At 40.8% G+C, this 288,358-nt stretch overlaps 4 protein-coding genes across 6 annotated transcripts; 2 read left to right on the plus strand and 2 right to left on the minus strand.

The window, feature by feature from the left end:
• Positions 1 to 4,457: 4,457 nt before the first annotated feature.
• On the minus strand, positions 4,458 to 53,194 carry edar (ectodysplasin A receptor). Its single transcript, XM_088913834.1, has 12 exons — positions 53,132 to 53,194; positions 34,687 to 34,752; positions 31,846 to 31,968; positions 25,410 to 25,591; positions 19,313 to 19,398; positions 15,110 to 15,193; positions 14,650 to 14,775; positions 14,101 to 14,175; positions 13,520 to 13,592; positions 11,460 to 11,622; positions 10,028 to 10,088; positions 4,458 to 7,906 (listed from the first exon to the last, which is right to left on the minus strand). Exons 2-12 carry the CDS (start codon positions 34,735 to 34,737, stop codon positions 7,572 to 7,574), a joined length of 1,359 nt encoding a protein of 452 aa, XP_088769960.1. The 5' UTR covers positions 34,738 to 34,752; positions 53,132 to 53,194; the 3' UTR covers positions 4,458 to 7,571.
• Positions 53,195 to 69,515: 16,321 nt separating this feature from the next.
• On the plus strand, positions 69,516 to 236,717 carry sh3rf3 (SH3 domain containing ring finger 3). Its single transcript, XM_088914287.1, has 10 exons — positions 69,516 to 70,012; positions 179,425 to 179,700; positions 188,067 to 188,162; positions 205,328 to 205,654; positions 209,716 to 209,825; positions 213,211 to 213,381; positions 216,365 to 216,618; positions 222,147 to 222,502; positions 230,725 to 231,077; positions 236,448 to 236,717. Exons 1-10 carry the CDS (start codon positions 69,650 to 69,652, stop codon positions 236,614 to 236,616), a joined length of 2,475 nt encoding a protein of 824 aa, XP_088770413.1. The 5' UTR covers positions 69,516 to 69,649; the 3' UTR covers positions 236,617 to 236,717.
• A 19,609-nt stretch (positions 236,718 to 256,326) lies between these two features.
• Positions 256,327 to 272,573, minus strand: septin10 (septin 10). 3 transcript variants are annotated; one of them, XM_088912896.1, is made up of 10 exons: positions 272,381 to 272,573; positions 269,753 to 269,867; positions 268,956 to 269,151; positions 267,826 to 268,012; positions 264,387 to 264,548; positions 264,009 to 264,105; positions 263,232 to 263,400; positions 260,088 to 260,220; positions 258,979 to 259,169; positions 256,327 to 257,756 (listed from the first exon to the last, which is right to left on the minus strand). In XM_088912896.1, the coding sequence occupies exons 1-10, from the start codon at positions 272,408 to 272,410 to the stop codon at positions 257,741 to 257,743; spliced, it is 1,296 nt and encodes a 431-aa protein (XP_088769022.1). In that variant the 5' UTR covers positions 272,411 to 272,573; the 3' UTR covers positions 256,327 to 257,740. The 3 variants fall into 3 exon arrangements, with proteins under 3 accessions (XP_088769022.1, XP_088769024.1, XP_088769023.1); XM_088912898.1 differs by lacking the exon at positions 272,381 to 272,573 and adding an exon at positions 270,499 to 270,561; XM_088912897.1 differs by lacking the exon at positions 256,327 to 257,756 and having other exon boundaries at positions 258,975 to 259,169; positions 272,381 to 272,566.
• A 511-nt stretch (positions 272,574 to 273,084) lies between these two features.
• On the plus strand, positions 273,085 to 275,293 carry sowahca (sosondowah ankyrin repeat domain family Ca). Its single transcript, XM_088912895.1, has one exon. The coding sequence runs from the start codon at positions 273,166 to 273,168 to the stop codon at positions 275,176 to 275,178; it is 2,013 nt and encodes a 670-aa protein (XP_088769021.1). The 5' UTR covers positions 273,085 to 273,165; the 3' UTR covers positions 275,179 to 275,293.
• The last annotated feature ends 13,065 nt before the right edge of the window (positions 275,294 to 288,358 follow it).

Consider the following 288,358-nt stretch of genomic DNA (forward strand, 5'->3'; position numbering starts at 1 on the left):
ATCATTACCTCACCAGTGCCCGAAACAGTGCGTTTCACAGTTTTAAAATCTGGAATCATAGCCCTTGCACCTAACAGCCAAACCAACATTGAATCCTGCAAATTCAACTAGTTTTTCTGTGGCAAACAAAAGTTAAATTAATATTTTGTTTCTTTCTCCGGTTCCCTTCTATGTTTATGATCTGTTGTTGCCAAATCTAAACAAGACCGGTTGAAGCAACCCTGATGTTGTTAGATCCGGCGCTATCCGTTAAAGTGCTCTTCCAGTCAATGTGTTAAATTGCTTCATCCCAACAACACTGTGTATCTTGGCTAAGAAACCATAAATATTTGGATATATTTGTTCAAGTGTGCTTATTGACATCCGATGCAGCTGAATTGTTGGTACATGCCCATTACATTACGTTCTTTCAGATTATGATTTGGACACCTTTTTCCACTTGTAATCTTCTGGGATAATTAGTGGTTTTAATTCCTTCTCTAAATTTGTATCCTTGTTTTACCACTTAATTGTATTTTTCTGTGTCTATGTATTGTGAAATGCTGTCCAAAGCAGTTGGATTTGCCCAAGCTTGGCTTCAGTAAAGGTTTGAAAAAAATCACATATGGACCAGAGATGTATTTGCTAGCATCCAGATTGTATCAAAATGCTGTGATCCCACTCATCGTTGACTGCATATGAGCAAACCAATGACTGATGACCACTTTCCACTGGGAAGAAGTAAGAAGCCTTCCAAGTTCATGGAAAGAATCTTGGAGTCTGTCGTGGTTTTAGTGGCAACACACCCTTCACTGATGCAGATAAACCTTACGGTAGTACGTTGGCATGGTGGGGCCCTGGGTTCAATTTCTGGGGTGGAGTATTTAGTATTTTCTCCATGTGTTCATATTGGTTTCTTCTGGGTGCTCTGGTTTCCTCCCATAGTCAAAAGACATACTGGTACGTAAACTGGCTTCTGAGAAAATTGTCTGTGTGTTTAAGTCTGTGTGTGCCCCCCACAACCCCAAATTGGAAGACGCGGTTAGAAAATGCATGGATAGCTAGTTAGTTTCCCATAACATATGGGAACTGAAGCATACTAGGCTCTGCAAGTCAATGTCCTCTGTTTCCTGACAGCTGATATTTCAAATCCTCCGTGGTATGACAACGGGCCGGGCTTGAAATTGCTGGAGTCTTCAACCCTTCTTGCAGCTAGTGGAGCCCCTGCCTGAGGATGTCTGTGGCAGATTCCTCCTCCGAGCTGCCATCTTCCTTTCAGACATGTTTAACGACAAGCCTGTCTGAACTGCCCTGAGGTGTCTGTCAGGGTGTTTCATACACTTAAAGTATTGGCTCAAAATGAGCGCTTTTTTTAGTAAAATGTGCTGTAATTTATGATTTTTCTTTTAAAAAAATACATTTTGATGTCAATCACTTGTGTTTTTGGACTGAGGAAATGATTATTTCTGTATTTTTTTAATGTATTTACTCAGGTGGGGAAGTTTAGTGTGTGTTTCAGTGCACGTCTGTCATGTTTTGTTAAAACTGATTTGTCTAATTGGAGACTGGTGTTTATGATAGTTCTGTTAACAAGGGTTAAAACTGATGCTAATGGCCTCAGACACAAGCCTGAGAAGAACCATGAACTGGGACCTATCAAATACGTCCTTAGGAAGCCTTTTCTTCCTGTGCTTATGGAAACAAAATATGGATATGAAGCACATAAAAATCAGAAATTAATCTGGGAGATTTTTCCTGGTTCTAGTCTGAATGCATTTTGGTACTGTTTGTTATAAGCTTGAGTTTTCCCATTCTGAAATTCAACAATACAACATTTTTTTAACAATTTTTAAAGGGGGGGTATTTAAATAATTTGAGCGTCTTCAAGCACAATATAATATACCAACAAGAGACTTAAATATCTTCAGATCAGGCATTATGTGAGTACCAAGAATGGTGGTCTTCATTTATTCAGCTCGCACACACTAGAAAAAATCTTCCTAAAGAACGGGAACTCAAAGAAATTTCTATCCAAGTTTTACACTTTCTTGTCTAGGCATGAGGTAGACTTCCAAAAATCTTTACAGACAACCTGGAGCCAGGAACTGAGGTGCTGTATAGATGATAACACTTGGAAAACTATTCTTTCATTGCCTTCAACTATCTCCGTCTGTAACCGGTATAAAGAAATGCAGTAAAGTTTGTTACATAGAGCATATATATCTCCACAGATCTATAGCAAATTTAGCACAGGCACATCACCTAACTGCCCTAAATGTAAAACCCAGGTTGGAACACTGTTTCACTGTCTATGGGAATGTACATATGTCCAGAGGTTCTGGTGGGAGGTATGTAAAAAAATATCTTTGATCTGTGTAATACAGTTAGATCCTCATCCTCTCACGTGCATTTTGGGAGTCTTGCCTGTTCAGCTGCTGAACCATAGAGAAGTAGTCCAGCCTGCCCTGATGCTGGCAAGAAAGGCAATCATGACCAGGTGGGTGGGTGACGAGCCTCCCTCTCTAGCTCTCTGGGAATTACTAGTCATCCTAAAAGGTGAGCTGAACCGTTTTAAAGATTTGTGGGATAAGCCTTCGAGAGCATTAGGTTTAAAAGAGGAGCTCAGTATATATTCCTAAGCCATTATATATAACTATGCTATAGCCTTTATGCCTTTAAATAGTAAACTCTGATATAGCTGCGACTGTACCTGTTTTTGTTTTTTTTCTGTTTTCTTCTTTTTTCTTTCACTCTTATTTTTTTTCCTTAACTCCATTCTTCATTTCTTTTTTTATATTCATGGTTATTCTCTTAAAAAAATGTAAAAGTTTAAAAATTGATGTCTCTGCTGTGATATTTAATAAACAGAATTGGGAAAAAAAAAACAATTTTTAAAATGGATTTTTGAGTGTAATCGGCCAACTTTCATTTGAATATGCAGCCAGCACAACATCATCATAGAGGTTACATATAATACAATATGGCCATTCATACTTACTTATGACTCCATTATTCCAAAAGTCTTGGCAGTTCAATAAGTAAGGAAGTATACCTATGTTCAAATTTCTTTCTCGGCCAAGTACAACAGGTTCACTGCTTACGTGGTTGCAATTACTGAAGTTCTATCAGTTACTGTAGTTCAGCTGGTGATTTCTCACAACGATTTGTGTGAAGCTGTTGCTCAGTGATATTTATGGTCAAAGCAGTATTTTAAAGAGAGAAAAGAATAAAAAGGTCAGTAAAACAGTTCACAAATCTGTTAATCCCAGAATCTGAAATTTTGGTATAACACAACAAACCATTTACCCATTCATCTGTTTCCAACAACTTGGAGAATGAGGCTACTGAATTCTAGAGCCTTTTTAATCCTCTATTTACTGAGTTCAAGAGCCTGTTCATCGAGGTTCTAGAGTCTGTTTAATCTCCTATTTACAGGGTTCTAAAGCCTAACCAGTTTTCCTGTTTTCCAAGTTTTAAATACTTTTCATACACTTTAAAATGGAGATTACTAAAGCTTGGTTACATAACTAAAAGCACTTTTCAAATGTGCCCATTTTTTGCTACATGGAGAATAATGATTGCTTTCACGCTGTCAAGTGTTCGAAGCAAAGTAAAATGTGATAAGATCATGACATTTCTGTCAACCGTTAAAGCCCCTTGAACGGTACACCACTTCACTTCAGCTTCACAGTCAGATCAGAGTGTTGCAACCTCATAATCGGGTTTCCAATGAACAAAGGAGACCCTGTATGTCAGACTTGGATCTAGCCTGAAGTTTCGGCATTCTGTTAATCACGGGGAAAAGTGCAGCCCAGTTATTGTAATTATCAGATTAATCAAGAGCTTAAAAGAAAGTGGAAAACACTTTAATGCATGAGTTGAGATGATTTGGCAGCTCAGAGGCCCTTCCCAAATGAAACGGCCAGATGAAGATGGATGTGCAGTGAAGAGGCTATGTGCTGCGCCTCTGTGGATCTGTGCAATGTGAAATACATACTGTACATCACAGGGCAGTGAACTCTGAGACTTGAGAGGTTTCTCTCTGGGCTGCCTGAGGGACGGAACATCAAGCAGTCTAATTAATATACAGATAAGCATGATTAGGCCTGGAAGCCTTCAGAGTAAGAAACTGCCTATCTTGGACCCTGAAGCAACACTTTTTAATACGGCACAAGTCTATATTGTTAATTCCACTTAAATTATGTGTCATAACTATGGTTTTTAGACTGACTTGAGTAAAGGACACGTGTTATGCTGAATAAGCTTGGACAGATTTGTCACTTGTGTTAAAAAGTCTGCATAATGTGATTTAAAGTAGTTTGATTTTTAACGATTACTGTAGCATATGTGAGAATGTGTATTTAAGTCGGAGGGGTTAATGTATATGATAGGCGTATGTACTGTATTCAGTGGATGTCATACTATTGTGTGAACTTTGTGGGAAATGTTCTTTAAAGAATTACAGATTTCATTTCTCATCATTAGAAATACTTTAATGATACAGTTCTTTCATAATGCATATGTACAATAATAAGTTATATATACACGCACAATTTGTTTCCATTAGCATTTCATACCTGCTTTTTAAATTTTAAACATTTTTATATAGTATGTTGATGAGGTAAGTGGAATTGCTTTGTACTGATGTTATCATCAGTATCCCTCTTTCAGTATTCACAATACAACCTTCTTCACTAGTTTAGCCTGGACAGAAAAAGCTTAGACCTTACTAATACAAGCTAAATGGTTAACATCATACATGCAGATACATTTGTCTCTCTTCTACATCAGTGGAGTCCAGCTCCTGCTGTTTGAAAGACTATGTTGTTTAAGTTTATAATTGTTTCTATTTGGTACAGCCCTACTGATCTATGAAGTTGGGGAGTATTCTTAGGAGCTTAAAGACCTTTGTAGAATTCAGTTCATCTAGTTAAACACAGTGTGTTGCTTTCCCTGAATCAAAGGGCATCAAAGAACAAATCTACAACAGAAATACCAGAAGGAACATTTTAAAATATGTTTGATGTGACCATGTTAGCTGAACAGCTTAATATTTTTACACCTTGTGTACATGGCAATGTTCTGTCTTGGATAGCTGAAAAACGGGAATATTTAGGGTTATTGTCTCAGCTTTATCTGAAACTTTCAGCATGTCCTTGATGGCACATTACAAACCCCAAAGTTGATGGCAGGATTCCACTGTTAAAGTTAAAAAAGCCTCTGGCAATCACAAAGCCACCACCGAGCAGCAGACATGTCATCTGTGAATAGCATGAGGGCCTAAGGTTTTAATTTAGTCCAGATTTCACATTGGAGAGCTTGCCACATCAGATTTATTCTGGGGCAACGCACCAAACTATTATGCATTTCACACATAATAGACTTTTAAAATACATTTCAGGCATTATTTATCATACTGATAAGACATGACATTCTCTTATTGAACATGCTGGCTACAGTCCTGCGTTTGGCTTATAGTAAAATACTTAAGCAACTGCGTATCTATTTATGTTGGCTTCTTCCACGGCTTCTCCATTTGGCTCTATTAGCTAATTGGGTGCTGGAAATAACAGCCATTTTGCACCACAACTGGAAACCACCACATCTCAGTGAATTAAAACCAGAAGTAAAAAATAAAACCACACAAGTCATGCACGTGTACTTTCTAAAGATTTATGTTAGATTTTAGAACTTTTTTTTCGCCGCATCAATGACGGACGCGCCTGGTAGGATGAGTATTTTTTCTAAATTCACCCGCAGACAGGACTGTGGGGAGGTTAATACTGAAGCTTCATACATATACGAACAACCATTTGTCAAGGAGCTGAAATTACTGTATAACCAAACCTGCAATACAGTCCAGGTCATAACTCAATTCCTGAAAATTAGCAGAATGTTGTAGCTAGGTACTTTTCCCTCCATGCTACAGCAGCTTAATTGGGCCAGAGCTTACCCTAGTTTGTATGGTGTTAAGCAGGTGAGACGGACTTTTCCCCAAATGGGACACCACACTATTGCAAGGATGACCCCTCAGCAATGCCGGTTCCCTGTCATACAGCTGGGCAGACTGGAGAACTGAGGTAAAGTACCTCACTGAAGGTACGACAACAGGGTTTGCAGTGGAGATTCCAACCCACAACCTAAAAGTCACGTACCTTTTAAAAGTTAGCCTATAGTTTAAGAGGGAACCAAAAAAATCACCCTTGCTACAAAATAAACTTCACCATAATCCCACCTGCTGGGTTAGAGCAGGGGTTTCCAACTCTTGTCCCTGTGCAGTAAACTTTACAGGTCACCCTGTATTACCCATTCCTAAAAGATTGAAAGCACTTGAAATTATTGATCCATTAAGCACGTCACCTATTCAATTAAAGGCAGCTAGGGTGCTTGAGGGCTAAAAGGAATTCATATCTTTAGTCCAGTGTTCACTTAATTACTTAGGTACTTCATAGATTGATTGATTTCCTGCCTGTTGAAAGTGGTGGTTTAATGGATGCCTATAAAACTTGCCAGATTCGAGCTCTCCAGGAGAGGGCCTGGAGACCCCAGAGTTGCAGTAAAGAGATGGGGTGAAAATAAATGGAAATCTTCCCTGGCTTGAATTAGAACATTATGTGTGACCCCAGCTTGGCTCCCATTACCCAGGATACTGAGAATAAAAGGCACTTGTAAAAGTGTCACCAGCAGTCTGTTAATGCGCCTGTTTCTGTGGCTGTTCGCTCTGTTCCGATTTCGGCCCTTTTTTTTTTTACAAAAGGTAAGGTTTTCTAAGCCAATAAAAAATTACAGGTTTATTTTAAACCTTCAAAAAAGTCTGTACCAGTGCGTCCAGCGCCCTGCTTCACTCAAAAATAGAAATTAACAAAAGTGTTCTCTTTTATTAAAAAAACAGACACTTTGGCCTGCCAATAACCATTGTGTTCTTTTGTGTTTTGTGCATCAATGAATTATTCAAGCTGCTGTCCTCAGCAAGCAGCTGCAATATTGGGATGACTGAAAAGATAAGACAGGCGGCAAAAATGACCAAGATGCTCGTCCGAGTGATGGCTGAGCTCTGTGATCAAGCTGTGACTGGGGCTCCAGAAGTGGCGGCGAATGATTGGTTGCGCGAGTATATCGAGGGATGAATTAGCAGGGCTCTCACAGCTCTCAGTCACACAGGAACCCTTGTGGCCTCCCGCGAGCTTGCAAACTCATGGTGCAATTGGTGAGGGACACCGCTCTCCTCCAATCACCACTGATCCTCCGGTATGGGGTGGTGCTGCATATGATGGACACGCCCCTCCTCCAATCAGCATTGCTCCTTCGGGAGAGGGGCGTTGCTGTAACATGTTAGAAGACGATTGGCTCGACGGAGGGCGGGGGGTGGTTTCCCACCTCTTCATTCTCCTCCCGTGTACGATTGCGCGGTTTGTAGCTGAGTGCCGTGATTTGAAAAACAAACAATTGGCGATTGGAAATAACGGAGTGGATATAGATTCTAAATTTCTGCTAAACGCAGGCACACACAAAAGAGAGAGGCTCTTGAGGTAGCACCCTGAGGCCCAGCGGGATTCTTCATTGTCCAGCGTTGTTGGGTGTACGAGGGGCGCTCAGACGCTGGCACACCGAGAGGAGATGGTAGGACTGGTGGGGAGGGACCCCTCAGCCCCCCCTAAAATGTCTGTGCAGAGGGATTCCACGGCGTCCAGCCTCTCGATCTGCACTAGCTTGGTCAGCAGGTCGGGGATGCTGTAGCCCGCCGTACTGATGCGGTCAAAGAGCTGCATGCCGTCCGTCATGCCCCCGATCTCATCCCGCTTCAGGCCGAAGCTCTCGGCCAGGTGGCGCCAGGTTTTCACCACCGCCTTCTCGGTGCTGTAGGTGGAGCTCAGCATGCGGCTGGTCTTCTCCAGGCAGTCGAAGGGCAGCTCCGTAGGGCTGAGGCCTGGGGAGAGGCAGAGGAAACTGACGGATAAATGCAAAATCACACATAAAGGCCTCACAGGACCTCACAAAACAGCCACAAAAAAGAAAAGATCTTCATGGAGGTGTAAATTAAATCATTACAGGAGAGAACTGCACAGGCAGGATGAATAAATAACAGAATTAGATGAGTAAAGCCTTGGGGTGGTTTTCACTCTGTGTTGCAGTTTGAGCTCTGTGTTCCAGGGGAGAGTCTGGACTGTGTTACAGTTTCAGCTCTGTGTTGCAGGAGAAAGTCTGGACTGTGTTGCAGTTTGTCGTTCTGTTTCTGTTGCAGTTTGGCTTTGTTTGCGTTGCAGGGGAGAGTCTGGACTGTGTTACAGTTTGAGCTCTGTGTTGCAGGAGAGAGTCTGGACTGTTGCAGTTTGCATTCAGTTTGAGTTGCAGGGGAGGGTCTGGACATGATGTCTATGGGATTGCAATGCTTGACACTACTGGTCAGGCTCTGTCCTTCTAAGTGTTAAAAAAGAATAAAAGTATATATCTTAGTTTTCACTCTTGTGTTTGAGTAATTTTGATAGTATTTTACTGTTTCAGTAAAGACAGCATTATTGATTCTACTGACATTCAGAATGAAACCTGAATGCAGATTAGAGAACATTCTAGAGTTTGCCACCAAATTATGTTATTTTGCTCTGAATTAGATGTGGTTTCTTTAAAAAAAAGTAGGAACACCGAGTTCTAATTGAAAACAGAATAATTACGTGAAAAATTAATGGGTTTCAAAGTTAATATTGAGTTAATCTGAAAAATACCTATTCATTTATGATCCTGAAAATTAGATTAAAATAGATTCTGTTTCAAATAGATGGTTTTATTTAAGAAAGATGTTCATTTGGGTGTAATCTGCACTGATTCGTGATGATTTTTTTCTGTGTTGTTGCACTAAATGCAGCTGTGCTTCACAAGAATACTATTGCTCAACTGTATGTAGTTTTGGATTTAAATAACAATGTAAATTGAATAGGCATTTGTTTTATGTGTATTCCACAATTCCTAGAAGGGTATATAAAGGACCGTTCAAGTGATGGGGAAAGGTTTGGTTGTGATCCTGTATAAAGAGAGTATAGTTTTTTCTAACTTGCACATGAGAACCTGGGTTTTGTTTGGGCATGGAGAACTAAACTGAATGTCAGTCATTCAAAGCTTCACATGCTGTTAACAATGTACATTATCTAAAGTAGACAAACACTGGTTTCAGATGTTGACAGTGAACTGCTGTGGAATCTTGCAATATTTTTTTAAAACAGAGTTTCAAGATAATAACACATTCTAAACTCACTCACTTTCACTCTCTCGCGTACAAATACCTCCTTTCTGCATCTCTCCTGCCCCCTCCCTCCACCCTATCTGCACCCTACAGCGGCTCCCTGGCTCATTCTTCACACATTTCTCTACAGTAAAAATAATTATTATTTTAATTACATTGCTGGTTGACATTTCTCACTGATGGTTGCAAAATGAGAAAGCTATCTTTTGGAGATATTTAGAAGTGTATCTGAAGGACAGAAACCCCAGAAACATTTGCAAATATTTTTCTTTCAATTTTTTGTATAAGCCCAAGCACGTATTTTTAGCGGCTGCACCAATACAGATGGTTTTAATTATCCTGTCATAACACAAAGCATGAAAACTCTACAAACATTAGCTATGGCTTAGTAAGAATCAATCCAAATGGCTCTGTTCATTCATTTGAGGCTAATGCATTCAAAAAAGATACAAGACAGATGACAGATTTATAATGTATTTATTTGACTACTTTTTAAACGCATGCACCAAAATGGATTCTTCATTTAAAGACATGTAGAAGTGATCTCATTAAGTCATTGAGATCCATTGCTTTCTGTAATTAGGGTTTTCTTATAAAACACATACATGGTGTCAAGAAGGCATACCCGAAGGCTCCACAGCAAAAAACTTTGTTTTTTCTTCTCTTTTCAGCATGGAATAAACCTTTACTTGTTCCTTTGCAGCCTACACATGCTGATGCAGCCACCTACTGTACTTGAACTACTATGTACAAAATATATGTGTTAATTGTAGTATATACAATGTGCAAAAAAGAAAATACATAGATGCTCACCTTCAGCCACACTGCATGCTTTTGTGTACAGGTCTAAAATTTTTTTCCTCCGGCTCTGAATCTGAAAGAAAGGGAAAATGGTAACTAAATCACTAAATAAATAGCTAAGTATTCTATAAGACATTTTGAAAAATGAGAGGATGAATGGTTAAATGGAAGAGGCAAAGGTAAAGAGGTTTGTTTAAAAAGAATAGCATATGTGATCATCTATGTGATCTGAAGACAAGTTTGCAATTGCAATTATTTGTTGTATGGAGAAAATTTTCTTTGGTACTCCAGACAGATGTAGTAGAAAAACGTTTTCTGCTGTTATTCTGGTTTTGTGTGCACAAGATGTTCTCTCATCACACGATATCCCATTCAGACCTCACAGATGCCATAGTCAGATGGCATATCTCACAGAGTATCATTTTCAGAAAGCAGAAATCATGTCGGGTGGAAGAACTCACAGTATTGATAGTCATGTGGCTAGGTCAACAGACCCACCTGGAGATTATCCAAGAACAAAGTATGATTTCCTCTGTAACAAATTACAACTTAGATTCAAAGTGAGAAGCTAAAGGAAATAAATAGACCCATTTTCTTGCAAAAACTACTTAAAACTTAATCTACCTCCCTGGTTACTATATTTTTCTTGGATTGACTGCCATGTGTTTTCTCTCTTGCCAATATTGGCACAGCAACATACATGGTATAGGTTGCCAGTTAAAATATAACTGTTAGTGCTTGTGCACCTTTTAACATGTTTTCAGACTACTTTACCTTTGAGGTGTTTGCTATTCCTGTTTCAGTGCCAGAATTGTTCTTAATATGCTTGTGTATTCACTTTCTGAAATTAACTATAAAGCAAACTATAAAAGGTTTGACAATGCATTTTGTGTGCTCACCCTTGCTAGTCGAGTCACGAGAATGGTATTTCACCAACCTCAATTAACACAAGTAGATCACAGAGAAACCATTTGATGCAGGGATATTTTTCTAGCCCGTAAAAATGAAAAGCTGGGTTCATTGGTATCTGGCGGTAAGAGTTGGCACTTGAGGCTGATATGCATGACATGCATGACCTATGAATACGCGACCATTCAGCTCATCTTCATCTCATCTGCCTCTGTATAAGTTCTATAAGAAGTCCTGGCCACACTGAGAACACCCCTACCAAACTTGAAAACTCCACACAGACCGACTGGCCAAGGCCAGATTCAAACCCGAGACCCTGGAGATGGCAGATCTCACAGAGTATCATTTTCAGAAGGCAGATATCAGAGGAGGGTGGAAAATCTCACAGTACTTATTGTGTTGTGGCCAGGTCAACAGAGCCACCTGGAGACCACCCAAGAACAGCCACAGCACCATGCCGCCCCACATGTCAATGAAACCATTTCACTTCCTCCTAGTGGGAGAGTGGAGCTGTGAGGTGGCATGGGACTCTTACCCCAGTGGATTTGCTGTTAGTGGAAGAGGACTTCTCTCTTGTGAGATGTACGAGAGACAGCAGGCACAGATCAGTGGCTCCTTGCTTCTCCAGTGCCGCCTCTTCGTCGCTGTCTATGCTGCGGCTCAGGAGCTGCTCATTCTCTGAAGAAGCATCATTTTCACTGAAATGACAGAAGAGACAGCTGACTTATCGCTTGGCTCTTTCATTTGTGCCTGGTACACATTGCACCTCAGTTCTTTCAGAACAGGGAACTCTGTCTATACCCTTTACTGAGGACTCTACAGTGCATTTCTGGTCTATAGTCAAGGGATGTCATTTTAGAGAGAAAACAATTACATTCTGCAGACTACTTTACAGCTTTTAAACATGCAACAGCAAAAAAAAAAGTAATTTCAGATTTTCAGGCTATTCATGCCTTGATCACAGTCAGTGTGCACAACAAGGTGTTATAACTGGAAAATTGTAAAGACTAATTTTATACCAGTATTAGGAAATATTTTATTAAACTGAGTTATCCATCTATGCTATAGTGTACCAGGGAATGATGCAAAAGTAGAGGCACTAGGCTCAAGTCTAGGCTTGATACTGTGATATAATCACTTAGCATACAGAAAAATGACAAGCTCTGATGTGCTGAAAGGCCCATCCTTCCTTCTATTCTCAATTATTTTAATAAAGAACCATTTTTCCTGGGTGGGGAGGGCTGGTGGGGCAGATGGTTCAAGCTCCTGTTTTCACCGCAGTTGTGAATAAGAAAATGAGTCCCGCTTCCCAGTGAAACGTTTTAGGAAAACTCATTGCTTTTTCCTGCCAGGTGATTCATAACTTCACTAGACTTCAAGCTGTTTTGCCCTTTTTTGTCTTTTCGCATCCTGTGATTTCACTGGGCTCGGTTATAGGTCTCTAGAAATAAGACTTTTTGATGTGAATTAACTATGAATTCTTTCTTCCACAGTTTTTTCCAACCTTAGCGCCTTGTTGACACACAGAGTAAAGGGTGCTCACAGAATGCCATTGTTTCTGTGTCATAAGATATCACCAGTGGCTTGGCAGTCTGCTGAATGAATTAGCACATAGTCTGGCATGGGAAGCCAAATAACACCATTAACTTGATCCTACTCAGTAAAAACAATTGTTCTTTTTCCCCCTTATCGTAACACCACTGTGCTACAGATTTCTCTCCGAGTCAGACTTCTGGCTTTTTTCAAAAGGTCTGAATGTGTGCATGTACGTTTCACTCTGCCTCACTCATGCAAAAGACGAGAAAGAAGCGCAAAACAAACCTCCATTGTTTGTGCAGTTTTGTTCAAGGAGACAAAATGTTGCACTGTGCCAACAAGCTTCCACAGCCAGGCAAGAAAAGGTTTAGGGCAAAAAGCTGTCATCCTTTAAAGTTGTGATGTTTTCACCTGGTGGTTTGGCCTGGGCTTGAAGTAGTTATCAATTGCTCTATTATGTTTGTGTAAATGAACATCTTCCCTTAAACTAAGTGACTCCAGGGTGCATTTGTATACAGCTACCTCATCCCTTACCACACAATGTTTCAACTAAAGCCACACAATGTTTCAACTACAGCTCCTGAGATGAGCTTGGGCTTTCCTCCCACTGCCCATGTGCAGCTCGGCTACAAAGCCCTCCTCAGTCTGTCTCCTCACTCAAAGGCTACAAACCTGAAGCCCAACTGCTGCAACTTGTTCTGTGGTGACTTTAATTATCTGCAGATCTAAAGCTGAATATCAGGAGATAAAATCACTACTTGGAGGCCTCCATTCAAGTTCCAACATACTTATCTTGTAGCACTTACAATATTTATAACTTGTTTGTGCCCTAAAGTTAAAAAAGAGATCGAGAGTTGCATGTCTGAAGGGGTTTAATCTTGGAGATTTTGTGTTATGGCCTGTTTGTAGAACAAAAAATTATTGTGCCTGAATGTGTTTAGAACATGTTTATTCCTGGTATCCATGCACAATCTTAAAATCTACCTGTTGTAATGACTGATAGTAGCATAGTATCTCCTATCCAACTGACACAAAAGGATGCAAAGTCCATTCATTTACCTTTTGACTGCTTTCGGTGGGGTTGGTTTGAGCTTGTCAAATTCATCTTTTTCAGAGAATATCACCACATCTTCTGCAAGAGAAACGAGTGTACTTAAAAAAACAAACACATCTGAACTACCTCAAATAATATCACAGCAACTACACTGTGCAAAACAGGCACAAAGTCAATATCTGTTCACCATTTCGAACAACAGAATGAACCTACAGCATGTCCACAGACAACAAAGATTGTGTCCCAATAAAGAAAGCCAAAATTTAAGTAAAGAGAATACGCCCATAATACAAAACTGCTCCATACTTCTTACATCCTCTTATAAAAAGAAAAAAAACTTGCTAACTACTACCAGCTTTCCAAACCTTTTTAATGTACAATTTTGACACCTTTTTCAAGAGCCTGTGTTGAAAACACAGAACTGTTTCTAGTTCTGACCACACACATAAAAGAATACAATAAGTAAGCCATTTTGTACAGAGGTGGTTATTTATTTAAAGCAAAGACCAAATAATTCAGAACTTGTTTTTAAGCTGTATTCTCTTGTGCCCTGAATGCTGCCTCACTACAGACTGTGGTTTCTTACCTTGGACTTCTTTTTTATCTTCTTGGTTGTTGGTCTGTGCCTCTACCGTCTTCACGGACTGACCAGAGCAACAGGCTGGCAATGAAGCACACAGTGAGTGTTTATTATATCGTCTATAGGCGTTGTGAAAACACAACAGTCTGAATTTTTTAGGATGCCAAAGGCATCCTTCTTCAAAAAAATCAACCTTCGCCCAAGAAAAAGAATAATTGTCCAGCATTGCATGGGTAAACGACAACCCAACCACACTTGCTTCAGTCACCAAAGTTTTTTTCCAGAACAGAGGACAGAGGGAAACATTTAAAGAACAGGAGCTTTTCATAAACAAGGCAAAGAAAGATGTGTTGATCAAAATGTGAGATGGCTCTCATTGTATGAATAAACAAGTTTTTGTTTAATCAGAAGCTGCTGGTGTTCCACTGCCGGTGTGCGGTCTCATTCACTGAACTCTGAACCATCTCGACTGCAGGGAGCACTGCTACCTCTAGCCACAGTACCAGAGGACCGAGGGGTAGTAAAGTCGGGGTGTTTTCACTGCGGTGTTCTTACCTTGGCCACTGGGCTTTGCCTTCAGGATGTAGAACATGATGATCAGCACAATGGCAATAGCCATGATGAAAATGGTGGACATGGCAATGATCAGAGCAGTAGCCAGATGTCCTTGCCCCATCAGATCTTGGTAACAGACGGAGAGACAGACAGATCCACAGTTAAAATCCCTTTTAACGCCACATCCCTTCTCAAACACACGGCAGAAGTCCACAGGTGATGAAACAGAGAAGAGCTGTCTCGCAGCTACTTTATATTGAATGCTTTCTCAGTGTGATAAAACGAACCATTTCCAAGTGACCTCAGCGACAGACAGGAAAGGTGCTGAGGCCCTGTTTACGACTGGACGCAACCAAAGAGAAAGGTAGGGCTGCAATCCCAATGCCCGCCGCCCATTTGTGAACCCAGACTGACGCGATCTGGACTGAACCCCCAGAGGAGGGGTCAGCTGGCTTCTCACCTTTGTGGGGATGAGGGAAGATGGTGGTGCTGGTGGAGGACACTGCGGGAGAGCTGTCGGATGAGCCCCTACTGGTCCGCATACCTGCAACATACAACAGGCCCAACTGCATCAGTCAGTACCCCCTCTAAACAAGCCTCTGAAAGCCGGTGGGTTGAAACACCCCTTTATTTTTGAAAGGTCACACAAATACACCTGTCCTGAGAGGTCATGAAAGAAAAGCCATTTCAGAACCAGCTTGACACTGACCAGCGCGAGATCCTGTAGACTGCAAGATTCATAAGAGCAGATTTTTTTTTTGCATTAAATGGCTTAGTGCATTCCACTTGTGTTTTCTTAACACAAAATAATAAACTTCCCTTCGCATGTAGTAAACTTCTTGGACATAAATGCTCTGAGCAACGAACACCTGTTTGAACATTCAACAAATGAGCAAATGGCAGGACCCTACCCTGAGTGTGGAGGATTAAAACTATAGGTTTCAGCTGAAAAACCTCTGCTGTGTAATGAGGTAACTTATAAGATCCTGATGTCATTTTCGTCTCCCAGGTGTTTAAGCCCCATTCTCACCACTGAAAACAGTGGAAACAATTGCAGTCTTGGAGAGGGTACATTTAAAATTCAGCTTAAAGGGTGCATGGTAACACAAGATCGCTCTCAAATGGCTCAGGAAATAAGTGGAGACTGCACCTCAATTTGACCGCTTCAGCGTGTATTTTCAAAATCCACAGATTGCTGAAAAGGGGAGATTGGTTTCCAGTCCATCGACGTAATTTCAGATTCTACTTGAAGTGATTGAGGAGAAGGTGCTTGTGCCATTTCCTCCTAGCTGATGACAAATGGGTAGAGTTCCCTTCAAGGAAACACGAGTTAAGGGCTCTCTGTTTCTAGTTTAATCAAGGGTGAAAAAATATGCGCAGCTGAAAGCAAGATGGATGATTAATTGCATCATTTGCATAATGAGCACAGTTCTTTTTGGCTTGCTCTTTTCCTTGAGATACTTTGTTGTAAGTACCTATCATTTTGCATTACGATGATATGTTGCTGCCTTTTCTATCAGTTCGACCCAGACATGATCAAATACAGCGTTTGGAAGAAAGACATATAACAAGTACAGTAAATACCCACTACATGAATACGACCATACTTACTCTGATTACGATCCATCCATCTATCTATTTTCTAACCACTTTATCCAATACAGGGGTGCAGGGGAGCCAGACCTGGTAAGCAATGGTGCAAGGCTGGATACACCCTGAATTTGATGCCAGTCCATCACAGTGCAGACACAGACACAAACACACCTACTCACACCAGGACCAAATTTCCCCAAAGCCAATGAGCCAGTGTTTTTCGACCGTGGGAGGAAACCTGGAGCATCCGGGGGACTCCCACACAAACACAGGGAAAACATACAAACTCCACACAGACAGCACCCTGGGGTCTGAACCTAGGGCTAACCCCGTGCCCCTGTGTCACCCCTCTAACTATGATATTCAACAAAAAAATAACCCTAATCTTTTTTCCCCTTTTTTGAAAAAAACGTAAATCTACCCTGCCAGTCTGCATTTGTAACATTCACAAACTCTTCCGAAATTTCAAATGGGAATTAATCACTTGGAAGCCTTTTCTTCTAGTTTGTTTGTTTTTTCCAATTCCTGTTTTTTTTAATTTTCTTTCAAAACATATTGGGCAAATAGAATTTTAATAACATTTGACAGGGCCGAAATCAATGGGCCCCCGCATGCCTTATAAAAGTGGTAAGTGAGAATGCCAGCAATTGAACACGGCACTGTGTTTTACTGTATAGTCTGATTAAAATCACCTGTTCACTTGGAACTGGCTGAAAGCTCTGCAACCCTTTTCACATCCCCATCGAAATGGATGGGCAGCAGGGGAACGGAAGTTACTCTTCTGTAGAACAATTATTGCAAGCAGCAACAAGTGAATAATCTTCAGGGTTTTTCTTTTTTGCCCTCCATGCTTTTAATTAATAGATACAAACTATGCAATGTGTTTGTGTAATTTGCAGATTAGTTGGCAAGCTCTAGCTCGCCCTCTCTCAAACAAGTAACTCCATGCTAAACGCTTCTTTTTTTTGTTGTTTGTGGTGTTTGGTATTTTAAAAAGCACAGTGGCAACATTAGATTAAAAACATCACTTTCACTCCCGTTCCTACCGTCTTTGCTCTGTAACCAGTTGAATGTGTGTTGAATCGCATCTCAACACTTTTTCTAAGTTGGTAGGACACAGTCAACCCTCGGTTTAACGGACTTCTGAGTTAGCGGACAAAATCTGCTAAAACTGTATCCAGGGCTTTACTGTAACAGTATAATTCTTATTAAGGCCCAGAGAGTGAAAACTTCAGTATTTCAGTTTTCACATTTAGGACAGAAATAACACTCACTGACAAGAGACAGATTTTCATTGTCTGTGACTGATGTAGGCAAAGGCTCTAGTTTTGGTTTGTAGATAAATTTTGTCCTAATTTTGTCTCTTAAAAGCTAAATATGTGGCATTTCAGACTCCTTTCCTGGAAAGGAACTGTGATGACACACATTCCCTGTAGCCATGCGAGCTGTGTGGCTTCAAGTTTGCGCCTGATAATAATAGTGGAAGGTCTGCCAGTGCGCTTATTCCATATGACATCTTTTATTAATCCAGTTTATAAAATGAAACCCACAAAAGATGCAAAGGGACCCTGCCAACTCCTTGCTCAACTAAAAATTGCTAGCAAATGAGGCCGACAAGAGACGCCAGTTCCATCTCCGTTTGATTTCCACAATCTCCACTCCTCTCTGCACTAGTTCACACACAGGTCCCTGTCACTTTCTGCACATGGTTTGTTCAACATTTCAACCTTCAGCCATGCAGAAAGCACTGGTCCCTCAACCACGTTTTGATCTACCATCTAGCAGTATAAATGACCCAGGACAGCTAACTCTGCTTCTTCTGGTTTTGGTTTTGTAAACCTGGTTGGTTAAGGTTAAATGTTAGTATATTAAAAATATCCCTTCTGTATCTGCTGTAAAATAAGAATAAAGCCTGTGCTTACTTTGAGAGAGACCATAGACCCTTTGGATATAAACGTTGAATTGGAATTAATCCTGATTATAATTATGAGGTCTTCTCATTTAGCAACAATGCGCGGTTCATAGATCTGTGGACGCAAACGTCCATGCTCAGGGAAAGGTGGTGAAAGTATGTCTTTTAAGGCAGTTCTCCCAAAAATTAAAAAGCAAACACTAAAACCAGCTAATGTCTAATGTCAAATTCTTTTTTTTGGAAGACGTATGTGGAATTCTCTGACCTCATTTAGCCCCTTCTTTCATTTCACCTTCTCATGCGTGTTGGCAAAGCAGATAGTTCAGAAAATACATCTGTTAAAAAATTGCAGCAGCTAATGTAGAGTGTCACCAAATTGAGAGTGACTGCCGCACAGAGAAACAGCTCTGCTCAGCATCAGTGCTTTAACTCCCCACCAGAGTTATTTGTCCAGATATTCAGCATAATTAATGAGCTATTCAGCAAAGTTATGGATGAGCTGCCAATCACACTGACAGAGCCAAAAAGAAAAAAAAATCTGAATATTTAATAAGCTGCAGAAGATAAATACCAGAAACACTGGTTTCTCTCAGTACTTTATTAATGAGCTGCTATTATTGCCACATTTTTCAGATATCGAAAGAGCTTCTTTGAGCTGATCCCAATAGAAGTAGACCTCAGGTTTAGTGCTTACCACAACATTTGAGTATCTCAATGGCCAGCAGATTCGCTAAAGTCCACTCACATGTGGGACATACCACAGCACTGACAATAGACACAGCTTGTGGCGGAGCTATCAAGCTTTTAAATTTGTTCTGTTTGACTTTGTTAGATTTACGCCAATACATTACTTAACAAAATAAAAGGGGGTCACAATTTTGCCTACTGTGTGTGGGCCACCTGCAGTACAGGCTGTTCTCTGTCAGGGGAAAAATAAGGGTTTGATCACACACAGGCCACCTCTGTGAAACACATTGTTTTACTATTAGTGGGGTTTTCTTGAATGGATAAAAATAACAATGAAGCAGCAAAGCATTTGCATGTAATTGCACGAGTGCCCTATGAGGCTCACAAGCGGAACACACGAGTTGGGTGACGGGACTCTGATCTCACAACAGAGGTGTGTGCGAGAGCACCAGACCACACGGGGACACTTACACTCCTTGGTGTTCCGAGGAGCGTTCTGGCAGGAGTGGCAAACCATTCCATAGATGTTCCGAGGTCGGTTCTCCAGGATGTAGTATCTACGAACAGACAGAGGGATCTACCGTCAGCTTGCATGTATCTCTTTTCACAGACACAGTGTGAAATCAGCAGAATCCCTCATGTACATAGTAATGTATTATTGTCCTCATATGCATTTTTTCCTTCCAAAATGTAATGCCCATATAAACATTTGTGGATCAGAATAACCCCACTGAGTAGAAAGAGTGATTTCAAACTCTGGAGGCCCATAAAAGCATAGATGCAGGTTTCAGAATTACTGTATAGGTTCAAGAAATGACAGGAGCTATAACTCCATCCTAAAGGAATTGTCCATATACTGGCTCCCCCAGCTCCTCTTTTTGATAATAAGAAAAATGGAGACATACAGCAGTCCTTCGAGCTATAGAATCTGCAAAGACAGAGTACAAAATCGCAAATCGAACTGTTTAGTTAAAGATGACAAATTTGATCACATTGAGGACTGAATCAAAGCCAAGTTCAAGAGGTTAATGCATTCAATCATAACATTCTCTTAATACATTTTTTACTGTCTTCCAGGCATAACCCTTTATCTGTAGCAATTAATCAAACACTAGGAACTTGTTAATACTTAGACGCCTGAAAAAACTATGTTGCATGTCCTGTTAAGATTTCCTACGGTGCAGCACGCTCCTTTTCCAAATACCGCAGTGATCTTGCCGATTACAAAAAAAATAAAAAGGAGAAAAAATATGCATAAGTCAAAGAAAAAGGAAAGCCCAGAGCCATAAGATTTTGCAATAAAGATTTATTGTAAAACGGAAGCCAAATTGAAAAACATTCCCAAATGATAATGATTTGAGGGCAATTTTTACTTTTTAACATTCCACAAAAGCCCTTTCTCTCTGGGGAAGAGAAGCGGTTGCTTTTAGTTGTTTGGACTGGCATTGTCCAGCAAAAGGCCCCCCTTTTAATGTAAGACTTGGGGATGTAGGACCATCAGTGCCAAACCAGCACTGGTTGACTATTCTGAAAAAATAACAGCTCTCCCAAACCAGAAGTCTAAAACTCATATCTCAATTCATGGCTATTTACTTTGGCAGCCTGGAGTTGTTTACCAAAAAGAAGTAGTACTCTTTCCTTGTCCCTGGTCGATGAGCTACCACCCGGGAAGTTCATGTTCGTGGGCATGCAGAATAGGTCTTGGGTTTCCAGTTGAAGAAAGCTACTATTTACTTGATTATAAATAGTGTGAGAAGCTTCTTGTGAAAAAAATAATAAAAACAAAAACACTGGAAGTATAAAATTGTCTTTTGCAACATCCGTATCATTAAAATAGTTTGCATATCACACATATGAAAACAAAATTAAACTGAAAACAAGCCTCTTTTGAAACCTCACCTTACTGCCCAATAACAACAAGTTATTGTATAATACAGTCTAATAAAATGCTATGAGTACTGTGCAGACACATTTAGAGGTATTATTATTGCAATTATTGCTACATAACAGTATGTTAAGTAATTACCGGATCTAATTAAAATTTTAATGTGGTGTTAAGGTGATAACATACTAGCATACTACAAGTAATTGAATTCTGCCTAAACTGTTGAAAAACAGATACTGTACTTTGATTTCAAGACAGTAATCAGTCAGGAAGAATCCCAAAATCCTGAGTGAGAAAGAGCAATGGTGAAACAATACTTCTTTTTATTACCAAAACATATGAGCCATTGGAAAACTCATTTTTCAAAACATTATCTTTGTTAATGTGCAGAATTGTTATTTTACAACTTTTATTACATTGTTACAAATACAAATATATACAAGCAACTGTTAACTGTTGTTTCCAATCACTCCGTTACAGTAAGTGTGCATTTCTGTTTGTATCTGCCTGACTAACGTTGCAAATCAAATATGAATTAAGTGAGCAGGGAATTGTTCAATTGCAAATTGGTCATTTTTTTCATTGTGCACAGTGTCACAGCTTCCTTAAATGTAAAATATTAAAAGCGGTCTCTTTTAAACAAATGCATGATATAAGCCTTTTGTATTGAATGTATTACTCGGTAATGTGAATGCTGCTATTACCCATTTTGGAATGAGGACTTCTATTAACTGTGATTATGTCTATTAACTGTGATATTAAAACAACCACACAAATTCAACAGATAAGTTACAGATTGGACTGGGCACTGTGGGAAGCCATGTTTTTTTCTTTTTTACCCAAGATCAGGTCTAAAAGAACTACTACGACCAGACCTATTTGATTAGTGATGTTACGAGGCCAGCTGTGAGTTTATGTGCATGGTAACTTATTTACTGTACATATTCATATGCTGTGTATGCAATACACTGCATGCTAATTCGATATAAAACACTTCTGGCATTTCACCCTCAGTGCGGATCTGATCACAACACAGTTCCCCTCCGTATTCCAGCTGGGGTTCTTGAGGTGAAGATTCGAGAGTCCTGCTCTGCTGACATGGGCAGCTGCTAGAAAATGCTAGTGTGGGTCACTGAAGCAGCTATAAAACACGGATTCCAGAGGGGAGAGCTGATGTAGCGGTCAGTGCTCTGGACTTGTGACTTGAATCCCAGGAGACACGCTACCATCGTACTCTTACTCGAGTTACAGCTGAATTTATCTAGTAAAACAACAGGCTGTGTGCATACTGTAGGTGTAAATGTGAGTTACGCTGGATTATTTAAAAAAATGATAAAAATAACAAGAGTTCTAAATGTGTTAAAGAGTTGAGTATCTCCTCTATGCAGTGTACACCAAGAGTGTGCTTACTTTTGTAATGTGGCAGGCCAGCTCTGCATACTTCAGCTCCGGGATGCCAAGCAGATTACACTTAAGGGAGTACGAGGGGTGGGGGGGTGTCAGTTACTGCCAAACCACAAGTGCAAGTGGAAAGCCAAAGATGCATGGAGTTCTATAATGACACACAGCGGGGACTGTTTAAACTCCCCCGCCGCAATACGCTATGAGCAGTGAAACTGTAAGCAGAGGCCAATAATTTCCCTCTTTTTTTAAATGACCTTATCCAAACGCGTGTTGGATTTTATTCAAAATAAAGTTAAATACGTCTCTGAAATTCACTACTAAAAAATAAGAACGGAGAACTTTTGACGTAGTACCTCATATTGCTCCGAAATTAATAATAATACACGCACAAGCTGTATAATGTAAATGCAAAATAAATGTGTGATATCAAGATATGGATGCAACAATGCTTTCTTTAGTAAAGCTTTCAGAAGGCCGAGGAGCAAATAAGCATAACCTAACATAAAAGTGTTGATAGTAAACTAAGTTAGATACATTAGTGTTACTTTTGCCCCTAACACAATCCAACTGAAGCCTATGTTAAAAACATCACAATGCTATCTCTTTTGTCCTTTTGTGCAACATACTGTACCCCTTGCTATATCTGAAGCTGAAAAAGTAATACACCCCTTTATAATAATAATAATTATAATTGCTTACACTTATATAGTGCTTTTTCTGGACACTCCACTCAAAGCGCTTTACAGGTAATGGGGACTCCCCTCCACCACCACCAAAGTGCAGCATCCACCTGGATTACTGGAACCCCGTATTTACTGGGACATTTACTATATGGCTTGTGTGATTAAAAATAAATTTTAAGTTAAAGTATTCAGAGTGTGCTATATCCATATAATAAAAACGATAAATAATTAAAATGATAAATATGAGATATTCATGAGATATATACAATTAGAAAGAGATAAATACAATTCTCCCTGCTTCCTGTGGGTAATCGTGGTGTGCAGCTCAAGATTTCTTCTAATGTCAAAAAAACTTTTTGTACTTGTTTTCTGAATCCTCTTTCTTAAAGACATTGTGTCGTGGGTGAACAGGGGAGTGGGGAGGGCCTGAGACCAACAGTCACTCGGTTCAGGGAGGGAGCTAATATTTCATCCCCAGACCAGTGCAGGCAGAGGCTGGGCCAGGCTGTGTGTGCCGGCCTGAGGCCTGGGGCATTCTCCTGAAGGCCTGTTGCCCAGGGCAACAGTGAGGCAGCAGTGTGGTCCCCTCGTCAGGATTCTTCCACCATTACGAGGAGCTTGGTGCGCCATTACTTGATGCGCAGCCAAGACACTGACAGACAGCACACCCTGCTGGAGGGCATTCTGTTAATTTGCCTGTTTTTTTCCCTTTCTCTTTCCTTTTCCCTACTCTTACATTTATTGCTCATTTCTTACACCCTTTAAAATATGTTTTTACATGCTCACATTTTAACCACTCAGCTGTCTTCTAGAGCAGGAATTCCTAATCCTGGTCCTGGCGGCCAACACACCCACTGGTTTTTCTTCCAGACCAGCTCTTAGTTACACAAATGAACCCTTAATTAACTTATCAATTTTTAACTTCATTTAATTAATAATTTCGGGGTATTTTGAACTCCTGGACTGTTACCAGCTCTTAAATGTGACCTTTTAACTGCTGCATTTCATAACTTTTCAGAAGGAAAAAAAGGCAGACAAGCAATTAGTTGATTAATTAGGATTTCAGATAGGTAATTAAACTCAGGTGGATTGAAATCCAGCAGGTGTTTGGTCCTCCAGGAGCAGAATTCATAAACCCTGTGCTAGTACATAATCCATGGGTGTTCTGATGGCCTGATGAAGAGTACTTCAAGGGAGTAAGTAAAAATCATGTCTTTGACCTTGAATGATGTTTCACAAAGGCACTACTATACTACAGAACTGAAACAATTCAAAGCAGTTTTTTTTTTTATTTGTAAAGAAGAGACATTCCAGGAAAGCAAGGTTATTTTGTAAACACTTCAGGATTGGTATCCACCAGGTTCTGTGGTAACTCAGTAAAAAAAAGTATTATGAAACAAAAAAAAAAGCTTTCAAGAATTCAGAGTTGCCACTCCACAACGAGACTAAAGAAAAACTTTCAGGAAAAATCTAATTTCCCTTGGCTCACTGGTGTCAAAAAGCAATGTGCACACAATACTGATTGCTTTTATTTATGTTGGCAGCCTTTTTACATTCATGACAATGGTGTTTCCTTAATCTGCATCATTTAAATCTTATTGGTAGGAACTGGTGTCCAGGTTGTTTGAGCAATCTGTATGTACTCTAACTTGTTTGATACAATAATTAATCATGGGTGTGCCTAATCTGAACCGAGGAGAGGAAAACCGCTCAGTTTGAACCAGCACAAAAGGCCCAGGCAAAGGGTCACTAAATAAATGCCAGATATAAAAAGGTATGTCATGCACAGGTGTAAAAAATGAATCCCTTTGCTCTTGAGTGGACAAAATCTAAATATACAAATACTGTACCTGAAAGGTACAGACAAAAGTGAATCTGCCAGACTTCAGAATCAGCCATGAAACAAGCTGGAATTGAACTTTACACAAAGGGTAGTGGGCCTATGAAAGAAACTGCTCAGACATGCTGTTGCAATTGATTTCCTTGAACCCTTCAAGAAATGACCAGAAGGGATCCTACTTAATCTCTTAACTATGGTAATAGTTATGGTAGTTTATGGTAATAAAATGAGCTAGAGGGGCCAAAATCAGCCGATCTCTTAATTGCAGCTTTTTCTAATAACTTTTTATTTAAAACAATGCGGCAGAGACAGTTTATACTTTGTTTCGGAGCGGTCATTAGAGATTAAAGACCCAGAACGGGAGATTATGCTATCCTCATGTAAAGATTGAATTCTCTGGACAGTAGGTATGGATGCATTTTCCTTGGCAGTTCTGTGGCCTGACTGGAAGCTGTGGGATTTCTGAGCGAGCTCTCTTACCGAGTGGTGGCACTGTGGCTAAGGCTCTGCGCCTGTTGCTGGAAGGTTGCTGGTTCAAATCCCCCAGCCGACAGAGGAATCGTACTCTGTTGGGCCCCTTAACCCCCAACTGCTCCAGGGGTGCCATATAAATGGCTGACCCTGCGCTCTGACCCCACGCTTCTCTCTCCCCATCTGTGTGCCTGTGTGTCTCATGGAGAGCAAGCTGGGGTATGCGAAAAGACAAATTCCTAATGCAAGAAATTGTATATGGCCAATAAAGTGATCTTATCTTACCCTGGCAGACATGGCCCACACTCTGCGTCGCTCTCCGGGGTTCCGGGTGTGAGCACGGTGGCGCGATACAGCGAGTCACAGTCTTTGTGCCGCCTGCAGATCTCGTATTTACCCTTGGAGAACTTCCCTGCCGGACAGGGCACGCAGCCATAGTCTTCGTCTTTGATGCCGTAGCCACAGGTCTGGAAGAGAGCAGCGGGAATCAGCAGCCATGTTTCTCCAGCAGTGTGGCTTGTTATGTAAACCTACACAGCCTGGGACATGATAAACATGGGCTCCAGCACGCATTTGGACACCAGATGTTCGGTTACTTGTCAGAACTCTTGTAGGTTGAATACACTGTATAACCCTCCTACAGACATCCCAGTTTCTGGTTTTATTCTGTTTTTACTTAGATATGCCCTTCTAAGTGGGTAATAACCTTGGTCCTGGGGGACCACTGTGTCTTCCTTTTTTTTAAAAAAAATTATTTTCGGTTTTCTATTTGAGTCTTCTTTGTAGGTTTGCTTTGGGCTCTTGAAAGGCTGACTGGGGTTTGTAATGCATGCTAACGTAAATGGGGGGGGGGGGGACCATTCATTATAGGAGTAAATGACACAGCTTCCTTCTCTCCATTGTCATAAATGGATCTCCTGTTAAATGTTGTTTAGTCAGAAATAAGTGTAAGGAAGTGGAGATGCTGTTCTATATGCAAATCATTGTGCTGACGTTTTCAGAAAAAGTACCCAATACATGGAGGTATTTTTGCAACTCAGGATGGAGTACAGAAACAAGTTAAGCCAAAAGTTTGAACAAGCAAGCAGATCAATTAAAGGAATCAATTTGCATTGCCAGTGCAAGAGCCAGTGTTCCTAGGAACATTTATGCCCTCCAACATTTCCTCTGTAAACCTAATGCAGGTACATGAACTGAAACCAAGATACATAAATGGTTCGTATAGCAGGCTACCTGCTTAATTCTTAATTCAGGATTGCTCACTATACAGAGTGATTCACAGTTCCTATGACCTTGGTGATACAGCTATCTGTATTTTGGGTTGATCTGTCCCCAGACTGTATAGCTTGCACCTATTATAGACTTATCACCACTAGTATTAATGTAGTTAGCCGACTCTTTTATCCAAAGCAGCTTACAATTGCACCCATTCATACAGCATTCCTGGGTATCTCACTAGCAGTGTCCCACCTAGGATATGAACCCACAGTGTTCCAGTTACAAGTCCACAAAGTCCTAAACACAGCTCCTCACAGCCGCCAATCAGGTAGCTAGAATGGACAATTTGGCGCTAAGCTGTGAACTGACTTTCATTAAAGTTCTTCATATACAATATAACTCTGTACTGGATATTCAGAGCAGTTCCCAGGCACTGCATGGCCTCTGGTCTTCACCGAAATATTGCAATCCAGTTTGATTCTGGGTTCCTAAGACATTAGTTTAGTGAACTACTGCAACTCCTGAAACAAGCAATAGAGATAAACATCATAGAAATGGTTTTAAAACTAATTTTGAATCAATGACTATGTTAAAGTAGAAAAAATGCACCTAAATATTGAACTAAATTGCAATTATTATTCATTAAAATGTAATTACTGCCTTTCCATACATTTATCAATTGGATTCAACCACCCTATAGTTCTAATTCCTGAAAAAAATCAGAAGCACTTGCAAGGTTTATAAAAGTACACAGGAAAAAGGAAAATAGCAGGAAATAGCAGAAAGTTTTTTTTTTAATCTTATTTTCAAGATCTTCAAAAAGATACAGGATAAATCAGTCTGGATAACTGGATTTGTGCCCAAAAGGGCTTTATTGTTATTGATACCAACTCCATGAACTAGGTTGTATATTTTCCCCACATATCGTATTGGAAAGTTCAGTGAAAAGTTAAAAAAAACTAAATTAGTTTCATAGAGAACCTTATTCCATACTCAGAGTAATAGAGTTACCAGCACTGCAACATACTGAGCCAGAAGGATCCTCTTGTATTTAATTCAATAACAAGAGGATGACCACTTTCTGTGAGATGATAGTGTTTCCTTGCTTGAGCTAGATTTAATATATATTTTATTTTAAAGGTTAGAATCATGCTAGAATCACACCTTTAATGTATATTGCATTAACAATAGGCTTCTATCTTCTAAAAATAAATTAAACCTTACATTCTTGGATATCTACAGTATAAATTTTTCATAGTTTTTTATATTAATAAACAAAAATCACTTTGACACCTGTTCATCATGAAGAAGAGATTTTATCTGATGAAATGATATCTCATATTTTATCAAATGTTTTTAGTTTTAAAACCTATTCAATGTTTGGGGTGAAATGCATTCACTTATGAGTGACTGGTCTGACCTCATAAAAATTCACTTCCCAGGAACTGTAACCATTCATTGTAAAATTAAACAACTTCCTTATAAAACCAGAAACCTTATGAAAGAATGTAGATGGGGGGGGAAAAAAGTTATTAGCGCTGCAATTTACCCAGACCAGAGGGTCATATATACTGTACTACCTGAGAGGAGAAAAGATGAAAACCTCCTGGTTTCTGATTTTTAATTATCACCTTTCATCACTGAGACATAAGGAAAACATTTGATGTTAAGGTTCAATAACCATTTTAGATTCACCTAACTGCACTCTTCTTTTCATTTATAGACATGAAAGCAAGCCCTGTCTGATATTATGACACATAATGAAAAGTGTTGCTTGATAACCGGCATTTAAATATCATAAAAGCATATTCCTTAAGCTGAAGGAAATGAAATGCATAGTATTTGTTGTGGTATATTTATGCTATGGGCTTCTCACAGGAAAAGATTGGGATTCTGTTTTAATTACAGCTTTCCGGCCACATAAGAGACATTAAGGCAGCATCAAAACCAATAAACTGCCTTGTTGCAATAAAGGTTCACACTTTCCCCAGATTTTTTTTTCCACAGAAATTAAGTCTTTAACTCAAAAGTGACAAAACTGGTATTTGTTTTTGGACTGAAATACAGGTGAAGATGTTTAACTTCCTTCCCTGACCAAGATACGCAAGAAAGCCGGAAACAGCAGTGCGTGGGGATTTATTTCGGTCAAACCAGGCGAAACCCTAATGCAAGACTGTTGTGGGGAACTAAATGTGAATTTAAAGTGTAGAATTGTGCTGCTCTCAGATCAATACAACTAATGGCAAACAAATAGCGACTTTGAGATTCTCCAAACCAATTTAATCTTACATTTTATGCAGGTAACAGCTTGTATAAATAAATACATTTCCTGTTCCATATTGGGTTGAAGGGTGCAAAAGTTCTTAGCTGCTAAAACACAATGACCATTCTTCCATTATCAGTTAGTCACTTATTCCTTGTAATGGTCACAGCAACTGGAAGGTTATTCTGGAAGCATACAGTAAAGACATGGGACTACAGTGCATAAGACAGACAAGTAAGATAGCAGACCTAACTGCAATACAACCATGCTCACAAAGAAATACATCCATACATTTTCTAACCTCTTTATCCAGTACGGGGTCATTGGGGAGCCTATGCTAGCAAGCAAGGCAGGATACACCCTGGATGGGATGCTAGTCATTCGCAGGGCAAACACAGATATACTGTACACACACTTGCATCAGGACCAATTTCCCCAGAAACCAATTAACCTAGTCTTTAGACTGCTGGAGGAAACCAGACCACCCAGAGGAACCCGACATGAACATACAAACTCCATACAGATAGTATCAAAAACCGCACGCAGGCACACAGACACCATCGCATTCCCACGAGCACCTGATCACTCACTAATTAGCTTCACTCACCTTGTCTATTTAAACTGCCACTCTGCAACTTGTCCTCCCTCACTATTGAGGTTTCCTCAGCCTGAGCTATGTATCCAGCTAGTGACTTCTTGCTTGTTCTTGTGACCCCCCTGGATTTCTGACCCACCGCTTCTGATCTCCGACCTCGCTCTGGCCTCACGATTTGGATTACGTTCGCCTTCAGAATCCAGTTTTCTTTCTCTGACTCCGCACACGGTTTTTTCCCTACCTTTTCCCCCGGCGTACGTGACAGACAGCACCCCAGGTCCGGAATTGAACCCAGGGCCACAGCACTGCGAGGCAACAATGCCAACGTGCCACCCATAACAATCACAATGTACTCAAAAACCATTTTTACGATTTTAGTTATATTTAATTGGCCTCTAACACTTTGCAAACTTCCACTTAATGTTTGTATTCCCCAGTTTAATTGTGCTACAGAAGGATAATTTTTCCATCACCTTTCTACATCATAGGGACATAAGAGAGGTTACAAACAGGAAAAGGTAAGAGGTCATTTGGCCCCTTTTAGCCCATTTGGTTGTGAGGAGTAAGTTGATCCAAAGACGTCATTTTGCTGTTTTTTTAAAAGCCGCCAGGGTATCGGCTTCAAACACATGGCATACGTAATTATGTTACATGGCTGCTCATGAAGATGTTGTGGCTTGGTAATAATTAAAATATTCCCTGTCGTTTGAAACAAGAAGCAACATAATTGATAAGTTTCAGTTGTTGGGGTCGGATCGCAGAGATTCAGATCCTGAATGCGATAGAGGGCAGAAACAGCTGGAGCAGGGGTTGGCAACCTGCAATCCACGTGCCGTTATGGGTAAGCAAAGAGATTTTCAACAGCACGTGCAATGAACGTAGCACGCGTAATAAGTCCAATAAGGCACACTGAAATCAAGTTAAAAAAATGATAAAACTATGCTGTAATTCTGTACAACAGCTCGCAATTCCTAACACTGCTAACATTTTTTGCACTTAAGCGTAAAGCTAAACACTTTTAGACAAAATGGTGGTTGCTAAGAAAGCAAAGTTACTTAATAATAATAATAATTGCTTATACTTATATAGCGCTTTTCTGGACACTCCACTCAAAGTGCTTTACAGGTAATGGGGATTCGCCTCCACCACCACCAATGTGCAGCCCCACCTGGATGATGCGACGGCAGCCATAGTGCGCCAGAACGCTCACCACACATCAGCTATTAGTGGGGAGGAGAGCAGAGTAATGAAGCCAATTCATGGATGGGGATTATTAGGAGGCCATGATGGATACTTATGCTAATTTCAGCCCTTTTGGAGTGAGGAATATGGATTAGTTCAACATAAAGACAGCGATGTTTGTGCGCTTTGTAGTACTCTAAAACTGCACTATGAAAAATGCGCGGCAATACGAATGTTTCTAGCTGACATGAATGAACCCAACCTGTTATGGGTCTTTTTTTAAATGTGGGAGGCATTTCTTGCAAAACTTACCATTTTCCTTAGGGACAGTGACGTAACTGGACAGCTTTGATACTAGCGACATGGATCTTTCAGCAAAGATCAGACTAAATTGTAAGATTGTGTATATTATTTATTAATTTTAAATAGTACTATATGTTAATGTTATTTTAATTCATCAAAGTGTAAGTAGGGATATTATTGACATTAACAAAGTATCAAAACCATGCAAAAAAAAACAGGTGCATGAGCTAACTTTTGGCATGCCCTTCGGAAAGCTTGCCCACCTCTGATGTAGTGGTATGGGGGACTTCCTGGGTGCAAGACTTACTGTATATACTGTATGCAGGCGAGAGGAAGTGTAGATTAGGATCTATCCTTCCTCACGATCTTATTGATATACTGGGAGATGAAAGTGAGAGGGATTAAGAACTGTTGATAATTCAGCCCAGCTTGCTTTCAGGTTCATGACAGCCCTGGGCCTACTGAGTAAGTAACGAGTGAGAGATGCACACTGGAAGGTGAAGTGGAATGGTTATATTGCTGCTATCGCAAAAACATACAAACAAACGCACACGCACACACTCATGCATGCACTGTGCCTTCAAAGCTAAGGACACTTAGCTTTGCTCATTCCAAACAGCACTACCCACTAATAAGACAACATAAATGTGGCACTGTTCTGATTTAACGCTGTTCAATTCATAGACATCATATTTATGAAGTAGCTATTAAACTGCTTAACAGTGAATTCATCTGGTGCCATGAACCTTCAGCTGTAAATTCAGTACATCTGGTGAAAAGATCCATAACTGTAATCATTTCAATTTCTACCTTAAACTTAAATATAATTTCTGCTTATGTTTTGTGTTGGAGGGACAGACAGACATGCACATGAATGCTGGCAAGACAGACAACTGGAGGAACAAACTGACAAACACAAAACCAAAATAATTTGTAGCATTCACTTTAGGTCCAACAAACACAACCTCCAGAAATGCTGGGTTACAGTGCAACCATTTGTGAGCACACGGACAAAGGACAGAATCCAAATCGATTTGCCGCACTGAGCAATTCTGGGGAAAAAAAAATTTGTGAGCAGCCGAACGAAAGGATAGGTCCAAAGGACCTGAAGTCTCAAAATCAATGAGCTGAAAGGACGCAGGAGAAATTAGGGCCCTTACCATATACGGCTCTTCTCCTGGCTGGCACTGTGGACAGGCCTGACATGTCCCGCTGGTCTGGTTGTAGAATTCATTCTCCCCACAGCTGGAGTATTCTGCCCTCAGCAGAGGGATAGTGGACACCTGAGAGACAGGTTCACAGGTCAGCATCTGAACAGGGCTGTCCATTCATTACAGTGAAACCTGGGATTGGAGTCTAAACCAGGCAGCCACGCTGCTTTGTGATGTCCAAGTCCAGAATAGAAAAACACAGCTCTGGTTCAGTTCCTCTTTTGGAAACTATATATTGATTTACAGCGTTTAATCTACACTGGTTCAAATAGTTTTAGTATTTTCTTTAAATAAATAACCGTGATACCATTTCAAGAACCCATAAACAAAGGAAATCCAAATTCATCAAAAAGAAATAGTAAGCAGAAAATAAGGAACTTTTAGAGATGGTTTTTTTTAAATAAAATATAGCATTATTTTAGACTGTTACATACCTACCTAAAGGCTAGGGTTGACACTTGGGAGAATTATAACCTTCCTACTGAGTATTCCTGTGGCAAAACAAATTCTTCCTTTTGAAAAGGTAATTATACACTGTTAATTTATGTCAGTCTTTCCTTAAATCTTATTGCTTATCCTAGCACTAAATCTCACCCTATCTCCAGGCTTGACTCCAAACCCAACACCAGTTTTAACTCCAGTCTTGCCCCCTGCCCAGACCCTGACCCCAATTTAAACGTCAGCCCTTTTCCTAGCTCACTGGTGCCCTGCTCCTGGTTTGCCACAGTCCTGCAGGTTTTCTAACCAGCCTTAAATTGTCCATTTAATCATGAATCAGAGGATACTGTGGCTATCTATGACCAGAGTTCAAGACACCAGCCCTAACTCTAACATAACCCTACCCACACCTGAACCTAAATGTAGCTCCAACCCTCATTATAACTTTATTTTGCAGCTTAAACCATTCCCTTACTTGGCTCCAAATCTCACATTAGCTCTTACACTACCTCCATCCCTAACCCTAATGCTTGCCCTAACCCTAAAACTAACTCTAGCTCCAGTGTTGATCCTATCTGTATCCAAACCATGAACCAGAGTTTTTTTTTTTGTTTGCTTCAGTTTCAGTCGACTCCGTTGTTAACCGAAACATTCACCTCCTAACATTTTACCTCGTTTCCAGAAAAGAGTGGAACTATCTCCCAGATCTACTTCAGATACAGTATGTTTGGCCTGAGAGCCTGACAATTTTGATCTAAAAGTAGCAATTTTAGTTGCTAAAACTAAAATTCCTACTTCAGAAAGTTTAACTCATAGTTCAGTCTCGGTGAAATGGCCGTAAAACTTGTATCAAAATTTTGTTCAGAAAGCTAAACTAACTTATTCCCCAGCTGGCCCAGTGCAAATAAAGTCAACATTATTATGACCTTATTTAAAAAATAAATGAGAAGCAATCACAAAAATCCCCTGGAGGAGTTTACATTTTAACGGGGAGCAGACAAACGATATAAATAAATGTCTAATTGATTTATTTAGCCCTCTTTTTGTTCTCGATATAGATGCGCCAGTTAGACTTTTTCCTGACAGACAACAGCTGCGTTTAGCTGCTGAGCAGAGCTGCCAGTCCTGAGAGTGAGTGAGCGCCGGCTGTGATCAGTGATCTGGAGTCCAAAGCCTTGAAAAACAACTAGATTGCAAACAAGGAGCAGAGCAGAAGAATCGCAAGAAACACAACACATCAAGGAAAAGTCAGAAACGCAGTGCAGCGGTCCCTCTGACGATCCTCCAAATTTTTCCTGTTTTAGTTTATCCTCAAATAAACTCATCAGGCTCTCGAAATTACATATTTTAGCAGTAGAATTTGATAATGCTGTATTTCACTGTCAGGAGGGGTTTAAGAAAAACATATGAATGGGAAAAAAGTGCCTCTCATATACTGCCAAATGGTATTACTTCAGTAGGATTGCGATAAGAGTCAAAGCAATCAAACCTCAACATTTATTTTCTTGTTAATTTGCTCAATGCTTTACAGTTCAGTTTCAGTAAAAAACACCATTCTCCCTAAACTTCATGAGCCACTGACCACATATACAGTACACTACGTAGCAAAAAGCACCACCTGAAAAATCAGAAACGAAAACTAGTTGTATTTAATGATTCAATAAAAAAGTAATAACACCACATCTTCTTTGAGATCTGTAATTATTTTAGGCAAATGGACAAAACTGAATAGGTCTGAATAAAATAAATCATTACCCTCACCTGAAAAAGCAGACCGAAACTGCAGACAAATTCAAGACAAAATTTTTTAAAAAATCACAGTAAAAACATTGCAACATATTAACAAATCGCAATTATTGAGTATGTATGTGACAGCGACGCTCATGTGGGCATTAATTAGCTTCCTGAACGCTTTCTTACTTTCTCCTTTAGCGAACTGCTGGGGTTCCCAATAAAAGCAAGTTAATATGGGACTAATCCAATCTAATCTAGGGTCTGTAACAGAAAGAATTGAAGGGGTATAATTAAAAGAGCGCAATGAGATTAACTCCTGGGAGCAGTGCCAGATGTTTATTCAAGTCAACATCTAAAAAAAGAGCAAGGAACTGAGGGTAGATCAAAACTATATGCTTTGTGTGGTACTAAGGGAGTCGTTTTTAGTTGGCACAGAGCACCAAATGTCTGGAACTCACTTTTCATGAGCTTTGTTTTGGAGCCACCTATTTTTCCGCTGAAAGCAAAATAAGCCCTTTACCCATCTTTTGCTCTGTGTGCTATTTGTGCGCTTTTATTTTGGGGAAAAATAAAAAAAAAAACTGTTAAAAAAGAAAATACTCTCCGGCAGTCACTCACCAGTAAGAAGGAAAGGAAATGGGACTTTCTGGATTCTCCCTGCTGGATCATTTTCCTTCCTTACCCCTGGGAAAGGAGGAGGGAAGAAACGGGGGGAGAAAAAATGAGCATGTGAATTAATGCGATTACTGTTGCTTGTCCCGTGTTACAGGTGCGCAAGTAGAAACTCGCTCTGCAGAGAAGCAGCACATGCACACAGCAGTAGGGGAATGTTCTGACCCTCAGCCAGGATTGTGACAGGCAGAGTGCACACTTCCCTGTACCGTGCTGGCTGCCTTGTGCTCTCTCTCTCTCTCCGCTGGTCCAGCGGAAAGGAATGATGGAGTGTGTGTATAAAAAAAAAATAAGAAATGTTTTAGAGATGAGATCTAATACAGAACATCACGTCCTCCATCAATCCATTTTCTAACAGCTTAATCCAATACAGGGTTGTGGGGGAGTTGGAGCCTATCCCAGCAAGCAATGGGTATAAGGCACCCTGAACTGGACACCAGTCCATTGAAGGGTACACAGAAACATGCATACTCCCATTGGGGGCAATATTCCCAGAAGCCAATTAACCTACTAGTATGGCTCTGGACTGCGGGAGGAACACACGAACAAGGGAAGAACATAAAAACTCCACCAGGTAGTACCCCAGGTTTGGAACTGAACCCAGTTCTGCTCTGCAAGGCAGCGCTGTTAACCAATGTCTCACCATGCTGCTCAAGGCCTCCACTTGATCTCAATTAAGACACCGCAAGCAGTATACTTTGTGTAAGTAGCATTGCACTGCAAGAACTCAACAATCCTAGAATAAACCAGAAGCCAGCATCTTTTTGTGGTTTCAAACAGGCTGCTTCTTTCTACTGTAGGGTTCAATTCAATTTATATTTATATAGCGCCTTTCACAGCAAGGTTGCCCCAAGGCACCTCACAAAGCTGTGAGACAATACATGACATTACATTACAGAAAGAGAAAAAGCCAGAAGAAGGGTTAAAACGTTTAGAAGTAGTTTTGCAGATCTGATCAGCAATTGCTGATCCGGTTGCTAACCGGAAAATGCAATTAACAGTCAGGGATTGTTCATGAGCCTGTGAAACATTTTGCGATATTGGATTCGACATGTACACACTTGTGTCTGTATATCTATTTAACCGATTAACCTTAAGTCTGTAATATTTTTTCATCTGCTTCAGACTTTGTGTCAAACTGCTGGGACAACCAAATCTCCCTTCTCTTTGAACTGTGGGCTCCTTGAACAAATGTTCAAACATTGAGAATGATCTATATCGAGATATTATTTTCAAAATCCCAGGTCTCTGGATCCCCACAATACAATTTGAAATTCTGTTTCATGCATTAGTAACTTAATGGTTTCCTTACGTCAAACCTGCATCTTTTAACTCTTTTCCTTTATAGACACTTCTATTCCATTGCAGTAAAGTCAGCAGAAATATACACAGCTATTTGGAGCCCTCGGTGCAAAAATATTACTGTAAGCCTTAATAATTGTATTTCTTAATATTCTGCTTAACAACACAATGGTGGTATTGTTACACAAGCCGTTTAAAGTATATTAAACACGTTTTTATTTATATAATCTAGGAGACGCTTACAACAAGAAAAGATTAAAACTCCACTCACACTGTGTCAGGGCTGTATCAACAATCCAGACATTTTGCTCGCATTTTTTTTTCCCCCGACTGCTCCGACAAAAACTAGTTGTGACAAGTGTCTGAGCAGCACGCCGCACCAAGCAGACTGCCAAGCTCGACTGTAGCCCGGATACAGAAACGAAAAGAAATGAGAGAGCCTAAATCCACGAAAAGGCTTCGCTCATACTTAAGAGATAATAGAGTTAATGATGCTTCTAAAAACAAGCACCTTGACAGTAGCAAAAGGCAATATGGTATGATTCCAAGACTTGGCTCCACCTCTCTTTACCTACAGGAGACTAACTATTTGGAATCCGCCCAGAAGCGTAATAACAATGTGTTCACATTTCTGTCATTGAAGAATAAATAATGGCGTCACCTTAATTGGAAAGAGACCATTTTGTGAAACGGTGCGCCGACTTCCTCTCTTTCCCCTGGTAAGAAACCACTTCAGAAATGCACAGTAGCCCTCCGCAAATGTCACTATATGCGTATTTCAGTGACAGGCTAATGTACTGTATTTCTCCGTGCAATTGCTAAAATCAATCAAATCCTTGATAAACACCTTCCAGTAACGAACAATTACTAAAAAAGATCAGTTCAACACATTTCTAATCTGTACACACTCTACATACTGTATGTCAGCATACAGTATGAATCAAACAGGGTGTACTAGAATCAGAGGCACAATAGCTATGATACTAAAACTTTGGAAATCCGCTCTTTTTCGGTGGAAATGGAGCAAAATAATAAATCCAAAACCCCCACGCAGATTTTTCATTCTTCAAAAGATAAAAACAGCTGGGGAACAAATCAAGATATGGTACAGTATGGGGTGTGCATGAGTGCTGCACTGATCGCTGGCCTGGATCCAAACCCTCTTAATGTTTGCCAGTCCTCATAAATGCTGAAAACAGAACTGGCACAGCACAATGGGCTGGAACTGTAAATAGCCAGAAATTACTCATGTTCAATCTTCTTGCACAGGCATAATGAAGGCTCAGAAGCTACTTGATTTTGCTAAACAGTCTACATTGCTGAGCAAAAACGACAGTCGGGTGGAATAGCAGATCCGCAGGCTGTCTTCTAAACTGTCCTACTAGCACCTTTAAAAAGATGGCATACAGTAGAACATTACGACTCTGACGGTGCAACTCAAAACAGAAAAACATACACTATATTTTCTCACTATATTTCCTAAATTACTCAAGACTCAAAGGAAGGACACTTTTCAGTAGGCTCAGGGTCAGTAGGTCATAACTTAGGGGCATTCACTGTCATGCAGAAAACATGGAACAATACATTTCATTAGAGACAACATATATTTTTGTAATACACTTTATTGAGGGAAGATTGTAGGGGATGTCCTCCAAATGCATAAACCAACTGACGGAAATATTTGATGAGGTTCTTTTTTCACCCTGTTTTGTTTCAATGGAATTTGGAGCAGTAAATAAAAACAGAACAATATTCATTGAAGTGTCCCAACAAATACAGGAATGCAGTTGTATGTCTCTGGGAGGTTGACTCCACTAAACAGCAAAAAGCACCATGCCGTTTTTCAAAAGCAGAAAACATAAGGTGAAAACTACCACACTACAGCCCTGACCATGCCCAGTTAGACAAAAACACATTCTTTAATGACCTATCTGATGATTATGGTAGCACATTGCTATCATCAAGGAAAAAAAAAATATTGTGTCTATCTCATAATTATGAGAAAATGCACTTCTGTAGATGATAGAATGTAAAGGGAAATAAGTTTTTCCAAGTGAATGACAAAGAATTTTTCATTTTAAAATGTCAACAGCAAGGATGATCAGTCCTGGTGCTGGAGGGCCTACAGATTTCCATTCCCACGCTACTCTTAACAGTCTCAATCAGCTCATTCTCAGCTTAAAGGGACCAGTTTGGTAGAAAATCCGCAGATGCAACGGGCCCTCCAGGAGTAAGAAAGGGGACACCTACTGTACTCCCCAGGATATGTCAGCTTGTTTGAAAAGTCCTACTCATGTTGACGAGTTCAGGCTGTGTCTCATAGGGAGCACTGCACTGTATAGGCTAGGCATTTCAGCCCTACAGGGAACCAGGGGAGTGTTTGATGTGCATCTGAAAAGCCAAGGGAAAAAAACTGCAGTAACTGAGCAGCCTGCAGCACTGTGGGTGGCAGCTGCAGCAATGTGATCTGTTATTGAAAGGGCGCTGCCTACTTCAAACGGACAGGTGTCAGTCAGAAGGCCTGTCCTCATGACCAGAGAAAAACCACACTCAGCGAAAGACTGCCACTGGCACTTCCATTTTCTTCTTAATCTGTTCAACCCGAGCTCTCTCACACAATGTTGATACAAGCAGTATATTAGTGGTGTCAAATATAATAAAGAAGTTTAAGAAATAAAAGCTACAGATAAATGAATTGCAAACGACTCCCAAATCGAGTCTACCATCAAACAAAGATGAACCAATAAACAAAAATGCTACTCTATTATCAAGAAACAGTAGACTTTGAAGGTCACCCTTGATTTTTATATAAAAATAATAATTATGTGTGCTGCCTTCAGGGCTTTATTTTCAGAGGAGGATTAAATGTATATTTATCTAGTTTTAAATGTCCTGAAACTTTGACTGCTCCTGTACAATTACCACAGGGAATAGAAGCTGAACAGAATGGTTCTGTTTCTATTTAATTAAAAATAGGTATTGGATGCTGATTAATCAGTCAAAGAAAGGTGACTAAGAAGGATTTTTGTTTTACAACGAGGAAGTCATAAAGCAAGGAAGATAATGATTTTTTGATATTATGCTGTTAAAAGTGATACCCTAGTATACAATAACAATAAACTGAGAAGTACAAAGATGGGCTCCTATAAATTATTTTCTTTTGACAAAGGAAGCGTGTGACATTCATCTCTTTATCTAGATATACGGCAACAAAATAAATACGTTAGATATTTCTTCAGGGCAAACTGCAGAGGTGCACTAGGATCATAGCAAGGTTATGAAAGAGATTATCCCTCAGGTCTGTTACTGTAGAGATAGAAAAAAAAAGAAAGCAACAAGAAAGTATTTATATTAGTCTTTGAATTCTGTTGCCTCAATTTCTGATTCAACTGGTTTGTATTTGAGAGGAAGTAATGGCCAGAAATCTGATCTGAGCTGTTTTTACGTTCAGACTTACGGCCCAAGAGAAGGGAGTCTTTGACCTTCTGTCACTTGTATATTGTATATATTTGTATTGTATATTTCCTGAATTTACATGATTTCCCCATCTTACTTCCATTTTACTTTGTTTGTCCTAATGGGGAACTCAAGGGCAGGATTTTTGGTATGGGAGATTAGACATCCTCTTTCTCCTCATCAAAGTTCCAGCTCCTCCTAGGGGAATCCCATGCATTCCCAGGCCAGCTGGGAGATCTCACCAGAGCCGGCCTTGAGATCTCCATGTGCCACATGGAGCTCCGACTGAACCATCCCAACAGCAATCCTTCCCTGGAACGATCCCCCTTAGCTGACCCCTATTGGTCCACCAAAGAAGAAAATGATACAGTTCATCACTTACAGTGGCGCCGTTTCTCATCTCGGCCACTTGTTGAGTTCTGAGTGAGCATCGTTGCAAGAGGGGCAATGTCACTTTTCCACTTTCACTGAACTTGAAATCCTGTCCGCAAAAATCGCACACGTGAATGAAAAAACGATGCACCAATGGCTGAAAGTCTGCCTTCTCGGGGTCTCCAAAGTGGATCAGTGCAGGTTGAGCCTGGGTTGTGTCACTAGTCAACTGTGACAAAGGCAGAAGCAGCCAGGACCCCCTGTGGCCTCTTGGGCGCTTACAGACCTGTGGTGCTGACGGTGAGAGGACGCTCCTCCACAAACTCATCATGCCCCTGCTGGAGCACTGCTGAGCAAGCAAGTGTTACCACAGCAGCCAGCCACGCCTCTACTCGCCTGTCCATCAGCCGGTTGCCATGGTTACATAAGAGCCAGGAAGCTTATTTCACCTGTGGGCAGTTTACGACCACTCATGTCTCAGGTGGGTCAGGCTACTTCAGGTCACTTTTATAGAGTTTGCTCTGTACCTTAGTTCAGTTTTCTGGATTTGCATTCCTTGCTTCCCGATTCTCTTTGGACTGTCAACTCTGCTTCATTTTGATCCCATCTCCTGGATCTGTACTGTGATCCTACCGGCTTGGAACCCTTGTGGATTTCCCTTGTGCTCTACTCCTGGCTACAGACTCAAATTGCTCACTTGATGTGGCCTTTGAATTCCTTTGTTACTTTATGACTGTGTCTATGAAATTTGTCTGTCCTGACTATGGATCTGCAACACAAAACTAGGTGTGCCTTCACAGCAACCTAAACGCACTAATTCTTGACCTTATATCTGTCTGTTATACCAACAGTATGCATCCATTTGGAAATTCCCTTTCCTTTGTTTCAATTGTTAGTGTTAATTTGGGAAACACTATTCAAATAATGTATTCTACAGTTTTGACTTACAGGCGTTGCACAGCCTGTCCATTTCAAAATCAATAAATGTGGAATACACACTTATGAAAAAGGCCTTTTATATCATACACTCATGTGTACACACAGTTCTGGAATTAATTCCTCTTTCTCTCTTAGTTCTGAATTCTCATTGCTGATTGCTGTCTGCCCAGCTGTTCATTGATATACAGCCAGTTTAGACCTGGGCTCTCTAGTGGTGAGCTGGAGCTTGTGTCACTGGTAGAGTATGACGAGCTCCTGTGTGACATGGTAGCTTTCCAACAGTGAATTTTGTAAGAGACGTATAGCTCCTTCAATTGCAACTAGCTCTCCTGTCAGGGACCAGCGAGCTCACAGTGTGCCAATGAGGAATGGCACTTGTGGTGGGCATATCTGAGGAGACGGAAGAGACATTTATTATGTGAGTCAATTTAATATGTGAGTCACTGCCTGAGAGCCAAGTTTCAAAACAATTGGACAGTCCAAATCAGGAGAGTGATCAAAACAATAATGATCCAACTCTCCATTTTCTGTAATAGAATAAAATCACACAAAGGAAAATGAAAATGTTGTGTAAGTCTTCTTGCTTTGTTGTTCTGTTCAAAGTTTATATAAAAATGTTATTTTATCATTGGATGGTTTTTGTTTTATGGCCATGTTTGGAGGCACATTGTTATATTACAGTATAACAAACTAATTAAAACAAAACCACATTATATCCAACAACATAGCCTGTAAACATGATTTACAAATTAAATTTCCCAAGGCAACTGCACAGTAAGGGAGCAGTAAATATTGTTTATTACAGTTTTAGAACAATATTATTGAGTACTGACACGAATTTCATTCCATATGAACTTCCCTTGCTGAATTAATGAGGTGGGCTACAATGACATTATTATAAATGTCTCACCTCGGGGGAAGGAGTTATAAGGGTGTTGTAGCATCTCACACACTTTGGACTGTGTCTGCCTGCAGTACATCTTTCTCGTTTGCGTCTCTCTGCATGTGTCTAGTATTCATTCACACACAAGCACAGTCACTACTGTATTGTGCTGTATGATGCTGAGACATTCTTCAATTATTATTTTCTACCTATTTTCTCAGACAGATAATTGCAGAAAATGCAAGAGGCAACAAGCTGAAGGGAGTGCTTGCCTTGGTGTGCTGTCACTCTCACTGCACCTTGAATCACACCTGTAACAGTACCACCGTGGAAGTGAGGATTATAAAGCAGTCATCAGTCTTGGATGAAGACAGGCTTTTGGACTCAGCTGGGCTGCTTTGCATTAAAGAAACTAGCACAGCAGAGGTCAAGAGGTCAGTGTGAGTACATTTACAACAATAAAAAGGGTAGCATGAACTACCCTTCCAAAAGGAATCTCAAGATGCATGATTTCATTTTGGAAAGAGGTCCAGACTGACAGTGTAATGGACAACTTTATGAAAGAATTTGCACATCGGTTTTCAGCAGAGGTGTCCCCCTTCCCCACTTCACTTAATCAATTTATGTGCTTCCAAAAATTAGTTAATTATTTTTGCCCATTTCAGAATCTAATATTAATAACTTACTGGACACTCCACTCAAAGTGCTTTACAGGTAATGGGGGCTTTCCTCCACCACCACCAATGTGCAGCCCCCACCTGGATGATTCGCCAGTCTGCTCACGATACACTACTTATCAGTGGGGAGGAGAGCAGAGTAATGAAGCCAATTCAGAGAGGGGGATTATTAGGAGGCCATGAGTGGTAAAGGCCAATGGAAAACTTGGACAGGACACCTGGGTAACACCCCTAGTCTTATCTAGAAATGCCCTGAGATTTTAAATGACCACAGATAGTCAGGACCTCAGTTTAACATCTCATGTGAAGGACCTTATTACAGTATAGTGTCCCCTCACTGCAGGGTGAGCGCTCCCTACTGGCCCCACCAACACCTCTTCCAGCAGCAACCTTAGATTTTCCCAGTAGGTCTCCCATTCTGGGACTGGCCAGGCTCACATCTGCTTAGCTTCAGGGGGTTGCCAGTTGTGAGTTGCAGGGTGATATGGCTACTGAGAAAAATACACCTTTAATTTACAGAGATAATTGTATCAGAAATGTTCAACTGTTAGTCTGAATCCCAAAAGAATAAAACCCTACAGGCATTGATCATGTAGCCAGTATTTGGTTTTTCTGTGGCCAGTGGTCATCTGCATGGGGAGATCCTGTCACTTTTGACATTTATTTTGTTACATTGATAGCACTATTAACTGAATTCACATTGTTACACTGCAGGGAGACTAAAGTGGATGTTTAAAGTGAAAAATAAAACATTTTTTTCTGAGCAAATGCTTCTTTAAAGTATTACATTTTCTGCAGTTTGAAAACTGTGATTTTTTTTTTAAATTTAGTTTGCATGATGCAAAAAGAAAAAAATCTAAATATTAACATTGCAGAGTACTATAACAAGAGAGCTAATCTTGTGAAAGGAAAAACCAAGCGATCAATTCAGGTTCTTGCCAATTATAGACCCAGCAACACCACAAAGAAACCTGCCGCCGTAATGTAAATAACGTTAATTGTACAAATCCTTCTAGAGACGAACCGCAACCAGTCCAACAGAAAAGAGTTTGTTTGCAAGAACCCCTCGGCGCTTATTTTAAAATAAAAAAATTAAACCTTCTTGCAGGAAGTAAAGAGACTTCCAAATTACTGTGCCCGTGAGCCTCACCCTCATTATCAGGCTAAACGAACACACACGCCCATACACTTTCATCATATTCCAGCCAGTCTCTTTACACAGAATCCTGGCTCTGAAGTCTGGAATGCGCTACGGTATGTTTGAAGAGGAGATTTATTTCTGACACCTCTGCAGATGCGCACTGTTCAGACACGTCTTATTTGAAAGTCAACCGCAGACTCGCTGCCTCGGGTTATTAATCTTATAACGACCACATAATCTAAGATAAACACACAGAGTATCATTATCGTTATCATTAACAAGAATGAAATATCTATTCCTTGGGGACGGATTAAGGAAAAGATCTGATTACTTTTAGCTCTAATCAGGATTTGTGTGCTGCATATCCAGTGAATGTTCCCAAATGCAATTACAGAACGTTTTCGTGTTTAATTCTGTTCTTCTTATTTTTAATCCTACATTATCAAGTTTCAATTAAATCAATAATAATAAAATATACTTATCACTTGGTAAGGAAATTGTAAGGAAATGGGTGTTTAACTGCTTTAGGGTTTAGAAAATGTCACATTTAGTTGAAAGGGTTCTGTAAATTATCATACTTCCTAGACAAAATAAAGACCATATTTTAATTACCTAACGAATTAACTAGATAGAAAAAGAGAATATATTTTTATGGTATATTAATTATTTTCGTGTATTAATACACATAAAATCATATTGTTTTGAGAAAACTGATTACTTTGTTTCTATAACAATTAGTTTACCGGTTTAAATTTCTAACATTAAAAACAGCAAAAATTACTCCAGTTCTAGAAATGAGTCATTGTATTTGGTCAAACCAATAAGCACTTGCATTATTTCCTTGCTCCAGTCACTTGCACTTTCATTATTTTGCACTCTCATTTTCCAGTTTTAGTTTTATAAATTACAGTTTCCAAATCACATCCTGATACCCAGTACTGTAACTCCAGAGAATTAAAAGCAACCCCTTCCTACAGTCCCTATCTGAAAATAGGAGAATGTACACATTCCCATTTTTATTTTTGGACACTATATATATATCTGTCTGTGCTAAATCCTGAAGCAGGTTAACTTGTAAGACTTGATTGAAATCCAGGCCTTTACTACAGGCAGTAAAGCTTATCAATATACTAAGTATCTGCTCTCGTGAATTAAACACAGAGGCAAAAGGAAATTGGCCTGAGGTACCACACTAGCTCGGTGTCACATTCCAAGAGGATGCATGATGTTCAAAAAATTATTATTTTTTCCAAAGATTAAAAAAAAAACACTTAACATCGTCAAATCAAAACTGGACGAAGGCATTTTCAAACGGCAAAAAAGGTAGTAAAAATCTAACATGGATTCCTTCGCAACCAATGTGGGACTATGTAGGATTAAAAACAAATTGCACAGAACTAAATGTCACTGAATTAAAAACAAACTTAGAAAACCTGATCTTAACAAAAGTGCAATTTATTATTCAGCTTCATTCTTGGAACTCTGCTTAGCAAACACTTCCATGACACTAGAACAATATGGGGGAAAAAATGAAACCTCTCTACTGCTGTTGTTCGTGAAGTGACAAGTAATACTATACGTGAAAAACTCATGAATTAGGCATTAAGTAAACAATGCAAACGAGTTACAAATCAAGTCGAATGCATTAGACGTCCTGCCGGCAGTTTAGCTCTGATGAATGAAAATGGTGCGTTAGACATCACTCACTCTTCTAAAAAATTAAGCATTTGCTGAGTCTGAATCAATTGCAAGGTGACAGCCAATGATGTGTGGCATGGCTTTATGGTCTAGATTAGCTATTATTAATTCACACACTGTACTGCATCATAACCTGGCAGCTGTCTGCACTGTTATATCATCGTCTCCGCAGAGCCAAGATCATGAAACATTTGCTCAGCTCCTTATTTCAGTGCTTTCTATTCTCTGACTTGTTGCACAAGCACCAAGGGCTCCTCTGTTTTGCTGCAGCAGCGAAATAAAAGAACAACTCCTGAAATGATAACAATAGACTCTGCAGGGGATTTTGGAAAGCCCCCTCCTCCCCCCCCCCCCCCACCCCTTCATAGCAAAAGCTCTGAACAAATATTTTTTGTCAGCTTCAGAAATCTAAATGGGCAGCATGATGACGCAGTGGTTAGCATTTCTGTCTTAGAGAGAACTGGGGCCCAGCATTCACTTCCTGAGGTGCTAATTGTGTGTTGTTGGTCTGTGTGTACCTTGCAATGGACTGGCGTCACGTCCGAGGTGACATTGCCTTGTGCGCATTGCTTGCTGGGATAGACTCCCCTGTGATCCTTTCTTGGATAAAGTGGTTAGAAAATGGATGGATGGGATGAAGAACAAATGAAAAATTTCTACACAATGTAAAAAAAGGAGTACGTTCTGCCAAACACTTACACGTTTGCACTTTGTGTGTGTGTGTTTGTGTGTCAGCCCTGCTTGAAAATGGGAAATGTTTCTTCAGCATTTTGTAGGTCAACTACATAATTCAGGTGCTGACAAGGAATGGCACTAGAAGACTCCTGGATGTTAATTCACCCCGACTGTAGGATAACAAGGCAACATGTGTAGAACCCTTCCTCTCTGGGGAAACTGTACTCTCTTTGAAGTTTTGTTGCTTTCAGCCCAAGCTACAGGAAGACTGGAGTCTTTCCATTTTAATGCCCTGCTTTGTTATTGGAAAATAAAAGAGGTATCTGTCTAGACATTAAGCATTTGAAATACATTTTTATTGTCTCTAATGATAATTACTTTCTGCTAGGTTGGGAAATTGCTTCACAAATTAACTAATAACCAAAGAAATGTACCATAAAAGCCCTTCAAGGGATTTTTCGCTGTTTTATTTCTAATGACAGTTAAATTGAATATCGTAATGGAGTTTGCACACCGTTGACAGCCAAATTGCTCCCTTCCAGATCTGAAAGCCTGTTTGAAATTCACTGTTTCTTGTTCGGTCCAGGTCAGAAACAGGCCTGGACAAACAGTCGCAGGACTCGTCAACACAAAAGGTGCCATCGTGACCCCTTTCCATCCAAACACCGCATCACAGTCTGTTAAAATGAAAGGCTCCACTGCACTGGATACTTACCAAAGGGTAACATAACAGAGCTACCTTCTTCGCTTATCTTTCTTTAGATGCTAATCATGTAGGAATAATAGACACACTTCTTCGCCCACCAAATGTCATGTAAAACACTCAGCTTTTATCTTTTTATTTTTGGGGAAGGCATTATATTGGCATTCCAATGTAGAAGTGTACCAGTGTACTTCGTAGGAAGGGTAAATCATATTTTCTTTATACTGTCTTGTATATTATGCCCACGCCTGACTGTGAGGAAATGTGTAGGAACTGTAGGAGGAATTCTAAAGTAAGAAGTGCTTCTCCAGATTCTCTCTCAGATCAGGGATAACAATGGCACCCATGTTCTGATTTCTAGCATTCTTGAAAATGTGGGGCTTATGACTGTTGTCCCTAGTGGAAAATATTAGCTGTCAACCACCACTGGGCACAGAATACACCACGATTTGTTTCTGAAATTAATAAGGCAGATAAAATCTTGCATGTCAAGTCCTCATTCCATAAAATCTATCAAAATCATCCTGAACTGATCTCAGTCAGCAAAAGAAACCAAATATCAGTACCGCCCTTTATCCAAGCCACCTCAAAGGGACACCGTGCTCAACCAAAAAACAAAAAGAGCTGCAGTCAAGATTTTTAGGATAACAAGGAGAAGTCAATGAGATTCAAAAATTTATAGTCAGACCAATGACATCTAAATTGCAAGTATTTTGTGGCCAAAAATCACCCACTTTCCAACTCAGAAATACTAAAGACATTCTTCCTCTGTCATTGGATAGCTCTAACTTGTACACAACCACAAACACAAAACCTAGAACTACACTAACAATCACACTGGTGAAACTGAAGAAACGGATGTGCTAATAGTTTGTTCCTCTACAGCTTAATGAGAGCAGAGGTTATGTTCAAACAGGATCAAACAGGATTCACAGGAACTTTAAAAAAGAGAGCACTGAAAAATAAGAGAAATAATTGCTTCTTTATCTTTGTGTGATTTGATTTGAAGAGACTATACCTAGTACATGCTGCTCTGTGGACACTGCACATTTGGACTCTGTTGTCGAATTAATGCTTTGCCAATATTTATAGAGGGCTTCTTCACTTCAGTGCTGCATTATCACCCAGGAGGTGGTTTTGCGGCAGAATAAGGAATCTGTGCTGTGTACTTCTGGAAAAACACCAAACTGTGCCTCAAAAAATATCAAATTAGCATGAGCATGATATCAAGGGACAGGGACTTTTTTTAGAATAAATGTTTGCAACCAAAGCAATTGCAAAATGTTTTCTGGGGCCTGAAAAGGGAGGTTTTGTCTACAGAGCAGAGCACTGCATTAAAAATTACTTTAGAGATCCGAAAAGATCTGTCCAACACTTACAGCACAATAAAATCAGTAAGCAGTACTTCAGCTGAACAGGAATGGGTTATGAAGTGTAAAATCTGCTTTTCCCATTCAAAGCACTTAAAAGCTGCCTCTCTCTTTATCTCTTGATTACTTTAATTATGCAGTCCCAGCCGGCTTCATTTTCTAAGCATGTGAAAAAAACCACAGAAAAAAAAGAAGCACAAAACTTGTCCCACCTTGAAAATGTGATTTATCTTTGACTGTTAATAATCTGTCTACCTTTCAGACTGTTTCGGCAAGGTTGGGTCTTTCATCAGCTCCTTAGGATCATATCCCCATGCCTCAGAGAGTCTGTGGTTTGTCATATTCTACAGCGCTCGTGCAGCTCAGTGAGTTTCTTCCAGAAACAGAGAAAATCTTTTTTTTTTTATGGGGCAAAATACAGGAGAATCTCTGCTCAATAAATGGTATTTTAATCATAACCGCATGTCCTCAAGTGATGCTGTGCTGAAGACAGCTGTATAGCTTCCTCCAGTGTTTTGAGCCTTTGCCATAATCCATCACGACTTGTTCAGCATCCACATGTAATAGTAATGCTGTCTAAAGCACGTATCCACAGCTCTTCTGGCATGGCAGTATTGCACATGAGCTGAAATTTAAAAGACTTGGGTTCACGTTCTACATAGCACGCTGTCTAGGAAGACTCTTTACATGTTTTTTTTTCCAACAACACCTGCATGTAGGCCACACTCTTTTCTGAAAATAGTAGGCATTTGTCCACATCTCTGTGTAAAGTCTTTACAGACTATGCAACGTGCACAGAGCTGCTTACAAATTCTAGCTCTTTTATTCATCAGTTACCAGACACAACCTTTTCGATATTACCCTGCCACGTTAATTCAGATTGCAGCAAGTGCGTTTTTCTTTTTGATATTTTATCTAAATCCGAAGGTAGATCACTCAGAGTTTTTTCACTGGCTCCAGAACGTAGCAAGCTTACCAACCTTAAGTATTTGTGCTACCCATTTCTCTCAACGCTTCACTACTCAACAAATGCAAGAAAAGAAGACAGTTTTTCCTTGAAGGGTTAGAAACCAGTGTTTGTGCACTTTAGGTATTTCTGCATTACAGAGTCTAACTTCCAGGCTACCTGTAGGCTGACTGTGCAGTTAAACAGCCCATACTCTTGGTCGCAGAGCCTTGAAGTCTAATCCTCTGTAATTATCGATCATTTTTAAACCTGACAAGCTAAGCTCCAAAAGCTGAAGACCAAGGAAGGCTATATCCCCTGCAGTCTCCAAATTAGCTCTTTGTACTGCAATTATAGTTTAATTCAGCTAAAAAGTAAAGGCAACTTCAAGAATTTTCTCAGTCTGGTGTCAGGCTTGTTTCATTTTGTTTCCTTTCAGTCCTCTTTTCAGCCAGAAGTGAAGCATCTGAAACTTATTAAAAATCCTTCAAAATGTTATTGTTTTTTTAATATAAGGGGAAAAATCTCCATGATGATGTATTAACTATACTAACACACAATGAAAATGTTTTGCCTCAGTAGCTCAATAGGCATGTGCATAAATTATCTACATTTTAAAATGTATTGAATTTTTAAATAAGATTGTTCCTGGGGATAAGAAAATACTGAGCACATGATTTCATTAAAAATAGATGCTTTTTTAGATGTGTTTGGTATTTGATGTGTATTAAAATTGCCCAAAATGAATTAAAATCTATGTGATAAACCACTCATAAAGACATGGTTTTTATCAATGCAAGAAAAACAAATGATATAACCATGCCTCTATTCAATAATGAAGGTTTTCTGTTTGCTATCTGTTTTCTTTTTCTGTTTGAGTGATTGAAGGTAGCCTGTACATGAGAGATGCTGCCTGGAGAATGAGATTCGGCTTCGACAATCAGAAAACCAAGGAAACTGGCACAGTGAGAGACAGGCCATATCCTGGAAGAAAAAAGGTCACCACACTGGTCCATTATTCTACTCCATCTGTGTAAATCAGTTTGCAGCGGATTTGACGAAAAACCTCACTCAGCAGCAAGAATGACTGTGGCTCACCTCGCACTTGAAAATGACTTGCATGCTCTGAGGCCATTCAGAGGTAAAACCGACATCAGAGAGACGCAATCACCAACTTCTATAGGCCAGGGAACATCTGAAGTGGCAGATGAGTATTAGATGAGTGTCTAACTCAGCGTTGAATACGGCTTTGCCCTTGGAAAACCTGATAGAAGACAACGTCCTGGTGGAGACGTTGCAGTGCGAGTTATGCTCTCTGTTGCCGACTTCAAGCGGTGTAATGTGAAAAGGAATCTCATTTGACACAAGAAAGCCTGTGATCCATATTGAGACCGATTTTACTGCTCAGTGAAACACTGATGAAGTTCTTCAGCCAACAGATTTGCAGTTCCTGCAAGCCAAGCCGCAGGTGTTAGCTTTGGAGTAGGTACAAGACCACAGAATGGCACAATGGCACAACTTTACGACCGCAGCTGAGGTCTTGCCATGGTTGGCTTTTTCTCCTGACCTGAATCACACAACTTGCCCATGCCATGAAAGGGGACACCTGTGATTGGCCATCCTTCTCTCCTTCATTGCACGCACGTGCACAGGACTTGCAACATACCCCCACAGCACTCTATCCAGGGCTGATCAGGTCTAAGCATCGTTCACTTCTAGGATTGTATCAAATGCATGGGGACATCATATCCGATACTGTGAAATGTATTTGTGCAGACGGTGTCACATTTTGTACTGAAAGTTATTCAAGAGACTTTTGGAGTTTATTTGCATTAACTTTTTCCATGATTTTGTTTGATATCTCGTTTAAAGCATTTGAGTAAATTAATTAGTCCTATGTTCTGTTTCCTCATTAATACCCAAATCAAAGCTATCCAGGATCTATTTTCCACATCAGCAATACTCACAGGGTCCAACGTCAATTAAATCCCCCTAGCTAACAAAAAGTTATTGTTAACACAGGGAAAAAAAAGATTCTTTCCAACATTTATAATATTCATGTTCACTTATAATATAAGAAGCACGCTCCACTCACAGTGCTCTTAAAGAAAATACATGGAAGCCCATCCTCTTTTTAGGAGAACTTTAAAACACTTTTCTTATAGCAAAGGAAATTGCTTTGTCACTCATTCATTGTTTCCTTTAGAATGATGCTTCAATCTAAATACAAAAGCAAAGATAGAAACCACATGAGGTTATTCTCTGGCTATTTTATTACCATTTGTGAAATTTGCACAAGTGCTAACATACTGTTGCAATTTCTGTCCTTATCATCCTTGTCTAATATTGTCTTCTATTTTTAAAAAAATCTGCCGGCAGATAACCCACTACAATCCAAAGTGAAATTTTGACAATGTGGTCTGACATACTACTTTCTAACAGGAACCCCAAGTTTTCCAGTGGAAAAAAAATGAACACCTTACATTCATAGTCCCCGAAATAATATAAAAATATAATATGATTTTATGAATCCCGTCAAAGAATTAGCAGCAGTCAAAAAAAGAAAAGTAAAGTAAATGGGATGAGCGTTTCAGATTTTTTCAGGGCACCTCTGCGGGGCTCTGAGACAGCGTGCGCACAATGTGATCTTTCACAGTGGATGAGACAATTACACGTTCACATTTGGCACACAACAGACAACAACTGAAGTGTTATGAGGGGAGGGTGGCTACTGTCTTAAACAAATATCTCAGATCTGTTCCCTGCTTCACGAGCTACACCTGCTAAACCCAGCCTATTGAGTTGAACATTAACTTGACTTAACTGAGTAAAAATTCCCACCTTTTATACAAGTTTCACCAAGAATACTTAGACATATCTCTTAGTGGCATCTATTTGTAAGTAATTTATACAATAGCAGGGGAGCAGTTCTTAGCGTGCTTGACCCTTAACCCTTAAATCACGAGTGGACACTGCTGTGGTAACAATGCCCATCTATATAAATGCAAGGCGCTTCACTGTATGTCGAGTAAATTTCTATATCATTTAACATATTATGAGAGCAAAGGAGAAGAAACCTAACGGGTTTCTACGCATATCTTATTCGGAGAAAACGATATACAGTAGGTGGACGTGAATCCGCTTTGAATTTAAATCCTGTATCTTGGAAAGCAGTCTTTTCAAACCGTTTGTAAAATGGGTGGGCATTTTACACATTTTTGGCAGGAGTTCTCTTATTTTAGATATCAGTACAACAGTCAACTTTTTGATGGTGCGCTTTGTTTTTTTTTTTATCTCCAGCGTCGCTCTTTCTGCCTGAGACATAAAAGAGATCAAATACAGGAGCTACCGGCTCATCGAGGTGGAAAAGCGGATTGATATCCAACCCTTAGCAGTAGTTCAAAAGGCAGCAAGACTTCAGAAGAGCGCTGCAAGAACGTGCTTGTTCTCCCTGCCAGTGTCTCTTTAACAGGACTTCCCCGAAGTTTGTGCTCAGTGGAGAAAGAGCGCAGCGAAAACGGCTCCGCATCTTAGTGGCAGAGACAGAGCAATGCAAGGCCGAAACCACACAGGCACCCAGAAGAACGTAAGTCTGTCTGCAGCACCCGTTGGGGCACTGGATTTGACCATTTGGGCGCTGATACAGCTGCCCCCCTTTACCCAGCATTTTAATTAAGAAGAATCGGAGCGCCGGACTTTCCTCGTGTGCAAACGCCTGAAACTCAAGAGGAAAACAACACGCGATTCCTTAAACATTTCATTTTTGTAGCATGTTTTTTTCTTATTTTCTATGTGTTTGGGAGAGTTTTTTTTTTGGGGGGGGGGGGGTCCATTTAGTTGCGTTAAATATACAACGCTAGTATGATTTGCAATACAAAACTGCAGTAGACATTTAAATATAACATTTAGATATATCACTGTCAGTATGAAACATTTTATTTATTAAGAGGAACAGAACCTTAGATGCCACTAATTGTTGGCGTGTTAGTTGGTTTTGCTTTAATTGCGTAAAAATAACTGGAAAAATGAGGAACATACAGACTGGATATCAGATATAATAAGGGACACCTTATGATTTAAATAACTAAACATATTTAGGAAAAATTAAGATATACACTTAATCTTTTGACGAACTGACAAAAGCTCTGCTTTACACACTGAATGCAAAAGGCAAGCTTTTTTTGCAACACTCTCACCGCATTCCTATCTTTTTTCTGAAGTCGCCTTACCTGCAGTCAGGAGCGGAGAATATGATACTGATCTATATATCCAGACGTTTAAAGGCAATGCAAAGGTTTCGGATATAAGTGTTCCTTAGGCTTTGGAAAGACGCAGCTGACTGAACTAAAAACTCATCGTCAGGAGTGTTTCTTCAGCGAGATCATAACCTGCTTTCCACAAACAGATCCACTCGGGAATCTTCAGAGTCTGATGTCTTTCTTGGGGCATGACTTCTCTCTTTTGGGAGTTTTAGCTCCTCCTAGAAAAAAAATAATCTTCTCCGCCCCACAATTTTGCCAAAATCAACCTGATTCAGGTAGATTCAAGGGAGCATAATAAATTACACTGCGGGGTTTTGACTCGAGAGCGCCATCTGGTGGTAACGAGATATCAGCGCGGCCGTAGCGCAGGAGAGTCTACAGCACACAGTACAGCATTATAATTCCAAGCAAGCATTGGCAAAAAGACCTTTTGGATTTCTGTTGCATTTTCTATGTTTAGTACGCGAAATTGAGCAATTTATATTTTTTTCTGTGTGGCTATTCTTTACCGTCTCCTTCTCTAACTTGGTGGTGCACAATCGGGTGCCTACAGTAAAAATGCAGGACTCGGGAGACCCCCACAGCAAAACCAAAAATGTAATAATAATCTTATTTTCTAAAACATATCATCAGTTTTTCAAGCACATTCATCAGTCGAGCATAGTCTTATTTATATCCGTTAAGAGCTGTTTATGAATTCTATGGTTAATTGTGACTTTTGAAGATGTCTTAGCAGCTTTCAAGGTTGACTGAGGCACTTGTCGTATTTAAACCTGCCCAGTGTTTTGCTATAAATGTCTTGCAGAGCTTTTGGAAGTTTGTGCCTGTTGTAGGCAAACATAAAAAAACAGGTCTCCTGAACAGCGAGAAAACAATGTGATGGTAGATCTGATATAAATCTTCAAAATCCTCAAAGGCACTGACAAACTTAACTCAAATGATCTCAAATCTAAAACACAAGACAGGGGACACTAGTGGAAACTAAGCAGAGAGCGGATTTAAAACCGAGAACAGGAGGCATGTCTTTACCCAAATGGTGGTGGGAGTGTGGAACAAATGTCCTAGCTACTGTATATTGTGAAGCCAATGTTAATACCCTGGTTTAATTTAAGAAAAAGCTGGATAAGATCCCTGGCTCAATCTGCTACTACCAAGTGAGACAGATGGGCCAAATGGCCTCCTTTCATTTGTAACATCTTATGTTCTAAAATGTTGTATCTGGATGGTGGCACAGATGTTGGCTTGATTGAGTTTTACACCTCCTGTAAATTCTACACTAGGTAGTCTCCAGAATGTACAATATTTATTCTGTTTAGATTTGAAAAGCTGAAGAAAAAGGTTTTCCTTTTATGATTTCCTGGGATATATTATTTGCTCTGAAGATATAATATCTGCAGAAGTTCGAGTAGGGAGCTGCATCAGCGTGCATTTGAGCAGGTAGAGGTTTATTGCATTCTGAAAGGTAAAGAAAAGATACTCAATGTGTTCGGCTGTGGAGCCTTCTTCAAGAGGTCAAACGCTTCTTCAAACACCTGAAGAAGGCTCCACAGCTGAAACGTTGGGTCCCTTTCAGCATGGCATAAACCTTTACCTGTTACTCTGTAGAACGTATCTAAGATGTGGTGTATAAGGTTCTAGTGGCATGTGTGAATGTAAATCTTTATAGCCATAATATACTATATACATGTAGTCAAGTTAAAAGATCAAATTAGTATATCCCTTACCTACACAAACTATTCAATCCTCAACTTTTAAATGCTCAAAGAATTTCAAACAGCAACAATACCAATGTGCATGGTTTTTTTTTAAATGACTTTGTTTTTCCTACAAAAGCATCATAATAGCGTATCTAATGTGGAAAAGCATTGTATTTAGAATGACATACATCTTGTGTCTGAGAAGATAGCTTAGCTTGTGAAATGGATTTAATGCTTCTTCACTCAAGTACTTGCACGCTAGATCACAGGCTTACAAGTCTTTTGAAATCTAACATGAGATTATAAATGGTTTCCTGTTGGGAGATTCCTTGGGCTAGTTTGGCAAAGTTACCGTTTTAACCTTTTTCTGCTTTTCCATCTTTAAAATATGCCTGCACTACAGTATTAAATATTACTGTGGTTGCCTTTGCAGAAATGTAAAGATCCCGAGTTGCTTTACAAATCACTGCTGCCGCATTAAGCAAAAGACTTTTAACCAATAATTGCAATACTGATTATTTGATTTTCTTTACTTTTGAGCAGAGAAAGTAAATTATAACTGCTGCAGTCATTATCTGTTAGGCTGCCTTGTTCTTCAGCATTGGAACACTTCTGTTTTGAATATCGTCCTTTGTTTACTTCTTGTTTTGTTGCATTTGTTGTTTGTCAAGATGAGGCTTGTTGAGGTACTGTCAATCCCAGAAAACAAAGATCTTGACCCAGCAGTAGACAGTGTTCTCTGAAACCTCCTCTACTGACTCATCTTCTTTCACTGGGTCTTAATCACTGATCACGCTGGTCTGTTGAACACAGGAAGATACACAGAATTTTGGTTGGCAAAATCTGCTTGGGCTTATTGCAGGCCATCTCAGGAGCTGTTTGATGCCATACTTTATTTTTGGTGAAGCCAGTCAGATTATTGTAGGTTTTGCTGTCAAACCTGTGCTTGGTAAAGTAAACTATATGCTATGAATCAGCAGTGAAAACCGAACAACAAAATGTGTCAATAAAACTGAATTTGGTCTAAAGTGTCCTCTGGTCCTGACCTCTATGGTAATCCGAAAGACAGAGAAAGGGGAATTCAGACAGGATGTTATTTTATTGCTCGTATTTCTTTTTCCTCTACTCGGAACAAGACTGACAGAAACCAGGTGTTCATTTAAAGATCTGTTTTTTGGTCGGACATAACTCTGGGCTTTCCGCTGGGGTCAGAAGTGGCCAGTTGTGGTGAGGGAGGGAAGTCTTGATCATATCGCTTCCCCTTCCCTCTTGGCAGCGCTTTAGATCCATCCGCAGGAAGGACCAGATAAAAGAAGGGCTTTGAAATATTCTAAACCTACAATTACGCTCTCTGGCAGGCCTACAAAGCAGTGATGGCCTCTTAGCCGATAGGCAGCTGATCAAAATAATAAACAAGGGACTTCCTACTGAGGCAAGATGAGAAGGCAATTGGTTTGACAAAAACACATCTCAAGAAAGGACAACGAAAGGCACATCAAGGCCGTCAACATTCCTTCGTTTGTTTACTTACGTAAACAGCAATGTTGAATAACCAACAATTATTTTCATAGGACATTTAGACGGATGAGCACCGAGGTGACACAGTGGATAACACTGCTGCCTCGCAGCACTGGAGACCTGAGTTGCCCTCTGTGTGGAGTATACTGTATATGTTCTCCTTGTGTTTTTGTGGGTTTCCTACAGACACTTTCTTCCGACAGTTCAAAGACATGCTGGTAGGTTCATGGGCTTCTGGGAAAAGTGGCCCTGGTGTGAGTATGTGTGTTTGTGTCTGTATATGCCCTACGGTGTACTTGCATCCTGTCCAGAGTATATCCCAACTTGTGCCCATTTCTTGCCAGGATAGGCTCTGGCTCTCTCATGTGACACTGAATTGGATAAAGCAGTTGAAAAATGGATGGATGGATTTTTAAGAACATAATAAGGATTGCTAAACGAGCGGGGCTCTTTCACTCATCTTGCTTGTATAGTAGTTTAGTAGCCAAACGAAACTAAATTGTTGTTCATCTGTGTGGAATTCAACCCCCTGGCTGGAAAGCCGATTCCATATATCCTATTCCAGATTATGTTATATCCCTGTATAGAAATTTCATATTATAGCCTCAAATCAGTAACTTATTTATCATGATGGACATTTTTGTAAAATGATGCATACTGAAATTAGTAAATAGTTCATTAACTACAAAATTAATAAGCAATAGATCATTTACATTTAAATTTCTGTTATTTTGAATGTATTTTTTTCAAGTGTAGCAAATGGTACATAAATTAAAAACATCTTCCATTATCTAAAATAACAGTGTAGACCTAGAACTGTTGTTGTAGTAAAACAGTTATGCTATTCTTTGCAGTTCTGGATATATTATGCACACAAACCAGAACATAATGTATGTCATTGGTGCTGTTCTATGAAAAATAGGTACTTTGTCTTATCTAACACATTACACTGCAGTAATATTGCTGGTCAGTCTCCTCACTTCATGTCTTAAGAGCTTATTAATGAGGTGATTGAAAGTTTAAGTTGCACAAAAAATGTGCTGGCTACAATACACTTTATACACAACACACTGACTGAAGGAGGTTTGTGACCTTCGTTTGAGGCCTAGTAACCAGTTTGTTCTTTGGAACCTCTGAGCCAGTTACCATGGAAACCACAGCGTTTGGTAACCCACTTCAGGAAGGACGTGAGACAGTTGGAAGGAATCTGGGAATATTCTGCACAGGGTTTCAGCTTGTGCAGGTGAGAGAGACGAACCTTTGTTTATTTTTATTTTTGCATTCTCCTCAGAATACTCTGGGGCTGTGCAAATTTGTGGAGTATGTGTCAATGCAGACAACACAAAGGTCAATGTTATTTCCCATTGGTAGAGTCCACCTGTCTGACAAATAAATACATCTAAGCTGTATTGTTCATTTTACAATCATTCCATTTTCTAACTGGTGTATCCAAATTCAAGATCATGGGGGAGATAGAGCCCAACCCAGCAAGCAGTGGGCATAAGGCCGAATACACCCTGGATTGCACAGAAACCTGCACACAGTCAGACCAAGGCCAATTTCCCCAAAACTCATTTACCAGTATGTCTTTGGACTGTGGGAGGAAACTGGAGCACCTGGAGAAAGCCCACATGAACAGGGGAAGAACATATAAACTCCACTCATATAGCTACCTAGGGAATTGAACCCAGGGCCCCAGTGGTGTAAGTCAACAATGCTAACCCCTGTACCACTGTTGTACCCTCATTTTTAAACCCTGAAATATAAAGCATGCACTCCAGTGGTCTAGTCAAAGTTATTCTATAAAGAGTCTTGTACATCAGTTTTCACACCCAGGCTAACAATTGTTAATAGTCTATTGTTTACAGAATATTGATTATAACATGTATTATACCATTGTATTATACACGATATGTACTAATGTATTGTGTAAATTCCTCTCTGTATATTTCGAAAGAGTATAAGTGTTGTTTTATTTATTCCTGTTACTAACCGTGATGTCAATTCACCTATCATGTAATAATCAACATGATCATACGAGAGAAAAACCTACCTAGAGAAACCAAGAGAAATCTGAAAAGGAGGTTTAAGAATTGTCAGGCAAAACAGGCTTCCTGCAAGTCAGAGTTTTCAGTGAATCTTTGCACACAGAGAGGCTTTGGCAGTGATTAGAGAAATGTTGCTACAATTGCTTGTCTTCACCTCCTTCGGTTTGTCACATTATTCTGTATTTGGCCTGATATGGTCTTGGTAAGACAACACGGAATTAAAGTTTGTTGCTAATTTTAGGAAGAGAAAGGGATTAAACACTGTTGGGAACAAAGGGAAGTCAAAAATGGAATAAAAAAATCTCTTAATCCTAACTATAAACCACAAAAGCAACATCTTTCCAGCATTCATGTTCCTTCACAGTATATTTGAAAAGCTCTCAGTTATATGGTATTAAGACCAACTTAATGCATTCACATACTTAATGCTACAATATTAATATAACATCACTTTGACCAACCAGCTGTATATCAGTACTACAATACCTTACACTAGACAGTTCTGACTGCTGCACAATAAAGGTCAGAGGGCTTTAGGAGCCATGAATTGAAGCTGTTTTGTAAAAGGCATGAATCCTTTTATCACTAACCACTACCAGGACTCAGTATAGAATGACTACCATATACTCTGTTTGACAACATTAGCTGAAGCTCCCTGGTTTAGAAATAATAGACACCAAAGACAGTGACACTTTTATCCAATATTACTGTGACTTTGGTATGTAAATAGAATGGTTTCTACAGAGCTCATGGCAGTCACCTGGCACAGTGAAATGGGATTCACAACACGAAAACAGGAAGAATGTGAAATCCCCCTGTGGTTCATTTTCATTTGGAACAGATGCCAACTTTTAGCAACCCTATAGATCTGTCCTAATGAGCAAGAGCTCAGCTCCACCGCATTTAATAACTGTAAGTCAATAAGGACTACAACATGAGCCTGAGCTCATCAAGCTCCTTCTTCCTCAAGGCTACCCTTTTTCAAGACATAAAAATATATATTTTTTCATTCTCAGTGGTTTGACTGGCATTACTAACAGAAGTATTCCCCATTACCCAGTGCAGGGTCCCTAGGTGATAATTTTCACAACGGGTAATTATTAGACCTGCAATATTTTTCTTGAATCTTGATAATAGTATTTTCCACTTCATACCATGGAGATTTATTATCCTGTCAAAGAATTCAAATAAACCTTTTCATTTTTGTTTGGTTTTTTCCTAGAAACAATTACAATTATAAAGACTTACCTTCATCATTTTTTATTTTTGCAAAAGCCTTAAGTGACAGATTTGAATCTGTAGATTAAAAAATTAAAACAACCAGCCAATTGCCACTTATAGCAATGAGATTATTTGATTATTTATTTGTTTAGAAATGTATGCAATACACAAACGCAGAAAGCGTGTTTGGCATGTTTTGCAAGAGTTCTGTATGTACTGTACATTATACAAGTGAAAAACCCAGAAGTCAGTCATCCTGATATAAATTTAAAATGAAAGATTTAGATTGACCTATTCTGTGGTGTGCTTATTAACTGGAGACGAGACAAATATCACACAGCTGGTATAATATACACTGCTAAAAGTTCACTTATTTGATTTTTTTTAGTTCTGGTGGAAAATGTGACAGACTAAAGATCAGTGACAGCATAAAGGGTTTGAATATAAACTTTAATGTTTGTAATTTCCCCTGCTATCAGATTAACTGGCCTTTACAACCAAACAAATCTCAATCTACTAACAAAAAGTTTCACTTGAGCAAAGTAAGAATTTGTCTCATCTAATCTGTTGTTAATATTGGCAGAAGTGTTACTGGTTCCATCTCTAGGGCATAGGGAAGCATTGGTCTAATTATACATTGTAATCAAGAGATACTATTCATTAATGCTGTTAATGTAACCTTTCAGCAGTCTCTGAAGACAAGGGTAGTATCCACAAACTGGAAAGTTGCTGAATTAGCATCCACTCATAAAAAGGGTGACAAAATTAAACCGTATGTTTTAGACCAATAGCTACTATTAATTAATGCAATTACATGTAAGATTATGGAAACAATATTTAGAAGTAAACTAGAGGAAAATCTTTATGGCAATATGATGCGTGAAAAATGGATTTAGAAAATCCATTTGCTTAAACTAAACTACCAATGAATACAAAGAGATATGGTACATTTTTATTTTCAGAAAACTTCTTATAAAGTTCCTTGTGACAGATTGTTATTGTTATAAGCCTGGAAAACCTGTTAAAGACTGATTAAGCCAGCTGTCACCTAGGTACCATTTTTGCCTGTTTGCATTCAATGGGTGTACTTCTTTGGTGACTCAGCATTTCTCAATGAAACTGCGAAAAGCTTTTTTGGACGTGTATATTAGGAAACAGAACAAAGGTACCCTGCACACCTGATGAAAAGAAATTCTTTAAATACTGCTGCAGTGTGAAAGAAAGGACGTCTTTCATGGACCAAGCATGCCAAAACCCAGATTGGGATTATGAAAAGAGAGTTGAGAGGGAGGCTCTGTCCTGGAACTGAGAACCTAATTCACACCTAACAGTTTTCCTGACCGTGTGCAGCAATGTCAACACACACAGTTCCACATTTCTGCTCATGTGCAGAATTGCCATGTCTCTGTTTTACTCTGAGTTTCTCTGCAGCTTTCTGCTCCCCTGACTTAATACATTTTGACAGAATAAAAATCATTGTAGCTTGTCTAACTGTCAGCCATTTCACAAGAAAATGTGGACTTCACAGCAACAACAGAGGTTTAGTTTAAATGTGCCAGCCTTTCAGGGGAATGTAACTTCAGGTTCTTATTACAGAATTACAAAGCAATGATGCAGTTTCAGAAGCTCTCAGCTCCCTTCTTTTATTAAAAAAAGAATAAATAAGGTGTTGCTATTTGCTGGAATTTGTTCTGAAATACCAAATGTTTCTTTAGATGAAAGTCTTCAATTTGTGCAAATTGCTTCCAAACTGTCATGCAGAGTTACTTAGGTGTAAATATGCTATTTCCTTTTGAGGTTTCTTTCCTACTTACTTTTAAACATAATTAACCAATTCCAGTTGATTATACATATAAAATCTATTTCTGCAGGACCAAGCTTAACAACCTCCTCATTGCTGGAACATTCTTTCCAGTAGATCAGATAAATTCTAATAATGACAAAACGAGCAAACAAATATAAAGGAATAGCGTACTTAATACTTTGCTGTCAATTAGCCTGTCTGAGGAAATGACAGTGCGGGTTGAAGATTAGTGGTCTCACATCCACTTTCACTTATAAAGAATGAACCAGGGAGGCAGTTGCATAGGTGAAGTTGGGGTGGATGGAGGAGAACTAGAAAAGATGTGCAGAATTGTGGGCCGCCAAGCCAAGGAATATTTATATGTAGGGAAGCGGAAGTGCAAGATTAGAATGAAGATCCTCCCGAATGTCTGTTAAATAACATCATTTCTCGTGGCCTTTGTTTTGAGTGAATATTGAACTTGAACTGTTTCTGAAGAAGTCTTGAAACACCAGTAGCTCTAAACTGCTGCCACAGCTGCAGATATGGGACAAATTGGTCAATGAATATTGACCATTTAACTGAGTTCAGAGAAAAAAGAAATGATTTCCGTGACATCCAAAAGATTTATCCTGTCATAAGAGAACAAATTGACTTGTTTATGTATTATATGTCTTTATGCATCATTATGTTTATATTTCAACAATTTTGTTGTTTTAAACTTTCCATGATGCTCACAATGATAATTTGCCAACATTAAAAAAATTCAGTGTAAACAGTGAAAAATTAATTACTATGTCTAATATGTAAAGTACAATATAGGAACACCCCCCAAAACACTTTCTTCCCCTAAACACAAACACAAGGATAGTGCACTGTAAGTATTTTATACATATTATTCACCAAAAGCCACAAAATAAAAATTATATATGACGATGTTTCAGAAATGCTACTGATGATCTATCGTAAATCTTTTTCTTGAATTTTATGAGCCACAAATTACTGAAGTTGCAAGACAAACTGTGTAATAATGAACAAATTGCAGATACACAGGTTTGCATTTCCCTCCGCAGAACATTAGATTTTAACTGGATTCTTATTCAATACCAGATATTTTCATTGAACAGCCCACAAACTGAGATCCAGGTATCTTTAGAGAAAAGCAGATTTCTGCAGCCTACATATTCTTGTTTTTTTGCTGATGAAAAATGGTTGGTAGTCATTGCACACCATTGTTAATTACCTGTGGAGAAGAATCTTTTAAGAAGTAAAATCCCAGGAGAATTTGAGACGAGTTATTGTAATGCCTAGCTCTTCTGATTTACACAGTCAGAATCATAAAAACACTCCTTCCAAACGAAGCCATTCGGACTTACTTTGTCCAAAAAACATCCCTCGGAGTGATTAATTGCTGCTCTCATGCCTTCCAAAAATATTAACCTCCAGCATAAAGCCACCGAGTCAATCTGCTTCTCGTCTGTGGAGTGGCATTTAATCAAAGAAAAGCTGGAAGACACTCTCTCTTTGATTCCAGGGGAATCTTTACATTTTGACCACAAAGCCAATTCATAAGAGTGTTCTTGCCAATCAAAAATTAATTACTCACAGCATCTCAGATAGTAGTGTTGGGGGATTAAGGGCCAGAAAGATACTCTGGACCCAACACCCAACTAAACTGCACTGAAACTGAGCCATCAGCGACTATCTCACTAGGATTATCTCACTAGGTAATCCCATTAACAGACAAGTTTATTTACAGGGTTGCCTTGTATTCATAGCATATCAAAACTGCACATTAATTGTTGTTAATAAAGGACAATTCCTTCTATACTGGTTTATCACAATTATAATAGACTTAAAGGCTTAAATCCATTTATACATAGAATCATGTCTGTTACAATCTACTGCAAATAAATTCCAATGAAATTTGCACCACAAGTATTTTATATGTAACTCAGATGAGTTAGTAACCCTTACACTGGGAATATTTCTAAATAATAATCTTTATTGATTGTTGTCTAGTCCAAACCACCTGAAAATATTTTGGAATCCCAAAATCTGTTTCATGCTTTTCATTTTACTCTACCCAGCGGAATGTGCACCACAGTCAGGCAGCAGAGCTCACAACTTTGAGATGTGTTATAGCTTCTTCCATAGTTTCATCACAGTAACACAGACATCCAACCCACGTGGGTGGTACAACACAAATGTATTCTGTAGCCAAAGCAGGATGTAAGGTCTTTATGGCATAGACACCCCTTTATGTTTTGTAGCAGTCTTAATTACTTAATTAGTGGTTACACTATTGTTGAATACTGGGGATCTATAATTTTGGTGGAGATGCAGTTTATTGCATGAAATGAACATGCTCCTACAAGCTAATCCCTTTCAACAAATTCAGGTGAGTAATATTACTCCAGTCCCAACAGTGCTAGAATTTTAAAAAATTATCCTGGACTTAGCTGATCTAAATATCCCTTTGAGACCACCCTGAAGCAGATATGACCACCTGAAGGAAGTACACACTGCGTATTTGTATGTGTGCATTACTATGTTTATATATAGATGAAGTAAATCTATAGCTGCTAAATGCTTTGAGTACTTATTTATGAGGATGGCAGAAAAGACAATGGTATCACCTTTGACATTTCAATTTTATTTTATTTAACTTAATGCTTCAACATTATGCCAATATTGGCATTTGAGCTTCTGAATAATTTAATACAACACCTGGGGCTGTTTAAGAGTGTGTTCTGCTGTTAAAGCGAAACAGACTTTAAATAGATTTTTGCTTTTTGCCAGCTGCAATCTTTCGAGAATTTTTTAGTCCTTGGAAATGTCTGAAGCTGGTGAAATAAAGGGCAACATATGACAGCAGCACACATGGCCAGGCTGCACTAGATTATCTCGTGAGGCCAAAAAACGATCATTATAATTTCAATTTTTAACACCACACTATAGCAATTATGGTGGCACAGTGGGGCAGTGGTTAACATTGTTGCTTTGCAGAACTGGGACCCTGGGTTCCACTATCTGTGTGAGATTTGCATGTTGTTCTTGTGATCATGTGGGTTTCCACGGGTGCTTCAGTTTCCTCCCACAGTCCAGAAACGTACTAGTAGGTGAACTGGCTTCTAGGAAAATTGGCAGAAGTGAGAGTGTGTTTGTGTCTCTGTCTATGCGTGTCCTGCCAAGGCCTGGTGTCCTGTCAAGGGTGTGAACCCTGCCTTTTGCTTGCTGGGATTGGCACTGGCTCGTCCGTGTCCCTGTGTTGGATAAAGCAGTTAGAAAATGAATGGTGGAGACAGGAATTACTGTTTGCTTTTCCCATACATACACTATGCCGCTAAGCAAAAATCTTAGGCATTTTGCTTAGTCCTACACAGAAACACATTTAACAGTTCTTCTAGTGGAATTTAGCCAGTTAATCCTAATAGATCTTCAATCTGTGTTGTACAAAAAGTAGCATTTTAGCTTTATGGACATGTAGAGAGACAGAAATAACCTTAAAGATGACAAACATGAGACACTTAATCAATTAGGCTGAATCATTGTTAAATGTAATGGAGTACCTACCTGCTGAAATGCTTCATATATGAAATGCTTCATATTGGCTGCTCATATATATATAGTTTATATTATGGTCAGTTTGAACTGTAGATTGTTAATTGACGATCTTTATAGTTACAGTTATTACAACAACAGGAAACACTAGTAAAATCTTTATGTTGATGCTCATAAGATACATATATGTACAGTATTATACATACATATAACATGGGTTGAGTCTTTTGCATTGCAGTGCTTTTTAATGTATTTCTGTGTATTTTTCCCATAGCTGTTACAATTTTAAAAACTTCCAATGTAAGGGGACAAGGACCCTTTAACTGGCTTTTCTCAGCAGGCCTTGATAAATGTCTGCTGGAAAGATACACCTTTTCCTCTTTCATGTAGTTTCCATCGTGACGCATTTGCTGAAACCAAGGAGGTGTCAAATATCAACAAAGACACGCGTTTGAAAGGTGCTTTATGCCTGTGGTTTCAAGAAACACACAGCCACAGGCTTGCAGACACTCTGTCTGTGTGACAGAGACAGGCTATGTGTGCACATGTAGGCCTTGCAAGCCTTGTTTGCATTAACCACTGGGTTGCACATTCAAGAGCAAAACAGTACTTCTGTGATCCACCGGTTGGCAGTGTTGTCTCTAGCAACACATACTGTGCTACTACTCCCAGAAACAAACTGCAATAATAATAAATCCTTACACTTATATAGGACTTTTCAGGTAATGGGGACTACCCTCCACCACCACTAATGTGCAGCATCCACCTGGATGATGTGACAGCAGCCATAGTGCACCAGGACACTCACCACACATCAGCTATCAGTAGGGAGGGGAACAGAGTGATGAAGTCAGTTCATAGATGGGGATTATTAGGAGGCCATGACTGGTAAAGGGCAATAGGAAATTTGGACAGGAGACCCAGGTAACACCCCTACTTTTTTCAAGAAATACCCTGGCATTTTTAAAGACCACAGAGAGTCAGGACCTCGGTTTTACATCTCATGCGAAGGATGGCGCCTGTTTACAGTATAGTGCCAGCAGCCATATCACTCTGCAACTCACAACTGGCAACCCACTGAAGCTAAGCAGGTGTGAGCCTGGTCAGTACCTGGATGAGAGACCTCCTGGGAAAAACTAAGGTTGCTGCTGGAAGAGGTGTTAGTGGGGCCAGCAGGGGGCGCTCACCCTGCGGTCCATGTGGGTCCTAATGCCCCACTATAGCGCCGACCTTCGGATGAGACGTAAAACTGAGGTCCTGACTCTCTGTGGTCATTAAAAATCTCAGGGCATTTCTCGAAAAGAGTACGGGTGTAACCCCGGCTTCCTGGCCGAATTTCCCATTGGCCCTTACCAGTCATGGCCTCTTAATAATCCCCATCTATCAATTGGCTTCATTACTCTGCTCTCCTCCCCACTGATAGCTGATGTGATAGCGTTCTGGCATTCCAGGTGGATGCTGCACATTGGTGGTGGTGGAGGGGAGTCCCCATTACCTATAAAGCGCTTTGAGTGGAGTGTCCAGAAAGCAATTATTAATTATTATAATTAGTGTTCCCATCACTATACCGGGGCATTAGAACCCATACAGGCTGCACGGTGAGCGCCCCCTGCTGGCCTCTCTAATACCTCTTCCAGCAGCAACCTTAGCTTTCCCAGGAAGTCTCCAGTCCAGGTACTGACCAGGCTCACACCTGCTGAGCTTCAGTGAGTTGCGTGTTGTGAGTTGCAGGGTGATATGGCTTCTGGTAATAAATAGCAGAGGTATGCAGTGCTAGATGGTCCAGCAGCTTTTCTACTTTTCTTTAAATCATTGACAGCTGAAGACCTTTGAAAAATGTTACATTGTGCCAGTTAATCTAATGATTGGCTTATTTGTGTCTCTTTTGATAAGGTATCCTTAGCTTTTGCATATGAAATCTGTTGGAATTGCAATAATTTGCAATGGAAAATTAAAATCTGTTTATCGGAACAGATATTGTACTAGTATGTTAAAAAGCCAGAAATATTCAGCTTGATCTTTCCGAGAATTCTTACAATGATTGTCAGTTCATGAGTTCTGCCAGTAGAACCAGCCTTTCTGTATGTAGTGCATTCAACTGTATCCTAAAAATAGTTCTAACACAAATTTGAGATTTTTTTAGGTTATCAGTGAAAACTCGACTTGAAGACCCGTGTATTACAGTCATACTGACTGAAAGGGATTTTTGCTGTACTGGGACTTGAGACAAAATGTTTGTCTATAAATGTGATGGGGACAGAACAAGCAATACTGATTGAAAACTCTGCTGAGACTCTGACGGAACTATTAAATCTCTGATGATCAATGAAAAAGCATGTAGGTTTGGAATTACGTTGGATCACGAATTTCTATAGAGTCATCAGTATCATTCTGCTTTGATGCTTTAAAACACTAGGCTAAGGGTTGTTGCCTCATTAACATGCCTAAGACACATTTCCAATGCTAGTAACCTGGTTCAGTGAAGGAGAATACATAAACCACATGGTCGATTCACAGTATAATGGACAAGGTCATTTTTTACCACGGTAAATGGGAAGGCTACAATATTCTGGGCTTTCTGAAGGGTGGTAGGGAGGAGGCAGTAACATGAGGATCCCACTGGATAAGCAGTGTTGATAGAGCTGTGGCCCAGTCAGGGTCTGATCATGACTGCTCAGTAGATAAGTGATCTAGATATCTACTAAGTTCTCAGCTCTGACAGTACTCCATACTCTACTGTTCCATACTCTTTATTTCTCCTGTTCTCAGTTTTAAATGCATTTCCACCTAATTTTCCACTTGTGCCCTCTGGTTCATTTTAAACTGTTGATTCTGAAGAAGCCCATTTAGTTCACTTTGTTAGTGCCTTTGAGGAATTTCAGTTTTCGAATCAGTACCCCTTAATCACTGTACAAAACTAACAACATTTAGTTCACTTATCAGAGTAGGACATTAATCTGAGACTGGTAATGTATCTTGTTTGTTGACTGATTTCAGAGAAGAAATATATATTTTTTGTAGAGTGATACATACAAGATTCGGGTTTAAAGTCTTCATACAGTGAGTATTATTCTTGTGTAAAAATGCACCGTGGTTATGGATCTTTAAGCTAACGTTTCCAAACAAAAAGTGATTATGGAAATACACTACAAAACAATGATTTACGTTCAGAACTAAATGGATTGGCGTCTTCAGTAAGTAATCACTATAATAGCAAACTGCAATTCAAAGATCGCGAAGCTAAAACCGAACTATCACTGAGTTATGCGTTTATATGCGGGCTGCAACCTCTGTTCGCTTTAAGAAATTCGCCTGCCAGGAAAAAAAACGACCAATGCACCGCTAGGGGGCACTGCGTTGCAACAAATGTTTATCGTTGCGACCACGTCTTATGATGTTATCTCCGATGCACACAATCTCTGCAGGTTTTCTGTTACGCATTTCCGTTGTTGTGACGCTAGTTCAGAGCTTGGGTAAGGAAACCCTTTTCGACAAATAGACGTGGTGCTTTGGAGAATACGGAGGAGGTGGCTTGTGGGGGGTTTGTTTGTGTTTTGTACAAGGTTTCGGCTAGGTCGAGCATTTGTTGTATCAAATATTTCAAAATCCCTGTAGTTCGCGAAGAAAAAAGTTTTCATCTTAGTTTACCGAGGTGGAATAGCGAAACATGGGAAACGCATCTCTGAAATGGTTGTTTAAACGAAGCACGCTTTGTTCATTAATGCAAATCTTGTGCTTCTGATAACTTTCAGTATACTGTTGTCATACTACTTTAGCTTTATAACACAACATGAATTAGAACTCTGGCAGTCACAATAACCACGCCAATGGTAGAAAACAGGTTTTACAGCGCCGTACTTTTGAAAGATTGCAATTTCCCTTCAACAACTGTATTGCAATGCGTATTAAAATGTATACACCAAGCGTAGTCACTAATTTGGATAGTTCATTCTTGGCAATTCGCAATGTCAGTGATCTATTGCAATGTTGAATTGTGCACTTTCTCAGACTCGCAGAGTGTATCTCAGCGGGGTACAATCTTGTGTAAGACTTCGAAAAAATGAACGTCTTGAGCAGTTGAGCTGAGGATATAACATTAACAGCCTTTCAGTTCACACAGAAATGCAGGAGTTGAAAATCGTTTTACGATCCGAATCGGTAAAGGTATTAACGTCCCTCTTGGTTTAAGGGTAGAGGAATTTAGATTTTTTTTATCTGTTCTCCACAATCGTTGAGACATCTTGTGGCTGGATGTGCTGATACGCGGCGGCGGGGAATGTGTGTTGTCTCCTTATCTTCGTCATTAAGGTGTTGCACCACACACCTGAGGTGCAGGGCACGTATGGGGTTTGGTTTTTCCCACTTTCGAGCAGCGATGCGTAATTAAAAGCTCAACAGCGCTGTGTTGTCTTGCAGTACACCGTCTCTGCTCCTCTAATCAACGCGTAGCTATGTAGATCTCGGTGCGCCTGCTGCTAGGATTTGACCTCACTTTTTTTTTGGTACGGCTCTGTGTAGCAGCTCTTTGCCGGAGCTCCGGCGGAGGAGGAGGAGTAGTTGTCGTCCTCTGTGCTCGCCAGTATGTTTCACCCTGCCCGCAGTGAATCGTTTGCGGGGCTAGAAACACGTTTTGCGGTTCGCATTTCGGGCTAAGATGGACGAGTCGTCCCTCTTGGATTTACTCGAGTGCTCGGTATGTCTGGAGCGGCTGGACACCACCGCCAAAGTCCTGCCTTGCCAGCACACTTTCTGCCGCCGCTGCCTGGAAAATATCGTCAGCTCCCGCAACGAGCTGCGCTGCCCGGAGTGCCGGATACTGGTGGACTGCGGCGTGGACGATTTACCAGCTAACATCCTTCTGGTGCGGCTGCTGGACGGGATTAAACAGCGACCCAGAAACGGAGGCAGACCGTCTCTTACCGGGGCTTCCCTTGGATGCGCGTCCGGCATCTCAGCCTCTCCCCCAGGGACAGCCATCCGAGACTTGTCGACTGCCACTCGGAGCTCCCCGGTCAAGGTTTGCAGACTTAAACGTTTTTAACATCCACTGTTTTTCTGTTTCCTCATTATTTTTGTAAACTGTTATGTTTTTTAACGCTTTATTTGATAACACATCTCGCCGGGTGTGATAGTTACCATGTTTATTCGTATTTAGAAACATGCTTGTGCTTATAAATACAAAACAACTTGAAACTGTACGTTGTTCCGTGGGACACGTTATACAGACGTGTTGGAATAATAATAATTAATAATCATCATTATCATCGATGCAGTTAAAGCTGTTGAGTTTTCTGGTGAAACTTTTAAAACGCCCAGGTATGAAGGAGTTAAAAAATTTGTCTACATGTCTCACAAGGGCAGGATCACCAACAGCGATTTTATTGTACAGATTCACGCTATCAGCAGGACAACTGAGACGCGCTTAGCGCATCATATTTGGAAGATGGAAGACATACCGGGAAATAATTACTTCTTTAACCCCCTTGGATCTTGTGTTAAATTGGATTTCTGGAAGTTAAACAGTGTACTTGCTCGTTTTATCAGATTTATACCTCGGAATTGTCAGATGGATTTATAGCTTTCATAAAAAAGTTAAGAGCTAATTAAAAGATGCAATATTTACTCATTAAAGACGAAAGTGTTGCAGAAAGCGTCCTGCACCCTCAAACGGGTTATCAAGTACAGTGTTTGCAGATGATTGCATTTTTCAAGTGTATGATTTAAACGTAGATGCAAGCTAACCTGTATTCTGCACGAATATAACTTAGCCCTGCCGCTCGGAACTCCCAGAACCTAACGTTGAGTGAGAAGCTCTTAAAAGTATTTTTCTTGACTGAGTTTACACATTATGGGCTTACAAGGGAAAGTTGCAAAAACTTGATTTGCGGGCCTTAAGAGCTCAACTCCTTTAATTGATAATGCTGTTACCTGAAAAAACTATACTGCTTGGATTGACACAGATTTTTTTTTTTACAAGAGAGACCTTTTCTAAAAGAAATTTAAGGTTAACATGCATGATGTCGCAGCTCGGGCATTTTATTCTAAGTAGGATGCAGAAGAATAAGACGTTCATTGATTCTACTGCCGATGGCGACACTTCAAGCCTTCATATAAAAAATAATGTGAACACCAAATTGGTGGAAAAAATATTTTGAATATAAAATGCTAGCCTCTGTACATTTAAGTATGCTTCATAAATTCCCCTCCAAAAGTCATAGGACATAGACCGTATAGTGCTTTTCATCACAAAGAATCCCAAAGACGTATATGTCTGAATAGGGCCCTAGGGGCAGTCTCACCTGGGTGACACATGACAGCAGGAGTGAGAGCAGAGGAAACGTGCCTCACTGGTTAAATGGAGGTGAGCTTTAGGGTGGCTATATCATATGAGCCCAGGGTAGAATGTAGCCCATTCATTGTAGTTGACTATCCTGCTCTTAAGCACTTATCCTGGGATCTTCAATGACCTGGTCTGTCAGGACCTCAGTTTCCCCAGTCATCGTATGTAGCCAATGGTTTGGAAATTCAGGTCTGGAGGAGGAGGGCCACACTGAACAGAGGCCTCCCGGCCCATTACAGACCAGGCCCAGCCTCACCTACTGCTGAGGTTTGATTTACTCAATATCTGCACCTCACAGGCTTTTATCACAAATGGACAAAAGCCCTTTTTTTTCTGGCACACTCAAGTCATGTTTACATAGACTCCTGCTTGTGAAAATGCAAATTAATCTGAAAGAGAAAGGTACAGCAGCTCTCCGTTAGGCCCCGACACCTTAGATAGCTGCCAGCCTTTACATCAGTACCAACTATTGCTGTGCTGTTACAGTCATTAGTAACACTGATAGTAAGGACAGCAGTAGATAATGGGTTCCTTAATATTTTGATAAAGTACACAAAACTGTTACAGCGGTGGCCTCATATATGTGTTTTCTTACATCATCTTAATACTGTATCAAGAGTTCATGAGGGTGAAGAAGGTAGAGTCCGGGTTTCCCAGAGGCCACCTTGGTTGATATTGGTTGACAATGCCCATGTGTGGCAGGCTCTGCCTTGTCCACAAACTGGTGTGAGGCTCTGTGCTTTACCATTGTTTGCCTTGCCTGTTGTGTGACCCCCCCCACCCCCAATCCCTGAACTCCAGAAGTGGTGTAACAGCCCTCGCCCACACACACACACTCACTCCTCCCTGTTCTCATGGCCACCAGTGAAAGTGGGAACTCTTCTGCTTGTGCAAACCGACAGGGGGTGGGAAATAATCACAGAGGGGTGCGAGGAGGTCTTGAGATTGCTGCTCCTCATTCATATTATCAATCCATCTAAACGTGCTATAAAATTAACGTTTGGTGCTTTGCTTGTGAGGGGGACGGCAGGGTTTGCAACAAGAGTTAACACTACTGTGGAATAAATGCTGCAGACTGGCTGAGGAGGTGCGGGGACTGAAGCTGTTGGCGTTAGCATTGACGCTTGATGCTCTATTAGCATGAAAAAAGCAGCTAGATTCTGCCGAGTCAGTGCATACATTTGAGTAATCACCCTCACGCAACTTTAAGCTGAGGATCTCTTTTTCTCGGCTTTTTTTTGTTTTTCACCATATCCAAAATATAATCGCCAAAACAAAGTACCATTCTCTCTGTATTGATCACATCTATGCAGATGTATCGTTTTGTTTTTTGAAAATAATGCTACTTGAATGTCTTAAAAAAACCAACAGAAATACACCCATTTGCTCTGGGAGGGTTCCTGTCTTATGTCAGGCAAGATCAGATTACATGTATATGAATGGTTGACTAGCAATCGATTGAAATGGTCTGAAGAGTTGAAATTTTCCTCTCCTCCTCATTTCAGAGTTTAATAACAATACAACTTGTATGGAAGGGATCATACTGCAACATGAACAATAATCTACCCGTGCAGGTTAGGAAAGTATTCTGCAATTTGTAGATTATAACACTGTTTTATAATGAAGCTCAAGTGCCTTTTTTTTTATAAAACACCACCTCAACATACAGCTTTAAACTACTCTGATTTGAGCTTCTCGGTTTAGATATTTTGTTTTTACCTTTTGCCTTCGTGGTTCCCAAACTTGAGAAGAGGGTTTTAAAACCAGTTCTGTGCAGGATTGTTGTTTGTATTCTTGGTCTTGTTTCTTTCTCTCATTTTTTTTCCCATTCAATTATTCTCTGTGCCTTTTAGAAATGGGATTTGGAGACGTTGTGGCCTTGGGTTCCGAAAGTGACTCACTCACTCACATGGTAGATATGGTGGCAATCACATGAGTTTAGGGTTGTCGTCTTCTTCTCTGGCTCAGTCCAAGTGTTGGGGTCCAAAGGAGATTTTTAAATTTTAGGCAAGTCTTCCTCTCACCGTCATGATTGTAATATCTAGTTCAGTGAAGAATTTAGATTTGAGCCCAGGACATCTTAATTGTTTTAAACAAAGTCAGATTTTTCAGTGATGGAAAGCTCTTCCAATAACAGAGTGCAGTCAAAGTACTCTTCAATCACTGCTTTGAACTTGAAAAAGACTGGTACAGCAATCTGTGCATTTTTTTTTGTTCTTTTAATGGGCATGCATTTATCTGTAAGTTTTCAAGCTCTGACGTTTGATCTGGACAGAAGAAATTGATCAGGTTTGAAAGGGGTTGGGTTCCTGTTGCACGCAGATCAGATAGATGTGTGTTCCAGCTCCGAGAAACAGCCCACTAAAGGGACAGCACCCCTACTATGGGTGCCTCATGAACGTAATCATTTTTAACCTCTCACCGTCGCGCGGCAGGGCGGTTGGATTACAGCCTGCACTTGGCTGATTTTTTTTGACATGCTTGGTGCAGATCAGTGGAAAACATCTGGGTAGTTTTTTATATCTGTTTTTAATTCCTGAATTAATGCCACATGTCAGGCGTCCCTGGACAGGGGGTGCTTTTCCTGGGCAGAACGTCTCAGTTGAGTGCTTGACTTGAAGTGCAGGTGGCAGTCTCATCCATGTCTTGACAATGGCTCCCCCTTGAACTGGTTTCCTCTCCTGCTGCTTTTTAAACATGGTTCAGTGCCCAGAACGGGCATAGAAAGCTCAAACTTACATGTCAGAATCCTTGAAAATACACGCCCATGTTCAGTCTTGACACATTCAACACAGCAACACGGGTGCAGATGGGCACAGTGTGCAGACCATGTCTGTATACAATGACATCATTACTTACCACAGAGGCAGGAGCAAGCACTGTGCTCAAGGGCCGGGCCTGTGCTTTATAGAAGTATCCCATTAGGCTCTCTGTGTAGGCTTTTGGGCTAAGTCAATGTTCCAGAAACACTGCTGCACATCAGAGCTGTGATCAAATTATTTTGTTGGCTTTAGCTTCCTGCAGGATCTTTGAAGGAGGCATTAGAAGTGAAAATCACAATTTAATAGTGCATGTCCACGGTGCCCTTTCAGGAAAACCTACTAATTTGTTTGATTCTGTGCCAAGTTATTAAATCTTCTCGTTTTCAGTTGGAGACTCGTGGTTGTGTTAGTTATGTGCTTAGCTAGAAAGTGATGAAATGATGACCTACAAAAAAAAGACTGTAGCTTTATTCAGGCTATTTGATTTTTGCCTTTTAGTATGCTGGAGGATTTTCCTTCATATCCAAACTCGCCTGAAGCTCTTCATTAAAATCACTGAGGAGTCCCACGCATTTCAATTCTAAAGCCATTGAAGCGCCTATATAATAGAAACAAGAGGAATCCTTATCAAATATTTGTAAACAACTCATAGCTGCTGTACGATTGGGAGTCAAGTTTTAGATGTGGTTGACAAGATTTATTTTTCTTTAATGTGTCATTTGTTAGTCAGGTGAAGTAATCTCTGTAATTCATTCTCTTGTATCTCGGTTGCATCGTCAGATGGACTCGGGGAATGAGGCTGCTGATGGATATGCAGGGAAAACTGCAGGTGACACTGCTGTGGGCTCAGATGATCATGACATCATGAGTGCCACCAGCACGCAGTAAATAAGTGATGGTGTTAGTTTAAAATTGGGAAGATGGTGACGTTTTTTAAACCTATCTCGTGGACTCAGAAATGAAGAAAGAGAGCGGATAACAGCACTGCTGGGAGTTGGGTTTTGAAACCCTGACGGCCAAGAGAAGGCATTAATAATGGCGCCGATCTAGAGAAATGCTGTGCTCCCTCCTGCCCCACAAGAAGAATCAACCTGTCCTTGCTCTGATCAGTGGGCTGTTTAGATTTCACTGAAAGGCTGCTTGCTGGGCGCTGCAGTTGTGAATCTCTCATCTGACTATTTGAATAAGCTCAACACGTTCCCAGCTCATACATTTCATCCAGAGTGCACGTACTCCCCGATGTAGAGCTAAATGAGAATAAAAGATTGCAACAGATTTGGTTATGTTTAGCCTTAAAAACACAGCAGCTTGTACAACAGCATCCAGAGAACAGATGAATTTTGTGTAGGGAAGGATGTGGAGTGTAACAGTAGAAGGTTCTGTGGTCTTGTACCTAAAGCAGCCCCTGTCAGCGGACAGGCTGTGTGGAGGACAATCTGCTATTAAACATTCATGGGTGCTTTTACGATGGAGAAAACTGCCGGAGGAGGAAGGCTACATGACACTGACACCCCAACTCAGATTAGTGTGGCTGACATTAGGGAAACTGATAACGTGGCACCATTGCATGTCCGCCTCTCTGGTTGTCCCTAAGGGAGTGAGAGGAACTACTGGGTCTTGTCACAGGGCACCGCAGACTACAGCCATGCACACACTCTGAGGAGACTTTGATACCTGCTGGAGGAGAGGGAGAGGAAGTCGGAGAGACAGTGTGGTATTCTGCATTCCCCCTCTGTTTCACTGTTTTTTTCTTTTAGCACAGCTTTTAAACAGTTCTCTATTCATCATGGATATCCGCCATGACAAACCAGTCCTAATTTCCCATAATTTAGAGAAACTGCCTCTTGAAATGGGTTATGGAAAAACAGTACGTTCTTTCTGGTCATTCAAAACACATTGAATAGGTGTCATTAAGTAGATTGTGCCACAGCCGGTAATTGATGTAGCCTATACCTGTCTAAGCAGAAGCACAAGCTAGCAATCAAGACCAAGAGAATGTAGCTGGGTAAACTGGAAAAAAAAATTGTCACAGACAATATAATGATGCATACTTTTCTGTATTCAACTTCATTATCTTAGGTCAGGGGTTGTGAACCTTTCAGAATGGACGTACCATGAGTTAGCTCATGTACTTGTTTTTTACGGCTTTGCCTCCCATTGATATTTTAATGTCAATGATAGCCCTGCTTACATTTTGATTATTAAAACTAAATAGTAAAATATACTGAATTAATATACACATCTTTCCAATTATTCTTGCTTTAAACTTTTTATACTTCAAGCAGCATGCAAGCCTCTGAGTGTTCAGTTGTTAACCAGCTAAAGTGGAAGTTTCGAAAACATTCACAAATCGCCCTCAACAAAATACAAGTTTGTCATCTCTAGGTGGTTTCGTTACAATGCTGTTGAAGTTCCAAATAATGGAAACCGAGTGAATATTGAACTTTGAGCTAACTTTACTTCTGTGCATTACAAAATCCTCAATACCCACCTACTGAAACCTTGAAAACTCCATGTTGCTATTATCACATCTGTCTAGTTTAATTAGAAAATAAATCACTATGTCAAAACATTGGAAATCCTGAAATCAAATGGAAAATTCTGATGCCAGTCCTTACATGTATAGTGCAAACTCAGCAACACGAATTGTGTGGCATTTTGAAAGTTATTTAAGATGTTGGATATAGTGGAAAGTTGAGATCAGTGTCCCGAGAAAATATGGCGTTTTGCAAAAGAAAAGCCTTCCATGTTTCGATAACAGTTTGATCTGCAGCCTGCAGACAGAGGTTGAGTTCATTTATATGCGTAGAGATGTCGGCTAGAAATATAAGTTTTCCAGTCCATTTTTCATTGTGCAGTTTGGGTTGTTCTGCGCTTTTTCAGACAAAAAAAGATTTTGATTGCATCAAGACAGTTCACAAAGCTTGCCAAAACCTTCCCAGGGCTGTACAATGTTTGATTTTACACTTAAGTGTGAAAAATGTTATCAGCGGTACGGATTGTGAGCTTTCCTGTGAAAACAATAGTCTAGCCACACTAAAATAATGCAAATAAATAAACCAAGTGAATCATTTTTCATTATGTAGCATGCTGTTAAGAATTACAGAACAGTGAAGCATAGTTTTTATAGTTTTGTAACTTCTTTGTGGCTTATTAGACTTTTATTGCATGTGCCATTTAAAAATCCTTTTGCTTGCCAATAATGGCCTGTGTGTACTTTGCTGCCCACCCTGGTTCTAGGTAGTGGCGAAAACATTTTTTTTCCACCCCAATCCACCCGGTTTTGTCTTGCGTCAAGCTACTGAGTCCGAGAATGCGCATGTGTGGCCTGCAGTTGTTGTACACCTTCCGAGAGCGATATGAGGTAGGTCTTGAGGTAACAGGAGATAATGCCATGTTCAAAAATTAATTTGTTGCAGCATGGAGATACCCGGGAGACATGTCTGTTCCATTTAATGCTGGCAGTATTGTTCACATCAGGTTCCATTGCCTTTTCCAGGTGCTGGAGAGAGAAAAACCTCCTTAACATTTAGCAGGATCTCCAGAGTACTGGGCGAATTTATGAAATACGTAAAGGGAAAACAAATAGGCTATGCCCATACGAGGATAATGCTGTAGGGGGATGTAAAGAGAAGATATGCCCTTTTTTTTCTTTTAGCCTTGGAAACTAGTGACTCTGGAATAACACAAGTAGTGGATATATAATGCTGAGTTTTACGGTGGTCGTAACTGTTCCATAATGATGGAGAAACTAAATGTGACCTCCATGCAACAGCTGCTCATCTGTTTTTAAAAATGGAAATGCTGCAACAATAATTACTACACTTGCAGGGGGAGCTCTAATGATGGATGATGAGGAGAACTAATGGTAAAAAGCTTTGAGGGGTGAAAAAACCCATTATTAGCCTTAATTATACAAGACTGGTCTTTTTATGAGTTAAGTGCTGAGTTTCGTTTTACCAGACGGGCTAAATCTGCTGAATGGTTTTTGCTGAATTGTGTCACTTTTTTATGTCCCCATGAGTTTATGTTAACTCTGCAGGAATTCTGTGGACATTTTAGATGTAGTTCAGGTACCAAGTAAGGTCTGTCCTGCAGAAAGGTTACAGACAGAACTGAGTTTCCAGACTCCAATTCCAATCTTTGCAAATCTGGAGAATTCTAGGCTGTGTATTCTCTTGTAGATAACCAAAATGAGCCTGAAGGAATGCCAGCTTTCAATTTCTCTTTTAAAATTCCACCTTTTCTCCTTCTGAGTAAAGGTTATAGAGGTTTAATTGGGGTTGAGGGTAGCTGTCTCGGTATGTTTTGCCATGCACTTACAAATGCTTCATACATTCCATTTTGAAAAGAGAAGAAACGAACCGCAATGTTTCGGCTGTGGAGCCTTCTTTGGGTGTGACCCTCCTTCTCACCTGAAGAAGGCTAAACATTTTCTTTTCTTCTCTTTTAAGCATGGAATAAACCTTTATTTGTTCCTTTGCGGCCTACGCATGTTGCCGCAGCTACCTCCTTGATCTGCTTTAAGACTCATAACTTTTTTTATGCAAAAATGCAGCAGATGAAAGCATGGCTGAAACAAGGAATTTTATTTAATTTTATATTCGAATTTCCCCCTTGACAATTTTCGATCAGGGCACTGTCGTTGATCCAGCAGAAGCTGGGGTGAGATGTCTGCGGATGAAGCTGGCCACGTGTTCGTGACATGTTAACGACCATTTTTGTTTTCTTTCCTGCCCCCTGGGCTCTCGCTGCCCAGACAGTTCATTACAGACGGGTACGGACATGAGTCACTTCGTGAGATTGCAGGCCACTGGTTGTGTGAACACACAGGATTTTCTGCTGCCCCTTTGAGACCAACTTTTAAACGGAAGTGTGTTACAGAGATGAGTGTTTCTCGTGGTGCCAGTTACAGGATACACCTTTCAGCATTCAGTGTGGGGATTCAGGTGCTCTGCTCTTTTGAACAACACTGCGTCCATTAAACACACAAGCCAGGAAGCTGTGTGTAGTGGGAGGTTGGTCAAGCAGACCAATAATAACCGGTGAAGGAAGCTCCCTGCTTTGACCCCTGGACTGGTGGTGAATAAAAGTTGGAGATGGAGGATTAACAAAGGATCTGATACAGACTGAGGCTGTTGTTTCCAGGGGAGGAGCAGTAGGGACTTTGTGGCAGTGAAGGGTACAGGAGGGCCTGGTTTGTGTTCCCAGGGGTGAGGGGTGACAAACCTCTATTGTCCTTATCTAAGGAAAAGGTGAAAAGTCATTCACAGCTCCTTCAAATTGAGCACTAGGGCTTAACTGGGAAAACGTGTGGAATTTCAATAGAGGGCTGTGCCAGTAAATGGGAGATGGGGCAGATAATATTTGGTGCCCTGGAAAGCAAGAAAACAGCAATAAAAATAACAAAAACAACAGCAAGGGCTGCAAAACATGAAGCAGCCTGTACATGAAGACATTTTTACTTCACAGGTTCAAAGGGGCATGTTTAGTTTAGATGGATGAAAAGTGAAGATAGGCATCTCTGAGACTGCGGGACTTACAGAAATGTATCAAGAATGTCAATGAAAGCATTTAGTACCTCCCTGTTTGTGGAAAGTACTGTACATCAAAAAGTGTTAAACGGTCTAGGCAAGATAAATACCACTTTTTACAAAGGTAAAACTACATGTAGCTGTTCTTCAGGACATGGGACATACATCAGGGAAATGCTGATGAGCACTCATGAAGAGAGTACAGTAAACCCCGGCTTTCATAGACTTCGGATTGAACCAACAGAATCTAAAGGGTAACTTTGTCTGTAAAATCAGAAATACTGGACCTTTCCCCACAATAATGGGGGAAATGCACAGGTAATAAAATAGTGTCAAAATAAATTTTACTAAGTTTAAACTTCAGGAATGGAGCAAAGATGCTCACAGGGGTAGGTCAATTTCTTACAATGTTTGTTGTTTATGATACCTATGCGTTAGTGAACTTTAGTGTATTTCCAATACATGAAATAAGTGGGTTGTATATTTATGATAAAGGCACAGAAACAATTTTTTTCGATGGCGTTGACTGCAATTGTTAAAAAAATAAGTCAAAAGATGCAGAAAGCATACATCTAGTGCATATTTGTTCTCGTATGGTAGTGTGTTCTTGTGCTGCATAATGTCATTCATGCTCTAACATGCGTTTGGCACCGTCATTCACCCCTTCCCCATCTGTTAAACCAAAGGTTTATTTTGGTAAAATCTGTGTACATGGAAATGTGAAAGCTGCATCTTACCTTGACTGCTGTTCTCTGGGAATGAACAAAGAACGTAGTTTAAGCAATCAGGATGTTCTTTTTTTCCTCTTGGGTTTGAGTTTTTTTAAAAGGAGGTAATAAAGATTGGAAGCCCCTCACTAATGGTGAGTGCTGACCGAGAATGTCTTCATGATCACATGTACAAAAGGAGTTCTAATGCCATATGCCCCCAGTACTGTCGATTTATTAAGAATGCCCCTTGAATTGCCTTTCAAGTAAACGCATAAGGTCTTCTGCTGTGAACAGCAGCTGATGAATGATTTCTCCAGCCAAATTTCCTAGTGGCCTCCAAAGGCTTAAACATTGGACGGGCTCCTATTTTCCTCTAGGAAATGCTTGGTGTCTTATGGAAAAGTTGATTAGCAGCAGGGTGGATAGGAGGCTAACAGGTTCTCTGTCTCAGTCTGTGGCCTTACCAGCACCAGCCGCACGTTAGTCGGCCTGCTTCAGTGGCCCGGTCGCAGTCAGGCGTGACGACGATGGGCGCGGGTTTAAAAGGGAGGCACACCGCGAACTCTTCGTGCGCACGGAGCGCTGCCCTGTCTGCAGCGATCTGCGCTGAGAAACTGCAGGCGGAAATAGCTGTCCTTAGAGCCCCGCTTCCTTTCTCCAGCTGTGGTTACATCTGGCAGCCTTTCAGTGGGAACAACCTGATAAGAATTAAGTTTCTCCGAAAACAGCGCCTTCCGTTCCGAGGGGGGAACTGCGGAGAAGTTTTTACCAACCTCTGTGCCCAAAATAATAATTGAAAAAACTTGGTTAATTTTCAGCGTTTGCCTAGGTGAAGTTTTCCAGTGTAGCCTGCATTCTCTCCATGCAATTATCTTCTAGAAATAAGTGGGTATGCCTTGCATCTGCATTTCCATTGTTATGTGTTACTTTTTTGTGATTATTTTATCGCTACTTTGATTTAAAATTAAGGTAAACAACCTCCATGTCTAAAGTTGGGCTTCAGACACATACGTCTGTGAGGTGTGAGACACTACGCACTACCCACCTAATGTTCGGCTTGCTTTTCTGATTATCAGGATCAGTTGCTGTGCATTAACATGTTCAACGGCTAATTACTTCTCCCTGTTTGTTTTCTTTATTTTGGGACTGATGGGGTTTGTTTTTTTCCCCCTTATTTTGTTTAAGCTGAACTGAACTGGACCCAGATTTTGTAAAACAAGTGGACAATTAGCACTGTGTAAAACAAGTGGAAAAGACAAGAGATGGTTTACCTTTTGCTGCCAGATTATTTATTTCTGTTCATATAATAAAGCTATTTTAATTAAACCTTATCAAAGTCAGTGCTCTACTTTTCTCCACTCTTACACACCAGTAATGGACTATGCATCATGTCAATATGCTGAATATTCTCATATCTTAAAGTATGTGTATGCTCACATGCTGATGACAAGCCTTAGTTGCTATTAAGGAGGAAAACTGTCTAGATGGACGCCTAATTTCGCTAAAGGAGCAGGGTTCAAGTGCTTTGCTTGTGTGGAGTTCTGTAAATATGAGTGCACATAACTGCGAGACACTGCCAAACTGAATGGGTTAGCTGAAACGCTCCTTGAAAAACAGTCTGTTCAGAGCTGTCTGTAGTCTTTATTCTAAAACACAGGCACAAAAAGTAAACATAATTTACTGTCCTGTTAGATTTTTCTGGCACGGAGTAACCTCTGGATTCTAGCATGTAATATTTTCAGTATGTCAATAGTTCAACCTTTCTTTGTAGCTAACTACATATAGTCCATAAAAAAAAAGCCTTTTCTCTCTGCTAACACAGAAAGTAAAGCCGGAGTAGCCTGCATGTTTTGGATTATGATTTCATGTTAGCAGTGGAGACGTGAAAGGAAGTTTAAAAACTGAAGAAAGCAATTAGGTTTGCAAGGAAAACATTTTGGCTGCAATTAGTCATATGGGCCTCTCCTGGGTCTGGGTCTTTCAGTAAAATACAGTACAATATCTGGGTAGAATTTTCTTCCTGTTGGCAATTATCTGTGCGAAAAGTGCGCGTGAATCATTTCCTTTGGCTGGGTAGAGTCTCTGGACTGTTTAGTCTGTGCCGTAGAGAGGTGAGTGTGGTGTACGTGCTCTCTCTCAGATCACTGGAGGTGCAGTGTGCACTCTCTCGTGCTGGTGAGTTTTCACTGAGGCCTGGTCTCGCTGAAGAATGTCACTTAGTTTCTTACCACATAACTTCCATTGCCATGCTACAGGAATTACATAAATCCTCTAAACATTGTACTATGAAATAATACTTCAAGAGTGTGGATTGGTAACACATTTTACAATATTTTTATTGTGACTGTTTTCTATATGTACACAAAGGCTATTTTCTGAGCATTTTTTTGTTTTGCTGACACATTTATCCAAACCCCTGCTTTGGATGTATAGCAGGGCATTGTACTGAAGGAATTTGAGTGCAGAATCTAGAACCCACAACCTTTCTGCTATGAATCCAGAGACCTAAGAGCTGCACCTCACTGCTCAGTAATTTTAAAATAAAGATTTTGGAACATTCAGTTATGTTATTAATGATTTTTCACTTTTATAATGAATTGGGCTACTTATATTATTTAATTATATCGGACTGCTTATAATGAATCCACTTATGCTGTATAAAATATTCTATATGTATCTTCCTAACATGAAATCTCAGCCTACTTTAAAATGTTAAAAGCATTGGTCTGACAGTGGGCACAACTTTAGAATTGGTTGCTTGGTATTTGTTCTTGGTGTCAGTATGTCTACTTTTTATCCCTTTTTGATCTAATCATCTTGCCTGAAAGCCACAAATTATTACAGCACAAAATGGGATAGATGTCAGACAAACGGTATCTCCTGCTGTTCTGTCTGAACAGCAGTCTGACCTGCTGTATAAACATTTAACAGTACATACCTTTAGCTTAGAAGCAGAATAGATGCAGAGCTTCAGTTGGGATTCAGTAAAACATGGAAACCTAGGAATGCAGTATTTTTCTTTCTAGCTGTGAATTATTTTACTTCCCTATTGCTTGCTGTTGACACTAAACCTTGTTAATCTCTTGTAACAGCAGATTACCTGTAGCACTTGAAGAATGTCTTAATGTGTTTTTTTTTGTCCAAAAATGAGAATGGAGCAAATGAGATTTAAAACTTTTTGCTTTCAGTAATTTGTTTTTTTTTTGCACCACTTTTATTGGACTACAGTAGCCAGGGAGCAGAGTTTGAGTTCATAAAACACATTCTTATATACAATACTGTATAAAGAACTACTTGGCATCCCCATGTTCAAAACTAAGGGAAATATTCATTATTATCACTTTATTTGTTGGTTAGTGTCCTGTTGTTTCAGCCTTTTAAAAAATCTTTTCAGAAGATAAATTGAACAAACTAAAATTGTGCGTTCCAGATGAAAATGTCATCTTTAGAGTTTGATATGAAAAATATGTGATGCATGCCTTCCGATTTAGCAACAACGTCAATATTACAACTGACCCCCAAAAGTTGTTTTTTTTCCTCTCGTGCGGGGAGGATTTTTCATTTTGTCAGCAAACGGGCTGGGGAGTGTTGTGGGCTGGAGAGTGCGGGCTTTGCAAACACCGGTGGTTAATGACGCTGCTGCCTGTTTGAATTGGAGGGAAAAGTCCCCGAGCTGTAAAAACGATCCCCCTGCCATCTGTGTGAACAGTGCCTGAATTAGCTGTAGGTACCTGATGTGCAGAGCCTCAAATGTGTTTCCTAATGAGTGCTAATGCGCTGCCCTGAGAGACGCCCCCAGGCTCTTACACTTAGGGAGTTTTTCCTCTTTTATTATGGCCCCTCTTGCCTCTGTTCCCTGTGGGCTGTGCCTGCAGTCACAACCCCCCCATGTAAACAGGGCCAGGGGCCGTGTCACTCACAAAGTGCTTGGCCATCAATTATGCATTAAGCTTGCATGGGAAACACAAGCAATTGTTTATCATCAAACTAAATGCTACATACCTGCTAATTTTCAGCGTTCCTGTTCCCCGTGTTCTTAGACAAGAATTATGATATGACACCATGGACCCCGCAATTGTCTATATCTAAACTTTGTTCCAGACCAAAAAAGCTAGCATTTCATCTACCAGTTTCTGCCATCAGCGATGCAGGGGTGGAGGCAGGTTGTTGAGAACTGGTATATGAAGGCAACCTTCAGTTATTCAGTGATGAGCCAGTAAATGAGTGCGTACAGGAAATCTCTGTTAAATTCAAGGCTTTGTTTTAAAGTCCTTCTTGTAACCTTCCTCTTTAGCTGTACCCCAGTATGTTTCCCCTCTTGCATCTCCAAAAATGATGGCTTGCGGTTCACATAGCAGGATTTCCTAAGCTAACTTTCGAATACAAGGTGGAGAGGCCTTGGGATTTTGTTTAGCCCCTGGAGTAGTGGACAACAATATTCAGGACTTTGAAGAAAGTATATTGGAGCAGCTTTCTTTTCTATATGTATTCTTTAGGAGTGTTTAAGGCTACTATAGAATACTTCATAAACAGGCATTAAGACTTTTGTATGGTCGCTGATGGCGAGTGTCAGCCTGGTTATTCATTTTTCTTCTTTTCCAATGACAGTTTATGAAGGTTAGGGTTATTGCTGATGTTTTCTTGCTGTTATTTATGTTATTATCCTGTGAGGCAGCTTGACATTTAAAAGGATATGTTTTAAGTTGAATAATGCAGGCCTGTGTCACTACTCTTGGCTTTCCAGCACATGGTGATGCCCAATGACGTGACGAGTTGCCTGCAGGCTCTCGGTAAAATCAATAAGAGACACTACTTCTCCAGGTAGCATCAGCCCTCCTGTCGATCTGTGTGCTGCTAGATGCCTATCAAAGACAGACTGGCCCTGTAGGAGAGCGGGTCCGTCTCTGTTAGAGGATGGGCAATGAACAGACAGCGAGAGAGGTCTTTTAACAGAAGAGTCCGATTTAAAAAATTGTTCGCAATGAGAGCGATTCTTTCACTCGTTGTCTTGAGCACTCTTCGAGCCAGTCTTCTGCAGTTATCTTTAGCACCTGGGATCTTCTGCTTGTTGTTTTACTCTCTGGAGCTCTTCCTCAGAGCTCCCAGGTGTGCTTAATCGCCCTCTCGCTGGTTACCTCACACGCCTGCTGTGAGGGGACATGGGTAAAAATCGGGAGGCGCCCGGCTGTCAAGTATCGTGATTGTAAGGCCAGACAGTGGGTCCCTCTCAGGCGGGGGATGTGAGCTGACCAGCACTCGCAGTGTCATTCTGTCTCTCTGTGGTCCAGGAAGCTGCTGCCGGAGAGCTGAGTCGTCAAGCCAATGGCTTGGGGAAAAAACCTTGTATCTGGACACCAACATGCTTTTCTTCTGCTGTCTTGAGGAACACTGGTACAGCTCTTGCCTGGGATGCAAAGCAGTGGTGTAGGGCGTGTTGCTCGTGCTTTCCAGTCCAGGGTAAGGGGTAGCGTGGTGGTGGAGAGGCAGAGATTGGGACTGGGGGGCAGGTCAAAACCCATGGGATTTTATTCTCTTATCACTGGAACTAGAATGAATCTTTGTCCCTCTCAGAGCAGAAATCTCAGTAAAAGGGAGATCCACAGTGGTGGTGTGAGCCTAGAAGGAAGTTAATGTACAGTCCATTAAGAATCCCATTGCCATGACATTCTGATCCATTTCACAGCAGAGAGAACACCAGCCCAAACTGTAGAGTGTAAAGCAGAAAAGTAGATTTAGCCATAGTTGTGGTGGCATTTTAACTTAACACGATGGCCATGCAAATTTATTTAAAATAAGGAAATTATTCTAACACTGACATATTCCAATATACTGTATATGTTGTAAAGACATGCTTCAAGTATAGCCTGAAACAATTAAGGGTTATTCACATCAAGTGTGGCCAGATTTTATAGATCACATTCAAAGCAGTTTTTGCATACTAGATGTGACACGCACACAACATGGAACACGTGCCCGATCTTTGAGGAATTTTAATTCTCTGCAGTGACAGAACAGCTCAGTAGGTAGTAAGTTGTAGCTAAATGTTATGCATGTATGTCTTGCATCAGGAATTCCAGTAATGCAAGCCTAATTCCCTTTTCCCTCCTAAAAAGTGAAGTTTCACAGTTTGTGTACTATGGTGGGTAATAAAAGGATTCACAAAAGGGGGAGGCTCCTGTGGAAACTCCTCTATGTCCTGTGCTCCTGGTGTCCAGACGCCTCCCTTCTCATGATAATAGTTACCATGAGAATCGAGCGTTTCGTTAGCAGACGTTTTCTGGACAGTGATGTGCATATTGAAAAACAAATTGTAGATCATACAGTGCAGTAGAGCAAGGAAACGAGAAGCAGAACAAATAGGCTATTCATGCAGTTAAGGCATTTTTAAATTGGATTTAGATATGATTTAGACATTTTAGTTAGGCTTATTTTTTGCTATTTGCTTAAAAGGAAAAATGTAATACAACAGACCATTTAGGTGTACATCACGGTAATTGTGGCACACCATGTTTCTGTAAAATTAAATTTCTTTTATTTTTTGGAAAGACGAACAAACGTCCCTAAACTTACACATTTTATTACTGGTGTACGGGAAGCATGGCACTGTATCTGCGTTCATGCTTAAAGATTTGTTCCATGTGTTTAATGCCTCTTGGTATGCGTCTGCACGTTGGCGGATATAGTTGTGCAACGCCCCTGTTCACTGTGAACCCTGGTGTCCCAGTTAGAATCAGGAGAAGGATGGATTCTACATATCGGTATATTCTTTCCAAATTCCCCTTGCTAGGAAACTCGAGCCTTTTCGACGATGAATGTCCCAGCTGGGTAATGACCCGAAGGACACCTACAAATACAAGAGCAAATGGGATCCTAAAATCAACTCCAGCTCTGGAGTGGCCTTTACAATCACCAGATCTCAGTCTGATACAACACTTGTGGTGTGAATTAATAGAATTCTTCTATTATGAAGTAGCTGATTGCTGCAGTAAAGGCCCTGCTCTACAAACAGAGCTGTAGGTTCTCATTGTAAAGGAGGTTTTGTTCTTAACTGACTTACCTAGGAAAAAAAATCCTTATAGTTTTTTATTCATTGTATTTATGTAATAAGTACTGAATGTGCGTCTGGGTTTTCTATTATCCTTGACTCTGTTAATCAAGGTCAAGGATAATTTGGAGCCGACGTAGGAGGAAATGAGAGATTGGCTCCAAAATTTACTTGACTTGAGATTGGCTCCCAATTTATGTCATTGTCATGGCAAATAATTCTCAAAGGTAGCATAGCTGTCAATCTAGCATTTCCTGTATGTTTCGGAAGGTGCTCATTGAGCATACAGCATGTGATGAATTGCATTTTCTCCTTGCCTGGTGTCTTGTGTGGTGAAGAGTTTTAGGGTTCTTTGGCAGCAGGACACGTATACAGTACTGCAGTGTGTTTTTTCCCAGTAATGGCAAGTGAAGGAGAGAGAAGATCTTGAGGTGTCATTTTGGGGTTTTTTGCCTAACCTTTTCTGTTCCTATACACCTCTTGCATGAAAAGGTTAACAGACAAGGCTAATTGCCAGTAATGTGCTGTTAACCTATGTTCAAATGCTGTCTGAGCAAAGCTTTGATTTTTATGTACATTTTTTTTTTGCTGATGTAGGCCAGTACAGTGGTGCTGCTAGTTATTGTGCCATCTGCATTTTCACCGCTTCTGCTAAAATGATTTATTTATTTTTTTCCGTAGCTGTTGTTATTATCGAGCCATCTGGTTTGCCTTTGATCAACTCTGTGTTTTGTTCAAAGCTTTAATACATGTGTTGTTTTTCTCTCATGGTACAAAATCTTTTTCAATTTATTTTCCATAAATTGCTATTAATAGCCCAGGTAATAGTCTCGGCTCCATCAGTTCTGTCCTGAAAGCCCAGACTGAAGTTAAATATCTGAGAAGCTGAGGTTTTAAGGCTTTGGGAAACTATTGTGACAATTTTTCTATTTCTGTCTGTATATTAAAATTGTTTTGATTATTATTGTTCAGAGGGTTTATCTTCTTAATCATGTTATTTTAAGCAGTCTGTGAGGGAGAGTCCTGCTCAGAGCATTAAACTTTTTTGGTTCCACTGAGCTGCACTGTAACCCAGGGAGGGACTGCTTGGGTCTGCAGATTACTATGAACGACTCTTAGCTGTGATTAAGGTATGGTATAGAGGACAAAGTACCAGGCATCCATTGTGGATACAACTTCAGGGACACTGTGCTTATGACCTGAGAGTGTGTAAACAGGGCTTTAGATTTTTCCTAAGCCGCCAATTCTGCATGACCTTGGAGCTGTGACTGCACGTGACTGCATTGTGATCTTATGATGCACTAAAAGAATTTACCCAACTTCTGTTTTTTTTTTCAGTTTTGAAAATCGTCTTTAATTTTTTAATATTTTTTGGTTTTGCTTCTAATTTGTTGGCGTTTTCGATTTGCAGTTGGCCTTGTGAGTTAATATGTTGTCCCTTGTAGTAATTTTCTTATCCTCAGACAAAAGCCATGCTTATCAGCTCTTCCCCTATCTTCTGGTAGCAGAAGTGAATACTCAGTTGGGGAATCGGGTCAAGTAAGGGTGAAGTATTTTTAATTCACACAACTCTCAAATTACAGATAAGGGTAAAATTAATTCCACAAATAATGCAGTTTTCTAAGACCAGCTTTACCTTGGTGAATAGGCGGAAATTATATTGCATTGTCATTTGTTTTGGTTTTTTTTTGTTTATGCTCCAGTTTCTTTCGGCTTATAACTTAAGAAAACATGTTCGGTATTCAAGGAATCCTGAAATAATGGATCAACATGGCTGCTCTGTTAGCTGTCACCTGGTTAGGCACAGAAACATGGAAGTGTTTTAAACAGAGAACGGGTTGGGGGGAACAGACTGGAAAAGTAAGAAGAGTTTCCGTGCAATGTGTTTTTTTTAAGCGTATATGGCCCTAAAAATAAATTCCACATATTTAATGTCTTTTATTTTTGTCATAACAGACTCTTGGCCTTTAGAGTTTTAAACCCCGATTTAAACAGTCATTTTTTGAAGTGGCCAGCCTTTCAGTCAGGCACATTAATGGATCATCATGCCAAGCAGTAATTCAGTCCTTACCTACTTCAGTGCTTACCTCCACATCAGGAAACCACGGAGTGTAGTAATCAGTTTATTGCCAGAATGTATCTCGTCTGTGTGATCTTTGTCTTTTGTGCAGTGACATGCCTCTCTCTTGGTGTGAAATAAGGCACATGGCAGAGTAACTCTGTGCTATGAAGTATTAATAGAGTTAGGTCAGGAGTATTCAGCTTTAACATATGCTGGTTTCCACCCATTAAGCAACAACAAGATGCAGACACACTTTTTTTTAGGCTGACAATTTAAAAGGCCACTGAAGTGGAAGACGTGCTGTGAGAGAAAGAAAAAAAAAACATCACGTCCCATCTGTATTTTAAATCTGAGATTCGTCGTGCCAGCTTGATCCATCTGCGCTACAGATCTGCTGTGTCTAGTGTAAGATATTCCTCGCACTGGTTTGAGTATAGAGACGGCAGGTTCTATTTCTAGAACAAACTCTTAAGACCGCAGACGGCTTCTTTATGTGCGCTCCTCTCCATCATCAGAAGTTTAAATCTCACTTTTTAATATTTATTAAGGTCTTTAATATCGAGCATGAGCCGTTCCTTCTGGGTGATTGGCAGTGAAGTGATGTTTTGCTCCACATGTGAGGACCTATCTAACAGATGAAAAATTCCTCGGTCTTAAAAACAGCGACAACAACGAAACGTGTTTGGATCTGTGAAGTGGCTCAGATGTGTGAAACATTCTGAAGCGCCTTCTAGGCTATTTTTGGCTCCTGGAAGTCTGTCACTCTTTAAGTTTTTTTTGTTAGTTAAGATTGAAGACTGTTTTGCTCATTTGCTTGTCCAGAGGTAGGTTTTGCTGAAACAAGGTCTTTTAAGAAACCAATTTTGTTTGCCCTTCACAAGGACAGCTGGGGGAGATGCTGTTTGGACTAAGGCATTCGAAAGTGTCTGTGAAGGGGATTGTTTACATGAAAGCTAATGGATTTCTTTTGTGGTAGAATTGCACTTTCAGTTTAGTACAAGGTTTATGAAGAAGGAGATCCTGAAACATTTTAATTTCTATGTAAGTTTTTTTGGTGGTGGTTTCTAGGTTAAATGACAATTTCTTGGCTAATTTCCACTCTAATCTGCAGAATTTGGCCTTCCTAAAATTCCCCCTTTATTCAACTGGTGAGGCAGTTCCTGCCAAGTGTCTCCCCAGTGTGAGCTTCATGCTGGATGAAGCGAGGTCCTCTTATGTATGTAAAGCTCTCTGGAGCTGTTTGGAATGAAAGGTCTTGTATAAAAATGTATACACAAATGTAAACTTTAAGGAAGTAATTGATCTGACCCCAATTCTGAGATGTGTTTTGATAGAGTTTGAGGAGCTGCTCACTACTCCACAATGAACCACATGTAAAATGAACACGTGGCTTCAGGGGGGTTGAAGGTGTCCATTGATCTCACCCCAATACCTGTCCCAACAAAAACGCTAGAGTTGCAATAGAAGATGTCTCTCTTCTTACAGCCTACAAAGCTATGCCTGTTATGCCAATTTATTCAAAGATATTTTAATTGTCACTTAAAGTTTTTATTTTTGGGTTTGCCCCGCCCTTTGTTTTAATTTCCATTAGTTCAATTTTATTCTTTTACTCTCTAAAAAGTAATACGTCTGTATCTACAGTATATCCACACTCGTCGTGCAATGTGCTCTCTGTAGAGGCTGTTCTATTGATTACAATCAGGGCTGTCAATGCTTTCTGGTTTGTGTTACCTTGTAGACTTCTGTCCGTAGGATACATCTTGGACAAAGGGCAGGGGGCTTCATCTCGAGTTCATTTTGCTGCTACCTAAGTTATAAGACAAAACAGTGAGAGCTTTACTGAGTAAGAGAGTAGCTGGGTTTTATAATGTACATTTGGGCCATGTGTAATGTGAGTTCATGATTGTGAAGTTTTTAAAAGCCTAGACAGGATTTTTAAAGAGGTGACATCCCTTATCAGTGCCTAAATGGAGGAGTACTGAAGGATTGTGTTTTGTTGCTTGGTGCCTGTACAAGTAAATTACAGATGAATCGTGATGTATAAAATTGAGTACTTGGAAATATCTCTGTTCATGCTTTTCATCTGGTAAACCATTATCATTCATTAACAGGACAGGTCTGTTTGTGGGGCACTTTGTATTTATAATATCTTTTGAAATACTTTAAACTGCTTTTATTAGTTTTTGCTTTGATGGAATGCCAAGATCAGCCTCTCGTGAAGAGTGCGGACAAATACAGAGGCAGAATAAAGTAGCCACAGTCCAGACCCATTAAAAAAAATGTATTTTTAACACAAGACTACCTTGTTTTTAACTTGGTGAAGATGTGAAATTCCATCTTGCCCTAGGTGGAAAAAGAGGGGTAATTAATACCTTAACAGGTCACCCTAATTCGGTGGTTTCTGAAGATTGAGAGTACGTTAAAGATATTGATCAGCTATGCTTGTAATAACTGTATTTGTAATTAAGGGGAACTGTGGTCCTCAAGGTCCTCAAGATTGTGTTTTTTCTGAAGAGAGCTCAAATACTTAAGTCTAACTGATGCGCAAATCAGCTTTCTAAAGGCCTGGAACAGTGTGATTAATTGTTATCTTTAAAACCTGCTTGAATGGGGCTGTTGAGAAGGGGATGGAGATCCTTCCTGTGACTTGCAGATCGTGTGGTTTGACAGCTGTTTTCCACACCCATGGGGGCCACACCAGTGTGTATGGGTGGTCACACAGGTGCACAGGCCCATTTGCTCAGTTATATCCTCTTCCTGGGCTGGGTCCAGTCACGAGACATGTAGGGCCCCTGGACACACTGTCTCTTGGCAGGTCTGTGTACAAATCCCAACTGCAAGAGGTCTGCAAACAGGTGGGGTCTTTTTTGCTACAGCAGCCTCTGCAACAATGGCAGTGCATTCCAAACGTACTGGGACTGCACAGTTAAAGCTTACTGTTGTTTTACTGTCAAGCAATTTGTATTTTTGATCATGAGATTAATATGAATGGTAAGTGCGATATAATATACACCATATTTGTGAATAATTTTGTGTGTGCTTTTAAGCATACTAGAATAAAAACATCCTTCCTTGTTCAACCCTGTGATTGCATTGTATTTGTTCGGGCACATTCTCTTTAATCTGTATTCCAGAGTGTGGGACTCCATGTCAGGTTGCATATGCCTTCGAGACAATAGCTGGGCAAAGACCTTGATGAGCTCAAGGGGTCAGAGATGTCATGAAATCATTTGAGACGCTTTGACATGTTTCAAAAAAAAGTTTTGACTGTCCTGCCTCAGTGTTTCAGGAGGGCACTGTAGTTCTCTGGCATGTGCAGTACACCAGCTCAGAACTGAATATCCAAGATGTGGATTTTCTATTGCTCTGCACTAGTTAGCTCTGCAAGCGTTCTAATTAGCACAAGAGCTACGGGAGCATAGACTGCTCCACACTTCCTTCCCCAGTCCTGCTTGAAGCACATCATTTGCTTGAAAACATGGTCTTGAAGGGCATTTGTTCTCAATGAAAACTAGTAAGCTTCACCTGTGAAACTGTCGTTTTGTTTTGCTGTTACTGAAAACTGGTGGTGCTTTTATAAGCAATACATGTTGAGACTAGAAAGAGATGAAAAGGAAAGAAGAATACAATAACATGCTGGGGAGATTAAAATAGCTGCTTGTACTCTTTTGAACACCTGTACTTCTTTATTTCCTGTGTTTATGGTGCTATAGAAAGCATTCTGTAATTTGTTACTAAATTCTGGTGTGGGCTCTGTGGTTTTTGTTTTCCATGAAGACCTTTAAGGGTCATTTTAACACCTCTCTTGCACAAACACACATCTTGTGCTAAAAATGGCTGTTTAGTCTGTGGCAGTTTATTAAGAGGGTTGGTTTGGCCCTCCCTTCTTTGAAGATTACAGATGTACGCACAGATGAAAGGTTGTGGCTGTGCATTCCTTCTGCTCTTCAGACACAAAAACATTATTTTGTTGCCAATTGCAATTTTTTTTTGGCCTCTAACAAGAGTAATCTGAGCCAGTCCTGTAATTCAGATGGTGAATTGTGGGCTTTACCATGGTATTTGCATCACATTATTTTCTAAGGCGGCAAGTTCTTAATAGCTAGTTTTATTTGTCTTTTTGTAGACGATGCTTGAACTTTGGATGTTTTGGATTAGCCTGCTGCGTTTGGGGGGGGGGGGGAAGCATCTAGTTATTAATGGACACTTGAGTATCACAATGTGCTGATTTTTGAATTTTTCAATTATGACATCCACGAAGCCTGTCCTAGCAGATAAATCTTGGATGGGACTCCAGTCCGTCACAGAGCACATACAGACACAAACACACAGTTCACCTACCAGTTCTTTGAACTGTGAGAGGAAACCAGAACACCTGGAGGAAACTCGTTATTTATGTAATTGAATGTTTGCATTTGTCTTTTTGTAGCTTTCAAACATCTGAAGGTTAAATTATTTTTTTTTCCCCACTAGAACTGATAAACACTTGAATTCAGGAAACACTCCACACTAGACTGGTCTTCCTGCTGGTTGAAATTCCAAGTACTCTCCTCTTTGATAATAGGGATGTCATGATTCGGGCCTCAGGAATTCGTCTGTGTGGGATTAGCTGGTTCTCATGTTCTCTGCACGCTCATATGGGTTTTTGTCAGGTGCTCCAGCGTCCTCCTCTCTCCCAAAGACATGCCGGCTGCTCCGAATTGTGCTTGGCCCAGCAGTGGATTTGTGTCCTGTCAGGAGTGAGTGCAGTTGTGCTTTCAGCCTGGCTTGCTGTGATTCTCTTTGGAAAGTGTAGCCTCCTGATGCTGGATGAATAGAGATGTCACAGTACAGACAATGCCTACCAAAGACAAACTTTTAGTGTGTCCAGGCACCCTTGACTAAGGTGAGGGGCAGGTTCTTTGAATTTAACAGAGCTTGTTTACCAGTAAAAGAACACTGGCATCGTTCAGTCTTTCATGGTGTTATCACTAATAACTGTGTAAAGTGTGCTAACCAAACCGACAGTCATATGGATATTAAAGTTGGGTATGTTTATCTCCTATAGCAGAAGTGTCATTCTTAATTGGCACGTGCGGTTTCTTTTCTTTCTGTTCAAAATTACCTCAATAAAACAAAAAGTTCTTGGAAGTGTGTTGTCCCAGAGTATAAGACCCGAGAAACAAATACTTTTCAGTCAGCTTTTAAATATGTTTCTTGCATACAAATGCATGTCTGTGCTCTTATATATGGGAATGGGCAGGATCCAGTCCTGTCACACGGGAGATCTGTGCTTTGTATGTACCTTCTTTAGCTAGCTTTTGCCAGGTTAATACCTCTTTCTCTGGGTAAAGCCATTTTTCAGCCCGCCTGACAGGAGAGAGCACAGGTTTCTCAGCAGTTTCAGCCAATGAAGCTGTGAATCCCATCTGACAAATAGCCACAGGGTGACCACAGCCATGTGCTGGAGGGTGGGTCTTCGTGGTCACAGAGCTCTGAGGGATGTCTGCATGCAGCAAATTTGTAAATACTAAGCCTACAGAAGGTTATTAAAATGATAAGGTTTTGCAAGAAAAGTTACCTCAATAAAAGAAGTGTTTGCTGCTTTTGACAACTAATAGCTAATAAGTACAGAAAATCAGGTTATAAAAATATTTCAGTTGTTGTAATGGGATCTTCAAACTAGTTGTTCTGTAAAATGCCTGAAGTCAGTAACTAAAGTGCCTTTCGCAAATGCTGTTTTCTTTAAGCTGAATTGTGACCTGAACTGATGAGTAGCGTCCTCTCGAAGTCTTTTGGTATATCTGAACATGCGAAGAAACTTTGAACTGGTCTCTGGAATGCGTGGTGAATTTCCCAGGACACTGGGGAAGGGAGAGCAGGTGTTCGGCTTTGTGTTGTGGTTTGGGCTGACTTCTCAGCAGCTGAAAGTTCTAGAATCCCACATGGGTGATGTCACCGGGCAGCTGCAGCAGCCTGGACTTGCCAGGAGAGCCTCAGCTGTGACATCATGCACAGCTGAGAGACCGCCTGGTATGTGATCTGCCGTGCCCCAGTGTTGACACGCATGTGGGCTGCGCCTTCTCCTTGGTGACAGGTTTTGAAGGGGAAAGGAAAACCTAGCTGCAGGGTAAAGGCTTTCCACATGTCAACAGTTGAAACGTACTGTTAATTAACAGAACATTCCACGCAGTCTGCAAACACTCTTAGTGTTTCTCCTTTTCCTTTTTGCGATCATGCATTTGTCATTAGACTGCAGTTGGTTTATTTGACAGTTTTAAGACGTATGTTAACAATGAACATTCCCCACTGTAGGATCTTCTGGGTGAGCACACCTACCCTGTCCTCCCTGGTAAAGTGCAGGACATGCAGACATGTCAAGTGCAGGACATGTCTTGTAAAAAACACACTTTCTACAGGCTGAAAAATATTTTTTGCTATATGCTCTAGAAGTGTCTGAGCTAGGGTTAGGATTTGAACAACAGTTGGACTTCTGGTGGTGCACTTGCTGTTCTTTAGGGTGGATTTGAAATGCAGGACAAGTGGTGTTCTGTTGTTTCCTCGCAAAATATTTTTTTTTACCTAATCTGCGCGCCTACAAAAATGGTCCAAAATTAAAATTTTGAAAACACACTTTCTACATGCTGAAATCTCTAGTTTGTTTTGCATTTAGGTTGGGGAAAAAAGTTTAGCCAAACTTTACCTAATTTACTTTAGGTAATTGTAATTACTTTAGGTAATTGTAATCCTAACCTCCAAAGGGAACAAAATATGCTTAATTTAAATGCCATTTCAGCAGTGGGTTACAGAAAAAATAAATACTGAAAATTGAATATGTTCTAGAATAGAGGTTTTTAGTCTCTCCAGGTTATAGGTGCTTCTTTATGCAGCTTTTCATGGTTGAATAGTAAAGACGGCTTGTGAACCCTGCAGCCTCCAGGACAGGCGTTTCACACTTCTCGAATTGTGCTCATCCATACAGACAGGCGCCTCGTCCTTCCTGGAGAAACTGAAAGGGCAGGAGCAGCGGGAGGCAGTCCAGACAACCTTTCAGTTGCAGCTTAGTGCCACTCAAGCCCCCAGCCGCGGAGCACAGCACGGCGCGCTCAAGCCCAGAGGGACTGCACATTAGTTCACTTAATGAGACTGCAGCGTGCTTCGCCCAGGAGAAGATGCTTTCTGACAGCAGGGTTTGAACTTGGAAAACCTCCTCAACCAAAACTCCTGTTTTGTTTTTTTTTCCCTGTGTTCAGTTGGAGCAAAGTGAAGAGATCTCTCGTGGCACGTCTGTCGCAGAGCGGGCAAAGAATGAGAACGTAGGGTGTAGAAACCAGGCAGAGGCACATCAGCTCACGTCTGCGAGCTGGGAACCTCCGATTTAGTCCATGTGCTCTAGCAGTGTACTAGGTATCGCAGGGAGGGAAAGAAAAAAAATTAAGGATTTTGCAGGGAAATGGTATCATTTGTTGGAATGAAGAAAGGAACTAAATGTTACAAATAGTACTGTTTGCTGCTCACAATTGGAAAATCCATGTTTTGGATGCAATACAACACTCCAGACTAGCAGTATTCCCAAAGCAAACACTGTGCATCTGTGTGGCTTACAGATTGTACTTTTGAATAGAAATGAACTTATTGTCGATTTAATTAAGTGTTCGATTTGACCAGCAGTTTTCATATGATTATTGCATTTTGTGACTGATGTCCCTTTTTGTCACTGCTGGAGATACTAAACCAAAGTGAGCTGGAGGGCAACCCTCATTGCTTATCTCATCTTCTTACTTTGCAGCCTGGGCCTGCGTTTGTCATATGAACATTAGGTCGTAAGCAAGAGGAGGCCATTTAACCCATTGAACTTGTACTCATCTGAGGATCTCCCCTTTGTTTTCATGTATCCTCTGGTTTGCATTTCATGCTTGGTTATGAACACATCCAGTGGGTTGACTTTGAAGATGCGCTTCTCTGAACTGAGTCCAGAGCAGCAATATCTTTTTTTTTTGTAATGTGGGGACTGAAATAATCTTGCTAGTTAATTTTTGGATTGAATTTATAGTTCTTATTAGGGACTTTTACAATTTTAACATATTCTCCCTCGATTTAAAGTCTGTACTTTTAACTGTACATCCTAACATTTTGTTTACCATTATACTTCCCCGTAGTGAAAATGTCATCATAGACACCTGAGTTGCAGCTTCTAAAACATTTGCTTATCCCCTGGATAAGTATCCTCTGTGAATGCAGCTAGTTTTCTATCTAACTATATCTATAGGTATAGTTAGTAATGACTCCAGTTCTGCCTTTTGTCTGTCTTTGTCAGCATGTGGCTTATCATTATCATCTGTTGAGGCTGAGAGGCAAGGTGACCATGGTGATGAGTTGATTTTACTGGAGCCAGGCTGGTAAAACAACCCATATTCCTTCAGAGCTGCAAAGTCTTTAAAATGTTTAGAAAAATGGCTTCCTCACTTTGGAACACTGTTGACAGCATTGACCAGTATGTGTGCAGAGAATACATAACACAGAAGCATTTGCACTGGCTTCCTGTCAAATTCCATGTGGACTTTAAAATCCTCATGCTCACCTATAAGGCTCTGCGTGGCTTGGCACCTCAGTACCTGTCTGAACTATTATCGCCCTACTCCCCACCTGACAACCTTCGCTCTTCTAATCCTGGTCTCCTAACTGTCCCCCAAGGCCTACATTCTATGGGTGACAGAGCCTTCTCCTGTTATGCCCCCAAGCTCTGGAACTCTCTCCCCAAGAATATTAAAGTTCCCCCTACACTAAACACCTTCAAATCCAGACTCAAAACCTTCTTCTTTAGAAGAGCCTTTACTTAACTGGTTCCATTCTTTACCCCTCTGCACCTACGTTACCTAGTACCACCATCCACAGTCTCCTCTGTGTATTGTAATAGTGTTTTATCTTGTGTTTTTCTTTAGTTGATGTCATTCTGTGAAGCGCTTTGAGAAGCCACCTTTAAAGGTGCTATATATAAAAAAAAGTTTATTATTATTTGTATAGATTTAAATGCATTTACTTATCACTGAATAAATGTGTGCAAAAGGATCTGTTTTTGTTGTCTAGCTTGGAGTGGTGTCACAATTAGTGCACAAGGATTCTGCAGCACTGGCTTCATACTCTCAAGTCACAGTCTGTGACAAAGCTAGGGATGGCAGGGACACCATAGCTGTGTCAATTTGTGTGTCAGTCCTGTCTGACAGCTGAATTCGTATTGCTCACACAGTGGAGTTCACAGGCTGACTGCACAGTCAGTTGATGCCAGGAGTCTTAGCCTTGAGAACGTTTTATTATTCTGAAAGCTTTCTTAAATGTTATTTGGGAAGGCTCCATTTATATGGATGCTAAGCAGTAAAGGCAAGACTCACCTCCATGCTATAAAATCCTTAAACTGCAGGTTAATGGAAGTGTAATTGTAAGTTTCAGGACTCTCATGCAGCTATGCTTTAAAATTCAATTTCTAGGTAGTCTCATGCTTTGTTGGTGGCAGAATGCTTTTTTTCCTCTCCTTTTCAGGAAAAAAAAGGGGGTGCTAATGACACTTTGGAGTAAATGGCTTTTGATTGTACCTCTTGGTGTGAAAGAGAGTGCACATAGCCAAAAGATGACTGTACAACTTCAGCAAATTACATTCCCAGTGGTGCGCTTGCAGCTTCCTCTGCTGTAATAAACTGCATGCTTGAGCCGTGCAATGAAAAATCTAATTTGTGTGGCTGAAGGTCTATACTCTTGCAATCATTTTAGGTGTTTGGAAACTAGCTTATGCTTTATACAATAAATCACTCCCTGACCAGTTTTATTTTAAGTAATGAGGGACAGGCGAAAGAAAGCTGTAATTTTTTTTGGACTTCCAAGTAAACTGGAGGTTTCCTGAACTAAGCATTCACTTGCAGCCTGGCCTGTAGCAGCAGTGAAGTTTTTTTTTCAGTCAGTGTAACACCAATAGACACAATAAAAATCAAGAAGGCACATAAAACTATATTGTGTATAATAAGCATCGTAAATATTATTGCTCTTAATATCATCAGTAAAATGGCAATAAGATGAAGCCTTTTAATGTAGTAATGGATTCAAAGTTGCCAAAAAAGCACTTTCACACACTTTATTGGTCTTTATCAGGAAAAAGTAAAGGTTTATTCAATTGCTGAAAATAGAAGAAAAGCAAAACACCTGTGACACCTGAAGAAGGCTTCACAGCCAAAATATTGTGTTTCTTTTCTTCTCTTTTCAGCATGGAATAAACCTTTACTTGTTACTTTGCAGCCTACACAGGCTGACGCAGCTACCTACTTGAACTACATTGGTCTTTATCATACACTCATAAGCCATGCGTTGACAGCAAACTCAGGATTCTGTGTTGAACAATGCCCTGTGCAGATGATGAGCTGTAAATCTGATTCAACGTAGTGCCACTTTAGTGAGTTGTGAGAAAGGAGCATTTAATGTGCAGAAATGTCATATTAAAAAGGTGTCATGTTGCTTGTGCCAGAAATCCATGTTCCTCTGCTGAATGGTTCTTTCTGAACATTCTAGCTCTCTTCCAAAACCGAAAATCCCACAAGTACTAAAGCAAAATCAGCCAGTACTTGCTTGAATTAGGACTCAGCACCACATCATAAGAAAATGCCTTTAGGAAAATCTGATTTAGTGTCACTGCGGAGCTTGAAACAGAAGTTTAGTTTTGAGGTTGAATAGTCGCTTTTTGAACAGAAAATGAACCTTCTGATAGAGGTTTTTTAGGATGTGCTGCAGAGTCCTTCCTATAATTTTTCAACCTGGAAAAGAAAACATGGTGGACACTGTCCCCTTTTCTGGATGCAAATTAAATTCTTGAATTCTTATAACACCCCTTTGGGGATGTATAAAACACTCTGGGACTCCGCTTATATAATCTCAAGAGTTCATTTTTTCTGGATTTTTGGATGCAGTAACCTGTAATTTTCAGCCATTTACATAAAATGCATATGTTGATTAGTGTATTCTTCTTCAGAGGATTTTATATGAATTCTCAGTAAATTAGGTATTTCTGGTAATCATAAACTACAATGAATCGAGTTGACACTGTAAATATGGAGGATTTACACACAAAAATATTTCATGTTAACGTTAAACAATGTACTTTCCAAGGGTTATTTTGTGGAGTTGTAGATAGTCAATATAATTATTTATAAATTAACGTATATTTTTTTTCTTGAGTTGTCAATAATTTGCCCCACTTTTCATAATTCTTCCCCCCCAAACAGTATTTACAATGGGCGTGCAAACATTGTCCTTTAGTTCAGTAACTGCTTTGTGATTGTAAGAGTTAAGTAGGGACCTTAAAAGATGAAAAGGTGCAGAAATAAGCAGAAAATTACTTTTAAAATTTCTTTGGATTTTCCAGTCTTCTCTCTTCATTAATTTTTTTTACTCCCCTGACAGAATTTTGTAATGTAGTTCAAGAGATGGAGAACACTGTAAATGGTATGTTTCAAGGTGGACTAATTCTATTAAAAACCACATGTAAAATTTAATAAAACTGTAACTGGCTGTCAAGAGCAGCTGGAGCTGGTGAATGCAGGTGAAATGAGTGTGTACCGCATGTGCAGAAGCCTTTTTTGGCACACGAAGGAAACGAGAACAAAAAGATTGATCTGTAAATAGACACGGACCATGAGACGCAAATCAAGTGATATTGCAGAACTAATTCAATACGTATTACAGCTGCATGCTTTGATAGTGAGCATAAAGAAAGAGTTTGTACTCGATGCTAGAGGGATTGTTGCCAGAAAAAAAAGGTAGATAATGTAGCTATCTGGATGGATATGTTTTGAGGATCTTTTGCAAGCTGTTAACGTTGGAGAGGGTTCTGATCTGTTGCGTTCATCGTAATGGGCATTTGCAGATGAAAGAAAAAGTTCATTTGTTCTCTGGTGCATCCCTTCAGGCAGAACGTACGCTTAGTAGTCTGTTGAAAATAGATTGCCCCATCAAATTTAGATAAATGTGATGTTTTAAATAGCCTAAAATGGATAATGGATTAAATCATAGAGCTTTAAATTCCCTTTACTCATACTGCCTCAGTATCTTTAGCTCAGTAACCTTCAGCTGATTGATTCTTGATGAAAGTAATTAGATCAATGATCAAAGTAATTATGTAACCAGTGGATGAGGACGATTAAGGAACTGGAAGGCATTTGTAACAGAAAAAATCTTCTCAAGAACCTATTGGAAAAGATCCTGTAGAATGCCTACAGGAACGGAAGACCTAATGGCCTCTGTTTTTAATGGTACATGTCATTTTACTATAACTTTTATCATTTGCTTTTTTTGCATAGAGCCAAGGCCTAGAAATCTGAACTACTGTGTATAAGTGGAAACTGAAGGCAATTTCGGAGAACGGTACATGCAGACAGAAATGGGACAACTTTCAGAGCTCTTTTCTCCAGTTTTTGTGCAACTCTGTTTTTCTGAAGGATCCCAAGGGAACAAAAACAACGAAATTTAAATTCACAATCTCGTATTTTTGCTAAACTTTAGAGAAACTTTTTGCACGTGCTTCAGACAGTGGGGGGCAGGGATTGCTTGCAGCCAACCTTACAAAAACTGCTTATGGAGTCATATAGGGTGTCTCCTGTGTATCTGCAGAGCAGCATTGTGAAGCCAGTTTAGTTCCTTTTTGAAATCCTGTGGGATTCCTATAAGTTAAGGTTCTGCAATGTTTGTCCTGGCTCTCCAGCTCTACTCAGCTCTGATTGACTTTATTGGATTAATTAGTGGGCGGCACAGTGGCGCAGGGGTTAGCTGTTAGCATTGCTACCTTGCAGCACTGGGTTCGGTTCCAGACGTGGGGTGCTATCTGTGTGGATAGCACCCTGGGTTCAATTGCAGACGTGGGGTGCTATCTGCGTGTAGTTTGTATGTTCTCCCAGTGTTGGTGTGGGTTTCTTCCAAGTGCTCCTTTTCTGGTACCGTCCAAAAACATACTGGTAGGTGAATTGGCTTCTGGGAAAATTGGCCAAAGTCTGTCTGTCTGCCCTGCGTTGGACTGGTATCCCTGCCGGAGGGTACCCTGCCTTGCTCCTGTTTGCCGAGAGCTTCAGCTCACCTGTGACTCTGAATTGAAGGAAATGGCTAGAAAACGGATGGATGGATGGATGGATTGATTAATTAGTTAGGAGGCGTTTGTGCTTTCCTGATCTCTACTCATTGATGATTTAGCAGTGTTCATGAAACCTCGTGGATTACGTCTCTCCAGAATCGGTGCTACAACCCTTGCCACAAGCATATACCATGAGGGGGTGGAGACATCCAGCTTCACTGAGCTGGAAGCCTAGCAGGCTGGGTGAAGACTACCAATTTAACAGGCTAAGGCAAAGGAGAGTGCTTATTAATGTTTCCACTTTCCTCTGCCGCGAACATTTTATTGCTTGAAATGGCCAGTTTGGGTTGTCTTGCATTATTATCTTTTCTGTCGTTTAAAACCTGTTTTCTTAAGGGGTTCACAGTAAAATGTAAACCATCATGTATTCCTTTTTAGTATTTTTTTTTCCATTAAAACTGCCTCATTTTATCCTCGCCCTGAAGATCTGGAGCTTGCTTGTGTTTACTTGCTTTAGTTCGGCTCTTCCCTGAAGCCTTGGGATTAGGAGTTTTGATAATCTCTCGCTCTGTGCATAAGGATTAAGCATCGTCACTGGTGTGTGGAGATGAAAACGGAACAGTTTTACAAATGTGATTCAGCTCCTCTTCCCTGGACACCTCACCTCTGCAAAAATGATAAAAACACAGGCAGTCAGGGCTCAGTTCAGACAGTTGAATATATTAATTGATGGTCTTGTACATGCTGAATAAATACTAAATAAATCCCTGTCACTTGCCCTTGTACTCAGCTCCTAGCTGTTAGCAATACATGCTTGGTGAAAAAAGTCTAGTAAAAAGAAGTATTTCTCTTTTATGGAAAATTCTGTTATTTTGACAAACTCTTTTAATCAACTGTTAAAAAATAATTCCTGGAGTATGTGTGTTTTTTCAGGTCATGGACAGTTACCGTCTGGCCACAAAGTGATGGGACCTCATTCACTTAAAGTTCTTAACAATAAGGGGCATTTGAAAGCAATCGTTGTGTAAACGCAAAACCGTCGATAGAAACGAGAAGAATCCATTCAGCCCGTCTGGGCTCTATGGTAGTTAGTAGCTAGTTGATCTGAGGATCCCATCCAGCTGTTTCCGAGCAATAAGAAGAAGCCAGAGGTTCAGCTTTAACAGCAAGGCTGGGTAGTTTAATTAGGATAAGGCACATCTTAAAGAAGGTTGAGGTGTGTGCTGAACGCCATATTCATCAACCTTGACAAGGTACATCTTAAAGCATAAGACACATGCACCTTCAAAATAACTCGATGGGTTCAGTAGCTCAATAAGTAGAATGCAGGCAGACGTATGCACGTGGTGTGGACAGATGGCAGCAGTGAGGGACATGATCTAGCAACTGGTATTTACTAAATTTTGCTAACTGTAAGGCCTCAAATCACGAACTGCGTTACTCTGATGGAAGACGGGTATAATTGGCCATTCCTCTTAAAAGTTGTCTATCAGTACAATTTTGCTCCGAACATTGTGGAGCCATTCCTGGCTCCCAGAGATAAGTGCCATTATCGAAAGAGAAGAGGTTTAGATCTGGGAGGGCTGCGATACACAGACTTTCCAAGACAGGATAAACGTTGCTAGGTTTGTAAAAGGGAAGAAATCCTCACTAGATCGAGCACAAATGTAGCTGAAGCTTTCATCTTCAGGCTTCTCTGCTTGGTTTTAGCCTGTGAAGTCTCACCAGATTCTGACATTTCAGCACACTGTAAAATGGGAGTTTTTGTGGCCAACGTAATATAACGATTGGCTTTCAAGGTACTTTTTTGTGGCAACCAAACATGTACATGTTTTCTTTCTTAATGTAAAACACGCTTTATTGTAAAAAAGTTTAATGTGGATCCTAAAAGAGGCACATTTTGTGTGCAGATAATTTGCATGTGTCTTAATAAAGACCATTCACCTTAGTGAAAAGTTCTAAGATGCATGTTATGGGATAGTATCAACATGTATTTATCCTTTTAAGTATCTTTAGAGTATGTGGCTTTAGGGAGTCTTTCTGTTCTTTGCAAACCACTTCATTTAAGCGGCTCTCATTGTATTACAAAGTGGCCAAATTATTAAGATCTCTTCGAAGAACAGAGGGGTCTTCGGGAAGGGGAGCTGAGCCGTGTCACAGATCAGACCTGATAAACTCTGTTGCGAATTAAACGGTAGAACTGGCAGAAACGAAAATTAATTCCAGCTTAAAAGTGGAGAGAAAGTGGTTTCATGAGCATTCAGAGTATTTACAATGTTGCTGGCAGTTACAGTAGGGGCACCGCTAATTAACTACACCACATTCCTGAAAGCACAGTAAAACAAATTTTAATTCTGAGCGGACCAGAGTGATACAGTGCAAGTCTCCCTGTTGAACCTACAATTTTAAATAATTGTAGCTGTTCCAAATTGTTTTGAGTTGCTTAGAATAGTAAAAGTACAGATTAGTCAACTCATTCTTGTGGGAAAAAATCTCACTCCCACTCTACGACTATAAATGTGTACATAAAGGCATATATATATATATGTGTTTAACGTATCTGTAATTGCCTTCACTTTTTTCAAACAGTAAAAGGTCACACAATGGTAGAACAATCCAAAGAATGCAATGTATTCTCTCATTTTGTGTTTATGGTCTTTTATATATAGTCTCATATTAAAAAAAGGCAGTAAATAAAGCTCTGACATTTGTACTTTTTTTTACTAAGTCATCTTTATGATTAAAGAATGGCCATGCACTCTAGCATTATGGACTGCGCCTGTAAAACACTGCTGTTGTCATAGTCACAGTTGGTCTTTTAAAGAAAATTATGCCCATTGTTTTCTGTGGTCAAAACCCCTGCAGTCTTTCTTACCAAGTGCACAAACTCTTGCCCTATTTAAATCTGAAAGGATTTTCGTGATAGTTACTGAGACCACAAGAGATTAAAAACAGTTGCTTTTGATCTTTTCAAGTCTCTTTACCTCAATGAATTTGCAGCCCTTGGAACAGCAGTGAAGTGCTCGGCTCTGTTCTCTTCTGCTGTAGCAGGGGTTCTTGAAAGCTCAGCCACTGTCTGTGCTGTGCTTTTCCTTTAAATGGAATGAGAGACTGGAAGTATGAGATGTGAAAGTCCGGGGAGCTTGTTCTTAATATTTATGTTATTGATGCTCTTTATTAACTCGGACAGTGATTAATTGCTGAGGTCTGCACTCTGATTTGCTCCATGGCTTTTGCCTTTGTGTGAGAGTTTTGCCGTTAGTCTGTTGGACAGCCAAAAAAAAAGTGCTCTACAGATTACGTACTCCTTTCCTGACTTAATTAAATCGTGGCCTGAACTCATCTTTCATGATTCATGCTCCCTGACAGTCTGTTATAACAATCGCATTTGCTGCAGAAGAAAGCCTGCCAGATATTTCAAAGGTTGGGATGTGCAAGTTCTTTTGAACAACAGAACAGTCTAGAAGTAAAGGCTGCTTGTCCAATCAAATCTATTCCCTCTACCAGGGCCTTGCTTCTGAACAAACAGTCTAGATGAGTCCTTCTGAAACGCTCAGTATATTAACGTCTCTGTTGTGTCACCCTGTCTCACCCTGTGTAACCTTTTCCTTTAATGTGAACAACAAAAAGGCAAACAGAATATATCATTAAAAAGTTTAGAATTTCAATTAAGGAGCTGCACAATGCACTAGTAAGACCTCATTTAGAATATTATTTACAATTTTAAGTAACCTCGCAGGCTGGCGTTTGTGATATAGAAGCAACAAGCCTTTTGCCTGGAATAACAACAAATCATGGAATGTTTAGTGCCATGCCAGAAGCTATTTTTGGTTGTTTACCTAACTTTGTTTAATTATCTTTGCATCTCATTGGTAGCTCTCACCAAGAACTGCAGAATTGGCCTGTTTAAGTCCTGTCTGAACCAATGTGTCGCATTTCATCGAGACATTTTTGGCAACTGTGCCCTAAAGCAGGGACACCCACACAGCCTGAAAAGAACTGAATTAGATTATGAATGCTGTAATTTAACGCTGAATTTGCTGTGTAACTTCTGAAAGATGGGCAGAGGCCAAATGTTAAATCATGCGGTCTGAAAATTTGCTTCTGAATGACAGTGTGAACAACCCCACACTACTAACGTGCGTCACGTCTTGGCAAGGCATTCGTGAAAGAGGAATGTTAATGTAAGTCTGAGAGCAATCAAGAACAGAACATCTGTGGCTTGGTCACTAGCTGGCAATGCCAAGGTGCGTTGGTAAGGATTTCTAAAGCTCCTGCTTCAAATGTGCAAGTTCCAGACCCTTTTCCACACAGGCCAGCCAAGGAGGAATGTGTTGTGTAACTCGGTCTTCAAGGGTTCTGCTGGGCTTGGCGCGACTTCATTTTTGTGACGTTGTGTCAGGCTCAGTTTATGACAGAAAAAAAACTTATCGCAAGAAATCTGAGTTACTGAATCGAAAATGTGTATTTCTTTTTAGCAAGTGGGAATGTCCTTCAGCGATACAACTTCTGCCCCAGACAAATAAATATTACATGGAGAGTAAACTTTCAAAGAACCTTAAGACCTTTTTTTCTGCATGAACTTTTAAGCCATAAATGGACTTTTCCCGGCTGTTTTCAGAGGTTTGCTGGGTTAATTAGTTAGTGAGTTTAGCCATTGGCTTTAGCTTCTCAAGAAAGCAACATAGTAATGTCAACCCACGCTAACAGCAAAACCAGGAGCACACCCATTATATAAAGTGTTCATTTAAATTTGTCTTTAGCATTTCACCTTTTGAAGTTGATTATTGTCCAGTGAAATCTGTTTTCAGAAGGTTCCTCAGAGGCATTACTGTTGTGCAGTGAGCATGGGCACATTCAGGGAGTCCTTGGCTGCCTCCTGCCCCACTCCTCCAGAGCACTTCGCTCGTTCGTTCTTTTGCTCTTCCTCTGCTGTTTGGGTTTGTCTGATTTAGGAGTGCCCATTCTGCTGCAGCCCCTACCCGAGCAGAGAACTGAAGATTTGCACCTGTTCTGCTGGTGAGACGCCGTCTTGTTACTTTTTGTGCTGTTCCACAGCGTCCCATCCAGGGGTGGAGTCGCGTGCTTGGCTGCTTCATGCCATGGAAATGAGCATGACCTCTGGCTGGGCAAGACTGTTGCTTGTCTATGCTTTACACTTTACCGTTCCGGATTCCCCCCTGGGGTGCCAAGTTGTTATTCCAACCAATGGAGGTCAGGGGACGAACGGGGGAAGCCCTGGGCTGTCGTGAAGCAGTGTGGTGTGGCTCTGCAAGGGAACGGGCCTCAAACTCTGTGAGAGAGGGAATTCAGGGTTTGATCCGTGGGTTGGCGGTGCCATTGAGTTGGGCTCTCGTGGGGGGTGCCTGTGCATCAGAACGGGCTCTGGCACGAAGCCTGGAACTGTTTGCGAAGGTGGGGGCTTGATCTGTGGGGTTGGTGGCAACCTTGAGTTGTGCTCTTGCTTGCTCTGTGTGCTAGGGCCCCTGCAGCTGTGTGAGCAATTACAGAGTACCTGTCCAGAGCCTTGTGTGCCAGGCTGGTGGGGGATGGTGTCAGAGTCTGTCTTTTGTTTTCTGAGACGCAGAGTTCTGGGGAGCCGGCCAGGCCAGTGTGGTACCTGACAGGCCCGATTTCTGTTCTTCCTCTCGCTGACGTGTACCTCTGTTATCGTCTCATCTTTGGAAGCCGCACGAATAAAACCCTGCCTGAGATTCTTCTGATCAGAAACCCAGCGAAGATGAAACGGAAAGAAAGAGGGTCGTTCTTTTGCCTTTTGTGGGAAGCCGCTCTGTACCCTGGCTGCCGAATTTAACTCCTCTGTGGCGGGGAACCAGCTTGAGATTGCTGAGCGTGATTTCCCGTTATTTCAGCTGAGGGATTTTTTTGAAGATCCTGAACCCATATTGATAACAGTGCCTCATTCAATTTTCCTTTGACATTTATAAGGAATAGAAAATAAAGAATGGAGTTACGATCTTTTGTCCCTAAAAAATATTTTTGTCCCTTTTTGTACAATCATTTTGTCCTGATACCGCACTGTTAAAGCAAGGACCGCTAGACTCAAGAATAGCTTCTGTCCCACTGCAGTACGCATCCTCAATAGCTAACTACAGTGCCGTGATACACATCTGCACTACGCACTTATTACATAGTCTACCGTTTTTTATTCCACAAAAAATAAATTGCCTGTTGTCTGTTGTACCGTGTATGTCCCGAGAGATCAGCATGATTAAGAATTCCTATGTACGTGTACAGTACATATGGCAATAAACTGCTCTACTCTAAAATTAATTGTTGGATTGATATAAATGACATTATTTGCCTTTCTGTAAAAAGCTTCCCCAAAAAGCAGTCCTGCATGATATGGTACAATAATAGTAAATAAATTGACATAACAAAATCTGTTTCAGACATATTTATTTAGAAAATAGTGCAGCGGGACAAACTGGATCTCAGTGTATTTGTAAATATTTTTGGACATTGTACTGTAGTGCTTTTCAATTGTAATTCAGCAATGGTATTTGCCTGTATCCAGATATCTTCAAGTTCTTCTGGCAGAGACATGCTTTACTTACACAAGCCTTTTCAGCAGGATACCACAACTGCCGGTTTATGTTGGCATTATTTGCGGAGTCTCAGGAACTTGTGAATGAAATGTTTTTCAGTAAATGTGGGGAATCGGCCTGAAATATCTCGGAACCTTTAAAGCGATGGATAAAACAAGTATGTGTGTTTAAACAGTTTGTTCGATGAAAGGCTTGCTTGAAAAAGTAACATTGCAGTGCGAAGAAGAGTCTGAAGACACGGTATACCCAGGGGACTCTGTTCGGGAAGGATACCAGTGCAGGGAATGTTTCTAAAAATAAATGAAAAAGAGCACTGTCACACGGAAGACCACATGATGAAGAAGGCTCTACAAAAATAATAATAATTCCGTACACTTCTATAACTCTTTTCTGGACACTCCACTCAAAGTGCTTTACAGGTAATGAGGACTCCCCTCCACTACCAGCAATGCGTAGCCCCACCTTGATGTTGCAGTGGCAGCCATAGTGCACCAGTACACTCACCACACATCACTTATCAGAGGGGTCGAGAACAGAGTGATGAAGCCAATTCATAGATGGGGATTGTAAGGAGCCCATGATTGGTAAAGGCCAGTGGGAAATTTGGCCAGGATGCCGGGTTAACGCCCTTACTCTTTTTGAGATACGCCCTGGGATTTTTAATGACCACAAAGAGACAGGACCTCAGTTTTATGTCTCAACCGAAGGATGACGCCTCTTTACAGTACAATGTCCCTGTCACTATACTGGGGCATTAGACCACAGGGGGAGCACCCTCTACTGACCCCACTAACACCACTTCCAGCAGCAACCCTTGTTTTTCCCAGGAAGTACTAACCAGGCTCATACCTTCAGTGGGTTGTGAGTTGCGAGGTGATATGGCTGCTGGCATGGTACAGATTGTTCAGAAGGGTGGGTGAGAATGGAAGGTACTACTTTACCATTTATTTAAGCCTGGAGATAGGTGGTATTACTTTTTTAAGGTTCATTATAAAGCTTGATTTCAGGGGAAAATCTTTAGTCCCCTCCCTTTTCATTTGTACAACAATTTTTACAAACTTTCATTTTTCTTCCGATACATTTTAAGTAAATGAATGCTATTTCATATTCAAACCTGTACGTAAATGTTCATTCCCTGCCTGAAGGGTGTTCCTGTTCTGCACAGTGAAGAGCTGCTAAAAATCAGCCCCAGATGACGCAAAGAAGTAAATCCAAAATCAACAATACGAGCAAATTCCCAGCGCCTCATCTAGCGCTGGCATGATATTTAATCTGAGAAAACACTGAAGCGTTTCTCATATGTTCATTGCGATAAGTTTGTTGTCAAAGAAAGGCATTAAGATACTCAATGTTTCTCAAGCTCTTAAGAGACTGAATTCTAACAGTTTCATTTGATTTCAGTTTATACATGGCACTACAGAGATCCATTAAACTCTATAAATCATTCAGAGCTGTGATTTTTGTTTATGCAACATGAATCTCATTCCGAGGGAATAAGAACTGCTTGATTTCATTCGCCCAACTCTTGCTTCTTCACAATAGAACATGTATCTTCCTTCCTTCTAAAAATATTTAGTAAACAGACATGATGCATACATGTACAGTTTCCATTATGTTGAAAAATGGGTCTGATGTGTATTAAAGGAGGTTCATTTTTCAACATGGGTGTTGAACAATGACATGTTAATCTCCTTAAACAGAATTATAACTTTCCAGAGGCAAAATCCTTGCTCAAGAACGCTGACAGATGTCCTGGACTTTTAATGTAAAAATATGTAGTTATCCAGTTTCTAACCTCCCGTTAGGTTTTGTGACAAGTTAATCTTTTATGAGGAAAAAGTCTGTCGACGAGAAGTCTAAATGCAGAGGCAAAGAAGGAAAGTGGTACAATGAAATCCTTGTAGCAGCGAACAGTTGTCTTTTTGTTATCCTTTCAGAAAGGTGACTTGTTCCTGCTTGTAAGTAGGACCACAAATAGTAGAAATGGAGATATGTTTTTATAATTAGGTGTGTAGATTCACCATAATAAAGACTATTATGTTATCTTTTGAAATGTACAACTAAAGGAACGTTGAGCTAAATAACCCTAAAAACCACAAGAGAAAAAAACCCGATCTCGTCGCTTCGCATGAATTATGCATCGCCTGCATGAATGTGCCGCCGGACGGCAGCGAGCGAAGTATTTCAAACAGCCGGGAAAACGTACGCGATAGCGGGCAGAGATCAGCCAAACAGAACTGTATTCATTTTATAAGTTAAATGCATTCGTCACGCATCGTGCATGCTTATTGTGTCCTTTAGAAGCTTAACCCCCTCTGGCTGGTGGCCAGAGCCCTGTCACCAGGCTAGTGGCAGAGGCTGCAACTGTTGCTAGTCCAGCTGTGCTTCTCGGTCCCTGGTCAGGCTAGTCTTCAGCAGGTTTTAATTGTGTTTCTCATTTACGATTTTAGTGTACATACATACAGTCTTGGAGTTATGTAACAAATTAAAAAAGAGGATATGTTGTTCTAATTGGACTCTCCTGTGTAAAACTTAAATCTTGCCCCATGCTGGATTGCTTTACAATGTTTTTATTTGCAAATGTGCTTAAAATAATTTGCAATAACATACCCATTTTATAATTGTAAAAAAAATCCAGATCTGAGAGAGGACCATTTCACGTAGACAGTGTTACATAAAGTAAAAAAAGCATAAACTTCAAGTGTAAAATCTGGGCTTGGAGAAGTTACTTATCCAAAATACTTAGGTTTTGACACAACTTGATCATCTTCTAGTCGGGGAAGCAAAAAAAAAAAACAACAAATAATGTTAGGCGATATGGTCTCAGAGATGTAGAATTTAAATTGATGGATGTTTGTGAAAGGAAGTTATGATAAAATTGGAAAATTCCCTAGTGTGAGACTTCTTCTAGAATAATGTATACAGATTTGTTGGCTACAATACAAATAATACTGCTGCTGAGAAATTTGCTCAGTGGAAAAGAACCGGCTACATTTCCGCGCTCACAGGAATGTCCTACGCTGACTAAAGGAGCTAAATTTCTTCAGTCCCCATCAGAGGAGACTGTGAGGGAACCTATTTAAGTATTGAAAATCCTCAAAGACATTTGTAAAGTCAGCCCTACAGATATCTTCAACAGTTATGTAAGAAGCAGAGGACACAAATGGAAACTAAGGGAGAGCACACTTTTTCCACAAAAGGTTGCTGGTTTCTGTAACAAGGTACCCAGCCGCGCCATAGAAGTCGATACATTACTTCTTCCAAGAAGTGGCTGGGTGAGTTTCTTAAAGCAATTGGTTATACCAGTGGACCTCGACTGGCTGATTAGTCTCCTCTGGTTGCAGACTTTGGATTGCTTTTTTCATAATACACTACAGTAAATAGCATAGTATATTAATATGGAGTATTATATCACAGTATGTGAACACCGCTCACTTACATTAGTAGTGCTAATGTGCCTGTACCTGCAAAAGTGATTATAACCGTGCTTTTCGCCTGACTTCTTTATTAACACTGAGACACAAACCCGTCCTGAGTTGCACTATAAAAAAGACATTTGAAGTGATTTCACATTATTTTTTTAAGAAAGGACCCATGTTAGGTGAAATCAGGCAGTTTAATAAGAGAGGGTTCTGCAGTAGAACATCCTTATCTCTAAGGATATCTGCCTTTGCCTGTGCAGAGCTTTGTCAAATTAAAGTGTGGAGCAGCCAGAGTTTGCCATAGTACTTCTGTGTCCATGTTCAGCTTTTCAGTCCTCTGCTTATACGTCTGGATCAAACCCACTGCCAAGGTACGGTTGTCTAATGAAGTCAGATGTGGTCATTTGACACGTGCTCGATTTCACTCTGGCGTTTTGCAGTAATAGTACAATCTCTGTGTTAGTGGTTTATTTTTTCTTTAGCTGAGCTCCACAATTTGATTGTTGAAGTATCTAGTGAATTACCAGTTTAAGACATTTCTTCAGCTCCATGGCCACCCGCTCTCTAGCCTGTGACTGCATGCGTTTGTATAAGATATGTGCATAGCCAGGCCCGTTTTTCATTTTTAAGTGAAAATGGTGGCTGTCATCAAAGCAGTTGCCTCACTAATCAGAAGACAAGACTGCTGTGTGTTATCAAGGTGTTTCCACATAACCATGAAGGGAACATCCTAAAGAACTTCACACTGAGAAAAGTCTTTGTTATTGCTTTTTTTCTAAATCTGCTTTAGCTTGCTTCTGATCTTTATAGTAAAAAGTAAGCATACAGAAGAATATAATTTGCCAAACAGTGAAGCAAGTTGTGGCAGCTTTGAAGCTAGAGGATTTACTATGTGCAAACTGATAACGTTTGACTAAATGCTGTGCAAATAAGCAGGGCTCAGGACTTTGAAGAAATCTCTTTTATTAAAATACAGACATGGATTTGTGGTTTTCCAAAACGATAAAGATTCATAGATTAACGTGCATTTCAAGTTGCTATTCCAGGCTGTTTGTAATGAATAAAAGATTATGAACTAACGTCAAATATTATATGGAAATATTGTATTAAGTTATTTGAATCCAGTATGTTGTTTTCTCTTAATCTGTGAAATCCAATACTGAAGTAGCAAAATATGAAAGCAACAAAATACAGTGCAAAAGTGTAAATCAATTTTTTGAATATACTGTACAGTGCCAAAGAAAATTCACATGAAGGAGCTCAAAGAATGTTTCTCTGCTCTAGACTGAGGGTGGCAATCTCTGTCCTCTGATGTCATCTCATTAATTTTTGTATGTTTAAGGACAGGATACGCAGAAAATGATTGCACAGCATAGTTTGATCTGGGAGAATCTTTCTGTGGATATTGTCATAGGCTCCTAGCTCTGGCCCATAAGTGTTTAAGCACCAGGATCTAGTAAGAGATCAATAGAGGGATGTAACTGGTGGTAGTACACTGTTGCTTCCTGTATAGTTCTGCTACATTCTCTAGAAGCTTGGAACACCATTGTTATTGCAGAGGTGTCCAGAATTGTAGTAGCTTCTGGGATTACATTGTCTCCTTTTTCTCAAACTCGCAAAGCTCAACAAAACATAGGTGCATGATCTTGTTGGCAAGACTGTGTTCGAATCTCTTTATGATTTCTGATTCCTACTCAGTTTTAAAACAAATCCAACCAAAATGGCCTATACCAGAGAGTTGTACAGAGCACTAGCTTATTTTAAAATTTAAAATTGCTGAAGGTGGGGTCATCAGTTGTGTCCTATTGACACCTTCCTGGAATGTGGTTGTCTTGTCAATTTTAACAGCCATGACATTAAGAAATATAACTTTTTTATCTATTAACACTGTATTTAGGATTAAATCCTCCACTTGTAGTGACTGTAGGCATGGTGGCCTACAGATTTGCGGTCATGTGCATAGTCAGCTGTTGCTGGTGTGTGAAATATTGGCTACTTGATCTCTGCAGAGAAAACTGGAGAGTTGAATCCCCAAAAAGAAATGGGCTGCAACCTCAGACTCAGAACTTGTTTTTCATTTTTACATAGATCAATGTCTATGGGCCATAGAATTACTATCCTTTTATATGTCATTTTTTTTTCATCTGGGTTTTAAATATGACATGGTTCCCTGTGACACTTGTGTTTCATCATTTCTGTAAGGAGACATTAAGTGGGAAAGAAAATCTTTAAATTTTGAAAATTATGCAGACCATATGCACTTTGAGTGTATTATTTGATCCAATTGCTACAAAAATGTTGCCAGATATATCACTAATTAGGGAAATTCCTTATTCCTTTTTTTTTTTACTTTTAAATGTTTGGTACTTTATTGTGCTCTTTACATTTTTGGTTAACAGAATCTGGAAATTAACAGTGCGTTATATGTTCAGCTCTTGTCTGTGAGCTACATGAATTTGCATTCCTGAGTGAGTCAAAGCAGGGTTTTAATGCTGTGTCCTGAAGCACTTGTTATTCCAGTTACTGATTCTATATTAAAGTCCATTTGGGAGCTCACACTGTGTATTTTCAGTTCATTTCAAAGAAACCACTGACTTAACTCTAGCTATGTAGCCTTTTTTCACAGGGTTGGTGCTGGTTTATCAAGGAGGAGATTAATGAAACATTCATAGAGAATATAAAGATTTCAAAGTGAATGAATTAAATTTACAGCTGGCATCCTTTCATATTGAAGGAAACATGGGAGGATGCATTTCAATGGAACTCGTCAAAAACCCATGTCAAGAGGCATTGTTCTTTAACACATGCTGTGTCAAATTCATTGACTATGCTGTCTGTGCTAAGGAGTTCTCTTGCTCAGTAGCAATTTAGCTAGGAATGTACAATTTATGTGAATAACTGGCTGCAAAATATAATTAACTTGTTTCCATTCCACCACTGACGGGTTCTTTCACAGAAAAATGCGCAAATGGCGGCCGCCAAAAAGATATGTGCTGAGGTAACCGTTAACCTTTTAAAGGCAATCAAGAACAAAGCCTAAATGCTTGTTTCTGAGTGCGCCTGCAGCCATTGACAGCTCGCGACTTGCTTTCAGCTCTTTCCTAAATGATTCTCTCTTCAGGCTGACCAGCTGTGTCCAGATGTGAATGACACTGGGCTCCAGCTGCAGTCCTCAAGTGAATGGGGTGTTGGCAACCATCGTGGCCTGCGGTTATTTCTCTCTGCCACATTTGCAGTATGCTCGGTTTTTCTCCTTTCCATTTTCATATCGTTCCTCGTGGAGCATTCTTGTGTTGTGACTCCTGCTGTTGGAAGAGGTACCCAATGAATAGGTTATGTGCCAGAATGAGCACCCAAGAATGCTGTGTCTTCCAGCGCAGGGTAGGATTATCAGGCGTGAGAGTGTTGTTTTGAGAGCCTCTGGCTGGGATCCTCCTGCGCGTCACTATTGTAACCGCACCGAATGATTAGCTAATTTCTATGAAGTGCCTTTCTGAGAGAGTAGACTGTCAAACAGCTTGTGTGCAGCTGCAGCCTGGAAGAGGTGTTCCCAGTTAAAGAGACAGGCTGTGAAAGCTCTTTGGCCCTGAAGTGTGTGTGACCTAAGCGATGAGGCAGAAGTAGCCTGCAGCCAGGAGTTGATGCAGCCAAGCTCCCACTGAGCTTAGACTACCATGAACTTGCGCGCTCCTTTATAAAATAAGTGTCCCCCTGAGGTGTCTGAAAACCACTGGGTTTCGGAGTCAGCCAGTTGGTAGAAAACAGTACATTTCTAAAGGGAGGAGGGTAAATGACCATCTTTGTTTTTTGCTCAGTACTGATCGCCCTCATACACATGGCTGTGGGTTCTTGTGGTCAGAAATAATAAATAATAGCAGTTAAAAGAAGGTTAAGATTCATTACGTTAAAGTTGTCATGCCTGAAAAATATACCAGAGCTGATTGGTAACAGTAGATGTGGTTCTTTTTCATACCCTTTATAAAAGCTCTTAATACCTATTTTGTATTTCATATTTTATGTATACATAGTAAACATGCTATGAATGTCACTTAAATCCCCCCAAAATACTGTTGGAGAAACCTTTATAATAATGAGACTGTGGACTTGATAAATACTGCAAGAGATAAACTGAAACCCCCCTCAGTGTGTCTTTGAGCTTTGAGGTTAATTGAATTGGGCCCTTGTTGCATTCTGCTAAGGACGTGTTTTTACTGCGAATGGCCTCGCATACAGTCTTTTCCCTCGCTGTTCACTATTCCCGGGGAAGAGTCTTTCTTTTGTGCTTTTCAGCTGTAGGTTGTTTGAGCACCTTGACTCGTGTAACTCTAAACCTCACACTGCAGTCCTGTAAAGTCCTCTAAAGGAGTAAAGGGCTGTTGTAATTTTTTTTCTTTCCTCTGTTGCCGTCATAAGATTCAGAAACAGAGTAGCTCTGTCTCCTTTGTTCCTTAAAGAAGGCTGGTTTAAATGAGAAACATCAGCAGTATATCCCCTTTTATATGGATTCTTTAGTCAAACTGACTATTCTCGCTGCATGCTGCTTTGAGAGCCCTCAACAAGTAGGCAATTAATGTCCTAATGATTGTGGCACCCCAAGCTACGTTAGATGTGCTCTCTGCAACTCGATTCCTGCCCTGTATTCATTTAATTAGTCTGCCTTGTACGCAGAGTTGCACAGTTTTTAATTTCATAAGCTTTCATCCTGGATTAGTACAGGGTACTTGCATTTATCCATGAATGTTATGCATTATTCACAGCCCATTCTATTCCACTTCCTGTTGTAACAGGAAGGTGATGGGTAGTCTCTATGGAAACGATGGCCCGCTAGTGATTCTCTCTGCAGAACCGGGCCATTCCCCAGTTTTTCCCCTACACTCTCCAACTGTCACCAGCCAACCCACAGTAAAGAGCCTGTGGGCCTCCTTTTTCGACCTTATGAAAACTGATCTGAAAATTGATTTTGGAGGGCTGCCCTGGAGCTTCAGGGTCTCTGTGCTTAAGGCTTCTCTGTTTAACGGCTGGATTGTATTGCTTAAGTGGTCATCTTGATCAGTAGCTGTTTTTCAGGCTGGAACTTCCAGATGGATTTTTTTTTGTGTGTTTGTATGTTTTGTTTTTTTATCTTCGTAAACGGAGGTGGATTAGTTTGGGAAAAGACTGGTTGCTAAGCAATACAACCGAGTCACCAAGCACTACCTACATACTGTATATTTAACAGAGACACAATGAGTTGGGAGATGGCTAATCAAGCACTGTAGGGTGCTAGTGTTCTTATCACTGAGAAGTTGCATTAACTACATTTAATACAGTAACATGTCATTTAAGACTTGGCGATTCTGTGCTTCATTCAAATATTATGAACATTATTTCTGAATGAATACAGTCTTTGATAGTCACGTAAGTAAAAAAAAAAAGAATTGCGTCATTATGCAAGTGTCTGTTTCACGGCGGGATTTTATTGCACTTTAATTTCTGTAAAATGACCAGGACAAAAATCCTGTTCTTTAAGCTAGACTTCAAATAAACAAGGGCAAAGCACTTCGGTCATGGCTACTCTTTGTTGGAGGCAGGCATGCTTGCACCCTAAATCGGTCTCTGGATGTTTATTGACCTCTATACCAGCTCACTTCATGGATTCCTTTCTTCACAGTTCTTGTTACATCCAGGCTTGTTACAGCATCATTTGTACGGTTGCGTAAGTGCAATTAATGAATCAGGCCTGCCACTGTCCTAAAGGAGGATCTTTAAAGGATTGAGCTTCCCGCAAAAGATACGGCTTTGATTATTTATAGCATTTATTTTTTTATGAAGTATTAGAAAATTGGCAGAGGGGTTTATTTACATTCCCAAGTAATAGACTCACATGTACAAACACCAGCGTCTTGTAATGCAAGTCGAGAAAGCAATAAAACATTCTGTCATGCATTGTCTTAGTCTTGCGAGTGAAATTGCACTGGCTTTTATATTTCTCCTGTCAAAACACCCTGCGACCAAACCCTTTCCCAAAACTGATTTTCCGCAAATAATGCTCGACTGACCCTATGTACGTTTTGCTGGTGATGAATGTGGCAACGATGATTCTAACCGTATAATTTGTTACTTTAAAATCAAGGACTTGTGCCAGTTGATCTCTTATCTCAGCTTGTGAGGTTCCAGGATCTATCTGTAAAGCTGTGAAGCTCCTGCAGTGTGTTGTAATAGCATAGCAGTATGGGCTGTTCTACTGAACACACTGCTTCACATGTTAGCGTGTCATCAACCCTGGTGTTTGCCAGCACTGTGGAGCATCGCATCACGACATGCAGTTTTTCAGAAGTGCTTGTTTTTCACAGTCTGCTTAATAGAGATAAAATGAAAAACAGGGCTGGGTAATTGCAAATGGAAGCGCACTGTCCATGCTGTGTCCCATTATTCCAGATTGTTCCATCAGGAGTACATCACTCCAGGCCTTCGCGGAGTGTTGACAAGAGCTGTGCCTCTGGTTGTTGCCGTTTTCAATTACAGCTCTCCACCGCCAAGTGAAAGGATGTTCTTTTTGTCCCATGATGCAGTTTCACACCGTGGAAAACGCTGCTAGATGTCTGCTAGATGTAAAGAAAGGTTCTTCTGTTCATGAGCCAGGAAGGAATGAGGAAATTAAGAACTGATATGGTTTTCTGAGGAAGTGGAGATTTTTTTTTTCCTCCTTGTGGAATAATGGGGACATGGACTCTTGAGCCCCTAAGGCCTTTTTTCATGTGGTTATCTCAGGGCCCTGCTCTGCCCTCTCTGCCTCAGCCACAAATTGCCTGTTTTCATTGAGACTGTTATTGTCTGTCTCTTCTATAGTACTCAGTCAAGACTTTGTACAAAAGACTCTTCCTGTTTTCATACAACTGGAATGGATTCAATAAGCAAAATGAGCAGTGGAGCATAATATCATGATGAAAAGAATACATCCTGTTAAGTGTGTGTTTTACAGTGTTAGCTAACAGTCTGAGGAGCTGCCTTGTTGAGGGCATCTTTGAGAGGAAGTAGGTGGTAGGTCAGACAAATCTGCTAAAGAATTCACTCAACAGAATAAACATTATGGCTCGTAACTTAAACTCCTTTTAATCTTGTTTTAATTTTACCTTGATCTATATAAACATTTGTAATTATACACTACTTTAATGCCATCAGATTTGCACCTTATTTTCTGGAAAATCCTTCCTAAATCCCTTGAGCTACTCTGTTCCAGCATGGCTTAAAAACCCTCTCTTCACTAAAAACCTACTTGGTAGAATTTTACAGAGTGTTTTACGTGTTGCAGACATCCCGCCCCTTCTCTGTGCTGGTGTGACTCTGATGACGATGGCACAGCACCCGATGCCTACAGAAAAGAATGGAGGGTTCCTGAGACGCAGACTAAGGAAAAACAAAGTAGTTTCCTGGCATCTCCTGTTCCAGCACTCTCATCTTTGCGCCAAAGAGCTAGGTCACTTTGAAAACACCAAACACCTCCTTATTCTGGTCTTTCCTGCAATGGCAAATTTGCCCTGGGTATGATTTCTTTCATTTACAGAGGATCTTTTGTACGTCTCTAGTAGACATGTAATGATATGTGAGGAGGCCTTTGGTTTGGGTAACAAGACACTTGAAGCTGTCTTGTGTTCCTACAGTAGCGGAGCACTGGAGAGCCAGTGTGATACCTGCCAAAGTACTGGCAGCCTCAGATTATCAGTGCTGATAAGAGCTCAGTAATAAAGATATGATGAACTAATGCAACTGGAGTAGCTTCATTTCCATTCATCTTCAAGAACTCATTTCACATTTTGAACAGGTGATTGGTGATTAAAATCAAGTAGCTTGCCTTTGCTAGGATGAGTCCACTAAGAGCTTTACTGCTAATAAGTTTTCAGTTATAGAGTGGAATCAGCCTGTATTTATTGTTCCCATTAATGGTGTCCTTGGGGATTGTTAATCTTGACATGTCCATAGAGCAGGACCTTACAAAGGAAAAGCAGGGGAACTGCAGTTTCATTTCTAGATACTTTTGCTGTTGTAAAAAGAGAAAAAGCAGGGGATCAGATCCAACAGCAACATGTTCCAGTTTCAAGAAAGTTTCTTGGTTTTGGATTTGTTCTACCAGGGAAGGGAAGTGAACTTGCAATCTGATGCTAATTCCCTCCCTCTTCAGTGCTGTGTATACCCAGAAGGGAATCCACTGAGGAGAACAGCTGTTTTAAGGTTGCGTAACTGTAACAAACCAACACAATTCAAGCTTGGGACATGGTTAGCAGCATGAGTTTATAGCTTTTGCTTTTCTTCCCCCCACCCCCCATAGCCTTGGCACTGCAGATGTGATTCCAGAACACACTGTATTAGCTTTTTCCTACCATTCATTTGTGTTTGTGTGATTTTTACTACAAGCCATAATTCCCTGTATTGTTTTTTAGGACAATAGTCATTCAATATGACAATAGTCAAAGTTTCATCTCTATAAGGGATTATATTATTTGGACATTTATTTTTCCCTTTTTGCTTGTTTCAGATTTGATTTGAAGGCCTCTGGGGGTATCATGTCCGCATCCTTCTCCAGCAGGGAAATTACATTTTTTTTTGCTTTCTGAGCCATGGTTTGGATTGGGCTTGGCTCTGACTGTTTTTCCCTCTAGCCCTACGGCTCACCTGTTGCTGGGCATGTGTAATCCTGCAATACTGAAAATATCTGAGCGGGGAGCTGCATCACTGTGCATTGGCAGCATAGGAATCAGGAATAAATAAAGGTTCATTTCACACTGGAAACCGAAAGCAGAGACACTGCTAATGATCCTGTATTAGTTATGTATTATGTGGTAGTTTTAATGGGAGGCAGCAGTGTGTGGCTTGGGCTTTGTTGAAGCATGTTTTGTCTTTGGAATGATTCCTTAATACACAAAAATGGTACCCACCCGACAGGCGTGTAAATGAGTGGTCCGATTGATGAGATGGCAATCGCCATCGTCGATCGGGCCTTCGGTTTCGTAGCATGATTGAGTTCTGGGGCCCATGGAGTGAGCAACTGAATGAAAACCCCTTTTACAGGGGAAAAGACACCCTCTCCGAACTGTGTCTTGAACGGGATCCAAATTGAAAGAGACACAAAGCAAAAAAGGCGAGTGCTATCCTGTCATTGTATTTGACATGGATTTACTTTAATGGAGTGTCTCTAGAAACATTAATTGGAAACACACACACACCACAGTACTGCGGGCCACCCCTTCGCTTGTCTTATGCTTTGTTCATGTTCGTTGCCAATGCAATGTTAAATGGGTTGTCAGACATTTCGGATGCAGGATTAACTGTTATTTATTTAAAAAGTTATTTGAGATCATGTAGCTTTTTCTTGTTCCCATAATTAAATAACAAAACAAAAGAGTCTGTAACAACTTAACACTTTGTCTAGACTATGTTTCTCCCACTGACAGAACAACAGCAAAACCCTAAGGAATGATATTGTGGTGTTAAATTTAGCAGCTTTGAGGAAAGATACAATCTGTGTTAAAAAAAACAATTGTAGTTTTTCGCCTTTCACAACAGAAAAAGTTATTAATTTTATTACATATATCTTAAAAAGATCAAATCTGTGTTTTATGAAGTTGTTGGAAATAGCAAATAAATCCATTGCTGAATGGTATAGATCACTATGGAAATGGCAGTCGGTGTGATTGTCATATTTTCTCTTACAGAGTTCCATATGTTAGAAACAAAAGTCACTGTAGTTGTGTTGGAAGCAATCCCTTTCAGTTTGTATCTGAGACAGTGTCAGAGGATAGCAAACCCACTAATCCTGGATGAAAGGTATCAGGCTTATAAGCATAAATTGTTTTTTCTATGTGGTACAGAAGCAAGCAGAGCAATGACTTATGACTTTGCCAATCAGCACATTTTTTTAGGTCAGAGCAGCAGAGCAGAGTGAGCAGAAGACCTCTGTACGGCTGTAGACACCACATGGAGGTGTGTGTGTACTGGTGACCTGCTTGATGTGGACACCAGTGAGACATTCCTGTTGGGCAGCCTGTATGGGGAGGGGGATATCCCGGAGCCTCTGTCCTGCTGAGGTTACATGTACAGTAAATGGAGACATACCCCGTCCAATGCATTGTGCAAACAGTTCCTGAAGATAAAAATAAAAGCTGCCCTCAGTGTTTTGAGTCTGACTACTAAGGTTGAAGCTGATCAATGGATCAAAGTGCAGAGGTTGTTGTTAATACATTATATGCCATTTATTAATGAGGTCATCAGTTAGCACTGGAGCGGTAGAGCTCAGTTCAAAATTAAAACCAGCAGACATGATTTTCCTTTCAGGCCTAGGGCTGAGATTTGTAAAGGATCTCTGCTTTTGACTGAACCAAGTTCATGAGCTAATTTTATGGGTCAATAACTCCTATTTAATTATCAAAATTAAAGTTTTGTTTTATACCGAAGTGACAAAAACCCATGTTTTTTGCTTTTGCTGATGAACCCATGGTATAATTCTGTAGAAGAAATTGACCAATAATAAATGTTGTGATGCAGAGAGTAAATGAAGTGCTTTTTTTCTCCACATTTAAATCTTCTGAACTGCTGGGTTTACAGTGATCGATACCTTTAAAGAGGTCTCTACTACTGATTGTGCCATTTTAACTGTTATGCACCAGATCACTTCTTTGTAGGAGGTTTTCTTTAAATGCAAAATACCCTCTCTTGCAGTTTGACAAGGATCTTTACGAGTTAGGAGTGTGTATTGAGGTACCTTTTAGGTTCTAGTTTTGAATTCAAACTGTATGTGCTTAAACAATGGAGTTTTGTGCTCCCGATACTCACTAGGAGAAACTGCCTTGTTCAACACTTACATTGCACTCACTTTCTCACACCTAGTCTCATTTTATGCCATGAAAAGTGGTGAAATAAAAATAGACACGCAAATAAAGATGAGGATCAGACTAAAATATGCAGTGCTTAAGGCTGCTGGCAACACTTTACATAATACTTTGAAACTGTGAACTATTACAGTATTGCAAGCAGAATCTTAAAAATATCTCATCTCGTGGGCCTTTGCAGATCAGACTTTGCTAATGCCTGAACACCTGACCCTCAAAGGGCTCTGGAGTAGAGGAGCAGAGGATGGGAAGATCGGATGTTGCAGTAATTAAAGACTTGTGCTCCCACCCGCTCCTATGACAGCTATAATGCCGAAGAGAGAGTGATTACAGAGGAGACCACTGCTCATCTTAAACAGCCCTGCATACTACTATGGAGTATAGAAACCAGTAAAGTCAGGGGTGATGAGGCATGAAAAGAACAATTACATTTTTATTGATTTTTTTGTTTTCTGTTGATCTGAGGTTTTTTTTACAGTAAAGATGCCGTCCTTCTTTCTGTTTTTTCACTTAAGCTTCCAATGTGCAATAAGGATTTTTACACTCTTCAATCATTTCGAGTGACGTTCTTTGTAATAACATGAGAAAGACACAACCTCTTGTGGTGTAAGACGTCTCAATTGGCGTGTTGTTTTTGACCTTTGTAATACTAATAGACTAGATAAGTACCATCATGTACTCACTTATTTCTGTAATTATTTGTTTTTTTTCCTTCCGTATTTAACCTTACAGTTGATTAAGGCCTGTATTGAAAAGGCAAGCGTAAACCATCATTTTAATAGTAAGGAAGGTAGAAGCCTTTATTATCTAGTAATTAATTTGATCCAATAAAATAGGTGTATTTCTCTTTTGCAGAGTTCTGTTGAGCACATTTGTGAATCATGTGACTGCCTTGTTTGTTTGAAACAATACAGTCTTTGGCAAAAGTCCCAGGCCCATAAAGTACGTTGTGGGTCTCAGTGGAGTATTTCATGTGAAAAACTGAAAACAAAACACAGCAGTGAATTCTATTCAGTGGATCACAAGTTGATTAAAAGCAGCCCCCTGGTTGGTCAGAGTTTTGTGCTCCACTCAGCTGTCAGATTGTTGCTGTACATACTGTACGTCATCTGTTGCTATATGTCCATCCATTTTCTAACTGCTTTATCTAGTATAGGGTCACTGGAGAGCTGGAGTCTATCCCAGCAAGCAACGGGTGCAAGGCAGGGTACACCCTGGACGAGACGCCAGTCCATCGCAGTATTGTTAACCACTATGCAAATCTGTAAAACACCCTGCGGCTGACTTTGTAATTAGGAAGGGCACTCCAGCAAATAGAAGATTGATTGTTGTCTCAAGACATTTAACGAGCAGTTTGAGCAGATATTTGCATTGCGCAGTAACAAGAGCGTGGTCTGCCAGGGAACGTGACGAGATGATAAAACCGATGGGAAACGCTGGATTACTGAACTGAGTCTGTCGCTCAATAATCACATCGGATAACATCACGCACGCTTTTTAAACATTGGGGCTTTCGAGGAACAGGATTGTTCTGTGTTGCAAAAAAAAACCAAGATTGACTTCCACACATCTTGCAGCTAAATAAATTAATTCTATACTTAGCTAAGCATGTAGTTCCTAAGTCTATAGTGAAAGCGAGAGAAGGGTGTCAAGAGAATTCACTTTGATTCCTTTTACAAAGGAGGAAGATCCAGAGTTGTCAGAGCCTTGAGAAAAGGTATAACATTCTTTATAAAAATGTGGATCCTTGGTTCCAAGACGAGGAGTCAAGAGAGGCATGGATCACAGTGCGTAACCCCTCTCAAAGAACTGCTTTAGAATCGGGGAATTAGGAGAAAAAAATTAACTCCCCCCAGAAGCTGGAAATATAATTTCCTTCCTGTACCCATGTTGCCACTAGGTGGATTGGGTGCAGTCTGTGGGAAAGAGAAAAGATGAACATTCTCCACCCCTGCCAGAGCATCTCCTGGAAATTACAGGTAAAGCGGATTCGCTCTCTGCTCCCAGCTATGAGCACTGAGTACCGGAGATCGCCTGACACGCAGCTGCTGTAATAATAATACCTTCTGAGGGTCCCAGCTATTGGAGACGGCCAGCTTTGAAAGCCGAGTTCAGAGACGGTGCAGGGCCTGCCATACACAGCCTTCCTCCTCTCCTTGTGCTGTCTTCTGCCTTCTGGGATGCTGTTTCAGGGAGTTGCCAAGTGTCTCCGAGTCAATGAGCAAAACGGAACACCTGTATTCTAGGGTTCCAGTTTGGTGCTGGAACACTCTGGCCATTGTTCAGAGGTATTTTGTTTTGGTAGTGAGCATGTTAACGCACCAGTATGGGGGCTGAAATGATAACAGAGACACAATAAAAGTTAAGTTAAAAGTCATGACATTAGTAAGATATACTGAGAGGCATTATAAGCGCACCAAATGAGTGTTAAGACAAAATGGTATGTGCTGAGTTTTTAATGCCTCTCAGAGTGCCTGTGCCATTTTCCCTGGGTCCATATCCTTTATTTCAAGTGTTTTCAGTCCAGAAGGTATTAAAAGTCCGTGCTTTGCAAATAGTCATGAGACTACTTTTGGGATTTTTAGTGCTAATAACAGCTGATTTCTGAAACATCTGCACAGCAAATTCTGAAATTAAATCTCTTATTTCTACATGGATGTTTTACGTTACAGAATAGATTTACAAGGTCCCAGCTGTTCAGTTTTCGTAAGCGTGTTGTAATTTCTGTAATGTTTGTCGGTCAGGGGACAACAATTTCTAAACCCTGGGAACACGTGGGTTTAAATCAATTTAGTGCGATAATTGGTTCAGTTAAGTCGGGAATGGACAGCTGTGGTCTTTGAGAGTTACAGGGTCTTGGTAATTTCGTTTGAAGTGATCTCTCAACTACTTGAGCAGCGCTTCTGCTTAAATGATCAGCGTGAAATCATTTCAAGTCTTAGAAAATAGTTGAGTTATTGTAACCTTTGAAACCAGCTGGGAGGTTTGCAGTACAGTATCAGGGCTGGTTGTCCCCGCTGTTGGGCAAAGGATCATTTGGGCAATCAAATCAAATCTCTTACCTCATCTCTTTACATATTAAGTCCCTTTGCATAAGTCATTTAGACATCCCGAGTGGTAACGCAATTGGTGTTCTTTAGAGGTTCATGGATTATCTTAAAGCCACATGATTCTTGGGTCCTTTGTTCAGTTCCAGACTGGAATACATTCTGTGTGGAGTTTGCATGTTCTCCAAGCATTTGCTCCTGCTTTTCAAAGACATGCTGACTAGGTCAATTGGGGTTTTTAGAAAGTTTGTGTTTTTGCCTCCTGAGATAAATGTTCCTGAGCTGTTGCTCATTTCACTCTTATTCCATTAGCAATTTGAATTCGCATGTGAGAAATTGCATTTTAATTAAAGGAAAGTGAAACTAGATGTCCTTATTTGCTTATTTTAGACTGGGTTTTATTTTATTCTGCTTTTATTATTTAAATATTAGAGCACTATACACTCCCAGCCTCATTAATTCTTCTTGGTGAGACAGATCTTGGCTGATTCTGGTGCTGTTTTTCCATTTTTGGCCAATGACTTCAGTATTCATGCCTGTAAGGCCTTTTTTGTGTTTTGCAGCTGGTGAGTTATACATGGAAGAATCAGATATATTTTGACACGTGTTGTTATGTCCAACACAGATTATTGACACCTCAGCTGGTTGGAGTCATTATCAAAGTGAGTGCGATGAGGAGATTAGTGGAGAGACAGTTTTATTATGTGCAATGTTGTCATAGGGTGTGTGTCTTTCTAATGGTCTGGCAACAGAACGCTTTGGAAATGATTACTTTGATTTTTCATGAGGAGAGGGAAATATTAAAACTGACAGTGAGCTGAGGGGAAAAAAAGATGCTTCAGCTTCATATGGGGCTTTTTCCTTTTGAACCATTATTGTTTTAAAATACTTTGTGTTTTTGGAGGTTCAGTGCTGATTTTTCAGTTCATGTGGATTTCCTTGCCTTCTGAGAGTGTCTGGGGGGAAAAGCAGAACTGATTTCTCCAGAAAAGGAGTGGAAGGGAGACAAGGACGTGCATATTTGAAGTGCAGTTTGCTGAGTCTGGAGGTGTACTTTCAAGGTTTGACTGAGACCAGAATTATCCCCCAGCTCTCTCTTCCTTACAGCATACTTTGAGAAGTGCTCTTAGAAGTTAGCTTTGGAGTGTTTTTGACACTAGCGTGGCTCATTAGAATTGAATTGTGCAGTTCTGTATCAATAGAAAAAAGGGCGAAGGAAATTTAAAAAGGCACCAATGAAGTGGAAATCCTCCCAGCCCAAAAGAGGGAGTGGGGGAAGCTGTTAGAGCTGCGGGGCTCAGTGAGCACAATTCCCACGGTCTGGACTGGGGAGACACCAGAGCCCTGGACTGGAGCTCCAGTTGGCTTTGAGAAGGTAAGCATAGTTTTCAGATGAGACGGGGACACTGCAGACAAGCTTGGCGTGAAAGTGGTGTACTCTCAAAAGAGGACCAGCATTTCCCTGAAATCAGGCCTTTCCTGAAATATATTACTCCTATGCTCTCAGTTGAATTACCATCATGAATTATCTATGAAGTCATCCTCTGTGACACTACAGGAAACCGCACATGGAGTGTGTGAAAAGTGCTGCTTTTATTAAAAGCCAGACATATTGCCTTAATGGACTGGCGTTGGTTTCGTGTGGAATTCTTAGGGGATTGTTGTCTTATCATGGAGATGCAGGGTGTTAAAACTCATTTTCAATCACAACACCTTCAGCACAAGACTCACACACCCAGCCCTTTTCACCAGCTGAGGTGCAAAACAGATCCCAGACTTCCTTCGTCAGATACACATGGAGCTGAGATTTCCTTACATTAAATACTTCTGATATTTAAAGTGCCCTTGGTTCCTGTATTTGTGGTATTGAGGGTTGCACCGTTTAGCATTGCTGCATTGCAGTGCTAGCGTCCTGGATTTAATTCCTGGGGTGCCATCAGTGCGGAGTTAATATTTTCTCCCTGTGTTTGCGTGGGTTTCCTGTGGGTGTTCCAGTTTCCTCCCACAGTCCAAAGGCATGCTGGTAGGTTAATTAGCTTCTGGGAAAATTGACCCTGCTGTGAGTGTGTGCATGTCTGTGTTTGTGTACCCTGCAATGGATTGGAGTCCCGTTCAGGGTGTATCCTTGAGCCAGTTTCTTGCTGTGGTAGGCTCCCGTTACCCTGAAACCCTGTACTAGATAAAGCAGTTAAAAAAATTTATGGTATTGGATTCTAGTGTCATAGATTAATAATGGTAGGTAAATGTCTTTTAGTTATACATTTCTCTGCATTTTTTTCATTTCAGACTTGTGCACTAAAGGACATCCATTTACGGTTTTTTTTACTGTACTTTCAATGGCATTAACCTGGACTTCATTATTGATGAAATTAGCTTGCTGTATGTAGTTTAGGTTCAATTGGACATCCATCGTCCTCAACAAATCGATGCAAGCTTTGGCTGGTTTCACGTTTTCTTGTGCAGGCACAAGGAGTGTCGGAAGGTTTGTCCCTGTCAGAAGAATGTCCTTGAAATGATCTAGTGTTCGATTCATGGTTTCCATTAGTGCTTTCCCCACAGTAACACAAACATCTGACACAGCTCTCGAAACAGCACTCAATTCAGGAATTAAAAAAAGACTAATCCCTATTTTTGTAACAGTGACTATTAAAATGGTCAACAGGTTTTTACCAAGTGAACTTGTGGTCTGCCTGCATTAGACTGCACATTTGTAAACACCTTAGTCAGTGTCCAGGATAGCTATATAACTATACTGGCACACAGTGGAAATACAACATCAACTGGTCGTTTGATGCATGTGTTAGTTGCATTTTCAGTAATTTGTTCATAGTTTTGAGTAGAGTGGTTGCTGATGGCATGTCCTGTCTGTGAGAGCAGTTGCCAGGACAATTAAACGTTTTGCTTTGACGACCAGCAGACTAGCCTAGAGAAACCAGGTAACCAGCTCTGTGAGGGACAGCTGGAAAGAACCAGAACCAGCAGGAGGGTGGAGGGTCACCACACCAGCTTGGTACCCAGTGTCCCTCTGATTTATCTGCACAGTTATATAGAGACTGCAGAGGCTGCAAATTCCAGGAGGAAATACCCCCTCCCCCAGCACACAGACGCGTGCCACAGTGCGTGAAAATGATCTGCCAGCTCAGAAGACACTCAGGAGTAATTGCTGTCTTTTGTAGACCACACAACACCTAAGGTGGGAAGTATATTCAACAGTGAACACTGTGCTGCTCTTGACAGACCTGCCAGAACACACTGTGTGCGGGGATGTAGAGGTGACTTTACACATCCTGGTGTTGGTCAGGCTGCCCGAGGGGAGGTCGAGGTGTGGTGCTGGGAGGAGTGTGTGCTGGCTAGTCAAAATGACCCAGGTAATTAAAGAAAAAGCCTTCAAATGACCTTTGAAGCCATTTGCAGAGTTCTCTTTAATTGTGTCTTAAGGGGGAACCTGTGCCATTAAAAACCTTAGCTTTTGGCTTCTGCCTTAATCTTCTGCATTTACTTTGTATTTTAATGGTCAGATAATAGCCTCTTGAGGTAACCCAGCAGTGCAAACATAATTGAAAGCTGGTTTAAAAGAAAAACAGAGGGCTTTGCTTGGTGGTGCAGTAACGTTTGATGACTGTTGCCCCGAGTGGGGAACTTAACCTGCCACCAGCATGGCCAGAGAACATCCGAGGTAGTGGGAGGAGACAATGGCGGACGTTTTATTCATCGGTGAGTGATGAAGCTGCACACTGTAATAAATCACAAAGCAGTGGGGTCCTCCCGGGAAACCTCTGAGAGTTCACAAGACAAAAGCTGTCCGAGAAGCCCAGAGCAGTTCTCCTGTCCTGAAAGAAGGGGTCTGGCCTGTACGCAGTTGTCCTTCACGTCTCTGGGCGCCAGACACTTTGCTGAATGGCAGTGTGTTCCGATGTAGGCATTCAGCGCCTCTAGCTGAAAAAGTGTCTGTTGTCATTCTTCTATCAGATTTTAATCTAAGTCCTATGAAAACATTGTCCCTCTAGTCCTTCTCCTAGTTTCATGCAGATGCAGTGAGTATGTACCGAGTTTTCAGCAATTCTGTATAGAGCAAGGCTGTACAGTCCTTCACAAGCCATTACAGAAGTTACCTCTAGCTACTGGATCAAAATTCTGGATTTTTTTTCCCTGAAGTGTGTATACAACTTTCCTTTCTTGGTTTTTACCTGGCTGTAGCTTACAATTGCACTTCCCCACAATAGTCTTATTTCTGCAAAAAAAACGAAACTATCCTATTCTCCTTCAACAGTATGGCTTATCTATCTGCTGGCATTGTGACATCACTTGTTCTATAAATGTTTCATGAGGGCAGTTGCCATGGTTTCCTTTTTGTAGTCAAAAGTAGTGATCGTCTTCATTTTCTTCATGTATGTATGTACATAGTAACAGCAGTAGTAGCATAGTAACGGCAGTAATTGAAGGCCTTTACATCTTCTAAGAGATAATGGCTTTCTTTTGAAGATGAACGGGTAATGAAATTTCTTCCTTCATCCCTCTTGGCGTTATTTCTTGAAAGAGTTATTGTCGGAAGCACTGCGGAAGCACAGCAGCCTACGGTGTGCTAGACAGCAGTTACAGGAAGGGATTTGTGTCACCTGTTGCCCTATTGTTTCCTCAGCTCAAAATGTGCAGTCAGTTTGACCATAGTTGAATTTGAAGAAGAACCAAGGAAAGATAGTCACCCACCTTAAAAAGTCATTGATGTTCAAGTGATAACGTTGCATTATATTGTACAACTGATTTTTCTTATTGGGGTTTAAATAAATAGCTCTTGTACTGAAAAAAAAACATTTTCAGAGTGCAAAGTATAAATATCATGACAGAAGTAATGCTAGCAATACAGAGTGATATAAAATTCACCTGATTTTCAGCCCTCGTTGTTGAACTGCAGAACTGTTGAAAGGTGTAATGTGCCGAAAGATCAGCAGAGTCTAGCAGTTGATACGTTTGTCAGCCATTAACAATGTCAATGTGCGGGGCACGGAAACAGTGATTTGTTGGTTTGTGTGCAGTAGATATTGACAACTGCACAGTTTTAATCACTTCCTTCAATTTCCAGGGCACTGGCATACACTGATACATATTGGCAAAGTAACATCAACGGCTCATAGACGCACAACATAAAATTAAAAAGACGCACAACATAAAAAGGAACACCATTTTGATTAATTTGAAAAATAAGACTAGGCCCCTCTTGAGCAAGGAAGATCATCCAGCCTGGCAGCCTGGCGTAGAAGGGTTCTCTAGACAGGCAAGAAGGCTTCTGGAAGGCAAAGGGTAGCAACCCCAGCCCAGGACTGTCACATCTGTCTGATCCATTTTGCGTACTCATTTTCAGATGGCAGTGGCTACAGCAGGAGATATTCCAGGAAGAAATAAGCCATGCTTATTTCTCTGCATGAAAATGATTTGCATTCTCTGAGACCAGTCAGGTGTAACATTGACAGCTGAGAGACGAAATTGCTGTGTTCCGTGGGCCAGAAAATATCAGAGGTGGTGAAGTGTTTGCTCATCGCTGTGCTGCCTTTGACAGTTTTAAAGGAGCACACTGTGCATGGGCATGAATGTAATGTCGACTGTGTTGCTTGGGTAGAAATGCAGTGATGTGGGGAGGAATCTCCTCAGACACAAGAATGCGCCAACTGATGCAGATTGAGGGCATCGCCCCTGCTCAGTGAAACAACGACGGTGTCCTCAAGCCAATCCAGAATGTGGAAAATTTCCAGTAGGATAGTGCAAGACCACTCGGATACAGTGGCACAACTTCAGAAAAACAATGTAGAAGTCCAGACATTTCTCCTGAATTGAGTACAGTAGAACATTTGTAAAACCAATCACCATCCATAGGAGACAACAATCCAAGCTGCAAAGGAGGAGTGAAGCAACATCCCACAGCAGTCTGTCCAGAGGCTGATCAGGTCTATACCTCAGTGCTGCTAGGATTGTGTTATTGCTCAGTATATGCAATATGGTCATACCCGATACTGCCTATTTGTAGTTTTAATTTTGACAATGCATCATGTTTCATACTGAATACGTACAGTGATTGTTTGATCTATATTTTTGCTCAAGAAATTTTGTTTGATTATGTGCATATGTAATATTTGATTTAACCTGTTAGCATTATGGAACAATTTGTAAATCCAGGTGATTAAATTCAGAAAGTATTCAACTCTAGCTGAAAGGACATTTGTCTTTTATTGTCAAAGAGTGTTCATTCTAGGAAATTTACAAATAAAACCTAACTTCGTACTTCCTTTATAAATTGTGAAAATGTCTATGTACTGATAAGTAGTGAATAATGGTTTCATTTCAGGTACTCTAGGGAACTGCATTAGGCAACAATGTGAAAAAAAGAGTAAGTTATTTTGGAAATTTTCCACCAGATACACTCACAGGTGGGATGGTAGGTCTTACTATTTATTCTGTTCAGGTCTGTCACATGTTCACAAAGTTATGGATGCCACCAGTGCATGTATGCAAATAAAATTGATAATGCCCCACATAGACCTTGTTGTTCTCTGAAGTCCGGTGGTACTTCAGACTGTAATAGGTGTGCAGGTGTGCCAGTGGCTTCAATATGTTTGCTAATGATACACTGCACTTTGGTCCTCCCGGTGTCATGCTCCAGAAGGATTTTCATCCCCAGTAAGGTACCTTGTTTCTGAGGTTGCCAGCCATTCAGGAAAGGAGACTCCCCAAGATACGGTAGTCAGTAACGATAGCCAAGACCATGCAACCATACAGGGATACCAGCATCCTTTTGCTGTGAGGACGTCTATGACCTTGAATGAATGCATCTGCAAAGCGTATTAGAAAAATTCACAAATTCACTTATCAAATCGTCTCCCTCACCTATATCATTTAGAAACATGCAGTGTGTTAACTTTAATATACCACTGTTTCCAGAGAATCTCACTTTATGGCGGTTCGGCTTCATGAAGTAGATCCTAATCCACACAGGGCAGACACGGTACTGTAGGTGAATGTGCGCTTTTGAGGTGTGTGTGGGCTTTTGTTGGCTTGGAAGAGAGAACGTTGTAAAACAAATCAGAAGTACAGTAATTAACACATTGTTTAATAGCATTCAGTGAAATATGGAGTTTGAGAGGGAATTTAAAAAATGGTCTAAAAAAATAGAATAGTAAGAGATTTCTTGGTAACCTGGTCAGTGAATGCAGCTGCAAAGTTAAACGCCGGCCCTGTGGTTTTGGGATTGAAAAGGTGCTTTTTTACACAGCAAGTGAGACATGCAGGGAAAGAATTGCCAAGACTTCATGAAGTTTTGGTTTCTTGACCCTGCCTTCAAGTCGTCCTTGGGTAACACAAATGTGGGCTGGGTGGCCTGTTTCTGTTTATATGTCTTGGAAATGTTCTGTGTTCTCTGTTCTCCCTGTGAGTCATAGGAAACAGGACAATCAAGTGGTAAGGAGCCCTTTAATTGTGAACGCCTTACAGAACAGTCAGCAGTAAGTTATCTTTGGCCCAGTCTTGTGTTCTGAAGTTATTGTGCAGTCCGTGTTTTCTTTGCACGACAAATAAAAATTCTCTTTTTTACGTCACATTTGTTTTCACATTTTCTTTATTTTTAAATTGCTTGCAGTTTAAAGCGTCACAGGTGGGGCTAAAAAGGCGTAAATTGATGGCTGAGGACTGATTGTATTTAAGCCGTTGTAGAGAAATAATATTCCAAGCAGTGCACATACTTCAAAAAATGGTCATCAAGCCTGTGATCTGTAATGAGTGCAGCATCCTGGAGGAAATCCTGCAGTCAGATTCCACCTTTGGTATCTGCCACAAAATCCAGTTTCTGCACGAAAAAGTTAAGGCGCTGGAGGCACAGCTCAGGGAGCTCAGAGGTCTCCAAAACATTGAGGAACTGACAAATCATGCCTTCAGGGAGGTATGAATTCAGAGATATGACATGGAGAAACTGGGAGAAGTTGGCAAAACTCAGCAACCCACCCTGTTCATGCCACTCAAACTCGCATCACCAAAGACATTTCCTCCACTCCTGGACCTGGAATCACACAACCGGAATGTGGAAAGTCAAGGTGCCATGGCCAGTGCATCACCACTGTGGTCTTGGCCATAATTCCTGCCAGTGCCCCAAAAATATGAAAAGAGGAACAGTGGTTGTTGAAGAATCCCTTCTCTGGAATCCTGCACCTGAGATGTGCATCAAAGAACAAGATGACAATGTTCTCCTGCTATCTGGAATGGAGGTGGCTAATACCTGCAATTAATTAGCTACTAACAACCAAACAAACTCGATTAACTCTACAGCCTCCTGTCATTTGTAACCTTTCTTAAGTACTTATATAGTAGTGGTTCAGTGGAACTTCTGGTTGTGCTGAGAAGAAACTTCTTTCCGAGAAGACGTAACCAAGGCCACACACACGTTTCTTTTTTTTTTGTGGTTCTGTGCAGATTTTATAGACAAACAGCACAGAATGAGCACACTTGGAAGACAAGTAAATGAGAATGCTACCCTCCCAAACAGACCACTTTCTGGTTTGCATCCCAGACATCCGACCCCAGAGGGCGCGATCTTGGATAGGTCATAAACCAAAACCAACAAAATCTAGATGTTGTATTTCTCCCACTTTATGCATGACTCAGCAGATCCATACACAGTAGTTACGGACTCAGCAGGTACCTATGGCTACAATTAAAACATTCACTTCTGTCTTATAATGAAATGTTTGTAAAAATGCTGTGCCTTTTATTTGATAAAATAACTAGCCAAATTGCTTTTGACTTAATAAATGGTATGGTCAATCCGGTTACATGGTTTTCTTCGGCAGAGGTTCAAGCTTCACCAAGTGGTTTATTTGTGAAAAGGCATTTGCTCCGTGTACAGTTGTTTACTGCTCCTAAGGGGCTCCTGTTTGTTGTTTTTCTAACCATGCCCATTCACTGCTGCGCAGCTCAGCTGCAGGTTTGTGAGCTTTTCAGTGAAAGCTGCATCGCTCCTTGCCCTGCCAGAGGTCCTTGTTCTCTGTCGCAGGGAAAACAGAAGTGGTTGGATTTATAGAGTGTGGTCTGGAGGGACGGTGGCACGTGATTCTGTTTTCATCTGACCTGGGCTGTCGCAGTCATCCCAAAGCTGTCTGTAGGGATATAACTGTTGCATGTCAGCTACTTTGAAATTTAGTGCGTACTCAGACCTAGGAGATGGTCAGACTGGAGCTATTTCACATTAACCTTCAATTTGTCCATTCGGTTGAAAAATGCATTCAGCTTCACAATGCACATTTATCCACTTACATATTTGCAGGAGAACAAAAGTACAATTTAAACTTTGTTGCTTTTTACTTTATGCGGCAGTTGAAAAGCAAGTGTACTAAACTGGAAAGTCACCCATCCAAGTTACTTGTATGTGATGGAGGGTTGGCCATGAGCCAGGATGGCTACAGAGTACCTTTGATTTTAGAGAATGATTTTACTCCAATCCCAGCAAAAAGATGAAAGTATGATAACAGACTTAAAATACTTGCTTTGTCAAATGATCAGATAGTAATCTACTCTGTTTTTTAATGTCGGGGTTTTGGTGCTTAAATGAAACAGAAGCCCATTTAAAGGTTTCTGTTTAGATATTCTTTGTTTATGCAAACTGCACATTTTCTAAGAAAATGGCACTTCTCTTCGTGTGGCAGAGGCTGTTTCAGCCAGGAGCTGCTTACAATTCAGAACTGTGTTGAAACAGCAGAAGCACGGTTAGCTGATGGGGGAGGTAGTTGAATTCTGCAGCCAGGAACACTGACATGAAAAATGAAGCCATTTGCAGCCTGAATTGTCCTGTGTATTCTGCTCTTCAATCCTGTTTCAACACACCATATTCCAAGCATTTGATAAAATGTTCCCTATTCAGCAGTTAATACTTGTTTATATTGACTTGTGTACTTGCAGTGAAATTTAGAACCCCCCCCCCCACATTCCCAATCTTTTCCTCCTGTCAGGTATAGACCTCTGAAACTGCCTAGGCGATTCTCCATTTTTTTTTCCGCATGCATCAACTTTTACTTGATAACTGCTTGCTCTGTGGTGTTATGCTTATGATAGCTGTCATAGTTCATAACATTACAGTATGTTGGTTATCTGTAATGCACACTTACTTTTAAGATAAGACCACTTTATTGGCCATATGCAATTTCTTGTATTTGGAATTTGCCTTTATTGCATACCCCAATCTGCTCTCCATGAGACACACAGACAGGGAGAGAACCTTGGGGTCAGAGCACAGGGTCAGCCATTTATATGGTGCCCCTGGAGCAGTTGGGGTTAAGGGCCTTTCACAGGGGCCAAACGGAATAGGATTCCTCTGCCAGCTGCGGGATACGAACCGGCAACCTTCCAGCCACAGGCGCAGATCCTTACCCACAGAGCCATTGCACCGTGGACCATAATAAATCTTGATAGCTGTCTCATTTTGAGTGCAGGGCAATAAAACAACTCATGCCATAAACTACTCTCAATGCTTACTATTAATTGTGTTACCTAGATGTAAAGGAATTTACATGTAATTAAATATAGTGTGCAACTGGGTGCAATAGGACTTTGGCTGCACTTAAACACTCAAGACTATCTGCAACTCCACGGCATTGTGCGATAGTTTTTTTTTTCTGTTGATGCGTGGATCAGAGGATTTACTTTAACAGTGTGCAGCAGAGTCACAGCAATTATCATCGTTCAGAAAGATATTTGGTTTATGTTGACACTTGACTACAGTCATGTAGAGAAGTAGAAGCCTGTTTGCAAAAACCGGGGAAAACAAATTAGCAACATCCATCACTTCCAACCTTGCATGACATGAGCATTCAATCTGTAATTGCCTTGTAGTCTGTAATGCCTTGGGAATAAAGTCAATTGAAGTCGTTTTTTGGTTTTTGGATTTTGTCTTCTCCCCTTTTGGTCAGGCTCCATCGTTTCCAGACCAGTATTTGCTTTAGGCTCTACTTCAATATATCTTTAGTGCCCACAATTTCCTTCACTGCAGTTAACAGCACCTCATGTTACTGGGTTGCATTTTACAGAGGTTCCTAACCCAGGCCTTGAGGACTGCCACTTTTCTGGTGACCCCCCCCCCCCACACACACGCACACACAGACATTAACACATTGCAGCTGAACTCTGACCTTAAATGAAAGACCAGTTGGTTGGAAGCTTTACGATTCATTTTCTACTCAAAGGTTGGAGATTTGAGTTACTTAAGATAGGCATTAATTTAAAGGCAAACTTCTATAAGAGAAATGAACAAATTGTCCAAAATGTGTCTGTTAATAGGTCTGCTGAGGGTTGAACTGTATACTCTACAGTGCTTAGGCTTGACAGAAACCAGCGGGAATGTGTGCTTCCAATCCCCAGGAGGAAGACTGGGAACGTCTGGTTTAATGGGAGTAATTGCAGATGTACCTTTCATACTGGATACTTGGATAAAAAAGTAAAGTGGAACAGATGAGGGAAACGGAATGAATTGGAGCAAAATAATTTGCAGATGAATACAGATTAATATTATGAATTAAAAACTTTGCTTTTTAAAGAGTTCCCTGTGTTCTGGTTGTCTTAAGGGCTTTCAGTCACAGTCATGTTGGTGTTACAATGTAGACCAAAAAGGAACATTCAGCATTGTGTCACTGAGAATGGACCTCAGGAAAAGTTTAATAACCTTTCAAATTCTTATTTTATTTTTATGAGTGTATGGGATTTTACACTCTTGATTTAATAAAGCTCTCTGCGCTACATGGCAACACACTGTATCATACAAGCACAAAACCCCAGTCGCTCTCCAAAAATAAAAAAAGAGATTAACTTTAGTTGAAGATTCTCCAAATGCATGCTGATGTTTTCCAGTTCTCTTTCACTGGCCTTCCCTTTCCAGAGACTGGGAGGCGGGTCTCAGGCCAGGCTGTCTGAGTGATGGGCTGCCAGGAGCCCCACACATTGGGAGCATTAGCTGAGGGCTGTCAGGAAATAACTCATTCATCTCCGCGGTGGCAGCGACTTTCTGGACCTGCACTCCAGAGACATTTCTCCTTGATCAAGGCCAAAATGGGCTATGCTTTGTGGGCTAGGGCACCGCGTATGAGTGCTTTGAAAACCGAGAGCAGGAGCCACTTCTTTAACCAAAGGGTTGCGGGAGCATGGAACAGGCTACCCAACTGCATTGTTAAAGCCAATACCCTGGCTTCTTTCAAGAAACAGCTGGATGAGATGGGTTGTTTGTTTGCGTTTTATTTTAAAGGGGGCAGTGGTTTGATTTTTTTAATGGCCTTGCTAACAGGTGCTAGTGGTTAGGGCTGTGGACTTCTGGCCAGAGGGTTGTGGGTTCAGATCCCAGGAAGCAGTGCAGTTGCCCCTGTCTTGATCTGTGCCTCACCAGGATTGACTGCAACAGATTTCAGATGTCTAGAAAATGAAATGAGGAAAAAACAATAATAAAAAAAAATAATACTGGCAATCAATAATAATGATTCACCTTCACCTTCTTGTCCTGTTGTCTGGCAGGGCCTTCCTCACTCCAGGGCATAGACTTTGTCGAAAATGGCAGATTTGTATGCCTTTGTAGAGTTTAATGTCCATGATGGCCTTACAGTTTTGAATTAATCTTAATTTTTCTGTTTCACTTTCAATTTTAATTTAAAAAATGCAGAAGTCTGTTATTGTCCGCTACTGCAGCCTCAAAGACTTTGCGGCAGTTTAAATAGAGGTTCTTTAATTAGCTGTCTGTAGTAGAATTGAATCGCCAATCCTGCCAACAAGATAAACTGCCACCGCCTGGCAGCAGTAGAAAACTAACACGTCTGTGAATGGCTGCCTGGTTTTGTTTTTGATCTTCCCTGCATACAAATAAAATTAAAATTTGACATTACAGCCTGCATGTTTTAGGTTTTACAAAAACAATTGTGTAATAAGGCTGGGATGTGAGGGTGGAAGGCAGTGCAGTCAAAGATGTGCAATCCCAAAGGAGCTACACTGTATCATTAGTACAAACCTCTGTGTGTTTTGGCTGTGCTGTTTAATGACCTCAGCCATCAGAAATGATTGGCAAAGTCGGTTCTTAATGTAAAACACCAGATGACGAAGAGTGCAGCATTAAAATAGTGAGAAATGCTTTCCTAAGGAGTGCCTACATAGTAATTGGTCATTAAAAAAGCCTTATAAGATCAAATGCAAGAATTCCTTATTGTCTCTCTTGATTTTCAATGCTAGTATTATCTCCATCTTTAAATGAGTTATAGCTTTGTCTTGCCTTTTATGAAAGATCATTTAAATAATTGCTTTGAAGAGAGTGAGTTTTAGGTTTCAAACTAACATTGCTTTCTTTTTGCAATGCTTTGTTCTTTTAATATTTCAAAGTTTTTTTTTCTCAGTTTATGTTAATAATGTTAACAAGTAAATGTGTAGCTCTAGTGTGGAAAAGATAGATTATTTTGGAAAATTGTCCAGGATGTATATGTTAGAAACAAGGTTTGTACAACATGGTCTCAAACATACTGAAAATGTACTACTAAAGGAATTTGCATGTTTAGCATTAAGATGTGACTTAGGGCTTCTAGGGCTTTTAATTTGCAATAAATTTAAAAACAGAGGTTTTCAGTTACATTTCTATTTAAGAAATGTATTTTCTGGAATACAAACAACAGGCAGAGTGATTGTAATTTTACGGGTATCAGCTCCAGTCCACATCACAGCGAGTAAAAACTGAAGCAGTAGTTGCTCATTTACCCAGGGGTGTAGAAATGCTAAACAGTGGATATAACCGTTTAGCATTTCTGCACCATGGGTTGTTTAAAAAAATAGAGATTTTGTGCCATCACTGTTCCGCAATGTGTGATCATGCATATGCTACAATATCTACAACACACAGTGCCATTCCTGAAAATTGATATGCTGTACTTTCAGGCTTGGTAGGAGCACAACACCAGTCAAGAGGTAACAGCACTCAACAACAACACTTTTACTTTGCCTCGGTCAAAAATGCTGAACAGGACATGTGCTGGGAATGCGCTTTTTGGATATTACAGCTTTATTAACTTTCTTGATGCCTTTTCTGAAACCCCTATTGTCAAGAGAAATTATTAAATCCTCAAGACACCTCCTCCACTGACTCTTCCCCTTTAAATTCACAGTTACTCAGAGGCAACAAAGCATACCTAAATATCACCTTTATTTATTAGAAGAATTGTTCTGAAAGCTGAAATTGCTTGGTAGATGTATCTTCATGCAAGGGAGATATGATGATTTTCCACCCTCAAGGAATGTTTTTGTGAACTGAAAAATGCACATTTAACGTCTTGACCTGAAACCCCAGTTCTAGCATTATTACTGTAATTTTTAAAACACTAATCTTCATATTTTTCGCAGGTGTTCTTCATAGTCACAAGAGGGACGTCTCCTAACCTGTCTGAAATTTGTTTTGACAGTGTAGAATGACTTTGTTGTTGACTCAGGCCCTAACAGTGAGCCTTAGCAATGAATAATCTCCAAAATGGACAATCCTTAGCAGCTTCATTCCAGTAGTCTTTGAAAACAGCGTTCGTTTATACAAATCAGGCCTGCCTGGGATCCCACGGTAAGGCCTTTATGTGGGGTTAAACTGGCAGACTCGACCTTTGCCCTGTGCTTTGTTTATGGCACCAGAAGATTTCAAGGCTTATTCAGTGCCTCAGTAAATGCCAGGTCATATCCAGACAACTGCATGCAAGAGAGAGAGACTGTCTCTTCTTGAACGTGAGTAAGTTCCAAAAGTTTTCTGCGCTTGACATAAATTACAAGCAGCAGCACAGTTTGCATGCTTGAAGCTGTTGGAAACATCTGTGGTCGCTAAGCAGTGGCTGGGTATATTTCTAGTTTACATGTGCCCTCGTTTCCTTTGTTAATTATGTCTTTTAAGGGCTGCTTCATTTTCTCAAGTAGTAATTCCTTTAGGTAAATGCAGTGCTGGACTGAGAAAAAGATTTGAGACATATTTTGGCTGTGTGACCATTGCATTCTGTTTTATGCAAATTATGGATAGCAACACCATTAATTGCAGACCTCCTGTTTGCTTAAATTTACATTACGCAAAACATTGCATTACATAAAGAAAAGGTTTTCTCGTGCTTAATAACTTTGCTTGTAGTAAATGCTCAGCCTTTTTAGTGGGTATCTGAACTGTAGAATGCCAATACCTTTAACATCTTTTAGCACACACTCAGTTGTTGCTGAAAATATTTTGCCCTATAGAAAGTAAAATTGAACAGAAAGAAACACTTCTCCCCCTAATAGTTACATGGCTGCTTTTTTCTTGAAATGTTAATGTATTTTAGAAGCTAGCTTTCAATCCATGCTGGACTTTGCTGACAGTTTGTGTGGTTTGTAATTAACGTTTTCTTGATTTGTTATGGTGAGACCCTGTAATCAGTCCTAGGCATTAATCAGATGGAGTTGATCATCACTTGAGGCCTGATGAACGGGCCCAGGGTACTTCACATCGGCAATTGACAATTTATCTCTGTTAATACTGCATAAAAATGCTTGTTTATCTGTAGGTTTGTATGAAACACTTAAAGAAAGTATATCATACACAAAGTGTAAATTTTATGAAGCCCAGGACTACTGTAAGTCAATGTCAGTCATTTCTAATAGAAAAGAAGCACTGGCTCTAGCTCTGTTTTTCAAAGGGCAGTCTTAGGTCTGCAGGACTCCTTTCCTCGGCTGTCAAGCTTTAGCTTTGAGCTACATTTCAGGAACTGCTTTTGTTTCCTTTGCTTTGACTTTTGATTCTTTTAAAGAAGAGAAAGCTGTGTATATATTTTTTTCGCCTTTCTTTCTACTAGAATTACAGTCCTGTCAAGACCCAGTCATGATGTTCCATTAGAGCTCTTTTCTAGCTTTGCTACAATCTCGATTCCAGTCTGACAGCGGTGTAAAATAATGTAGCATTCCTTTCTAAACAAATTCATTAGGAGAATTTGTTTCAGAATTCCTGTGACAACCTTGATGAAAGTGAGTAAGAAGATGCACTTTGCCTTTGCTTAGAGCACTTCAGTGCTGTAATAAGACATCCCAAATGCTCTGTGATATCTGTGAAAGATTGACTGCACTTAATTGGCGTGTGTTTTTCTGAAATTGTAATGACAACGACTGACTCGGAGCCTCAAGTGCAACTTTTCTATTCTCAGAAATAGTATTCTCATACGGTTTGATCAGGCATACAGTGTGCTGTGGCTTTTTGAGTCAGTCTGCCTGACGCATTCTTTTGAAGACACTGTGTTTTTGCCTTGAAAGTGTTTCTCTTCTACTTTGAGCAGACAATTTGCACCAAGACTTTAACATCCTTTGAGCACTTTTTTGACTGTGCCAGACTGCAGCTCAAAGGCACAAGTGAGGAGGGAGCAGATAATATGTAATTGTCCTGCAGTGATTGATGATTGATGATCTCCCGTCTAAGATTGACAGTGGGTTAAGATGCCTCATTCTCCAACTTTTTGCTTATGGTCCCCTCTATCTCTCTGGCTCGGGTGATGTTCAGTGGCCTCTCTGTCTCTTACCTTTTAAATACAGTAGCTCAGTAAAAAAGTTGCAAACTTGAGATGTATTGTCATTCATTGCTGAATTCTTTTGGTGTTGGTGAACAATCCAAAGAACCAGCAAGAAAGTGTATTTAAAACCAAAATTAGGGGTGATGTCTTTACGCAAAGGGTTGTGGGTTTATGGAACAATCCTCACAGCCATGTTGTTGAAGCTGATACCCTGTTTTGTTCCAAGAAATGGGAGGAAGAGATCCTTGTATTAATCAACTACTTGGTACCAAACAAGCTAGATGAGCAGAGAGGCCTCTTGTTTGTAGCCTGTGTTATGTTCCTTTGGCAAGTTATGAAAGGTCTTGTGAAGAGTTAAGTATTAGTGTAATTTATAATATTTTTTCCATTGTTCACACTGAGCTCATTAGTGTGCCAGTGATTAAGAAAGGTTAATGTAAATAATTAATAGTACTGTACAGTGAAACAGTGGAGACTTGACTGCATGATTCCTTGAGTCCTGAAGGCATTAAAAACAAAATAGGGTATCATAGTTTAAAAATGAATTTTCTGTAATTTTTCTGTAATTTGGTTGTAATGTTGTAATGTGCAAAATTAACTTATTTAAAATTTAAATGGATTTGAGTAGGTATATGCCTTAGGAAAAAATATTGGGCTTTGTTTCTGCCTTTCCTAATGTGAAATATCCATCAGTAATTGTTTAATTATGTAAATGTTTATTTTGACATATTTAAAGGTTGCATATATCATCTAGACTTCTGGTTTTGTATTTTCAGTATTACAAATGAGTTGTTTTAGTCATTATGTGTCCAATCGCTGGTTTAGTTTAATAGTCAGACCTGGTAAAAAGTTTGAAGGGGAGTGAATGAGAGTGGCTTGAGAATCTAATTTAAAATGAAAGACACTAATGTGGACCCTTTGTTTTTGTGACACAGGAAACATTGTTGTCCAACACGTCCTGAGGTGTCCTGCTTCATGGGGCTTGAAAAGAGTCGGTTACCCACAAGGCCGTGCAAACTATCCCCCAGACATTTCTGTGAAAGTCCAAAGAACTCCCACCCTCCCTCCCCCACCGCCTGCACCACCTCGTGCCCTGATAGACACAGAAAGAGATACACGAGGACTGTAATTTATTCCCATGCCTGTGAAAGAGTGGAAGTGGAGTTTGGCCGTTGTGCAAATTAAGCCAGGGGAATCAATAGCCACAGTCGCGGGCCTGGAAAGCTGTCGGTCTCGTTTGCCGAGTGACGTGCGGAGTGGAAAGCAAAAATGAGTGATGGGCTTCTCCCCGTCTCGCCTCATCGATGTCCCTGCCCAGCAGCGTCGGCAAATTAGTTGCTGAAGTCCAAGCTGTCAGCAAAGCTTATGTTTGTTTTTAATCTTAGCTGCTGAAACTATGCTGTTAGCTCCTTCTGTTTAAAGATTTTAATCCAAGGTGAAGCCTTCAAGGGTATCTTATTAGCAGACACCCCACGGCCTACTCGGTTACTGGCTTTTTGCTTGTTTTTTTTTTCTTTAGCATGCGCTCCTGCTAGTTGTGGATTCACCTCAACGCTCAGACCTGGGTTGTCAATGGAGTACATGTCAGATTGAAATTGATGAGGTATTACAAATAGAGATCTGCAGTTAGTTCTTCTGTCTCGAGAAGCTGCAGTAATTGGATGCATATGAAGTGACAGATTGGTATCAATTAAGTTGCAGAGGTTTGTAAAACACCAGAGCGGTGGAAGGACATGAGGTAGTTTTAGCTATACTGTACACTTAGTGAAGCTCAGGAGGCCTGTTTTCATGTTTCAAAAACCAAGTCTTTGTTGGCTCTTATGAAAGGAGAACACATGTGTGTGTTAGTGCAGCCAGTTTTTGTCCAGGCATGAAGGAACTGGCATGATGCAAAAAATGTGAGGTGAACTGACTGACCGGTGTGACAGGGGTGAGATTAGGGGCAGTTTGCTGAAAAATTTCAAAGACGTAAAACTTTCTTCTAAATAAAATGAATATGACTGTAGTGCAATATATTCTTGCTGACGTCTGTGTGAACTAGATAATGAGATAATGTTGATATTCCTCAACTCGCACGGTTCCACCAATGCAAATTCAGTTCTATAACGCAGTTATAGAAATAGAACTAGCCCCTGACTAAGGTGCTCAACGTTGCAGGATGTTAGCTCTGTCATGGTGCTCTCGAACCATCAAGGTAATAGAATCTGTCGTAATGTGAGAGTCAGAGGGCTAGAAGAGTGATAAGCGAAGAGAATTCCTGAAAGAATTAAGCACTATGGGAGCCATGAGCGAGCTCTTGATATTGTCTGTGCTACCGACTCACATGACCACACCTCTTTAACTTCTGTCTTTTCTCTGCGAATGACATTCAAGCATTACCTCAATTGTATATCAAAAGGGCAACAACTGAAAGCATTTACCAAAAAGGTAGTAATAATTAAGCAGGAAAATTTCTAAAAGTGTTTGAGACTGAAAATCTTCCCTCCAACTTACGTTATTTCTTAAGGAAACACCCTACACGAGAGACCGTTTTTTCTGGAGTGTACCTATCATGATGCATGGGGAATACCTGTACTGGGTTCAAATATATTTAATTCACAAGAGTCACAAAAGTTAGGGGTATTAAATATGGCGTGGAATCTGGCTGGTGTCTTTGCTGGATTCAACTATGGGCTTGATCAATCTAACCCTACCTGTAGCTCCCCTTCATACAAGTAGTGAAGTAATTTCTCCTTCTTGAATCGGTTGTGTCATGTTGTGGGGCCGCTGGCGCAGAATGGCTGCCACTCCTCACTTGGTTGGGTGCTGTAACAGTGGTGGATGAGGTTGGGCTGGTTGCTGTATATCTATTTGTCCTCGAATCCCCAGTTTCTGACCCAAATGTAATGACTTATCTGTCCTGGTTCGCTTGCTTAGTGTCAAGTTGTTACGACAGTCCTGTCGTTCAACACAAGCAGGAAAAAAATAACCCTTCCGATTGCTATTTGTTTCTCCCTTTGGTAGCCTAATTAGCGTACAACACAGAGCAATGCAATAGTGGAAGACTGCCGTTACCGTGCAAATTTAACACGGTGAAAATTAATGAGGGTGTTTTGTCATCCTTCATATGTCAAGACACACACCCCCTGTTAAGGTCCTCATCTCAGTATGATCATCATTTAAAATGCAACAGCTGAGACAAACAATAGAAATCCCATGAAATGCTCTCAACCAGTGGTAATTAAATTGCCCTGTGCAGTTTTTATATGGGTGCAGTGGGGCCGCTTAAAGTGATTGTATAATAAGTGGCACAGCAGTCTGATTAATGTGTTCTCAACATCTGCCCGTGGCTGAGATTGAGCTCTGCCTATAGTGACACATCAACATTGTAGCTTGCCGTAGAGTGTGTAGTTTGAGATGCTGTATACAATAGCTTTAGGATTAATTTATGTAAGGTCAGGCAGACAGCAGCACTTTCTGTTGTCTTTTCTGATACCATGTGCATATAAGTTGGTTTTCTTTGCGTGTGTCGGCATGTAAGGAACTGGAAAAGCCCTTTGAGTATGAACAGGTCTGAAGTCTTTCTTGATCAGGCAGGGCTTGTGTGTTATAATGTCCTGCTATGCTTCACAGACAACCCGCATGTTTTGAGGGGTTTTGGGGGAAATCTGATGTTATATCCTTGACAGAGGTGGCCTGGTTTGGGGGGGGGGGGCTGTGAATTTGACACCTATCCTGTGGTCAGTTGCACCACAAAAGAGCTGATATTTTGACACAAGCCAAGCCACTCAGCTTAGCTTTCATGGCTTGCAAAGGTCGTCATCGCCTGCCTACCTTTTATGAAGTCTGTAAAGCCCTGGGATGCATTCAGCGAAGAACTGTATTGTTTGAGCAAAACGGCCAGCTCTGAGGAAAAAGCTTTGAGCTCAGCACTGATCAACGGACTGATCTGAGATTTGAGTATCTTGTCCTCAGTCTGCCGGTCTAGCTGGATTTAAGATAAGAGATCACTTTATTAGCCATATACGATTTCTTGCATTAGGAATTTGTCTTTTCGCATACCCCAGCTTGCTCTCCATGAGACACACAAGCACACTTTATACAAAACCATTAAACCTTCAATTTCTAAAGCCCTGGAACAGTTTAACCACGACTGGGTAAGCAAGTGCCGCAGTAAATTAACTAATTTTCCATGTCATTTGGAACAAAAATCAGAATACCATTCAACCCTCAAAAGCAGAGTTCTTTGTTAATCCAGATTTTAAATAATTGTTCCTGACCTAATGGCGATTTAGGATGAGTAATAGGCTACCTGATTTTGGGCTCTCCAGGACCAAAGGTACAGACTCCTGTAGATGCTGGGCTGTAGGAGAAATTTCCAGTTTTTCTTACTATTTAATTACAAAACTAAAACACCATGAAATCAACATCCCTGTATCCCTTTGCAAAGTGAATATATTGAAATAAGTTGAAACAGAAAGCTAAATACTAAGCAAATGTCAAACTTTTATGTCTCACTGGAGCTGGCGAATGCACTAATGTGTGTTAAATCGACAGAACATTCAATAATTAGGAAACTATCTGCTCTTATTAACTATATGATTTTTTAAGTCTGAGAGCATTATCTCAGGCAGTTCAGAAAATTGTATTATAGTACAATACTGCAGTGTGATCTTAATTGGAAAATGCTAAGGCTTCAAAGTGGCTTCTCTTAAGAAAAAATGTTTTTTTTAACTAAAGCTGGCTTTTTTGTGCAGTGATCACTGAGACCAAGCACTAAGACTGTTTTAAAATTTTCGCAAGTCTTGAAATTTACTAATGAATGTAGAATCTCTCGCCACTAAGCGTAGGTAGAAATTTTGCTAGAATACACTGCCTGTATGTGCATTGTTTTTGTCATTGTATAAGAATTTACCTAATCTGATACTGGTTTGATGTCTGGTAACAATAATAGATGTGGTCATTTTATATTTACTGACCCACAATTAGTATCCTCATTATGGCACAGTAATTTATAACAAATTTCAAAACAAGGAAATTTGAATGGCCTGCATTTCACTCAAGATGTTTTTTTCACAGCTTTAACTCTGACGTTGTCAGTCATTACTGCTATTTGGTCACATGTATTAGATTGTAGTGGAGCATTGGTAATATAGCTGCTGCTTTGTTTTTTTCCAGACCGTGCCAAAGACACTTCTGCTGTCTGTCTGTACCTTTTTGATACCACAGCAAGTTTTCTGTTTTTCAATGTTTGATATTCTTTTTGGACTGGAATTGCTTTACAGGAAGGATTAACTAAAATATAAAAAGGACTAAGTATTAAATGAAATGACAAAGAATAGCAAAATTAGCAATAGAATTGGATCAAGAGGAAGCAACCAATTCAAAATCTCTTTTAGGATTATGGAAAGGGTGAGTATCAGCAGAGGGAGGTAGTTGGGAAGAGAGACCAAGATGAATCTTAATACTCAAAATGCTTATTTGAATCCTCTGTGCACCGAGGAGATGAAATCACCAGGCGTAGCTGATTGCAATGTAAGAAGCTGTTGATAATCTATGATAGGCACTTGAGGGAGTTTTCCGTTTTCTGACTGACAGACCGTGAAGCGACTTGAACCCGTTTCAGAGGCCTGGTGTTGCCGTGCCCCGGCTGGCCTGGAGTTGCCATGCCCCGGCTGGCCTGGAGTTGCCGTGTCTTCAATTTAAAATGATGCCTGCAAATTTCCTTAATGAATTCTGTGTGAAGAACACAAAATAATGCCTAAAATTCTCTGGGGCTTTCTATGGTTTCTGGCCACATTGTGGTAACAAATGATGTTAATCAGACAATAATCACTAACAGCCCCAAATTCAAAGTGAGTATTTACTGAATTTCCCATTATGTTAACGAGTTGGTTTAAAGTGAAAGTGGACATGCTTAGCAGACTTTTGGGAAATGACAAGATGTTTCAACTCAACGTTCGTGATTTTGCATTCAGGGTTATTTGCAGGAACAATCACGGGGAGATTTTTTTCCTTTTTTTGGTCTTTTTTTAAGAGAGAAAGTGAAGTCTTCATTATTTTTCAAGTACAGGGTAACACTGCATGTGTGTCAATAAAGCTCTAAACATGCAAACAAAATATAAAGAGCCCCCCCCCCCCCCCTTACTTTCACTGTGACCTATGACCTTCCCAGTGTCTCTTCCTGTGAAGTGTGTTGGTGCAGTTGAGTGAATAATTCATGGAAACTGAATCGGTAATAAAAACAGGAGAATGATGAGAACAGCTACTTGGCTGACTGTCAGCCATAGTGTCAAGAGTTTAACCTCAGTAGTTGCATTAAATTAGGTTTGGGGTGCATTGCTGAAACACATTGTTACATTTAAGATTACTTGGCCCTGCGGCATTGTAATTAATGTAATGTCAACACTAAGCAACATTCACCAGATACTTTGAAACCAAATTCAATCTGTCTTTTGGGACTTTCTTCTGAACACCAGCTGTTTCAGTTCTCAAAAAAATGTCTTGACCTAAACTGTGGTGTTATATACATTCTGTATGTACCTGCATGAGTGGAACTACAATATTTGCTTCTCTATCTGTCAGATTATCGTTATCAGCCTCTGTAAGAGATCACAACTAGCTACAGTGTATACGTATACTCTTTGGAGACAATAAGCTGGAATCCCTCACCTTCTGGAGTATATTTAATAACTTGTTTTTGCAAATTATGCAGTGTGGCCAAAACAACATTCACAGCTGAACTTTCTAAGTACTCTGTGTTTTAACTATGCTGATGGGAACAGGCTGTAATATACGGGAACTGATCTTTGCAACATCTGAAATTTTGCCTAAGGAGCCTTGACCTCTGAAAATGTATTTTGCATTGGGTTGGATTTTCAGTCCAGAGGTTAATGCAGTCCTTGGAGAGGAAAAGGAGGCTGGTGTCTACTAAAAAGAAAAATAATCTGTACGAGTTGTAATTCTGCTCTTAAAATTAAAGTGAGGCTTTATCCTATTGAGGATAAAGCCGGATTATCACCTTTCAAGGATTTTTACCGTTTTCAAGGGAACCCGTACCATTACCTACTGCTATTAGAGATGTTTAAGTGATTTGCCATTTTCCAGTTGTGTTATCTGTAGTTTGCTTCAACTTATTCTTTCTACTAAGGGGTTTTAACTACCTAAGGAGAGGTCAGTCACCTTGCAGTCTGACAAGCAGTGAACAAATGCTCAGTTTGCCACAGTGGTGTTGAGCACTTCCTATATCGCTTCCCGGAGACTGAAGTCGGTAAACCTTTCTACACAAAAGTACTGGAGCTGCAGCTGCAACGTGAAGTCTCAGTTGTATCCACTTGTATGGATATTTCAAGAGCTGGAAGGTCGAGGTCTTCGGATTGTATACCCTTTCCGTGAAGAATCATAACTTGCATGTTTCAGCTTTGGGCTTGTTTCCAAGGCCATAAACAAGATCGCTGTTTTTTGACACACAATGCTTTAAGTTTGGAAAAACTCCCTGTTCTTATCAATCTAAAAGTATGGCTGTTATGGCTGGTGCTGAGGTTCAGATAATGTCTTTCAGCAGCTCCCGGGCGTAGGAGGCATTTTCCAAATTATTGAATTCCAATGTGTGGTGTGAGGCTTTGCTTACCTCCCCAGAGAGCTATTTCTTCTCTAAACATTGCCAGGGCTGACTGACAGTGGATACGGTTTTGACAAGTTGTCAATCAAATATCAAAGTACCAGTGCTACTGTTCGCATTGATATATGATTACTGTTTAAAAGTATTTACGTATATGGAGATGTTGTGGTTTAATATTCATTGAATCATTATTCACAGCAGCTTGACAACATGCAAAAGGCTGGAAAGACGTGTCCTGACATTTCAGCTGTACAAATACAGGTGTCATTAATCCTTACTGAGTAACGATATAAAAACTGCAGCTCGACTGCGATAGTCGGAAGGCCTAAGAAGAGTTTTCATTTTGATGCTGGGCAGGTGGGTGGAGGTTCCTACTGGCCTCTTCAGACATGACTGGGCAGCAATGCGGATCACCAGAGGCAGGTTAGCTTCTTAAACGCTTGTGAAGTGCAAGAGTTCAAGACGAGAGCGCTGGGAAGCAAGTCACGCAGCAGGGCTGCACTTTCGGTGACATGCCTTTCTCTGGGTGATTAAGAGACCTGGGGCTCCGTGGGGACTTCAGAGGCGCTGGCTGGCTCAGCCTGTGCACAGCCAGTCGAGCGTTAACCAGTGGGCTGCAGTGAGACGTGCCAGCGTGTCAGCTCGCATCACGTCGAGCCCGGACTGTCCGAGGGAGTGCTCTTCCCAGCAGGGATTAATTGCACTGGGTAACTTAAAGAAAGAAAGCTTTTATGTAGTTTGACAGAGGTTTGGAGTTTACTTCATCTTCATCTCATTGACCTAACATGCAGCTATATGTGGAGATCATTTAATGAACATCAGTCAGAGCCAGCGTACAGTTAACAAATAAGCTGCTCTAAATAGAATGGTGAGTGATTCAAAATGAAAAGTAGGTTATTCAGCTATTCAATATGGAAGTAGGAATGAAATGTGTAACAAAATACTAAGCAAAAAATACATTTGCCTTTTTTATTAAACCTGCTTTATTGCTTTAACTAAGCACGCAGAGTTATTGAGTTCCTTTGTTGTTGATATGAAATGGTTTAACCTGCAAACAAGACTGTCGGTCTCCTTATGGTAAATGTCACTATTCTCTCTGCTTACTGTACAAACTTAATAAATGTATTGGTGGGTGGTTTAAATAATAGAAAAGGTGAAATTAATATCTTCTTCGGTAACCAAGATAATTTCACTAGTTTGGCTTAAGTCTTCATTATAACAAGACCTGAAATTAAACCAGGGCAATGCACAGCATTCTTTAGTCCTGTTTTTTACAGTGGCATCTGTGCAAGGATCCCCACAATACTATATGAACCTGTTAACTATGCCTGATGTGCAGACAGTGCTGTGAGAGAGATAACAGAACACAAAGAAGAGCTTCAGAGCTGAAGAAATCACCTTACAGGATCGACAATCCCCTGTTCTTTAAAGTAACAAACCACAGACTGAAGTAGGTTTACACTCTAAGAAAGAAATGAACCCTAGATTTAAATTGTGTAGCGCTCACACCATTGAAATAGGCAAAAACACAACAAAGTTAAGAACAGGCACAGAGAATAAACAGTGAAGAAAGATTTACCATGTACTGACTTCTTTGTTGCTGGTGGTGAATGGCAACTGAGTGAAAGAAAAGTCAGTCCCTTCGGAGATGGATTGAAAACTGGCAAACTTGTGGGAGGAATGTGATCTGTTCTGACATCCCAGCTGTGAACGAGGAGCGGGGGAGGGAAGATACGGTTTTATGTCGAGTTTTTCGTCTTCTACGTTCCTACAGACATTCCCGTAAAAAGTGCCCTAAACATTCTCGTTTCCCAGCACTGTAACAAGTGCTGGGATATGTGCAAAACGACACACGGGGAATGTGGAAGGAGAGGGGGGGTGCCGGAGCTGCGTGTTTGGGTGGCTCCTGGGCAATTTTAGAATGTGCTGACCTGACACGAGCCAGCACCAGACCTACAGCCCTCATTCTTCATCGTCCCCGGCCTTGCAGCACCAAGCAGTGTTGCAGGACTGCCTGGCGAAATAATAGTTTTCTGTTGTCTTAGATTTATACTACACCATAAACAACTAGATAAGCATCCTTTGTATTCATTCTCAAACCCCTTGCTGATAGATCGCTAATAAAACCCATGTCAGTTTGAGGACAGCATTATTTAAGTGACGCACTACCCTTGTGGAGTTTGCATGTTCTCCCCATGCTCATGTGGGTTTCCTCTAGATGACCAGGTTTTCTACTATAGTCCAACAACTTACTACCAGTTAATTAGCTTCTGGGAAAGCTGGCCCTGATGTGAGTGTGTCTGTCCTGTAATGGATGCCAGGATAGGTTCTGGCTGCCTCACGACCCTGTACTGGATGGTGATTAGGAAATGGATGAATAGATTGTCAAAATCTTAGAGCCTTATTTACTTATTTATTATACGGTAATTCCCGCCACAAGCCTCTGTCTTCAAGATTGAGTTTTACCACTCAAAAACCAATTCATCTTATCCTGGCATTGAATTTCTTTCAGAAGACAGAAATCATGCAGTATTAGTCCCATCTCTCACATCATTTGCCTCCGGGCCATCTTTTTTTTTTCAACCCACATCTAAGAGAATTTTAATGTCGTCATTTTAAAGTCGTGTCGGCAAGTAACTGTGTCATTTTCGGGACCATTCCAATGATTGAATGTTGCATTATTTGTAAAAACAACATTTTTGTATTTCTAAAACTCTAAAATGCTTTAAAAGATCGCTGAGATGCAAATTGTCCTACAGTTAAAAAAAATTGTGGAAGAGTCAGATGGGATTGCATGGTAAAATGATTAGCTATAGGGAGTGCGCTACAGTATGTCTGTAAGTTGTCTGTAAGAAGCTTTAGCTGTGCGTACCCTGTAAGTCTTTAATCGATTTACTGATGACAAAATTATTTTATCTGATTTAAATTACCGTCATCATGAATTCAGTAATTTCAACAAAGTATGTAAGTATGTACATGGATAGAGGGATTTTGTCGTTTTGCTGAATAACTGGGTGGTTAAAAAAATGGAGGTCAGTAGTCTGAGGCGCCTGCTGGCACTCTTCAGTCACGCAGCATGTGTGACCAAAGGCAGTTCTGCGTAAACGAGCATCATAGTATCAGGGAGTAAGGGAGACCACAGACAAAAGGAAGCTACTGGTCCCGTCTCTCTCGTCTGCATGGCTCATCCCCCCCCATTAGAGCTGTTTGTGTAAGCACCCGTGTGAAAACCCTGCCCTTGCATTGTGCCGTTTAGAAACGAAGCCCCTTCGGGCCTGTCCTGTCTCTGACTGCTCTTATACTTTTGTCTGTGAGCTATAAGATTTTCTGGGCTGACTTTGAATGTACCACGTGATTTATTACCATGATCTTTTTTTATTATATGTGGTCATTTCTTGCACAGGCCTTCTTACTGTACATTGTTCTCTGGGCTACGTATTATTGTTTACACCATAAGTACTTGGAAGGTTTATAATGAAACATTGTTCATGTCTGCTTACTCGAATTGTCATGTGCAAAGGTAGTTGACAGTTTACTTGTGGGAATTAATTTGTATTTTTGGACGTCTTTACTAAACATCCTAAAAAACTGTAAAAAAGAGTACTGAGCTGACAACCGACACTAATAAAACTTGGAGTTCTATGTCCATTATAACATTGAAGAGCCCAGAGTAACACATTGGTAGTTTTTGTGTTTCTCACACGATTGTTTGACATTCCAGAAAAAGAAAAAAGTTTAGTAGGCCTCAGAAAAACTCATGTCACAGGGAACCATTTGTTGGACTAATAGTTTTATTCTTTTTTGCAACCAGCTGCACAAGATTAAAAGCAGTCCTTCTCTGGGAGTGGAGAGGATGGCCAGAAGTCTCCTGGGTTTCTGTCTGCGGTCTCTTGCCCAGTCTCTCTTCATTCCAGCTTTAGAAATGTCACAAACAAGCACAGGAACTCACACTTGTGAGGGTAAACCTCCGTGAGAACATTTATTTTGCAGAAAAAAAAGACACAAAAGATGAACAAATACAGGCTTCTACTCTGCTGGGGAAGTATATCAAAAATAGCTGCGCTTTATTGTATGTGGTTATCTGACCTTGTGCTACTCCTGGGGTTAGTATTCATTAAACAGACATTGTGGAAGTCATTTGTCATAGGCTTCTGCTGTGACACTAAGGGGAAATATCCTGATAGCCTTTGACAAATACCGCTCAATAGTAAACCACAATTCATTGTATTTTAGAGATATTTCATTTTGATACGCTCTTAGCATGTCTAGTTGAACTTAAATTAGCTTCATTGTGCCCTTCTCTGTCACTGACAGGTGACTTATGAACAGTACATTTCTCTCAAGGAGCAAGCACAGCTCAGATCTCCTTCTTTCTGTGACACACTCAGATGATACAGAGTCTTTTGGCGCAGTGAGGCACCTCCGCGCTGGTCCTGTTTTTTTCAAAGACAATAGGAAGAACGGCTTTTCGTTCACTTCACGCTACATCCACATTCTCAATAGACAGATGCTGGTATGGATGAAACATGATTCTCAGCCGGCTGGTCTCCTGGTAAGAGTTCTGCGCAGAACATGTAATAAACACAATGTCCCCAAGACGGCCTCTGAAGCTCTAACTAGATGAAGTAAATAAGAAATTGATTCTGCTGAACATTGAATGGCTTGTTTTATTCATAGTAAGCAGTAGGTCTCCAGTGAGCTAACACTTCAATATAATGGCAGCACAATCTAATGAATTTGAAATCGGTACTTTGGGAGTAGCATTAGAATACTGTATCACTATTACTTCTTTATATATTTATTATACAGTTTTCTAATACTGTGTAATAAATATATAAAGAATTGAGTGCAAATTGTGAGCCAGCTTGCTTATGGCATAAGAAAATATTTTTAAAAAATTGTAATAAATAAATTCAGAGTAGACCAGATATAATTCTTTAATTATTACGTAGGGTTTAATATGTGCTTGCCGCAGTTGTATATTTTTTTAATCCTGTTACCCAGTTGTCAGACCTCTCTTCAGGCATGGCTTTGTGAGCATGGGTTTTATTTTTAATCTCCGATGCTTTCTGCTCAAGTATAAAGATGTGATGGCTTAGGGTTTTTCAAATACTTTCCTTAGCCGGTTTAATGTGCCTGTAATTATTTTGAGGTGCTGGGTTCCATTTCTAATGCAATCTGTTCTCCAGAAATAGTTCTGCATGTGCAAATTGCAGTTCAGCAGCCATTTGGTGAGACTGATTATTAGACTCCCTCAGGCAGTGCAGCCCGGTCTGTAGTTAGGACTTCCTTCAGACTGAGGCTTGGGAACAGTGGCCATGTACAAAACCCTTTGATTTACTGTCAATTTTCTATTCGCTCCATCCATCTTGGCAAGCCTTGGCATCTTGGGGTTGCCCTCCCATCTATACAGGACATTTATGACAGACGGTGCTTGAGGAAAGCTCTAAGCATCATCAAAGACCCCACACACCCCAGCTACAGACTGTATGACCCTCTACCATCTGGAAAACGGTACCGGAGCATTCGGGCCCGGACTACCAGACTCAGAGACAGTTTTTACCCCCGCACTATCAAACTATTAAACTCCCAGCCTCTCTCACCTCACCTCTCACCTATGATCTGAACCTCACAGTGCCTTCTTTCTTACCAAAAACTCAAACACACATTGGAATCTACCTCTACCTTACATGTCAAAAAGGTCACTCTCCATAATTTCTATCCTTTTATTTCATTCTGTTGATACATGTTTTTCCACATCTGATGTTGTTTTGCACATTACCTGTTACCCTATGTTGTTTTGCACATTGCCTGGTGTTGTTTTTGCACACTGCCCGTTGTCTCTGTCTTTCTTTTATTATACAATTATATTGTTGTTTTTTTGTACTACTTATCGTCTGAGAGCTAGCTAAATAGCATTTCTTTATACCATATACCTGTATATGAGTATAATGACTAAACTTGAACTTGAAGCAGCAGGCTCAAGGCAGGATACACCCTGGACAGGACACCAGTCCAGTCGCAGGGGATACACAGCCAAACACGCTCACACCAGGCCCAAATTTCCCCAAAGCCAATTAGCATGTCTTGGACCGTGGGAGGAAACTGGAGCACCCGAAGGAACCTTACATGAACCTGGGGAGAACATACAAACTCCACGCAGACAGCACCCTAGGTCCAGAATTGAACCCAGGTCCCCAGAGCTGCGAGACCACAGTGCCATCCACTGCGTCAAATTCAACCCCATCTTTGTTACAGGATATTAAAAAAGATTGCTGTGTGGCTGTGATAGAAGGAGTTCATACTCAATAATATTTTAAAAGATTTAACTTTTATATCTTTACAATTGAATCATTTGAGAGAGAAAAAATGACCTCCAAGTGTTATTTGGTGGTGAGATCCCACTTAGTGTACAGTGAACCATGTGATCCCAGGAGTTAGTCAACCAGAGGATAAAGAGAGCCAGTTAGCTGACATACCTTTGAGTCTGAAGGCCTCCTCAGGACAGAAGTTCTGTGCAGATGCTGGTCTTTGAAATAAGGACCAGGTGCTTCTTATGTGTAATTTCATTCACCCTTGTTTCCAGCCCCAGATTAAACAGCTGGATTCTACATACATTCTGTGTTTGCAAGGAGGTTGAGCAGCTTTCCTCATGACTGTGTTTATACCACATCATTAATGGGAGATCATTCTGGATTCATTGATTGATGTGCTTTTCTTAATTCAACACTCACTGCCAAAGGGGACACACAAAGGCAATGCAGGGCTTCCCCAGAATGTAACAGGAGAGGGTTACTGATTTTAAACCACCTGAAAGCTCCTTTATAGGCTAATTGGGGCAAAAAGGATTCTGTCTCGTCAAATAAACATTGAAAGGTGAATAACGTTGCAGCAAAGGAGTCTAAACGCATGTTGTGGTTCCTGTTTTTTTTCCTGCTTTGCTTGTACTGTATCTTCACATTTTAATGTTACAGGTGTGCATGTGTTTGGCTTGAAACCCTACGCTATGCAGCACAATGCTCAGCTCTACTTGATTGTGTTATTCTGATAGGCTTGTAAGAAACTGAAGGCCTTTCATCATAACTATTGCACAGGCCTCACGCAACTCTGGAAATCGGCAAGGCCTGTTATTATTACTGGCAAACACCCCTTCTTTATGCAGACCTCAAAAGAGAGAGCCGACTTCAAAGAGCCAAGGTTCTGTGTTTCTTTTTTTCTCTCTGTTGTTTGGAAGACTTTGCTTCGAAGATCCCCCCAACTTAACTGTAGTTTTAAATACGAGCTGGCAGAACTGTACACATGAAAAAATAAACATTCTTGTCGTTTGTGTGTGGGTGCCTGGTTTATTTTAGTGCTACCACGCGTTTGCTATAAAGGTGCTAATTCTGGAACCTACTCTCTGTCTCCTTGACGATTTGCGAATGATAAAACAGTGCTCCTGGCTTGTTTTGATTATTCTAGGGGAAATAGGTTGTACTCTAAAGCTGGGTAATTACAATTAGTGTTGGTCACCAAGATCAAAATAGTTTTCTTCAGCGAACCTTGTAATGAATTCCTCAGCCTCCAGCACCACAGATGGGTTTTGTGCCTCCTGTGTGAAAATCAGCTCCTGGGAGAGTGTTGAACCTGATTCACTGCTTGAAATTCACTGTGATACCAAGGGCTGCAGAAGTGTTGGTGGGATTCGAGTGTTAGCTATCAAGCTCCACATGCGTATTGCAACAAAGCTTAACTTCAAACAATACTGACTTTAAGGACAGCATCTTTAATAGTGTAAGATAAAGGTGGGAAATCTGTATTTAAAACTGAGAACAGGAGGCACTTCTTTACCTAAAGGCTTGTGGGAGTGTGGAGACGATACCCTTGTTTCTTTTATTAAACTGCTGGATGAGATCAATTAACTAATAACTACCACACAGTCTTGAAGGGCCAGATGGCCTCCTTTCTTTTTTAATCTATCTTATGTTTTAATGTAAGCTCAGCATTGCTCTTATTTGTACAAGCAGTTCTATGAATGTCCTGGTTGAATAAGGGACTTGAGCCATCAGATTTCTGTCGCTGCGAAGGGGGTCAATGAAATGGGTCTCGGAGTGCTTCTTATCCCAGTGAAGAATTCCTGCTTGTGGGGAGTGTTAGGGAAGGACATGAATACATCAGTATTTTGAATTCAAAAGCCGTTTCTTTATTAACGGTGATTTAATGCAGTGTGTGAATCACACAGCGAAACTCAGAAAAGCTGCATGCAACTAAACTTTTTTTCGACCCTGTAAGACTGTGCACAGAATTATTAAACCTTATGCCTGCCTGTCCTGTTCCCAAGGACACGTCAGCCATTCTTATCTGTTTGTGGCTGGTTTCCCAGGAGAAGCTACTGTGACTAGCATTCCCTTGTTTTTCACTTATCTCTTAATGTTCCATTCCGTCTTAGTAAGAAACAGCTCTTTCTTCCGTACATGTAAACAACTTGCTGAAGTACCAAACTCTTAGTTTCATCTAAATTCCATGATGATACTTAATTTAAAAACACTCGTGGCTGTTTTGTGTTCTGTCAAAGACTGCCTGTGAAGCTTTTTACATGTACTAAAAAGTCCTGTCATTCTTATGTGCTTTATGTCTTATAATCTTAAGTCTCCAAAGCCTTACTACAATATAAAAGGTCTGTAAAATAACTGTAGAAAATGTCCTAGATACCCAAAAACACTGTAATGAAGCTTCGTGATATACAAAATGCTGATGCCGATCTTATTTTTTGAAAATGCGTTTGTAACTTTGGGTTTGCAGTGCATTTGGGGCCTGTGGGGGCATTAGGCTGTCATGGTGATCACCCGCTAGAGGAGGTGGTGTTGAGGGGATCGCATTTTTGCTAAACTACAGTAGCTACAGTTAACTGCAGCATAATCAGGGGAAAAAAAAGAAATCCAGTGCTCAAAGAGTGTAAATTAAGATCTGCTGCATATGAGGAAGAAAGTAAATACATTATTGACAGAGTTAAGACAGGTAAAACAATATCATTCAGGTAGATTTTAAGCCACTCACAATAAGATGTGACAAGACATCATTTTAAAAGCAGTTGAATGTCAGATGCCATTTAGCCTGTTGATCTACTGTATTACATATCTTCTTCAGAAATAAAACCTCTCAGATGGGTTTCTTTGCTCCTTTGATGACTGACATGCTCAAATTCAATTCAGTATGATCTGGGAAAAAGGCGACTGGTTGCCCAATCCCAGAAAGAGTACTGGTTCACACATCTATCTCTGCCCATGACCTGTGTTGTGTGCGGCCTCTGTAAAGTGGAGTTCTGGTGTGGTACAGCTTGTATTTTTTGGTCATTGTAGCTCGTCTTGTTTCATGGCTTTGGAAAGAAAACAAACTCTTTTCCTCACAGCACTGTGGAAAATAGACCACAGGAGGCTGGCAGTGACAGAGGTCTTCCTAAACACGTTGCTGTTTGGGGTGTACTCTCACGGATGAGCGCTGCCTCACAGTACTCCATTGATCTGAGCTGGCTTCAGTCTGCTGTGTTGCCACGCTTTGAAGAAAGCGTTGCCTGCAGCAGCAGTCCGGAGTTGTAGTGGTTGGAGCTGACCCGTATGGTGGTGACTCAGAAGAACCACATGAGTCGCCCCAGGCCGTGGCCCGAAGCCATGCAAGCAGCGTGGTTCAGAGCATTGCAGAGCAGGGAGGACTTTGTTCTCATCTGCGGTTCAGGGGAGGTACCGGCACCAGTGACGCAAATAATTTCTGTCAGTGCTCCTGCTGTTCCGAAGCTCTTATCTCTGTCCCCATCCCTTCCAGCGTGGTGAAGCGTGGACCTCGTTTTGGAGAAAGAAACGTATGTCATTGCAAAAAAACCTCATCCACAAATTGATGAAGTGTTAATGGAGTGTTTATGGACTTGAACAGTAACCCATCTCGTAAGTGGTTTCTGCCACTGATAATATAGTGCTTTCCCCACATCTTTTTTTTGTTTCCTGTTGCTAAAAAGCAAATTGTGGTGCGCTAAATCAGAGGTGAATCAAAGCAAATTTGTCCTGGTTTTGTAGCATTCTTTTCCAAAGTCTCCAGTAAATGGGGAAAAAATAAATCAATTCTGGTGAACGAGTGTTTTCGGAAAGATGTCTGAGATGCTGCAACTTGTGACTGCTGTTTAACGTGCAAGAGCATTCAGCCAAAACTAATACCCCACTGCATATGCATGAGGTGATCTGCAGATTATTGTGTCCAATTATAGATGGGTATTCTAAAACGTAAAGAACCTTTCGCACTAAACAGGCCAAGGCGCAAGAGCTGCAGGCATGTCTGTAATAGTTGAACTCTTGATTTCCAATTGAGGCAGCTGGCTGTCAGAAGCTGAAACGTTTTTTTTTGTTTGTTTCACAGCCTAACAAACCAGTTGGTGATCAGGTGAAAGATGATAAAAGGTGATCATATTTTTCTTGGAGGTTTTTTTGGTTCCTTGGAACATGTAGATTTTTGTTTTAATACCAAGTGCTAGGTCTACTGTGATACACATATATAGTACATCCATCCAACCATTTTCAAACGTCTTTAACCAGTACAGGGTCTTGGGTGAGCCAGAGCCTATCCCAGCTCGCAGTGGGATCATGGGGCACACACAGACACAGACACAACCACACACTCATACACATCGGGCATCGGGCATTGTCCCAGAAGTCAGTTCACCTACCAGGAAGTCTTTAGAGCACCCGGAGAAAACCTAGACTATCGTGGGGAGAACATACAAACTCCACACAGACAGCACCACAGGATTTGAACTCAGGGCCCCAGCCCTGCAAGATGGCAATGCTAACCACTTCAAAACTGTGCCAACCCCCCTCATATATTTTATTAGCGGAAAAAATAAAAACATTAAGTGACGTAGCTTTTAACATGCAAGTACAGTTACTATTTTGTTTTAAATAGGGGACTTCTATGTTTGTGAATGGACATTGTAAAACTTGCATTCAAATTAAAACGAAAACCACAGCAATGTTTTGTGCTTTTGTTGTACCAGTTTAAATATATGAACTGGTGCGACTCAAACTTCAGCGAGCAGTCTTTTTTTATTTTTAACAAAATAATTCTGAATTATGACGTAAATAGTTTTTAAGACCCACTAACACAAGAGATGGAGAAATGTGATTATTATATTTTTTTTCAGTACTCTGGATTATCAACTAATTGAGACATGTTTTTATCAAGGTAACATTTATGTGAGATGTGAATTGGAGAAAAGTTTAAAACTCCAGTTACAGTATCTGAAAAACATGAAACGCACATTTGTATCTTGCATTTTTCTTGTGTTGTCAAAAGTAGCAAAATATATTTCTAAACCTGGCATTTTGCTCTACAATAAATTTAATTTTTATACTTGCATATTTAACGTAGTGTTCTGATATGATAGCAGCATTATTAATTTCCTGAATTGAAACTCCCAGAGCAAAGGTTTGTATATGTGCACAGGGTTTTATTGTATTGATGTAACCTTTACATACAGGTAAAACCATTGTCATTATTTTAGTAAAGTATCCCAGTTTAATTCATATTTAAAACTTATTCAGTATATTCTTCTCAGTGTGCAGTTTCATTCTGGTTTTGATGTTTCAGACTTAAGCCTGAACTTGAGTGAATGTCCCGTTTATTTGCTGCTTTCTGATCCTTTTGAAGCCTCGGTTTCCTGTCTGTTCTTTTGCTTCACAAAGCAGTGTGCGCTCCCAACTTCTCCTGTAGCAAAGTTTAAAATAGTCAAATGAATTTAAAAAATCACTTCTTACATACAATGGGTAAAAAAAAATACAGATGAAAAGGAAAGGTTGGTAGAAAAGAGCTCTGAGATTCGCAGATTCCCACTCTTCACCTGGCAGGAATGATTAAGTAGGGCTTTTGATGCCTGGACACGGCGCTCTCATACTCCCACCCTGAATATCCATGTAACCCAGTGACCACGCAGAGGTCCAGTGGAGTTTCCTGTATAGCGCACACTGCTTAGCGACGCCGCGGCTGTTATTTTCGGTGTGATCCGATGCATGCAACTGGACTCGCTCGCTCTCAGCGAGTGGGGTAAGACGGACCCGAAGGACCCTAGTGACGTGCGGCTAGGAGGATGTGAGAATAACGAGCAGGAAACACTTAAATTGTGAGCTGCGGGCTCATATCTTGTCCCTTGTGTCTCGGGACTCTGTCGCCCCGAGGGAAGAAATCTGGACCTAACAGGTCCGAGTAAAACTGCAGTTAGTGTAGTGTTGTGACCAATTGCGCTTCTTAATTTGTTGCTTAATAAACCTCTGCACCCACTCTTTGGAAATTGTCGATTTTAAGCAGCCGCTAAGCTCTTGTCTTGTATCAAAAGCTGCATATTGATGTTCTGTCAGATATTTATATATTTTGGGCATTTATTTAAAAGTATTAAAAGAGTGCATTCCAGCATGCTAACTTAATATTGGACCTGTGAATTCTGCCTTTGGTTTTTCGGTTATGTTTCTCCTTAAGTTCTGAAGTTGCACCAACATATAGCAGTAACCACACCTGCAGTTAATTAGTGTGGCTAATACTATATAAATATTTTGAATAATTTCAGCATTCCAGATTCCACCATAATCTGCATACCTTTTATGAGAAAAGGCCTATGGAAAAAAAACAGCAAAAACCTTTAAGAATCACAAGGGTAAGAGAGAAAAGTTCTTTCTTTTTATCATTTGATCAACTTCTCTCTCTACTGTCAGTTCCAAGAGTCATAAAAACATAAGAAATGTTACAAACGACCCATTCAGCCCCTCTAGTCTTTTTGGTAGTTAAAAGCTAATTTTTCTAAGGATTTCTTGAAAGAAACCAGGGTATTGGCATCGATAACATTTGATCGATAACATTGCTAAGTTTATTTGAGACTTCCACAACCCTTTGTGTAAAGAAGTGCCTCATGTTCCCCATTTTAAATGCAGTTCCAGATGGTTTCTGCTTGTGAAAAAGTATGTTGGGTGCAGGAGCTTTGTTCCTTCAGCCGGTCGGTCAGTGTAGGACTTTCCCCTTTAGACCTGAACTGTACCTGGTTGCCCTTCTCTCGACTGATTCCACAGCAGCAATGTCTTTTCCAGAATATGTTGATCAAGTTGTACACAATATTCTGGCCTGACAAGAGCCTTATACAGTTTTAAAGTAAACCTCCCTTGATTAAAATTCCACGCTTTCGGTTGTATATCCTGACATTTTGCTTGCCTTTGTAATTGCTTCCCCACAGAGTTTGTCTAGAAGATGTAACAGTTTTGTCATCATGAGCTCCCAAGCCTTGAGTGTCAGATATGTCTGCGCTGTTGTTAGCAGTTTCTCCCACCTGTCCGTCTGGTGTCCTGGCTCTCAGTGGCTCCACCAGGCTCCTCCTGTTTTCCTTGGCTGTAATCCCGAGCTCAGCTCCAGGCCGCTCTCATTGCAGGGGCTACCGTGTTGCTGTTCATTCTGTAAAGGAAGCACTACTGTTTCTGCCATATATATATTTTCATATCTGAATTACTTAAAGAGGGCTGTTGGTATCTTTTTTTTCTTTTTCTTGAGGTGGCAGTGTGGTAGTTTTTTTTTAGAAATTTGAATTGCAGAGGTAAGAAGTTGTGGACTAAAGAGATGGGTTGGGTTTTTTTTTGCAATCACTGTACTTGGAAAAGAATTCACTGTCCACTGTGGTGAACCAAACTTTAGGAATGCAGGAAACAGCTCAGGGACACAGATTGCATGTCTTTGAGTTGTTCAGATGTTGAGTGTTATGCACTGTGTTTCTCAAGCTGTAATGTTTTCATGTCAAGGATGCACTTTTTTTATGTATATATACATGTACACCATGAGGCTAAAGTGGTCCTCTTAATAAAATTCTGCAGATAAATCTTTGGCACACATTGAATGCATAAGTGCATGGATTCTGTCAGCTAATCAATATATACCACAGAATGTGGAGTTTTCACTTCACAACCTGCTCAATGCCAATGGTATTGACAGTGCAGGCAGTGATTCTTGTTGCATATTAATTTCTTGAAATCACATCTGTTCTTACTGTAGGTTAACACCATGCTTATTCTTTTATTGCTGAGCATTTTGCCTTGCCTTATTTTGCATTCTGAACTGCAGCAGCTTTCTATGTCAAACAGAACACATAACTGCTTTTTACACCCCTTTGACGATAATCTAATATTCATGCTGTTTATGGTTCCAAATTGTTTCCTGCGGTTTAGTGGGATGTTTGTGCATTTATACAGTACTCTCAGGGTGAAAATCACTGGGGGATAAGTGCCCAACCTAGAAATCAATCAAATTCAAGAGGATTGAAGGTTATTAGGTGACCATTTTTGGAGACCTGTTGTTTAACAGTGAAATATACATACAGTATATACATTGTCTTCCAAATGTATTCATACCACTGATAAAATAGGATTCTTATGTCACATCTTATATCGTATATAGGAGGCATCTTGTCAGTGTAATCTCTGCCAGAGAAGGATTTACAAAATACTGAATATAGAGATGTAAATATAAATGTCACCCTGGTGTTTTCTAAATAATTTAAATAATTACTTGTGTCAAATGTGACATTTTAAATGTAGCAGACACATTATTATTCAATTTGTCAGTCTTTCTGCTATATGGTGTTTTTGTTTCTATTTCATTGGGGGTATGAGTAAATTGGGAGGGCACTGTATATCCCTATTACCAATAAAAAATAAATTAGGTTTTGGAGCTCTTAAATAATGATCATTATTCATTTTTTTATAATAATTTTAGACCTTTAGCAGTAAATTACAGTGGTTGTTATGCAGGCTATTGCTGCATTTTTCAGAGACACATTGGTTATGGTCTGTGTATACTGTATAATCCACCCTCACACCTAAAGAAGGCTCCACGGCCGAAACGTTTTCTTTCTTCTCTTTTCAGCATGGAATAAACCTATTACTTGTTCCTGTATTTATAATTATATAAGAGTGATATCAGACCACCGCCCCAAGAATGACCTGAAAGTACTGCAATTATTCAGAATTTTATTGCTCAGTTCATAAAGTGGAACACGATGATGTAGCGCCGCGCGGGGCGCTTTAGTTATGCGCACGCAAGGTGGGCTGAGAACAGCGCCTGGGGGCGGGACTACAGGACTGTATATAGGGGGACGGTGGCTGGGAGACAGCCTCTTCCCTTCGTGTCTGTGTTAGTGTACAGTAGGTGCAGAGCTGTAACCCCTGTCCCTGTGTGTGTACCTTTCCCCGTTTCTGGTTATTAAATGTGTAGTTCAACCCCATTCCCTGAGTCCTACGCCTGCTCCATTCTTTACCGAAGCCCGAGGTCGTTACAATAGGATGTTCTTAAAATGCTAAACTTTGGTGCTGTTCATTTTCTTCCTTTTTGGAAAATCCATTTTCACTAGTTTTATGTAATTAAAAGGGATGTGAGGTTTCTTTTTGCTTCGCTTTGTAAATTCATTGAATTGACTTTTTCTTTATCCTTTGCATTTGTGTCAGAAAATGTGATTTCTGCTATTGATTGAGAGAGAATTTGGCCTTTTTCTTATTCCCTTGACAGCCACACGTAAAATAAGTTCACCAAACATGAAATTAATTTAGTTGGCCGAGTGTTTTGTCTGTCAAAGTGTATTGGGAAAGCGCTTTGGAATTATACTTTGTAGAACTAGTTTTGCTTTTTTTCTGCGCGGGTCTTGCTCATCTAAAAAGCCTTTTTTTATTAGCGGTGAAGAAACTGTAGAATCAAATTCATGACAAAGGGGCTGGAGAATTTCCCTTAATTAATATGTCAGGATAAATGGTGACTTGTGGCAAGTCGAAGGCAGTCCGCCAACCTGTCTGAGCAACCACAGGAGGAGAGAGCTAAGCTGTGAAATCCAGTGGCAACAAAATCATGCCCGTCTTATTTTGTCTAGCGGAATCTGGTCTTGGAAACAAAACTGGCTTGAGTGCCGTTTGCTCCAAAAACAAGTTCTGCAGTAATTAAGCAGCACAAAGAATGAAACAGCCCCTGCGTGTTGCACGCATGAGATAAGAGCGCGGCGGTGAAGCAGCAGTCTCGGCGGGAGGCGCCTCTGTGAGTGGGTGTGCTGTAAGAAAGGAGAGCAAAACAAATTGGCAGGTAGCGCACAGATTTCTCACATCGTCTTTGATAACTCAGTGTTATGGAGAACATCTGCATTGAAGCGGCGTGTAATAGACACCGTGGACTTCTGAAATCGGCGCTTGTTGTAATCTTGTGCACGCACGCACGTCCACACACCGTGCTCCAGAAATCTGTACCCTTGCCTGTGCCTGGAGACGGCCAGCTAGCCCCTGGTTCAGTGTGGGCGTGAGGCTTTGAAAACCGAGGAATCTCTTCGGCTTTTCTTACAAAAATTCTGTTGTGAATTATCTCACTTAGAAAGTGAATGCACTGTAAAACGACAACAAGATTAAACTAAATGCCTCATTCCTTTGGGCGCTTTTTATCATAGGCTTCATGTTTGTAACATAATTTGAGATATATTGCTATGTGGACTGAAAAACCCTTTTATTTAAAATCTCGCTGGATTAACAGAGATGGTTAAGTGCATTATGCCAAATGAGTGGGTCGTCTATGCATTGGTGATCACCATGAGAAGGAGCTCTAAATATTTAAAAAAAATGAGCTGATTGATTCACAACCGTCACACAAAAAAAGTTTACCTGGGTAGCACCTTGAAAAGCATATTCAACACGTTCTTACTGCACAGTCTTGTGATCTTCACACACGCGCAAAAAAACACAAGGCTATATCCTGCTAGTGAGTCTCTATACTGTTCAGTCTGTTCACTCTGTGCCTGAGGTATAAGATATAGCCCACAGACACCCAGTTTTGTACATGTTCTCTCCCTTTTCATGTGTGTGTTAGGCAGTAGTGTGGAGCAGCGGTCAGGGTTCTGAACTGGTAGCTTAAAGGCTGTGGGTTGAGATACTCCCATTGTATCCCTGAGCAAGGTACTTCTCCCATACTGTGTCAGTAAACCAACCAGCTGTGTTCATGGGTGCAAATGTAAGTTGCCTTGGATAAAAGTATCATCCAAATAAGTAGAGTAAATATGTGTGTTAGTCCCTTGGAGAATTACAAAAGATTTGTGTGGAATTCAGAACAGGCCTAAATCACGGTGTTGGCTGAAATATTTAGCCAGATGTCTGTCATCTCGGTTAAGATTTAAAGATGTTCAAGAACAAAGATAATGTGATTTTCAGCGTGCAGCTTTAAACAGTGGCATGCTTTCCTGAGGAATTCCCTTTATACTCCCAAGGCGACTGCCCCAAGGCAGACACAGAAGAGTGTACTTTGTAACTTCTCAAGTTTTTCTGCTAAAGCAGCAAAAAAAAAATAAATTCAGCAACCAAAGTGCAGTAGCACAGATAAGATTCAGCCAACTAGGAAGAGGGAAAAAAAATCTCTGGGAAGGATAGTTGCCACGTATGTGCACAAAAGGCCCTGTGGTACATTTAAAAAATCATTTTGCAGTTTGCCTCATGATTGTGCTCTGTACAGAAAAATCAATCTTGCGCATCAGGCTTTTCAGTGCAGTCTAGTCTCTGGTGCAGTTGTCTTTCGAAGACTACAGTGCAGGACTAGGGGAGATGCTGGTGTGAAGGAAATCGACTCTTTTGGGACAAGTCATTCATTTCCCTCTCGGCTTCGCTCTAGACTGGTGTTCGCTTGTTTTAGCAGTGGCTTCTCCACCTGCCAGGCTGTGAAATGAGCCTCCGGGTCTCTAATTAGCCCCCAGTCGACAATTGTCCACATAATCATAACGCCAGACAACTGCAGTAAAAAAAAAAACTTTCATTGCTGCAGCAAGACCTAGCATGGAAACGCAGAGAGTGAGATAAAAAGATAAAATACACCCTGCTCTCTCTCACCTGTCAGGAGCTCCGAATTCCATACTACTAAAGAAATGAAAAACAACAGGCAAAAACTGTGATCTAATGAATATGAAGGAACTGTCAGTTCACCAGTAATGTGTTGCTTGACTGATTTATCCTATTTCGACTGAGGAAAACCACGTCTGGGATACCTCATGTTTTATGACATTTAAAGAGTTACAGGTAAAGGGTGTTTAAGTAACACTGATTTGAACTTTTTAATGGACTGTGACAAGCAGATGCGTGTACATAGAAGTAGAAAATGGTCTTTAGTTTTTGTTGAAATGAGATGCATTACTATTACAGTGCTGCAGCACAAGTAATGCAGGTTACAAAAAAGAAAAACATAGTTCCCTTTATTCATTTTAAACATGCTATAACAATGTAATTAGGATAGTGGGTTACTACTGTAAATACAGAAGATAAATATGACTGTAAAGGCTCTAAAGTTAATTGCCAATATTTTAAATAACTTAATTTCTATACCTGTAGTTTTTAAAGCAAAATACTTGAAATTGTATTAATTATTTCAAATGTTCCTATCGATTCATCTATTTTTGGATTTTGGGGAGTGATTGTAGGATAGGTGCAGAATCATCTATGGCCACAGCACTGCCATATCCTGGCTGTGTTCTGGTTTTCCAGCTGGCTGCCAGAAACGTGGAGCATGTCAAGACTGCGCCTGCTATCAAATTAGCACCGTGTCATCATTCAACAATGCAGATTTAGATTGACTTGCATTAAAGGAAGAACAAAGACTAGGAATGGGCAGGCATAATGAAGAATAAGAAGTGCAAACATGAAAATTAGATTTCAGGATTCTGCCTTGTACATGGGCAGCTGCAAACCCTTCAAATTTACACCTCCTCTCACATCATGCAAATTGGAAATTAGAAGTAATCATGAGCTGTGTGAAAGCACATTCATCTCAGAAATGCATTTGTTATTTCTGGAAAACTAGATGGTGTTTTATTTGGTTTTAGTATTGCATTAAAATATTTGGGAGATCTTGCTTGTATTGTGGAAAGACAAAGTTTTATATTCAGTCTTGTATTATATATTTATTTTGTAGTGCCTTGTTAATTACCATTAGCATAGAAGAGGCAGAAATGTTAAATGTACCAGAAGCACTTAAGTTAAACAAATCTCCAGGACCTGATGGATTTGTACCAGTGGTACTTATGGAAATAAGTGATGCTATCCATTAACAAAACCCCTTCAGAAGTCATTCAGAAAAGAATACCCACTGACTGGAAAATTACTGAAGCATTGCCCCTCTATAAATGGGGAACAAAACCATTCCAAGTAATTATAGACCAATAAGTTTTACTTCCATTGCATATAAGATTATGGAAGAAATCAGAACTAAACTAGAGGATCGGCTGTAGGATTCTAGTGTAGTGTTTTCCAGCCCTGGTCCTGGAGGAACACAGTGTCTGCTTGTTTTCCTTCCAAAAGAGCTCTTCATCTCCAGGGCCAACTAATGAATCAATTGATCTGCTTTGTTTAGACGTTTAATACGTTTGTTTCTTCTGTCAGTCCTGGGTCTCAAAAGTACTCGTTTTTAGGGATACTATTTCCGACAGCTTGTATACAGCCTCTCCTAAACTTGCTGGCCGTTATTTCTGACTCAACAGCTCTTCTTCGTTGGTGATTGGATGATGAGTAGTGGGAATGGCACTGTGTCAGAAACTGCCACACAGAACATCTAAGAAGGTCCAGTGGGTTACCTTTCAGGCAGCACACATGAATGAGGGAACGATAGCCCATGATTAAGGTTAAACCAAAAGATACCGAGTTCCTCCGGGACCGGGGTTAGGAGCAGCTGGACTATTACTGCTCCTTGCATGAGATTAACAACATGGAGAAGCATAAAAATCAACAAATGTTAATAGTTCCTGTTCCAGTACTTTTTTTGCATATAATAATTCCTCTCAGTATAGAAAATATAGATCTTACTTAACTATCTTATTTGAATTTTGGAGCAAGTAATAATAATTATTATTGTTATATAAGCAATTACATATACAGTGCCCTCCAGAATTATTGGCACCCTTGGTAAAGATGGCCAAAAAAGGCTATGAAAAAATGTCTTTGTTGTTCATCAGCTTGATCTTGCACTGAAAAAATGAGAGAAATCTAACCTTTCAGTGAAGTAAAATTATTCAAAGAAAAAACAAATCCTTATAAAAAAATATACATTTTTCTCAAAAACACATGCATCACAATTATTGGCGCCCCTAGAAATTCCTATGAACAAAATCTAACTGACGTATATTCCCATTCATATTTTACCTTTTTTAAACACCTGAGTCTTTAGGAATTCTTAAGTGGTCATCCATAACTTCCTGTTTCACTGGGGTATAAATATGAGGTGACATGCAGGCCAAACACCTTTAGTCATCCATCAACATGGGGAAGATCAGAGAATATGAAAATTAAATGAGACAAAAGGATGTTGACCTCTGTAAATCAGGCAATGGCTATAACAAATTAGCTTCACACCTGAAAATACCCATTTCCACTGTTAGGGCAATAATTAAGAAGTTAACAAACTGGAGCTGTGGTGAAACTGCACGGAAGAGGACGGAAGTGTATATTGCCCCCACTAACAGTGGTTGAAGGGGAAAAACTTTCTTCAACGATCACAGTTGCACAATTGCAGGAGTTGTTTGCATCCTGGGGTCACTAAGTCTCCAAAACTACAATTAGACGCCACCTCCATGCCAACGAACTATTTGGAAGGTTTGCCAGAAGAAAGCCTCTGCTGTCGTCAAACCACAAATATAAGCACCTGGAGTTTGCTAAACATCACTGAAACTTTGATTGGAACCGGGTTCTATGGTCAGATGAGACAAAAATAAAGCTTTTTGGCAACAAACACCAGAGATGTGTGTGGCGTACAAAGAGTCAAGGTCATCCAGAAAAGAATCTCATTCCCTCTGTGAAGTATGGTGGGGGATCTGTGATGTTGTTAGGCTGTTTGTCTTCCAAAGGCCCTGGGAATCTTGTTTGGATACATGGCATCATGGACTCCATCAAATACCAGGAGATTTTAGATCTAAATATGGTTGCCTCTGCCAGGAGGCTAAGACTGTGTCGTGGTTTGATCTTCCAGCAGGACCATGATCCAGAGCATACCTCCAAATCCACACAGAAATGGTTCACTGACCACAGAATCAAGCTTTTGCAGTGGCCATCCCAGTCCCCTGACCTAAACCCCATTGAAAACCTGTGGGGTGAGCTGAAGAAGAGAGTCCACAAGCGAGGACCAAGGACTCTGAAGGATCTGGAGAGATTTTGTAAGGAGGAATGGTCTCAGATCCCTTTATATGTGTTCTCCCACCTCATCCAGCATTATAAGAGAAGACTCAGTGCTATTATTTTGGCAAAGGGAGGGCGCACAAAGAACTAAATGCAGTGGTGCCAATAATTGTGACACGTGTTTTTGAGATTTTTTTTAATTTTTTTATAAGGATTTTTTTTTCATTGAATTTTGCCTCACTGAAAGGTTAGATTTCTCTCGTATTTTCAGTGCAAGATCAAGCTGATAAACAACGAAGACATTTTTCCAATTTTGCCTTTTTTGCTCATCTTTACCAAGGGTGCCAATAATTCTGGAGGACACTGTAAATGTGCTCATTACTTTTACAGAGCACATGGCATTTGTAGATGTTAAGAATTTTTTAAAAGTTCCTTAGAAAAGCTTCATTTTGAAATTTTCGGCAGTAGGAATTCAGTGAATCCAGTGTACATCTGTGGACTGAGACAGGATTGAGTGGATATGTGGAACGAGGTGCTCAGCCGTGTTATTGAAACCGATAACATCAGTTCATTCAATAACTGGCTGGATGAGATTACTGTAATTAACTGCTGAAAATGAAACAAGCTTAATGAGCTGAATGTCTTTCTTTTAATGCAATTTTGAGTATATTTCCTATGGGAATTCATTAATGAATAGAAAGTAGAGAGTACAGATGTTAAAACTGGTGTGCCATAATTAGCAGAGTACCACAAGGACCTATATTAGGTCCACTACACTTTCTAATTTATTTCAATGAATTAGAATTTGCTTGACTAGTAAACTACTAAGGGTCACACATTATGCCTAAATAGAAGGCAAAACACTGTAGAAGCAGTAAAACATTTGGAAACATTTTGACAAATCAAGACTGGGGAAACACCTGTCAGATGATAATGCATCTGAGCAGAATGCTGCATGCAGGTAGCAAAAACAGAAATGATAAATATCTGTTTGAGGATTGGAGACATTGAGCATAAAGCTATTCATGAAAAATACTTAAGTTTTAACGTTGACATTATTTTCATCTTCTAACTGTGCATAAGAAATTATTAATGTAAGCACAGTGTCGAATATAAAGTTTTGTATTTGTAAAATTTAAATCAATAAATCAAGGGATGTTACATTAAAAAAGTGTACAATGCACCTAATAAGAGCACAGTTTTGGTTTTCAGTTTACAAAAAATATATTGCTGTTCTGTAGTCATTTGAGAGAAGAGCAGCCAGATACAGGGAAGAGGATCTTTTTAATCTTAAACGTAGAGGCCTACGAGGTCCGATTCAAGAATTTAACATCAACCCAGTAGTTACTCATAACCTAAAGTGACATAGAAACCAGGGGATGCGAAGGAAACATAAGAGGAAGTGCATTTAAAACCCAGAACAGGAGATACCTTTTTACGCAAAGGGTTGTGGCAGTCTGGTACAAGCTACCCAGCCATGCTGAAGATCAAAAGAAAATGAACTGGGATCTTTTCCTGAATTAGCTACTAGCACTCATATCAAATAAATGGGCCAAATGAATCCTCCTCTCTTTTGTAACCTTTATATTTTCTAAATGTTCTTGCACAGAGCTGTTGAATTGGTCTACAGACAGTCGCAAATAATATTTTCAATTCTGTTCCTGGGACATTGCTATTAAAGTACAACACTGCATGTTGAGTTCACTGACCTTTTGTGAGTGTGATATATCTGTGTTGGGACCTGTTTACCAAGCCTGAGAATACAGGCTAGTTCTACTGCCCACAGGACACTAAAGAGCTGAGGGGCTGGGAGTTGTTACCAGTGTCACCCTCTGAGTTGAGCTCTGTATACTGGGCTTGACAAAAGGCTTGTCTAGCACATATTCCAGATTGAGTGTCAAAGCCAGTGTGATTACTGACTTTTTAGACAGCAGAAATATGCCTTAAGGAGAATGTTAGTGTTTATTACTTAGATGGCATGAAAGAAAAAGTTAGTTTGTTTCTCATTTATGTTTAGAAAAATTTAAAACTATATTCAATTTTTGTTATTTATGTAATTGTTTGTCTTCAGAGGTGGAGTATTTTTCCACTGTAAAGGTATAGAACGTCACGAGTAGTATGATAAGGGCGGAAATTCAGATACGAGAGAGAAATATGTATTTTCTTAAATAAAATACAGCAACAGACAGGGCTTTAGGATTTTTAGTCTTTTTAGTTATCATCTGCACTGAGTGATGTTAGAGTCTTGGCAGGTGAAAGAGGATATTTAGAATAATTCCTTGTATGAATGTTCCACATATCATCCTGAAGGAACTCAAAGGTCATCACAGAGGAGAGGACACACTTCAGCTGCTTCTGAATTGCAGACCCTCCTGGTTAAGCAGTGGCAGAGAGCAGTCCCATGACTTACGGTACCAGATCAGATAGAGAAGTAAGAAGCTGCTTTGTTAATTGAATTCAGGGGGAACGTTTTTGGGAGCCAGGTTGTGCAAGCACAGAGTGGCGTTTAACCAAAACACTGGTATTAACGTCCCTACTCTTACAAATAGTGCCCCGGTAATTTTCCTAACCAAGAAGCCAGGACTGTTTTTAGGAATATCATATTCTGATGCTGAATAGTTCTTATCTAGGGCACAAGAATTCCTTCTGTTGGTAATTTTGCCTTTAATGTTGTGAATGTTTTTGTATGCACTGTTTAAACCTTTGAGAAAAATCCTATAGATATATATGATTTATGAAATAATTAGGTTATTTAATTGACTACTCAGGTTGAAACAAAAACCTGAAAATGCAGTGCCCCCCCCCAGAAAAGTTTGGGGCCCCAGTTTTAAAGCATGGCCAACAGAAATATGCTTTAAATGGCTGAAAAAGTGATGTGCAGCATTAATCTGAGCAAGCACGTTTGCTCTGCTTCGTAAAGGATAGGTCTGCGGTGGAAACGTGAATTGGAAGTGCATTTAGTACTGAGAACCGGAGGTACTTCTTTACTCAAAGGGTTGTAGGAGTATGGAACAAGCTATCCAGCTATGTTTTTAGGCCAATCTCTTGATTTCTTTCAAGAAACGGAAGCGTGAGGTCCTGTAATTGACAAGAAGCTACAAAACAGGCCAAGTGGGCCAAATGGCCTCCAGTTGTTTTTAACCGTTCCTAGGTTCTTATGTGGAGTCCAGTTTTACTGTCCGACTGTGTCGAGGGAGCAGAAGTCAGGCTCAGCTTGTGGTGCGCTGCCCTTCAAACTGGCAATTGAGTTCACCAGAGCTGGTAATGGAGCTGCTATCCTGTGGAGTGAGTCTCCCATTCTCCGCCATTCATCTCCCAGTTTCAGGGGTGTTATGTCACGGTGGATGTGTCCAGCTGGCCCTGGGCTCAGTATGGTATAACAGCTTCACCAGGAGGGCTGAGCAGCTTTCCTTGAGCGAAACTCTTCGCAGGTTTCACAGTCTGCCCTGGTAACTGATGGTTCCTCCACGTACTGTAATCTGTAGCAAATGTGTTACATATTAGAGTATCATGATGCGTGTGTAATGAGGCATTGGATGGGTATGCAGAACTCTCTTTAGCTGCTAATCTGTCATCCTAGCTTTTGTTTCCTCCTCTCTTCATGTGATCATAAATAAGTAAAGAAGGGCCGTATTCTCTGTTACTTTCTTTTCATTTTACAAAAAAGGCCGCCATACATTTTTAATGCGGTACAAACAGACTGTGGCTCTGATGCATTTTCTTAAGGACAGAGGTGAATTGGTTTCTTTTTTACAACAAAATACATGGTCTCACTTATGACTAAAGCACATAGATCTTGTACTAGAATCCAGAACATAATGTCACAACCGGATGATTTTGTACAATGTAATTCTTCCAGATAGGTACATTTGATAGCCATGAATATTACAGCAGATTCTTGTCACAAAAAACGCACAACATTTTAGTACATTGATGACTGATTTCAGTGCTTCAAGTGCTACTTCACACTGTTAGAAAAATCATTTATAGTTGTTACTTTTCATGTTCATTTGAGATTTTCCCAGGTTTTTGCTTTACTAAGTTTGTAAGTGTTATGAGCTTTCTCGGTAATTGCTTCTTATGAATCTATGACTTTTTTATAAGAGTACTTCATTGTGCTTTCTATACTAACTTTAAAGTGGCTAATCTGAGTTTGTTTAGGATGTGTCTTTATTGTATTAAAAGTTTAAGTGAGCTGTTTAGTTCAGACTCTCGGGAAACAGCTCTTTTCTTTGTTGGCCTTTGAGAGTGTGTTTCTTCACAAAAGTCTTCCAAGCAACTAGACTGGTACCTGAGGCCAAATATAATTTCTTGTATAATTTCCTCAAATATATAATTTCCTGTAATTCTAACTCTACAGTACACTATGTGGGGTGTTAATTGTGATGCTTCAAAAGTTTTCTGGTAAACGTAGACATTTCTAATTTTCATACAAGCCAAGTCATGATTGTGATTCATGTAATAAAGCGGTTTACATATTTTTCACCGTATGATGTAAGGAATAACTCCAGGGTTTGTTCATACTGTATAGCCCACATAATATCTCAAAACTGTCGAGAAACAGTGGAGACGCTGATGTAAAAGTGTAATGTAGACAGATTTACAGCACACATTGCCCTGCAACAATTCATCTCAGTCCGGTGTTACAGAAACGAAAGATGAGCTAAATGTGGCGAAACTAGTCCAAAAACCCTGCCGTGAAGAAGATTTCATTAGTAGCTCCAAGGGCAAAAACAAAACAAAGGTGATAAATATTATGTCAGACCAGCATTATGAGAGCTGTAAGTTAATCTTCGCTCTAGGTCTTATGTAAGATTTCAGATCAGCCTGAGGTGATACTAATAGTAATAATCTTTGTTTTATACGGCACCTTCCATGACACTTCATCTCATGGCGCTGAGCAATAAAGAGAGTAAAAGTCAATAATAAGAGAGACTCTTGCAGCCTTTTCTAAGACAAAGGGGCTGTGGGAGGTTGAACGCGTGAATGGATTCACAGCACCACGTCAGCAAGTCCCTGACGGGTTGCTGGAATTGAGCACACAGCTTGGGAGGCTGCTGCGATAGGGTGCTTGTTGAGCCCATCGAGCCCATGAGTGGTGGCTCTGAAGTAACACGGCAGAAGAAGCTACGTGTTCAAGAAGCCTCATTTTTGCCTTTGTGTTTGTTGCGTGCCCAGCACTGGAGATGAAAGTGCCCGTCGTGTGTTTTGTTTTTTGGTTTAGCAGCTCTACATATTCTCCTTTTTTCACAAAAGCAGGTTCTTGCATGACCAACAGGCATTTTAGGTACAAGCAACTTTTGCTATTGTCGTACTAGAGCTCACAATTACTGACACAGCAGGCACACCGAATTCAGCTTTGAAGGTTCTTTGTGTCAGACGTTGTTAGCTTTTAATCCCTTGATAAATACAGTTTAGTACTGTAGGTTTGATTACTTGTTATTAGATGGTTATGTTATGGCTGACCACGGTGGCACAGTGGGTAGCATTGCTGCCTCGCATAAGTGGGGCTTTGGGTTCATTTCCTGTGCAGCTATCTATGTTGAGTTTATATGTTCTCCCCGTGTTTGTTTGGGTTTCCTCTGGGTGCTCCAGTTTCCTCCCACTATCCGAAAACACAGTGAGAGGCTAATGGGCTTTTGGGAAGTGTGTGTGTATCTCTGTGCCTGTGTGTGCCCTGTGATGGACTGCTGGCCTGTCCTGGGTGTATCCCACCTTGTGGCTGGTGCTTGCCAAGGCTTCAGCTCCCCCCTGATGTGGATAAAGTGGTTAGAAAACGGATAGATGAATTATGTTAATTTTGTTTGTTTCACAAAAAATAATATGATTCACCCACTTTAACTATTTTATCATTCAGATGAAGAGCAGTGGATTGCATTCTTTAGCAACTTTTGTGTAGGAGAGTGTTGGCCTCAGAGCAGGAAGGCAGATTCCCTGGCCTTTATAAAGACAGTCTTCCGAGCGAAGCAGACAGGTTCCGTGGGTTAAACTGCATACAGGTCCTCCTCAGCTATGCTGCCTCTTCCTTCTTCACATGGTCAAACACTGTGTGCTTGTGCTTCTGGGAATGGCCTGACCTTTAACAGGCATCGGTTTTAGCTGTGAGGCTGTTGACATAAGAAACAGAAGGAGCAAATCAATAATGCAAAATCAATTACTGGCTGTATAGTAAGGAGAGGGATACTGCTTTATCTCTGCGATACAGTCGGCCGAGCTTAAGGCCTGACAGTGTTCAGCAGGCGGTTAGGAATCTTGCAGCACTGGGGAGAGGGAGGCAGCAAATTATCTGTCACAGGGTGATGGAGACCTTCTTGTCCACTTCGCTGCTTCTCACTCGGTGTTCTGCTTTTCTTGTATTGACCTGTGTGCTTTTCATTCATGGCCAGGAGGCGACAGTGGTAGCAACACTATTTCATTGGGAAACATCTAAAGTTATTGTTTGTGGAGGGAAGGTGGAGCACTTAAGTGTACAGGTGAAAAAAAAACACGCAATTTAAAATGTTTCCTTATCCCTGTTCTGTGCTGCAAGCCACCTGCTGTTTTTGCTCTTGCTGCATTAGAGCAAGCTATAAGAACACAAAGGACAAAGGGACAAAAGGGCTGGGGAGCTTGTTCCCTGCTCCCACAACTCTTTGCATAAAGAAGTTCTTCCCCAATTTTTAGTGCACTTTGCTATAGTTACCACTTGCATCAGGTAGTTTTATGTTTCACTGTTGGTTCTGAAGAATTAAAGTTACTTACTGGCGAAGCTCCTATCCTCCCGGAAAAGCAATAACGGGAGTGTGTATAGAGTCAGGAGAAGCTGTTGAACACTTCTGCTCTATGATTGTTTTTAATATTCCCAACACTGTTTTTAAAAAGGACCTAAATGTAATTCATCTGTGTCAAAATCACGGGTGCAGTACTGCAGTTAAACTAACTCTATCAGACCTTTTTTTCCCCTCCTAATTGACTTTGCATCTAATCACACAAAATGTTTAAGTAACATTTTCAAAAAATCATTTTTCATTAATTATTCCTTTTGTAATTACTTTCGGCTCTGTTTTGATCAAGATATATGGTTCATTAGGAGGTGTAATTCAAGATTTGGAGCAAGCTGTGTCATCAGGGAGTCGATCATTCTTCCTCTGGAGGAGTCAGCTGCTCTCACCTGTTTCTGAAAACACTTAGTTGCTCGTGTGGGATTTTATAGGAGGAGATCATTTACTGCTGCAGTAAGGAGCGATCTCTATTGCATTATTCATCTTCAGTGGGTCAAAGACAATGATGAAACACCCAAGCAGGCAACAAGTCGTGAAATAGATTGATAAGTCTTTTGTTAGCCTGGAGAGGCGGAGAGGTATTTTGCAAACAGAATCTGATGCCTTGTAGATTCTAGAGATAGTCTGCAAAGAGACAGTGTTTTATTTTAAATAACGACACAGAGGAACATAAGGGATGCAAAAGATGAGTTAAAATGATGGATAAAAGAAGAAACAGTCCAAATTTCTTACTATAAAAGTGTCTGCCTTTGCTCAGTGCATACTGAAGGGACTATGGCAGTATTCACAGAAGGCCCTAGCTCTGTACACTGGTGTGAGTGCTTCACAGGGCTGTATTTCTAGTGTGAGGCTAATGTATATCTTCATTGCCCTGTCACTGTCTCTCTCTGATCCGGAATGTTCATTGCCTGTCACTCTCTCTGTTCCAGAATGTTCCTCAGCTGCCCTGTGGAAAAGCCCTCTACAACTATGAAGGCAAAGAGCCTGGAGACCTCAAGTTTAACAAGGGTGACGTCATCATCTTGCACAGGAAGGTGGATGAGAACTGGTACCACGGCGAGCTGAACGGTAGCCATGGCTTCCTCCCGGCCAGCTACATACAGTGCATCAAGCCACTCTCCCAGCCCCCGCCCCAGGGCAAGGCGCTGTACGACTTCGAGGTCAAGGACAAGGACCAAGACAAGGACTGTCTGACCTTCACAAAGGTAATGGGGTGGAAAAGTCAAGAAATTGTTTAAATCCCAGATTGCAGATTTCCTTTATAAGATCCAAAATGTCATCTCAGCTTAATACGATCCTAAGGAGAAGGCACTTGAATAGCAGGGCAGAAGGAACAAAGAAAAATATATGAAAACGAAGCTGCATTTTAAGGTTTTTTGTTCTGTTACAGACAAAGTGGTTTTGCCTTAGCCTGATTCATTGACATGGTAATTTAAAATTGTGATAGAGTGTGACGCATGCAGCATGACGATGCGGTGTTTAGTCCTGCGGCCTCACACCTCTTGAGTCCCAGGTTCGATTCTCTCCTGGGTTGCCTTCTGTGTGGGGTTTGCATGTCCTTCCCATGTCCACCTTGGTGTTTCAGTACCCAGTTTCCTCCCACTGGCCGGGTCAGTGGGAATCTTTAAATTATCTGCCTGTGTGCATGTGTGCCCTGCAATGGACTGCTAGCCCATCCAGGGTGTAGTCCAGTGCTTGCCAAGAATAAGGATCTTTACAATACAAGATGTATGGATGAAGTTTGATGAGCCTGAAATTATTTCATACAGCATGTATCTTGGAAGCACTAGAATCTGGCGGGTGATTTTCTGGGGGTTGCACTAATCAAGCTCTATTTATACAGACACTCAAGGAGTTTGAAAAGACTAAGGTTTTTATCAGTTTTTATTGAGGTCTTCTGTAAATTAAATTTTTTCTTCACTGGGTTTGAAGAGCCAGAATATATTTAACCGATTTGTGAAACTTTTTTAATTTATTTCATGAACTTGAGCATTAAAGTGTGTAAATCAGAAAAGGGTTTCTTACTTGGGGGCAAAGATACTGAAACCTGTTTGCCGTACTTTTAATATAGCCTAGTAGTTTACTTAAGATTTACAAAAATCTTAAAGCATTCAAAAAAGTTGCATTTGAACAAAAAAAAACCCACCATTGTTGTTGTCCCCATTGTATTACTTGCCTGTAGGTTATACAAAACACTGAATTGAAACATATTTCAAATCGCTGAGCAGTCTTACGTCTCTCTTCTGCCTTTCTTTTCCTGTCCAGTCCCCCGTCCTCTGTAGCAGCAGGCTTTCCTGAGTTGTGAGTATGTAATGCTCTACACAGCCCTGAAGACAGATCAAAGAGTCTCAAAGCCAAAGATCATCTAGACAGACAGGACTGAATACGGCAAGGGGATTCCCTATAAGAACTGGCCGGTCTCTGGCACTGTTGGCTTCTCTGCCTTTATAGCTGGGGCAGGGGGGGCGTCCGCGAGACGGAAGTTGAATTCTGGCTGGGCAGGTCTCGCACGCCAATCCAGGAAACAGCTGTACTCTTTACCACGGAGGTGCTCATTAGTGATTCCTGCTGGCAGCCGCTGTTGCTTGAGTTACTGTCCGTGCAGTTTCCAGCAGCTTCGCTTGTATTGTAGGTCATGGCCTGGAGACTGGGAGCTAACAGTTTTTAGGATAGTGGGATCTAGGCTGTGCTTGAAAATGACTGATCAGGGAAGCACCAATATACCAGTGAAACCAATTAAATGGCACATCTAGGAAACTGAGGGTGAAAAATTTAATGGAGAACAGCATTTTAATTGCTTAGATTGCCAGCTGAATCAGTTCTGTGTTGCCCGAAAACTGAAAGTGCTTTTCACCTCAAAATGGTTTGCAAAGGTGCCCATGACAGGACGAGAGAGTGGAAGTTTTGACTTTGCTCCTTGTGCCCTGTCTTGTTCTGCAGGCTGGTTTCTGTCGTTTACCTGTTAGACTGTCAGAAAACAAGATGAGGAAGAAGTAAGTTCAAGCCTTTAGCTGGTGCAACATTTCTCAAAATGACCATCTGGCAAAATATAGAAGGCAGTTGCAGACTTAATTTTCCAATTCCTGTGTTTTACCTTGGATTTTGTGGTCATATATATATATAGGTACTTTTTGTGTGCCCAGTTTTGTAATATGGTAGGGTGTTACTAAAATTGAAACACATCAATTTTCAATGTGAATTCCTTTTGCCCCGTAGGCAATGAGCTGGGTCAGTTTTGTCCTGGTTATATTTTTTTCCACACAAGTTCTTAATCACTGATTTCAAGTTCTTAATCACAACTGATTTCATTTTCCAGTTTTGTGCATATTTTGAATTGTATTTTGACTCTTGAAAGGTCAAAAGGGTTTTGTAAGAGGTATTAATCCTGGTTTAGATTTTCAGAATTGCCCTCATTCATGTGTGTTGACTACAATGTGTCAGTGGGATGTGGACGTGTCTGATACAGTGTCGTCCCCACTGTAAGAGCTGTTTAGTTGGACATAATGGCTGACAAGTTGAGGAGAAGCTCCATATAGTTCTGTGCTGAAGCTGTTAAAAACAGTACCCTTGGAGTCAGGTATTTTGTGACACTTGTTACTGACTGAAGAAACCAGTTGGTTAAAAGTCTAAACCAGGAAGCAGAACAGTGAGGCCATAGGTTGGAGGTGTAGGTTGCTTCTCAGATCTCAGAGCTGCATTTCAGAGATGCATTTTCACCTGGAAATGAAAAACCCGCACGCTCAGTGTTCCTCCAAGGACCAGCGCTGGGAACCACTGGACTACCTTGTGAAAAGTTAGGTGGTCACGCTGAGCTCCAGCCACATCCCAGCTCTGTGCACTCTGATTCCTCCTCTGCTTGAGTCGTTTCCAGAGGAAGAATTACCGTTTCCACCTTGAGACCTGATCTCATTACAACTCAATTAGGAGATCAGCATGTTTAATTAAACACAGTCCCTTGCATGACACTGCTTACCAGACTGATAAAGTGATATACCAAGGAATTTAAAAGACGTTTTCATTTTAGTGCACAGTTCAGTGTAATATTTAAGATGGTCCTGAATGTCATAAATTCACTTTGAAAAATCTTACAGTGTAGCATTGCATACACAAGAAGAAATCTGAAGAAATGTTTTTAATAATAGAACATAATGTGTGGCTACAGATACACCCTTATATTAAAACTATTGACACACATTGAAATATGGTAAGTATTCCGTCTCCAAATACTGATAAAACATGAAGATTCTGAATACTAAAGTATGTGTTCTTCTCCATCTGTTATGCATTTTTAGAACTAAAAATGCTAACCAGATTGATCCCTCTGTGATTCCTCAGTGCAAGGGAGGTAGTAATCTTTTGCTGGTTCTGTGCCTAAATGATAAGCTCAAGCTACAAGATTTCATTCTTCTCATACCAAATGAACACTATACTCATATACAGTCTGTCTAGTGATTTACAGGTACATAAAAAAATCAACATTTCTGTTTTACAATACTGGTTGGATTATTCAAACTGATTTGCATGAATAATTTTTAAAAGGCAGAAGAAATGAACAAGTTCTTCATTCTGCAGTGGGTGTAGATTAAAGAATGTATCTGCAATCCCAGTGGGCGGGCTAGCCCCATTGGAGTAGGATTAGGTCATGCAGCACAGCAGTTAGCACTGCTGCCTCGCAGCGCTGGGGCCCTGGGTTCAATTCCATTTTGGGACCTGGGTTGCTGTCTGTGTGGAGTTAGTATGTTCTTCCCATGTTCATGTGGGTTTCCTCTGGGAGCTCGGGTTTGCTCCCACAGTCCAAAGACATACTGGGAGGTTAACTGGCTACTGGGAAAACTGGCCCTGGTGTGAGTGTGTGTGTTTTGTGTCCTGTGTGTGCGTGCCCTGAGGTAGACATCCTGTCCAAAGTGTATCCTGCCTTGTCCCCATTGCTTGCTGGGATAGGCTCCCCCATGACCCTGAATAGGATAAAGTTAAGAAAATGGATAGATTGGCTGGAGTTTCTGATCACATCCTGGAGCCAAAGCAGTGGCCTCATTACAGTGTTAAGCAAACAGTCTAATACCAGAACTGGTTTCTGTAACAAGTGTTCAAAAACATTTTGCTTTACATTTGGATTAACAAAATAGAATTTCATAATGTATCTTGGGACTGTCCAGGGAGTTTTGTAGGAAACCTTTCAATTTTCAATTTGAAAAGGCCTGGAGCAGTTTAACTCTGATCTGTTATGCAAGTGGTTTCTTTAATTAAGTAATTTTCAGATCATTTGAAGATAAACTGGAATGCTTAGGGTATTTAAGACCGAGGATTTAAAAGTTAGAGCTATTTAATAGTGTTTCTTGCGTGCATTTCTGGCAAAGTATTGTATACAGAAAATAAAATTTTAAAATGATAAAAATTGAACAAAATCATTTGTGTTTAAATTTCACAAAAACTGTGGGTAAAAGACTGAGCCTTTTAAACCTTTAAGTCAAATGGAGATGTCCTATGAAGTAATCCGTCTACAGCGAACAAGTGGTGTCTTGAGGTGGAAGGTGAATTGGTTAATACATACAAGCAGTAAAGAAGTCTTATATGAAATATATGATATGAAAATATTCTACTGTATAAGGCAGCAGTAGATACCATCCCAGATAGAAGATTAGTTTTTCTCCTTTAAAAGTACTTAATTTTCAAATAAAGATGGGGTATTTTACAATCACGCATCTTTCATTTTCTGTAAGCTGATTTTTGTTCATTTTAACCTAGTGTTTTTTGAAATTCTGGATACAGGATTTAAACATTTTCTAAAATCCAAGTGTGAAGTTTTACATAGAATGATGTTTCACAAACTAATCTTGTTTCATGATAATGATAACAATAAACATTTCATCCACGTTGTGAGAAATGGGTTTTTCAATGTAAGTCTAGTTAATACCAGACAATATATCTATGCTTTCTTTTTCAGATTTTTGAAAACCTAAGAGATTAGATTCGAATATGTATAGCTGAGTAATTCTAATTATGCATTGCAGTGTCATAAGCAAAGCATGAATTGCATTTCTTTTTATCCTGTTCCATATCTCTTTGAGGATGACAGTGATGTTGAGAGTGAATTAAGCAGTCAGTGAACCAATTCCCAGATACCCAGAGCTTTGGCATAATGTGTATAATTATATCTGAATTGAGCAATCACAAAGGAGTGATTGCTTTCATCATTTTACAACAGTTGAGACTCTACCTTACTTTTCTTTCCACAAATACATTTCCAATAGAAAAAAGAGGCACATATTTGATCGCTCAATTGAGAATCTGGCACTTCAACACCTTATTTGTATTCCCAACTGTTCCATCTCGGCCTCAAAGCAAATAATTTGCTTTCCCCAGTTTATCTTGGCTTGTCTAGGCAGATAAAAAGACTATATGCTCTTGTGAGTCATTGGAATGCTCTTGTGCCACATTGGAAAGGAAACTTGCAAGACCACAGTCTCTGTTTTCTCTCATTATCACCCCCACACACACACAAAAATAGTATGGGTCATAGAAGTGCATTTTCTTCACCGAGCAGAATGAGGACACAGTGGGGAAAAAGCTGTTCTTCATTTTTAGGAGAATATTTCAGGGCTGTGAAGTGTTACATGTGAGATGCTGAACAGGAGTGAGTCCCAGGAGTACCTATAGCAGCAAAACATATTCCCCAAGCCTCCCTTTCTCCTGAAATCCCTTAACTGCAACAAATTCAAGTAATTATGAGGCACTGCTTGATTGTTTATGTGTATCGCCCACTGCTGTATAGCTAAAACAAAAAGAAAAAATTGATGTGCCAGTCTTTTCTGTATGACAGCTGAAGACAACTTATTAATAAAGAACTGTCCTTCTTCAGTCCTTTAAAGATCTACAGGAAGTTTATATCTTAACCAGAAGAAGAAGAATGATGTGCCTGATTTGAAGTAGTAAAACGCAAAAGTATCTGCTGCTAAAGTATGTGCAAATAATATCCATTATTTGTTCCAATTCCTCCTAACTTGGGAAAGGTCTGCAGGTTTTATATTGTAAGCTCTAAAATAACAGAGAATTTGGGATGTGTTACTTCAGCTCCAGTATATTCAAGCAACATGGCATGAAATGGAAGTCTGAGAGGAAAGATGAACTCTAGAACTACTTCACTTTCAGAGTAACACAAAAGGCAGTTCAGGAACTGCGTATTATACCATTTAAATGAATAGTTTGAGCTTAGAATATGAAAAATAATGGAGAATGACAGCAGCTGCGGGTGTTCACAACAGAGGTATTAACGTTTATTTGTACTTGACTCTTCTGTTACAAACACACAGATCTTATTCCAGTGGAAAGTACATTGTAATCAACAAGAGGCCACTGACTAATGTTAGGGATTTTCAGGCAATATAATAGTCCTCAGATATTGTGCTGAAACCTTATCCAGTGCAGCCGTGCCAGGGGATTCTAACACTTTGAGATGGCTTTTGTTCAGAGGTAGGAGAGAATCAATACATTCCGAGTTCTCTTTCACGAAACACCCAGGAGTGCAGCATGAGAGCCATTTGCGTTGTTTGACGTTAATGATCTTTGGGGAGATGCCAGGAATGATCATCATTATCAACATTTAGACGGTGCACAAAAAAAGAGGTGATTTATAAGAAATGGATTTTGGGTGCAATTACACTGCAGTTAACCGTTTCACGACAGTTGTGTCCGCAGACATGATATGGTCAAGTTGTTTGTTTTTATCTTAAGAGGGAAATGCGTATCAACTAAGATTCGTATGTTACCTGTTAGGTTTTTATCAGGTTGTTTTTGTATGTTTGCAAACTCCTGCCTTTAACATTGTTCTCACTCTGTCTTGGCAGGAGCAAAGATCTGTGCAGTCTTCTGTTTTAGAAGAGATGCCGATTCACGATGCCACTGTCGCACACACCGTTCTTATTAACGTCAGCCTTTGCATCACAGCTGTCATATTGATCTGGGTTTCAGGCGCAGAGCTGTGTTGAAATTGAGGAAGTTTCTTGTATTCCTGTAGTATTCTTACCACAGACAATTGAGAAACCCTGACATCTCTCCATATGAGTGAGTCACAACCATGTCCTTCAAGTTGTATTCAAATAGACTTCCCCACAGGAGCACAGTTGAACCCCGGTGATATACCTAGGTCTCAACGCTTAATGAGAAAAAACCTAGACAAAGGGCAGACAGTCTCTTTCCTGGATTTACTGTGTCATTTTCCTGCAGAATACCAGCATGCAACTTACAGTCATTATTTAGTCTAGTCATCACTAGTCTTAGATTTTAACTTCCTGAGGGTCTCTGAGATCTACTGGGCACACCCAGATCTGAGAAGCTTTTGATACATAAAGAATGAGACAGTCAATTGTACCTTATTCCTCTCTTGGGTACATGAGACTGCCACTAACAAAGAATTACAGCAGGAATTTCCAACCCTTGCCATGGAGGTTTGCAAGGTCACCATTAACTTAATTTCTAAAGACATTAACCAATTCCATTTTGATCAATAAAAGAGGTGATTTGTTAAATTAAGTAATTTAGAGATAATTTAGGACTAAAACGGAAGCACTCTTCAGCCCTCATGGACCAGAGTTGTCTTGATCGAGCAGAAGACTTGCTGTGACTCATCAATAGCCATTAATAGGTAACCTACAAGACTAATTGGATTGGGCTCCCTAGCACAAGGTTTGGAGATCTCTGATTCAGGGTGACCTACAAGACTAACTAGACTGATGCTCTCCAGGAGAAGGGATGGTGACCTCTGATTTACAATATTGTTAATTGAATTTTGCCCAGTAGATGTACCTATGATGTAGCACTAAGTAAATAATCTTGTAGTCTGTTATCACAGTGCATCAAAAGTCACCAGCAGTCAACCACTGATCAAATGCATAATTCTGTTTTGCATTATTATTCTCATTTGATTTGTGCAAATGAAAACAGCAACATATAATTACTGTGGATATTATGTGCAATTAATGGGCATTATATTAATTATGTTATTGTGGTCATAATATTCAGTGAAGGAATTAAGTTATTACCCTAAACAAATTATTGCACAAAGTGAATTACATTAAGAAAATGCTTTAATAAATGCAGACCTTGACACAAGTAATGAATAGGCTTTAATTCATTTCTGTTGTATGATTAACTGTCTCAGGAGAACATTTTCTGATTTGGTATTTGAAATGTTTCTTTGTGAACAGCATTTTTGTGTCCTTTATTCTGTGGGTCTTTAGAAGTGTTATTTGATACGCAATACAAAAAGAGTGTGATACAAAAATACAATAATTTATCACTCTTAACAACAGTAGCAACTCTGCGCTCAGGCTCAGCCTATAACTAAAGTCTTTAGTCTTTTGTGAGTTACAAGAACATAGTTGCTATGAGAGTATAATGACAGTCAGTACTTTGTTAATGCTGTTCAAACCTTGGCACATTACTGTTCAATTTTAGGTTATTAAAAACGTTGTCGTACATGAGAGGAAAACTTTAAATATAGTAATCAAAAGCATAAGAAACCGTAGAAAATGTAAGCATTCACACTCCTTTCTGTCTTTTTTCCCCACTTTAGGATGAAATTCTGACTGTGATAAGGAGAGTGGACGACAACTGGGCAGAGGGAATGTTGGGAGATAAAATTGGGATCTTCCCTATTTTGTATGTAGAGGTAAGTGTCTGAGACCTCTTGTTCATTTGCTGATTCATGTCTTAACTTAAATGAAATAGCATCTGTTCTAAGAATATGCTGCTTTATTCTTAAACTCATCCTGTGTGTTTCTTCATTACAGCTGACTACAGTGTCTTGGCATCTCATAAACATCAAAAGGTCTATTAACTTGCATCTTGACCTCATAACATTTGTAAAGCACATCCAATAAACGTCTAATAAATGCAAAGAAAGTCCTGTTGTAAAAAAAAAAGATGCTGTCTGACCACTCAGGATTTTGACACCAGACTACTTAAAGCGTTACCCATAAAATATGTTTTCCTCTTCAGCGGAACTAAGTTAAAACTTGTGTATATATACTGATGGAAAAAAACTGTCAGAAGAGCAGTTTTGTCATAAAGAACTGCATTAAGCATATTTTATATTGATTTACCCCAGCAGCTGTGATTAAGCCTGTAGAGTTGCCTTTGCGAGGTCAGTCCCTAAAGGGTGAGGTAATAGGAAGGACATGCTTCAGCAGATCAGTGAGATCAAAGCCGAGGTCCTGTGGCAGCTCTCAATTATGATTTCTGAATTTAAGGCACTCCAGACAAATGAGCTGTCAGATCGCTGCTAACCAAAATAAAAAGGAAGAGAGTTGCAAAAAAAGTCCTTTTTTTCCAGATCGCCCTTGTTCATATACCATTTCTGTTTTTTAAAGGCTGTTAACCTTTCGGAATCCTGCAGGAAAGAAAGCAAGGGGTATGTTAGGGAGAGCTCTTGTGAGGATATTGCAGTACACATGTTGATAATAAGATAATTAATTGCATTTATAAAGCTCTTTTCATCCTGAAGGATCCCACTTAGGATATATAAGAAGGGATAACAATCACATAGGAGATTCATGACAATCATTACGCTCCAGGAGCCTCACTGCTCAGCAGAGCAGGTGGAGGAATGAGAAACTGCTTCACCAACTGAATTAACGGGGAGCTTTAGGGAGGCCAGGTTGTTGAGCCGCAGAGTGGAATTTAACTAGGATACTGAGCTTAACCTCTGTTCTCTTTTAGCTGTGGCATGGGGGGTTCATAAACATGGGCAGGACCTCGGATTAACATCTTATCTGAGGGGTGGTACCAACTACAGCAGTGTCTTCAGTCCCCAGAATGGAACTTTGGTTTGGAAATTGTGGTGCAGAGGGAAGAGCACCACCTGCTGGTCCACTTACACCAGCAACCTAGTTTTCCTTAAAGGACTCGCATCCCAGTACTGACCAGGTCCAGTCTTGCGGAGTTGCTGTTATGTAATGAGATCAGGCAACAAGGTGGTGATGCTGCTGTCATTCATTCAACATTTTTTAAAAAAGAAGTACATACAGTATCAGATATTTTGAAAATGAGGACAACAACAGGTTTTCTTTTGCTCCCTAAGCTGTGGCATCATGATATCTGGGTGGCCTCTGTTGAGAAAAGGAACCCCTGTCCTCTGGTTCTCTAGGGCTTGAAATTGTGCAGTTTCTCTATCTGCTGAGTAGTGGACGTGACGAGCTGTGGATTGGTGGTAAGACCTCCAGGAAAGCTGTGTAGGAAGTGAAGGATCAATGAAGGTTGATCTGCTGAAGCCTCCCACCATGTGTTATTACTTAGATATAGAAGAGGTCTGAAACCCGGCCGACTGGGTTTTCAGGAAGCTTTTGGAAAAATCCCAGAAGTCACTGGTTAAATTTTTCCAGTAGATGACCAAGAGCTTTGATATAGCCAAGAAATGAAAACAGCAAGGGAATTTGCCCTTGTCACTTCTATGGAACACGTGCCTAAATGTGACCCTTAAATCTAAAATAAAATAGTTAAATTTGACACTTTCACATTTCACTTTGTCTCTGCTTATTCCCTGTGAGTTGCTTGTTCAATTGAGCAGAAAAACCTTGTCGTTTTTTCCTGCTTAGAATAAATCTCACAAAATCATCTTGTGTATTTTGGGTCAGTGTTTTAATACTTCTGTAAAACCGTAAATAAATATCCTCACCTTTTGAAGACTTCCATTGTCTCCTTTTGAGAAGTTTTAATTCTTCACTGACCTTCATCGACATAACTTTAAATAATAGCTTTGAAAAGAGCTTAGTGTTTCAATTTGCTGTCAGGCACATTTCAAAGTGCCATTTGTATGCTTTTAGAAAAAAAAAGGGTTGAGCAAGTGACATACATAATTAATATAGATTATGGAGACAAATTACAATTGATCATGCCACGTACAAAACACTGAGGTCAGGCCTGGTAACGTAAGGATTTAATTACATATTGGACTTGATCATGTTAAGAATACCTCTAATCCTACAAAAAAGGAGCATCTGCTTTTGACAGTTTTGGCCTTTGGGTTCACATGTTAACAGGAGAAGAAGAGAGAGAACAGGGGGGGATTAAGGACCGTACGAAAGGAGGCATTAATAATTAACCCTCTCCCATTATTCTGTAGTACTTTCTGACACAGCCATGAGGCAATTTGTAATGGTTTGCAAAACATATGAATCAGCATCCAATTAGATCGTCTGAAAGTGGAATAATGCCAATCTGAGGAGGGGGGAGTGGGCGTGGGTTTTTGTAGTTCCAGAGAGACGTGACCGTCTCTCTTAATGGGCTGATCTGGGTGGTAGTGTAACAGAGCTCAAGCTGGTGTGCAGTGGTGGAGAGTGGCCACTCCATTAGTGCAGGTCTGTCCCAGCTGTGGCCTGCATAAGGAGCGTCTTTCTAGCTGCTCTCATCTCTTTCTTTGATATCCTTTTTAGGAGTCACAGCGGATTAAAGGCAAAAGGACAGGGCATTGTTTCTTATTCAGTTTAGAGTCCCGGACAGGTATTTTATCAGTGATTGAGCGTCGTAGGGCATTGGGGACTTTCTGTTCTTGTGCATTGCTGACTGTGTTACTGTAATATTTTACAGTAAAATATTAAACTTTTTTTGGTTTCAAACTTGTTGATCCCACATCAGGTTTGTGGAGCTGTATTATCAGTTGCTGGTTAATCCAGCTTGCTAGGCCTTGCTAAGTGGGTGTTTGTAATCTGTCAGACCACTTAATAAAACTCTCGTTTCCTAGTAACTGTACCCTGTCTGGGTGACAAAAGCTGTAACAGTGTGCTTGTAAAGGGTCATTTGCATTGTTTCCATGTTGTAATTCAATTTAAACGTGGCTGGTTTATCGTTGGCAAATTACATATTATGGTACGTCTCAATAATACAGATATCAAAGCCAAACAGAATTGGAAGCCTCCAGCAGAGTTTTCCCTTTTTTTCTTCTCGGTAGTTCTATTAAAACGCCATTTAGAGCAATTAGCCAGGTGGTTGCACAGAGTGATTATATAGTGGCGACCCAGTGAATCTTTGAATCCGAGTTCTCGCTGTACCTTATTCAAGCCCATTAAAATTCCACATGTGCAACTTCGAGCTGTGTCGTTAACTTTTCAGCTGCATTTAATCAGTTCATACACCCCTGAAGCATTATTCAGCAATCCAGAAGAAGGTTTCAAGCAGGTGAGCCCATTCTTTTATAGCATCTAATCTTTCAAAGTACCTTCAAGAAGAACTCGTACAGATGGGCACAATTCAAATTCGCCAACAGCTAAGAAGATGCAGCACTGTGTGCCTTGAACCCTGCTCACCCTGCATGAATTAACACATGAAAATGATTTCAAAACTTGGCTGGTGTGAATGCCAATCTTTCACTTTAAATGCAGCAGTGCTCCCTCCCGGAGCTCCTTAGCATTTTATAGGTAAGTTGAAAATACTCAGGAGATAAAGCCATGAAAGCAGGGGTAATTTTGACCACCAGTGTATTCAACTAAGCCATTAGGAGGTCAAGTTGAATGAAAATGTCCTTTCGTTCTGCAGAGCCAAGAAAGCATTGAATATGTGGAACTCAAGCTCAGTTATATGCATACCATGGATTTTAGAGAACCTTTTGGCCGAAAGTAGTATTGACTTTCCTGAAAAACAGCAGACATATGTTGAAAAAACAAGTAAAAATAATTGGGAGAAGCTGATACAGTACATCACACCACATACTTGCTGCAAAATCAATTACCAGACATCAAACCTTTGAAAATCTTTTTACTGTCCAGGATGATAGTTCTGATGGTTTCAGGACTGGCACATCTGTGTAGCTCAAGCTTTTGTTAGAGCTTGCCTTTAAATTTTTCACATGTAAAGGTTTTAAAGACCCATAGCACTTATTAATAGATATCTGTTTAAAAGAAATCTGAAACATAAGGTGCCAATATGCTAGAGTACACATTTCTGTGAGCCCAGTAAAATTCTTCTGTGAAGTTACTTGACTGATACTGTGTATCAGCCCAAAACAACATCTTCTGACCACTCAGTCAGATCCCAGTGGTGATTGCTTGGATTAAATTTCCTTGTGCTATACAAATCTCGTTGAAATATTATTTTCCTTGTCCCCAGTTCCTGTCAGCTAAATTTTATCTTCACGGTTTTTAACAACCCAGAAGAATAATACTTTCTCCCAGTGTATTATAAGATAGACTGTACTAAATCCCACTGTACAATAGCACAGAGCACTGCCGGATTTAAATGAGACTGTTAAAGAGTTTCCCAGTTTTTCTACATTCATGCAACTGATGTTTAAGTATTTTGTACAATCACTTATATAATACTGCAAGTCAAAGCCAGCTGATACTTCTGTGTTCGTCAGATTGTTACTCTCTCACTTGATAAAGACCAGGAAGCACAGCTATAAAGTCTTAGGTCATATATGCTTACTAGTCAAAATATTAGAAACCGGCATGATCTGCACATCTTTACAGGAGTGATCTATCCTGTCCAAAGTCAAGCATGTGGTATGTCCTTTAATTCTTTCCGGCTTTGGTCCTGACCAGACTTTTTTTTCCCCATTGTGCAGTCATCTGAGAAAGCTGATGTACAGTGCCTTGCGAAAGTATTCGGCCCCCTTGAACTTTTCAACCTTTTGCCACATTTCAGGCTTCAAACATAAAGATATAAATTTTTTATTTTATGTGAAGAATCACCAACAAGTGGGACACAATTGTGAAGTGGAACGAAATCTATTGGATTTTTGAAACTTTTTTAACTAATAAAAAAATGAAAAGTGGGGCGTGCAAAATTATTCGGCCCCCTTGCGTTAATACTTTGTAGAGCCACCTTTTGCTGCGATTACAGCTGCAAGTCACTTGGGGTATGTCTCTATCAGTTTTGCACATCGAGAGACTGAAATTCTTGCCCATTCTTCCTTGCAAAACAGCTCGAGCTCAGTGAGGTTGGATGGAGAGCGTTTGTGAACAGCAGTTTTCAGCTCTTTCCACAGATTCTCGATTGGATTCAGGTCTGGACTTTGACTTGGCCATTCAAACACCTGGATACGTTTATTTGTGAACCATTCCTTTGTAGATTTTGCTGTATGTTTGGGATCATTGTCTTGTTGGAAGATAAATCTCCGTCCCAGTTTCAGGTCTTTTGCAGACTCCAACAGGTTTTCATCCAGAATGGTCCTATATTTGGCTGCATCCATCTTCCCCTCAATTTTAACCATCTTCCCTGTCCCTGCTGAAGAAAAGCAGGCCCAAACCATGATGCTGCCACCACCATGTTTGACAGTGGGGATGGTGTGTTGAGGGTGATGAGCTGTGTTGCTTTTACGCCAAACATATCGTTTTGCATTGTGGCCAAAAAGTTCGATTTTGGTTTCATCTGACCAGAGCACCTTCTTCCACATGTTTGGGGTGTCTCCCAGGTGGCTTGTGGCAAACTTTAGACGAGACTTTTTATGGATATCTTTGAGAAATGGCTTTCTTCTTGCCACTCTTCCATAAAGGCCAGATTTGTGCAGTGTAAGACTGATTGTTGTCCTATGGACAGACTCTCCCACCTCAGCTGTAGTTCTCTGCAGTTCATCTAGAGTGATCATGGGCCTCTTGGCTGCATCTCTGATCAATCTTCTCCTTGTCGGAGCTGAAAGTTTAGAGGGACGGCCAGGTCTTGGTAGATTTGCAGTGGTCTGATACTCCTTCCATTTCAAGATGATTGCTTGCACAGTGCTCCTTGGGATGTTTGAAGCTTGGGAAATCTTTTTGTATCCAAATCCGGCTTTAAACTTCTCCACAACAGTATTACGGACCTGCCTGGTGTGTTCCTTGGTCTTCATGATGCTCTCTGCGCTTTCAACAGAACCTTGAGACTATCACAGAGCAGGTGCATTTATACAGAGACTTGATTACACACAGGTGGATTCTATTTATCACCATCAGTCATTTAGGACAACATTGGATCATTCAGAGATCCTCGCTGAACTTCTGGAGTGAGTTTGCTGCACTGAAAGTAAAGGGGCCGAATAATTTTGCACGCCCCACTTTTCATTTTTTTATTAGTTAAAAAAGTTTCAAAAATCCAATAGATTTCGTTCCACTTCACAATTGTGTCCCACTTGTTGGTGATTCTTCACATAAAATAAAAAATTTATATCTTTATGTTTGAAGCCTGAAATGTGGCAAAAGGTTGAAAAGTTCAAGGGGGCCGAATACTTTCGCAAGGCACTGTAAGTACCCCACAGAGGCTTGTGCAATCTCCCAGGAGGGGCAGTCATGAGTCCTGGGCCTGGCCTTCCTTTGTGAATGCCTGTCTGAGCATTCTTCATTAATTTGAATGCTTGCTTGACTACAAAAGCCCGTCTGTCTGGGAGTGGTAGATGGAGGTCCATTAAATGTCAGTAGGTAGCGTTCAGTGTGGAATTTAGCAAGGGCGCTGAGCTTTAACGCCTCTACTTTTTTGAGTTGTGCCACAGGTTCATTGATAAAAAGTAGTAAGGACGCTAACATCCCTAACATTATAAACAGTTCCCTAGGATCTTTAATGTCTATTCATCCAAATGACAGCACACCTCCCCCAGAGTCACCCTACTGCTGCACTAGTTTGGAAATTTGCAGAAGAAAGAGCGACACCTACTGGTTTAGCGGCACCACTTACAGCAGCATCCTGGTTTTCCTTGGTAGTCTTCCATCCCAGTATTGACCAAGCCCAGCCCAGTTTATCAAGATCAGGCTAAAAGGTGTTAAAGCTGCTGTCTACTCTCTATATACAGTATATATGTGCCTTCCCGTACGTGACGATTTCTTAATTCCTGGGAGGATTTGTTGATCAATACTTAAAGACATTAAGGTACACATTCAGCTCCTCTGAGCGACTCGGTACAGAGCGAGTGAGTGAAATGTCATAAAGAAATAAGGAATTGCAATGGAATGGCACTCAGCTAAAAGCGCTACACAGATAAGTGTTTGTTTCTAAAGACTGACTTTCCTGTATACATGGAAAATATAGTGTTCTGTCTTGTGAAGTGGAGGTGCCTTGGTAAAAAAACAAAGAATTGTATACATATTAACACAATTAGATGGTCAGGGATTACATATTTTGTCTTCCAGGGTTTCTTTTTTGTAAGGTGATGTCCCTTTAAAACCTGCCTTTAACCTATTCGGTTTCCCAGTAGAAAACACTTGGAATCTGGTCATTTCTAAATGAGGCCAGCTGCTTGTCACTTTACATCATGTCTACTGAGAGTTTTGCCTCGTCAAGCTCTCCAGCACAGGTGACACTGATTACTAATTCCAGAGCCCATTTAACTCGCATTTCAGTCCTGCTGTTCACCACCTGACATTTTCACCAGTTGCCGAATGAAACATCCTTATCCAAATGTTTTTCAACAGAAAAGCAATATATGTATTGTATGAAGTGTCCAATAATCACAGATATATTTATTTGAATTAGTGTAATAAAACTCCCTGTACCCAAAAGGTAATGAATATGTTTTGATAAATTATCTAATGAAGAGATGGTGACTGTAAACTGCCGATAAGTCACTGAATACATGGAACGCTACAGATATTACACCTTTTAATACAGTGTTCACTTTTGATATTTTGTGCTTCCCACTTAAACTTTAAACAATGACACAGGACATTAAAAAAAATTATATACCTACATATAAACATATATTTTCATGATCTGAAGATACGTATTGCCCATTAAAGCTTTGCGTCATTTCCACATGTGCAAAATTAAGACAGTACTGTTAAGAATATAAACATATTTTCAAGGCTTGGGGATTAGATAAACTTTGCTTTCCGTTGCCAATGGAAAAAATATCTCCTTGACCTATGTTAATTCCATTACATATTCAGTTTAAAAGTTCACTATTGCTTTAATTAGACCCCATGTGAACTCTCTTCATTGGAACAGTCAGAAGACCCACAGGGGATAAGCCCAGATCAGGGAGAGGGAGCATGCGAGAGTTCTGCAGGGCGTTTCAAGAACGGGAAACTTCTTGACATTTTTATTATAAATGCCCAAAAGTTTTGGAAAGCAAATGTAAACTCCTGAATGAGGTAAACGTTGGGTAATGAGATTTACTTCAGCAGAATATATCAGCATCAGAGTGGGTTATTCTTCCCTTAATGGAAGGAAAAAGCTTCAGTTTTGTATGTTTTTTTTTCCTAATGAGCACCTATAATGTAACTCAGGTCACCTGCAACACCTCAAACTGTTGAACTCAAATTTGAAAGAATCTTAAACCAGCAAACATGGCAAGGATGGGCCTTTCTATAAGAAGGTATACTGAAATTAGAATGTCAGTATAAGATCACTTTATTGGCCATATACAATTTCTTGCATTAGGAATTTGTCCTTTTACATACCCCAACTTGCTCTCCATGAGACACACAGACAGGGCGAGAAGCTTGGGGTCAGAGCGCAGGGTCAGCCATTTATACAGCGCCCCTGGAGCAGTTGGGGTTAAGGGCCTTGCTCAGGGGCCCAACGGAGTAGGATTCCTCTGCCTGTCTCAGGATACAAACCGGCAACCTTCCAGCCACAGGCACAGATCCTCAGCCCCAGAGACACCGCACCGCCCGTATAGTGCCTCCCAGTAGTTTTCTCCACGGCTTTATCTGCTGTTGTCAGCACAAGCTCACAGATCTCACCTTCTCCATGAATAAATCTTCAAAGGGAAATAAAATGATTCCAGCACCAGTTTAGGTCAAACTAACTTACAGGGCTGTAACAGCACAATTTGTGCCAACTGAAGCCTACATTCTAGCGCCTTTCTTGTGTATTTGGAGTCGTTTCTGTTTTCTTTCATTCATTTTTTTTTAATTTCCCATATCTCGGCGCAGCTGCCTCTGTGGAGGAGGCTTGCGGTTATCATAGTTAAGCTGTCAAATGAGATGGATGGTTCCACAATTGAGCACTGATAATTGCAAGGCACCCGAAGGAACAGAGGGCTGCTTCATTCACAATAATCCTGTTAATACTGAGAGATGCAACAAATTCAGTGGCTGGTCTGATAAGGGGGTACTTCCTTGCTCATAATCACACCCTGTTGAGGGGAGACTAACGAAGAGGGCAGTTTATGAGCGGATCCAGTTATCAGCAGGATTTCTAAATGATTGGATAGTCATGCAAGCGAGGAACTTGATCACTTACCTGAGTAAAACTGCAAAGGCAAGAAAAGTTCCATCCCAGGTTAACTTCCTCTGAATGCCACTGAATGTATTTCTGACACTTAATATTCCCTGTCAACAGTCAAATAGCATTCAGGACTGACATCAGTGGTTTATATTATGTGATTATACATGGCTTATCTCATGCAATTTGCATATCATTTGAATCACAAAAGACACTAAATGTTTCCAAGGCATCATCTGTGTTGTGTCTTCTTGTCAGGTAATAGGTTGCCATCTCTTGTCGAAGTGAAAGCATGTGAAAGCGACTAGTGTTAAAGCTAACCCATATAGGGTGAATTAATCGACTCTGATTTGCATATCGTTTGCATCTCATTAAAACTGTAATCAACATGGTAATTCTTTGTGACAAACATTACATCTGGAGCTTTGAAAGTCTTCTGATTTGCTGCCAACTTTCGCTTATTCATGCAGCCTCTGTGGATGTTGCAATTGAAGTTATTGACAAGACTTTGAAAGCGAACTCTTTGAGTTTGTTTAATATTTAGATATAGTGGTGAATCTCCTTGTGGAACTGGGGGAAGGGACTGCAGGGACAAAGCACCTGATACAAGAGGCCTCTGACAGGAAAGTGGAAAGACTCCAATGTGTGCAAACAGTTCAGTGATTGCTGATTGCAGGCAATTCCTATTTTCATGGAACGAGTTTTCACATAGTGCTGCGTTTGTACTGTATATAAGGGTCTAGTGGCCAGCGGTCTCAAGAAGGGGCTGCAGTTACAGCCAGCCTACCACTAGTGACTGCTATACAGCATCTAATTATTTGTAAATAGCCACACTAGGGGCAATTGAGTTAATGGCTAATTGATCAAGCGTTTAGAATTTCACATTCTCACAGGGGAGCAGTATATCAAGGGCAAGCATGGTTCCTGTGGTAGTTAGGGATTTGGGAATGCTGGTTTTCCTGGTGAAAACTTGAAAGACTTGAAAAGACACACACTTATGCCTCCCAGCTATTGTCAGTTGTTGTGTGTGCAGGTCCTGGGGACTGCCCTGGTTGAGGCTACAGCCATGAGACTGTTTGTGCATCACTTTTTGTCACTAGTCAGACGAGCTTGGTTAGAGGTCAGAAGACCAGTGATTTAGGGAGTCTCTTTCTGGGAGTTGCTAGAGTTGCTGTAAAGTTGATATTTTACTACAGGTTTTGGTTCTAGGTAGAAAGGAGCTAGCTGTCCTACAGTGTTAGACAGTGATGTCTAAATGCTGTTGTACCCATGAGCAAGGTGCTTCAGCTAAATTGCTCCACATAAAATGCTAGCTGTATTTAAGCTGTATAAATGGGTGCAAATGTAAGCTGTTTTGGATAAAAGCATTGGTCAAATTAGTAACAGCCAGAACTCAAAAGAGTTTTCTTCTGGGTTTTTTGGGCTGTGTTAAAAATCCTAATTTCTTACAGCTTTCAGTATTCTTCCTGGACCCTTGTCTTCAGGTTGGTCTGGGATGATTGCTGTGAGTGTATTCCTAAAGGCATGCTACCAGAGACGGGGATATTCCACACTCTGAAAGAAGAGAAAAACACCAATCCCAGAAATAAGAATGCATGAGAGAAATTGTCTGCTCCCTCAGCACAAGGGCATATGGGAAGGGTGGACTAAAAAATAAAATAGTGCTGCACATTCAGATGATAAAAGGCGCAAAGTGACAGAGATCTTGGCAGGTGGATACAGACTCTCCATTAAGGAAATCAACCGTTTCGGCAACAGAAGCAGATGAGCATCATATGATATGTCTTATTCTTCAGGCAGGGGAATTTAGTCATGGCTGTAATGTAAGTGCCTGTAATTGAGAGTCTACAGACCAGACTATCAAGACTGCATATCCTGTGTGGATACCTTTTGGTTTGTTCTTTCATTGTTCACTGCTGGTCCATCTCTTTTGGGTTCATACCAGATTTAATTCACCAGAAAAGGTCCTAAGATTCACAGTAATTTTTCCCAAAGCTTGGCTTCAGGGCTAGCTTCCTTCAGGAACCCAGGACTGATGCACCCAGACAGGGCTGCCCTGGCACCCTGCAATTGAGGCTTACTGGAGATCAAGCTCTCTACTCATAAGGCCCCTTGCACCATGCTTTGAGTTTACTGCAGTGATTTTTTAAAAAGAGGGGAAAAATCCTTCCAATTGCAAATTAGAAACCATTTTTAAAGGGACTCTTCAATTTAGTGTCAAGAAAGATTGTGAACATGTTGCAACCTTGTAGTGTTGTTTTCGTATTGAGAAGCAAGTAGAGGAAGATATCTCGCATGGCAGGTAGTGCTTTATGGATATGGCCAGGAGCGTAATTAATAATTCTGCCTTCAACATGCAGTGATTATCTGCACGGCAAGGTTGACAAGTGGTTACAGCCACGCATTTGTACACACCAGTGAAGAAGGCTTGGCAATGAGAATGGAAAGCCATGAACCTCAGAACAAATGTGCAGATAAAGAACTAGAATCCGAAGATCTACATGTTACATGTTAACAGTAGCTTCATTATAAGCATGGCCACTTCTCCCCCATTTAGTGCTTTCATCCTTGTTTATAAATATTTCTTATAGCCACTTTATGAACATATACAGTAGCAGATCATCCCAGAACATGCAGATGCTAGTGTAAGCAGGCTGGTAGGAATCTAGGCCTGGCACATGCATCTTTAACAAGGCTCAGTACTTTCCAACTCTGCCTACACTTGTCTCATTTTACAGCACAGGGTCCCACAGCAAAGTGACAGATGAATAAGCTGCCTTGTCTTGGCAGACGTACGTCTGTTTTGGCTGCTCTACCAACGAGGCCCTCAGAGAATGGCCCGTTAGGGAACACCTGGCACTTTCTCAGAACAAGAAAGCCTATGGGCTCATTTTATCCGTAGCAAGCCACTGCAAGGAGGAAGACAGGAAAGTTCAGTCCAGACTGCCAAGTGAGTATGTGGGTAATGGTAAAAAAAAACACTATTTTCCTGTTGAAGTTTCTCGATTCTCTGAAGCTGCAGGAGGGTTAGGTTTTCCAGAGTTGTGGTGAACAAGGTAGCCCCCTCTTCCGTAATTCAGAAAATGTGGTCATTAAGGGCCCTCTGTCAGAGTTGGTGTTTTTGGTACTAAGAGCTAGTTAAAGCCAGCAGAATACAACTGCAGATTGAAATGCTTAGCTTGCTTTACATTTTATCTTTCACAACATAGGGTGTCAGGCACATTTCACACGAATCCATGTTCTAAACATGCAAAAGTTTATTCCTTGCTGAAGAGAGAAGAAAAGAAATGCAACGTCTCGGCAGTGGAGCCCTCTTTGGGTATGTTCTAAACATTAAGTGAGATTTGTCGCTTGTCTACATATTGTATGAAGATTCAAAGAAATTGCTGTTGTTTTCCTGAGTAGTACTTGAATTGTTTGGAAAGAGAAAAGTTGTATCAAAATCCCTATGATGTGGGGCATGCCCACAGCAAAACAGCCTTCCGGGCAGATGTGTGAGCGGATTTAAAAAAGTGAATTAGCTGATTGTTAATGATCATGTCTTGAGGCGTTCTGCATCTTCCGTTATTTCCAGCTCTAGTGGAGCGCTCCGTGTTTTGTTTCTTTGCTGAGATGTTATTTTGGTATGATTTGTCTTTAAATGTGCGCGTATTGTTTATCCGGTAACACTTTAGACTGGCAAAAGCCGTTTTTAAACATTTTAGAAATTAAATATGTTTCTTAAGTGTTAATAGAGATGTAAATGTCATAAACAACCTCTGCTGTAGATTAATTGCAAATTGGCAACAAAGCCCTAATCCTGACCATAGCTGGAATCATCCTCCTACCCCTAAATTTAGACGTCTGTGCAGAAGATAGCTTGTTCCATCCATGATACTTTATAAATGTATGAACAGCTGCTTATTTAATTATAAACTGCAATTAGGCATCCCCAACTCCACAGTTCCAAATCGAAAGCTGTATGTGAGAGTGATTAGGATGATACCTAAATGCAAATTTGCTGTAGTTGTTGGAATGCATTAGTAACTCATATCTGCATACTGTAAGTGCAATTTGTTCTCTACTCTGGGAATGTGTACATGGCCTAGGTAAAGGTCATTATTACCATCCCATGGAACATATACTGTATGTGTCAATTACCAGGTTAATGGACTCCTATTTCTGTTCTCAGGAGGCCCCATGTCTGTAAGGATCCTTTTCTCACTAGGCAACATATTCCCAACCAAAGAGAAACATGTCCTGGGAAGTATTTAGTTCTTTTAATACTATAGTAGAAGGTAAAATTCATTAGCATTGGCGGCAATTTTGAAAGTTTAAAGTTCAAGTACACATTTCTAGGGACAGTTTTTAAGGACACCCTTAAATGCCCATTGAACATTCATTTTTTATCCTGCATCTTTCAGGCAGGTTACAATGTGCATGAATGACATCTAATAATAAGAAAGGGTGTCACTTTTAAATTTTTTATTGTCTGCACTGTAAGATCTGTGATTGATCTAAAAAAATCCAGGAAGAATAGGTTGTAATTGAAATAAGAGCATTGCAGATCTTCTTGGACTAAACCAGTAATTTAAGTTGATTTATAGTCTCTGATATCAGTTTTTGCAAATGATGTGCAGTACTTTTGATATGAGAATTTAAAGTAGTATGTTAATTTGCAAAGTAGTTGTTCTGTCCAAGCGTGGGAGGTAACAAGCTGTGGACAGTGTGACATGGCTGCCACACCACATCATTACTATGGATAGAATAGGGAAGGATGCCTGTGTGTGTGATGAATGCATGAATAAGCAAGGACTTAACTCTGACAACTGATAGAGAGGTAAGCCAGCAAATAATCTGCCAGACAATATTTCTTCTTGTTGTTTTAAGGACATTGAAATTGTGAGTATGACAGCTTTAGGAAGAGGCATTCATTACACAGCATGTTGGCTCCAATACCTTTTTCCTCACTCTTGTTTTCCTGCTGTTGTGTTTTGTTGCATGCAGTAAGCAAACATGTTCCACCTCCTTCCCCTGCATTGTTGTTGGAAGGTTGCAAGTGAGCCGGGGCCTAAGCCAGCAGACGCAGACACAGCAGAACAAGGCAGGAATGCACCCACTATGGAATGCCAGTCCATTGCAAGGCGTGCAGATGGCAAATTAGAGATGCCAGATGACATAAAAAATGTGTCTTTGGACTATGGAGGACATCGGAGTACTAGAGAAAACCCAAACCTGCAGTCTCCCCAAAGACAGAGTTTGAGCACAGGATCTTGAAGTTGTGAAGTGACAGTGCGACTCATTGAACCACTGTACTACCTGAGCTCATTGGCTGTTTTTTTTAAATAATCAGTTTCCGTGTTGAAAGATAGATAATGATTCCAACCAGAGAGATCACCTGATTCTTTGAAAAGAAGGTTTGTTTTTCACTAGCATGACTACACTAATTTCTTCTTGAAAGCAGCATGCATTTACTTCATGATTTGTTAAATGGCTGGGTGTGAGCTGTTCCTTAGTTGTTGTATAAGCAAACTGCTGCAGATTGGTAGCTTTATAGATTGGAGTCTTGCAGTAAACTGGGGCTGTATGTCACCCAAGATATAAAGCCCAAGTGCAAGTGTATCTCTTATGCAGTCTATAACGTTTTTGTGTTTGCTTTTGGTTTCTCACCTTGAATCAAAGTCAAATGTACATTTCAAAGCAATAAAGTGTGTTGATTTTGTGATAAGCCTTTTTGATTTAATTTTCTCTCCCAGCAACTAATACAAAATTTAAACAGATTATCATTAGAGATATTGTGCCCAAGTTGATATGAAAGTAACTGTGTCAATGTATGTCTTGATATTTGGCAAGCTGTTCTTAAAAGGTTATTTTTATTATTCTGTATTTTTTTTGTAATTTAAAACAAAGTGCCTTCAGTCTCCTACAGTTGTTGATTTAGTATTTATTTTCCAGACCACTATAATAAAACCCCTGTCTTAAGGGTCTTTAAGGGTTTTGGCTGGATTTAGAAGTATATAGTTAGTCCCTGGTTTACTAATACAGGGAGTGATTCTGTGTTATATTGGATTCCATCTGTACGTCAAGCACATTAGTAGAATCCCAGGTGAATGTTACTTCTGCCCTCACTGTCTACAGCACAACAGCACATCCTACTAACTGATACATTCAAAGAGTAATATAACTGTCCTAACAATTTTGTGTGCAACCATATCAAATAAGAAAATACGCCTTTTAAATAGACATAAAGAAGATAGCGTGGGAGCACTTTGTTTGACAAAAAATGTTGTTCCATTCTTTTGTAGGAAGCTGTTCAGTATTGTAATGTCTTAAGCCGAGTGTAAATGCAACTGAGTGAGAATTAAACATGAATCCTCTGGGCTCCCTGTGTTCCTGATAAAACTGAGATGCACAATAGCTAAGAGACAAGCTGATGTGCTTCTCAACTACCAGGTTATTCATTTCAATATGACAGAGCATATTGTTGGTTTTACACTGATAATTAGGTTATGCAGAGGATTTCAAGTCCTATTTATAGTACAAACAGATCTTTGAAAGGAGCTGTGTATATTTTTGCTAATGCAGTGTAATCCAGAACACTTGGGATTTTTTTTGAGTGGTGAAGGTGTGCTTGTTATGCAGAAAATCATTTTGCATGGGCGTTCATAATCTTCCTTCTCTGATGTGGAACCAGTACTGCTTTTATATGATTTGTTTTTTTATGTAAAAAATGTATCTGGGTGCTAATGTGCACTTAGAATATAAAAGGATTTCATACCATAGTCTTAACACTGCTTTTTTTTCCTTAGGCTCAGGTCCAGAATTTCCATCATCCTATGATAATCCCACTCTTTTTGAAATATTATCCATCTCCTTTCACAATATCTGTTTCGGGTTAAATTGCAGAATTAACCCAACCAACTGTAACTAACATCTGTATTGTGAATGTCTTTGGCTGCTACAGCTAAAAAGCCAGGACATGTGTGAACAAAATTTGCCAGAAAACATGCCTTGATATTGGGAGTGAGCCTTGAATCACATAGTTGTGGGAGAGCTGGTCATGCAGTTGGTGAACAGTGAAGTGTCTTTGTTAGCGATTGTCCTGAGACCTGCAGAGGTCCAGGGCTTTTGCACTGCTCTTGTGACATCTTGACTCCAGCCCACTCACACCTCAGCCAGCAGCCATATCACCCTGCAGCTCACAACTGGCAACCCTCTGAAGCTCAGCAGGTGTGAGCCTGGTCAGTACCTGGATGGGAGACCTTCTGGGAAAGCTAAGGATGTTGGTGGAAGTGTGGTTAGTGGGACCAGTAGGGTGCACTCACCAAGTGGGTCCTAATGCCGTCCTTGGGATGAGACGTAAAAACCGAGGTCCTGACTGTCTGTGGTGATTAAAAAATCCCAGGGCCTTTCTCGAAAAGAGTAGGAGTGTTACACTGGAGTCCTGTCCAAATTTCCCATTGGCCTTTACCAATCATGGCCTCCTAATAGTCCCCATCTATGAATTGGCTTCATCTCTCTGTTCTCCTCCCCACTGATAGCTGATGTGTGGTGAGTGTACTGGCGCACTATGGCTGCCGTCGCATCATCCTGATGGGGCTTCACATTGGTGTTGGTGGAGGGGACTCCCCATTACCTGTAAAGCTTTGAGTGGAGTGATCAGAAAAGCACTATATAAGTATGAGGAATTACAAATTTGTAATATTATTATTACCTCTCTCCTCCACTCAGCTCAACGAGACAGCCAAGCAGCTGATCGAGATGGACAAGCCCTGCCCCACCCCAGCGCCCCCTGCTGGCCCCTGCCCCTCGGGAGCCAGCACCACCCTCAACGGCACGGGCGCGGTCAGCGCCATCCACCGCCGCGCCGACGGGAAGAAGAACGCCAAGAAGCGGCACTCCTTCACCGCGCTTAGCATGACCCAGCGTGCCGGCCAGGCCCTCAACAACCGCCACTCCATGGAGATCAGCGCACCCATGCTCATCAGCTCCAGCGACCCCCGGGCCGCCGCCCGCATCGGAGACTGCCCGCACCTGTCCTCGAGCGCCCCCGCCCAGGTTAGCACGGCTTGCCGCAAACCTCGTCCTGCTCCAGATCTGCTTCACTTATGGTGTCCTTGTTCCCTGGGCATCCTCACAAGACACATGGCTAGATGCTTTTTAGGATTTAGTAGCATGCTAATTGTTCTTAGATGTGCTAACCATTAATGTTACAGACTTTAACAGTGGGCTATAAGCATGTGCCAAATCTGGATCTTTTAGTCCTCCTGCTTTGTCTTCTGTTAGTGTTACTGTCTTTCTTTGACAGCGAGATCCATCCATCCATTTTCTAATCACGTCAACCAATTCAGAGTCACAGGGGATCCTATCCCACCAAGCAACAGGAGCAAGGTGGGATACACCCTGGACAGGACGCCAGTCCATCACAGGCTACTCAGAGACACAGACACACAACTTACATCAGGGCCAATTTTCCCAGAAGTCTGTTACACACTCTAGATCTGTGCTTCTTTTTCCCCGCACCTAGACTGATGCTCAACAAGAAATGTGGTTAAATACTTCTTTAAACATGTGGTAGAATTTTAATTGTTTTGCCAGGTGAATTGTTCTTAACAGCACAAGATACAGTACATAACCAGATGCTTTTTAAAATTTAGTAGAATGCTAATTGTTCTTAGTAGATGTGCTAGGATTTCCTTTGGCATTTAAAACTGTTAATATTAGAGGGTATTACAGTGAGCTGTAAGCATTTGCCAAATCTTGATCTTTTGGTCTTGCTTCTGCTTTGTCTTCTGTTACTGTTTTTAGTCAACATTGGAATATTCAGCTTAACTGTTGTTAATTGAAAGAAGAGCTTTGAAGTCATGTCTTACTAAATTAAAAATAGCATTCAAAACAATATTGCCAACTGCTATGGCTACTAATCTTTGGGTACATAGATAGCATCTCTCTGTTTTTTGCATCAGTCTTTTGCACATTTTCATTAGGCAATAATTCCAGTGAAGTTTTACCTACAGTAGGTCTGATGAGTTCCGTGCTCCTTAGCTTAGAATCCTTGGTTTTTAATAAGTATTTTTATTGCGAGGGCGCAGGAAACCGCTGCATGAGTATGCAGACGACTCTAGGTGGTTTTCTGTCGTTGCACACATGGATTCTTATTCTAACCAGAAATAAACAATTCTGCGTCATTTCAACACTGCTTTGTGCTGCCCTGCGGGAAGTTTCAAGTGTTCAGGAACACACAAATACCGAGTAAGACACGAAGCATCTGTGAAAAGCACGCATGCATACTGACTGGTTCTCAAGGCTTTTCCATTCTAACGCTTGGCTTTACTACAGAGTACATTAAATATTGAACATCCTCCCCCTCCCCCCTTTGGGAGCTTAGAGCGTTTGTACTTTTGTAGTGCAGAAGCACGTCTTACTCATCAGCTTGGATTTCTTAGAAAATTAGTAACAGCAGCAAAGGTATTATTGGACAGTAGTACATAGGAATGGAAAGAAGATTGTGTGGCCCTTTTTTTAGAGTAAAACAACAAAGCTTGGAAAAAAAAGCTTTCCCTTTTTAGCCTGCCTTTGTTGGCCTTGTTTATGAACACATGGGGTGTGAATTTGTGATTCAAGAATTATTTTTTGCGGTATTTCTATTTTAAGTTGTCACTGTGGGTCACCACACAGTGCTGCATGTTTGCTGACATGATCAGATTTCTACATTCTCTGTGGAGTCAATAACGCACTGATTTTGTGAGCCAGGACCGTGAACAGAATGTTTACTATGGCCGTCTGGGGGGTTAGAATGCACGGACAAACATCTGGAAAAGAAACCCATGTGGTTTCACAGTCCATTTAAAAGATTGAACCAAACCAGATAGGCTAACGAATATTTCTCGTGTGTTCTCATTGTTGGAAATCATTGTTTTTTTTACTATTTTAATGGTTCCTTTCTTTTTTTTCGACTCAATTTGTAATGCACAATTTGAGTGTCGTCTCACCGCAGATGAACAGAATGTCAGAGCGTGTCCCTGAGACTCTTAGCTTCTCTGAGGGCACTAAAACCAGATCGATGGATTTTGATGTGCTGTTGAACCCGAGATCAGTTCAACCACAGCCCATCTGGTCTCAGACTGTTCCTACTCAGTGCGGATCACTGGGGAACAGAGAAATGAGTCATGCCTATCCCATTACCCTCCTCCTCTTTTTGGATTGGCAATATCAGTTTTGTCCCCACTCTCCTCCTCCTCTGAGTCCCCAGGCTCAGATGGGCATCTCCTGGGACTTTAGCCTGCACTGTTCAGAAAGCATAGCTTATCCGACGCTTCACGATTTGGCCAGTTTCGCGTGATGATAAAAGCTCTTTAACATTTACTCTGAAAATTGGAATTTGATTTGTTAATTCTTATCACGGTAGCAGTCTCCTCAGCCCCCTCTAGGACAGGGCCGAGCCTCAGCTGTTTCTCCTTTGTTCATTTGAGTCCTGAATGAATTATCCAATTTCAACGTGACAGGTCAGCTTTGTCTTGAATTCCCTAGGTCAGGGAGAAAGCACATGTGATGTTTAACAGATGAGGAAACCCGACTTGGGTGACACAGGGACTAATTGGGATGGATTAGGCATCTTCGGGAAGGTGTTCGCCTCATGTCTAAAAGGCTGTATGTTCACACCTCCCAGCTCCACATGGGACACCCTTATTTGTTCGGGAGGCTTGACCCACAATTGCAATATCAACGACATATACTCCTTTGCCACAGCAAGTCTCTGAAGCTGTGAAGCTCAAAGCTGGTCTTTATTATGAGAAGACTGTCCTGGAGGAGGCACTCTCTAATTTGCAAGTAGTGAGAGATGGCTGGAGGAATAGTGTGGGAAAGAGTTCATAGCTGAGTTTGCTGTCATAAATAAACATCCATCTACATCCAGACTGGCTTTCTCTACCTCTTCCTTCCAGAGTTCGGGGAAAAAAATCCTGCTTAATTTCTGTGCTTAGGATGCTGGTTTCCAGGAAGACTCCTCAGTTTTCACATTTTAATCGATTCAGCAGACAGAATTTTCATAGCAAATGACACATCATGATGTTTCCAGACATGATGATGCTGGTAAAAGACATTTTCCAGAAAAATCGCTTAGATATTTTGTGAAGGAACAGCGATAGCTGCATTTTCTGTACCTTTTGAAAATAAATGATACTATGGTGCTACTGCCGTTGCGTAGACTTTCATATGTTTTATAACAGTGGCTCTTTTGTACAAAGGAAGGTGGTTCTGGATGGAGTAATCTGGGCTCGTAACCTTCAGTTTGAAGATCCCCTGTATCGGTCAATCTGACATCCGTGTTGACTGCTTCACCACATCATATTTATTCCCTTTTTGAAAATTCAAAACGAAAAATTGAACTTGTGGACCGCTGTACACCAAATATTTTTCTGATGTGTGTTATTGTTGGACTTGGCTCTAATTTGGTTTTTCCTTAAGTGACAATGTGAGGCTGAAGATCGTAAAAGGAAAGTGTGTGAGGAAGGCTCCAGAGACACGGACGTTGAATTAATGAGACGTGTTGCACTGCAGCTGTTTAGAAAATGAGTTGGCATTTTCCTGGCTCTGGCTGCTCGTCTTAGAAAATCTGCTAATGCCACCTCCTTGGAAACCCGGGATAATTAGGTCCTCCAAGCTGCGTTGCATCAAGTTATCAACTAAAATCCTTTGTTGACAATAATTGGTATTTTAAATGCATTTGCCGAAACCCTGGAAGTGTCAGATCTAATGAGTTTTAATGAGAGTAAATCTCACTCTTAATTGGTAAGAAATGAAATGCTAAGCAGCTGAGCTCATTGCATCCATATTGCCTTCATTTCTGCCTCCCTTGGAGGAGCGATGGAAATTGGGTCAATCTGGACATCATTAAACACAACCTCTGTAGCATGCTCAGCCCATGGCAGAGCTCACTTGCTCAGCTTCAGTTACGCACTTTGGGTAAAGGGAATAAGGCTTCAAACCTTTCTTCAGTGGAAGAGGTCCCATTCCTGGTGCACAGTGCACCTGATTTTCAAGCTCCGTGTTATTTGCTCAATAACAGCTCGCTGTGTCTTTTCACGAGTAGGTGACATTTCACCTTTCTTCTCCCACAGGATTCCTCCTCTTTCGCTGGGACGTCAGCGGTCACCAGTGTTCCTCCGAGAGTGACCGGAGTGTCTGGAGATCAAGGGACCGCTTCCAAAGTACAGCTGCCTCTCAACATGTATGTCGCCTACTGAGCTTGTCACAGCATTGATGTCATAAGACCAAGTTGAGTTATCCCCATTGTGATCGTGAAAATATACCTACTGGTAATAAAAACACTGACCAGGACAAGAATTATTTGAACTGAAGCCATCCTTCTGCATGATTGTTTCATTGTGCAGTTTTTTTTTTGAGGAAGGCTGCATTATTACAGATAAGATATACACTATCAGGATTGGTCAAGCAAGCTCATTGTGCTTCTTCAGCATCTGCTTCTGCTGCTGGCCTGCGTGCGCACAGCTTTATCCGTTAACTCTTTACCAGTCCCGTATGACAAAAGTCAAAGAATGAGAGCCTCAAGGAACCCAAAATGCAGTGTCATCACGCATCCAATTCCAGAGTGTCTGTATAACACGAGGCAGAAAAACACAGGTGTTGTGGTTTTAACCCTTTATGTTGCTGAAACACAATGTCTAAGGCTCACAGAATGACATCTGCCTTGAACTCCAACAGGACTGACTAGCAAGCGCAGGGTTTTTAAAAAAGGAAGGCAGCAAAAACAAATAGTGCTTTCTTAGTCAAACACTGAAAACTGAAATTGGTAAATGTTTATTTAAAAGCCTGGGTTATTGCTGCCTCGAAGATCTTTTCTGTAGAAGTATAATTTTATTTTAACGTGCAACAGGAGCAAGTCCTTTTCCAGAAAGGCAATCAGTGAGGGTGGATGTGAATGGGTCAAATAAGCAGTGGGCCATTGTCCTGAGTTTGGTTAAAATTGTGGTTTCTCATTCTCGGATGCCTGTGTGGGCATTCTTAAAACGGGCAGCAGAAACAGACTTTCCTTAAAGCTTTTTTTTATACGTCTAATTTTACGCCAAACTGGTGCAGAATAGCAAGTTTTCTCAGCTCGCAGAAGCGACATCTGTTCTTCACAGAGAGATTGAGGGCGGGCAGAGTTTCTTCTTGAATCTGTTTCCCATGTAATAATAATTAATAATAATTGCTTACACTTATCTAGTGCTTTTCTGGACACTCCACTCAAAGCGCTTTACAGGTAATGGGGACTCCTCTCCACCACCAATGTGCAGCATCCACCTGGATGATGCGATGGCAACCATAGTGCACCAGAACGCTCACCACACATCACCACACATCAGCTATCAGTGGGGAGGAGAGCAGAGTAATGAAGCCAATTCATAGATGGGGATTGTTAGGAGGCCATGATTGGTAAGGGCCAATGGGAAATTTGGACAGGACGCCGGGGTTACACCCCTACTCTTTGCAAGAAACGCCCTGGGATTTTTCATGACCGCAGAGAGTCAGGACCTCGGTTTTACATAGTATCCCCGTCACTATACTGGGGCATAAGGACCCACATGGACTGCAGGGTGAGCGCCCCTTGCTGGCCCCACTAACACCTCTTACAGCAGCAACCTTAGTTTTTCCCAGGAGGTCACCCATCCAGGTGCTGATCAGGCTCACACCTGCTTAGCTTCAGTGGGTTGCTAGTTGTGAGTTGCAGAGAGATATGGCTGCTGGCCAAAGTGATATGACTGATGTAGGCTCTTGATGTTTGGCAAGCTGCTCAGTGTCCTACAGAAGGGGTGATGCCACTTGGAGGAGTGGTGTGTACCTACCTGAGGTCGCTGCACACCTGCAGGCGCCCAGGAAGACATGAGACTGACCTACTGCTTTGCCAAGAGCAGTCTAAGAGCCGAGAGAGCTGTAGATGATTACCCCATTTGTGCGCCCCCGCCTGGCATGCAGGTGACATAGCCCAACCTCAGGCTCAAGCCCAGCTCACAGCATCTGGGCCTTTGAGCGCAGTCTGCCCTCGGAGAGAGCTCTGCAGCTCTTCTGCTGGATTGAACTCCCCCTCCCTCTATAGACTCCCATCCCCATTCTCGTCTTCATTTTATTTTAAGTACAGTAAGACAGACATCAAAGTGGGTATTTAAAAAAAAAAAGAGGCAGGAGAATGTAATTGAAACTCATCCAGTCTGCAACTCCAGAAACTGTGGAGCCACGATCCAGCAGTGCTGTCTTTTTTTTTATCAGATATTTCCCTTTTTCCGCACTCCTTGTCTGCCAAATACTGTGCTCATCAGTGCTGCATCCCGGAGCCTCCGTTTATTACAGACGTCACATTAAAGACAGGCTGACAGTGTACTCCGTTTCTATGAATCTGTCAACAGTCCTGGACAGATTACCTACACACTGACGGCTGACAAACTGCTGCCACAATTATGTTTTAACTGTGCTGTTGCCATAGCTACCAAAAGGCTTTTTGTATCAAACCTCACGTTTCCACTTTGTGGTTTGAGAAGTAAACCGTCTGCGGTGGGTGCCTAGCTTTGTTGTTTTGTTGGGTCTTTTTTTGCGTTTGAATGCAGATTAACTCGTAGGTGAAAATCCTCAGTGTTCATCACATCCTGTTTGTGTCTGTCAGTTTAATAAATTATGGACTCACTTCTTTATTGGTCCATGTTTTTGATTTAAAGATTAATTCCACAAACCTGGGTACTATCAAAAGTAAACTTATAAACTGAATACAGAATGCTTTCTTTTTTAAAGATAACATGCAGTACAGACTTTAATATCAGTGTGACTACAGTACTTTTAAATTTGCACGTGATAAGATCGTAAAAGTTAATTGTCAGGTGCGGTGTTTTATGAAGTGCATTTAAAACAAACACAGGAGGCACTTCTCTGCCCACAGGGTTGCAGAATTGTGAAACAAGCTACCCAGCCATATTGTTTCTTTCTGGAGAAGGCTGGATGAGATCCTAGGATTAATTAACTGCTAACTACTATTTTGAACATTTCATATGTTCCTGTGTGGCTTTTATCTCTTAAGATGCTGCAGTATAAAGACTCCCTTAAAAATCACCCAAAGAGTGAATTTTGTCCTTAATGGAAACGAGAAACGGATTTCCTTTCAGTGCACTCCTAACCTACAGTATTTATTGCCAAGATCGGGGTCAGTCATTGGCACCCCAGTGGCAGTGTACTCTTGGCCCTCTTCAGTGCCAGCTCAGTCCACTGGGCCCAACTCAGGTGGCCAAGCCTTGACGTCACTGGGGTTCTGCTGGCAGATACATAGCACGTCTTTACGCAAAGGATTGTGGGCGGTCTAGAACAAGCTACCCAGCCTTGTTGTTGAAGCCGATACTTTGGCTTCGTTCAGAAAGCGGCTGGATGAGGTCCTTGGATAATTTAACTACTTCCAAATAATCTAGATGGCCGAATGGCTCCCGCTCATTTGTGACCTTTCTTACGCTCCTATGCGGCTGTCATCTCTTACGGAGCAGTAATTACAAAAGACACAAACGTCGAGGATGTAAGTTGGATGTAAGTTGGAATGAAACTCCAAGCCTTGACTTGTTCCGCGGTTGTCCCGGCAGATATGTGGCCATGTACGCCTACAAGCCGCAGAAGACGGACGAGCTGGAGCTACGGAAGGGCGAGCTGTACCGCGTGACGGAGAAGTGCCAGGACGGCTGGTTCAAGGGCTTGTCCTTGCGCAACGCCACCTCCGGAGTCTTCCCTGGCAACTACGTCACCCCTGTGTTCAGGTGAGCGCGGGGGGAAGGGGGTTTCTCGGGAGACGGAAAGCAAGACCTCCCTGGTTTTGGCATGAAGTGCTAGTAATACAGTCAGTCCTGAAGTGTCTGATGACTTGAATTTGAATTGCTAGAGCAAACTGCATCCGGTGTTTATATTTTTACAGAAATCACACAAGGTGCATTCTTTGTTTTTTTAGCGCTTCTTCCATTTGTATGACTGCACTGCACTGTCTTTCAAATATACGACACTATCACGATCTGGTGTAAGGAATGCAAAGATGGAGCAGGGAGTAAAATGAAAGTATCGTAATAAATCAACAGAGCCTTCTCATACCCATCTAAGCTGGCTTCTCATGATGAGAACTGAGTAGTTGAAATTGTTCTGTCACGAAATGATGAAAATATATGGCATAGCAGTAATAGACTTCCACTACCTGATTAACATAATGCAGAGGTGATGCTTTCACGAAGTTCACCACACTGCAGTAAAAAATTAATTAGTTCTGCTAAAGAGGGCTGTGGAAATGAGACAGGAAGGAAATTCCTGGTAGGATTTGAACAGACATTCAAAGATATCTACTAGCTTAGCCTTATTCTAAGGGGCACGATCATCTTGCATTAAACCTTTCCCATGGCTGGTTTAATGGAACCTGTTCAGAATAGAAAAATGTCTCATTTATGACATTTGTAATACTATGACCATCTTTCAGAAGTAAAATGTAACACTTTTTAAAAAAAGGACCATCAACGTAGGGAACAGAAACCATTTTTTCTAAATGAGTACAGGTGATCTTTACAGTGCCAACACAAAAGTTCGACTTCGTCTGTTATTTAGCACATGAATTTAACTTGTTCTTCTTTCCCAATTGTTCAATTCTGTATTTCTTCATCAGAAGAGAATTCCACACTGCTACTCCAATATGGCCAAAAAAATTTTAGAAAATATTTTTTGGAAGGAAATGGTTGGTTAATTTTCTTGAGAAAATGCCAAAATCCCGGGTTTTCCTTCCTGGATCACACCATTTCTTACCAAATTATAAAAGATTATATAAATTCCAAATGCTGTATACAGCCTGACTCAGAGATTTATATGCAGTTAAGTCAGAAGCACACATTTCTACTGTTTTATGTAGGCTAGAAAATATTTTGATTGTTTAATATATTGATTTTTAAGTTATTGTTCTTATTAAAATTTAAAAAATAGACAGTTTATTAACCCTTTTGCTACAGGGCTTTGTCCAGGAAGCCGTGAACTAAGCTTCAAATAAACAGTGTTTTTTTCAAACCACAAGAAGGCTTTTAATCTTGCATACTACTGTGCAGTGTATTAGCAAACAGTGGTTCCCAGCTGGGTCTGGGAACACTGCTTGCTGGTTTTCATTCCAGCTGAGATCTGCATTTCCAGTGCTAACTGATGACTTAATTGATTTTCTTGTTTGCTTAGACTTTTATTTAACCTGCTTCTTTGGTCAGTGTCAGAAATATTGTATAAAAATAGTTTCCAGCAACTTCAGTACACGTTTATGCAGGCATTCCTAAACTTGCTAGCCAAGTGCCTGGAACTCATTTCTGATTATACATCTCTTCCTACTGTAGTTGAGCCGTGGATAATAATTAGACATCGGTAGGAATGACCGTGCATCAGACAACGAGTGTTTTTTCCTTCTTCAGAGGTCTGATTGGTTACGTTACACTCATCACTCCTGAGTTAGAGCAGTTCTGAAAGCCTGAAACGTAGGTGTTAACAATTACAAACCCCATTTGACCTTTTAAGAGCTGAAAGCAAATTTACAAATGTGCCCCAGACGGAAAACTAATATCAATTAGCCCGTGATTACAAGCTTGTCTGGACTGAAAACCAGAAGACACAGCGTTCCTCCAGGACCAGGCTTGCAGTAAAGAACAGTATGCAAGAAAGGGGTAATTGGTTACAGAACAACAGCAGCCTCATTTGATGCTTCTTCTAATGCAGACTTCCCTACAATTGATTGATTTGAATTTTTGGGGTGGGAAAGGATATACGACCTGTCAGTTTTTAGTCTGCAGACCTGTCATGGTCCAGACCCATGCTTAATGGAATATAGCAGGTCAAGGGATCACAATGCAGTGACAGTTAATCTTTGAAATCAGATCATTTCATTTTTTTTCCACAGATTGCTTTGGAAGTAAACCTTACAGTCAAATTAGGAATAGTATAGGATTACTGAAATGTAAAATTCAAATAACTTTGAACATTTTCCTCCAGTTAAAGCAGGATTTTTATTTAGACGCTATTGGATTCCTGTTTCCGGAGTAGATAAAATGCTTTTAAAACTATTCAGTTTGTTGCCCTTGGCCAATCTTGACCTGCCGTCAGGTCTGCGACATTTAACATGCTAATCCATATTCTTCCACTTATCACAATTTGTCAATATGTTGCCAAAGGGAACAGGAAGTAGGTGGGGATCAAGACAGTAACATTATCCTTTTTCCTTTGACATCTTTCTCTAGGTTTCACCATCAACATAAAAAATTAAAAGATGAGTATAGAATTAAACGACTCAATTTAACATATGCCAAATATCTAATAAAGCATTTGCTGATCCTTCATTTTATTTCAGAAACCAAGGTTTTGAGATCTGTTTCTGAATTCTGAAACCAAAGCCTTGTTTTGAGCATACAGGTTCAATTCAATTTCTGTAGGTTAAAAGTTTGTGGTCTTCGCCCTGTTAAGCAGGATTTCCTTGCATTAGGTAGAGACGTAGGGAGGTGCATCTTTTCTTGCCAGCTTTTTGGATCCAAATTCCCATAATCATGGGTTTCGTTTCTTGTTTTCATGCCGTTGAGGTTGGTGGGAGTGTGGAAGAAGCTACCCAGCCGAAACCCTGGTTTCTTTCAAGAGTCTCCTGGCAGAGATCCTGGGACCAGTTAGACTACTAACTACCAAACGGGCTAGGTGGAGTAAATAACCTCCTCTCTTCTGTAACCTTTCCCCTGTTCTCCCATGCCGCAGGGCTCCGTTCGCGGGTGGACAGCCTCGCACTGCCCTCCCCGGCTCGGCTCAGGCGATCAAGGTGGTGCCCAGCTCCCCCCAGTCCGCCGGCCCGTCCAGCCCCGTCCTCCTGGGCTCGGCTGCACGCCCTGGCCCGGCACCGGCGGCCCCGCCCACCTCCCCACAACTGCAGCCAGCCTCCCTGCACCTCAAGAACTGCCTCCGCATCTCCGGCCAGCAGACCGTCAGCCAGGCACGCAGCGCCCTGCAGCTCGGTGAGCCCCCTCACTGCCGCCTGCCCTCGCTCATCTTCCTCTTCATGCTGCGGCACTGTTTCCCTTAACCCCACCCCCATTCCATGAGCCCCTCTGCCATTTTGTCGCAGGCAGCCATGCAAGATTGCCTCCCCTGGCTGGTAATCCTTCTTGCGTTCCTCTGTTCCAGGCAGTGGAAAACATTGTGTTGTTTTAGGGATTTATATGCTGTGTTTCATTGATTCCCGTTCTTCAGCTGCAGTAGGCGTTAATGATATTTTCTCTAGGTTTATCTGCTTAGGAAAAACACCATCTGCTGATGTCGCTCTCCTGCAATTAAATATCTTTTTAAATCCAGTTACATGGCTTTCCCTTTCATCTGTGGAGAGATTTATGCTGTACTCATACAGGGCTAAATTTTCTTCATTTCCTTCCCTTGCAGACACCACTGTTGACTTATTAAAAAGAATGGATTAGGTTTGTTCTTACCCTTTTACCCCTGAGATTCCTGTGCATTCAACCTTAACAAGATCTTTTAAATAAGCAGGTCTCAGGGAAGGCAGAGGCTCCAGTTTCCAGGTTTTAAGTGTCACTTATCCAGTTGTCTTCCTTCATCTGGTCAGGTCATGGAGGATGGCAGGTCAATCCCCACTGCCTTCTGGGGAATGTGGTATTCAGACACAAGCTGCCATCGTGCACACATAAGGCCTTGGCACCATAAGGGAGTATTATGCTTTACTGTCAGAGCAAAGACTGATAATTTAAAAAGCACTTATGTGGCATTCTGATTATATTCAGTCCATTTGCTCCTAATGTCCTATTGCAAGCACTGAAAAAAACATGTTCTTATGTTCATTTTTTTTATCACAGTTTTATTTGGTGGTTCTATCTTTTACTGTCTCTGTAAAAACAGTGACATGGCACAAAATGTGTTCAAGAGTCTCGACTTGCCCTTTTTGCAGTTCTGCTTCTTTAAGATTATACTTCGTGTTAATGACCTTTGTTTCTCTAGCTGTTCTTGGCAAAGCTCTTCAAAAAATGAAAATCACGGTTCTTGCAACTTGGCAGACCTGTTCCTGGCAAAGGAAGCAAACTACCTGCGCACAGCTGGGTGCCCAGACAGACTGCCAAATAGCAGCTTTCCCCGATTAAACCTTGTCATAATATCTGAGCATGCTAGGGGGTTCAGAGTTATGCCAAAAAACATTCCTTGTTGCAGTGACAGTGAAGTAACTTAGGATTCAAATGCAAATGCAGAAATATGCCCCATATAGAAACTTAGAAATCAATTAGCCTGTGACCCAGACCTCAGAGCTGGAGCAAAAACCAGAAAAGACTGTGTTCCTCCAGGACCAGGGTTGGTGACCACTGTTCTATGGGGGAGTGAAATACTGGAGCCAATAGAAAGCCTTGCAGAGCCTTCATCAAGAGCCTTCAGATCTGCGCAGTCACGTCTGCCAGCTGGCGAAGGCTGCTGCAGATACCCATCATTCGCCTGTCCCTTGTCCTTCGATGAAGACAGGAATAATTGGTTTATGGCTTTAAGGGAAAGGGTATTCTGTGTGTTCCTGAACTTGGGCGTCATGGTTTGGCCTTCAGAAGCATGCAAGGATCAATAAGAACAAGCATTAAACTGGCACGAATGAGTCGATGCTGGGCTGATGGATTACCACTGTTGTGTAGCTGTATCCATCACATCTGAAGCACTGTGGTGAAAGAAGTACTGTATGTGGACAGATGACGGCTGAACTGCTGTGAAACTGCAAGATTAAGATGTCAGTTTGTAGATCTCCGCGATTGCCATCACTTTCCTAAGCAATTTTAATTTTAGTTTTGCTGCTTTTGCTTGATATTAAAAAGATGCTTGAAATCAGTCCCATCTGTTTTTAATCCAATTGTCCTTTTTATCAGTCAGTTTTAGTTTTGGGGACAATATAGCAAACAACAAAAGAGCAATTCCCTTTTCCTCCCCCAATCCATGATCCTTACCCAGGTGACAGCTGCCACCCTCCCAAACAATAGACCCCAATAATTGCCGTTAGGTAGGAGTATTTAAAGGTGGGATCAACAGGGCTTTGATGGCATCTACCACCTTCTCTCCAGCCTTTGTGAGGTGCTGGCAGGGTCCTGCTTGGTCTTGTACACCTGTGAACCAGGTGGCCAGCTAAATCTACCTGTAAATGTTGTTTAACATGAAATACACTAGAAGAATAAAGGATATTGTCCCCCAGAAACCTAGATAGTATTGACAAAACTTCATCCTGCCTAAATACACAGCCATACTATAACACTCTCAGGTCATCAGAATAAAGGAGCAGTTCTCTGAAGACCCCTTATGAATGGTCTCCCATTAGTCAAGTAAGTGCCGTACATACAGTACATCAACTGATGGTGAGGGTTTATATAGGCCACTAGAGACCACCTTCGAATTATTCTAAACAATAACACTGTCCTCATCTACAAAAGGGAAGTTTCTGTTCCAGATTGGACAGAGTCCATTGATTTAGAGTGGTTTATATGGGAATCGAATCTTAATAACTGGTTATTGAGCAAAGAGACCAGTGTCCTTGCGCTGCCTCTTATGTTCAGTATTTAATGTAAAAGGCAAAAGGGGAATCTGTGTCCCCCAGAGATTCCCACAAACAGGCTTTACTGAACAAAGATGTTATAGCCAAAGACAGAAGGTTGTACCTGGTAGTTTATAACATTATTCTAGAGCCTAGACTGTACAAAGGTACTAAGGGTTCCAACTGATCATAAAAAGCCAGTAAAAATGTGCGTGCGTTTCTTCATGGTCTACTGTGTCTCTCTTAAGTCACTTAACTTATTAAGTGAAATCAGTGCATTTGAAACAATTGATTCCCTCTCTGAGAGAGCAGCTGAAGATTTTTGGGAAGCACTTTACATTTGTCACTAGCACGTGACAAAGTCCAGCATTGGTCACAGAAAGTCCAGCTCAAGTGCTGACAACAACCCTGGATTTGCTGCCAGACGGATTAATCCCACAGAGCTACTTAATTTCAAACAAAGAAAGTAGAATTCAAACTTGTTTAAAGTCAGAGAGGAAACAGTATTACCATTCAAGGTCTTCATGCAGGAAATACTCTGTTAAAAGTGTTGTGTGTGCAAAGTGCGTTGTGTTGCACTCTGAAAGTCGCAAGATGACTCGGTCTGCTGCCACGTAAACAGTGATTTTGATTGTATACGATACTTTGTGTATGTAATTCTGCCCACCATCTGAGCTTAATTTGAATATTGCTTGCAAGGAACTCCAATTAAAGTGTAGTAGCTGTAGAGAAAGATCTTTTTAGTGTGCCAGTGGTCCAGACTAGATTGTTAGGTTCATAGACAGTCATGTCTCAACTTTCCATGATTTAAATGTATTTATTAACCCAGGATTCAACCCACCCCAATCCCATAAACACACTCTTGTGTTTCCTTGCTTGAAGGATTTTGTATAAATCATAAGTTAGCTTAAGTGGTGAAGAAGTACACTGAACAAAAATTGATACAAATACAAAACAAAATCAGAACATTGTTGAATCACAGATGTAGAAAAGTGTATTATCTGATTTTTTCCAAAAAGCTTTAGCTGTAAATATTCTGTATTAATCTGGGTATTGTTGAAAAAGCTTAATGTGCATGTATTTTGAGAAGTCACAGTGGCTTTATTTTTCTAACGTTTGATATGCGTTTTACAAGTTTACATTTTTTTATTTAATAGTCAGTTAGGTCATCAAAGTTAAAATATGAAAAAAAATCAATTTAAATACTTTTAGACACAAAAAGGAAAAGTTGCACTTAAATATGGAAAATCCTAATGAGGCAAACTACAAAAATTTGGAAATGTACCAAAAACTGGCTTCATGCTTTAGTAAACCTTTTACTAACTTTTGAAAATCAAAGACTAAGGCAAGTGGAATTGTTAAAAATGTGTATAGCTCTGACAAGAGTCCTCTGAATTAAAGACTTGACAGATTACAGATTCAGTAATTACTACTTTTGGTTTAGGTACAATAAAGCAACATTGTGGAATTTTGTTAAAAACGTCAAAGGGCTTTTGAAATCTCTAAGAACCGTGTGATTAAAGAGACAGGTAAGAGGCAAAAGTGAACTGTAATGAAAGATGCTTTTCACAGTAAGGTGTTTTTCAGTACACTGTCTAATGGTTACAAAAGTACAGTATTTAGCACAGTCCATAGCAACACAAAATGCAAAATAAAATCCAAGCAGTGTAACTAGGTTAGTCCATTTTTTTGCCTTTTTGGCGCATTTTGAACCTGGTTTTTTATGCAAAGGCACTGGACATTTAAAAATCCTGCAGAAGACAGTAGACCTACATGCCATGTATGGATTAGGCCTTTGGGGATGATTCCTTTTTATTATTCTGACAAAAGGAATGTTAGAACTGTGGACTGATTGTAAGTCTTATTCCTGCTGCTGAGTCATAGGGATGCTGAAGAACCCTTCACAATGATGTGTCAGGGATCTGAGTGACCTCCTTTCCTTTCAACATGTCTTCTTTTTACTGTTGTTTGCTTTACTTGGTAGTGCACTGTTTGTTTTCTTATGGTAATAGTTGAATTCTAATTTAATACAAAATGGACAAACCCATGTTTGCTACATACTTCTGTGTGTGCATCTGCTGTGTTTTGTGTTGTCTTGGTGTTGTGTTAGATACATAAGGCCCTTGGTCTTTATCAATCTTGGCTTCCTAATAATCCCCTTCTATTTCACAAGAAACTGAAGAAAATTTGGTGCATAGTGTTGCGGACTGGTCCTTTAATAAAATAAATAAAATAAACTCAAGAGCTTTTAAACCAGACAAAACGACAGCTTGGCTGAAAGCACATTTCTACCCAAATACTTTGAAGTGACAGCCCATTGCCACAAGTATGGTTCTTCAGAGAAAAAAATACATTTTTTCCAGATTGACTACTTATACAAACCTTGTTCGTCCCCAGAGTCCCGTTTTTCTTGTTGGCATGATGCTTTTGTTGCCATAGCGATGTGGACTTTAGTAAACAAGTTTAACTGTCATTAAAAAGACAAGATTGTGTTTATATTATTCAGAAGAAAAATATCAGTGATATTGATGCTTGTTAAATATTCCCAGTACTGTGCCTATGAAGCCAAAAAAACTAGTTTGGAAATTTTTTGTTGTTCACCACAGCATTTGGATGTTTTTTTTTTATCTCAGACATCTTCCGTGACATTAACAGGTTACTGGTATCAGAAAGTGCAGAATATCTATGGTTTTTACCCTGCACATGAGAATTAGGAGTTAAGAGGGAGCTCTTCAGAAGACTTGGGCTCTCGAGTTATTGTTAATGAGTTTTGAGTTAATGAGAATTGACTAAGCTATTATTAATGAGTTGTCTGTGTCAACAGGTCTGCTCAGCGTTGCATGAGGTGCTGCTGCTTCATAGCCGCTCTATCTGCTTTAATGTCTGTGCTTCCTGCTGCCCTTGTTTCTGTGTATCTCTGCTGCTTCAGAGTGTGATGGTGTCTGACGTGGGTTTCGCTGGGTCTTGGTTCTCTTCATGCAGTGCACAGCCCTCCAGCTCCTGGTCCCGAGAGACCCACCGCCACCGTCCCCCCTTTGCGCAACCAGAGTTCCTCCTCCTCCTCCTGTCGCTCCCAGGCCGCAGTGACGCGCCCACTGTCCGTCGCGTCCCCCCAGCACGCTCCTCCGCCCGCCACCCCTCTGGCCGGGCCGGGCTCTCCCGGCGCCCGCTCCACCATCCCCCTGACCTCGGCCGCGGCCGCCATCACCCCACCCAACGTCAGCGCCACCATCCTCAACGGAGAGGCGGCCGTGGGCCCGCTGCGGTCGCCCTCGCCGGCGCAGCCCCCCGGAGCCTCTGCCAGCCTGCCCAAGCCAGAGGAGAAGAAAGTGGAAAAGGTAGGAAAAGAAGGCTCAGTCGCATTCATCTTCGGAACTGAAGCACTCGCCCGCTGAATGAGCTCAGAATAAAAGTTTTATCATTCTCATTCATTTTTCTATTTCTCCTTGAAGGAAAAATAAAATTGGTGCTTCGTGCTATATTGTGTTTCCATAAGACTGGAATTTTCTGTCAAGTTCTTGCTCTTGCTTTTGTTCTGTTTACAATCTAGTGAAAAGGGTTTTGAGTGCCATACAGAGCTATCTGTGACCTTCTGTTCTTTCTTGTAAAAATAAAAAGTTGCATTCATGGGAAAAACAGACGTGTTAAAGGGAAGACCTTGTGAGCACGAGTGGCATGCCTGGCCTTTTCAGAACAAGCTGTAGAAACAAGAGCTCTCCCTCTTGTTTTTGAAAACCGGTGAACTGGAGAGCACCTCAGATTCATTGCATAAATCGTTGTTTCCCCCATCAGATAACTTTAAATCCTTCAAATGCATGATTGTTTTTCTCTTAATCACTGTGATTGTCAAGTGTGGGAGGAGGAACTCGAAACATTTTAGAACAGGATCTGAACCGGATCCTACAAAGTACTTTATCAACATTATTGCGCCACAAAAGATTCCCCCAATTTATAAATGCACCTATTTCAAACTGAAAGACGGTGTTCAGCAAGGATTGTTGTGTCTACAAATGTCTGCCGTTACAATGACTGCTGCTCAACAATACTCGCTGTCAAAACAACGCATGTGTCTTAGTTCTTCATGCCGCCCCTATCGCTTCTCTGCAGGTGTTCTTTAGACGCGATTTGTCGTCAAATCACCTGTTAAAAACTGTTGACCCCTCAGTTCATTTGAGTCCATGCAAGGACTCTCTTTGACTGGGTGGGAACCAGAGTTGAAAAGCTGCCTCTCTGACTATTCTCAGGCTTCACAAAATTTCACCAACACCATGACACTTGGAGAAGATTAATGGGTCCCAAGTGTGGGTGCTGTGGGTTTTAGTGCACATTTTTGCAGGACGGTCTAAGTAAACGAAATGAGAATAAGGCAAAGTGCATTAGTGTGGTAGCAGTGAATAGACTGCTATTCGACACCACTGACATTTGTATTTTATCTCCCCACAGGCTGAAGAGAAAACAGCCTAGGGCCACTTTCTAATTAGGGTTGCCTGTCCTCAGCGTTTAATTCTGTTCTCTCTACCTACCTTTCAAGCTGTAGTTAGCATTGTGAATCAGTGCTTCTCTAGCTCTAGCTATGTGTTACATAAGGAAAACCGATCACTTTACCTGTTACCATGTCATTTACTTCATTAAAAGCAGATATCCTATAGTCTTTGATCACATTTCTATTCTCCACTTCAAAGCCAAGATTTTTCTTTATTGGTTTTTTAATAGGTTTTGTAATTATTAAGTCAGTCATTTCTAAAGACCTGGAACAAGTTAATGCTAATCAATTAAGCAGGACCAGAAGAAAGGTCCAGGGCTAGAGTTCCTCTGATTTAGGGTGACCTATCAGATTAACTGGATTAGGTCTCTCCAGTACTAGGTTTGGAGACCCCTCATTGAGGGTACGCTTTAAGATGAAATGGATTGTTGCTATTCAGGACCAGAACTGGGGATTCCCTGATTAAGGAGTGACCAATAAGAATAACTGGACTGGGGCTCTGTAGGACCAGGGCTGGTGTTTCTTTTAGGGTTTAGGGATTTAGGGTGACCTATAACACTAAATGGATTACATCTCTCTGCTATCCTGTTATTGCCTAAAATAGCTATACAGTAAGACAGCTGAGCTTCCCTGGTTTTCTGTGTGACTGCTTCCCTTTCCTTTTCTGGTGTACTGCTAGGTCTTCTGGTATTTATTACAATTTATTTCCATTAGTTTGATCATTGGATTGTATTTTCAAAACCATTTCACTTTTTGAATCAGGTGAGAAATTAGCAAGAAATCTGTCAGATGTGGGGTTCCAGTTCTCTTCTCACTCAGGTTTATTGTTTGAGTGACTTGGTTGAATGTACCCAGTAGGCCCTTTCAGTACGAAGAACACACAAAGGAGTCTTCGGCAGTGTCATTCCTCCTGTGTCTGAAATGGCATTAATTGATACTCAACACCAGTCCTCGTGCTCTTTAACAGCTGAGAGGAGCATGAATTAGTCGTAGCTGAAACGGAGTTCTGCTCCCCATACCTTTGACCGTTACACACATATAGGAGATTATTTGTGGAACCAAGTCCCGTGCGGGGAAAACAAAAAGTTAAAAATCAGTTCTATTTGGTTCAGTTAAGGGTTCAGTGGAGACACTGTGGTACTCTATGGCTAACATTCATTTGTCACAAACACTACAACACTGCTTGTGTCGGATGAGCCAGCACTGCTCAAAGTCATTATATTTAGTTCCAGCTGGTCCCTCAAAGACAGAAGTGAAAATATTAATTAGCATAAATAGAAGACCCCTCTTTAATCAGCCTTAAATAAGATAATTTGAGCAGGATCGTAAAGGCACACACAACTAAGTGGGAACTCATTAGGATTAAAAAAAACATTTTAACAGGATTCAGGGTTATGTTTTATATGTCTGCTTCATAGTTACATTTCCCTGTTACTCCTTTGTCCTCTGATGTTTTGATACTGTAGATGTTAAGGTATCTCTATATCCAAAAAGGGCAATAGCTATTCAGTGCACTACAGTTGTTGCTTCTGCTACAATTTAAACATACATCTGCATCTTTCTGTTGTCATGGGACGTTCAGCATTGTCATCTTGTTTTAATTATGCTCCGTGGACTTTAGGCTTTTGCTTCAGTTTTGTCATATTCTGGTGTTACAGTGGAGGTGTAATGTTGTTGTAATGTCACCATTCAATAACATAAATGGCTATTTTACAGCACTGAAGTATAGTATTTTGGCAGTGTTGTAGTGTGAAAATATTGAGCCCCAATTGTAAACTCTAATCTTTGTGATTGCATTAACAAAACCTCATATTTTGCTTTTCTTTTTTTTGTAATTACGATCACAGAATATTGCCAATACGTATGCTGTAATTTTAAATAGCTAATGTTGGGATATTTCAGATTATTTACAAACTCTAACATGCTGAAGAGTAGAAGGCGTCCCCAGGTGATATCTTGAAAAACATATGCACATCCTGAATCACTTGATGTTCTGCATCATTGCTAGAATGTTATTTCTGACATAAATATACGATACTATAAATAGTGTTTTGAAAACCTTACAACGTTTTCTTGCATTTTTCTTCCATACTGCAACCTTCCATCGGGTAACGTTTTTTCCTACGATCTGCCTTAAACAAGAAACTTGGTTCTTCCAGAATGGGGTGTGCGCATCACTCCTCAGACATTTTAAAGATGCGAAAAAGTCTTTTAAAAAAAAAACTGGTTGATTCTTCGCCAACACAAAAAATAGAAGTCGCAATCACAGCTAATCGCATTCGCTCGTTAAAGATGAGCCAAGTGGAAGTCTTCGAGTGGCCGTGGCCTCTGCCGTCTAAGGTATTGTACTGTACATTGTGCAGCTTGGCTTTGATTATTCCCTGATGATGGGCTCTGACTCATCCATTAGACTGGAGCTTCACATTTGCTTGATTGACTGGAATCGTCGTGTTCTGCAGCCCAGCCATTCTGACCTCGCCCCTCTGGTGGGGAGGAGGGGGGGCTCTGCTCTTGGCTCCTCTGAGGCACGCTGGGTGCTCAGTGTGAAGCTGCCCCCTCCCCACCCTCCCTCTCTGAAGTAATTGAGCTATTACATTTTCACAACCGAGTGCACAGTAATTGGAGCCTGATACTCTCTGCTGTGGGGGTCACGGGTTCAGAACCGTGCATTGTTCGGTGGGTACAGGAGAGGAAGTTGAGACCAAGACAAAATAGCGTAGCGGTTCCAGACCTGCAGTTTTCCCGTTTCTGCTTCGTGGTAATTGTAGTAATGCATTGCTATGTGACAGATGGGACAGCAGGAGGAAGCTATTCTCACTGTCACAGAACGCAAGGATGCGTTTACCAGGAAAGCTTTCATTTTGAGCCTCTTTAGTGTCATGCAGGGTCTGGACTGTGGCCCTCTCAACCTTCCGACTATGAACCTTTGAATTGAGCTTTCGTTTTATGTGGTGTTTTTTGGGAAAAAAACCAACATCATTTTTGTGATCGTGGTAAACAGGCCAAAGTAATTATGAGCACAGAAAAAACAGAAGCCAATAGGTAGAGAAAAACTACATTTATGCTGCTGTACAGTTTGAATACATGCTTTGTGCGTCTCATTTACAGGATAAAACACCAATTCCTTTTCTGCTTGAATATGTTTCACTTCTCATACCTGTTTCTCTTTACAGGGTAACTGTCAGCCAGAAACTGATAAAAATCCTACCTGTAAAGAGACGGGTATTCTGTGGGTATACACTTTTTTCCTAGTGGAGTTACAATACTAAGAGGCCTTGTTTAATGACGTATATTAACCTAAACTGTAGTGTTTTCTGTTGAACTTGTTGATTCACATTGGCCACACACTTTCACAAAGTCAGCTAAGTGAATTTGCATTGCCGCAAGCAAACGGTCAGAATTGCTTTCCTCTCCATTTTGTTTACAAGCAGATTTATGGAAGATGAATGGCTTCTGTTTAGCTTTTGGACTACATGGGTAAACTATATATATCCAGGCTGACGTGCCACACAGTGTCTTGTGGCCTGGCCCTTGATGGAGTGACATTCCTGGCTGTGGTGGCTTTGCCTCATGAAATGTTTATTGGATTTTGCAGCCCCTTGTAGACCCTCCTGCCATCCACAGTCACATGGCCCTTAATACACCCCAGATCACCTCTGTCCATTAATCTTCTCTCTACAGGGCAGCCTCCCTCATCACTGAGAGGAGCACTTTTTTTCTTTATGTACCGTGCCCTCCATAGGTATTGGGTCACTGAAGTCAGTGGTCATTTTTGCTGTATATTCAAGCAGTTCGGATTTGAGTTGAAAAGATGAATGAAGTAAAAGTACAGAATGTCACCTCATATTTTTGGGTACATCTGTGCTTATATGTTATTGTTTCGTGTATTTCTTGAAAAAGAAAGAAACCACCTCTATATGTAAACAAACGGCGACCAGGTTAGCCGAGGAAAACAACTGTAGTTGATGACAGAAAAATTATCTGAGCTGAGAATAAGAACTCTAAAATAACTGTTGCTGAGATCACCAACAACCTCCACAGTGCCGGGGTGAAGGCATCACAATCTACTGTTTGCAGAGTTGTAATTCGACGGCAGAACTTTAAACGCTAAGCCTCTCCATCAGCACCAAAAATAGAAAAGCCAGATTACAAATAACTGAAAACTACTGAGATGAGACAGTAGAAGTCTGGGACAAAGTGTTATGGACAGGTGAGTCAAGGCTAATCCTTTAAGGTGAAATAATGGAGAAAGCAATAGACTGCAGACAAAACAAAGCATTCCACTTCATCTGTGTAACATGGTGAAGTTATGATATACCACGATCATAACTCCTGATCACCTCTGGAACAGGCTCACTTCTCTTTATTGATGTTGTAACTAATGATTGTACTTCAGAACTGTACAGGAACATCTTTTCTGCTGTGTGTACAAGAAAATGCCTCCAGACTCATTGGCCGGTGCTTGATCATGCAGCAAGACAATGACCCAAAACACACTGCTAAAGCAAACAAGGAGCTCAGTGGAACAAAGTGTAAAGTCTTTGACTGTCCAAGTCAATCTCCTGATTTAATTCCAATCAAGCATGTATTTTCCTCGGTGAAAAGGATACTGAAGTCAGAAACCCTCCAAAACAAACAGCAACTGATAATGGCTGCAGCAAAGGCTTGGTAAAGCATCTCCAAAGAATAAACCTAGAGTCTGGTTTGCTGTCAATGGGTCTTAGAGCTTGGTGCAGTAATTGCATAGAAAGGATTTGTAACCAAGTCCAAGTTTTATTACTTTAATTTACTAATTACAAAAAAAAGTTTAAATTTTACATTAATCAGTCCCAGTACTTATACTCACCTAAATCAGGGGGATGGAATACAAAAAGTGGTATTATTCTAAAACGTTAAAGCATACAGTATATGTTTAGAAATACCTGCAAATAAAAGGTGACATTCTGTACTTTTGCCTCAGCATCCATCTTTTTGCGTCAAATGTGAATTGTTTGAGTATTCAGCAAAAAGAGCAATTTTGACTACCTGTACTTATGGAGAGCACTGTAGATTAAACGGTTAACAATTCCTCTGATTTAGTGTTATTTAGTGTAAACGGTCCACTCTACTAGGCAAAATAAAATTACTTTAAAATTGAAGTAATTAAAACTACTTGGAAAATCTTGCTGCTATTGGACATTCCAGGCAACGTAATTGCATAAGAAAGTCCAAAGAAAGTCGTCTTGTTGCTGTAAAGTGAGCATTTGGAAAGCATGCTGTGGCTGTGAGTGTTTTAGTACATGGATGTTTGTTTTAAAGACCACTGCTTCCTCATCATTCTTTGCACTTCAAAATCTGTATTTAATTTATTACCCCTTGAGAGTATTCTCTTGTCACTTATGTGCCAGTTTCTTCTCTTGTTTTTCCGTTTTTCAACCTAACGTTTCAGGCCCTTAAAAGTAGAAGTTTTAGGAAGGGCAGCATGGTGGAGCAGTGATTAGCATTGCTGTTTCACAGTGCTTGGGCCCTGGGCTCCATTCCGGTCCTGGGGTGCTATCTGTGTGGAGTTTGTATGTTCTCCCCATGTTCTCCTAGATTTCTTCCAGATGCTCTGGTTTCCAAACACATAGTAGTGGGTTAACCAGCTTCTGGGAAAACTGGTCCTGGTGTGAATGTATGTGTGTCTGTGTATGCAACAGTATTCTGTCCAGGATGTATCCTGTCTTGCATCTGTGGCTCAGGCACCCCTGCGATCCTGTACTGGATAAAATGATTAGAAACTGGATGGACGGACCCCTAGCAATGAACTACAGTAAATAAAATTGTCTTGTTGTCTGTCTTGCTAGACAGAAGCTTCTCTTTTAACCCCTTTTCTGATTTGTTGCTGAGTAGTGTTATATGCCCCCTAATAGTGATTTAATGCACATTGTCCTTTATTGTTCCCTGTACATTTTAGGTTGGGGGAAATTTAAGCTTTATTCTTTTTCTGTTTCAAAACGGTTAAGGCAAGTGAAATGCAGAGATGAAAGAGGCAGTGACAGTTTGGAGACCATGATATGTGTGTGGAAAGGTAAATTCTGCACTGTAGCTACTGAAATGAGTGTCGTGCACAACTATGAAAACAAATGTTCAAGCAGTGATTCATTCCACACTGAAAAGTAGAAAGAAAAGACGAAAAATCACAGTGTTTCAGCTGACAAGCCTTCTTCAGGAACACACTGAGCCGGAGAGGCAACACAGAGGGAAAACATTGTCTTTTGCTTCTTTCTCCTTTTAGGCGGGGAATTAATCTCTGCATGTTCCTTTGCAGTTCGCACACTGGCTCATCTCTTCACTTGGGAAAACAAATGTTACTTAATTCTGGCCAGTGGGTGTGAACTGTAGTGAAAGAGACAGGCCTCTTTTCATCAGATAGGGAATCAATTCATGCAAATCAAAATGCGTGAGAGAGAATGCTTATGTATGAAGTGCTTCGGTGAAGATTCCTACCAATATGTGCCTAAACTGTGTGCGTTATCATGGTTTCTTCAGTGACGGATCTTCTGGGACTTCTTGTTAATGACGGTTGTTTTCCAAAGAAGGGATTAACATGTTATTCAAAATAATGAGCTATTTAGATGGAAAACCTGATCCTGGAGTGCCAGATCCTGTAGGTTTTATAATTCAGTTTAATCCATCACTGCCTACAGTCCTGGAAAGCATTGCGATTGAAGAATTATATGAATAATCAGCCTACTTTAAGTAGGTTACTCAAGAACTGGGGGTGGAACACAAACCTCAAGCATTGCGGTTCTTGGGGAGCAGACTGTGGGCGCCCTCGATATTGATTCCAACAGCATAAATATTCCTTGGAGGTTCACATTCTCTTGCTGTTATTGTCTCTGGGCTTTAGCGTTCATACATGAGAGACCCTTGAGATGATAGCTATTGGAGTCACCTATTGCCAAACCCAGATGAAACCATGCGTGCAGTGTGAGATGCCATTGTGTGAAAGTGTGCGATAGCCAGCCTGGGGCTCCCATCTTTGAATGCTGACCACCGCAGGATGTGCGGGGGATTGGGGGTCCTAACTCGAGCGTCTCCATGTCCTGTTTGCAGAAGGAGAAGAAGGCAGGCGGGCTGCTGAAGCTCCTGTCGGGGGCGTCAGCGAAAAAGAAGTCCCGTTCCCCACCTTCTGTCTCGCCCACGCACGAGCCGCAGACGCCAGCCGCCGCCGCCGCCGAGGGGCCCGTGCAGGGAGCCACGGCGGCCAACCTGCCTTCGGGGCTGAGCCACGGCAGGGCAGGGTCCTGCCCCATCGAGAGCGAGATGCAGGGGGCCATGGGCATGGAGCCCCTGCACAGGAAGTCTGGCTCCTTGGATCTGAACTTCTCCGTCTCGCCGCCTGCCAGGCAGCCCTGCTCTTCGCTCGTCGCCATCCGGCCGGAGCCGAAGCCCCTGTCCCGGGAGAGGTAAGAGTCGGCACAAGAGGAGGCCAGCCGGCCATTCTAGTTTATTAACTTGGTAGTTAGTAATTAATTGATCCAGGGATCTCATCCGACAGCACTCTGAATGAGACCAGATTATCAGCAACATGGCAGGGTAGCTTGTTCCACACTCCCGCCACCCTTTATGTAAAGTAGTGGCTCCCGTTCTCAGTTTTCAACACACTTCCGCATAGATTCCACACTGTGCTTCACTGTTCATTCTGAAGAGGACTTGATATCTTTGAGGATTTTGAATACTGGCATCATGTCCCCTTATAGTCTTCTCCCTTGGGGACTAAAAGTGCTCAGTTCCTTCAGGTAGGACATCCCACCTCCAGGCTATCGTATTTCCTTGCTTAGTAAAGCTCTGGGCGTAAGTTTACCACCACAGCAAAATGCAATCGATTGGTGCCTTGATCACAGAGAACTCCTTGAAAAACTCATTTGCTTATGTTAATGTGCCACTTTAATAATGTTCAGTATTAAACCTTACTAAATAATGTTTAAATATCTTCATTATATAAAAAAAGCTATATACATGCACTAAAAATTATTTTAAAAATGTTTTGTGAAACATGTAAGGGATTATGCATTAAGGACCAGTTAATACCTTGCAGCTGTGCACATTGGTACAGTTGATCTTAAATTAAAAGGAAAAATTAAAATAAAAAATAAACCAGGTGGACTCCCTGGAAGAGAGACAAAGGCACTACATCCATCGTTGGTAATATTCGGATATACAGTATCTGGAGTTGTTCATTTTAAAAGCTTGTGAAAAACAAATTCCAAATGTTTCCAATCTAATATAGCTAACAAATTGCAAATCCCAGTAGTTGGAGTGGATGGGTTAGACATTTAAATTGACTGTTTCCCCTGTGGCACTCTGCAGTCAGAAATGTGAAATAAATCAAAAGTGAGAGCCCAGACTCTTTTTGGGTCGTGGTTAAACGGGGAGCGTTTTCATTATGAAAATACACTATTTAATTTAAAAGCGCCCATAGCTAGTCAGGCCCTAGACATTTTAATTTCGTCTTACTCCATCCTGTTGTAAATCGGGTGTAGCTCACTGCACGACGCAGGAGAACATTGCAACACTGTCCGACTTCCAGCTGTAACGAGTTATGCAGTCATTCAGTGCTACTTCACGGTAATTACTTTTTGATTATGATTAATTAAATTCCTCTGGTATGCAGAAAGGGGAATGGAAGAGTGTAGCTTTCCTGCACTTTGGCCATGTTCTTGCTTTTGTCTTCTGTCTTTTTTTTTTGTCCAGATTAATTCAGAGTTTTGTTTGTTCTCCTATGACCACCTGTCCTCACAGGCTTGCTTGAGGAAGGTGACCTGTTTCAGCTCTTGAAAGGTTAAATGCTGGGATAAAGTACAGTCACTTTACATTCCATGTTTGCAGTCAAATTATTTCATGTTTATTCAGTGTGAAAGGTATGTAGTCAGTGGCAAATGAATTTGGCTTACAGCCATTCTGCTTGAGGCACAGAATAAATCCATTCCTATAGAAAGTGAATCCAAAGCTAGAAACAGTGATGATTATGGTAATATATAAATGAAGAGAAATATATGGAAAAAGATTACACTGTCAAAATACCACAAAGGAATCCTGTTAAAGGAAAAGTAATATAATGATCTTCAGGTAAAAAGGTATTCGAATGTTTGAGTGACGAATAGGACTATCGCAGTTGAGCTTCAAATTAAACTTTTTGTAGGCATTGCCTACACCGAAGAAAAACAGTGAAATGTCACAGGGATATTAATGTAAGCTTCTAGAGTTTAGAGACAGTAAAAAGAAGATAGCAGATTTTTTAAAGAAATAAATATTGAGTGTTTTACTAAAGAAGACATAAGCAGCAAGTCTCAGCCTTGGGAAAGACATTTTTCGGTATTGATGAATGTTAGCATAGAATAGAAGTTTTACAGGTCATGGAAGCACTTAAGATAAAGACATCCACAGTGTCTGTTTTATAACAGCTGTCCCTTAACAATCAAGGCTGTTGACAAAATGTTTCCAGCGCTCCCAAAACAGGGGTAATACGCATTTACTTAAAGTTGATGGTAGTGCCCTTGCATAAGCTGAGTGACAGAACCCAAAAAAGTAATTATAGAAGAATAGGTCTTACTTTTATTACAAGTAAGATAATTATAGAAATGATCATTCAAAATAAATCTGAGGATTGTCCACATGGAAATTCAAGTCAAATGTCACTATGGATTTTAAAAAAGGTCTTCCTTCCTAACTTGTTGAACAACCAACAGCAGTAGTGGATATACAGTACACAAAGCATTCAATGTGGTATATTAAGATATTCAGAAAACGTTTGATAAAACTCTTCATAAAAGGTTAATTCTCAAATTGCAAGGAAGTCATTGAAACATGCATTTGGATACAGAACGGGTTAATAGATGGAAAACTGTACAGTTAAAGGGTGAACAGGGGTGATGTAATTAGTGTACTACAAAGATCTGTATTAGGACCACTGCTCTTCATAATTTATATTCTGATCTCTACATTCCAGTTGACAAGTAAACTAGTCGCGCTAACAGGTGATGCCAACATAGGATGGTTAGTGAACCCTCTAGAAGCTCCAAATAAAAATACAAAAAGACCTAAGAGAAAGTTCAAAGCAGATGACATTTTTTATTGTTGATAAGGAGGGTATTATATGCAGATAGAAAAATACAAGGTGGGAAAGAGGTTTCTACTTGTGCAAAAAGCCGTGACACTTTCACAGTACATCCAGATAATGTAAGTAAGAAATAAAAATGGAATAAAAAGGACAGAATATAAAGTTACAGCATTAAAAGCATCATGGGAAGCAGCTACTGTGTGAGTGCATTATAAGTGGGCGTAGTTTTTAACAATGCTTGTGAAGTCACCGACAATGTGTGTGAATACCAATTCCAATTAGCGCTTACACACCAGTTCCAGGTTGTTTGGGAAGGATTTTAATTTCTAATGCTCTGAAGCAATCTCACCGCCTAGTAATCAAATCTTGATCTTCTCTACATTTATTAATTCCTTTTCGGGAAGGAATTCACACAGGTGTCAGCCATTCATTTGTATGTGTGCACAGGTATCCAGTGTTTGTCACCGTTGAAAGAATTAATTCGCTCGGAGAAGTAGAATCTGTATAGCGCCTACTGTCAGCCAAGAGTCCTAGTGTCCTCAGTAAAACATGCTCAGTGAATCACCTTGGCAACCATTAAAGCTCGCGAGCACACCTACGTCATGACAGCAGACCTTAGGGCAGCAGAATCGAGACAGGGAGCCCAGGGAGAGTAGGGGTACGAGCTGAGGCGATGTTTTGAGATGGAGACATTTCAAGGCATGTCAGGTCTGATGCCAGATGTCCAAGGGTCTGAAGAGCAAGGACAGGAGATGTGTCTGTGCGCTCAGGGATTTAGCTTCATCTCGAGCCCCCCAGAGAAATAACAGAGCCCTGCACACACTGCAGGGAGGCTGCTTCTTGCGTCTCGATCGCCCATTTCGCTTTGGACAACATCCAGGCCTCTGTGTGACTGCCACCAACCCCCCCCTCTCCTTCCCCAGCTTACACATATGAAATACGAGTGCAGTTCTGAGACAGGTGATACTGAAAGGCTTGCAATCTTTCATATTTGAATTAAATGGGAATCTGTACTTTATAATATTTTTGGGCGCTGCAGTGGTTTGGAATTTTGAAATATTTGCCTGAGAAATTTCTCTAGATATGTGTTTCTGCTGTAAATATATATGCTTATGAATACTGTTAAGTCCTAGTATGTGCATTCTCAGTGTTTTTATTGGGTCAGGAGAGGCACGCTTTGTATGATTTTTTTTCATAAACCTTCTGTTTTTGTTTATTTGATGAATCAGGTTGTTAACAACGTTTTTCCACATGGGCACAAAGCTACAGGGCTCTCGAATGGCAACATATTACATTGTCCCTCCCTGACAGAGTTATAGATCTCCTTTCAGATCTGTCATTCAGAGCTCAAGAAAGGCTGATTTATCACCAGACTGAAAAACGATCAATTGATTTTTCTGAAAGCAGCACACTGAATGTAGTCGGCGCAGAAAGAATATTGCTGCAATTGTGGAAAAGCCACGAGAGGCCTTCATTTTTCTGTAATTACAGGGACAAATGCATGTCGTTGTGAGCAAAATCGATGTCTGAAATGTATTTGGCTGTGAACTGTTTTTTTTTTTTTGCAAGCAGCCCTAACCCCTCTGTATCAATTCATAAAATAGGGCACAGATCTGCTGAATGCACTCAAACTGAAAAAAAAAAAACAATTACCGTCCAGAAGAATCTTTAATAATAAAGCTTTAAATGATTTTTGTATGGATTGCCGAAACGTAAGCAGCAACAATAAAGGATTGTGAAGATTAGAATCATGCTTCAGTTTTACAGTTAATTCCTAGGCTTTTAAAATTCCGATTTAACTTAATGTCTTTATATATGCAAGAGGTGTTGGAGAAAAACAGCAGCATCCTAAAAGGCATCGATATTTTTTCCTTTTTTCTTGCAGCTCCTAGACATCATTTAGTGCTTTGAAATGAATATGAGATGAGTGCACTGAGGTGGCTTTTCCAGACACTATATTAAATGAAGTTCATTACCATCATGCATTCCCTTTAACCTTTCTGCTGAAATGGCTAGAGCTGTAATGTTCCAAGTGTGCTAGGGCAATGGCAAGAAAAAGAGTCAGTCATACACATGCAAGTCCTGTATGTGCCGTTCCTAAAACGTTTATGTATTTTTGAATGAACAATTCACTCAAGCGACAATCACAGCAAACTGATATTGATAGTCAGGCAACCTTCCTCTTTATTGCATCGGCTCACACTTTGGTTGTTGTGCTTTTCTTTAGTATGCAATGGATATTGCCACGTTAGACTCGTGGGAGTCACACCAGCAAACTATTCATGAAAATGAAATTTTTGTCTGTGTCCCCGATGCCATTTGAAATTCCTTTTGGTAAGAAGGAGAAAAGGCACTAATTATATGTTCCATTAAGATACTTGCTATCATACATTTAAAAGTCTTTTTTAATATCAAAGAATGAAAAATTTCATATTTGTTTGTTTTGGTGGGTTTAACTGCCAATTATCAGCAAGAACAGTTCTGAACATCCCCACATTTGTCACTTACTTTTTTTTGTTGTAAATGAAACATTTAGGTGAACCTATCAGTTCATGCGGTACATTCCCTGACTTATTTCCTGCTTTAATACCTTCAGGGCTTCATTTGACTTTGATAATTCAGTTCTGCTCCGTACATTTTGAGAGCGGCAATTTCTGACAGTCTCTCTGGGGCTACGGCGGCGAATCTTCTACAGGCTCTCTGCTTTTCTTCACAGGTACCGCGTGGTGGTGCCATACCCGCCTCAGAGCGAGGCCGAGATCGAGCTGAAGGAGGGCGACATCGTCTTTGTGCACAAGAAGAGGGACGACGGGTGGTTCAAGGGGACCCTGCAGCGCACGGGCCGCACGGGCCTCTTCCCTGGCAGCTTTGTGGAAAGCTTCTGAGTCGGGCCTTTCTCCACCAGATCGGCGCGGACAAGACCGGGCTTTCTGGCATTATCAGTTTTTTTTTTATTTAAGTCTGTCTCTTAAAGACCCCCCACCACGCAGTCGAGACCTTCGCCTTCAAAGGTTTGGCGTCTCCGAGCACAAGGAGCGTTAAGGTGAACCATTGACATTCACTGCCATTGTTACTTCCAAAGAAGCGACGAGGACCTTTGAAGAAAGCACAGAAAATTCCCTCTCGGTGCACAACCCCTCTCTTCCCCCGTACCCCTTTTCCACCACCTCAGAGTGCACGGACAGAGGTGGAGAACTGTATACATCCCAGAAGCCTCGGAGAGGCTGTGCTGCTCTTTCGTCAACGCGGACGCACAGTGGTTTTCTGAAGTAGTGCCTTCACCCATGGAGCCACCTGCAGTGAACAGACCGGAAGGATGAACACTGGACTGAAGCAGATCCACCTGAAATATGGATTTTGCTATAGCGAGGCACACACCTCTGCCCATTTAAATGTAAATTCTAAGTGAAATATTTGGAAGATTTTGTTGTTTTTTTCTTTTACGAATACCATAAATTGTTCTCGTACAGCCGTAGCGATCTTCTGAACTTCCCTGCGAAGGTCAGACGCTTAAGGTATTTCCTAGGAGGGAGCCGTAGGAGGGACCATCTCCAGTTCCATGCGAGGTCTTTCCACTTGGGGTCAGGATAGAGGATTAAGCTGGTTTCAGTAGAACACAAAAAATAATTTCTCAGCACACAATAAAAACCCCTGCTAGGCCCTCAGCACCAGGAGTCAGGAAGGAATAATGTGGGAAGATCATCACATACTCTCGCTATTAAGATGTTGTGACTGTGGGGCTGAGATGATGAACAGTGATTGACAAGGTCCTGCTCCTAAAAGCTATAGCTCCTCTGTACGTGGAAGGTACCAGTTTCCTTGATTGTCCAGCCTTTGCTTTGAAAATGCTCAATTAAATACAGAGAAAATAAAGAAAAGAAGAAGCTTGTAAGAACCAGCCAGTGAAATTAGAATCAGATAAAGCACACTGACTGATATTACATTTTCCTGTGGTTTATAAATGTATCTTCAGTTCATAAATGAGGTTTAGGGGAGATGATGGCAAATCTCAGAATTCAGCCTTGGGAGCACAATGCATCAGTGTGAAAATCTTTATTAGATCACACTGAAAAACATATTTTTCTACTACACCTAGAAACGCCACTTTATTGAAGAATTTATTCAAAATAGGGCCTCAAGAAAAGGATTGTTTTTTTTATTGTGCGTGTGTCTTCAGTTGTAAATAGAAAGCTTTATTTATTCATTTCAGGAATGATTTTATTTAGAAGTTGAGGCCGATTTTAGTGCTTGTGACAGAGTCTGGAGCCGTATTTCATTTCTGCCTTCAAGCTGTGCAGAATTTTTAAAAGTACATCAAATCATCTTAAGTAGATCATTTGTTTTTTTTTCCTTGAGCAAAGAAAATGATATATTTCTTATGAATCTAAGGCACATTACTACATCAGGCTAGTTCTAGCATGAAGATCTTCAAGTATGAAAAAATGTGAAAAAAGACATTTTTAAGGCTGTCCTACCTTGCTGTGGGAGAGCACAGGCAGATAGGTAAATTCATGAAAGCACACTTGTAGCTGTCAGTTACAAAATATCCGGAGATGTCTTTTCTATGCCTTTTTCATTATGATTTCAGAATGTGTTTCTGCCAGTGAAAGTCCTAATTGCACTATTGGATGAGGTTCAGTTGGTAAAGAACAGCTAAGTGCCAATATGGTTACTGTGGTTCCTGCTGATAGTGAAGCACCTAATTAGTGTTCCAGACAAATCACCACATTCCCCACAGTGACAGCTAAGAGAGATGTTACATAGCATTTAAGTAAAAAAAGTCAAATTGCTGTATGGGTTGCCAACAAAACACCAGCACAGTGGACCTGACCTTTATATCAGATAGATTTTACATAGTCACATTAAGTAAAACACTAAATTAAGGAATTTAAGGAAGTTGTGCATAGTCGAGGCATATACAGGCACACCTGGACAGCAGAAAAGACAGTCCAATTGAAATGATAAAGTCCTGTCCTTCAGATGGGATGTTAAACCAAGATCCTGACTGCTTGGTCTTTTGAGTTACCATGGTACTGTTTGTAAAAGTAGAGGTGTTAAACCCAGTGTCCTTGACTGAATTCCACACTGGGCTGCAAAATCTGGCCTTCCTGAAGTTCCCCTTTCATACAGGCGGTGAAGCCATTTTGAACTCCTCCAGAGACGTGCACTTCAATAACAGGCCAAGTGGGTCAGCTGAACCCACTTTGACTGAACCCCTTTAGGATGAAAAGCACTACATAAATGCAAGCGAGTGCATTCTTGACGTGGCTGGACCTTATCCATTTTCATCTTTAACTTTTTGCCTGATTTGGCATTGAATCAGTTACAACGTAATCTGAGAAGCGATGTGTTTCTCTGTGGTTTTTTTCAAATGCTCTGTGGTATCATTACTGACATATGATTGCTACAGAACACTACCATTTTCTGAATCTATTGCAGGCATAAGAACACAGCACATTTACAAACGAGAGGAGGCCAGTCAGCCCATTTGGTAGGTTAGTAGCTAATTGATCCAAGGATCTCCTTGACAGACGTCAGGGTATCAACTTCAGCAGCATGGCTGGGCAGCTTGTTCCCTACTCCCACAACCCTTTGCGTAAAGAATTGCCTCCTATTCTCAATAACTCAGTTCTCAATTAACTTCCTCATAGTTTTCACCTGTGGCCCCTGGCTTGTGTTTTAGTGTTTATTCTGAAGAAGCCTGCTGGGGTTGACTTTTTCAGTGTCTTTGTGGATTTTGAATACTTCTTACATGTACAGAAAAAAAAGTGATGCATATCATCCAGTCTAAATCTTTATTTAACACAGAGATACAGTAGCACCACTGGCGTGTACTATCTGGCCAGCTCCAGTGGTGAGTGATTTCTGGCTGACATCACTGTCATTACTTGCGTAACACCCTTATGTGTGTTAGGTAGATATCCCATTTGAACATTTTATATATTTGAGTATTACACAAATTTTGGGAAGTTGTGACGTTTATTTTACCTATTGTTCTAACAGTGGGCTCCCTGTAATTCCAGGTTCATCTGTTGACTCACAGCCTACAGTTTAACCCCTGGGAGGGTGCTGACTAAGGGTCAGATGCCTGTTTTTTTGTCTCTTATTTATTGGTAGAAAGAGACATTATCCAGCTGCAAAATGATTGAAAATCACTTGTTCCCAGGAGGCTACTATCAAGGTTTCCTCCTTAAAGATGCATCAGAAAACTGAAACACTACCCAGCTCCCATTAATAATTCTTCATTACTGTTATCAGCAGAGGCCAAAATCACCCACTCCCTTTATGACTTTCAGCAGTGTTTGAGCAGGAAATGTGCTCAGGTGCTGAAATGTGAAGAGAGATTTATAGACTTTAATAAAAGCTCTAGATTCTTTACTGGAGGGCTTAGGAAGTTTTTATCAGAGAAAGGCACAACTTCTTCTTTTTTTCTTCTTCCAATGGATGCGTCTTCACGAGTTTTATAACTTTGTATTTTTCTATTCATTTTTACTGGCTGGAGGAGCAACAGTAGAAGGGTTTACAGGCTCAGTTTGGACCAAACACGTTGCCTAATCCAGTAGAGTCATACTGCAGCAGACTGCTCTCCAATTAGAAAAAAAAAACTACTTTGTTGGAAAAATAAACTGTTAAAAAAATGAAAATTAACTGATTTTCCTTCATCTAATGTAAACAAATGACATCCTCTTATATGTGGAAATTAATTCAAATATTTATGCTGAAAAATATGTAGTAGTATATTCTGACAATATTCATATAGTTCAGATCCTAGATAACAATGTTTTGGTTAACCATGAAGCACAAGGCCGATGTTCCCCAGAACAACATACCAGGTTGTGTTGAGAGAAGCTAAGGTCTTTATTTGTGCTCTCTCAACCTTGACATAAAGCAGACACAGATATAAAAAACTTTATTGAAAGCTTTTTCGTAGATCCTGACACTTGCCAGATATTGTACTGTTTTTTTTTTTTACTGCGCTGTGCTCAAATATGAAGGGGGACTCGTCCAGACAGGAGTGCGGTATGGTATTTGGAAGAACAGTAAAGCACAAACTCCCCTTTGGAAGTGAATGTACATGATGATAATCCTTCACATTGGCCAGACCCTTCGGAGAGGGTGAGAACACTGCTGCTGGGAGAAATCATGATATTACTGTTCTTTCTCCGACAAGACTATTGAATCCATGATGTTGCATACTCGTTATAATACAGCTGGAGAGATTGTGTGTAGACCACTAAAAAAGACACGAAGATGTTCTTTAAAAAGAGAACACATGCATTTTAATAGGACATTATTTTCCATTACTGCAAGAGGCTAGAGAACAAATATAGCCATATTTTTGCAACAGGAAAAGGACGATCAAGTCCTGACTTTCAAGAATTTACTTTAAATGTTGGTCTAAATATGGCATTTGTCTTCTGTTCATTTACAAACTGTATTGTATTATTATCAAGTGTTTTGCTTTTTTCAGTCAAGTGCATTTTAGCAATAAATGCCTTTTGTTCTAAAACATGATTAATCTTTTGCTCATTAATATTGTATGTCTCTCTTGTTTTTCTCTGGTGGCATAATTAGTAGGAATCACACAAACCTGGACAAGATGTACACACAGCAAACTGGAAGTAGTGTGGATCATTATAACACAAATTAGCAGGTCTGACCTGAATGCATTGGAGGCTAAATCCATTTTAAACCTGAAAATGAAATAATTCCAGGGTGCTGTCCTCATTTATGAAACCAGTGCCTAGTTTTGCCTTCTCAGTTAGCAGGGTTGAATTAAAGTAACCCTATTGCAAAACATGTTTTATGAACTGCTGGCTCTTGTATCCCATCACAAGGTGTTACAGGGATACATAGGAAGTGCATGTCCAGCATGTCTGTTTCTGACCCTTGTTAGTTTGCACAAGGGTTGGTGGCTTGTATAACCTGCACTGGAACAGACTGCTGAGCAGTGGAAATCCCCTACATTCCACCCCTGGTATGGAGGCTGATCCAAGTACTCCAAGGAACAGGTCAGGGGAATGAGGCCTCTGAAAAAGGTAGGGGGTAAAACTGGCAGTAGACGCACAGGAGCTGTAGTGAGCAAATGAACAGTCACAATCCCTGGGGGTAACTTCACCTTAAAAATTTGGTTTTGTCATTTTTTTTTCTTACCCTGTCATTTCTAAAAGGTTAATTATTTATGGTGTTTTTAAAATGCGACAGGCCATACATGAGACCTACCTTTAGCAGCTTTAGAGTTAAACAGAACTTGACTGTTTCCCTCAGGGAGTAGGTTGTTTTTGTCAGTGTTGACCATAATTGTATTAAATATTACCAAATACAGCTCTATTCTGTTGAGAAAAATACTGTCAGGATGTTTCTTTCAATAACTGGGAAGTAGCAGTCCATAAATTAAGAGGACCGAACAGACTTGGATCTATGAGTTAAACTGACTCTGGGACTGGTGATCATCAGAACACAAGAAAGCTTACAACCGATAGCAAACCATTCATCCTGTCCAACTCCTTTGGTTGCAAGTAGTTTATTCATCGACTGAATTTGGCTTCCACAACCCTTTGTGTAAAGAAGTGCATCTTGTTCTCCATTTTGAATTTCACCCTTTCTACTTTCAAAAAAATGCAATAAAATGTTCAAAAATAGAACTCATGCCTAATTTTATTAGGACATTACATTATATTTATACATTATTATTTTACATTACTTAACAGACCACAGAAATCAGTATCCTTTTTGAACAAGAAAGAGTACGTCTAAAAATAGCATGTCTTTTGTTCATCGAGTGTTTTGCATTTTTCATACAAGTGCTGATGCACTAATTTCGCTAATGATGTACTGTGCTAGTGCTGTTCGCAATGGCGCACTTATTCCACACATTACGGTAGCTGGGGAGTTTTCTTGGCTTCCCCTGCGCTTTCATCCTGTTCTAGGAGCGGCCGTGCTCTGCGTCATGTGACCTCGAGGTGGACGTGGCCTTTTTCATACAGGAAGTGGTTGACGGCGGGTTGTTTTGAATGAGTCTGTGCTTTAAATGGCGTGAACAGTTTTCATCTGCATCTTTACATAGTCAGAAGGAGTCTTTCCGTCTAGATGTCGTGCATGTCTCCATCCGCACAACGACTAAAAGTAATCCGGACTGCAGTTGCAATGCTTAGTCTTCGACATCAAACCAACGAACCTTTCGGATCAGACTTGGGGTAAAAACAGGCAGGCGGATTTTCTTCCTATTGCTGTGCTCACTTGCTGTTCGTTTTTTTTAAACATTGACAGATCATTAGGCTTATATATGGTGCACCAGGTTTGTTTATTGGTCGTCTGGAATGTGATTTTTTTTTCTGCTTTCATCTATTTCTATGATGGACGACCTTGATTTTCAATTGGACTGTGAGATCACAGCCTTGTTTTCTAACCCTTCTCACAATTCTTCTGTGTCTTTTTGCAAGGCACCGTCCTATGTGGGAAATGTGCAGGTTTCCATAATCAACCTCTTATCATCTGTATTCTTACTCTTTAATGCTACTGCTAGTTTGATCTATATCCTTGGTTCTTTGCAATTGGCAGGTTTATTATTATTGTTGTTGTTTTGATCATCCTTTCACTTGATAAGAATCTATAATAATAATAATAATAATTAATAATTGCTTACACTTATATAGCGCTTTTCTGGACACTCCACTCAAAGCGCTTTACAGGTAATGGGGACTCCCCTCCACCACCACCAATGTGCAGCATCCACCTGGATTACTTTGTTCGACAGTGACAATATTCTCATTCTTAATTGCAAATAAGTAAGACCAAGAAGAGTAGCTGAGATCCAGTTAGGGTTAAAAATAATAAAATACAAACTGATGAATCCCAGATACATGGGGGACAGTGTCTCTCGTCGGTTCTCAAGAAGAAACGACTTTCCCGCATTAGAGAATTATCGATCTGTTTGTTTTTTGTTTGTTCCTCGCATCAAAGAGCAGCCTCGCTCGCGATGCGGAATCAATTCCTATCTGTTTCACCTCTCCAGATCATCATTGAGAATTTGTTGACAGTTGGCTTAACGGATAAAGGAATAGAATTTTGTTAGCTATTGTTTGCTCAAGGTTGTAGTGAAAGACAATGTTTGTTCAATGAAATTTTATTGGACCCTTCTATGTACTGCGTACAGCTTCCTCTCGATTTCAAGTATTAGTGGACAAGGAAAGCACTGTGTAAACTCAGGGTGGTGAGGAGTTCTGAAGAAATCTGCTGTATGTTCCATACATTCCTAGCTGTTTAACAGTGACCGTTCGATTTCCTGTCTAATTCACAGTCACATTCTTAATTACGAAGATTACTATGTCAGTGATGTGTTGTGCACAAGCATGTAGAAATGAAGGAAGAGAAATGTTAATGATTCTTTCCGATATGTACCTTAAACGATTAGCAAAGCCGTGTCCCTTTCTCCCAGCACGGATACCTGCCAAAGAAAATCTTTGTTCTGCTTCTGATATTTGGTGGCGAAATATGCACACAACGGGCAATGTGTTCGCTTGCAGTGCCACCTTGTCCTTATGCATAGTATCATGCAAAATTTTTCACCATAGGCCACATGCCTGGAAATACTGTAGTTGTTGGGACATACCGCAGGGATTATTCGCATCAAGCAAGCATTCAAGAATGCGTTTGGAGATTGAGTTGTGGAGACCACGCATATTAGAAAATAATGACTAAACCACATAATTCTAGCATGAAGTATCATATTTAATCTATGAATAAGAATTTAGTCTGTTTCTCCTCTCCTCCTACTTCATGCAATGTTAGGTCCACAGCATTTACAGTGAACAGCTTCCACAGTAATGTCATTAAATGATATATGCTGTGCAGGATATGAATTGGAATTGATTTGACCTTGATTTATATGTATAAACTAATTTATTTGTAAGAATATAACAAAAATCACAGAATATTCTCTACTGTTCCCCAGTTTAAAGCTTAACACCTTCTCTTGTACACTTCATGTTTGATCTTATGCTTCCGAAATGGGTTGTGTGGGGAAGGTTGCAATTTAAATTCATACAGTATAATTATCAGCTCTGAGGAACATGAAAGGATTCAAATGCAACCCCCTGCTTTGTTTTAAAGTGCAAAGACAGGATCTGTCTTGGGACCACTGGGGGCTCTGCTCACACAGAGACAGAAGTAGGTGTTTTGTAATGCCTGGATACAGCTCAAATCAGGTGGATCCAATGCAATGTTATCTTGTGTTTTTGCTATATAAGATAAGATCACTTTATTGGCCATATACAATTTCTTGTATTAGGAATTTGTCTTTTCGCATACCCCAGCTTGCTCTCCATGAGACACACAGATGGGGAGAGAGAAGCTTGGGGTCAGAGCGCAGGGTCAGCCATTTATACGGCGCCCCTGGAGCAGTTGGGGTTAAGGGCCTTTCTCAGGGACCCAACGGAGTAGGATTCCTCTGCTGGCCGTGGGATACGAACCGTCAACCTTCCAGCTACAGGTGCAGATCCTTAGCCACAGAGACACCGCACTGCCCTATTACAAAGCCAAGAGGTCTTTATGAATGACCTGCAGCATATACAGTAGGACTAGTAGCAGCAGGTAAAATGGCATTGTGCATGAATGATGTATATCAGTTGTGTTTTTACCCCTCAGAGAAAGGGGTGATCTGTAGTTCATGAAGTCATTTTGCATTGCAAGGCTTACTAAAGCGTGGTCCTTCTCTGGAGGGAAGCAGGATGCTAGACTCATTGATGTGTTTGTGACCTAGATTTCAACAATAGGCACAAAAATAAGGCATTGAAAGGTTAGTTATTTTCACTGCTTTTGCTTTGTTATGAATTCTGGGTTATTTCTGACAAGTGAGCATTGTGTTTTGCCGGATCCCTAGGTCTCAGTGAAAGGGGGCTTGAAAGGGTGGATTATTGCAGGTTGGGATATGTGCTACTGTGTGCTATTGTTTGTCTTGCACCCAGGTAGAATCTGTCAGTGAGCCTGATCTCTCATGGCCTTGCAAGCACATACATTCTGTGCGACATGGCTTAAAGATTTTTAGGATGTCCAGCAGTTTGCCACTCTACATCTATCAAAAGCTGCACTGCTAGCAGTCAGGGTACTGCTGGATTTTCTCAATGGTCTGATCCTAGTAAGAATTCCCTTGTTTGCTTAAGAAGCTATCGAAACATCTTCTCTTCCTGGGGCAGGTGAACAAGAACAACTTCACATGCTTTGACAACAGATGGAGTATTGCAGCATCAGTACAGTAGCCTATACGACTGCAGGACCTTCGTGCGGACAGGTCTGTTGCAGTGCAGGTACCACTCTTTTGTCTTTTAATAGTCCACTTCTGTTTGGCTTTTACTTGGTGTTGTCTTTTGCAGTGAATCACCAGAACGCTTTCACATTGTCAGTAAAAGCACATGAAAATCAATAGAACAATCCCTGGGTGGTGCAGAGGAGAGGACAAACTAATATACATCTCTGGATATCCAGGACCTGAAGTTTTGTCTCCCCTCTAGTCAAGAGATTCAAGATGGCTGGTTAGGAGTGAGGTCACTAAACAGGGCAGTCCAGTTCAGTACACTGTTCTAGAGAATCCACATGCAGGTGCTCCAGCTGTAAAGATCATAGGCTGTTTCTAGTCAGTCAGCAGGATTTAACTGTGCATGGGGTCCATCAGCTGTCCTGAGTCCAGGCTCTGTCTTCAGTTACGGGGGTTGTGCCAAGCCAATATAGGGATGGAGAAGGGGGTTTAGATAATGTAGGAAGAACCTACAGCAGCTGTATTGCTCCAGGGATGGGCATCTCCAGTCTTCGAAAGCTGTAGTCCTGTAGGTTCTAAACATACTTCATGATTAGTAACTAATTAACGCCTACAAAAAGGGTGTTTTGAGTTCCTATCCAGATAACTTCACTTAAGCTATTAAGATCAGAGATGTATTTAAATCCACATTTACAAATCTAGAGGACTGTGGAGATTGGAAGCAACTCTGGTCTTTAGAGCCTTCCTTCCACGAGCACTTGATTAAGACCTGCAACATGTCTGATATGACTTCATACTCTTTAACTGGCTCATGTAAGTCCTTAAGTTTAGAGATGGAGCCAGACATTGCAGGACCAGAGCTGCCTAACCTTGTAATATTGGAGGTGGGGTTGATAAACTATCCACAAGGTATCAGTACGGAAAACACTGCCTGTTCTGTTTCTGTCCCATTCGGGTGAAGCCAGAAGCTGGAGAATTTAACCTGCTCTCTTGCTGAGTGTATGATGAATGTGTAACACAAAGGCTGTCAGAAGAACTGCAATATTCGAACTGTTATACTGACAAAATCACTATTCACTTCCAAATATGAATAAAAAGTTTCCATCAGAAGCTTTTAATAGGACCATTAAATTGTGTGTTTTGCAAATACCAGCATATCACAGCTATTATTCTATCGATCCATTTTCTTTATCCAGTACAGGGTTGTGGGGGAGCTGGAGTCTATCCTGGCAAGCAGTGGGCACAAGGTGGGATACACCTTGGATCCATCGCAGGGCAGACACACAAACATGGTCACACTCACACCAGGGCCATTGTAACTAGAAGCCAATTAACCATTAACTACCAGTATGTCCTTGGACTGTGGGAGGAAACTGGAGCACCCAAAGGAAATCCATGCACATACGCGAGGAGAACTCCTTGCAGGGAGCACTGCAGCTAAGGTACAATACCAACCACTGCTCCGTGAGGCTGCCTCGATTATTTTGTTTTATTTGGATAGAATTTTGAAATATTTTACATCATTGTTGCGGAATTAAATGAAACAGGGATGTCTAAAGGCAAATACGAAGTGTCTTCTATCTTTAGGAGAAAACACTACTTTAAAACAAATATTTTTTTTGGTGGGTCTGATTTGCAAGTTCTGCGAACCAATTGCAAAACTTGCAGATAAGCAGTGAAAGTATTATTTAAGTATTTCTGAACATTGTGTTTTCAGGTTCTCACTGGAGAACAAAAAGAACTTGAATAGACCAATACATGGGCTGGCATGCTGCCTTTAGTCAATAGACAGTATTACTGCAAACCTCCAAAGACCATTCCAGATTAATCCACAAAACCTTTGCCTTAATCTTGTGCAACATGTGGGAGGGTAGAAGTAGTTTCTACAGTATATAACCTTTAATAATTCCATGTATGCATATTTTTTAGAGCTTCTGTTTTAACTAATTTACCATTGGGACCTCATAAGACTTTCAAAATAGACAATGTTTAAATAACCCTGTGTATAGAACAGAAGGGTTATTGTAATAAGCAGTTACCGTTTAGATATTGTTAACATTTTATTAGTATGTCCTTTATCATGTGAGTTTTGCTTGCTAATTGCTGACAGAATAAATTATCCTTTCTTACCCTAAAACGATGCATTCTCCAAGACCTGCCACAGCTTGCATATAGTAGCAAAAGACTTCATCTTACTGCAGTCTTTTTAAAATTACAGCATTAATTCAATAAATACCAAAGCAGCTGTTTTCCTGTTTGTGTGGGAACTTAAACTATTTTATATTCTCTCCAGAAGTTGTCAATGCCCCTACGTTATATAAATTTGCTACTCTATGCTGTAGAAGAGGATTTAAACCTGATCCTCTTTTCTTTGCGTCTGTTAAAGAGTTTATTACAAAGGCCTCCGGTTTCCCTTGCTGTTTGTCTCAGCGGATTGGACAGCAGGCAGCACAGGCCTAAAGAGAAAGGTTGAAGTAGACATGCACTCGTAGTGCGAGCCAGTCCAAACATCCCTCTCATCGCTTGGGGAAACTCTCAGCTAGTGGAGCCCCTCTCAGACAGAGCTCCTCCTGTGGCACAGAGTTCCACAAGCCTGGCTTTCATCAACTTTTTGCAGCACAAGCTGTGATTACTCTAGCATGGGCTGCTCACATCTGTCTCAGCCGTTACAAAAACACCTTGCTGTAAATTCTGTCGCTGGCTTTTGAAGGCGACATAAGACAGCAGCACTGTTTTTTTTCCTGTGTGTCTGTGTGTGTGCGCATCTTAAGATTTTGCGGAGTGGAGCTCTTTCACTCTGTTACAGGGAAAGCCCGAAGTTAGCCATCTTTGTATCATATACTGTACAGCCTCATTAGGTTTGACAGCACGCTTTTCAAAATGGCAAGCATCTGGCCTTTGCTGTCTCCAGGCCTTAAAATAATGATGGGAACGTACCTCAAGAGAGAGGGAAGCTTTTGAAACAATTGGCATATCTGGAACACCGCGTTTTAAGAATTGCATGAAAAATAAGTGACCAGGCAGTGGGAAAGAAAGCTTTAACATGTTAAATATCGTTTTCTGCCAGTCGAAGCCCGGCTGCATTTTACGTTTGGGAAAATGGAAAGAATTTGGAATGCACAGAAGGTAGAAACAGCATTGCAGTCGGAAAGACTTTGCCCTTGTAAAATCCCTACACAGCACAAAATCCTAAAGGTGACCCATCTGAACATACTACTTCTGTAAAATTCTGTTGTGGGAGATTTCTTTTTTTGAAAATTGAAAATTGGAGTCTTGTATGAAACAGCCACACTTGACTCTTATAGAGGAAACTCTCTGGCTGTACCAGGATAAGCCGAGAGCAGATGCAATGACTATGCTTTGACTATATAAATAAACTGTAGTGTTCGTAACAGAAGAGTGATTAATTTACCACTTTGACACCCACTTTCCCACCTACAAGCAGCCTGAATGCACAGACATATTTCTCTATGTCGCATTTTCACAATATTTCTAAACACAGCTATTAAATCGCGCCCAGAGGAAAAGGTTAAAGCGGTGGAATTGATGCTAATATTCTGCTGTCAGGACTGACTTTGACAGGCGCCAGAAAGAACAGTAAATGAGTAGCCTGTCTGGCGTCGTTCCTGCCCTGCTTGGATTTCTTTGATAAGCGTCCCTCCACCACATTCAATCGGGCTAGATCTTGCGTAATTGGAAATTTAAAATCAACTTCCACAAGCCTAAATGACAAACAAATTTTCTCAGCCCAGCGTCGCAAAGAATGGCTTCAGAAGATTGTCAGCGACGGACAATCTAAATGCAAATTCAGGTGATTATTTCTGCAGACTTGACAGCCAATGAGGTTATGCGGTTGCAAATGCGAGAGAGAGGCTTAGCATTTAATTCAGGTGAAATATCACTGCGTGACTCGGGGAAAACATGTCGCGCTGCACATGGTTCCCTATAGAACTTCTCAAGGGAGGAGGAACTACTGCTCTCCTTTTCTGTACGGTTTTTAATTCTGCTTTTAAAGCACTCGTTTTGTATTTTTTGCTGGTAATCATCACTCCTTGCTTAGTTTCTCAGGCACATGAAAATGAGAAAAGATACGGTACATGACATACCTTTGGTTTCAGTATTCAGTCCATTAGGGGCGGAGCAGTGGCTCTGTGGCTAAGGATCTGCGCCTGTGGCTGGAAGGTTGCCGGTTCAAATCCCACAGCTGGCGGAGGAATCCTACTCCGTTGGGCTCTTGAGCAAGGCCCTTAACCCCAACTGCTCCAGGGGCGCCGTACAATGGCTGACCCTGCGCTCTGACCCCCGGCTTCTCTCTATCTGTGTGTCTGTGTGTCTCCTGGAGAGCAAGCTGGGGTATGCGAAAAGACAAGTTCCTAAAGCAAGAAATTGTATAGGGCTAATAAAGTGATCTTATCTTATTATCTTTTGATTATTATTGTTTGATTATTCTACATTAATGACTCCCAGTAGCTATTGATTGATTGATTGATTCATAGCGTCCCCTTGGAGATACAGATTTTTCTGGCTGTACTCCGCTTCCCCCTGAACTTCGTATTGGATAAAACAGTTAGAAAATACAAGGATGGATGCTCCATGATGTTAAACTAATGCAGAAACCAGATGCATACAAAACTGACTTTTTATTTTCCTTCTAAAAATGGTATGCCAGCCAGCAACTCTTATTTCACCTAATTGAGAGTAAAACAGTTTTCCAGTTTTTTGGGGGGCTGTCTTCTGGCCCAGGTTTCTCCATTTCACTTAGTCCTTTTGATTAAACTTGCCAGAGGTGCTGCTTTTTTTTTTTTCCAAAACTCCCTTTTCAACCATAAGCAATTTTGGTGTCTTCTGCAGGCGGAAAAAAAACAGCATTGGGGAAATGCAGGACACACTCCAAATCCTTAATCGTGTAACAGTATTTGATCACCTTGTTTGAAGAGGATATTATTTTTGCATTTATCATTCAAATTTGTCTAGTCATTCAGTGGCTTGCTCATCAGCTGAGCTTAGAGCATAGAACATAGAACAAGTGGGCCTCTGTCAAAGCCTCTTTCACTTCAAGGAACACAGTGATGTTTTTGCCCTTGTGCTAGAGGTTCTGAACCTGTTGAGCAGCAGGGCCCATGCTTGTTGTAGCGGATTGGCTAAGAGGTAGGGTCTCCGACATGGAGCTTCTTGTTGTTATGCGGGGTTACAAGATGCCTGCATTTCACATCCTCTCCCTGGTCTGCACCACCCATTACTTTCTGAGAGTGATGTGTGTCAATACGTGGTGGTGAGGGATGTGCACTCTTGCATGATTGCATGTGCAACGCTGATACCTGCACACATGCTTTCTTATTTTTGCATGCTCGTTGAAAGAATGCTAACACTCTGAAGGTGCTTGGGCATTTAGAGTCCATTCATCCACCCTTACTAGACTCTGTTCCAGTAGCACTAACAAAGGACAGCGTTTACCTCTGATTGCCAGATCTGGTCAAACAGGTGTTGTGATCTGGGAAGGACTACCCTAGGTACTGTATCACTTCCACGCAGTAGCCTTGCCAGTTGTGCGTTGACTAATCCAGTGAGGATTATTGGTTAACTGATGACTCCGCATGGCCAGGTGAGGCAACTGCATTACGTTGGGTCAGACAGCATGATTTATTACAACTAATGCTCTACAAACCCGAGCCTGTTACCCCAAGGGGTTTTTCCACTCCTTCGTCCTTTCATGGGTACCTGTTGCCATATTATTAGCTGCCATACAAATCTGTGAAGGACTCGGTGGCAAAGTGTTGTAGAAAATTAATAACTGATTGAAGCCACAGGATGCTGGCACAGGCTCGCACCTTCTGAGGAACAGCTGTTCTCTTATTTAATGACAGCACAGCCTGAGCACACAAAAAAAACCCACAAAAGTTGTCTGAGGCCTCCATTCAGGAGCTACAAGGCCTTGATTTTGGTGGTGTAACTTTGTGGGGACCCATTAATCAAACTATTCCTGAAGGCAGGCTCACTGCACTGCATTTTATGAACAATGGTGACGTGAATGCACCTGACAGGTGTTGCTCAAGGTCCGTTACACCAGTCTCAGAACTTCGCCTGATCATCATCTGCTGTGAACTATTGCATATTGGTATTTATCATAGTACCGTCCGGTCCAGTAGGTTGAAGCTGGTGGCTGATGTTCCACTGTTTTACCGTCTGAGTGGAGAAACCTAGCTCCTTTCCGAGTCCAGTGTCTGTGCCCCACTGTCCGCCATGTTGATCTGCTGATCTCTTACAGACGGGTTCCAGACTCGGATGCGCCATGTGATCCCTGTGTGACTCTGTCGATCCTTTGTTTGTGAACAGGGAACAGAGCTCACAATGGTACCTTGTAGAAAGCTCCCAGCCTTAAGGCAACTCTGCAGTGTGATGGACTATTACCTCGCCTTGGACACATTTACAAACACGGCTGCAAAATAACTTTTTACCTTTATAAGCCTTCATGAACTGACTCTAGTTGATGACATTTCTTTTGGTGCAATGTACAAGCATGATGTAATGATGCTTGTCACTACACTCATTTGTGCATAAATATATCCATAACACTGTAGTACCCTAATGCACAGGGAATGGGTTAAGTAGTACTGAGTAAATCTTAAATTCTGTTTTTTCTGTGGTAAATTCACTATATCATGTGAAACTCTGCGTGTTCTGCCAGAGATTAATTTTCTACCGTTTAGTCTCAACTGCTACTGGGATTTTTTTTACTTTTTAATAGCTTTGAAAAATGAATCTATAAACCTACAAATTTAATTTAAAATGCAGAAATGAGAAACGCGGAATCTGGAGATCCTTAATAACTCCATGGGCTCTTCATTTGCACCCTCGGTCCCTGTTGGATGTGATCCTCAGTTTTTATTCACCCTGAGAGGGTTCTGCGGTCTTTTCAATTCCAGATTCCACAGATGTCTGGTCTCAAGAGACCTTTCCTTTGTTTTAGGTCTATGTGGAATGAGGAGGTAGTAAAGGTTTGGCACGTTTTGTGGCTAAGTTGTTAATCCTAATTGATGTGGTTCATTCTTTTAATTTGATGAGGGAACAATTTGCATAAATGAAAAGTGTCCTGTGAGAGTCATCATGAGTTTAAAAGCTTATTCTATATAGCTGCAAATTCAGATTATTTTAGGAAATAAACTTTTAAAACTATCATCTTATATTGATCTGGGGGTTAGTTTAGCTGACATGATGCTGGTTATCCCTTGATTTTTGTGTCAAGGTATTATTCTTAATTAAGGCTATTTCTTAATATTTGGTTTGGCATTGCATTGGTTTACTGTAGAGACAGATTGAAGAATGCATTTCTTCTTAAACACTGACTAAAACATTTCTCCAATGCAAAATTAGTTGTGGGTCATGCTTTTAAAAATGCCAGTTTGATGCTTCATTATTCTATATATACAGGATTTGTATATCTAAACAAGATAAAGCAAAAATCTTTTCAGCATGACACCCAATTTATTTTGTAGAAATAAATTAAATTAAGCACTGTGACTGCTTATGGATAAAGCGATTGCTGAAAATGGATGGAATTTTTACTAGGTGGAGATTTTTTTTTTCTAGAATGCTTGATAGAGATTTTATTCTTCTTGCCCTTTTCTGTTTTGAAAATTGCTCTGATCTTTTCTGACTTCAAAGCAAAGTAAGTTCTCAGGAATTCTACTAGGAGAGAGAGAGCTGTCTAGGTCTCAGGCAAGAGCAATCATCCTCAATATCCCAAATCCTTGAAATATCATTTAGGAAAATCCATTGAGAAATCGGTTTTTACTGGTCTTGTGGCAAAACTGCAAAGCACACCTCTAAGATGAATTTTTAATATAAGAATCTTATTGTATTCGTGAAGACATCTACCATTTTCCTTGATGTGGAACTGAAGTGCAGAGGCAGCTGAGGGCTTTCGACTTCTGGAAGATCGGCCTGTCTTCTCTTTCCTTTCTGATCCTCATCCACTGCTTTGTAGAGCTGCCTTTTGTTCTGAATTTGTCCACAGGGGTCTGAAGTGCATCCTGCAGAGCATTGACTGTTCCTGCAGAGCATCGACAGTTCCTGCCACCTCCCTCACAGGATACCCTTGTAAACATTTATTTCTTTGGAACCGAGTTGTTGCTGCATGTGCTTGTTTCATGTAAGTCTCACCTCCAAAATGTGTCTGCAGTGCTCTGTCCAAGTAGGAAAAAGCATACTTGTAACAGAGAGGAACAGTTTCTGTGCGACCGAGATAAACCAGTTGGCAGTTGTGTTCTTTTGAAGTGCATGGTTGAACTTTTGCAGCAGTGGTTTCAGTATGGTGTATAGGTGTCCTTGTCTGTATAAAGATCCTGTCATTTTTTCCTCCTCCTTTGTGTTTCTTACTCACTTGCACACACACACACACAAGAACGGTTTCCTTCTCTTGCCTCTGTTACCCTGGAAACCAGCCCTCACTGCAGAAAATGTACAGAAAGAGGACAGGTCTACACTATACTTGGCTCATGCTGCGGCACCCCTTGCTACATTATTGGTGTAACTCAAAGACAGCTGGAGTTCGAAATGCATGTCAGTGGCTCATTTTAATAAACAAGATTCCAGCCCCCAGTCCCAGGTTTGTGCTAGTTCTTCACCTGAAACACTCTGGCCTTCCAATGTCAAGTCTTCAGTGTTGGACAGCAGTCCTTGAACCCAGACATTCACAGCAAAGAAGAAAAGTTTACTTATTTCTCTGTCGTCTTGTAATCATTGAAGAAATGAAGTCTGACGTTTTGTATAGATCGCTGTACTACTCCTGTCAAATCGAAAGAAAATAGGTCATTTTCTATAAAAGCTATTTTAGCTTTGATACGACGAGGTGCTGCCATCTAGTGTTCTAAGGTCAAAGTGCAGTTGCATAGGTTTAAAGCAGGGGAGTCCAATGCAAGAGCTCTTGAAGTCTCTCTCTCTTTCTAAAACTCCAGCTTTTTAAGAACATGGAAATGTTTCAACTTGTCCAATGCAACAAATATTGAGATCACCCAGGCACATGAAGTCTCAGGTGGACCCAGAAACCTTCTGGCCCTGCAGAACTGGAGTTACATCCATTTGGACTTAAGGGCCGTCTATGAAACAGAAGTCTTCCTCAGTCTCAAGCCCAAAAGCTCCATAGCGAAACGTAGCCAAGTTCATGACGTTAAATATGCATCTCTATGACGCACTAGAGGGTTTTTGTTTGACTTTAGGCTGAGCCGATCCCCACCCTTAGTGGAAAAAAATGTGTCATTTGAAAAGGATACTATTGATCTAATTCCACAAATCTAGCCTCTTTAGTGTTAATGTTCAGGACTGTTCCTGATTTTGGCTAATTTGCACTTTCATCTTCAGAAGTAATAGAGCATAAACCACTTTACAAGCTCATCTATGGTCCGTGCATGTGCACTGAGAAAGAGCTATTCAACTTGCCTTCAAAGTTATACTAATGCAGAGGGTTTGCTTCAACTTCTCGATTGACAGTTATCAGGATCAATATATAAGATCACTTTATTGGCCATATACAATTTCTTGTATTAGGAATTTGTCTTTTTGTCTTTCGCATACCCCAGCTTGCTCTCCATGAGAGACAGATGGGGAGAGAAGCTTGGGGTTAGAGCAAAGGGTCATCCATTTATACAGCACCCCTGCAGCAGCTGGGTTTAAGGGCCTTGCTCAGGGGCCCAATGAAGTAGGATTCCTCTGCTGGCTGCAGGATACAAACCAGCAACCTTCCAACGACAGGCGCAGATCCTTAACCACAGGGCCACCGCAACCGATTAAGGTGCTGGTTCTGTTGAAATACTAGAGCAAGCTAGAAGGACTGCAACTCCAGGCCAGGAGAGGTCTCATTTTCTTTTTGCCTGGGCCCTTAATTACCTAATCAAACGTATTATTTGCTTAATTGGGCCTAGTTTTGGGCCTTTTTAAGAGGCTGAAAATTTCAGCAGCGGAGACCACTGAAACCTGCTGGACTGTGGCCCGTGACGGTCAGTTGGGCTCCTCTCCTTCAGGTCAGTTGTTTATTCATCTGTTACCAACCACAGTCATTTCCGATGTGTTTTCTGGCGTGTGCGAGGCAGTGTTAGCTTGAACAGAATGAGGGTTCCACATGGGTAACACTGTGCCAGTTGGCCTGACCAGGGCTTAGGAGTTCCCTTATGGAGGAGACTTCTGTAGGCTTGACAGATCGGGAATGTGCCTTCTCATCAGCACTGTGTGTAGCACTGCAGAGACATCTTCATCCGAGTTGGAATTGGAGGTAATCTTTATTTTGGACAATAAAACTTGGGTCTAAGACCATTAGATTTTACATGTTGAAAAACGACAAGCATTCAACATTTTGGTAAGTAAAAACTTTTATTTTTGCTAAAAAAACACTGTCCCTCAATAACACTGTATATTTAAATACAAGAATTTCTATATGAACGCTATATGTATGGTTCAAGGTGATCCTTGGATTGCTTATTCAAGTGGTCCTTCACAACAAAATGTGAGTTTTGAAACTGCTGTAGAAACCTGGGCACCTAGTACCGAAATATACATCATGCTTGACGTAAACACTGTACTATTAGTACAATACAGCTCCCTTTCAGTTTTGTTTGCTGATAAACGATTACTAAATACAAAAGGAAACAGAAGGCACTTGTAAGTTTTTTTTAAGGCAGCATGTGTTAAGTGTGGGATTTATTGGTATTAGGCTCACGGTGCAAGCTTCATTCTCATATTTGCATAGTTTATAAGGCAGAAAAAAAACATCCTAACCAGATGCACGGCCCCCTGCCTGCGCTAGTGGAAGGAAGGTCTCTTAACTGATGTTTCACAAGGAGAATTTGCAACGCTCTGTACCACTTACAATTCGTATTAATAACTGTAGCAAATGTCTCTAACATCCTGTTCTCTGCAGTCAGCTAGCAGCAGTGACATGATGCTGATAAACACTGAGATTCAAACCACAGAGGACAGGAGTGCAAGGAGTCCATGTTTTTGGCCAGATGAAACGCTATACGCGTCTCACCCTTCTTACAGGGGCTTTGCTGCAGCTATGTAACGCTATGCTGCCTGGGCACAGACCCAGGTCTAGAGAAGAACAGGGCGTTTTCTCCAAGGCAGAAGGGCATAGCAACCCTGTGCATGTCGGCTTATGTGTTTAAAACCTTCCCTGGACAAGCTCTACCCTCCTCAATGAAGGTAACCAACACTAATCATTTCATTGATGGTGGATCAGTTCCCATCGGGGCCATAGTCCCTTTCTAAAAGCCAGGAGTGAGCAAGTCTTGCTGCACAGGGTTGGGGGCTGGTCCACTCACTCTAGCAAAGGCTGAGGGTCACGTTCAGGGTGGCAAGGGGAAACTTAACCTAGACACTGGAACTCTGCGCTTTAAAAACTCATGGCTCAAACCACGGCAGCACAGCCTTTTACATACAGAGCTGAAAAGGGGAGGAGGTATGAACAGAAATTGACTCTCACACAGAGAACAAGTCATGGAGGTGTAGCAAAAAGCAAAACAGCAACTCCCTTTTTTCTAGAGCAGGAAAAGGAACAAAGGACGACATTAAAACAACAAAATAACTGAATATAGACACACACACACACGCACATCATGGCCTAAGGCTGTACAACTGGCAGTAACTGTTAATAGACAACACTGTGAGACTTGCAGTGATGGCTGAGAATACCAAAGAGCGATCGTTCTCTATTTATTACAGTCTGTGTTTACCAGCGGGTAGATGTTCTCTTCAGAGGGCTGTCTTCACATGAACCCGGAGCTAAAGGAAAAGAGCAAAACAGAAATTAGCCTCTGTTTGTAGACTGAACTGCACATACCTAGAATACTACACTGACAGTTACTGATTCCTGTTCTTCAGTATGCAATGCGGGCTTAAGCAATTATTTAACAGATTCAACCCACTTATAATTTCAGATTTGCATATTTTTCAGCTTTCCTGTTTTTCGAAATTTTACTTTCTGCACACCCTGTGAACTGCGTGTTGTGTGTACACAACAGGTACACCTGGACATTTCTCAAAGGAGTTCTACACTGCTGAGGAAGACCTGTGGACAGATAGATCATAAAGACATGTATAGAGACGGCTAATTTCCAAGTTGCAAAATTTCAGGTTTGGTCATTAAGAGTTTGCCTTCTCCAGGAAACTGGTCACTATTGGTTGTAGTCTTCAGCCCATAAGTGACACAGAGGCCTGTCACTGTGGTGCTGTTTGCTGGCTTGGGGAAATCGATGTCTGTCTTCTGACTGACAAGCTCAGTTCCAGTGTCATCATCTAGTCCAGTGCAGACCTCACATGAAGTCTCAAAAGTTTGTTGTTTTTTTTAATGGGGCTGCAGATCTCCTTGATAAGAGTTGTGAAACAAATCTTAAGTTCTGATTCCAGAAGAGAAAACGGCCAGGTGCCCTATAACCTCTGTCAAACCCGTCCGAGTCTCGCATTAATAACCTGGAAGTAAAACACTGGGCTATGTCCATGTTTTAACCAAAGAGAAGGCTCATCCCCAAAAAGTGACTAATATATTAAAGAGAATTGATTCTGTTTTCCCCTGTGTGATCTGTCACACTGCACACCTTTCATGCTCTACTGCTCTTATCATTTGAGCTACCAGGCGCCTGTTCCTTACGACAGCTTGCAAACTCATTTCCTATTGCTTCTGACAAGGTGTGCCTCCTGTTAACAAGACAGGCTATTACAGAATACATCCTGAGCAACCCTCTTAAAAGTCCATCTCTGTGCAAAATACTGGGCACACCACTGACATAACAGAGTACAAGTAAGATTATTTTCAAAGAGTATGTTACTAATTTCCTCATTTTTGTTTTTCTAAATATAAATCACTAAAATTAATCAACTTAATTCCCAAAGTCCATAAAGAAAACTTGAACTCTAGCCATTAATTTAAAAATGGGACATCGTAGCCTTAATTCAAATATCAAAAGCAGGAGCGACGCTGAAAAGGGAATTATAGCAAGAGGCTTACTTTTTACGATCTTTATCCTTTTTAATGTTCACACCAGATGAAGTATTAAAAGCCTGAGCCTGCAGGAGTTCTGTGGCAGCTCTTCTCTTGCTGAAAATATTGATTTCATCCTCCAGCACCTTTCTCTTCTCCTCCAGCTTCATCCTTTCCTCCTGATGCACCCTCTTCAAGTGTTCGAACTTTCCCTGCAACTAAGAACAAGAGAGACGTTACTGCATAGCCACAGTACACCACAAGGGGGAAGCAAGAGCATGTAGCTGAATGGATGGCAACCCTCTACAGGGCCACACATTGTAGGCTGGCTTTCCCAACCTATTAGAGAATGTCACTTTAAGTTCTTATTAGGGAGCTAAATACCCATGTGTTGTTTTAACACTTAATGCATGACAGCCCTGCTTCAGAGGTAAGGTGTAATAATGTTGAGTACTAGGGAATTAGCTGTATGGGACAGTGCACACCAGTCTTTTAATGGCTCTGTTAAATGGCAATCTCTTTCTACAGCTCTGTTCACCACCTGAAAAATGTAGTTCATGCACATTACAGGCTACTGGACTGCAGATCACTATTGAAGCTACTAACTTTTGACAGCAGTGTATCGTTAAAATGAAACAATTTGGGACCAGTCTTTTCTGACATTTTCAAAAAGAGGTGTTTTTGAAGCTGTAGAATAGGGTTCACCATATGGAAAATGGATGAATGTTGGAGACATTAAAAAAAAAAAACTGGTATTGCCCCCACAAAAGCAGGAAGCAAGCAGTTCACTTTGGTCCGTTTGCATAAGACATTAGTAGTGGGAAAACAGGAATGTTAAAGAAGCATCCATCTCCACACTTGTTCTCACCACAATCCTTTTTATTCTTTATCGCTATGACCAAGCTCCAAAACGTACTCACCCCAGTGAAAGTCAGCAGCTGTGATTTTATTAAGCATTTAGTAACTATCAACAATTACAGTCAAGTACTTTAACTATCAACGCATTAAGATTTAAAAGTAACTTGTGGTCCGGGGTATTTCTCATCAAACCCAAGTTGAGAGTAAAAAGACAAGCGTGACAAGACTGCAGGCTGCGTGTCTTCCTATGCGTTTCGGGGGCGGCGGAGTGGGGGTACCTCTCTCTCGGCCTCCTTCAGCTCGGTCTCCTTCTCCTTCACCCGCTGCACGAACATCTGCCTCATCTCCTCCTCGCGTCGCTGCAGCTCGCTCAGGAACTCCTGCCGCTTGGCCTCGTAGGTCTGCTGCAGGCTGGGGGCAGAGCAAGAGGGCCTTCAGGACGTGCCCCGTCGGGCTCCTTCCTTTACCCCGCCGTTTTCATGCTCCATAAATAGCAAGAACGGCTTGCCTTTTTAATCCAAAAGGTTCAATCCTATTTGCGTTCCCAAATACCCCGAAGTCTCAGCGTTATATTTGTGGCACTACGCAAAGCAAGAAAAACAACGCTCTATGACAGCACCGAAGATGGAATCCATTTCTATGATCCTTAATATTTTTTTTTTAAAAAGATACAGAATTCCTTACACTTATCTAGCACTTTTCTGGACACTCCACTCAAAGTGCTTTACAGGTAATGGGGACTCCCCTCCACCACCACCAATGTGCAGCCCCACCTGGATGATGCGACAACAGCCATAGTGCGCCATTATACTCACCCCACATCAGCTAGTGGGGAGGAGAACAGAGTAATAAGGCCAGTTCATAGATGGGGAGGCCAGGGGGAAATCTGGCCAGGACACCAGGGTAACACCCCTACTCTTTTCGAAAAACACCCTAGGATTTTTAATGACCCCAGAGAGTCAGGACCTCAGTTTTACATCTCATCTAAAGGACGACGCCTACATCATGAATCCTTCCCTGTGTATTAAATAAGAACATGCAGTAACACATCATTCAAAAGCTATTGTGATCCAACAACATGCCACATAACTGCTGTCAGACAAGTGCTTCTGCTTTAGGGGATTCAGCATGTCCAGGAATGTAGCATTCACACACGTGATCACGAAGACAGACCATTTCATAGAAGGATATGCAGCAAAGCCTCTGGCCAGGGGATAGAGACCAGCTGGTTAGATTCCAGGCTGCACTGCCTGCTGACTGAGGCTGGAGTGTTAGACTGGAGTCACTGTGCTCCTGCTTGCTGGCCTACTTCAAAAACATCTAGATCATTTCAAGATCGAATGGCAAGCAAATCTGTCATGCAGCAATTTTTAGTTGTTCAGAGTTGCAAGGTGTGGTTTAAAAAAGCTCAAATTCTGGGCTGATCTCCACCCATGATACAAATCCCTCAGGTCGTGCTTCAGTCACTCCAGCCTGGCTCCACTGCCCCAGCCTCAGGCACCAACCAGCAATACTGCGTTAACCGAGCGATTAAGTACAAACACTAAGTGGAAGTGAGTCAAGTAGCAGGAATGCAGGTAGCCATAATAGTGCACCCTGCTATCACAACCCGCACATAAAAAGCACATTTGGGATAAGCTGTACCTAGAAGGGAGATCCTGCGTCATTTCTGGCGTCGCACAGCAATTCTCCACACCTCGGCAATCCCAATTACGCAACAAACCGCACGCTATCTGCCCTGCTTTAAAACCAATCGGGTCAGCCTCCAAATTCATGTGCAGACAAAGCCTTTCATTGCCCAAGTGTTAACGCATACATTTGAAAGAGGCCAGCCCAGATATTATCATATGACCTCACTGTAAACGCTGGGCAAAACAATGACCTTGCAGGAAGATCCAATGCCAAATCTTCCTGAGCCTCAATGGGTCAGACCTTGGGAGTCTGACTACCCTCTTTAGTCAGAAGCCCCACCCCCAAAACCTACCCCAGCAAAGGCTTTCCAATAGAACACGTCTACAAATAAGCAGGGGTGCTTCAAGACTCCAAAACCTTCAAATCGAAGTGTTGATACAGAAATAGGATTTCACAGTTCACTTCATATTGCACTCAGAAATGACACCCTAGACTTTCTTGAGAAACAATGGAAATGAGAAGTGCGAGCACTGGGGAGAAGTGGCTAACACTATGCTTTTTTAAAACCAGTCCCAGATACGGAATCTTATTGTGCGCATGTCCAGGAATCAACCCCATCCCCCCCCCCAAAAAAATTTAATAAACCAAACACGCTTTCGTTAACCCTTTCGCTCGGGTCTAAGACCGAATTTTTAATTCCAGTGCACAATGACGTATTTCTATTTAACAACTATCGCTTTTGACTTTGAAAAACAAAATGTCAGTCTGCTATCAAAGCTGCGCTCTGTACAAGATAAAGGCTGGCAATCTGGTGACTGGTGGAGTTGTTTTTAAAGGATTTGAAGAATGTCAGGAATGTGCTGCCACATGGGGTTAAGTAAACATTTCCCAGAGTTTTTAAGGAGGCTTAAAAAGAGAGGATATAAAACCAAGAACAAAGTAACAGTATAACAGTGCTGAGGTACCAGGACTGCAAAAAGCTTAGGAGGGATAAGAGCTGTTTAATATATTTTGTTAAGGTATTTGGTTTGGAATCTAGGTTGCATGCTTTTCTTTTTCTCAAATGCTACTAATTAAAAGTACTTCTTCAATGACATATTTTGATGTTTTAACTGGGTATCAATCCCAGCAGAAATTCACTTTTTTACATGAATGTTTTAAAGAAAACATGCAAAGTCAAATTTGGGGAGTCCTCTTCAGAAAAACAGCCTACAACCAGACAGCTGGTTTCCCTGTAGGGTTGGAAATACAAGCAATCATACGCATGAGCACAGCACACGTTCTGCGCTTGCATTACTGGAAGCCAATATCAAATGCATTTTAGGATAGTCACTTTTATGAACCATCCTGAAGATAATTACACTACATATCTCCATCCATCCATTTTCTAACAGCTCCTTACAATTCAGGGTTGCAGGGGAGCTACAGCCTACCCCAGCAAGCAACGGGTACAAGACGGGGTTAAACACCGGACAGGACGCCAGTTCAGAGACATAAACATGCACACACTCACAGGAAGGGCCAATATTTCCAGAAGCCAATTAACCTAGCAGTATGTCTGGACTGTGTGAAAGACTGGAACACCCAGAGGAAATCCATGTGAACATGGGGAGAACATACAGACTCCACACAGATAGTACCCCAAGTCTGGAATCAAGCCCAGGGCCCCAGCGTTGCGTGGCAGCAATGGCTACACTACGTCCTTACATCCCAATCTTCTTTGGCTACCTTCTGTAAGAAGTACCTGGACCACACAAGCCCAAGTCCACGCTGCCCAGAGGAAAGCGCACCTGACTGGCTTGCTCTCGGGGTCGGTGTCCTTGAAGCCCATCTCCTCCAGCTTGCAGCGGCGGTACAGCTCGTAGTGGCGCGTGTGGGTCTGCTCACGCAGGTCCTCCATGTTCACGCAGATCAGCATCTCCCTCAGCTTCACAAAGTCGCAGTGGTTCTCGTTCTCCACTGGCGCAACAAGGGCACACACACAGGGCTCGATTCACATTGCGCACACCCCGTGCCAGAAAAGCCGTCGGCACTTTCCGAGTTCAACCGGTGGTGCTGTTCAGAACGTGAGCTTTAAAGCCGATATCACAGCTGCGATGTACTAACACATATGGAAGAACTGACCATTTGATAGCCCTGTTTTTCATAAGACAAGACGAGTCTCTGCTATTAAGACATAGTTAAGCAAGATTCGAGGCAGCTTTAAATTTTAGGATTTTTCCACCGACACATGCGTACTCACAAAATAAACAGCTAAATCAATTGTTGCCACTTCAGTCTTCAGTCAGACTGAGAAAGCATTCACTAGCCTTCAAAAGTGGCTTGAACAATACAACCACCTTAAAAGATGTGATTTGTTATCAAAATATTCAAATCAAACCCTGAAAAGCCTACATATATTCTCCAGGATGCACAATATCCACTGTAACAAGCAGCTAGGAACTAGCATCCTCTTCTGTGGCTGATATGTTTCTAATTTATGAGAAAACAGGAGACTAGTACAACATCCATATGGAAGCAGGACGACTTTGCATAAAACGTCACAATCAGTAATACAAATACACTACCTTGTACAACACCCCAAGGGTACTGTCGTGCTTTGACCATCTTGTTACCAATCTTCACTTCCTCTGTACTGCCAACAACAGCAAACGGGAGGTGACCCTGAAGGAAGAAAACGGCCTCAACTTTGACTGAAATCACAGAACGTTGAGCAATTCCGCACGATGGCCATCATAACAAGCAGCGGATTGCACTGTTCTGGGGAAGTCGAGATGCAGAAGCAGAAAGGATTCCTTTCCTAAAACTGATTTTGCTGTAGTTTTAGCGTCATTTTGTAGTATATGGAGATCGACAGTGTAATAAATGGAATCCTTCTACTCCCCCTGGCTCGACGTTCATGCAAAGCAAACCTAGGGCAGCGTGCATGAGGCGCACACACTCACGTTCATGGCTGTATTGATCTTGGCCACGCTCTCGTCATCAATGGGAAACTGGTATATCTGGACTCCATTGCTGACAAGTTCACTCATGATCTTGATCTTGAATTTGTGCAGTTCGCTCTTGGAGATCGTATCTGCTTTGGCAATAACTGGAATAATGTTGACCTAGAAAACACAATGTGGTGAAGGGATTTTAGGCAAGCATGCAGACATAGAAAATAAAAAACGAGAAGTGTTTGCAAGAAATGAAGATGTAAATACCCCAACCAATAAAAACCATTTAACCTAAACCATTTAATGCTTGTTAAAGCGACAATTAAAAACATGATAAGTACATTGTAAGTATTCAGACCACTTCACTCCTTATAATACTTGAATTAACTTTTAGGATCTCATATTCATTTCTCATCTAACTTGCACAGTATTGAGCATTAGGGCAGAGCGGTGGCACTGTGGCTAAGGATCTGCGCCTGTGGCTGGAAGGTTGCCGGTTCAAATCGTGCGGCCGGCAGAGGAATCCCACTCCGTTGGGCCCCTGAGCAAGGCCCTTAACCCCAGCTGCTCCAGGGGCGCCATATAAATGGCTGACTCTGCGCTCTGACCCCAAGCTTCTCTCCCTGCCTGTGTGTCTCATGGAGAGCAAGCTGGGGTATGCGAAAAATTCCTAATGCAAGAAATTGTATATGGCCAATAAAGTGATCTTAATCTTAACGAAGCCAGATGCTTCTTGTGCTACACAGACACTGGCATCAGCCCGCCTGTCTGGATCAGCACAGCGTCCATCTTGACGAGGAGGAGAAAAGTGTAAAGCAGGAGAGAACGGGCCGCTGGAACAGGCAGGATTGGGAACAAAGAAGTCACTTCCAGTTGCTTTGAAATGCTTCCCATGTTTACAAAGCAGCGTCCCACCCAAACCGCTGACATTCAACCAGCTCCAGGGTGGAGCGAGACGGGCTTTCTGTGCAGCCTGACCACAGACAAGAATGTCCAGCCCAGTTGAATCTGGTTTCTGGACTGGTTCTTATTTTAGTTTCGTAGCTCCTACGGTTTGTGTCAAGTGACACTACTGGTCTGAGGACCAGGAGGCTCCTGTCATGCAAAAACAGACACTCCTTTTATACAAAGAACATCTGCAGAGCCCTGCAAAAGTATTCACTCCATTCCAATGATGTCCCATTTTGTTGAATCAAAGCGACATATTCTAGGTGATGTTTGCTGGCGTTCAAAGTCAGACCATAATTATGCGAGGCACTAACTCCAGGATGTACCCATGAAGGTCTTTAGATCAGATCTGTTTTATCTCTTCTTGAAAAAGACACATCTGCCAAGTGATGAGCTACTCTGAGAATTTCAAAGACCATAAATACAGGACATACAGACATACTGCAATTAACGGATCCCTCTATATTATTCATTCAAGCCACCAGACAACATGTGTTTCTGTCTGTGGACATTTATCCTATATGATATCATATAAAAGTACTTTTAAAATGCATACACTTTGTAATGAGAGAGGAGCTACAAAGTCAGAGCAAGCTTGCAAAGTAGTGCTTCAACCAAACAAATCTAATGAATTAAAACTGAATAGATGCTTTTCTCACTGCTATAATCCACTTTCCATTTTCAACCAGAAACCAAGCAGAAGTAAAACACAAAACGCTGGTTGAATTGAATTAAGGCCAGCCTGTCTGTGAAACCTAACTGCAGTTGAAGCCAGACAAGAGACTACAAGTTGGCTCAAGTCTTAAGGTTATGGGAGATGAAAGCCTGTTTGATCTCGTCAGTGGGATGGGATTTCAAGGGAAACCAAGCAATTAAGACTGGAAATCGCCAAATGTTGTAAATTAGCATAATCCTGCTTTGCTGCTTTAATTCGTTTTTCACTTTTTTTTTTCTATTACTCTGAAAAAAGCATACGGTTTATGCCCATCCAAATGCAATCTGTTTCCTTTTCATTTTCTCTGATGTACTTCCCAGTAGTAGAGGGCATGTTCATATAGGATTCTTCCAATGAAATGAAAAACAAAAACACCCTATTCAGAGGCTAGGCATGAGCATGGCCTTTCTTTACCAGTCAGGCCAATTCCATTTCTTCACACTTGCTGTTTTTACAGTAAGAGCTGCATAAGTCCTACGCTTGTATAGACTATGGTGTTTCAAAATATACCCAGATGTTTAGTGGGATAGGAGGGTTATTTATGTAATGAAGACATGCTTCCATCACACATTTTATCATGTCAATCACCCATTTAACTTCCTGTCACAGTTTGCTCACTATTCTGAAACAAACGCTTTCCCTTTCCTTTCACACCAACAACAGTCCAAATAAGTACATCACGCTTCTTTCTCTACCTCGGTCATTTTATTCTGACTGGGTGCTGCGGACAGAATACAGCGCACGTATGTGCAGAACCCAAGACCCCATTGAGATTAGTGGCAAACTCAAACCGAGTAACACAGCACCTTTTGTCAGTCAAACCTTAACAGAGCCCGTGAGAAACCCAGAGACACACAGTGTCAGCTGAAAAGGTTTTTTGCCTAATACTTTACATGGAAGCATCTGGCACAGAAATGCCAATAAAAAAAGCTTGTAGCAGCTTGTCTGATGAGCACAGAATTATGTAACGTATGTTTAGAAATGTTTAGTATCTGTGCTTTATGACTACATGTTCTACAATTTGGTCACTTATAGATCTAATCATTTCAGTGTCTGAAATGTCCAAATCTGTGAGCTTAAGCAAAATACAAATATAAATTTCATATTAAATTACAACTTTCTATAAATACTGATGAAGAGTCTGGTCAGAATATTGTTATTAATAAACTACATAAAGTTAAGTGAACAGTAATTCACAGGTGAGTGGTAGAGATATAAATGGATTATAGAACATGTTAATCTGTGTAAATCTTAATTTGTGGCAAAACAAAAATTGTGACTTCATCTTCCAAGATCACTCATTGCTTCAGAGTTTCACCATGTGCCAATTTTGCAAATCATAAAAAACAGTATATAAACATTGCTAAAGTTTCTTAACAGGTATGAAACAGATGTACAACTGCCACAGTTATTTGTAATTTCATCACTAACTTGCTTTCCAAACTTAAACTGCTTAAATGTGCACAAAACAAGACAGCAGTAGACAAGTATGTGAGTCCCAATGGTCCAGAAATTATCTCAGATATCAAAGCATTTAGGGAACAGAGAGCACGACTACCCCTCTGGATGGGACGCCAGTCACAGTAGTCCCCATTCTAGCAGCTAGGCGGACTGGAGCAACTGAGGTAAAGCACCTCACTCGAGGTACAACAGCAAGGACTCAAACCCTCAACCCACCCTTCATGAGTTCAGAGACTTACCCACCACACTGTCCCCAAGACACCGGCACCTGCGTATAACTAAAGGCCATTGCTTCAAGAGCCTTGCTATGCTTGTCCCTCATACCTTGCTGTCCAGTTTCTTCATGGTGACCAGGTCCAGGGATTTGAGGGAGTGCCCTGAGGGGGCGATGAAGTACAGGCAGGCGTGGATTCGAGAGTCGTGGTAGTTGTGCAGGGAGCGCTTGATTTTCAGCTCCTCCTGCAGGTATGACTCGAACTGGGTGTCAATGTAGTCCACCACGTGCTGGTAGCTGGGTGGGCAGAAAAAGAAAGCCCGTCAATGAAAGAAACGTGTCGCCATCGTCGACAAGTCGGCAGCAAAAAAAACATGCAGAAGAAGATAAACACATACAAATGGTTAAAGGGTGCCATTGATCCTTAAAGACAGCAGGTCAATACTTAAACACAGTCAATAAGGAAAACACTACCAGGTCCAATATTCTGATGGAGCTATGAAAGATGTAACCATCTCAGCCACATTCTTTGCAGATTTCAATCTGCTGTTTTTAATGTTTTTTCTAAAAAGTCAAGAAAATTATTTTCAATTTCCAAGCTAGGAAAAAAAAATCACAGCGATTAGTACAGAACATTTTGATAACCCCGAAACATGTGTTCAAAGTACTGACTATAATCACATTGCAAGCTAATATAAACAAAGTTTTTACATTTTAAAATGGAAACTTTCTAAAAAAAATGGGTACTTTTGTGATTAATACAGTTGTGGAATTTAATGGAAAAGGAGGCATTAGTGATCCATCCCATTCACCTGACTAGAGAACAGAGACCATCTCACTGTTTTATCACATGCAGTATGTGGCAAGAGAGAATTTGAAAATGAGTCCTTTTTCAACGCATCCACCATTTCTAACCGCATTATCCAATTCAGGGTCACAGGGGAGCCGGTGCATTTCAGAGCAAACATTAAGCGCAAGGCAGGGTACACCCTGGATGGGAAGCCAGACAATCACAGAGTACACACAAACACAAACACACTCACACCAGGGCCAGTTTTCCCAGAAGCCAACTGACCTGCCAGTATGACTGTGGGAGAAAACCGGAACACCTGGAGGATACCCATGTGAACACCAGGAGAACATACAGACTCCACACAGATAGCACCCAGGGAATTGAACCCATGCTCCAGCACCATGCCATCCCCTTTTTCCCCATGCAGCTTAGTGAAACAGCTCGTACCTTTCCTGTTTGTTCATTTGATCTCCAAACCCCACGGTGTTGACGATGGTGAGCTTCAGCCGCACATTGCTCTCCTGCAGGTCGTAGGTCTGCGCACGCAGCCTGACCTTGGGCTCAAAGTGGGAAGACTCGAAGTTCTCGAAGTTTGTGCTGAACAGCGTGTCCATGAGGGTGGATTTCCCGATGCCCGTTTCCCCTAGGACGCAAAATTTAAACAAAAAAAACAGGCCTACAGTGAGAAGTTCGCCAACTCTCTCCTCACACACATGCAGTGTGCACAGCCCTGTCGGCAGTATAAGAGGGCAACTTCAATCTCCAGCTCGTTCCAATTAAGCAATTTGTTAAGCAGCCACCTGCACAGAAAACCAGCCAGGTGAGTCTGGGGGACTTGAGAATCCAAAAGACTGAAGGCCTGATCCTGATTTAGGCTGACCAGAACATATCCTGCAGAGCTCCCCAGGTGTGGTATTCAAATCTTCAGCATGCAAAGGCCTCAGGAAGAGGACTAAATAAGCTCAAGACTTAGCTGGACCAACTTAAACTCTCTACACAAGTCAGACACTGCGGTTCATTTAAGGGGACTCACAGCCCCGCTGGATTGCGGGACAGGACTGGAGTGTCAGAACTCACAGCCCCGCTGGACTGTGGGACAGGACCGGGGGAGTCCGGACTCACAGCTCCGCTGGACTGTAACAGACATGTAACAGACCAGCATTTTTTTTAATCAGCAATAGTAGTAGGGCTAGATCCACCCCCTTTGTCAAAACATCAAATGTACCACCAAAAGCAGCCCTCACCGATACAAAGAATATTGAAACAGAAGCCCCGGTTGGTGGATTTGTTGACCAGTTGATCTGGCAGACTGTCGAAGCCAACATGACCGGACAAGGAGAGAGGGCGTGCATTTTTGTCCTGGAGGGAAGAAAGAAAAAAAACAAAATCGCTATCTTGTTTCCCATTACATTTAGCAAAACACATATTGTTCAGCCAGAGCTAGTGATTATCTGAACAGAATTCACCATTGCAACATTACTAAACCCTAATAAGCAAAGAATAAACCTTCCAAATATTTCCTATTTATATAATACATGTGACCATTCACGTCATTCTTAATCCTATTCTGAAAGAAATCTAACTGCTAATATGGGTCATGTGAATAAGGTGTCTTAAATCAGCATATATCTTTTCAAAAGCTTACCTAAAATTTAAATAATACTGCTGAAATTTTAAGCAGTCATACTTTATAGCTACAGCTATACCACTCAAAATTACCTCCATTAAATCTTTACAGGACTACAAGTATATAAACTACCACACAGACTCTAAAATTGTTTTAACTTTGTTCTCTTAACACCATATCTTAATATGTCTATTAAAAAATAATTATGTGTATTTCATTGACAAGACAAACAGTGGCCACTATTTTCATGGTCAATGCTATTACAACTCAAAGGATACTGAGCACAAGGAGTGTTTTGGATAACGTTTTCTCAAGTCTAAGGCCTGTTCTGGGTGCTTCCTGCCTTGTCCAAAGAAATCATACCAATTTTTGACCTAACCCTCCCTGCACTGGCCTACTGGGTGGTCTCGATCTCTGGAGATACTGACACGTCTGAAAATGGGGGGAAAAAAACAAGCGCTCGTTACACCTCTCACTACTTTATAAACACAAAGTTAATTAAGATACTGAAAGTTTTCTTTAAAGGAGAGTAAACTAGTGTTTGAAGGGTTTTCCCCCCTTAAAGAATATTGTTCTAATTCAGAATAGTCTGCAGATCTGATAACATCTAAATGGGTCCTAACAGAAGCCCGATACAGTATATTTCTCTCAGTTTCAGTCATTACATTCATTACTGTATACTGTACATCAGATTTAAATACCCAGGACTCTTAATATGTGGCAGACCTTCAATAAGTATTGTACACTGTGCTAGAACTATATAAATGATTTTAACTTTAATGGTCGCATTAAAATTGAGAAAATGGGCAACCTACTTTGTTACTCCCGATATGATCGTTTTCAAATCCGGTAAAAACACTAAACCCTTTGGGCTAGATTAACATCTATTTGGGGTTTGTTACTTCAAGCTTAAAAATACTACTAGACATTTGTAAATATTACTATAAGCAGGTGTTTTCATTCAAAATAAAATTGAGCTTTGAAAGGCTCAATTTTTTTACTCTTTAAAAAGAAAAACTAGCATGCTTCAAAAAATGTCAATGGCACGAACACGCACTTAGCCAGAATACCATCTTGTATCTCTTCACCTTTATTTTAGAACACACACTACAGAAATATTTGTAAGAACTCGTAAACACGGCGTCCCACTCAACGCCCTTTTGTGTTTTTTTAGCTATTCTGTCTGGACAGATGTTACGACGGCTCAGTGGCACCGAGACTGTGTTACACAAACACGTTTATTTCCAGTTCAACGACCCGTTTTAAAATGCGCAACTTTCTTTTCAGCCGTTTTAAACCTTTTTTAAACCATAAAAAATAACATACCAGCTCGGTAAATAACTCCCCTCAAAGGAGTTAAAATTAGCAGAGCTAGACAAAGCACACTTTTGTTTCTCCTGCCACTACAACAGCGCCAGCGTTCGCAAGATCACGGGCTGTTGCATCGCTCATATAACATCATTAATTGATGTAACAACCACTGCTTGGAAAATTATTGTTTTCAGCACACATTTGAAATCATCTGCCTCTTTTGGACGCTTCTGAATCAGTTTCTGCGGTCTTCCCCGGCAGACATGCAGCCCGATTCTGAATGCCCCACCCTGTTAGTCCCGGTCCTTTCCATTGGCGGAGATGGGGTGTCTCCTGCCTGTGCCCCCTTATTGATTTCGTAGGACAGGGGGGGTTCCTCCAGCCATCGACCTCCGCCTGCAGTGTGGGTTTAGCTACCTGCCTTTTTGTTAAGCAAAACTGACTGATCAGTCACCCGTCCCATTTGGTTCTGCGTTAAACTTTATGAACGAATAATAGAGCGCTAGCTAAGTAACGACGTAAAAACGGTATGTCAGCTTTTTTTCCATACGCACGAAAAGCTGTATATTTCACTTTTAATCACGTTTAAAATGCTAAAACATTAAGAAATGGATCGATAGAACTGAATATTCATTTTGATTGTTAATGTAAACTTAAATTATTACATCCATGGAATTTAACTTTATTTTTTTTCCCCTCCGGTACAATAAGTGAAAATGCCCGTGTGTCGTCGCCCTTCATCGTCTTCTTTTTTCAGATTCGTTTCAACACGGTTTACCCCTCCGTAAAGCTTGGCGACAGACGAAGTGACACTCCCAACATTTAGATTTCTCTCAGAGAAGCCAGAGACGTGCTATCGGGCAACACTCAAGTTTTCTTTCAAACGTTTCACGCTAGCATGCAACTCTCCACACAGATACAACAGATCACGTACCAGCTGCCGGGCTACATCAGACGAGGCCATTGTTTAGAACGGAAAAATTATTATTGCGATGTTAATTACAAAAAAACAAAAAGTGGGTGAAGAAACTGGCCCAACCCTCTACAAAAGCTTCCAGCTGAATAATCTGGCAGGGTCAGTCAGTCACGGCTGGAATGCGAACATTTTACACGGCTTGAAAAGACCCGCCAGGGGTGGGCAGACGTCAAAAATTAAAACTAACTATTGGCATTCAATAGTCACTGTTTCTGTGAATGAAAATGACAGGAATTCATTCTTATTTTTGACTCACATAAGTGATTTAAACATATTATCCACAAAGTATTTTGCTTTACAATGGCATGCGCTGAGTTTTGACATCTCCCCACAGCAAACGAAGGAATGGTACGTACCAATTTTTGAAGGCTGACCCGTTCCAGTTGCTATAGATTTACAGTGTGGTCAATTGTGAAAAGGACGCCATTGCGGCTCCACGGCAGTACCAGAGGCTGCGCTATTCTGTACGCTACTGACAGAACCAGAATGGAAACCAAAGGGATGCAGTTTCACTACCCCCAGCGAATTTCTGCACGCCCTGGTTGCTAGGAGGCGGGGATGGTTGATTTGCAGGGCAGCGCCTGCTTTGACAGTCTGGCACAAGGCAACCGTGTATTTAAAGGTGGTGAAGGATTACAATCGGGTTATACTAGGTCTCTGTTATCACCTTAGCAAAACCGTTTAAATTCACATTTCGCAACTGGGGAGAAAAGATAGCCTTGTTTTGCTTTGCCTAAATCCCAATGGCGACTGAATGCACTCAGGACTCGGTTTTGCGATTTCTGACTGAGAGGGGGGGTAAAGTGAGCAACGCGGAGTTGATCGACCACTTCAAGCCGTTTCTATCCGGCGGCCCCCCCGAGAAAGCGGCGGCCAGGGACATGTTCAAGGGGTTCGTGGACAACGTGGGCTTCGTCAAGCAGGAAAACGGAGTCAAGTACGTGGTGCTGAGAAAGAAGTACCGGGACTCGGTGCAACGGCGCGCCGGGGAGGTGGAGGACAGGGTCCCGGGACAGGGCGACCGAGAGCCCCGCCGGGATGCCCCGGTAGGAGCCCGGCGATCATGTGAGATGCATGCCGATACCTGCTCGGCTCCCGACGCTGAGCCCCGTTTGAAACCCGCCGCGGATGTAAATCAAAGCGCCTCACCTGGCTCAGGTTACAGAGCTGTCAATCGGGAAGCCGGGGGAGGACGGGCTGCGAGGAATCGGGAAGCTGATAATAACTCAACTTCAGCTGCGTTTGGGCAGGCTGCTGCTGCCGCCTTGTCTCCCACCGGCGCGCCCGTCCCCAAACTCGTCGTTTCGGAGGAGAGCGAGGTCTTGTCAGAAATGGGCAACGCTGAGACCACCCGCGCTGGAAAGGACGGGACTAGCGTTCGTTATTCCAGTAAGAAAAACAGGGGGAAAGCTCCAGATATGTGTATACCGCATATCGCCGTGACCGGGCCGTCTCCTCTGCCCGCGGCTGTCGAAGAGACGGTTTTCAGCCTGCTGGTGCCTGAAATCTCAGGAGCGCAAATCGCCCAGTCTTTCGGACAAGGTAACGCGTCTTCCAGCTGCCCAGCGCGCAGACACTCAACCGGGGGCGGGCGTGGGAGTTTGCCAGAAGCCGATCAAGTAAAGGACTTGGCCCCCCGCGCTCACCAGGAGGCGGCGAAGGACGGAAAACCCTGCCCGAATGGGGGCGAGGGGCACGTTGACCCCGGGGCCGGCAAAGGGCTGCCCTCCACACAGGCGACAAACCGTCGGCGGGCCTCTCGGGGCTCGCAGCGCGGCTTGCTGTCCAGTCATCCCTCAGACGACGGGGCGGATGAAGGTCAGCCGTGTGACACCATCAGCGCCTCGGGCAGCGACTGCAACACCCCGAAGAGCAGCAGGAAAAACTTCATCGAGCTCATGATGAGCAGCTCGCCGCAGCTCCGGCGCAGCATGGTTCACAAGAACCCCGGGTCCCTGTTGGCCCGGCACCGGGACTCCGTGAGAAGCGACAGCGACTCGGCCTCCCTGGTGTCCTCCGTGGACGAAGACAGTGGCTCGGTGTCCCTGGATCCCCTGGAGCACGAGTGGATGATGTGCGCCTCCGATGGGCAGTGGGAGAGCCTCCACCGCCTGCTCGCCTGCGACCCCAACCTGGTCGCCAAGAAAGACTTCGTCACGGGTTTCACCTGCCTGCACTGGGCTGCCAAACAGGGCAAGCAGGAGCTGATGGCCCTGCTGGTTAACTTTGCCAAGCAGCACGCTGTGCCCCTGAACATCAACTGCCGCTCCAGCGCCGGCTACACCCCCCTGCACCTGGCCGCCATGCACGACCACGTAGAGGTGGTGAAGTTACTCGTGGGCGCCTACGACGCGGACGTGGAAGCCAGGGACTACAGCGGGAAAAAGCCGTGGCAGTACCTGGGCGGGGGTGTGGACGAAGACATAAAGGAGATCGTGGGGGCGAGCGGGGACTCGGACGCCGAAAACGCCGACATCGGAGCCGGACGCTGGAGGCTGTCCAAAGTCCTCCCTTCCAACCTGATGCCGCTCAAGCTGCTCAACCTCCCAGAAGAAGACGTGTGTGACGTCGGAGGGCCAGGAAAGTCCAAGTCGGTGCACAGGAAGACGTCCATGAGCAGGATTAAACCCAGGCTCCACAAAATCCGATTTAAAACGCAAATTATTCACAGAACCTCTTTGAGAGAGACGGAAGAAGGAGAGCTGCCTCTGAAAAGCCCTGGAAAGTCTAGACCCAAGTCGACTCTGTTTGGATGAAGCTGATGCAGTTGTTTTGAGAGTTGAATTGCACTGCCGCTGCAATAATTTATTGTGGAGAAGCTGAATGTACTAATTCCATTACCAGGCTACTGGAGTGGAACCAGAGATTGAGGCAATCGTGTTTTCAGCAGTATTTACATGGTTACACGATGGGATAAGTACTTACACATTTATTTTTTACTGCCTGCTTAAACTTGGAATTACATTCTCAAGTTGGCAGTGAACATATAATGGTGTGTTGGAGAGAATACATTGTGCATTGCAGAATGTTTTCTGTACACAAGGCAATTAGTTTGAAATTCTCATTTGCTAGACGTGTCTTGTGTATTCCTTGTGCTTCAGGAACACAAGAGCACACTATAAGGTAGAGAACATGCAATTAGGGTAAGTCTAACTATTGTGTTTTGTACATATTAGGATTACACATTTCAGTTGTCATCAGTTGTGGAAACAACAGTTGGTGTCTACGTTTTATTTATGTTGCCAAGTTTCATGTAGGCTTAGGGGTATGGTTGAGCATCTTCCCATACTGAAGAGCCTGCCATCGTTTTTGCTGATGATTCAAAGATTTCAAAATGATCCCTTTTGTGTTACTTTACAGCACTCTTTTAGTTTTGGTTGTGGTTTTTGCACGTGACACAATGAAGTTGAAAAGTTGTTAATGGTGAAAATTTCACAACTCCCAAATGAGTGATCATTTGTGTTTTTGCTTGTTCTCATCAATATTCCGGTACAAATATGTTAAAAAGATAAAATTATAGAGGGGGCCCTTTTGTGCACCAGTGGTTTGATAGATTCTCTGATAGCTTAGTGCAGGCATGAGCAAAAATGTGATAAGATCTAGAAGAATAAAGTAATATACAACGACATGAAGATGCATTTGATGTGGGGAAAAATACTGCAGAGCAAAATTTTTCAAACTTTTTTTTTCCCCCCACTTGTTTAGAATAAGGAAATGCTGAAAACCAGAAATAGTGGTTCCTTTCTGGTTAGAATGAGAATTTGCCTAATTCTTATGTACTTGCCTGTTTTAGTATGGCTGGTAAGCCATGCGCTGTTACAAAAAGTGAGTTTGAAATTACCCTGTAAAAGCTCCAGTCTATTCCCTGTTCCTAATCCTTTCACTTGTGCTGCCTGTGTTTGCCCCTGTAATCTAAATTGTGTTCTGAGGCTGCTGCAGTGATGTACACAGTACAGGGTGGGACATTAGATCTTGCCCATAAATCTTTGGGTGGAGAAAGGAAAAACAGTGAGCACTTAATAATTAGCAGTGCTAATTCCCAATGTCTCTACTAGGTATTTGTACTTTTTGGTCTCTGCAAAATGAGGTATTTACTGTTTAGTCATAAAGTACACGCTCATGTTATTATATTGACAAAACAGGAACCAGTTTTAAAGTAAGTCTATGTCTTTGGGGGATGTTTGTGTTCCTGTTTTATGTTTCATAGTTTCTGCTTTTTTGTGTGAGCTGCTGATTTATTCTTTTCAAGCTTACCATCTTATAAAAATGAATGTTCCCTTCTCTTACTGCCAGCAGTAAACGTAGAAGCTGCTATTACCTTTAGGTACGTTAGTGCTTAAAAAGCATTTAATCAAAATAAAGGCCCTGTTTTAAGGTGCTGCAAAGATGCTGCTACATTGCGACTGCGAAAGGTCAAGTCTGAATTTTTGTAGATTGTTTTTTTTGGAGCTGGAAAACGACTGAAAGGATAACTCACAGATTGTCACTGAGCCGCCTTACTTTTTATGCACGGTATAATTCACCAAGTTCAACTCTACAAAGTCAGGCTGATTGGTAGAGGTGAATTGATAAGTTGTTAATTAATGTAACATTTTGTGTGAAGCAGAGAATCCAGACTGAGCTCCGTTTTAATACCAGCTTCAATGGGTTTCAAATTTTACAGCCCATCTACAAAGAATTTTATTACCCTTACATAATATATTTTTAAGTTTTTATAGGAAATATTTTGTAATAGGTGCCGATTTTATAAAATAAAATAGATAAAACCAGCGAGGGACACATTATAATCTTTCAGGTTTTTGACACTGTGCCATTTTGCAATCATAAAATGTGGCCACTGTCTGTTCTTTCAGTTTACTTTCAGTAAATGGTGTATTATAAACGTCTCTAAATGTCTACAATGAACGCATAAGAAATTTAGTGTTTCCTCATTGCTTTCTAAACATGCTCCGCGTTTTCATAATGTTTGATATTTGCATTTATGTGACGAGGGGAAAAAAGTCATCTTTTTCTTTGCTTCAGTAAAAATGTTTTGTCATTCCTGAACGTGCAAGCAAGCCGTCTATTCCAAGCAGGATAAAATGTGACTTTAGTATGTGCAGACCTCTGTTAATATACTGTTACGTCTTAAAATTATTTTTAAAAAGGATGAACAATCATCATACTGTGCAACTAAAAGTAATTCAATAAGGTATTTTCAGTATGGTCTTGGTTTATGCAGTGGGTATATATTTTGTTTTTCAACTAGTGAGTTAAATAAGTTTTTTAACAAAGATGGAGAGATGTGCAGGTTAATGGTTTAAGTAGGTTTTCTAGATCATGTTTAACCTGCAGAATGATGAGGAAAAATTAATTCAGCACTATACCACAATTCTGGGAAAACATAGATGTTTAATGGAATGTATTAGTACTGCCCCTGTATTGGTATCTGCTATAAGCTTTTCATACAATTGTATTGCTTCATATTTTGTGTGTTTTTTTTTGCTCTGTGAAAATCAGGTGGCAATGGATTGATTCTTGATTTGATCTACACGTTTAATTATACATTTTGTCTCATGTATTCCCACAAGTTGCAGTATATGTTTGCTAATATGTATATAATGTAGACAGCAGTTTATTTGGACTTTTAATGCAAGTAAGGTTTACTGCCTCTGCTATGTGCATGGAAAGCATCTTCCAGGAAATACTTCATCTACTATCAAGCCACTTTTCATTGGATTTGAACTCCTGATTGCTGAAATGATTCTTTGCAAAGTATTACTTCAAGGGTTTCTTGCTAGAAACAAAATAATTGTCTGTCCTTGTTTGTCTTGTTAGCTCATCAGCTTTTGTTTCTAATATTGGATATGATGTAAACTGTAGTTTTTTTCCACTTTGTTTTTTAGTCTGCACTTTAAACTGTTGTCCTGGACTAACAGAGCTAGAGTTAATAAGTATGTATTTTTGACCTTTGTATATTTATAGTACTTTAAATCTGAACTGGATTAAAGGCTTAATGTCACATAGGGCTGTAAAGCAAATGGAAACCACTTTGCCATTGTTTTTGCCAGAAAATGATCTACTGGAAATGGAATTGGACTTCTGTGACACTGCTGCCTGGAAAGCAGTGTTCTTTGTGATTGTGCCAGGGTTGCACAGAACTGAGTCCAAGGGAAAGTTATGCTGCATAAAACTACAACAGAATAGCCCTCTGTGTAGGATGACTCCTTTATAATACGAGGAATTGTGACATGTAATTATGTATTCAGTAATGTAATGCAGGGGTGTTGAGTTATTGGCAGCTGTTTGTGTTTCTTTCCAGAGAAAGAAACCTTTTCTTCCTTTGTAACTGTTTTCTCAGAGAGAAAACTCTGACAAGTATTGTGGTCCTCAATGAAACATTTAAAGTTTCAGATATCCAACACGACGGTACAAGACTAAAAATTGTAGAATTCGAAGTTCAAAGCTTTCCAGCTCTCGTTTAGAGGGCAGAGTCCTTGCTGTAGATTAGCCAATGTTCCAATGTTTTTGTGGCCTTGAAGATCTCTACCACTTATTTTTAGCCAGATTTTAAAAACAGTTTGTACAAAGGGGATTCACGTTATATAAGGACCTGTACAAAAGGTTTTACAAACTAAGAAGTTGGAAATGTCATGTCCTTCACGTAGTCACTCTTGAGAAACTGTATGTAAGAACCAAAAAATAATATAAACTTGCTTAAGCATGTATCCAATGTGTTTGACCTACTTGTCACTGTGATGCATTATGCTTTAAAACTTCAGATTTTTGTCTTTACACTACCTTACCAAGAACATGAAAACATGTATGACTATCTTTCTGATTGTGACAAATAACAGCTCTTATTTTTGGTGTTTCATTTTTTACCCTTAACACAGATATCTAGAGCAAGAACGAAGGTATTACTTTACTTATTTAGAATAACACAATAAAATGTTTACGATTTATTAAAAATAGAGACTGAAAGCAGTGTTTCAGTGTTCTGTGTCGGTCCAGTGTTTACATGGGTATGGTATGGCGTGCATAGTACATCTTGACTGTAATGCCCAATAAAGCAAAATGTTGAAGGAAACTTGAATAGTTTTGTCCTTGTTTTCCCTTTGAGTTAAATACCATCTTAAAAAATTAATTAGACATTCATCTACGAGGAAATTCGGATCAATTCATTTAAATTTTGTATTGAAATATTTGAAATTTATTATTGCCTCATACATTTCTGCCACATGAATTTCTACCATTTTGGAGAACATTATTAAATGTAATGCAACATAATGCTACTTTAAAGAAAATGCATTTTGTCTGGGGGGGGGGGGGGGGGGGAAATGCTGTTTTGTGCAATGTGAACTGTGTACATTCACCACAGTCAGTTTCATGTGTAGTCATTGTATTACTAGGCACCCTTTTAGTGTTCTTTATTATTTTTTTTCCTATTTTTGTTAAATGTCAGTCTAATCTGTCCATCAGTTTCTCACAACTATGGTATTCCTTCCCACATCAGGTAGCCTAATAACATTAAAACAGCCACATACTGTACCTTACCTTGTGACTTCACGTTGCCTGTTAGGAGGAAAGATCAGAATAGCCATAAAACAGCTCTTTGCTTTTCTGGAACTTATCAGTGTTAACAGTGTTTAAGACCGTAAAGAACATTATTTTGCAATTATTTTTTTCATAACTGAACTATTTATTTTTTTCCTGGATAAATCAACCACGTGATTGTCTTTTTACTTGAATTACATCAGTTTTCACATTGCGTCATTTAGGCAATGTAGGTTATCGGAACAATGTTATCCCTGACCAGTATTTAAGTGACCTTTGTGCACTCAGGAATATAGATTTTTTTTACTCTGGTACTAAGAAAGTTCAAGAATTTCGGAGTGGATTGTTGCTCAACCCAGTCCTAGCATATCAAACCCACTTTATAGCTTCTATTTATATACCTTATAGCTTGGCAAATACAAATGCAATTCACAGTCTTCATGACCTGTTTCCAGGACTGTGCCATTCAAGAACAACATATCAGGTAGGTAGTGTTCTATGAAGAAAGTACACAAGGAGGAACAATTCAATTTATATTAGTTGGACTGTACATTGTATTGTACTGAAATATTGGCTGTTCTGGTGAATGTTCTTCTCTTCTGCATATTTTAAGCTGAATATGCAGTTTCCCAAGGGAAAAGTTTCAGTTTGTCATAGGGTCCTGAATTCCAAACTGTAGGACTTAAAAAGGTGAATAGGTAGTAACCAAATTTGTAGTTGCTCATTCCAGCAAATGGAGGTTGGCACTGTGAAAAGGTCTCTCATGCTCAAGAAATGCTGCAGTCTTTTGCTGTATGTATTCTGAATTTTATAAGTATTCAAATTGATTAAATTCAATGGCATACTAATGCTGGTTATTACACTGCATCTAAAGCTATAAATCTTTTTATATGATTAGGTTGTGTTCATAGTTGTCATTGCTTTAATGAATTCTGACTAGCAGTTAATGACAGTTTTTTTTTCTGTGCATGGGTAATTGCTGGTAAAGATCCAAATTCAGAACTATGCCGTTAATTGAAAAGAAAAAAATGCCATTTGCCAAATTGGGCTTAGTCTGCTTGAATACTGACGCAATAAATCCTGTCACTTCACATTTATTTTGCAATACTGCTTCTTTTGGGTTTCATTGAAACCATAGCTGGCCACAAGTTGAGTTAATCATAAACCACACATTGCTGATCCAGCAGACACACACCTCGTTCTGCTCAAAGAGAAGTGCTTACTGAAAACATCACAGAACTTTTAGAAAGGGATAGAGATCCTTTTCTAAGAGACGTTCTAATGAAAGAAGCAACACGTGGTTATTTCTCAAAACCAATTTCTCAAAAACAAATGTTTACAGCTTCACAGTAATTGGGCTTTGATATTTCATGTTTCTTTTTGGTCAAGCAATTTTTTTACCCCCACAAAATACATTTCTGATCTTTCCTCTCACAATTGCCTCTTTCACTTCTTTTGGAACAGTTCAAATCAAGGACTGTACTACTTTTGGCTGAGTGGGTGGGATGTGGGATGTTTTATGATCATCTCAAAGGCTGAAGGCTGACATGTTTGAAACTACGTAAGGAGCTGGATGAGCTCTGCTTTCTTACTCCTACGACAAGTTAATGTGTTGTAGTCTGATGTTGAGGTCACTCCATTTGTTTTTCTGTCTGAAAAAGAGCTGAGGCCTTAATGCAAAACAGCCACTCAATTGAAAAGGAATGCTAATAATATTTTGACTTTTAAACTTTGAAACCAGGGGTTCACATTTAAGTGAATTTATGCTGGATCATCATTTTGGTTAAACAACATGTAAATCTGACTAGCTTGGTCAGGCTTTTATAAACCAGTGGATATTCATGCTATGTGATGAAAACTACAGAGTGTTGTTTTTGCCTTCTGATTTTAAAAGTTGGAAAAAAGATTGTTTTCTGCAGTTTTCTGCGCATGTGCCTTTTCCAGGCTTGTTCAGCGAACTATACATAATTCTGTCTGGCTTCTGTAGGACCTACTGGAAGATTTAAATTAGGTTTCATGTGGAGCATTTGAAGCAATAACTCCATAGACTCAAGGGGAAATAAATAGTTTATTGCTGTTATAAAGGAGGTTAAAATTGGTTATCCACTACGGCTGAACACTCTCAACACCTTCACTGTAGAATGATTGTGCTTTTACTAAAACCACTTTAATCTTGCCTACATTCTAAATGGTCTTCAAATTATTTTATTTTTAAGATTCCCCTTTCCCTGTTTATTATGTTTTGCTAAGCATGATATAAAGTGTACATAAAGTGCACTGTCTTTTATTTGCTAGAACAATTATTTAGAACAAATTTAAAACAATTTAAAGTTGCCCCATGATCAAAAAGAAACTGTATCAGTCCCAAGTGCTACTAGTGCCTGAAAGCATGAATTCTTAAAATAATTCTTTAGTACTTTATTGCAAGTACTGTACATCTGTCAGTATCTAGGTTACCATGTCCCACGTTAACACATAGTGGAATAAATGAATAATAAATGATGCTCTAGTTCAATTTAATTACATGTGCCAGGATGTCTGATTAAATGGTTTTGCCTCAGGTTTAGATACCAGACAGATATTATTCAGGATGCAATAAGCTTCAAATTACCCCTTAAAATATTTCATAGAACCTAGTGATGATTTAAATTCACCTTTTTATAACTGAGGGGTCTTCGGAATTGGCTTCTTAATCTTGATTTTACAACACCTCCATTTGACTTTCAGCGATACTTCTCCCTCTGCTGGCATCTCCCCAGTGTGGAGGGGGTTTGTGTAACTCTGACAGGAGTCCGATTTTGAGGCTGAGGGACTTCTGAAAAGCAAAGAGCAGTAATCACCAGAACGGAAATTCCAAACGTTCCATTCAGATCTACAAACTCTCAAGGCTTACAGTACCTGTGTCCTCCAGACCTTCCTAAGTCTAAAGCCTATCTCTATACACAGTGTTGAAAATAGTGTATATCCCTCTCTGTGGTGCTGCATGAAGTAAGTGCCTTGTAGTGACTAGATAAGCTTGTCAATCAGTACTGGGGCACCCTCCAAGCCCAATCAGGAGGGGTGGGTTCATGAAGAAAGCTAATAAGACCACAGCGTAAGAGGAAAATGTGCTGTATTAAATTTTATTCTACAAGTATTATTTTTTATTGTTGTAGTTTGGAGAGATATGTTGATAGAGTAGTACGTCATTATGGCAGCAGCCTGTAAACAATCCTTATTTACAAACTGGAAGAAAAAGGTTTTAAACCTGTCAAACTGCTGAGTTAAATTAATAGAGGGGGTGTTTGAAAGGCTGGAGGTATTTCTTCCCCCTCCTTGAACGTGACAAGTGAGGTCTATGCTGTGGAAAAGCCACCCAGGGTCACGGTCTCATTACCTACAACTGATGGAAAGCCGCACAGGCAACCTGCAATCCCATCCATCTGAAACGATGCTGCCTTTTCTAAGCAAAGACGGCAGCCCTGCTGTGAGGATGACAGCCTGTCAGTCAGTAGAACACCCTGCAGTTTCCATGTTCACTCCAAGGAGATACTCAGTAATAGCCTGGGCCTCCTAATATTCAGAACAACGTCATTCCAAAAGCCGTTCCTTTTCATTACAAAATCCATTTTATGAATCAAAACTGATTCAAATTCTGTTCCCAAATTTGTTTTCTCTGCATAAAATAACATTGACAACTGTCTTGTATTTTATTCACAAATATCCAAAAATATAGATATCCTTCTGTTATTAATATGCCTGTGTTTTTTCTGTATTATATTTTTAGAATAGTTTTATTATATATTATTAATTTAGCATCCGTATCCGTGGAAAACCGCTAAATGTCACGGTTTTACAAGTCTATGCTCCAACAACAGATGCTCCAGAAGATGAAAGAGAACAATTTTATGCCAAAATCGAGGAAGCACTGGAACAAGTGCCCAAAAAGGATATCATTTATATCATGGGCGATTTCAACGCGAAGGTCGGCAGTCAGGAAGAGGCGAACATCATAGGCTGGTGTGGATTGGGCGAAAGGAACGAAGCTGGTGATCGTTTGGTCCAATTCTGCCATGAAAACCATCTCAGGGTCTCAAATACATGGTTCATGCAACCGAAACGCCGTCTGTACACCTGGATAGCCCCCAATGGACAGCATCGCAATCAGATAGATTACATTCTTTGCAGTCAACGCTGGAAAAGTTCAGTCCTCGCCATCAAAACTTTCCCTGGTGCTGACTGCGGTTCTGACCACAAACTGCTTGTAGCCACCATCGAGGTGAAATTCTGCAACATCAAAAAGAATGCTCCATCAAAGCGTTTTGATGTCTCCAAGGTACCTGTTTCATATGCAGTCGCAGTGAAGAACAGATTCGAACTGCTTGTCAATGAAGACAAACAGCCGGACGAATTGTGGCGATGCAAGCAAATGGAGGAGGACTGTCGAAAAGGTCACACCAGAAATCTCTTTGCGCAGGTCAAGAAAATTCGAACTTCTTTCACTGTCCGCAAAGGAGCAATCAAAGACAAGAACGGGAAGGTCCTGACTGGCCAGCAATGCATCAGAAGCAGATGGAGAGAATACATGGAAGAGTTGTATGCAAGCACTAGTGACCCTGAGCCACCCCACGACGACCCAGTGGAAATGGAGCCAGCTATCCTGGATGAGGAAGTCGTATGGGCGTTGAAGCAGTTACCAAACAACAAGGCACCTGGTATTGACTGCATCCCAGCAGAAATGTTGAGTCCTGTTCCACCAGTGGCTATCAAAGCGATCTGCCAGAAGTTCTGGGAAACCAGCAGGTGGCCAAAGGATTGGAAGAGATCAGTATTCATCCCACTGCCTAAGAAAGGTGACGCAAGGGACTGTTGCAACTACCGTACAATAGCCCTGATTCCTCATGCGAGCAAAGTCCTCTTGAAGATCATACAGCAGCGTCTGCGCCCAATCATTGAAGCAGAACTACCTGACTCGCAAGCAGGGTTCAAACGAGGTCGTGGTACCCGTGACCATATCACAAATCTGCGGTGGATTATGGAGAAATGTCATGAACATCAGAAAAACATCTACATTTGCTTCATCGACTACAGTAAGGCATTCGACTGCATCGAACACGATAAGCTATGGAAGGCCCTGCAAGAACTGGATGTGCCAGCACACCTGATCTAGCTGATAAGATCCTTTTATAAAGATCAAGAAGCAACTGTTCAAACACAACATGGAGACACCGAATGGTTCAAAATCGAGAAAGGTGTGCGACAAGGCTGTATTCTGTCCCCTTTTCTTTTCAATCTTTACGCAGAAATGATCATGAGGAAATTAGATCTGGAAGAATCGGAAAAAGGTGTGAAGATTGGAGGCAGAAATATTAATAATCTCCGCTATGCTGATGATACAACATTACTGGCGGAAACGGAAGATGGCCTGAAATACCTCATTTTAAGAATCAAAAAGGAAAGTGAAAAGATGGGTCTCCACCTCAACATCAAAAAGATGAAGATCATGACAACAGCTGGAAATGGAGCAGTCAAAATAACCATCAATAGTGAAGAGATCGGATGCGTCAAGGTTTTCTGCTTCCTGGGATCCATGATCGACCGAACTGGAGACTGCGGCCCTGAAATCAGGCGACGAATTCTGTTAGGCCGTAGTGCGATGCTGAGCATGCACCAAATCTGGAAGAGCAAAGACATCAGCCTCACAACCAAATGCAAAATGGTCCATGCCATTGTGTTCCCCATATCAATGTATGGGTGTGAAAGCTGGACCCTGAAAAAAGCTGACCGAAAGAGGATGGATGCTTTCGAGCTATGGTGCTGGAGAAGACTGTTACAGATACCATGGACAGCAAGGGTCACCAATAAAGAGGTTCTGGAGCGCATCAAGCCAGAAATTTCACTTAAGGGAAAGATCGCCAGACTCCGGCTCACTTATTTTGGCCACGTGATGCGATCAGATTCATTGGAGAAAGCAATGTGTCACGGACGTCCAAAGGGACTAACCGTGGGGAGCAGGAGAGCGGGAAAAGACCCATATGCGTGGCGGCGAGACGGGAAAAAGGCCCGGGCTCATAGTGCAAAGAGTTCAGGAATGCCGTATAGAAACCTATGCCCTCAGGGAGCGGACGTGGGGCGCCCTGGTGATAGGCGGGTCTCAGGACATCCGAACGTCAATGCTGAGCGAGGACAGAGTGCAAGACCCGGAAATATATAGCCCAAGGGAAAGAGAGGGACCAGAAGGACAGCAGACCGGAAACCAGGGACAGGACAGAGAAGGAGCGCCCTCTGGCTGCAGAGGGCGTGACACAATGATGCTTGGAATGGTCAGTGGAACAAGAAGACGAGGCTGCCAAAGAACCCGGTGGCTTGACGCCATCAAAATAGACACTGGCTTAGGCATAGAACAGCTGAAAGAGAAAGTCCAAGACCGGAAAGCGTGGCGAGAGATGGCCTATAGAATCGCCGAGAGTCGGATCCGACTGACCGGATAACATCATCATCAATTTAGCTTTTACTTCAAATTACACAACAATACAGACTAGAAAATTCTAATTCAGAAGTCTGCTATTGATTTCAGAGAGCACTGTACCGCCGCATTAAATATAACTTTGTTTAAAAATTTCATTTTAGCCCGAATTTGTGTGAATCAGCAACCAATGTTCTACCAATATGAAAGCTGATCCGTATTTGTCAAAATACGAAATGTCAATAAATAAAGCAAGACCACCATGTTTTTTCTGCATTGTTCTTTTTTCAACCTACTGCACTATAGTTGTAACACTGCATGTAGCCCTGTAATGTGTTCATTATTCCACAAGGATACATACAGTACTTTCTCTTGGGCTTGAAGAACTCCATAAATTGAAGACCAGATAGATTCTGATGTGCAGCTTGAATGAAGAACTGTCATTCATCTTACAAAAAACGAATTAACTGCAAAAGGGGGATGTAAGACAGTTTCACTATAAATAATCCCATTGAAATATCAGTTATTGGAGCATTTTACAGTTAAGCATAGTGGAAACAGCAGATCTTTCACTGAGACTGAAAATGTTTTCCACCTACTCAATAGTGTTTCAGCGCTATAAGCATATAAGGTTTTTTAAAATTGAATTATTGGTTTTGTGCCTTTCAAGTGAGAAAGCCGGGGAGACAAACACAACAGCAACAGACAAAATGCCTTTCTGATGTTCCAGGGATGTTCCAGGGAGTGGACTGCAGGAGTATGTATCTGGAGCTGCACGTAGAAGGAACTCGATTACAAAGTGCTGACAGGAAGAATGTAAACTACTGTGATTCACCCGATTCACTGTCAGTTCATTGATTCCCCAGATAACCAGGGTGCAAGGAGTTGAGACCTCATCTGAAAAAAAAAGCCCAGTGCTAACAAGCCTGAAAATAAGCATGTTTTCTTACTACACAAATACATCCTGTGAGGCAATAAAATGGACAAGTGTAATGTGACCTCATCAGGAGAATGTAGGGAAGCAGTGAAAAAGCAAACACAATACTTGAGTGCTGTATATAATTCCTGGTTTTGGCCACATAGGTAGGCTGGTAAATGAATTGGTTTCTGGGAAAACTGGCCCTAATATGAGTGTGGGCGTGTTTGAATCTGTTTGTCTCTTGCGATGGAAACGGGTGGATGTTATTAGCTTAAAAAGTGTTCAAAGAAGCGCATCAAAAATCATTTCCTGTGGGACGTTGTCATATATGCTCAGGATAAAGGAACTTGAGTTCTTTAGTTTAGAATAAGGGAGATCAAGAGGAGATTATATGAAGGTCTGAGGAGAATGAGATAGGATCCACTTTATCCACAAAACAAGGGAACAGGGCTCACAAGTGGAAACTGAGAAGATAATTCCTTTAGGATGGAGAATAGCAAACAGCTCTTTAAACAAAGATATGTGGGTAGTCTGAAGCCCCAAACTCCTTCAAGAATCAACTGGATGATATTTTCTGCATCTACAGTAGCTTCACTACATGGTCCCTCTATTTTGCAGCTTTTCTTATATTTCTACATAAAATCACTTTATGTCTTCTTGAAGGTACATATGGCATATTCATTGCTTGGTTCAGTTTATTGATATGGTAAGCAACAATCCCACTGCTATGGACTGGTTGTGATGTGACAGATGCGAATTAATGGAGGTGACCGCCTTGTGCCCTGATGCATGTCTGCAGTCTAAGACATCAGCACACATATCTCACCAGTTATTGTGGATGAGCTGTGCAATAGTGCTGCAAAACCTCAGCTACTGTACAAGGGCTGAGCTCATATCAGATGATCCAGGAGAGAAGTCTAATCTCCCATGATACCTTCATTCCTTGGTACATAAGCCAGACATTCTGCTCGCTTTTGTAATATTTCTCTGCATTCCACGCCGACATGGAGGAATCTACGTACACAGTCAGATCTCT

This window comes from Atractosteus spatula, chromosome 4 (genome assembly GCF_055471065.1).
Source record: "Atractosteus spatula isolate fAtrSpa1 chromosome 4, fAtrSpa1.hap1, whole genome shotgun sequence".
NCBI lineage: Eukaryota > Metazoa > Chordata > Actinopteri > Semionotiformes > Lepisosteidae > Atractosteus > Atractosteus spatula.

Coding starts and splice junctions, on each gene's coding strand:
- edar (XM_088913834.1), bottom strand. CDS start 34,737: ATGATCCAGCAGGGAGAATCCAGAAAGTCCCATTTCCTTTCCTTCTTA. Junction 25,592..31,845: donor CAGGAGAAGAGCCGTATATG/GTAAGGGCCCTA, acceptor GCTCTCTTCCAG/ACCTGTGGCTACGGCATCAA. Junction 14,776..15,109: donor CTTCCCTCATCCCCACAAAG/GTGAGAAGCCAG, acceptor TCTGTTACCAAG/ATCTGATGGGGCAAGGACAT.
- sh3rf3 (XM_088914287.1), top strand. CDS start 69,650: ATGGACGAGTCGTCCCTCTTGGATTTACTCGAGTGCTCGGTATGTCTG. Junction 205,655..209,715: donor CCTCGAGCGCCCCCGCCCAG/GTTAGCACGGCT, acceptor CTTCTCCCACAG/GATTCCTCCTCTTTCGCTGG. Junction 213,382..216,364: donor TACGTCACCCCTGTGTTCAG/GTGAGCGCGGGG, acceptor CCCATGCCGCAG/GGCTCCGTTCGCGGGTGGAC.
- septin10 (XM_088912896.1), bottom strand. CDS start 272,410: ATGGCCTCGTCTGATGTAGCCCGGCAGCTG. Junction 268,013..268,955: donor CAAATGAACAAACAGGAAAG/GTACGAGCTGTT, acceptor CTGCCCACCCAG/CTACCAGCACGTGGTGGACT. Junction 260,221..263,231: donor CCCGAGAGCAAGCCAGTCAG/GTGCGCTTTCCT, acceptor CTCTGCCCCCAG/CCTGCAGCAGACCTACGAGG.
- sowahca (XM_088912895.1), top strand. CDS start 273,166: ATGGCGACTGAATGCACTCAGGACTCGGTTTTGCGATTTCTGACTGAG.